The sequence below is a fragment of the Xiphophorus maculatus genome, chromosome 14 (genome assembly GCF_002775205.1).
Source record: "Xiphophorus maculatus strain JP 163 A chromosome 14, X_maculatus-5.0-male, whole genome shotgun sequence".
Lineage (NCBI taxonomy): Eukaryota > Metazoa > Chordata > Actinopteri > Cyprinodontiformes > Poeciliidae > Xiphophorus > Xiphophorus maculatus.
Window position 1 is genome coordinate 11,476,622 of NC_036456.1, and position 288,358 is coordinate 11,764,979.

Consider the following 288,358-nt stretch of genomic DNA (forward strand, 5'->3'; position numbering starts at 1 on the left):
AATGGCATGAGTTTAAAGCTGGAGCTAACATGCTCGGCAAACCTTCCCGAGATGTGTGAAGGTTACATCAACCATTGCTGCTGTCCATTCAACTCCCCCGCAGCAGTCTCTTTTCAGCATCGCCCAGTCGACTCGCCCCGTTTTCATGTGTCTGACTTGTGTTGTTGTTGTTTTCTCCTGTGGGCTGAGTTTTACACAGTCTGTCAATCTCCTGAGCGTCACACATTAGAAGGACCAGTGGAGTGAGACACCAAGAGTGATCCCTCTGGGGAACAACTCTTCTTTACCAACCTCCTACCCCAACCCCTCTTTTGTTTGTCTCTCTTTATCTTCCAGCCGTACTCTTCCTCACAGGCTCTTAGTCGCTTACGTTTTTTTTTGTTGTTGTTTTTTTTCTATCCTTGTATTTCCCTCCAACTCCATCAACAGCTCCCCAGACTCCTGGCCAAGTTTGAGCATGTCAGATCCCCTCTGTTTGGAGAGGCTACACTACATCTGTTGACGCGCTCAGTGCTTGAGTGGTTGGTCAAACCGTGCCAACATCCCCCCAGCATGCATCGCAGCGAGTGTGCGCCTAATGAACACGACTAAAGGAATGCGCCCACATTCATCCCCTGCCTTTTTGTTTGATAAGTTTCCCCCTCTCACAATAGGGGAACTGTTTACAATGATCCCGACCGGAACACAAAGGGGGAAGTATGGAGTCAGATGACCGTGAAACGTCTGTGGAAACCTTTCAAATGAAACATGGATCACAACACCAACTCTCTTATGACTTCTCTGGGAGAAAGTCGGCAAGTCACATGGAGAACTCAAGTCGAAGGCTTTCTCAAAGATGTGGGCCCTGGTTAAACTTTAAAACGGTGAGAAACTAGTGACCTACTAAATCGCCTGACCAGCAGAAATTCAGAAAGGTCAAAAACAGCAGAAGTCATATGTTAAAAATCATCTCTTTTTTTTTTCTTTTGCTTTGCAAATTGCTTTATTCAAGGTATTGTGTCCTGGCATGAGTATGGAGATGGAGAAACGCAGGGAGTCGGCTCTGAGAGTTAAGGAAATATATTTTTAAAAAGGTGCTTTTAACTTAAGCTTCTGTGAGAATAGCCTCAGCATTCTTTAGGATTTAATGAAAGCTCCAAAGTGAGTGAAAGCTTGAAATAGCATTAACCGGCACACAATAGTAGCCTTAACTGTAGGTATTAAACCTTGACAGCCAAGACCTAATTGCTTGGCGATTCAATAGGCCAATGTGTGGCCTTGCTCTTTGGCCGCAATGTCAGAATGCCTGAGCGCCCAATGGTGTGCCCTTGTCTCCTCCATTCTTCCACAAATGGAAAAAAAGTTGGACGTTGCTCTTGATTGAACATCCACTTCACCTTCAGGTCGTGTTTATGTGTTTAGAGGATTTTCTTTACTGAAATTCATCATTGAACTTGAAAGGCTTGACTTGAATTTGTTCTTGTTTAATGGGAACCGCTGTGATGTTTTTCACAGGTATGTGTGCTTGTTATTAAAGATTAGTTGGCGTAGTGCTCTTTCCTACTGAGCTATCTACACCACAAACAAAGAAAAATTATTATTTATATGTCTCAATTATTTTAGTTTTTTTGTAGAAACAACAGAAATTATTCACTTCATTAAACCTACTAATTACTAACTAATCAATAAAGTTTAAATGTAAAATGTAATGCTTACTTATCCAAGGTTGTGGCAAGAAGGGTGTGACCAACTAACTATGTTACATTCGATTGTTATCATAACGCTGTATATATGAATCATAACTTAAAAGAAATATAACTTTACAATGATGCCTTGAAATTGGCTAGGTGGTGTTTTGTGAGAGCAAACGCTTAGTCTCCCCCAAACGGCTGCCAGGGGAGATTTAAGGATTCCTCAGACACAAAAGAATTAAAGTAACACTCCAGGTGTGTTTTTGATGAGGGAATAACATTGTAACATGAAAGAAAGCTAAAAAAAACCCCCCAGATTTTACATAATACCCTGTTTAGGACACCATTCAGTTAAAAGCTTTTACATTAGCAAAAAATATATATATATTAGTGGGAATTTACGAATTTTTAAAATGTATCTAATTTTAGGAGGAACTTTTCATGTTTGTTTGTTATTTCAATATAAACAGGATGTGAAATAACACCAAGCAAATCGATGTGTCGTCTTCATTATGAATATTCTGGGATGTCACGTGTGCTGGACAGAAGTTGTTTCGATTAGCTACAAAGTTTCTAGCAAAAAGGCAGTTTGAAGTGACCTAGAGAAAAGCAATTGTGGTGGAGGAAAGTTCAGATCTGCGGATGCGGCTGTGCTCCACAACTGACTCCTCGGTACCCAATTCTTGGTTGCACATTCATCTTATTTTCATCTGACACGACCTAGAAAAAAGGAACTAAGAAAACTCCATCGTCTTGGTGGGTGGGTGGTTCATGATACATCCAATCAAACTCCCAATAAAGTGAAGTACTCCCAGGCCAATCGAGGAACAAGTCTCTGCAATGGTGGGGTACAATCATGTAGTTGAGGCTCCCGTTATCCAGCCAAGTGTGCTAATCAAAACCTTCTGTGCCTGATCAATACCACTGGACAACAGATTGCACTCCTGGGGAACTGCTAGATGTTAGAGGGGTGTATCAAAGGCCAGGGAGCAGGGGACAGATAAGAGAGAGTGTGGAGGCTTGTGGATGATGCAGTAACCTCAGAGAAGTTGAGTGATTTGAGTGGGTAAAAAGTGAGAAACTGCTATGCTGTGAGAAAGAGAGAGAGCTTGACACAGAGAGAGAGAGGGATAGAAATCCATACAGGGTTGCCTTTTCTAGTAGGGTTCTGTCGAGAGGTTTTGCGCTGTCAGTCTTTAACCTGCAGTAGATTATGCTGTTAGTGTCTTGACTTTGATGAAACAAAGATCACCTTTCCAATGCCTCATTAGGAAAGGGCAGAGGCGAAACCAAATTCCCATCACCTTCTATTATTAACTCCAGTCTCAGAAATAGCATTGTGGTTTGCAGATACTTGCCAGAGGTCTGCAATAATAATAATAATTATTTAATATTCCTTTATTTAATCAGGTAAACCCCATTGAGATCTAGATCTTATTTTCAAGAGGGACCTGAAACAAACTTCACTCCCCGTCGGGGAATCGAACCCCAGTCTCCCGCGTGACAGGCGGGGATACTCACCACTGTACTAACGAGGAGATAAGTAATGCATTCTTTTAAAATCTGAATCATCGACAAACTCCTTTCACTTCAAACCAAAACCTTCTTTAGTCTTTTCATAATATTTACCTTTGACAAATGATACTAAACAGAGATATAATTAGTACTTAGTGCCCTGGTTTTGAATCTTAGCCTGGGTGTTTCTGTATGGAGTTAGCAGGCACTTTGCATGCATGCATGGATTTCCTTACACAGTCTTAACATGACTGCTAAGCTAATTGTTATTTCTAAATTGCTCTTTAGTATACAGTGCAATAGCAACAGGAAAGTATTCACAGTGCTTCACCTTTTCCACATTTTTATGCAAAAGCCTCATTCCATAGTGTATTTTTTGAGCGTGTTGCAAGTTAAAAAAAGAAAAACGTTCCACTTTTGTTTCATAAGACGAAAAGCTTACTATTGATGCTCTTGTTTGAACACTCCGTTTGACTGAGGCCTGCAAGTATTTAGATGTTGGTCTGAGTCTTTTTTTGATGAATTGTCGATGTGCTATTGGAGTAGTAGCACCAGGAAGGTTGCAACTGTTCCATGAATTTTCTATTTATGAATAACAACTTTCACTGGGTTTCGCTGTTTTCTTACGGCTTTGATGACCCTGTTCTGATTACCAGTGAATGAGTTTCTCGTCTATTTATAATTTCTTAAAATTGTAACATGTAATGCTTACTCATCAGAGGTTGTGAAAAGAAGAGTGTAGTGTCATTTTATAGCGTGACCAAGTAATGTTACATTTGATTGTTATAACGCTGTATATATGAATCATAACTTAAAAGAAATATAACTTCTGATTTGTTACTTTTAAATATCTTTCAGTCACACAGGTCCTGCATAAGGGATTTCTTCACTCTCAAGATCGAGCAGTAATCAGGTGTGGTTAGTGAAATTTAACAAATGTGGTTAACCAGTTTGCTCATAATTTGACAAGGGAGCAATTTCTTCGTTGCCTGCCAGGTTGACTTGGATATGTTTCTTCATAAAAAAAAAAAAGCATAATTTGAAAATCTGAAATTTGCATTCACTTCTTTTCTGCTACCATAAAAGCAAAAATGTAATATTTAATGGTGCACATGTTGTTCACATCACTGTATCGCTGGCTCATTAGATGCAAACTGCTGTACAGCTGAACAAAGGACTGGAAGAAGACATTTTACTCAGTAGTTACTGTACAGCAGTATGTCGGTGCAGACAGCGGTCTACCAATAACTCTGAGTTATACATGAAACTGGTAATTGGCCACGACAGGAAATAAATCAGCATTTAAAGTAAGCTAGAGAAGTTTCATTCTAATATTTCTCACTTTTAAGCCTCGAGGAAACACAAAAAGGAATGCTATTTATTAATGACATAAAAAGGATCTTGACATTTCACACCACCAGAAAAGGTTAATATTATTGATGTGACAAATATGTGCCACTGCTCCTATAGAGAGAGTAGGAGAAACGTGCTGCAGATGGACTGAGATGGACTTTATATGTTTATACCCCTATCACAGTCCCGTTGTTCCGCCATTTTCTTGACACAGCAGTTTACCAAGTAAAGCATCTTGATAGATTCAATACAAAAGTATAATTTCTGCTTCAGGAAGATATGACTCTTCTGTGTGGCCCCGTAAACAGTCTCCCCGTGGTGCCCACACCCCCCAGGGGTTTGTTCGATTATGCCTCAATCTCAAGTTTAGCCAGAGCTGAGCTTCCCGCTCTGAGCTCTGTCTGAGAGCGCTCAGAGCGGGAGCGTTGTTTCTGTGCTCTCAAAAGCAGCGCACAGTATGCTGAGAGTAGACATCTCAGGTTTGACAGGTGTCTGGCGAAGCAAGAGTTGTCAGAGTTGAGCGCATGCCAGAACACTATTGAGAGAGCGCGTGTGTGAGATTTAAATGCACGCGCCAGAAATAATTGTTCATTCACTAAGATATATGTGCACAGATCAGTCTTGAAGTGTGCGCAGATTGATTAGTGCACGCTTCGGTTTGTGGGACAAATGTCACCATAGAGAGGGAAAGAAATCTGAATTATTTTACTGTTAGTAGACAAACAATGCTGTGAAACATAATCCTTCATTCACTAGTAAAGCAATAAAAAACTTTTTTGACAGAATGAAAAATTATAAGTATAAAACCTGTATATACGTACAATTGACAGATATTGACAAGTAGTTCAACATTTACATTTGTAACGATTCAAATACTGAAATGAGTAATTAGTTTTAGGGGGACAACAATTTATCAACAATTAGTGCAGTCCATTATGAGTGACATGATACAAGCAAATTATAATGTCACAAAACAGCAGGGGATCATATGATAGCAATTGATGCAAGTCCTAAACAACATGCAATTTGTTGGAAGAAATAAGAAACTAATACTATGATGATCAGAAAGGACTGAATGTTGTGGAGGTTTAACTGACTGACTATGATCACTTTGATTTGATCAGAGAAACACACCAAAGCAATTCAGAAAAAAACAGTAATAAGCTCCTTGTAATTAAAAAACAAAAATTTGATTATATGAATCAGTTTGCATCAAACAAATACAGCATATTAACACAGCACAAACATAAATGTTATTTTTACAGCACTATAAGCTTTATAAGATGAGTCCCCTATGTTACATTTCATTCATTTAGTTTTGTCTGGTCATTTTAGTTCCACCTAAATTTTGTTTTCTTTGCAATCCTCATTTTCAACCACCAGTTAAGTGGAAATACACTCTCAAATTCACAATTATTTTAAATTTCAAAGATGGGGATGCCACAAAGTAACGGCTCACAGTAACGGGTTGTGTGAACGCTACTCGTTTCGTGTTTGATGAGACAGCAGCTGTTTAACCGTGCCTTGTGAGGTTGGTGAAGAGTGTGTTTATTAAAGGACAAGCACTGTGGGATTCCCACTACCAGAGCAGGTTGTGCATTTTTGACTCTCCTGCTCAATGCCTCTGCCGCCTCCTGCTCTCAACCACCAAACACAACTCGTGTTACAATGCCTGCCTCCATACAAATCGGATGTGAAGGATGCCACAAACATCATCTGTCAATGTTAGCCTCTCGAACGAATAAATCAAGAACTCACCTCCTTGTTAGCTGTGATGCCTGTAGTTGCACGAGCTACCAACCCACATCGGTTTGTTTTGCCACTCCTGGAGCAGAAGGCACGCTGTGATTTTGACTTGGGGACAGGTCACGCTATTTTTCTTTTTTTACTTCAGGTGCAATATTAGGGGCAGGCCTCTATGACGGTTTTGGGGAGTTAGTCAAAGAAATCAATATTTTCCATTTCTGAGGATACAGAGTGAATTATTACTGAGATGAGCGTTGTGGAGAGCTTGAAGGCTTAGTGTGAGGGTTCACTCGGCTGAAGACTCTCACAAGGACATTTACTTCTGTTATATCTTTGGAGTTAACGCGGCTAATACGAATCTACCTTTTTCTCACCAGTGTCAGTCCACACATCACCAGGTGTCCTTTAGGTTGTGTCTAACAGCTGCGAGATGAGAAGCACATTTCCTGAATTTTTTATTTTTTTTTTGCAAATGCACATATCTCTCCATCTTTATTTGTCAGTTTGCTTTCTGTGGCGAGTCGTCACAGTTAAGCTCGCGAGATGATGCTAGCTCTGTAAGGCAGAACTGACATTTTTTTAATGAACACGTCTTAAAAAGAATGCCAACTGTGTAATTTTCCAGTGACCCGAAATCCTTCCTAGGAATGATGAGCTCAGCAGAGGCTTGCTCTAATTAAAGAGCCACTCACAATAGAGACGAACAAATTATGGAGCCAGTTTGAAATGTCAAGATAACCAATTATCTAACAAAAATCGCCATTAGGCCAGTTCCTTTTGGCCACAGGTGATGGAGCCACTAGAAATAATGGGCTGAGCACGGGCAGGATGGCTTTGCAGATGGTGTCATGGGAGAATTATGATACAAGCCTTAAATGTGAGATGCCACGGGGAGCAAATTTAGTCAGATAGATTTAATGTCCATCTTATCAAATGAATGATCATTATTTCCAACTGGAGGATCTGCTGCAATTGAAGTTAAATAAGGTGCAGTTCATAGTGGTAATGAAATTAGACTAACACAGTCACCGCCGACTCCGCTTTAATGTCTGACATGTTGATATGACAGCTAAGAGAAAAAAATATATTAAAACACATTCCACAAAAAAAAACTGTGATCTTTGATAGTTTTTATAAATCGAAGTGATCTGTTTCTTCTTTTGGAAATGTCAAGAATGTTAGTAATTGTAACACATTTAGATGGTCAAGCAAAAAGACAAAAAATAATCCTATTGACTAGCTTACAGTTGATCAGTTTATGGGATCTACTGTTACCTACTAATCAGTGGACCTGTAGTGCTGACTGATGGCCAGTGACCTCAACTGCTATTGATCATCATCTTATTGTCCCACAATCTTGGCTTGACTTCAGCCAGTAATAATGTTTTAAGTTTGGAGCATTTTTTAAGATAGTTGAAGTCTAAAAAAATGAGGTAAATCATATTTTGTTAATTAACTTGAATCCTCCATCAGTACCTCTTCCTGATTCTCCAAAGGTTGTTGTCAATCTCTTCTTGGAGCTGCTGCATACAATCCCTGTAAAAAAAAAAAAAAGAAAATCAGAATTATTCCTTTGATGAATTTTACTGTAACACCTCTGAGTCCTCAAATCCAGGCTTCGATGACCGGTGTCCTGCCATTTTTACATGTATCTCTGACTCAACACTCCTGAATCAAATTGCTGAATTACCTCCTCAGTAGACACTCAAGTTCTCCAGAGTCTTGCTAATCACCTCATTATTTGACTCAGGTGTGTTGAGCAATGGGAACACCTAAAAGTTGCAGTTAAGGGCCACTGATTTATGGTATTCTTCTCCACAATTCTTATGTTCCCAACCAGGCCTTTATATCTGACTATGTGCATTGCACACATAAAATAGAATAGAAATATCCTTTACTGTCCCACAGTGGGGAAGAATAATATACTGTACAATAGACAATAGACAAGATAACATAAAATACTGACACCTATTTCTGACGTTTTGCATCTTATAAAATACACAAGTATAAAAAGTTGCTAACGCAGCTGGTTGAGTAGCTACCCTGCAGAGTTGCTTACCAACTCTGACTTCAGAACTGTTTTCTATAAAAAGTGATGGGTGATATCCTCCACAACTGTCCAGTTTTTTGGTTAACAATAATTTTTTTCTTTTGGTCTTTCTTGAAAGTAGTGAAAAACTATAGATATGTCAAGTTTATTTATATACCTGCCCTTCATACTCAAGGCAATCTGAAATGCTTAATAAAAGATCAAAGATAAAAGAAGAAAAAAAAAGACCTTCAAGCTTTGAAAGTGATGCATAAAAAATGACTAGTTGCATATTTCATCTTCAATCTCAGTTCAACCATTCACCAGTGATGAGTGAGGCGAACAGTTTATTACTGAAACTCTTTGATCCAAAACTCCAGTAAACAATAACGTTTGTTGAAGCCAATAGCTTTTGCACGTCTCAGGTTTTTCCATTTTCAGTCTGTCCTACAGCTAATGAACATAAAAACTAAATACTACCTCCCCTGCTTTAGTTCTGGTCCGTGGCATACTGGTTAAGTCCATGATCTGGAAAGTTCAAATTTGACAAGCAACTCAGAAATACATTTTGGCCAAAGTCCACTCAGTGTTTTGCAGAGCAATGGCAATATTTTAAAATCAATCAATTTGCAAACACTAATTGAGCCAATGCATTCAATTAAGTTTAGAAGCTTTCATTCAGCCACTTCTCATTCAGCTGCAACAAGTTAGGAAGGGGCAACGCTTTACTCCTCTATGGAAACTTAACGCTAGCTTGATAACTTCCACAATTATTTGCTGAAATATTTAGATTTCCCAGAACTTTTGACCATTGATTGCGGCTGTAAAACACTATAATGCCCCCTTCTTTAACAACCTCCATTGATTAGCGTAACTCCCTTTGTGTTCCTCTGCACGGATCAAAATCGATCCTGACAATGGTACCAACACTGGAATTGTTCGACAGACAGGGCCCAAGAGGTAGACATCATGTTTTAGTGAAGAATGGACTTCTGAGTGACTGGCAGATACCTCACTGAGACAAAGAGCTCTGGCAGAGCTCCAGTCAGAGAGCGAGAGGAAGAGAGAGTTTTTCTCACAGTAAAGGCAGCATTCATTGAGAGCCTCGCAAGTGAGGGTGAGATGCCCTTTCTGGGAGCGTTGAGGGATGGATGGAGAGGAAGAGGAAAGGAGGGGAAGCGGAGTAAGAGCAAAGGAGGCAGAGGGAAAAAAACAATGGGGAAGAGAGTAGGGAGGAAACTTTTCAGTCTGTGTTTTCCATTCAAAGACATTTTGACAGGGCAGAGCCCACTCTGTGGCAGGGAGAGGAGCCATTTTGAAGTCTCCTACCAGCAGCTTGAGGGAAACAGGGAGCTAGAATAGATATATCTCAGGGCTGCCGTGGTGTTTTTTTTTTCCTCCTCCCCTTCTTCTCCCTCCCACCACCAGCTTCATTGCTGTTTTTGACAGCCAACTCCGAATCAGCAAGCAGGTGTCTTATCATTTTTTTTTTTTTTTCTGCCGAAACAGTGGGACAGTGCACACAGGCACTCAGACGCTGTTCATAAACAGATAAACACACAGGCGGACCAGACAGGCAGGCAAACAGCCGCACTCTCACTCGCACATACATATAAACAAGAGCCAGCGGCGCTCAAGAAGTAACCATGCATTGGAAATGACTGGCCCCTCGCGTCACTTTTTCCACAAGGCTACTAAGGCTGAGGGAAGGCGTGAGAGTGGTGGTTGTTGGGGGACGCACTCTTTGACTATCCGGTCTGACACAGAAAGAGTGTCACTAAACAGAGCCTCTATTTTTACTTTAATGCATGCAAATAGCAAGCTGCCACTGGCACAGGAGCAAGATTTACCATACCAGAATGGCGAGTGAAGTTTTATTCTAAGATGTTTTCTTCTAGGACTGCCCCTGTTTTTGGCTCCATTCGTCCCCTCATTGACTGACCAACTCACACTCTCTCTGCTGAAGAATAGCATCAACACAGTAGGCTGCTGACACCACCTTGTTTTATTAAGGGGATGAAGCATTCAGGATGTCAAGAAGGGATGAGAGGGACACTAATGAGACAAAAGAAACAAGTGCCACTGAAGAGATGCCCAAATTTAACTGTGTTGTTGGGCTGCCATTACTTTTTAAAATTTGACTATTTTTTTAAATCAACTTTTCAGTTACTCAGTGAAATGCATGGGAGAGAAAACAGAAAAAAGTAGCAGACAGACAACTTGTCTATCTTCAGATTGCAAAAGCAAAAATAAATTTCACAGAAATCCCTGCTTTGGTCTCCTCAGCTTCTCTTCATTGACACTTGGACAGTTATGTAGCTTTCTAACCTCTTTTTATCATTGCCTAACTTGTTTTACTCCCCATATTTTAGATGAATTAGGCCTTTGGAAACTCTTGAAAAACCATAAGCTGGCTAAGGGAGCAATCAGATACTATATCTGCTATGTTTGTTCGGTAACGGTTGTACAGATGCCTTTAGTTGAAAGCTAAAAGAGTAAAAAAATTTTTTAAAAATAATAAAAATGTACTGATGGTAATAGATTTTTATTTTGTTGATCACTTATTACCATGACAAATGTTGGCATCCCTACTTCAACATGTGCAAAAAGCAGACAACTGCTGACATCGAAAGATTTACTATGTCAAGATGATGGAACAAATCTTCTGCAGCATCTAGCATTTCTTCTTTCATGATCGCCCTAGTTTTAGGGCGACCATGAAAATGATGGTACAATTGATGTACCATCATTGGTATATCAGTGGTACCAATCATCGGTACAATTAGATCATCGTATTAATGGGAACATCGTTCCCAATGGTACGATGTTCCATTGAGAACACGGGTACGAGAATGATGAGTGTCAGCAAGAAGTCCGTCTGCTGAATAAAGAGTGCGTGTTTTTTTTTTCCAGCTAACTTTGAGTCTACCCTCTAAAAAAATCCAGACCCAGATCATGATCCTTCCAGCACCATATGTCAGTGTGAGAATGATGTGCACGGATTTATGTGAAGATTTGCTGAGGGTCGGCGGGGACACAATCTGTGGCTAACCAGTCTCACACAGAATGAGTGCCACTAAACAGAGCCTCTATTTTCACTTTAATTCATGCAAATAGCAGACTGCCACTGACACAAGGGGAAGATTTAGTATGCTGTGCAATTTTAGGTCGCAGAAAAGGGAGGAGTAATTCATCCCTATTATTTCCTCACCACATTTTAATAGAGTGGCTACTGTTGCGTGCTCTAGATATTTTTTTCCTTCCCTTTAGTTATAAAGAGTGTTTCAGTGGCTTGGAATTAGAAGGACTATTGTGCTCAACTTTCCATCTTAGCACCAGATTTGCAAGGCTTCTTCTCCTTTGACAAGTGCAGAGTCCATTGAAATGACTATAAAGGGTAGACACTGGAATTATGAAAATATGAGTTGCCTCAAAACAAATTTTCTTCTAATCAATCCGTCCACAGCAGCCACATCGACCTTCGTGTCACTGAAAGAAGGCCTGTGAATGGCTGCTTTGAGAAAATTCCCTTTTGAAGTTTGAGGGGCCTTGGTAAAGCAATGTGTCCCTTGTGTCAGTGGTGTCAGTGATTAAGTTGTGACTGGGTGACTGACTGTCTGTGTGGGGGTGAGTAATGCCTACACAATGTATCTTACCCCCTTCTACTGACTGGACTGAAGTGGTGCCAGGACTCGTCAGAGCTCAGACCGTTGAAGAGTTAGGAAACAATAGGACACATTTCAGCGAAAACTAAAGTAATAAGGAAGAACTAACCAAATCACAAATGTCAGAAACTTAAAAGGATGTTGTACCCTACGTGAATGTAATATTTTTTGGTTCTCTGTTGGTCACCTGATCTTTTTCTTTTTTTAAAGATTGTTTTAGACATTACATCACAGCAAAACAGAGATACGGTGAAATTTAAAGTTTCAAGGGTCCATGCCTCCAGCAAGCGATGTTTTCTCAGTTGCCAAAGATCTAGACGCTCTGTGTGAAGCAAAGCACAGAACAAGGGACAGGCAACCCAATATCCATAACAATTTATTTAAATTTTTTATACAAATTTTGGCCCAGATAGCTAATAATAATGGTCTCTTAGCATGCTGATATTAGCAAACAATACATTTGGAAAGAAGCTGCTACAAGCTATTGGTTGTGTGAAAAGAATCAAAATGAAAGTCTGTTGGCTCATTAAATGACCTCTGACTTTTTTTCTACACAAAAAACAAAGTTTCAAAGAAGTGATTCCGGTATCTAAGGTTTGGATTTCCTTCACTTGTGTCTGTAAGTACATTACTATGCAAGTTGAACATTCATCAAGCCTATCTCAAGTTATCATCTTAAACATGAAACTATTGTCTTCACCGCTGTTTCAGGTCGCTGAAATAGCATTGCGGCAGTTCAAGTGAAGTTTGATTCTGAAGGTATGGCGTATGCCCCTGGGGTGTTTACAATTTACAAACTCAAAAAAGTCCTCTTGATATTTTAATTTGTACATTTTATATTTTGCTGGTGGAAACGTTACTTGTTGGTTTATGTTTTACCTTAAATTAATACATTCTTCTATAGTGATGTAGTAATTTTGAAAAGGTTGGTATGTTCAGTGGTTTCCTTATTAGTTCGCAATGGACATGGTCACAATAATGATGAGTGTCAACAAGAAGTCCATCTGCTGAATAAAGAAAACATGGTAAAAAAGACATGAGGAGGTGTTGCCTTAAAACAAGAGGAACCTATAGGTGCAACTATCACAATGATTTTCCGGTTCTAAAACCGTTGCAGCAAAAGGAACTTAGAGAATTTCAGAATCTCTCGTCTTAAGCTCACGAAACTAAAAGACGTTCTGAATAAAGTCAGCTGATTTTAAAAATTCTGGATGAATGTGTTTCAGTCTTTGAAGGAGCTGACTCGATGCTCAGCAAAAACACATCTCTACCACTCCATTGTCTACTTTACTTCTCCCTAAGTTTCCATTCATTGTACATAAAAAATAAAAACTTGAAATCTTTGGCAGAATGCAACTATTAACTTTTTAATTTCTCAGTAGGTGTGAGATCACTGACTGTAAATGAGAGAGAAATTGGTATCCGGTTTGGTCTCAATCAAAACAGACGGTGTGAAACTGTTACTTTCCTTTCTTGCAGCAATTTTGCAGGAGCAGATTCTGCAGGGATAAACACAATCTGCTAACAGCCACAGAAAATGTTTGCGTATTAACCACAAAAATAAAAAAAAAACACAAATTTAGCCTGAAGCTACCAGTTTCTGTCCGCAATCAGTCTGAGAGAACATGTCAAAATCACTTTATCACTCAAGTGTTAAATTTCATTTATTTACCTTCATTTCCAATTTGTTTTTTGTACACTATCCTCAGTCTGTTCTTTGCAGTGTGATTTTTGACACTTTTTTTTTTTTGGCAGACACCTTCAAATTCAGAGTTTACTCAAAGATATGCTGATGCAAACCAACAAGCTGTAGCTTTCATGGTGTGAAAATTTGTAGCTGTATAACTTGCGAATTTCAAATGTTCTCCCTGGACTTTATTTTGACTTTTTTTTTCTAAAAAAGAACAGCGACAAGACAAGCTGTCACTTTCTTGATATCAAAAACACCGTCCTGTTTACCCTCGGTGTCAATCTGAATGATCTGTATTGAAATGTTCTGAACCAAGCCTATTGTGTTGTGATCGCTTCAGCATTTCTCACAAAGCCCAGAGGGAGACGGCAGAACAAGGCATTCGGAGTCTCAAAATAGCAACTTGCCAGAGGGAGTTGGGAGTGAAAAAGGCTTGCTGAGCTTCACCGCCATGGAGCTGGACTTTGCTTTGCTGTGCTGTTGAGTCACACCTTGTTGATGTTTCACTCCAGTGTTCAGAGGAGAAGATGCTGTAACGTGTTACCACTTGAGCGGCACGACAAAGAGTCACCTAAGAGTGTCCTGGCCTGCAGCCTGACTACTTTTTTTTTTTTTGTAAATACTTGACAAATGCGTCTATTTCCCTCCTTTAAGCTGTGCAGTCGATATACACGTGCACGTGACAATCCTACATCCTCGTCAACAAGGGGAAAACCTACATGTATGCAAACAGCGTGAAAATAAAAATATGCTTGCACCCACACAGGAAGGGACAAATGTGGAAAGGAAAATAAAGGCATAATAGAGATTAAGGATGAAGGCAAACTCTTCACGTTGTGTTTATTTCTCCTTATGCATGTGAAAATACATTGCATTACCGGCATTTATGGTGAAGCTTCTACTGCAGCAGCATCGGCTCACACAAAACATTTGGTGCAGTTCTCAAACAGGAAATTTATCGGTAGATTATATGAACTTATGCTTCTAAAATAAATATGGGCATGTGTAGGTTCATCCATCTCTTTATGGACCCATAGTTTTTGCTCTGGTGTGCATTCATTTTGGAACTGAAGGTTACATCTCCAAACCGTTCCACAGTGAGGAGCATGAAACTGGTCTAAATTGTACACCAGTTGTAATATAGTCACACAAATGCTGCTTTTTTGTTAACTAGAAAACCCTAATGTATATCCTCAGTTGGGTTCAAAACAAAGAGGCAAGATTCATCACCTTAGAGAACTCAAAAGTCTAGTGGTGGCAAGCTGTACACCACACCAAACTATATTAACATTCCCAACCACATAAAACCCACCAGGAGTTAATTGTGGAATATTTAGTAGTGCTGAAATTTCACAACTGCCCTTAAAGGAGCAGTGGGACCCAATCACAGTGGCATCAGCTAGCTCCTGAGTGACCCGTTATTTTACAAACGTTTGTTGGAACAGTGTGAATGCCAAGGTGTGGGAGTTCATACCTGTAACCAATAAAGTGTTTTTTTTTTCATTTTCAAATGTGTTGCGAGTTGCATCAACTAAATAAGTTCTCAAATACAAGGACGAAATACTGAAAACCCATCAATCAATTGAATAACTCCTGAACACACTGTCAAAAACTGTATTGCAAAAAAAGGAGAAAATGTTCTTTAGTTTCCATAAACTCTTTTTAAAACAATAAATTTCACAAAAAATTCACAAAAAAGACTATATATATATAAACTATTATCTCGTGATACAAATTCAGTGAGATTAGTGTAAGGTTAACCGATCAATTTTGGAAATATCGGCTTTTGTGAAACTAAAGCTCACCCTTCTCCATCTCTCTTTCCCCCTCAAAAAAAAATGGCCACCTAATTTAGAAATACTCTAGCATTTGGTATTTCAAAGCTCCACCTGTAATAGAACTGTCAGTTTTACTAGTGCCATCTAAAATTTCTCCAGTGAGCAGAGAGAAATGCTTTGCTATAAAATTGCTAACCTTGTGGTGAGTACATCACTGCTGAATGTCCAATTTCAGCGTTTTTGGAGGCCACAAAAGAGAACTAACAATCAAACGGTGTCAGAGTGTAGTTACAGTAGTGGCAAGACCATCTGCATTTCTAAAGCTGCTTCAAACAGACAAGATGCACATTTCTGCTAACATTTTTTCTTTTTAGAATTGTTTAGCAAGGGTAACTGTATAAACAATACAAAGCACTTTCTTCTCAGGAGAATGAACAAGTTTTAAAAATTCAAACAAGAATAACACAAACTAGCTGTTGTCAGTGTATGCTTGTTGTTTTTAGTGAAATACTTGTACGTTTCTCATGGAAGGCTAAAAGAAAATCTGCGATATGTGAATCAGGATTTCTTTTTGTCCTCAATACCTGGTTTAATCGTTTGAGAATTGGGATCTGCAGATACCGAGTCATCATTTGATAATTCATTAAATGCCATAAACTGTAAATTCTTCAAAAATTGTTAAATCTAATGAGCTGCTTCTTTTTTTTTTTGCTTTAAATCTTGTTACATCTAATCACTTGGGTTTCAGCTGCTCTCTACACAGCCATTGGCTAAAGCATCATTTATCTGTGGATTTCTGTGGACAGCAGGTCAAGTGAGTCAAAAAATATACATATACATATATATTTGTCTTTATTCGCACTTGAGCGATCAACAAGCTTCCAGTCATAAAGTAGCAGAAGTGCTCAAATTTCATTAAATGGATGAAGCTGACTATGTTTGCAGTTTAAAGAGGTAGTGTTATGAATTTTCCAGGCACATATCGCCGTTTAATAGCACAATCAAGTAACTGCTACCTTTAGTTGTTGTAAAAATGCTGCATTTATCAACAATAACATAAAAGAAATTTGACTTCACAGTTTGACACCTTGAAACGTGGACTGTGTCACTTCAGGAAGATACAATTTTCTAACAGATAAATATAGCTGGTCCTGATACGTTGCAAGTCTTACTTGGCTGCTTCATAGTCCAAACATGGCTCTGGTTCAACATCTATCAGATGATAATTAGCATAGCATTTTGCCTTTGAATAAGCTACTTTTCAGCTCAATTTAAGATACTCCAACTTGAACTTTGGGTAAAGACAAACCGTAGGAACACATTTGCTGCATGCAAGCAGCAAAGCAACATGGTTTGCATTCAAATGGCTCTAAAACGGTGTCAAATCAACGGGTTAAATTTGTAATGACAATAAGGTGTATGGGGTTTTTTTGTGGTTCAGCAATGCAGCCAATCATTTGAATCCCAACCATCCTCACATCACTGGACAACAAAGGTGTAATTTCATGTTGACAGCCAACATAATTGCAAATCTATTGCGCGCAGTGTCACAGCAGTACAATAAGCATTAACCAGTGTAAAATGTAAATAAGGACAGGCAGACATCCCCCTGCTTGTGTTGTGTTTATGAAATGGAAAGCATTAATTCAGCAGACCGTGCAATCATCTCAGTTTTTCATTTTCTCTTCCCACATTTCATTAATGCTTCCAGACTGTCCACAGGGGGAACAAGCAAAATAAGCAAAAAAAAAAAAAAAAAAGACGCAAACCTTTTAAGATGAGCTTGGAGTCATACTGGATGTCAGCCATGACCTGAGATTTGATTTGGATGTTAGACATTTATTCAGAAAAATATATATGTTTTAGGGAGTAAAGTAGAAAACAAAACAAAATGTAAAATAGAACAACTATACTCTGATCATAACTCATTTTAATCAGTATACCTCCACAAGGCGTAGGAGTATGACTCAGTTTTTCTTTTCTTTTTTTTCTGACAATTATTTTGGACCTCTTGTTTCAAAACACCTCATTGTCATTGATGAGGTCTGTGTAAAACAGCAGTGAGTGCTTTCCCTCCCATCATTTCCGACCACTCACCCACTTGAGAGCAAGTTACCCACGACTACGATAATGACTTTCAGCAAGGATTTTAAGCCTTGATCTTCATGGTCCTGACTGTAAATGTTGCCTCAGAATTACCTACATGCTCATTTCCACTTTGTTTCAGCATATTCCAACAGCCTCAGGGTACGCAGTTATTATTTCTTGTGTGTAGCTGTTTGATGCTGTTGGCTTCCACTGGTTGCATAAATGAGAATTCCAAGAGTAGCTGGGTAGCAATTTGGTAAGGTTGCATTTTTTATTTTTATTTTTTTGTCACCAAAACACTTACTATCTCTAAGTCTCACAGTCCATTTCAATTGAACCTTTCAAGTCCTTCTTCTATGTTGAATAATGGACTTGAGCTCACAGAAACGGAGATGTGATTTAAAAGTATTCCATTTAAAACGGTTAAGAACAGAATATTTTTAACGTGTTAATAATCTTACTTTTCAAAGTTCATATACACTTCATGAAATCACCATAAACGCATCTTTCTCTGTGAAACTTTTTTGCAGACAATGACCGCCTAAAAGCTGATGTCCATGAACATGAGTGGCGAATGCATTCATCCTTCGCGAGGCTTTTGCTCTCGTTTGTGGACCTTTGTGTAGTTGTGTCTTTCTTTAGTGAGTGGAAGGCAGCTTGACTGAATTGACTTGATTCTGCTGAGATATTGCAGTCTCCCACTAATCTACTGTCACATCCTTCCTCTGTGGGTTTGCCCTGTGACTATACTTACATCTTTCATTTTTCAGATTACCAAAGAACTTTTTATACCTGTAGTCCTGGTGACCAAATAATTTACTGAAAACTAACCTGCAAGACACAACATGAAGTAGACTAAAATATCAAAATTACATCAACAGCACACGTAAGCAAGCCATTCTAAGAACTGGCAAGACAAAATTGAACTTTTTGTATACGTATGTATGTCTTTTTGTTGTTGTTGTTGTTGTTTTACAAAAATTACATTTTCATCGTTGAGACAGGGTACAGGTGCAAGTCTCAGCCAGTGCAAGCAGATGGATTCCACCCAGACTACTCCCAAAACCATGCTTGTTTTTTTTTTTTTATCTATAGTTGGTCAATAGAGGGCGCCCGTCAGCAAGGATAAAGACACTGTTGGAATTCTGCCGTCAGTTGAAAGGTGCAGCTGCTGAGACAGACTCCCGCTCTCTCCCCTTTCCTCCTTCTCTCACTACCTTACTCTCCCCCATTCCTTCACTCACTCATTACGCTCGCTCCGTGTATAATTTCACACACACAAACACACAGCACTTGCACGGTCCCTTACAGGAGAAAGGGAGACTATTTTTGCCCGATTGAAAAGTTGAGGATCTCCTCGCGCACAGTAAAACGCAGAGACGTCTCGGGTTTTGTTTATTTATTTATATATATTTTTTTCGCCATCGCTCCACTTACAGCTGCACAGAGAAATCTGCACAGTTGCTGTTAAAAATGATGACTCCACCTGAATAGTTTTATCTTAAAAGAAAGTGGGGGGAAATTTGTATGATGCGCAAAATTGCAACCTGAATTGTACAGGACACGCATATCTGTAGCGCAGGGAAGTGGGTTTGCGCCGCAGCCACGGATAAAGAGTTTAACGTCATTTTCCACTGTATGTAAATGAATTCATAAGATGTGCGGCCACGGTGTCAGATTCCTGATTGCTGAGTGGACTGAGCATCACGCATGCAGGAGGGGGGAGAGAGAGAGCTGACATGCAGCCGCCGGCGACCACACGCATTTCTGGGCTTATATTTCTAGTAGCCACCGGGGGAAGCGCAGCGCAGCGCTGTCTGTCCTGCTGCTGCGAGTGGCTTTTCTGTTGCCAATTTATATATATATATATATATATATATATATATATATATATATATATATATATATATATATATATATATATATATATATATGGAATGTGCAAAAGTCGACTTTAAACCTTGCATTGCTTTCTATATGGAATTTTAACAATTATATGTACAAGTGGGTTATTAGTGTAGTATGAGTAAAAATATTGCGATTAAGTCACTTTGCGTCATATCGCTCAATGGAGAACGAAGTAAGCATATCTCCAGTGTTTCCAAGTGGGGTGGGGGCGGGGGGCGAGGGGGAAGAAAACTGAATATAATTAATACACATTTTCTTTTTGTGTCAAATATAGTCTGACCCCGACGTTTAAGACCAACTTCGACCCGGTTTACGTGCGTTGCCATCAAAGAAAGAGAGAGAGAGAGAGAGAGGTAAAGAGGGAGAGGCAGAAGAGGGGGGGAAGAGAGAGAGAGAGAGAAAGGGACTGCAATATCATTTGTGAATCCCTCTCACAGTGCTGCAGATAGGGGCTGCCAACACATGCGGCGCGTCTGCAGGTGAGGGAGAGAGAAAGGGTGAGTGGGAGAGTCCACGCTGAACACGCAGAACGTCTAAGAGGAGTTCAACCTAAAAGCTGCGTCGGATATACACTTTTTCACTTTGCCAGCTTCATTGTTTTTTTTTTTCTTTTGTACTCAGCCCTGATTTTTTTTTTTTTTTTTTTTTTAATATCTACTATTTTTAATTTTATTTTTGCGGACTGGAGTTGGTTCGTTAAAGAAGACGAGAAGGAGGAGGAAAAGGAGGAGTGAGAGAGTGATAGTATTCTGCTTGTTGCGAGTGACTTGGAGGGGAGAAAGGAAGGAAGGAGGCAGAATAACGAAGCCAGACAGGTAATCTGCTGCATATTACCTTCAAGATATAAAGGAGAGGTGACGAGCTCCGCGCTCAACCCCGCATAGTGGGATGAGTTTGCAACCTGCGCGGGCATCTCCTTTATACGCGCCTCTGATATATGTGGACTTAACATCAGGACAGACGGACGAAGAGTTCAGCTCTCCCCTCTCCCAGCCCTCCTCGTCATCAAAAAGAAAAGAGAGAGAAGATTCTACAAACTGTGAGTAAAAAAAAAAAAGAAAAAAAAAGCGTGAGCGAACCGGACTGCATTCACTTTCCGCTGATGCTCGGGACTATTGCACTTCTGCACAGTCCGGAGCGCACGGAGTCTCCCCAGCAAAGACAGTCTCTGTATTTTTTTATTTTTTTCCCCCCAGAATAAATAAATTAAGGTTGAAGGAAAGCCCCCCTCCTTGCGTACACTTGCTGCTTTCCACTGCAGCAGAAACGAGAGGATGAAGTCTCACGCATCCTAAAGAAAAAGACTGCGCTCCTAATGAGAACGAGATTGCCTTTTTATACGCAGACTGTCAATTAACATCAATTTTGGGACTTTTTTCTTTTGAAACATTTTCCGAGGACATCTTTGCAGGACTGAACAATGGGGACGACTGCAGCAGTGGACTGTTTGTACTATTGCATGCTCATATTGCAGCTTGTGCATCAGCCCGCTGCGAGTAAGCAAGTGCTCCGGTACCGCTTGGCGGAGGAGGGACCTGCCGATGTCAGAGTTGGCAACGTAGCAGGCGACCTGGGCATTGTGGCCGGGTCCGGCGAGGTGACATTCACCCTGGAGTCCGGCTCGGATTTTTTCAAAATAGACAACATAACAGGTGAGCTCACCACCAACGAGAGGCGGATAGACCGTGAGAAATTACAGCAGTGCCAAATGATATTTGACGAGAACGAGTGTTTCATAGATTTCGAGGTGTCCGTGATTGGACCAGCTCAGAGCTGGGTCGACCTCTTTGAGGGGAAAGTCATCATATTAGATATAAATGACAACACTCCGTCTTTCCCCTCGCCTGTCCTGACACTATCTGTGGAGGAAAACAGACCCATTGGAACCCTTTATCTGCTGCCCACAGCCACAGACAGAGATTTTGGCAGGAATGGAATAGAGAGATATGAGCTAATTCAGGACAATGGGGAAAACTCAAGGCGCTTGGGATCTTCTGGGGATTCCTACTCTGGAAAAAGAAGATTTGAGGAGGGCGCGAGCAGGAGCAGTGTGTTTGAACTGCAAGTTGCTGACACTAGTGATGGAGAGAAGCAGCCCCAACTCATCATTAAAGGGGCCCTTGACAGAGAACAGAGAGACTCCTATGAGCTCACCTTGCGGGTTAGGGATGGAGGAGATCCCCCACGTTCCTCTCAGGCCATTCTGAGAGTAATGATCACTGATGTAAATGACAACAACCCGCGGTTCGAGAAGAACGTGTATGAAGCTGACCTGCCGGAAAACAGCTCCCCTGGTGCACCGATACTCCAGCTTAAAGCAGCTGATGCAGACGTGGGGGTTAATGGTCAAATTGAATATGTGTTTGGGGCAGCCACAGAGTCCGTGAGAAGGCTGCTGAGGTTGGATGAGAGCACTGGCTGGCTAAGTGTGTTGCACCGCATTGACCGTGAAGAAGTTAGCCAACTGAGGTTCACAGTAATGGCTCGTGACCGAGGCCAGCCACCCAAAACGGATAAGGCAACAGTGGTGCTGAATATCAAGGACGAAAACGACAATGTCCCAGCAATTGAAATCCGAAAAATTGGGCGCATTTTTCTAAAAGACGGAGTGGCAAACGTAGCTGAGGACGTGATGGTTGACGCACCTATTGCTTTAGTTCAGGTGTCAGACAGAGACCAAGGAGAGAATGGCATAGTAACCTGCACAGTCGTAGGAGATGTACCCTTCCAACTCAAACCAGCCAGTGAGATGGAAGGTGAACAGAATAAAAAAAAGTATTTTCTCCACACATCTGCACCACTGGACTATGAAGCCACACAGGAATACAATGTGGTAATAGTGGCTGTGGACTCTGGAAGCCCTAGTCTGGCAAGTAATAACTCTCTTATAGTCAAAGTGGGTGACACTAACGACAATCCTCCCATCTTCAGCCAGAATGTAGTTGAGGTATCCTTTCCTGAAAGCAATGCCCCTGGCGAGAGGGTGACAACAGTGAAAGCTGTTGATGCTGACAGTGGGAAAAATGCTGAAATAGCATATTCCCTCGATTCATCTGTAAATGGGATTTTCTCTATTGATGCAGACAGTGGAGACATCCGAGTAAACACCATCTTGGATAGAGAGCAAACAGAGCGCTATGAATTTAAAGTGATAGCTAAAGATAAGGGCATAAACACTCTTCAGGGTTCTGCTACTGTGGTCGTTCTCGTGGGGGATAAAAATGACAATGATCCAAAGTTCATGCAGGATGTGTTCACCTTCTATGTCAAAGAGAATCTTGACCCTAACAGCCCTGTTGGTATGGTCACAGTAATTGATGCTGATAAAGGCCAAAATGCAGAGATGGGTCTTTTCATTGAGGAGGAGGAGGAAATCTTTTCTATTGAGAATGAAACTGGGACTATTTTTTCCACCCTCTCCTTTGACCGGGAGCAAAAAACTACATACACATTCCGTGTGAAAGCTGTGGATGGTGGTGATCCACCCAGATCCGCCACCGCCACAGTCTCACTCTTCGTCATGGATGAAAACGACAATGCACCAACAGTCACCTTCCCAATAAACAGCTCCTACACCCTTCTTCCTCCCTCCAGTAACATCAGGACAGTTGTCAGAACTGTCATAGCCACCGATACGGACACTGGCATCAATGCAGACCTGAACTACAGCATCATTGGGGGCAACCCCTTCAAGCTGTTTGAGATTGATGGGGGCACAGGGGTGATCTCATTGATGGCAAAGCTGGAACCAAAACACTATGGTCTCCACAGACTTGTGATCCAAGTGAATGACAGTGGTCAGCCTTCACAGAGCACCACCACCCTGGTTCACGTGTATGTTAATGAGACACTTTCCAATTCCACAATTGTGGAGGCACAGGTGGCTAAGAGCCTGAGTACCTCCCTGAACACCAATATCGCTGGTGACCCCAACTATGATCTCAGCAAACAACGATTAAGCATTGTAATTGGAGTAGTTTCGGGCATCATGACCGTCATTCTCATCATTCTTGTTGTTGTCATGGCCCGTTATTGCCACCCTAAGAACAAGAATGGCTATGAGGCAGGAAAGAAAGATCATGAGGACTTCTTTACACCTCAGCAGCATGACAAATCCAAGAAGCCCAAGAAAGACAAGAAGAAACAAAAGTCCAAACAGCCTCTCTATAGTAGTATTGTCACAGTAGAGGCCTCCAAACCTAATGGGCAGCGCTACGATGGCGTCAATGAGAAGCTTTCAGACAGCCCCGGCATGGGACGCTACCGTTCAGTCAACGGCGGGCCGGGAAGTCCAGACCTGGCTCGGCACTACAAGTCCAGTTCACCGCTCCCAACTGTCCAGCTTCACCCTCAGTCACCAACAGCTGGAAAAAAGCACCAGGCAGTTCAGGACCTGCCCCCTGCCAACACCTTTGTTGGCACCGGAGATAACATTTCCCTTGGATCTGACCACTGCTCTGACTACAGCACTCAAACCATCAACAAGTACAACAAACAGGTAAGAAGACACATCTCAATGTTTCTTTGTTTCCCTCCACCACTCCTAAATGTCTTCTGCTTCTTCCTCTTAGTGTTCTCTCTGCCATAATGCTTCCTGACAGTGCTAGTCTCAGTAGTCTTGTTGCCTTTATGTAGCTAATGTGTGTCAAGTTAGTGGTATTGATCTGTTTTGGTTTGGAGTGCCATTCACATGTAATATTGAAAGGAAAGAGATCTAAGGAGGATTAGATAAGATCGGGTTAGGGATACTGTTTCACTTTGGCCCAACATGTCCAACTTTTTTTGCTTTCATCACAGCATGTGTCCAAGCCGCCTTTCCTGACAGGGGCGTCACAACTATTAACCTTGAGAATTATGTGTCTGAGTGTTGTGGACAGCTCACATAAGGACTTGATTTGCAGTTATTCTATCCCAAAGAGAAGTGTGGTAGGGGGACAGCAACACCCCCTCCCTTAACTTAACCATGTCGAGCCCTGACCTGCCCTCAGTATGTGACAAGGCTTCTTTTTCCTTCTTGTGAATACAGAAGAAAATAGAAAGTTGGTAGATATAGTCTGCATCTATCTGTAAAGCACTTTTGCATCGGGTTGAGTCAGGTTTACAGTGTAGGAACAGCTAGCCAAGAGATCACATTAAAATTCCTCTTTGCTGTGAGGTCTGAATCAATTCACTGACCAAGCAGAGGGAACAGATTTTATATCACCGTTGTGCACCTCAGTGTCTTGCAGTCCTTTATCTTCTTTTTGCATGTATACCTCCTGTTTCTTTTCCTGTCTTAGGTTTATCTTACCACCTTTCTTCAGGGTATTATTTTCCTCCCTATTTCCCCACTCTATAAATTTTCTAGTTTTTTGGTCTTACCAAAAAAAAAAAAAGTGAGCCGATTTTGAACACAGTCTTTCCACATTCCTTGGGCAATTTTTCACCGTCAGGTGCAAAAACGGAGGAGAAATAAAGTTAAAACCAGATGAAACAAGTTGATTTTCATTTCTTGGGAAAAAGAACAATATCCTTGTACATTATGCTCTAATGAATTATTGATTTTTTTTTCTTTTTCTTGGTTTCAGTGCTAGTCTTAGAATTCAGGAGTGTTATGTGCCCTTTTTGTCATTCTCTCTTTTCCTTTTCTCTGCTTTGTTCAATTTTTTATATATAATGTAGACTTTCCTCCTCTAACTCTATTCTAGATGTGCATAGAGCATCTTTGTGTCCCTGCCTATTTTTTTTTTTTCACTTTTGTGTTGTTTTCTCCACATCACACCCCTTACAATGGTAGTCTCTTGTCTTGCTTTTTTTTGTCTGGCTGTAGTTTCTTTTTTAATCTTCACTATCATCTCTCTATAACTCTTCTCCCCTCCCTTCTTCCTTACACTATTCCTCCTCTTGAATCATTTCAGTCCCTTTTTATGGCTCTCCCTTCTTTCTCCCCCCTCCTGCTTCTGTCTGTTACAGCCTCTAATATGGTGTATTCACTGAACTGCTTCCCAGGGTGTGAGGAGTGCTGTTGCTTTCGGATGTCTCCTGCATAATTAAAAGGGCACTCTATTTGCTGCTTCGGCAGCAGCATGTATTGTGTGTCACTATGCCAGTGCATATATTTATATATTTATTCTCGACATTAAAGCTGCGAGGAGCCTTTATGGACTCTGGATTTGTTGGAATACAATGTCTGAAGTCAGTTTGCAGCACCCAAATACACAAAGCTCGTAGTGATCTTCAAGGAAACATCATCCGTCTCTACAATGTGAAACTGCTGGTCTGACATTTAATGTGAGACAGGAAGCAATATATTTAAACTGAATACTGACTCTTGGTATGTTTTTCTGCGGTGAACGGGGCACAGTTTAGGGGCGCAAATGGGAGCTAATTGAAGAGAAGGTGTTTGTTCATGTGCTCCAATTACAGCATTTAACAGCCACCTCTTTTATTAGATCAAGACATGAAGTGGTCATCCTGCTCCAAACTTTTTTCTGTTGTCTTGCATGAGTCACTTATACTAAAGACATAATAAAGAGTGCAAGGATAGGTATGTCTTAATGTAAGCCCTTGATTATAACAGTTCTGAAAGGATCTACAACACTTTGTTAAATAGATTTTAACTCACCTCACAGTAAATTGTACTTCTTTTTGAGTCTGAGCTGTTTATAGACTTAAAGTAGCACCAGACGATATTAAATTGATAGTTATGTTCTCTGGTACAGGTTCACAGACATGCCATGTGTCTTAAAAATAGCAACAATGAGAAGTCCTTAGCCAGCTGGTTATCAGTGAGAAGCAACAAGTGGGGGAAGGTCAGAGATAAAAACAGAGAGATGCCGATTAGACTGGATTTTGAATTCTAAAGACTTTAAAGTTCAAACTGTGTAAAACGTATGAGCTTTCTTTAAATATATATTTTTTTGGAATTAGCCTAAGCCTCATTCTGAATTGATATAAAAAACTTTGATGCTTAAACGTTTGAATGTGATCCATGTTTGAAGCTTTTAGATATATTGAAGAAGCGGTGATGGGGAATATTCTTCAACGTGTGCGTAGGACGAGATAGAGACAGGCGCAAGAAAGACAGTCCTGTTAGCGGTGTAGAGAATGGCCCCCACTGTTTCACCAGGGACTCAACGTTTTGGTGGAAAAGATAGAAAGGACAGGGAGGGAGGGAAGACAGAGAATAGGCCTGAAACACTAACTGTAATCTCGGAGGTATCGGGTTCCGTCTCTTTTTTCCCTCCCTCGCCCACCTAATCTCACAATAACTACAGAGGCAACCTGCACGGGCAGGTAACCAAGCAACTGAGGAAGTTTATCAGTGAACCGAACCTTTTCTTTTAAGCCCGTCAGACATTTAAACAGTCATTAAGCCAAGCTAAATGTGAGGAGGATTCTGGAGCGTCACCCAGCTGCTGGTGAGGGTTCCACTAGGCCCAATGTCACTTTTAACCTTTTTTTCTGAAACTGTACTGATTGCAGTTCCTACTAATATTCATATTAATTTTTTTTTGTGTGTGGCTTGCCTACCCAACATCTCTCTCAATCCATATCCTTACATGCCTGCGTTTCAACTTGCTGTGTCCAAAGGCTGGTGAGTGGTGTTTTCTCTTAACAGAGCACTTAACTTTATTACTTTTGGCAGTAGTTTCTGTTCTGACTAGTGCCAGGAAATAATGCAGTCCAACCGTAATGCATAGAGAAATGAAATCACTTAGCCATTGAATTAGCAAAGCCCATCAGTTTTTGTTTTATCATTGCACCTCAAAGCACCATTTGTGCCCAGGTGGATCACTTTTAATCAGCAGTGAGCGACAGAAGCTTGTACTCTGTGCTTCCTGCAGTGTAGCCCCTTAGGGCGGACGGAGGCCCCATCCACAGACTTAAACCTGCTTTTCTTGCCTCCGGGTTGAGGCAGAAAACAACCAGATTTTGCTCACACTTCACCGCAACACCCACCCGCCCCTGCCTTTATGTCCTATGGCCAGCTGTTACTCCATTGCCACTTTCTCTGGCTAAAACTCAACTCATTTGCAAAATAGGGCGTACCTTCAACCCCCCCACCCCCACCCACATCCCCTGACCACACTTATACAGGACAAATAATATCACCATGCAAATGGAGGTCATTGAGGTGGCGTTTGTAGCCAAAACATAGGATGTGATTGCCCTGGAGGTTGCAGGCGGAGCAGGAAACCAATATGGAAATGTTGCGCTTTGCCTACGACCTAATTTGTTTCAACCTGAGAAATGTAGCTGCCTAAACACCTTAGAAAAAAAAAGCCACTAATAGAATCAGATCAGCACTCGCCATTGAGCTAAACCGCAAAATAAAAACCTATAGTGAAAATACCACTGTCTCATTCTAATTTAGAACAGATAAGCAAAAATAATATTACATAATGTATATTACCACCTTTTGCGTTCCCGCACTGATAGCAAACAATAGCTGCCAGATGGAAGAAGTTTGGTTGGTCATCATAATGATGTAAAAAGGAAGAGAAGACTAGAAAATTTGGGTATGCCAAATTTAATATTTAATATTATTGACTTATGTTTTCCTAACGTTATGCAACCCTAAACTGAAGTGGAAAATCTGATATAAGTTGAGCTGTCCATTTTGGTAGTGTATCTACTGCTTGGCAGTCAATAAAAGTAATAGTGGTATCTATTAGGTCTATCTTTATAAAGTAATGCATTTCTAGATGAAATTACCAGTTAGTCAGGCTAGCCTGCAGGCAGCTGCTTTGCAGAAAGTTTTGTGTGACTGTAAATCTCTTCAATCATTTGAATTCGTTTTTTTTTTTTTTAAGTGAAAGTAAAAATGAGTCAGACCTAATCTTTGTCCATGCAACTGGTGAAAACTCCTAGACTTTTAAATCTTCAATCTTCAGTGTACCTCGATACCAGTTAACTCGCTAGCAAGCGTGACCATACAGCTTAATGAAGACATTACCTCTGGTGTCAAAAGCTTTCCAGGATTTGGTCACTGAAACAGTTACCCTCCTTTAACAACACAATGATCATAACAAGAAACACTCTTTTCTTTTTCTGTCAGCATTATTGAAATTCAGGACAGTGCTCTAAATGTGAAAAAAGACCACTCTGGAAATCTTGCGTTTAGTAAAAGAGAGAGAGAAAAAAAAAAGAAAAAAGCAGTTTGCGGTAAGCTGGTTTGTTTATTGCCACATTATTATTAGCGCTTGTCCTTGCTGCTGCTGACTGTGGCTAACGTTATCAAAATTGTTTTGGATCTATTAGGGCCCTAATTCAATCTGTGGCCGCTCGGGCTTTTTTGTTGTTTATGTTCCGAATGGGAAAATGGAAGGAGTAAGAGAGCACAGTAATACTCATGAAATTGCAGCGGGCAGCGTTTTCCTCGTATAATTTTGTTTGGTGATTTGAATGCATTTGCTCCGAGGCAATTACTAATCTGCGGATTAGACATACCTGATACACAGACAGAAATGGTGGAGACTGAGAAGTGGGGAGAAAAACGCTGGAAGATTGCTATAGCGGGTTGCTATAATGTCTAGAATATTACTCTGCATAATATTTTAATACAGAGCTTTATTTGTTTTACCTATAAGGGAAAGCGTGTAAATTGTTGCTTCGTTCTACTTCTCCTTCCCTTCCTTAACTCTCTCCTCACCGCATACGCAGGCCAGTGAGATATGCTGTCTTCACATGCAAATAAATACTCATGATTGAAGAACCTGAAGAAGCCTCAGCACTTGTCATGAAAAGGTGGCAAACGGCAGAATGAAAAAAAGGAGTGAGGAAAAGGGGGTGCAATAAAAGCATAAAAGACAAGAAATTTAAGCCGCGTGCCACCTTAAATCGCTCTCCATGCTGCTGATTGTAAGTGGCAGTGTCGAGGATGCCACCTTCTTCTCGCCGCTTCTTTCAATTTGATGTCATCCAAAGTGGAATTTCATTTCATACTCGGCAGAGATCACATTAGATAGGGCTCGCCAAGGATAAAGCCGATTCATATTTGCAGATTTGCCTTTCCTGAGGCCCCATCAATCACCGACATTGCGGGACTTGTTTGTCGCGGCGGTTGTTCAGAGGAGTTTGTACAGCAAATTGACTTTTACAAGGCTCCCAAGGTTTATGATGCGCCATGCTAGCCTTGTTGTTTTCTCCGTCGCTGTCCTCTCGTATCGACTCTGGGAGCCAAAATCAACTAAATGAGAACATGACTTAGCTCGGTTGCTGCGCGACCCCGGGGACTAGTTCTGCGTCGAGGAGCGGGATCACAACACGGATCAAACGGAAGGCTTGTTGTTTTGGGGGACTAATGGGCAAAATAATGGCGCTGCGTTTGCTGTGACACTGCAGCTCATCAAAACTGCACGAGTCTCCAGGAAAATTGGGCCAAATATCGTTTCATTTACTCATTTACTTTTATTGTTTGGTCCTGTGTTTCAGTAAAGTTTACATGTCGCTTTTACATTTTATCAAGAAGAAAAGGTTGTCTTGTTTTGGCAATGGAGCTCCTTTAAGCCTTGTTTTCAGAACATTTATTAATGCACAAACGGCACCTTTCACATGTACCGACAGTTCATCTGGTAAAAGTAAATGAAAACTTTGGGTGCAATCTTTGATTGCAGCACCATATTCACTAGAGAAAAATAGGGGAAATTTTAACTTTAATGTGCGTGGAAAGACATTCTCATATCATGAACAAGAAATTAACAAAGAAAGGTTATGGTTGATTCTTATGAGTTTACAAAAAAATAGCGACTTAAAGTAGCTACTTGTCTAAACTTACATTTACCCTGTTATATGGTCAAGACTAATGAAAACATTTGAAACAGATGAAGTTGCAATAAACAGGTCTAATGCATATCTAAATATGCTTTAGATACCTACTTAAATACCTGGAGGAAATGTTTTTAGTGCATCAGTGTGATATTATTCTGCTGCAATACAAGATGAATTACTATTTTAAGGCTTTCTACATCTTTACCAGGGGTGATGATAAATGTAGAGGGGAGCGTTGTATGTCTGGGACCAGATTCGGCATGAGTGACAGTCGTTCTCACTCACTCGCAAGTGAAGGAGCCCATAGTGATAAATAGGATATATCACTTTCTGTCAGCATGGCTTACGCAGGTGTCACGGTGTCAAGGGACCTGTCAGCAGGGCCTCTGGCCCCCTGCTAAGCAGTGGCGATTTAAACCGTCCCCTCCCCTTTCACCATAACCTATATTGCCACATTGGCCTTTGTGAATGAGAAGAACAGAACAGAACTTTTGTTAGGTGGTTACGAGTGTGAAGATATACCAAGGTTTTAAGAGGCTCCGGTTTTTAGAACCACAAATATGTTATGTCTTAATATTCCTATGGTCTAAGGTTCTTCTAATGAGAAATGTGGCACAATGATTGAATATGTCTGAAGCTGTAAAAAGTGTGGATTAATGGAGTGTTGCCCCCATCTGTTGCTGAGGATGGTCAGTTAGCTGGCTGAATGAAGACCGATCAGATATTTGGAAATATTCCTCATTGGAAAAAAGCACAGGCAGCCATTGTGCAGGAACTAATGTAGCTTCAGTGTCACTCTTAGTAATGTAGTATTTTGCTGAAGCTACAGTTTGCAAGCTTAGTCTGTTGTGTTTGCTAAGCGGTAAGTTTGGTAAAGTTTTTACAAAACTTTACCAAAGTTTTGTAAAGTTAGGGTTTCAAAAATTGCAAACATTTTCTGTTTTGCCCTTGTGTCCAGCTAAACAAAGTAAAACAACCTTGTCCCTGCCCCACCTGTTGCTGCTCACTGGTAAGCTGAAAAGGCTTCTACGCTTATACATTGCTCACAAATTTAACTGGAAATATTTCTGGTTCAAACCTGTAACGCAGACAACTAACCGTTGCTTAAGCAGCCATCTGCAAGCTCTAACAAAAATATTAAATACGTAGATAAATGCAACACGCAGGCATTCAAAAACAAATTCAAAATTCCAATTGGGAACAATAAATATGTGCTAGAGATGAGGTGATTAGAATTGTCATAACTGAATTTAGATTATTTACATAACTAAAGTGACAGTTTTTCAGTTTTAATTATAAGGTCAGATCATGCTATGCATATTTTTTTTTTATTTTATTTGTACTAATACTCTGAGATTGTTGTAATTTTAATAACATGAGAACTTTATGCTGGTCAATGTCTAGAATGAAAACAAATGTTTGAGATTAAGATGTGTTGGCGTACATTCAGGAAAGGATAATAAGTTCAGTAGAGGTATTTATTGTGTATATAACAGGTGCAGCCCTCACTCTACCGTCAGGTTTTCTAAGCCTCAGACAAATAAGCCCCTGTTCTCTCTTTCCCTTCACATTCTGCCCCTTTTCTGACTTTTTGCTCCTTTATACCGAGAAGCCGCTAAAATATTAAGACCGACCAAACTCCCCTGACTAAATTAGATAAAGTATGAATAGCCCCTGATAAATAATGCATCCGAAGGTTTTCCTTTTTCACCCAAAGCATATGGCTTTTTATTAACTGGCTCCAATCATACATATTTGCTAAGCAGCAGAAGATAATGGGAACTACTTGACTTGGAAAAGTGGAGGGGGAAAGGACAGCTTGGCTGCTTCTATTAGCCCCCTCCTCCCCCCACACACACACCCAAAACGAGATTTAATGCGTAGGAAACAGGAGGCAGAGCGCTCGCTGACTATCCATCAAAGCCTGGGGGGACGTGTGTGAAAGTTTGCGCATGTTGTTCTCGCCGGGTGTGCTCTCTGTGTTGATAGGTGGAGGTGATGAAATGTGTGCGCGTGGGTGTGGGTGTGTGCACGTTTACAGTTGGAGGTTTGTGTGGTGTTGCCTAAAACAGTAAGGGTCTCAGAATAGAGCAATCGTGGACGGGGGCTTTTGGTGGGGGGGCGGCTTACAGTTCAGCCTCTCCATCATGCGGCACGCCATGCACACGAGAGCAGCGACATGCCTGAGAGGGTTTCAATATCCTGTGCGTGTGTGTTTACCCAGGGATTACCGTTCATTATTTTTGTCTGTTTGTCTGGTTATTACATATTCTCTCTCCAGCACACACGTGTACCGAGGCCTCGAGGCGCCGCTTTGCTGTCACCTGCTCAAGGAACTCTAAACAAACTCTGGAAGGTGTTACGCTTGATCTCAAAGTTTGAAAGACTTTTAACGCCGGACGCTGATGTTTGCCATCTGCATTTAAAGTGCGGCTGCGAGCAAGAAAAAGAGCAGAGGTGTTCATTAGCAAGGCAGCAGGCAAAAGGGGCAGCAGAAGCCCCTGTATCGATGAGGCCTTACCTGGCAGAGAGCAGGCTATTAGCAGGGCCCGATAAATCTTGTCAGAGCCTGGAAGGATCTGCCTGCCCACTGAAGAATGAAGGTCACAGGGCAGCTGGAGTTACGACAGACCTCGGAAGGTAGCTGCTATCAAATCATGTGAAATATGAAGTCCAGCTGGCTTTTTTTGGAAAACGCTAATTTTTCACTTTGCCTCTTATTTTTTATCTCCCTCTACTATTGGCAGGATTGTGCAGAAAGTGTTCATTTATTCATGTCAGTTCACTGATTCTTCTTTCATTTTGTTTTATTAATGTGTATTTAAATTTTACCTTACCCTTGCTTTCTGCACAGATTCATACAATAAGATGAGTGAATTGTGTTCCCTCCCAAGTGTGATACATTCAACCACTAGAACATTGACAACATTCATTTTTATACCTTGTCCTACAGGACTTACATTTTATCCTGGTTATTGGATAATTTTCCCCATTTGATCAAGAAATATGGGTTCTGAAAGCTCAGTCTCAGTTCTTTGTAAGTCTGGGTTGAAGCCAAAATTAAGGCACCAAAACTGATTAGAATCCCGGTGCCCACATCCTTATAGACCTGTTATGTTATTTTTAAAAATTTAAACAAAGAACTCAAATTAATTTGTAAACATGAAAGAAAATTGTAATCAGCAGCTCAAACATCCACGAAAAGTTGAAGTCGGTAGCAGCAAGTAGCAACTAGAGCAGTTCATCTACAGCCAAATATTTGGGGATTTAAAGCAAGAGCATATTTTGTCAGAAGTGCAATGAATAAACTATTGGGCATGTATTGAGCAAATGCAATGATGATTTAGGGATTGGTGTGAAGAAAGAACTGGGAGTAATTAAGCATTTCTTATATTTAATAAATGCGATGTTTCACTTTGATGTGGGCTTTTTGGCTGTAGACGCGTTACGTAACTTCTTTCTTAAGAAGCCGAGCTCCATCATCTCGTTGTCTCAGTTTATTCTTAGACACTTTTGATTAAATCTATAGTTTTGCCTCATGTACTGATGCCCAGACAAACAGAGTTGTTTATAGTCTGCTACCAGTATGAGCTGCATTCTCCCATCGGCCAGCACACTCGAAACTCCAATATACAATGGCCGTGACTATAATGCTGACTTTAGTCAGACGGATTCTACTGCGAATTGAAGAGCTCCAAACATTTAATATGGTTTCGTGTATTGATCTGCGGCACCTTGCCCTATAGCCTGTTTATTATCTAACTTAGGTTTCAGCTTTTACCCTTTTTTTTTTCTCCCAACACAAGCCCTGGAGATGGAGTCATTCTGGTTATTTCTCCTTCTCGCCCGAGAGCCGCCGTGTTCTTTGTAACAGCTACAAACAGTCAATCAAACCGGCCACTGGTGAAGAACCGGTTCCCCCGATTTGATTTGGGAATAGGCAGGCGAGCTCGGGTTGCTTGAATAATAACAGGTTCATAAATGTGGTATTTTTGCCTGGTTTTGCTCCACACTCGAGCAAGCCAGGCAACTTGACAAAGAGGGGAATGAACTTGAGTTTGTAATCAAGGCTAAAAAAAAAAAAGCAGGTATTTGACATGGTTCATTTACTTAGACTTGCTCCAATGCAGCACTTGGGACACAATAGCCACTTGTAAATTACAGAGTGGATTCAGTGGTGAGAAGTGCCTTTCGGGGGAAGGTGGGGCGGAAGCTGGGCCGCTGAGACGGAGGGAGAAATGGGGGAATGTTGTTACGTTCGCTGCCGCTTGGTTCCAGCTTGATGAGGTCTGGGATTGGGGGAGAGGCAGGGGTATCAATCAAATTGACACGTCTGGAGGCGGTAAAAATGATTAGAATAATGGTAAACAAAGCTGCTTAAACATGACTGGGGTTCTTCTTTCTTTCTTTTCTTTCTTTTTTTTTCCCCACCTCAACTTTATTTCCAACGCAGGCTTTGCTTAACATGCCTCAATTAGTGTCAGATTCATCACCTTTAATCTGCCTCAAATGATACATTAATAACAGTCTTCAGCGGAAGGGCTGGCAACATAAGTGCACGAAGGAAGTGAAGAGTTTTTATGAACTGGTGACGTGACCATGACAGGCGGTAAAGTGCCTGACTGCGCGACATGGGGGAGTTGGGGGGGTGGCGGAGGAGAAGGGGATCCCAACCAGCTGGACGGTGAGCGCAGACAGTTGCTTTTCTGTTTAATCACCATCAGAATTCTGCGGGCTGCCGCGACGAATGTTTGAGCAGCGCAGATTACTTTCCCCCCGTGAAGCCAATTGCAGGCGATCGTTTGATGTCTAAGCAAATGTGTTTAACATGCATAACCGCTCTTGCCTCCTTTGCCTTCCCCTGCACGTTTGAAAGATTTACGTCTGAGGATGAGTGCGCGCACACGGATGTGTGTGTGTGTGTGTGTGTGTGTGTGTGCGCCTTACTCTTTTGAATCGCTTTGAATGAGCTATTCTTCGCTGCGGCAGCCTCTTCTCCCAGTGAATCAGAGACATGACAGGACAATCGAGGGAACTTGTAATTTATGTTTAAGATGCCATGGTTTTGCCATGCTAAGAGGAGTTCTGTTTAAAGGTCTTTTCTTTTCTCTCAGGAATCTGTAAGCTACATATTGTTATTATGACAATATACCGCACACTCCAAATTCACTGGAACCTCTAGTGAAGAATTTTAAGGTAAATTCATTATCAGTTGCACTTGCATAATCTCACAGACATGTCTAACGGTGATATTAGTTGATTATTATTATTATTATTTACTGTACATGCTATGCTCTTCAGTGTTGGTGGAACTGACGCTGAAGATTCTAGTCATAATGATGTTTGTTAAAGTGGGAAAGTTTGCAAATCTCAGGACATCATCCCAAAAGTAAAGCAGAGAGGTGGCTGCATAATGTGTATGTTTTTCTACACGAGGGACTGGTGCACTTTACAAAACTGTATCAAGGGGAAAGAAAAAAGTGTGGAAATGTTGAAGCAACATTTTATTAAATCATCCAGGAAGTTAAAATGAATGTTGTAAATGTACAATGATCCTAAGTATATTACTGCCGAGATTAGGAAGCAAGTGGCTTAAGGACAACACAGTGTAAGTGTTGGAGCGGCCATCTTAAAGGCTTGATCTCAGCACTGTGGCAAATATGTGGACAGAAATATATCTATACTGTAATATCTTGTTTCTTTTTATGATACATTAAAATCAACAGAGCCTTACCTGCCTGGAATGGCATGTTTTATTGTCTTTACTCTTTTGAACGGTAACTAATAGAAATAAACCTCTTTTAGATCCGAGGGAAATCGGAAGTGATTTCTGATTAATGTTTTTTGACGATCTGATCAATGTCAAAAAGTGAATGTATTCATATTATAGTCGTCTGGCCACATTTATTGCATAACAGTTGTTTTTCACTCATTTATTAAATGTGCTGAAGTTAAATGCTGGATCAATACCTTGTGCTATAAAATAGGAATTCATTTAGGTTCTGTTTATATATATTTTCCAGGAGTGCCAATAACCGTGGAGGACGCTGTACCTCCACCACACTCTCTCCTTCCTATCACAACTTATTCCATGGCCATAAGCCCAGATTTCTATTTTGTTTTTGTTTTTTAAAAAGGGTTTTTCTCTGCTCTCTTATCTTGCTTGTACCCAGTAATTTGAATACTTTAGTGCCAAACTCTGAGCTCAAGGGTGAGATCCTCCCCAGAAAAAAAAAAATTAAAAAAAGTCACCACCATTCCCTAGCATCACATTGGCCCAGAGTCGGATGAGGCGCAATGAACGCCGTGTTCAGCTAAACTGTTTTGATAAAGCCATCTGGGCAAAGCAGGGAACATTTCAAAGATGAAGGTCCCTGAACACTAAATTGGCAGCAGTTTCCTTTAACGCTGCGGGCTCATCTCTTCGCTGTGTCACAGCTCCTCGGGGAGCCTTGGGGAGTCGCTGCCCCTCCTCACTTTGAGTTCCTGATTCATGAGATCAAATTAGAAAGTCAGAGCTAGATCAGTGGATGCACAATCCTGTGCTCTTTTTTTTATTTTCTCTCGAGGCCATGATTTCTGGAAATACCTCAAATGCAGTCAGTTCGCTGGGTAACCTTTTTCTTCACCTATTCCAGTTTGGGAAATGTGCATAACGTTCTGAATCTCATCAGAGCGAGAAACACCACAACTTGTGAGCCGGGAGGTGAGAATGAGCATCTGCCTGGTAGTACTTAAAAGCTTCCTGTCACTCCTTAAATCCTTTTGAGAAAAGACTTGCATTCTTTAAAAAAATAAAATTAAATTAAATATATTTTTGCAAGGTCAAGACTGTCATTGATGCGCCGCTTTAAAATCTGTGGTTTTCAATCATCCCAGAGTATCAAACAGCCATGAATCTTAAAGACAGATGAGACGAGGCTTCTGTATTTTACTTCATATCTGAAGGGAAAATGATGGCTGAATGGCAATGAATTCATTCAAACGGATTAAAGGAAGCGGTGTCGGGGGGGGGGGGATGAACACGGAAGGATTGCTAAATACACGTAGTAAATGTGTGAGGACCGAGCAGAATGCCAAAGTGCTAGTCGACTGGAAAATATAACGCGCATTCCTCACGTTTGCAGGTGCGGAGGAAACCCTGTGCAGAAAGAGTTGTCTCGTTGCAGGTTGATGCAAAGTTGCATGAATTTTTCACGGCTAATTAACAGATCAGGTCATCTGTGTATTAACTAATAACATCTTCATTTTGTGAGGCGGAGGAGTCCTGCACGTTCACTCTTATACATAAGGGCTATTCAGATTGTAATGTAGCACACGGTATCTGGAAGTTTGATACAAGATAGTCCTTTTTTAATGCAATTGAATCTGAAGACCCGCATTAAATGTAAAGAAATAACTTTATTAGCAGGTTGCTGTTATATTTAATTTAAGTAGGTCCATATTTTTCCCTTTTAATGAGGATTTATTTGTTTTTCCACACAGCACTAGAGGGATTCAGAAGCCACCCAGCTGTGTAATTGCTCTTTTTCAAATGTTTTTTGAATGTCTTTATCTGTTAGTCAACAAATATATTGGACAAATACTCAAGTTGTGATATTATAAACCAAAACTAAATGTCATCATTTAACCTTTAAACCAATCTAATTATGGGTTTAATAATTTAGAAATTAAAATTACTGTCTTTTAGATGATTACTGTCTTTTAGATGATGGATAAGATATAATGTCTGTAAATTCAAACTTGTACTTTTCCAACATTTATACAGACTTTAAATATTAGACTGCAGACTTTTCTTGTTACTGACAAAAAGTTTTAGAAACCCTGTAAATATAAATTGTATACTTTTGTTCTGTTTACACCCTTATGTAATTTCAGAGTCTTAAAACACTCAAAGCAGCCAAACATTTGTTTTAACTACTTTTTTATTAATTGGATAAAGCAATTAAGCCATATTTCTTCAGTTATGAAAATGCTGTGTATTCCAAGAACAACATCAACAAAAATCATAGGCACATCTGATGCCTTGAAATTGGCTTCTATCTCACCAAAAGCCCCTGGCCGTCACTCCGAGCAACCTAGCGAACTCTAGTGCTATCATGCAGTTCTTCATCTTAAAGTAAGAAAAGAAAATACATAGGACCACCTATGTTGCATTGCCAGGAATAGAAGTAGAGTCTTCTTTAAGTACAACATTCACCCCACCTTACTTTAAATACGGCTGGCTTTAGAGGCACCGGGGCTTCAGTCTGATTACTGGCCTCTGTGTCTTTGTAGACTTTGTGTCAGACCTCGTAATGAGCACTGTGGGCAGTGAGTGACGACGCATGAAGGTGGGGGCAAAAAAAAGGGGGCCTGTGCGTGCATGTCAGCGTCTGTGTCTTCGCACTTCCTTTATTTATTTATTTTTTTATCTGCCTTGTCTGCAGCACTCTCGTATGCTCTTCCGTGTATGTCACCGAGGGTGAGAACCTGTCAGAAGCTGAGTTGTTTTTATCAGGGTGTAGAAGCTCTAAAAAAAATAAAAAATACAAAAAAAAAATGTTGAGACTGAGAGAGAGACAGTTGGTGGAGGGGAAGAAAAGTGCTTACCATGCAACCCATCTCAACTTTAAACTGTCACGGCAGAACTGGAAAAAGGAAGCGACTATATTCTCTGCACCTACATAACACTGAATCCTCCTCTGCTTCTTTTTTTCTTTTTCTTGGACAAGTCATATTCCCAGGTTTTTATTGGATTCTCACTGAGAGAGTCTGCAGATCTCGTCAAAACACAAACACTACAATTATGTTGATGTTTATGGAGACTCGGTGTGTTTTCAATGTATCATAGAGTTTACATCAAAATGTACAACAAAATGTATAACCTCATTCAACTGGTTACCATTCCACTGAAAAAAAAACATATCGACTTTAATCCATTAAGCTCACCTTTTGTCAATATGATTTTGATGCATAAACATTTAATTTGTTGACTAAGAATGCATTGCTCATTTGATACATTGACTTATGTGAAAGCATAAACCTCCACTAGATTTTTCAATTGTTGTCAAGTAGTTATTGCACTCTGAGATTTTTCCACTGTGCTTTTTTGTAAATAAGGCAGTATTGCAGTTTTCTTCTTTCAGCCAGCTAACCGGCAGTGTGCAGCAAAAGCTTGGGAGAGGGGGCTGCCAAGCTTTTGCCCTAAATAGTGCAATAAATCAGTGGTTCCTCCACTGCTTCCTCTGTGATCCCAGTAAGAGAACTTTAAACTGTAGACGTAACACAACACAGGCTTTGATTATTTTTTAAAACTAAAAATAGCAGCCGTAATGCTACAGCTTCTTACTTTACTTGTTATTTATGTATCGCATTCACTTATTCATTCATACACAGGCTTAAGCCTGAACAGAGAAGTAAACAGCCTGATTTTTGTTAGCAAGGGAAAAATATAGACTTCTTTCTGCTGGTAAGACTGCAGTACTCTGTGTCCTGAACAGCAAGAAAGAACTCTGGTAAGTCCAGTGTCTCTGGCCTCCCCTCAGGCGAACCTTATAGTGCTGAAAGGGTATAGCAAAACTTTTTTTTTTTTTTGCCGCATCCACTTAGGAACTTTTTAAAACCTTGTTATTGTACTGTTAACCAACTGGTTCCTTGGTTTAATGAGTTATTTAAGAGATGATGCGTGACGGGAGGGAAACGGACGACCCCGCCTCACCTGTTTACCTTCCATAGGCACAAAGACAACAACAGTTGCCACAGCAGCAGGAGGAGGCTCTTTGTGCGGCACAAGCTGATAGATCGAAAGGGAGTGACAGGCTTGAAAAATTGGCAAACAGTGTTTGCTGGAAGGTTTCCTCAGGGCTTTGGTACCTTTGAAATCATGTGCGAATGCAGAGGACTGTGAATGAAAAATAGCTGTGTGATCGTGCCATGTTGCTTCTGTCAAGAATGCGTGATTTTTTTTCTCCTCTCTTCCTCCCTCCCACAGTTTGCTGTCATCCTCATCTGCCCCTCAAAGCTTGCTTTTTTTTCTCTCCCTGCTTCTCATCATCTCCGTTTTAACACTCCATTCTCTCAGCAACATACCCTCCTCCACCTCTCTTCTGCGTTCCGCTCTCTCTCTCTCCGTATCTTTCTGTCTCTCTCATTCTCACACTCCCCCTCCTCTGTTTCTCCAGCTTAGCGGACGTGGTTATTTAAGGCTTAAGATCCATAAAACCCGCCTTAGGTGTGTTTGCTTTTGTTACATTCCCAAAATGATGCATTGACTGCCACATTGTTAGCTGTTGAGCCCCGCTCAGCCACTGCCCGTCAGAGGGGAGTTTCATGTGGGTTAGTGGCAACTTGAAACTGAGAAGGAGCCATGCGATCCAATCAGCAGGTTTTTAGCGGGAGACCTGTCACTGACCTAACTTTGAAAAACGTAGTCGAGAGACGTGCTGATGGGTGTCGCACTACGTGGGCGCAAGCATCAACTTTTGTTCTTACTACCAAGACATCCACTTCCAGCAATTTAAGTAATATATTGCATGACGTCATTAGGATTAAAACACGTTTTATGTGTTTGGTCCCTAGTAAGACTGGATTAATTTTGCCTTAGATAAACTTCAAGGAAAATAATTTTTTTCATATTTATCATCAGAGCTGCACCTTTCAAACTTTCACAGACCTTGAACGATTTCCTTATTCATTTGGGGGCTGATCCGCCGAGTTAGATTTTGGACGAAACCTTTTACGTGTATGACATGTATGGAAACTTTGTCTTGTTTCAATAAATTTAACTACCTTTGATCTTGTAATCAAAATTGCACCTCTAGCTCTTACATGGATTACTTCAATATAAAATGAAACGATTACAAGCAAACATGTTTTCAGGGATATTTTATAATAGCAGTTGACCGATTGCCGTCATAAATATCATATATCAAATATATAATATATATGATATTTGCCATACTTAAAAAAAAAAAGTATGAAAAAGCCATGCTTGTGTATTGGTAGGGGGGGCATTTCATTGCAAAAGTCTTTTATTTTCTCAATAAGCGTTGCTCCAAAGGTTTATTGCCATTAAACACTAACTTATGTGTTAGACAGTATGTTAAGTATTATAGCCTTCTATTTTTTTAACTGTTGTGTGTTTGGCACCACCTTTCAAATTAGAATCCTAATGTTTTTGGTGCATAAAATTAGTGTGGTCACAAAAGTCTTGGTTGGACATTGACCTCTGTGGTGAATGCTAGCAGACACTCACCAGGTACATTAAATTAAAATGTGAAATCACTTTATTTATCTCTTCATATCTTCAAAATGTAGCCAATTAAATTGTTCATTTTAAACCGCTTTATTAAATCACCTATCAGATGACCTGATTTTTAAATGTTAGCATTGACCATTAAAAACTCCCAAATTGTTTGACTTCTATTCATCGCGATAGTCTTAATACAATTTCACACAATTCCCTGATGCTGTTCTGTTTTGTTTTGCGGCATCATAAAAATAGATTGTTTATTTTAAAGATGTTGACAGTAAAAATGCTACACACCAGGAAATCTAAATAACATCTAAAGAAAGAAACAACCTCCAACGAGCACGGTGCTCGTTGCCCACGACGCTGCGTGTGTGTGTGTGTTCGCTCTGGTAGCTGTTTGAACCAATTAGTTATCTCTTTCTCTCTGGAGTAGCTGTTTCGTTTCTTTTTTTGGGCCAGACTGCGACACAAACTAAAGACAGTCACAGCATGGTTCCTGCTTCTCAACATCTGTCCCAGATTGCTCTAGCCTTCCTAATTAAACCCTGTTTACCTCAACAGTCTTAAAGCAGACGACTGAGATGTTATTAGGCACAAGCTCCTCAAAGCCCTGTTTAAATCTTGCATGCTTGATGAGCGCGCTCGTGTCGTGGCTGGTGAGCAGAAATTAAGGATTCCAACGGAAGCACACCAAGAGTCTCTCCCCCTCCAGCGTCCCCCATTTTTTGTGTCCACGACTTTCCCCCCTTGATGCCGAGGCTTTGCTAGGGAAGTATCATTCTTTTACGTCTTTAATTACAGTGCTGAACTGTGCTTAAGCACTTTTTTTTGTTCAGTACGTTTAATGCGAAGAAGTACAGTACAAAAGGAAATTTAGAACCTACGGCAATTTCCAATCATACATTTTTAATGTTTATTGCGCTGCTTCTTAATTAAATCCATGCATCAGGATATAGTGAAAAGTCTTGGATCAGAAGTGGGTTTTGGAGAAATAAAGGCTGACCAATTTAACATTCATATTTTCTCCTCGCAATTGCCCATGAGGAAGATGAATGGCGACTTTTTAAACTAAGCAACTTGTTCTCCGGATTCCACATTAATTTAGCAAAAGGTGCACAAAATCCCCAATCTGTTTCGCTCGCGGCCACATATTTGGGTTTGTGGAGCAATGGTCAGCTCTGAGAGACACATTTTTAATGATGTGAAATCTCCACCATTTCTCTCTGTTGCACACATGCACACGCTCGACGTGTGCCGTATTATCCCGGGCAGCAGCCTGATTCAATTAGGATGAGGTGAGGAGCAACGAGATGAGGGTCACACTTGCCATCGCAGACCAAATGGAGATGCATCCTGGGAGACGCAGCTCGTCTCTAAATTTGGCTGCTCCCGGGTCATTGTCTCATCACGGCCCAGAATGGCTTCTGGGCTCGCTGCGACACTGGCTATCTATATATCTAAAATAAACACTTTGGGTTTGAAAACTCCTGCTCCCTTGCTGATGTTGTTTTTGCCCTGTTGTCTGCATCGCTGTGCTCTGAACTCCAGGATCCCCTGATGATACAGTCTTTGCATCAGTGGAGCCATTGCATTATTTTTGTTTGTTTGTTTTTTGTTTTTTTTGCACTGAAATCTTGACTGCATGCCCGTGATTTATAATTTTCTTTTCTTTTCTGGAGGGTCTGTTTTTCAAAAGAAGTAGGAAGAAAGAAATATGAACAAGAGCAAATAAGCAGTTCTATACAATCGCCTCTCATTTCCAGCTCCCAAGGATTTAAATGAGCAGCCAACAAGAAAGATATTGAGAATAGATTTCCTGTAATGGTGGCTACTGACAACTGTTGGTCGTGGCGTTGATGGTGTAATGGATGGGGAGGGAATCAATGGCGGATAAACATCTAGCTTTTCAAGCTAGACCCCTATTCAAACAAGCTCCGTTCTCTAATGGCTGCTTGTATTAAGAGCACCTAGCCCTGCTCCATCACCTTGTCTAGACAGGGTGTTCTCAAACGTCTCAGTTTTTGAATGTACAAAGTCAAGAAATAAGCATGTTTAATGTTTCATACCAAACTATATGTCAAGATAACAAGATATACTAGTGCGTGTCTTAGAGATCCACCTGTACATACCTACATTGGGTTTCTGTCCGATACCATACACAATATGTGCTATATATATGATTAATAATTGAGGGATGCAAAAAATATGTGAGATGATATTACTTGCCTTCATAACTTTTCAAAATATGTAACAGCCCACATGAATGTCGATATGCAAGGACTTTGAGAGTGAGTGTGAAGTGGTTTACTTACAGGGATGAAATCCAAGTAGGTCTGAAGAACATGGAGGTACAAAGTGGTGAGGGAACACACTGACCTGGAGCCGGCCTTCATATAAATTTTTAATAGAATCTACAAAAGGCATCTGTTCGTTTAGGTTTCTGTAGTTTAGTTCAAAACAGATGCTGGAAATGTAATCTTTTTGCCTTGGGTCCTTGTGGAGAAGTAGTTTTCTATTATTAAGTTTGTGCAGAGAAATGCGCATTTATCCCTTTATGTCTTAAATTTAAAATCTCCGCCTGGATAGCTTTTACTTATTTTAATTGTACGCAGTTCTTTAAATGTCCTGTGAGTAAATATATTTAACCATTTATCCATTTCAACTGGATCTTTCAATATGTAGCAAGTTATTTTTGTCTATTAACAGGGTGCCCCCCAGATTAATTTCCCTCGCTGCTACGCCGGGGGTGAAATTACCATAATAATCCAAGACTGGCTGGAAAGCGCAACGTCTCCCCTTTCAGAAAGGGTTGGAATTTCTCAGACAGCGCAACGTGTGGCGGAATTACAGTACTGCAAATTTGGCTGGATCGTCGCTGCTACGTTTAGGACTTATGGGGTTAATGCGCAATCACTTGGGCTGGAAACATCTCCACCAGGATTGGTTGAGTTACACAGCAAAGCTCAGAGAAACAAATCATTTAGAGACAGAAGAAATAAACAGCACCACAATCGATTGTAAAGCTGTTTCCACAGTAGCCTAAAATATTTGTGTTGGAAAAAAATAAAGGAGAAAAAAAAAAAACAGGGTGTACCCCAAAGCACATTTTTCCTGCATCTTTCAGATCACTGCCCCCTCTTTTGGGTTCACCTCCGCTAAGGGTAAAACGTCTCAGACGTTTTGAACGCAGAAAAAGAGAGGCAGGCCTTTGAACGCACTGGGAATGCCTCCTGAGTCTTCGCTCCGTTTGAGAATCGACCAGACAAAACAGGAAGGCATCCGCAGCAGCCTGCAGGAATTTACCGTCTCATCCGCTCGTCGGCCACCTCTATGTTCATTAACAGCGAGCCTCACAGGCAGTGGTAGATGTGGGCACAAGTCTCTGAGAACTAGCACGCCGACTCAAGTCAAGTTTGTTGAAGAAACGTGCGTGAGAGGCATCCCCCGCCCCTCAGGGGAGGAAAGGAAAGGGAAGACAAGACGGCAAGGAGCACAACAAAAACAAGTCTTTCTTGTTTTTTGATTCCACTCAATGATCACTAATTACAGACTGACAAGGCGCTTGTTAAAAAAAAAAAAAAGAGAGACTACAAAAAGAAAGAAAAACATTTTAAAAAAAACATTAAATACCCAGTGTAATTGCATTTATTGTGATGAGTTGGAACAAACAGACTCCTCTCATCCTCCGGAGACTTTCAGTGGGTGTGTGTGGATGGAAATGAATCCCTTTTAGTTTGCTAAACAAACTGTGATATCTGAGTAACGAGCTATAGGTCTTTGAAGTAATGAATTATCTCGAAGGAAGTTGCGAGTTTTGTAGTATTAGCATACAGTTTGGGAATGACACACCATTTTTAAAAAGTTTTTTTTTTTTTTTTAAAAAAAGGAACAAAATAGACAGAGAAAGATCAAAGTAAACAAGTGCTTTCATGTCCGCAGCAAGTGCACTGATACCAAACTAGGCTGAGCAGGTTGCAGGGTTGGGAGAAACTCTCATTATTTTAACCACAAGACAGCACGGCTCCTGGGACGCAAACCCCAACATGCCCGGCTTAACTGTGGGGAGTGGAGAAAATTTTTTTTTCAAAAATAGGAAGAGCGTCATTCATGTCTTTCTGTGGCGTTTCCGCCTGAACCTTCAGGCAGATTTAATTGCAACTGTTGCGGTGAAAATTTGGATTAGTGACACAACAATCGACTAGATTCTCATGAATGCTTAGTGAAGCAACGCTGCATGCTCAGGATGTTTTTAGACTTCAGAAAGTGGTGAGACCTGTTTGAGGTTTTTCCTTTTTCTTTTTTTTTTTTTTTTATGTTTCGACTGGGAGTGCCCATCCTGTTCTGTCAAACGGGAACGAGACAACCGCTCCCGTTTGTGTCATCGAGTCGTAAAAGCGCGCACGCGATCAGTGCCTGTTGCCTTGGACTTTGTGGAGTCGCGTGTCGTGCATTTGCGGTTGTTGTTTGTTGTGAGTGCACCGAGGTCACAGCACTTCAGAGCCGAGCTATTTTCTAGTAATGAGAGTCTAAGGCTGAAGAGACCGGCTCATTTTTATCAGTTATTTTAAGTTCAGGTATGTCCCTTTGTCATTTCCACTGGGTTCTTCTCGCTTAAAATCCTTGAAAATGCTTCTTTACAAACAGTGTTTTCAAGGTCTCAAAGTGTTTGAATTAAAGCCCTCAAAAGTGCTTTGAATAGTAATTAATTTTTGTTTTGAAACACATATGCTGACCTGTGCACATTTTGTGTATCAGCTGCAAGTCTGACAGCTGTTGACGTCACGTGTGTGTCTTTTTTTAAAACATGGTTTGGATTTGCTAATGAAACATGGTGTCTTAACAGGATAATACAAAAATTTGAAACAGGCTTTGCAGTAGATATATACAGTCAACATACGGAGTAAAATTATTCATATCCCTGGGAGATTTTAATTTTAAGCAATTTTCATTCAACCGTCTTTGCTTCTGATATTAAATAAGACAATGTAAATGGAGTATCAACTTTGAAAAGAAGAGAATTGCTGAAAATGATCTATACCCTTCTCAAAAATCCTAACAATATTTGCGAGGATAGACAGTTGTGATAAGAATTTAGATTTTTGGTAATGAGGTTAAACTTGGTATGGTTGAGTTTCGGCCCAGTATTCTTTGCTCTGTTTTTCCCATAAGATTCAGTTTTGTTTAAAACTATAATTCAGAACAATTACTTTGCGCTATTTAGCTTTACAATTACACAACTAGACGTAATCGGTACATTGAAGTAGCTTATTTGACAATGGTTAAGTTTTATTTTTGATTCTAGTTTTTCTCCTTTCATGTCTTTCACTGTAAAAAGTAAGATATACAAAAGAACCGCAATTTATTGCCATAAAAGACATCTATAATTTTTAAATACTTTTTATTAGCATAATTATTGTTCGGAAAATAAATTCACACTATCCACAGCTACTGTATCCCTTAAAATAAAGCCTTCTTGGCGTTGCTGATCGGTTCTCTGTAGAGTTTTGGTAAGTAGTCCAAGCTTGACCAAAAATGGACAACATAAAGTAGTATAAATAGAAGAGCAGGTAGTTTATCTTCTTGAGGAAAGAAAGAAAGTACAGTGCAGAAGTTGGACGCTAACAGCCCAGCGCACGGCAATGCGTCAAATATGCCTTGAAATTGGCATATTTGTTTCTTATAAGTTATTTTGACATATACAACATTTCCATAATAACTAAAGTTACTTGACTGTACTATAAAATGGCAGTCTGTCTGGGTGATACATATTTTTCCCCTCTAAAGCAAAGGCCTAAAACAGGAGAAGGTGCAATGCTAAGGCAGCAGTGATTCTCAGGACATAATGCTCAACATTTGAAGCCGGATTTTGCACAACATCTGCATATTGAGTTAATTAGCAGGTCGGTATGGGAACCTGGGATGATTTCACTGGAAAAACACTGATTTCAGTGGGAAAACACTCAAAGGACAGTGAGTAATCCAGTTATACCCTCTGACGAACAGAAATCGACAACTTGACTAAGAATGTACCATTTAAGATTTCGTTTATACGCCGTCTCCCCTTTGCGGCTGGATGGAAAAACTTAGAAATTCACTGTGAGAATAAACGAAGAGTGCCTAACGTTGAGAGGCAAACTCATGAGTCAAATAGAAATCTCTCTGCTCCGCGTTTAAAGGGGAAGGGGGAATGTTGATGTCTGAAATGCAGAGATCACTTTGGATTCTCGGAACTTTGGAGTATGCCGTAAATAAAATTCTTATGAGAAACAACTTCTGTCTTCCACTCCATCTTTGGGCTGCTCTTCTTTCCCCCCACCCACATTTTCCTTTCTTTTTTTTTTACTAGATTTATGCAGTGTTACAACAAGAAGATGTTGGATTCTGTATACAGTAATAATTCAACTCATATCTGGAGCTCGCGGGAGCGATGTCTGTTGCTAACCCCCCGTCATTAAATGCCTCTGGCAATGTACTCCTCCTGAAAGCTGTTTCTTGTCTTCCACTTACACTCCAACATCTCATTTTGGCAGAGCACGGCTGGATCGCCTCAGAAAAGTCCAAATTAGATGTTTTCTACACAAACACCTTTTTTCCTCTTCGCTCCCTTCCTCTCCTTTGCTCTCCTGATCTTTGTGGCCTTCATTTTTCTAAGCTAGCATGCTCCATTAAAACAAAGGGCCAAAAAAGGAGCTGTAAACAATGGGAATTCATTAGTCAGTGTGCTGTTTTTGCAAATTAAACTTTAACTTTTACCCTTTCTTTTTGTTATTTTTTTTTATTCCTCATTTCAGTGCCTTGAATGAGAAATGGCTGCCTTGGTGTTGTTTGGAGCGGTTTCATTTGCCTGGGGTAATGAGAAAGCTCTCCATATCGATATTGGACAAAGAAGTCTCATATTCATTCTGGGATTAGGTCGGTTAATTTGAATTCAGAACATACGTTACGGACGTTTTGTTTTCCGCAAAAGCAGCCAGAAAGACTGAAAGATGAGAAAATCAAGGTACGTTTATAGAAGGTCATCAATCATGTCTGCACAGTTAATGAACCTTTTGATAGATTAAGAATGGAGAAAGAAAAACCAGTGAATTCAGAAACCAGATTGTAAAAGGGAAAAAAATCAGCCACCTCTGGGGTAATCAAGCTCAAATACAGCTTGTTTTCTTTTTTTTTTTCTTTGGATTAAATACTGATCAGGCACCATGATGAAAACCGAGCATAAGCCTACATATTGAGCTAGCTCAGGCCACAATCTTTTTCTTTCTTTGCAAAAAAAAAAAAAGTTAATAATAAATGAGTGAGTGAACAAATAAACAAAAATAATCTGGAAGAAATATGCAAAGGTTTCTCATTAGGATGCTTCAGGAGGCTTTCTGCACCAATTAGAATAGTGAAAAAAAAAATTTACACTTAAATGCTACTGACAGTCCTTACAAACTTGCCTCATGAATTATTGCTATGCTACCATCGAGGCAAACTCTGCTTTTGCTGTACGTTGCATTTTGAGTAGTCTCTATTATGCACAGGATTGTTGACAATAGCAGCATAAATGAAAGAAAAAGCTGTAAAAAGTATAAGTTTAAATTGTGCCAGACCTTGGTGATACTTTAAATTTCATTCTGTGAAGTTGCATAGAGTAAAAGAAATGATGAATAATTGATCTGTTTAATATGTCTTATATCATATCCTGGGGTCTAAGTGACACATTGTGCAATAATTAGTTATAAACCTTCACTTCTAAGGTTCTGACTTCAAACTATTTTATTAGTATTTAAATAGTGCTTAAGCTGCTAAGTGGTGGGAAAATAACACATCAGGAATGGCAAGGAACACACCAGACAGGCCACAAAATTGTAGGTAGGTGCAGCAATTCAAGCAGGAGGATCTATCAGCAGATGGACATGATGAAAGAAATCCATAAGTAATCCAGATTGCAGATTTCCACAGACCATGTAGGGGAGCTGGTTAAAGGTGAACTAAATGCAAAATGTGTGTTATGCAACACTGAACAACATCTTCGGTGGTATGCATGGTGGTGGCAGCATCATGCATTTACGGTGCGTTTCTTCAGGATGGACAGGGATGATGGGCAGAGTGCAAAATGTTGAGCTGGAGTTGCTAAGTATGCTTTTCTGCATTTATTAGCAAATAAACTACCACTTTCTTTCCACCTTCCACATTTACAATTGGATATGAAGAAAAACACATTGAGTTCTGCCGAGGGAACATTAAATAAAGGCCTCGTAAGCCGTTAAGTGGGAATGTGCCACAGGCGCTGGTCTTCACTCAAAACCTGATAAAATCCAAGCCCATTGGTCAGATCTCATTTTCACCTCATTACTGGAGGTAACCGAATACATTAAGTTACCTCTGCGTGCCGGAAATGTGCGCGCCTCAGCGTTTTAATCCAGAGAGGGCTCTTTTAATGAGGCGGCATTTCTTTTTTTTTCTATCTACGCTGCATTATTCAATTAGAAGGATGGGTGAAAGGAGAGTCTGCCATAAAAGTTCCGAGTCTCGGACGCTGGTCGGCGGGCATCTTCACCGAGGCTTTTATGAGAAAGAGAGGGCGATGGAGGAAGGAGGAGGAGGAGGAAGTGTGAAAGATAGAGGGAAGGAAAAGCAGAGGGAGAGAAAGTAGCTAAGCCAAAGCAACGCAAAAATGTGGGTTGCGAGAATACATTCGGTCCCAGCCAGCTTAATAACGTGAGAGAAACTGCACACCCGCAGCTACAGCCTTGCCAGTGGCAGAAGCGCCAACCGGAATATGAAAGCGGAATAATAATATAGTATTTTGGCTAGATCGGGGTGGCATGCATAACTCTAATGACAGTTGTTGAATTGCAAATATCCTCGAAGACACATTCTCACTTTGGTTGCTTATTAGCCAGGCTGCTTAGCATTTTTCAGTTCTTTTTTTTTTTTTTTTTTTTTTTGCGTTTTGGTCTGAAAACAAGTGAAACACTGAACATGTCTCTGGGTTTTTGTTGGGTTTCTCACACAGAGCTTAAAACCGTTTTGGCTTGCTGTGTTTGAGCTTGAATTATGAGGTAAATTGAAATATGAAACAGAGTGGCTTTTCATGTGTTGATTTTCTTTTTTCCATGTTTGCCAAACCATATTTGTGTTGAATGCTGGCAGAGGCACGTCACACAACAGGCAGGTACACAAGCATACCGTTATTGCCGCCGCTTCCCACTCTTGTCGCTATTTAAGGCGACAGGCTGGATTTCTCTTGGTCCCTGACCAAATGAGCACTGATTGACTGTGATGTTTGCAAAATGCCTTGCCACTTTATCTTCTCCTCATGCTTGCACATGAATCATTGATATGTTGAGCACAAGCAAGACTTCAAACAGTTGGAAACAGAGCGGGTAAAGAAATGGGTGAAGAAGCGGCCACTTGGTTACTGTTTGGGGAGATTTGGTGCGAGTCCCCCCTTGCAAACAATAACCGGGAAGAGGCAAAAAGCTGGGACACGGTCTCGCTCGGCGGGCCAAAGCGGGATAAGAATACAAATGCCCGTTTTGTTATGTGGGAGAGAGAGAAAAAAGCGAGGCAGGCTGTGGGATTGCTCACAAAAAGTCCTTCAAATCCTCCGAGGCGCTACAGGCCGTCATGTGCCGGGCGGTAAATTGATCGTGACATAGCAGCGCGGAGAAAAAGAAAAAGAACTCCAAATGTACAAGCGTGTCAGAGGCACCAAAAGAAGAAAAAAAATAAAATAAAGACGAGGCAGTGGTTTGCAAAGGGCCGGAGAGAATAGGGAACACACACAGACCGGATCGCTGGGAAGGCAAGAGTATGTATCGCCGTCTTTGCATTGACAAACATCGGCGTACACGAGGACGCTCCTCAAGTGTTGTGGACATTTTTTTTTATGACTGCTTAGCCACACACACAATTCACTGAATTGCCACATTTTCTAGGTTAAACACAACTTTACTTTGAAGTGAATTCCTCTCTCCCAGAGCATGCAAGTATTATGCTTAGCACCTTAAAATATTAAAAGCAGACTGCTGCAAAGACATTTAAGGGCATCCTCTAAATTCAGAGTTTTTCTAATGCACATGTACAGAAGAGTGGCCATCTGTGACAGGACCTCATAGAACGTAGCACTGCTTCCAAGCGGCCGGAGAGCCGAAATCTGTCAGACGGGCCTAAACAATCTGTCCTTTCCAAAAGCGAAGACACACCGCAAGACGCTGTCTGCATGTGACGCTGAAATATTAATTGCTTGATGTTCCAAACGACAGGCTGCTTTGTTTTTCCATTGAACAAGTGAGCAAACGAGTGCCGAGACCTTGGCAGGATGGCAGCAGGGTTCATATCAGCACCGCCTCGCAAGTTAGTGTTAATAGTTAATGAGGGACCTTGTTCTGGTTAGGGCGGATTGCTTTGTTTGGACGGGGAATGTCGAAGCGATCCTGTTGAGGTTTCGTGATGAAGATGAGAGCTTTAAATGGAGACAAGCTCTTGCTTTTTGTTCCTGTCCCTGTGCGCGTTTGACTAAAATATGTTTATTTTTCTGTCACTTCACGTCAAGATTGATTGTGATCGCAGAGCAAAAATGTTGTACCTTTTAAAACAAATGGGCTGCGACAGAGCTTTTAGTTTAAACTTTCTGTTTCATGAGTCTAGTTAAGAAAGCCAAGGCCTTGTCCCATCAGCTTCTATGCAACCTTTGAAGTGGCTCTTAACCGTAAGTCTGGCCTTTGATCTGCTTGCCTCTGCCTCCGTCAAACTCTCTAGTAAGTGAATTCCTGTGCAAATCGTAGCACATTAAAGTACATCTTAAATAAATCTGAATAAATAGAGGCAATCGCCATCTTTGTTACTTCAAGAAAGCTGTGGAGCATTCTTTAGGATTTATGAGAAGTCCTGGAGTGGGCTACGTCTTTTGAAGTCGTTTTTTTTTTGTGCCGCACAAGAGCTTCCCGTTGCGTTTTAGAAGGATTTACTGAAACAGGTGTACTTGGAAACAAATAAAAGCACAAGTGGGAGTATTTCAATAGAGCTGCTTTTCAATTTCAGCTCCGAAATGGTAGAAAAATCTAAATCAAATTCTTCAAATACCGCAGTGTAAATGATGAAAAGACAAGTTGGAGGGAAAAAAAGACCCAAATAGGTTGAGGTAATAAATTCTAGAGTATGGAATTTGCGACTGAATTTACTGAAACTGTTAGAAGATAACATTAGTAAAATATTGGTTTGGCAACTTGGGTTTAAGTGCCTTGCCCCCGGGCACATCAACATGTGGCATGAGTAAGCTGGAACCAACATACAACCTTCAGATTGCAAGACTCTACCCACTTACCTACAATAACCTCCAAAAATATCAAAAATGCCTCAGTCCAAGGAAAAATTATAGGTAAACATTGAACAGAGACTTTCTATGGGACAGAAAGCCATAGAGTTAATGGCATTAATGTCACAATACAGTAATGACCGGCTGCTTTAGCAATACTAGTTGTATTGTCTATAAAAAGGAAGTGAGAAGGAAGAAAGCAAGTGAATTGTAATATGTGAAGACAAATGTGTTTTGCTTGGCATGTCAATTCAGTCAAACCGTCATAATGCTGTGCAGATTAGGTTTCCTTTATATTGGTAGCACACAATAATGTCAGAATATTTCTGGCTCTGTCTATGATACATTAAATAGTGCTGGTTGGAGTAACCACAAAGCAGCTGGTGATGATTCTTTATGACTCATGGTACCATTGCTTTTGTTTCCTCGTTGCAGTAAGGGCGGACTCACTACTCGTCTTTTATCCGCCGGATATGAAGTGCAGTTGAGCTTTATTTCGCCTTTGACAACCACGCTATTTTAGAATAATGGAGCTGAGGTGACGCTACTTTGCGAATGAGATGGCCTCTCTGACTGAGGCTACAGATGACATGTCCAGCCAATAAACACTGTTGGTAAGCTGGAGAACCTTAGCTTGGGTCTCTTCTTTCTCCACATCCTTTTCCTTACCCACACGGGCAATTACCAATTCCCTTTCGGGATACAATGACATTGAGTTTTGACAGCTGAGGATTTTTTTTGTTGTTATTGAACTTTTCTTTTTTGCCGCTCCCCTCCCCCCTTTCTTTTTCCCCTTTGTCTGTTTTTGAAGGTCTTTAATCTTGGCTCAAAGACAGGTGGGTACGGTTTAGCCGAGCACTAAATGAAAGCCTGCAGAAACGCAGTCGCCTCTGCGACCTCGGGTTCTCCTTTCCTCAAGAGCAGGCCTCGTTACTGGCAGGGGGATGTCACCTCAGCATGAGCCAGATCAAAAGGCCTGTGAAGTGTGTGCTTGTGTGCGCGCATCAGCCAGGATCCCATTAGAACCCCCAGATAATGTCAAAAACTGATGGGAAGAGATGTAAAAAGAGAAAAATACTTTCAACAAGGGCACATTTTAACTAACTTTTAAGGATTTAAACTTCTCTGACACACAAAGTTTCAGTCAGGTGGCTCGGAATCCATGTTCCTTTCTCAGTTTCGGTTTGTCTCCTGACACCTCTCTGTGGTTTACAACTGAAGCGTAAAGTCGGTATAAGGAAAACAGAAGCTTTTTCATCTACTGATAACACTCTAATATCATATTTTGACAATATTTTATGTCCAGAGATTGAATATTTCCAACTCGCTACATTTTCTTCAAATCAGATTTTCAGAGTTAGAACCTGTTTACCTTCGGAACTGTATTAATCAATTTTAGCATAGAATTAACAAGATGTCCAACATTCCTGCAAGATTTTGATCAATAAGGCTAAAATCTTGGTGCAAACAGAACGTGATAACATCCCGCTGTTGTAAGTGATTTTTTTAGCTACACATCCATAATGCAAATCTCCCCTTCCACAACTGCTAATGTTGCCTTTATATTATCATGAACCAGTCTGACCTCAGTAAGACATTTCCTTCCCTACGGCTAATGCTGGGTAAACGTTTTCTCTTTTTTGAACAATTCTTTCCAAACTGAGAAATGGTTGAGAAATCAGACGTTTTTGAAATACTCCATGCAGCTCTTGCTGTACTAGCAATGCCACATTCAAGGTCACTGAAATCCCATTGTCTCATCATTCTGATGCTCAGTGTGAACATTCAGCAAGTCATCTCTGCAACATCTATATGTTTAAGTGCGTCATTGCAATGTATTGGCTGCTTTGCTATTTGTGTGAACAAACAGCCAATAAATGTAATTATTATGCTAGAAACACAATGCTTCTTACTTCATAGTACCCTTTTTTGTCATGTTGTTTAGTTTTCTCTCCAGTCCCCTCTTTCAATCTTCTCACAGTCTGGTGTTTTTTCTCGCTGGAGCGGGTGCAGGTCAAGGGCAGGAAAATGATAACAGTCACTCATTCTCCGCTCAAATTAGGAGTGCAGCAACCTGCGCACACAAACACACGGGGATGATGGATGAAAGGTCCTACACCAAGGGTGCAAACATGATTCATGCCACTTTTGTGGTTATTAGTCCTCCACACATATGTGTGAGTGCTCACGAATCCCCAACCATGCTTGTATTTCAGAAATGCACCTCTTTTGTCAACGTGTGTCTATATAATGCAAGATGGATCCCACCTCTGGCATTTCGCTGGCAACAAAACCTACTCCACTGTTTGAATGTCAACAACAAGAAAGACACAAAGAGCGTTCAACACACTGCCTCCAGTCAGTCGCGGCAGGTGGAGGAAGGTTCAAGGAGGTGTGTTTATACCCAGACACACGCTCGTGCAAACACCTCGACGCAGACAGAAAGTGTCTCTGATAGTATTAGCTTTATTTATGCGTGCGGTGTGACATCAAGTGAAATGACGAGCGAACTCTTTGTTCACCAGTGTGTGTTTAAACTGCCGTACATCAGTCTTTAGAGAGCTACAAAAGCAGAGTGGGAAGAAAACAGCAGCAGCCAGCGATGGTAAAGGAAGTGGAGGGACGAGATGAGAAAGATAAAAGGAGTACTAGCTGGTTTTAAATACTGTGAAGGGGAAAAATTAAAACAAAAGCAACAAACCTGAGGCCTATTGTAAGGTTTAACGTTAAGGTAAGCACATTTTGAAAACTGTTCAAGTTGGAAAATGAAACCCCCATCCAACTCCCATTTCCTCTCCAGAAAATTGTCAGTGAACGTGACAAGAAATGCACAAAATTTTGTTTATACTAGGTTCTTGGTATCATTTATGAGTATTGAGCAACTTTCACCATTGTTATGTATAATTGCTCCACTTCTTATTTCCTGGTGAAAGAAAATTATAAATAATTAGGTCAACCTTGAGGTAACTTGTTGCTACTAAAATAAAAACATGATCCACAGAGTCTTTAATTGAACATACAAAACTTAAAGTACTGCAGAGCACAAAATCCAAAATGTCACACCAAAAAAAGTGTTCAGGTTAATAAAAACAAATAGGAGTGCAAAGAGAAAGCAACTGGAAAATGCCCAGAGTAAACGGATGAGGGATGATGAATAAATGAGTGGCAATTAGCCAACATAAGTGATATGTAAAAGGCCAGAAATATCAGACAAACTGGTTTTGCGAGATTGCCACAGTTCTTGGCATAGAAGCAATGAAAACAAAATGCAGAGCTGGAGTAAACAAAAACATTGAACATTGTACTGTTTTTCTTTTTTCTTTTTTTTGCATGAATGCTACTGTCTAACAACAATTCATCAGTTTAAACTCACAAAGAAGATGTTTTTAATTTTGATACCCAACAATTCAGTCCTCTTTTAGATTCCACTCATAGTCCACTGTGAGGAAATGTTCTTATATGAATCCAATAAACATTATTTACTAGCTGGAGTTACTTCAGTTTTATTGCGGGTTTAATCTATTTTATAGGGATCAGTTGGCCTAAATGGTTCTCATAAATTTTTCCAATAACATACAATTCATTAGTTTACATTGGAGATTTAAGCTTTTGTTATTTGACTGTTTAGGCTCTTAATTCATACAAATCCTCAGCTGCAATGAAAGATGAAGGTACAGAATGCTTTTTGGTGAACAGGTGAATTGATCCATTAACCATAATGTAAGTTGTAGATAGACTATCTATCTACAACTTATATGCAGAGCATGTTTAAAATATGACGGCATCTGTACAATATGTGTTGTACAGGATTATTAAAGATACATGATGTTATCTTATGCTTAATTAATAAAAAACACTGATTGTCTCTTGTGCAAGGCTATTTTTGCTATTAATGTTGGCTGACTAGATGAGGTAAAGCCCCAAATGTGCTTGTTGCTGGGGAAATATCTTAGCTCAACCAAGTAACTCTGTTTTGGAAGCTTGTTCTTTAAACAAGGAGCAATGACCAAGCTTCAGTTTGTGACTAGTTGGATTCACACAAGTCACAAACTAAAATTAATTAAAAAGTTTGGTGACTGACAACTCCCCCTCGACTCATAAATCACAGATATGTCTCCAAACAATAATGCTTCTTTGTTCTCATCTTTTAGACCCCCCCTACTTCTTTCTATTCATCTCCTGTCATCCTGTTCTATCTTATTAATTTCACCTACATTTCTGTGCTGCACTGTATCACTATTTTAACACTGGGCTGCACTCCTCCACTCATACACACACAGCAATTTATTTTTCTTCCCTGTTCATGGTTGTCTGTTTTCTGGGTAGCTTTTTATTCTCACAACAAAGAAGATGTCTGTTTTGTTTTTTTCATTGGATGCTAAAATCTGACCTATTTTTCCCGAAAGACTTTCAGTTGGATTTTTTTTCTCTCTCTCTCGTCTTCTTCTTTTTGTCTATGGCTAGTGTAGCAAAGCTAATTGTATAAAATTCTCACTGCATCATCTTTTGCAAATCCCTCTGAGGGAATTATTCAAGATCCCCCGACCAGGTTGATGTGGATAAATGTCCCTATCACCGCTAAGCGTAAGCCACTACTCATCTCTTATTTTAGACTCCGCCAGTGACAAAAATGGCCATTCCTCAAATGGTATTAAATTTGCTTCTCATGTACTTGTAGTTTTTCATCATTTCTCGTCACAGAAGGTGAACTCTCCACACTCCTCTTCCCTCTGAAGCGTATTTCCTCCCAGTCGCTGGCCTGTGTGACCATGGGGAAGGCTCATAGCTCACCCATTGGGTGCCGTCCAACGGATTTGATCTCCTGGTCTGGCCTCAGCCATCTGTGTCTCTTGGCGTTGCAATGAGAGAAAACCGCCCGCTGGCCTTTCCCTCCAATCCTCTGCCCCAGTCCTTGTGCTGGTGCATGAGCACTGGACAGCAGTAATTTGACAAGAGCTGTTCAGTACAGAGCTCTGTCTCAGTTCATGCTTGTGTAACCTTGTTGAAAACCGAACAAAATAATAAATATCTATGTAGTGATGGAGAATGAGCTGGGCACAAACAACCAGCGTTTTGCTGTCTCTCTGCTCAGTTGGGATAAAGAAACATACTACTTATCCGCTCTGCTAATCTCTTTAGACAAACGTCCAATCCCCCAAAAGGATAATACTCGTTGCAAGTCCAACCAGTGCACTGCATTATCAAACGTGATTGTTTACAGACCCGTTTTACTTAGGTTTGATAAATCCATTGTTGTTCAATTTTTGGTTTCTAATAGCTGGATCTTTATTTTGAACTTTTTTTTTCAGAAAATGGAAATATTAGATGTTAGATTTGAGTAATATAAAAAGTCATGGCTCGTTGAGAGGACAAACGTTTTATGATACATCATATCCGCAAGCAGATGGTTAGCTAATGGTAGCATGACCTAAAGACTTGAAATAGTCTATATGTCACAACATAAGAATTACAGGCAGCCTACATATATCTACAAAATCTAATGCTATGAGAAGAAATGTTATAAAGTGGAGCTATTTTTGAACACATCGGGTGTGTTCAACCCATCAAACAGCTTTTGATGGGTTGTTAAAATTTGGGTGGCTTTTCGCAACATTTAGTTGGTTTACAGAAAGTGTTCATAGGGCAATTTTATCAAAATCGTTGTCATTGTGTGGCAGAAAAGTAAAGAAAATACTTACATTTTAATAAAATGCTGTGTCCTTGCACTCACTTTATTGCTTCATTCATTTTGAAATGCTTACATCTGTCGACTTCATCAATGAATAACGGAGGTTAAGAAGGTGTCACTATATAGTATGTACTGTAAAACTGTAATTCAAGTGAAACTCCATGATGTAATTTTGCATCACAAAATAACACAAGCCTTGATGTATTCCAAGAATTAAAAGTCATTTGCAGTCTCAATGGGATCTGGTTCTGGTCAGTATATAAGTATATATGTAAGTATATATATTGGCAACCCTTTGTGAGATGCCTTTATGCTTACCTATTTTTTGCTGATTGCCTAGAGTCTGGTCTATTGCCCCAATTGTTTTGTTAATTGTAATAAAGAAAGTAGAAATAAATTGTCTTTATTTATATACTGATATATTTAGGTACATGCATGCAAAAAAATTGTAAATGCATAAATATTTTGCTATAATAACCCACATAATGCAAGATTACACAAAGCAGATGGTTAGCAAATCTTAGCTTGACCTAAAGACTTGGGGAAAAAAACTAGCTTAGCTGTCCTCCACATTAACAGTCCCATCATCTATTTGACCTGCACAAAGTATATTTATGGATTATGTTTCCATTTTCATGCTAGCACAGTAGAGGTGGGGACTAGTGAGGTGGTCCTTCATTCCAATATAGCAATTTAAAAAAATCTACTTTCAAGGTAAACAAGAATATTACATAGTACATCAAGTGTTACTGAAAAAAAAATGGCTATTACTACAATAATATTCTAAACAATAATAATTTATTCATAAAGGAATACCAACTAATAGGGCTGTAACATTAGATTTCAAAGCATTTAAAATATATTTTTAGCTCTATGTGGTTAAAGGACCTTAGTAAATTATATGTAAAGACGGGTGATTATTTAGAGAAAAAAAAAGCTATTATAAAGTATGACAAGTTATGTCCTAATACATGTATGGGTGAGAAATGAATGTAGAGGTTGAATGAAATGACAGCAGGTAATCTGGGGTCTAACTGGTGAATGGCCAAACTGACCATGAGCTAAATAAATGTGTTTCAATTCATTACAAACTTTTCCTCTTTTAAATTAATGGTCTCAAATATGATCCCCACAAGCCTATAAATTTACAGTGTTGCTACCACTTGTAGAGGTGAAAAAATTATCACCACGATTGGGAAGTCTTTAAACTTACTGGTTTACCTTAGGGAAAGTGTGTGTGCGTGTGTTTGTGTAGTTTTTTTGCTCTAAATCCCACAGCGAGTACCTTCCCATAATAATGATGCTATTAAACCCTGCGCTTAAGCTGACTTTGCTTTTCTTTTTGCTTGCTCTTTACATCCCCTCCATTCCATCTCTGTCTTACTGTTTATTCGCACAATTTCTGAACACTCAGTTAAGACCCCCACACCAGCAAACATGCCTCCCACCCCACCACCCTGCATTTTTCCACCCCCCACCCCCTTGCATTATTAGTGCATATGGCTCTCTCTTGGCTCTGCAGAAGCCATTAGCTGAGATTAGCAGCAGAAGAGCCAGACTTCTCCCTCTGTCCTTCCTCTCTCATTCTCTCACTATTTTTTTTTCTTTCAGACTAGCTATAGCCGCCACGCTTGCTGAATGATTACCATCCATTATAAAGCTTCATTGTGCTGACAGAGGCAACTTCAGACGATAGCTCTGGTTATAAAGAAAAAGGTGGGGAGAGAGTGAGACACTTATAATCTTTAAACACACTTCCTGTAAGTGTAATGTGTGTGTGCCCAGGGAAAGAGGGGGAAAATAGGGTGTAGGGTAGGAATGATTGGCCTTTAGCTCAAAGAGGTAGTCAGAAAAGGAAAGGGAGCGTTAGAGGAGAGCAGCCTTGAATGCTAAAGAAATGCTGGATTTTGACACTGATTGGTTATTGCTAACTGCAGCTTCCCCTGAGGTTTGATCGAAGCCTCAGTGATGCAAGCGTCCTCGCACACCACAGGGAGGGTTGTTAACCTTTTCCGTGTGGCACAGTGCCCCATTCACCCTCGCTCGCTTCCCCCGCTGTGATGTCTCAGCTGAAACGCATCCCCACTCCCACAAGTTGCACTTTTAGTTGCAGGGGCCGCACACGACGTTGCACATGCAGTGAAAAGTGCAACATTCATAGAGTTAATGTAGAACACACACACACACACAAATACATTTTAAATTCAGCAAAAAGGTAATTGTAACAGAAGCAATGTCCCACTGGGGCTGACTTGGGTTGTTAGAGAGATTGAAAACGACAGTGAGAAGAATTTTGTGGCTTGGCCAGAACCCGACATGGATGGAATATTAATAATTCCCCCCTTATTTTACAACCCCTCTATCCTCTTTGTCACAACTTCCCCCTTGTATAAAAGCTGGGGATGCTGCCTGTTGACAGCACTTTTTTGCCCCCACTAGTCGTACTGTGAATAATATGCATATTGATTTCCTGTGATATTCAGAACTGTTGTCAAGGGCTAGAAACATTTTATTTTATCGTTTTTGCTAAGTTTTGTTTTAAATCATATAAACGAGTTGGCCCTTTATGAAAAGCATAATAGAATACACTCAGAATCTCACCCCCCTATCCCCAAAAATATTTTTGGTCCAACTTCACTAGCTACATCCAGGTCTGATTACTGATTATGTCCTATTACATAGAATTTATAAAAATACTCAAATAAGTAGAGCCTCTCTGACAACATGAAGTAGGCTTAAAGATCTCAAAGATCAGCACAAGCTTCCCAATCTCAGTAGATAATGATGTTTTGCTTGATAAAAGAGTTGGGTATCAAAATACTGAAAATATGAAAAGTTAAATGTGTAGTGTTTGCTGTAGAGAATAAAATTAATTATAAAATGTATATATTTGTATTTTCCCAGTCAAGCTGTCATTACACAGTCAAAACTCTATAGACACAAACATTGCATTCTGCTTGAAAAGTATCCATTTTAATTAGGCTATCGCTAAGCAACCCAGATCACGTTAAAATTCAGTGATAGTCCCATTTAACTAGCGTTGTAAATTTCCGATTAGCAATAAAATCTGCAGTTTATCCCGGTTTGTATTGAAAACCTCATTGCCTCTTTTGGATTTTGGGTCCAAGTTTGCATTTTGCACCCGAGAAAGACAAAAAGCCGGAGATTGAAATCGAACCTATTCTGGTTCTGTGTGTGCGACTGGTGTTGTGTGTTTAAGTATCTCCACCCGTGTGCTCATATAAAAGGCGACAGGTTATTTCTACCTTTTACACCACCCTCCCCATTGGAAAGCATGAACTTCCTACATTCTCACCCAAGCATTAGCACTTCTGTGATTGCATCCGCCTCAGCTGCACTCTCGATCTCTTCCACAACCCCCCCTCCCCCTACAGGGGCATCACTCTCAATCACATTTATCTCTTGGATCTCTCTCCCTCCCCACATCTACCCCCACCCCCCTTTTTTTGAGTCTGTGCTTTACTTGTAATCTATTTTCTCTCCTTTTCACTCTCTTTCTGTTGCCAATGCCCCTTCTATCTCTTCTACTTCTCCCTTAATCTCTCTCCACACCACCATGCTATTCTCTTTTTGTTTTCCATCTCCCTCCCCAGCACCCCCCTACTCTCTATCTCTCTGTCTTCTTGCCTGTGTTTCTCACCAGTCAATAATGAAAATTGCTTGCTACCTTGAATGGATTATGGGTGTGCGTAGGGGCCTTAGGTAGTTTGTTTGAAGGCGCAGAGGTGTCAAATGAAAAGGCCCGGGTCATTTTCTACCTGCCACAGGCCTTCTGCTCCCCATCACACACTCACACACTCTGGCGAAAAGACACACGCTGGAAATAAACACTCTCATTCACAAACACACAGCTGATCAATGACAATGAATCAAGCATTACCACTCCTGTCTCTGCACTCAGATGTACCTTTCCTCCCTTTCACCGTCTCTCTCTGTCTCTCTCCCCCCACCGTCTCCCGTCATGTATTATGAATACTGCCTAATTGCACGGCCCAGAATTCCTCACACGGGCTGGCACATTTACTTGTTTGCTTTGTATCTCTTTGCCTTCCTCTTGTTTGCTAAATCCTTCTGTGATAAGCTTGTTTACTCCCCAGTTCTGGCTTGTCGAGATCAAACAACGAGCAGATTGAACTAGAAGAGCAAGCGCCTGATGGTCAGTTCTCTGGTTTATGCATGCAAAAGGGGTAGGATGAAGAAGACATGTAGGTGCTGTGCATTCGATTCAAAGCATTTCTGATCATTTTTACTTTCCTCCTGTGTTTGTTTTCTCTTGGTTTTTTTTTATCCCTTCTTCCTTCTCGTAGCATATAGTCCTGCAAGCCGTGACTGATGAAGAGTCGCGTTCCGAATCTTCATCAGTCTCTGATTGACAGCGGTTGTATGTCTGTTATTGGAAACCAAGTTGCGTGGAGCTTTCCATGTTGTCTCTTTCATCGGCAATGTGTGAAGTGGCTGCATTGGTTTGACAAATATGCTATGAAGCGGACACGGGGAGAGAGCGAGACACTTCTGATGTTCTGTCAGCCGCTGAGGGCCCCCGATGTGACTGTGTTTAATTTTTTTAATTTTGTTTTCTCTTGTGGGGAAGCGTGCTTGTGTGCCGGTATGTGTGGTCTCCTCCAAGAACTAAGTACCTGAATTGTTTGGTTTGTCACTGCATCCTTGTTGAATTGAGAAACCTCTCTTCCATAAAGTCTGGATTTTTGGATTCCAAAAATTAATAGTTGTAGATTGGGCAGATTGCCCCACCAGAGTTATGGATTTCTACATCTTCTCCAAAGACTCTCAAGCTAATCAATCCCTAATTATTTTATTAATTAATTTGAGGTTTTATGAAGGTGAGTTGATTTTGCTGGATTTGTTTTATGTGTACGAGAGTAGACACTCATACATGACACTTAAACTTTTGTCACTTTGCATTGCTCTATCTAAATCTCATCTAAAATTCCAGTAACAGGTTTTGATACTTGTGGTAAAAGGTGAAAAGGTACAGAAATACTTTTGTAAAGCTCCATACGTATCACCGCTTTCCTCTTCCTCATACATCATTGAATCTGCTCCGGCATCTTCAAAGCAAAAATGTAAAAAAAAATAAAAGAATCCTCTTAAAGAAAAGTAGTCGCGCTTTCTGACGAGACGAGCTTTGGGGCTGAGATTTCACAGCTACTAATAAGCATTCAGCCTCCTCCCCTCTTCTGCCTCTTGGTGACTTGGCTGCTAATGTGTGACTGACAAGCCTCAGCTTTCGTTGATTGGGCCACTTTTGCAGGTTGGCTAAGCACGTAGATGATGGACACATTTGGGCTGCATGTGCGCACATGATGTAGCCCGAGTCGAGACATGCTCAGATCAAAGCTTTCGCCTCACGTCGGCGGCGCTTCGCATTTTGATACCACCTTGGCCGGTCTGCATTACATCTCCACTAACAGAGTGGATTTTTCCCCTTCCCCTGTTATGGCCTTGGTTTGGATAGTGGTAGCGGGGGAACTCTGTTTTTTTTTGTTTTTTTTTTTGCCAGATTGCTAGACTCGTTCTCTTAAATTAGCCCAGCAGGGACTTTTGGTTGCCAGAATGATTTTCATCTTTGGTCAAATTTTTACCTTAATTCAAAACCATACCTCGTTATCATCCCCTTTTCATATTTCTTGTCCAGCGATCGATCAGAAAACATTTACTCAAAGCTGGCTGTAAGTAAATAAGTAAGCAAAACTTTATATTTATAAAGCACCCCATGAAATATAAATTCATGTGGTGCTTCACAAGCGTCAACACTTCATAAAAATAGGGATCATCTCAAAATCGGGCAGACTGACGAGTGACAAAGCTCAGATTCTCATTTAGTTATTTTGACCTACATCGAAGACTATTGAAAATGGGAAGAGAGTTTAGCATAGAGTGGGTGGGTGGGGGGGAGAGAAGGATAGAAAAGCACAATAATGTTTTTTTCTCTATTTATATAAACTCATTTTGGTTACCTTTAAGCAGATAAAGGCCTTGCGATGTTTGCAAATCCATTTCAAAGCCTCTGTGGTTGCTCTCACAACAAACACTTCATCGATCTCAAATCTTTTCAGGCCCTTCGCCTGAATAACCCAACAATCAGAGGAGGTAGGAGTCTCTTCCACACTAGCTGACATTTTAGGCCACATTCATATTGTCTTTAAGTCAATGTCCTTTCTTTAAGCCTCCCTTGTCTTGTGAGGTATAGACAGCGGGTCAATCAGAGCGCTTGCCTTGGTTAATCCAGTTTTATACCGTATCTAGGATTAACCCACAGAAGCTGGAATGACCCTAAGACCCGCGCGGCACACACTTAATGAGACTGCCCAGATGTCTTACAATCAGTGATAGGAGAACCAACAAAAACAAAAGCCTGCTCATGCAAAATTATTTATAGAACAATTGCACCATGACGAACTAGTCAGCTGGACCAGTTTAATTTCAGTCTCTGTATACTTCAGAGACATTTTGTCTCTGAAATACATAATGTACAGTGATAGTGGAAATAAAACTGTGGAGAAAAAGGAAAATTATACATTTAATATACATTATCTATAAGCAAAAGTGTTGCAAGCACTTGTTTGTCTTTTTGCATGTGTCTTGACCATCTTTGCATATCTACAGTCTGGAATGTTGCAACATTTTTCTTAAAAACAAATAGAAACCTCAAGGCTCAGTCAGACTGGATGGAGAGTGTCTATAAACAACTTCCATGTCCTACAAGCTCTCAGTTAGACAAAGATCTGAACTTGGACTAGGATATTCTCATGTCTGATGTGATTTGATCTAAACCATTCCATTGTAGCACAGGCAGTATGTGTAAGTATCCATAGAGCATAAAGTTCTGTTGCAGATTCAAGATTTGTGTGACTTCTAAAAGGCTTTCTTTCAGTTCTGGTGTATATTTATCTCCATCTGTCTTCTTATAAACTCTAATCAGCTTCCATGTTTGTGCTGAAGAAACACATTCTACATTCATCTCATGAACCAAGGTTGGACACCATTGTGAAAAAGATTCTGTCTCCAGCAATTGATTTTTTTTCACTTAACTGTAAAAGGTTTTTTATTTTAATTTGGCTGATTTTTACTGCTTTCTTCTGAAATTTGGACTTTTTTCACGCACATTTTTGTCACCTTGCCACACATCTTTCCCCTGCTCTCTTTGCGAGTTTATGAATTCTGTTAAACAGACTCTTGATATATTCTCAAATTATCCACAACTTGTGTGATTCGATTTGAAAATCCGCACCAAGAACAAGACAAATGTGAGGAGGAGGAATTAAGGCAATTAGTTGTTTGACATTCTAACTGACATTGCTCTAAACGTGAGTGACACATGTGAAATTCCTCACTAGATTAAATAATAACCTGATCCTAGAAGTCAATAGAGATTGTATTCACTGGAAGGAACTGTTGCAGAATGATGGAGATACTGAAAGGCTTTGCAACTCAAAGCGCCTTCAGGTTGACGGGGTCATGGAAAGGAATGTGGGAATGAAATAGAACTCATTAGCGAAGAGCGGGAGCCATGACAGGGACCTTTATTCTTGAGCGTGTGCTTTCGCATGTCAGAGCAAAGTAACGGAAACGTTCCTCCAAGGTCTCCCAAGAGAGAAAAAAACCCCAAAAAACTGTAACACGGAACGCACCACCCACCCTATCTTTGGATTTACGAGCCGACAAGCCATTTGTCTTTCTCTACCTTGTTAGTATTACACCTCGGCTCGAAAGCATTGAGATAAGCAGAGCGAGCGACGTGAGAATTAGAGAGTGGATTGAGTGTGATGGATGACTTGGTGGGTAATATTCCTGACAGATGGATGAGAAATGAAAAGTTGTTGGTGCTGAAAAAACAAACGCACGATTGGTGATGATCACATCTGGATGGGCTGATACCTGGCTGTAGCAATAGGGGGAACAAAAAAAAGAAAAAGAAAGTGACAACTTCTTGACAACAGCTTGACAAGTTTTGCAAAAGGATATCGCCTGCATTGTTATGGAGGACCAAGAACGTTCGGTTTATACGTGTTTATCTTACAGTGTATGACAAGCATCATTAGCTGCTATACCATGAGTGTGACACTGCCAAAGTGCCAAGGAGAGTCAGCGAGAGAATCACTGGGAGAGACGCAGTCCCCACACACCCTGATGTCATCGAACGCACCCTTCTGCAGAGCATGTCAGTGGGGAGAATAACTGCAGGGTCTGTGCACGTGCGGGGCCGATCAAAGTTTTTGCCTGATCGCAATTATGTCTGCAGACTGTGATTAGAACTGTCGGAATCGTTACCAATCACTTAAATGTGAAACAGCTGGGTGGAAGACAAATGTCACATTTCCATTAGGATTTTTTCTGCAATTTTCATTTCTCGTCTTTTGAGATTTAACTGCATGTTTTTTACCTCATCATGTGCTATGAGCCTGCGGTGGAGGAACGCTTAGACTGAGATGCCACACTTCCAGCATCCAGCCAGCATTTATCTGAAAGCTCTTTCTAACAAATATAACTGCCTTCATTTGATCTATGGATATGACTGCATAGTACTTACACAGTCCAGAGCACTCTGGAATTTGATTGCATTTTTTTCAAGACTGGATAAGGAAAAGGAAAAAATACATTGATTTGATTGAAAAAGTCATATTTAAGGACACAATTGTTATCTTGAACATTCTATTTCTGTTGTCTAAAAGGCCACATAAAAAAGCTATGGTAGGCCAGATTTGGCCCACAGGCCTTGAAATTGACAAGAACTGAAACATTCAAGTGTGAAGAAATCAAAAATGAACTCATCCTCTTTCACAGAACTCTATTTACTTTATAGAAGTACTTCTGAATACCTCCAATGTCAGAATAAATACACTAGCGGTTGTTGTTAGAGAACCATGGCGTAGGATAATCTTTTAAAAACCTAACCTTCAAAATTTATATTTATTCATTGGGGCGAAAAAAATCTACTGGAAGAAATAATCAATTTCTAACTTAATCACCTGTGTTTTAATTAGTTGTCCCATTAATAATTTAAGCAAACAAATCAATTCACTTAAGCATTATGATGCATACTTGACACTTTAAAATTGGTGTTTGTAGGAACTTTCACTTAGTAATTCTTGAGCTCAAGATTTTCTAATTTAACAAGGAGGTGCAGGGGTATTTGCTTCTCCTCTAAATGGGAAATATGAGAGAACTTACCATTCAGAATGGCAGATGTTTGCTGATCTGCATAGACCTGAAAAGTGCCAGAAGAAAAATCCAAATGATTAAGTCTTAAATATATTTATCTGAACTGGACAGAAGCACAATAAAACAAATCTCCAAAGTTTTTGTTTTTTTTCTTTAGAGTTGCTGAAATGATGCGACTTCCGTGAAAATATATGTGTTTCATTGCTTTTTAAACACTTTAGTAGGGGTCCCAATAATTGTGGAATTCACTGGAATACTATTGAGGTGCAACTTACACCTGCCATTTAGGTTTTGGCCGAAAGAGAGGGCTCGATCACAAGAAGTAAAGCAAAGAAGGGATGCAAATGGCAAAGTAAACACACAGGGAATGACATACTCCATTGCCTTCTAAATAACTACCCTTCCAATGCATCAAATTCATAATAACACAGTCTGCAGAAAAAAAAATACACCAAATTTCCCTCTTAGCATAATAATGCAGGCCAGGGAGCTGTCTATAGAGAAGAAGTGATTATTGTTTTAAGTTTGAGCTGAATACCAACATCCCCCTTTTCCTCCACACCCTCATGACCTCTACCTCTTAATTTACACCAGGGGTTAAATTACCCAGCCTGTTGAGGGGCATCATTATTTCAGCATGGTGCTGAGCTTGCTAGGCAGCTACCAGTTGGCTTCTGCTTTGTATGGCAGTGAATGAGGGGGGGTGGAAGGGTAGAAAACCTGTTCTGCAGGAACAGGGTATACAGAGAGAGCGGATGGGTTTGGAAAGAACCCAGTTTGAGGCAAATCCTGGGCATTGTTCTTAGATCAAAGAGAAAGAGAGAGAGAGAAAAAACGGCAATGCAACAGAAGCTCAAATTAAATGGATGTTTTGTCTCTTTGTGTGACAGCCTCAGCTCTGGCCTTGAGTTCTGATGTCAGGTTTTTTCAAACGGTTGTGGCTGAATGAGAATGGAGGGCAGTAAAAAAGAGAGGGAGTGGGGAAAAAAAGACAGAGAAGGAGGAATGCATCTCTCCTCTGTTGTCTAGAAAATCAACAAGTATGCAAAGCAAGCGCAATCTCAAATGGACATTTTGGACATATCGCTAACCCGACCGCACGCTGGCCGAGCGATCCGACATTGCGGATCCGCTGACGGATGGAACACGTGATGCGCAGCGACCATTCTTAGCGCCTGTCACTATTATATGTCATGGCCGTGTCACTTTGAATCAATAGCCATCTCCGAGTATCACCCCCGCACGCATACACACCCACCCATCACACAAACTCACTGCTCCCACCCACACCACCCCCTTTATGGTCTTCATGAGCAAAAAGCTTCAGCAGACAGTGTGTAGGGGTGTATGAGTTCAGTCTTGCATATCCACACAGCAGATATCTTTCCCGTCGTTAGCTTAGGTTACCTCAATAGCAGCCATTCATTCTCTGTTCCACCTCAAAGCTCACCGTCCGCTCGTTTCTGCCTGCCTCTTGATTAGAAGTAGAAGAAGGATGAGGAGGGAGCTTGGGGAGTAGGGAGGGGGGTCATGCATACAGTTAGGTGCTTTCACCTGCAGCATGAAAAGGTGGGGTGGGAGGAGAGGAGGCTGAGTAATTTCAACTGAACTCAGGATCTCTTCCATCTGCTACCCCCACCCCTATGCACCGCCTCGACTCTCCCACCTACCACACTCCTTCATCTTCAGCCTTCGCTGGCTATCTCGCTGACGATTCTTTTTATTCCTTGGATACCAGCTGCCGGTAAGGTGATAGGTGAAACACACACATGCACACACACACTTAGGTTGATGGGTATTGAATGCAAGGGGGGTTGCGGGATGGGGGAGTCGGTACATTGGTACCAAGCTTGCCGGAGAGCAGGCACAGGTGTTCAGTAATCATACCTGTTTGACCTTTCTGCAGCCTTTGAATGGTAAAAAACCAGATATTTTCTGCTTTCTCCCTGTTTACCTGATGCCTTAACAAAGAGCTTCATTGTTGGCAGTCTCCTGTAACTTGACCAGATTTTTTTTTCTTTCCTCTCTCTGTTTTCGTTGACAGAGTTGAACAGCTTGCAGCTTGGCGAGGGCAAAGCTGAGCTAAGTTTTCTTAGCTTCTTCTTTAGAGTGTGTTTTTTTTCTATATTGTTGAAGCCATACTTGATTACACTGGAACTCCACAATGTTTCTGTCCAAAATGAAGTCTGTCTCTATCTAGTTGCAGTGTCAGTTTGCGACTTTATCAGGTAAAGCAAGAGTAGCTATGTTAATGACTCCAGGACATGACGTTGTGTCTTAAAGTGATGTATTGATGATGGACAGAGTCAAATGCAGCATTGGTTGCACTTTTGCCTTGTAGCAAGAGAGTCCTGGGTTTGAATTTGTCTATGGTCTTTCTGTATATTCTCTCCATCTGTGCGTGGGTTCCCTCCAGGTACTCTGGCTTCCTCCTCCAGCCCTTTTTAAATCACCCTTAGGAGTGAGTGTTTGCATGCATGGTTGTCAGTCCTGTGTGTTTCTGTGTTGGCCTGTTATGGACTGGAAATCTGTCAAGAACCTGACTCACCCAATGACTGTTGGCTATAACAGCTTACTGTTAGCCACTAATAATACTGAAGTTGGTGTCTGCTTGGGAGTCCATCATCTCAGGCAACTGTTTGCTGCTAATAACAATAATAAAGTTATGCTCTTCGTTAGTTTCCTATCTGCGGTTAAGCATTAGCCACTAATGACTCTGAAGTGTCTGTTCTGGAGCTTGTTCATCGTTTTTGTGTCTTCAGTTAAAGGCTTCTTCGGATCTGCTTCAACATAGACCAGTAAATAAGATGGCTGAAGCCATCACTTTAGTTCCAGTTACTACATTTAATTTTACTTAGGGATCAATTATACCGGTTTAAACTGTAATTGTGTCATCTTATTTACCTTTAATTCAAGTTTTAAAATATGAAAGGTGAACTGGATTATTTTACAAACAGAAATCTGTAAGCACCACATAAAAAAAAAGAAAAAAAAACATGCGTAATGAGCACTACCTGCATCCCGCTAGACCATGCTTAGTGTAGGATAGGACAGCATTTCATCACAATTCAGAAATTAGATTATTCCCTCTGTTTTGATCAGTTGCAGGTAGGGTTGGGGTTCAACTAGGGCCCCATCCATGGTGCCGCTATCTCTGCACAGTACTCCTCCTTAATAATCTTGACTGTGTTTTGGCTTTTATGTTGCCAACAGAACATATTTCATGCTGGCATTCCACAACTCCCCGAAACTAATGTCAAAATTCCCTCTACTAAAACAAAAATCCATTAAAAAAATCTGCTCAGTCTACAACCGGGTAATGAACTCTGATAAAGCTGCAGACGAAACCACTTGTTTTTTTTTTCTTTCTTTCTTTTTTTCTTTTCTCCAGTCACTGGGAATAGTGTCATGGAAGGCAAAAATGTGAAAAGAGCAGCCAGACTCTTAACTAAGTGCACTTAAAGAAGTGCCTCGGAGGAGAGGACTATTTTACATGTGGATTAGTGTGCATATCGCAGTCATCAGACGGTTGATACGAGGCCTTGAAAGACTGATATTCTGTCTTTTATGCCTACTGAGACACGGGGAGCCTTATCCTTTTCTCCTATCTTCCATAACACACTCCTCAAACACACATACGCTGATCTGGTCTCCGTCGAAACTGCTGAGATGAGGAAGATCGGATTCTAAGATGCTAGTGCAAGCCTGTGTCTCTTCCTGTAAAGTAGATCATATGCCTTTCAAAACACATGCAAATATCGGAGAAGGCACATGTCGATATGTAAAGCACACTACACCTAAGTGAGCCCATGCACCCTGCACGAAGCCCCTCTAGTGTCACAGTTAAAAATTGGACTGGAAAATAACACTGCAAACTGAAAAAAGAAGAGGGCCGCCACCTTTTTCTACTTTCCCCATTAATATTTTTTGTTGTGTTTTCCACTTTGCTCCCCCCCTGGCGGGAAGAATAACACCCGGGGATTGTCTGGGCACGAGCCGAACACACATAAATTTCAATATTAATTTGGCTGGCACCTCGGCAGCCTCCCCGAGTCTCCTAATCTCCCACCGCATATCTTCATTATCTGAAAGTGTGCTTTCATCTTAATTCCATTTTCATCCATCAAACGTCGGGGAGGTTTGACCTTGCGTGATCCCGACAGAGATAGCGAGTTAGCAGGAGAGTGGGCGAGAGCGGCAGAGACCAAGATAGGGAGGCAAAGTGGAGGAGGAGGGTTGTTGGGGGGGAGGGGGGGAAGAGAGAAGATAAGGGGGCAGGGTTGAGAAGATGAATGAGGATGGAGGAAAAGGGGGACATGACAGGAAGGGCATGTGTGTGAGTCTGAAGCCATTTCGGTTTTTGATAATCCTTATGTTGCAGCAGCAGAGTTTACTGTAGCGACTCCACATATCTGCTTCAATTCCCTTTTCCTATCCGCTTGCTTGTTATTCATTCCTCCCCTTCACTCTCCTTGGGCTCTTCCCTCCCTTCTTCATCCTCTCCCTTTGCCACGTCAGTTTATTTATCCCGACATTAGGGTTTAATTACTCATTTGTAGTAATTGTTTCCATAATTGTTGGAATCATAATTGTTCTATGCTGCTGTTGTCGTGAACAGGTGGTGGATGGGACCTGTATGGGAATGTGTGCGTGTGTGTGATATGATCAGCATCAGCTCGGTCCTAATTTGATCCAGACAAAGCCGCGCCACCTGGCGGGACTGTCCTCAAGAAATGAGGCGAGTGTTTCTGAGAGAACGCTCGAGGACGCGCCGAAACAGACGTGGGAGCTCGAGATGCACGCCACTTATCCCACATGAAGGATACATGCCTGCATGATCATACTCAAACAGAACGCCTCATTAGTGGATAAGCTGGATATGCTCTCTAACCTCTGCCAGTCTTTCCCTTTGTGCTCTCTTTTTTGCCTGTTTGGATGGCAGCCCTGATCCCCTAAATGCAGGTTATCTGTCATCAGCGACTCAGGATGGTAAATAAAGAATCATTTATCAGCCCTATTAAAGCCTCTACAATGTTTCAGCTTCCCTTCTTTATCTTCGGATTTTTCTTTCCTTATCCCTCTCTCCGCAGTCTGTCTCATGCCTTTTGATCATATCAACACAGATTTCCCCCCCCCCCTTTCCTTCTGCGGTAACATTCATTTCATAAGATATAGCAATCAGAGGCTTTAAAAACATCTTCCGCCTGTGCCTCCGTGGGACAGGTAGAAGAAAGTCAAGTGAGCCGCAGTCGATGCTGCTGCTGCTGATGTCTTACGTCCTTAACAATGAACGCTCGGCTCTGGCATTCGGCCGCTTTGTTGATGCTGTGTCATGTTCTGTGCTGACACCCTGACCTGTGTCACAACAAGCTAACGTTAGCGGCAGCCCCTAGGCTGGGCAGAAAGCTGACAGTAGTAGACTGACAGTTTTGAACAACACTTCCATGCAGTTCTAGATCTAATTGTGCAACTTGTTAACTAGCTCGCCTGCCAGGACTAGGAAATCAAAGCTAATGACACTGTTAGTTAAAAAACAAAAAAGACTTCTTTTCTAGGTGCAGCGATTTTACAGCGTATAACTGATATTATTTAAAAATCAATAACTTTTTGCACATGTTTAAGCTTATTGTGGATATCTTTTATTTATGTAAAGTCATTATTATATACTGGATTAAATATATGTATAAGCTCCATTTTGATATTGATTATTTTACCAGCTTTTTCTAGCCATCAACAAGCATCTGTTGTTATTTTTATGGCTTATTTGATCTGCACTACATTTCTAAAGTATCCTCTTGTCTGCCTTCAGATGCAATTGCGTAGTGACATTAAGTCCATCTTACGACAGCTTCAACTCTTCTGAGAAGGATTTCCACATGGTTTTGGAGTATGTATATTGGACTTTTTGACCATTTTTTCCCCAGCGGTCCTCTTGTGAGGTCAGACACTGATGTTGGATGAAAAGCCTTGCTCTTAGTCTTTGCTTTAATTCTTTTCAATGGTTTTTTGTTTTTGAAGTCAGAACTTTGTGCAGGCCAGTCAAGATGATCCCAAAACTCGACTGCTTGAACTGTCCAACATGTTTTGTTTTGCTTAGTTTCACTGGAACCAGGAAGCTAAGCACTGCTCCTGATAAAACTGCCAAACCCAGACTTGTCCATTGGCTTGTCAGAGGGGCATGATTCCATACTCCAGAGAACACTTCTATTGTGTCTGCTTTTACATGTATGCATTTGATGGCCTGGTTTTGGGGATTCAAGGACTTGGAAACCCAAAACAAGTTCACCCTTAATGACGGTCATCTTCGTGTTGCGTGTTTCTAACTGTCTGACCAAAACTGCACACACTTTTAATGTGTCTTTCTCACAAGTCAATGAGAAACACTTACACACTCAGGTCAGGAATTGAAGAAGAGAAAAAAAAACACTGCAAAAAAAAGGAAAGAAAAAGGAAATGCGATCACAGGATTTGCAGGCTGGCACTATGTAAGCAACACCAGGGTTCGGAGTTTGGTTGACACTCATTCCCTGGTGCATGCCAGCGCTTGTGTCAGCAGGAGAGGCTCTAAAGTGGAGACACTGGAGACGCTCCTATCCATTCCCAATCAGAGAACGTAACATAAGTCATGAATAAGTGTGTGTGGGGGGTAACGGGGGAGGGGTGTTGTTGCTGTGAATTTACCACAGCATAAAATGACCATGCTACATATTTAGCTGATGTTGACAAGACTGCCTCCATGAAACATGAAGCTTTCATTCTGCGTACTTCATCACGGCCCGCTATCAGTTCCAACACGCCCATTTTACAATGACTGTGTTCTTGAAGAACTACAGAGGGGGTTACTTGTCAGTTTGAAGCTAAACCACTGCCACTCTTAGCTAATGCCCCCTCTACATATCTTGGTCCCCACTTCATAAATATAAGATAAGAAAAAAAAAAAAAACAACAAAAGCTCTTCTGCTTTCAGAATAGGTCAGGGACTGGGTTAAGCTTCTGTCAATGTTCAAACACATCCCAGCAGAATAGTATCTCTGTTACACCAGTGGCCTAATCCACCACTTGAAGAGCAATTAAAAGTTTTGCCTTGACTTTAAAAAAGTAAGCATGTGTGATCTTTTTTCTTCTTCTTCTTCTTTTCCTGCGGGCCTGTTTTTTAGCTCCATTCATGGGTTGAATGCTAATAGGAAAGTGCTATGGGTGGCTCTCTTCCAAAGACATCACTAAAAACATGGAGAAGCAAAAGACAACAGGAAAGTTGACAAAGTAAGAAAATGTAACTCTGAAAGGAAGTTTTCTAGCAGCATCTATGAGGAGAATTTTTGTTTTGTCTAGTAACAGCTTCCTTTTAAGGCAAAACGGTGAAATCATCATATGGTTTGTGTTTAGGATTTGCCTCTCGTTAGCCTAGCCCCTCTGAAACATATGCATGTATCCAACTGTTTCTCCTGCCAAACATGCCAATAAAGGGTCGATACGACTGAAGAAAAGCAGTGGAGAAGCACTGAAGGACATTCAATTGATCTGTGTTCTGTCAGTCCATAAAACCACCACATGGTAAAATGGAAGGGTAAGATCGACAAGGGAGTGCTAATAGTATCATCAACTCTGACAGATGGCGTGTTACCCATCACGATTGTCATTAAAGTATTTTTAAAGGTGCTTAAAAATTATACTATCTGGCTCAGTGCCAGTCTTTATCGCATGACCTCGCACCTCACTGACATAATTTCAATTGAGAGTATGGCAATCAGGTTTACCAATCCTTCTGTCTCTGTTCCAGTTATTGTGTAAACTGTTACTTTGATGAGCAGTCACTCTGCAAGGCTGAAAGCACTTTTGAAACTGAGCAGACAAGGACGAGACCAAAGACAGTCATTTCAGATTTTTTTTCCCCAGTTTTTGTTCTTTTTCTTTCGTTTCTCCTGGAGTCTCTCGGTATGTTGTTCCTGTTTCCCCTCATTATGGTGTCAGGTTCCAGCTTAGGGAGGAACGACCTACGAGGAATGTTGCACAGAGGAGTTGAAGGTTGAAGAAAAACGGGGAACATTAAGACGTGCACCGGAGCTTGACAGGGCCAAAGCTACTGGCCGGGCTAAAACACGATACCTGAGACTTAGCTGGCAGTTCCCCCTAACAAAGCTAAAGTAAGCTCCTCCACTGACAATCTCTCAACTTACCAAACCAAACATAAAAAAAAATCTCAGTGGTCATGCTAAGAGTTTCCAGGGCACCTGAGAGGCCATCTACAAAGCCTCCCAAGAGTATATAGTTCTTGAACATTACTACATTTGATCAAGTTTTAACCATAAATATATAATTTCAAAAGGACGTTATGTGTTAGACCAAGATAACTCACCATTGTAATATGAAAATGGATGCCAGCATTGTGCTGTGGGATTGTTTACTATTGATATTGGTAGGTAAGCTGCTCAGAGGTTATGGAACTAAAAGAAAATCTTTAAATGGGTAAAAAAGACTTGAAAAAAGACTTGGGATGCAATACAACCACGGGGCCTAAATTTATATTTTGTGGGAATCTGTGGCAAGTATTGAAAGCTTGTGCTCATAGAACCTCTCCATAAGTGAATGTAATTGATAAGTTTTTATTTTACTTCACAATTATTCAATATTTTTGTCTGTCAAATCAAATTCCAGTGAAGTGCGTATAATGTTGTCTTGGTAAGAAGGCATAGAAAATCCAGCCGTTACACTCGTTTTGTGGCTGCTGAGGGTCCACAAGAATCAACATTCTGTTCTGTAACACCCTAATTTACTACAGCTGGGCAGAACCCAAATCGAACTTGAATCCACCTTGATCAGATTCCAATTGATTAACCATCAGTTCAGCCTGAGGGCATTTGTCTCATTTATCACTTCAGTAACAATATATCTCAATATCTTTTGCAACTCCCAGCCCTGGAATTGCACCAAGTTTCTCTTGCACTTAAACAGGCAAAAGCAATTAGATTGAGCCAATTTAAGATCCCTGCAAGTATGTTGTTTTTGTATGTCATGGTTATTTGGCTCTCTCTCACTGTGTCTCAGGTGGTGTATCAGGTCACCGCCTGGTTGCCCATTAAAAATGAAACACGGGTTCTTAATTACCGACTGGCACTTTTGGCAATCATGCCGGCACTCGTGTGTCGCTGCCCTCCGTCACTCTCTCCATCTCTCTTTGGCTCCCCTCGTTTTCAATTGGCCTCTTTATCTCCTGGTCTATCTTGCTTGCTCAAGCTCCCCTCCTCCGCATCCCTTCATTTCTCTGGGTTGACTGCAATAACACACTGGACCTGCAGTTTATGTTTGCTCCTCTTGCCCCAAGTCCAACCCAGCCACAATTACTTCCTGTGGTTCACGGTAGTGGGTCACCGCCATCTGCCAAAGGTATTTACAGCTGAAATTACACACACAGTGTTTTCATACCAGTTCCATTATCCTTCATTTCATCCGGAGGGTTTGTTGAAGGTAGGCCTAATTATAAACCCATGCATCAAGTGAGAATGGATGACAGGCCGCCTAGTGCACAAACACAGTTACTTTAGCCCACAAACTCTTTTGTTGTATTGGGATTCTGCACAACATACACAATGTACCACATAACTGTAACGTGAACGGGTGAGATAAATAATTTTCAGCATTTTCTAGAGTTACAAATCTGAAAAGTACAGAAACACTTTGGAAAAGCAGCTTTCACTACAATTAGAGCTGAAAGTTGTTTAGCGTATGTATCTGCCAGCTTTTCACAAATAGATGTTGCCATTTTTCTCAATTTACTTTGCAAAATAACTCTGCCTCGGTTTGACTGGGTTAAGAGCATATGTGAACATCAATTTCCATTTTTTGCCACCGATTGTAAATTGTGAAAAGTTGTTCTTTTCAACAACCTCTCAACAGCTTTGCTTCTTATCATTTCAAAAATCCTTTTATTTACACGCCGTAAGCCTTACGGCGTAAGGGGATGTGTGTGAAGTTTCAATAAAAAGTCCTGTAGCTTCAGATTGTGCAAAACGGTATAAATGGTGTGGAAACTTTTGTAAAAGCACTGTACGGTAATGATGAGCAATGGCTGACGTGCTACAAGACATACTTGACCTCAAACATGTTGTGTAGACCAAATAATCATCATAACTAGCGTCATAAGGAGACAGAGTACTTTATGCGTGAGCGGTGCGTCAGCCTTTCAAGGTTCACCAGCAGATAAAAAAGAAGCTGTGGTTAAAAACAGATAGCTGCTGAAAGAGGACAAACATTTTGTTAGGACGGGAGGGAAATGAAAATTAAATCCAAGAGGTCATTCACTGTTGACACGACTGGCGCGGTGCTGTTTTTATTGGCTCCGGGTACCTGTGAGACAGGCAGCACATGTGTTTTGCCTCAAGCGTCCAGGAAATAGGCTGGTTCGAGATTCGGCCACAGCTCCCTGTAAACCTGTGGCTAGTTTACATTGTTCAGTTGTGATGAATTTGCCCAATCTCTCCTAGTCGTCACAGCTGGATGTCAGTCTGAGGGAAATTTCGTGACCCCAAAGAAGTGCTTTGGCATCTGGTAAACATAAAACGGCATGGTGCTTATAAGTAATGAAAGCCGTACATAAAAATAATGCTGGCTTGTCTATGAAAGGAAATGGCATCTGGTCCAGGTGAAAAAGTAAAAGTTCCCAAATTTGTGGCTATTTATTTTCAACAGAAATGTAATCAGATAGAGTCATGATGTTTCAGTTTGTCCAGATGTGCTTGTGTTTCGGTCTGTGTCTTTGCTTAAATGGCCGGCGTGTGAGCAGTGCAAAAACTTCTGGTGGGAAAAAGGACAGGAAACTTAAAATAGAAACCCACAAACTGCAAGAAGGACCATTATATGTTGAGTTGTCAGCAACTATGTGGAAAATAACACAATAATTGCTCATCAGTTAACCCAGTCTGTTAATCTTTGAACATCCTTAGGGCAGCTAAACTCCTGTTGCCAGGTCTCATTCTGCATGGCAGAATAAGATTTTTTTATGACTTCAGTGTGATACTTTCTAAATTGTCTTTTACCGTTAATATTCAAGAGAAAGACTGAAAGAATAAAATTGGTCATGACAACCTGACAGTTGCATGTGAATTCATAGGGCTTGCCAAGCAACATAATTTAGCCTTTTCCTTTATTTCTAATCTTAATTCCACATCCTCAGACATTCACATAAAATCGCAAATCGAAATAAAGTGTCTTTTTATGTTATTCCTTTATCTAAAAGAGCAAGAAGAGAAGGATCAAAGGTTGCTTTGCAGTTGATCGAGGCTGCAGATTCTAATCCAAAGCCTTTGGCAATCTCTGCGTGAACCCTATTTCTGGTCTGCAAACAAATTAGCTTTTTTTCCTCGCTTTTATTCTGCTCTCTCTTGCTCTCCCTCCGGAGAAAGCAAGTGAGGAAATTCAGGTGAATAAAATCTGTTTGTTCATTTCTTCTTTCTTCCCCCCATCTTGTCAGGTTCTTTTTCCTTTTTCCCAAACTCAATTTTCCCTCATTGTGCTCCACTTCAAGTACTTTTCTTTCATTGCAAGTTACTGGGAATTAAGGTGACATTTTTGAAATTTGTTTCATTAAAAAATGTTTTTTCCTATAAAACAAAGTCACTCAGATTGAATCTGGTCATAGAAAAATAAAATAAAATTCTGCTTGGACAAGCTGGAAGATTTGTTAGAACACACCTCACACTTAACAAATGTTTTGGAGAAATACAGTACAACCAAACAAAAACAAACAAAATGTTTCCGTGTCATCACAACTCTTTTTTTTTCAGTGTTATTACACCTATAGTGATCAGTTTTTCATACTGGCCTTCGCTTCTATTATACAACAAATGTTTGACTAGCCAAGTGAAATCTGCATGAATATTTATACCAATTCATTTGTCAAGTGTTGATTGTAATTACATGGAAACATGATTTATTGCCAAGATTGCCGTGTTAGCCAGCCAGCCAGCCAGAGAAACAGAACTGGGGAGAAATAGATAAATTAAAATTTTACACATACACATAGAGCGAAAAAAAGAAAGAAAAAAAAGACATTTCCCACTGGACTGAGGCAAAAAATCATTAACAAGCTCACAGAGTATTAGCTTAGCTGAGTACTTTTACAGTAAGTATCCCAAGGTGGTAAAAAAACCCCAAAACATCCAACCTTAGTCACATGTCAACAATTGATGTTCCTACATCTATTTATATTAACTACATGTAGAAGAAGACCGTGGTTTGATCTTTTCATACCAGCCTCCATGTCAGCATGCAAGTGGGAGCTCGCCATAGCAACAGCCGACTTATGACAGCTGAAGAGCATAGCATTTTAGCCTACCAGGCACATTAAATCTAACACAAGTAATAAAGAAAACACAGAAATGATGTTGGCTGAAATGGTTACAGAGGAAAGACAAAGTAGACATCAGTTCGGGAATGTCTTCTCGTCGTTCCTGTTTATATACGGCAAGCGTTTGCACCACAGAACAGCTATCTGCTACATGAAGTTGGAAAAATATCGAAGAACTTCCATGTGTCATGGCCTTCAAATGCTGGATGTCCGTGTACTTCTGTTTTTGGTTGATTCAGATCAGCTGCAACCACATGATCACATGTTGTTTATGTTGACAGCCAAGCTAGAGTTGGCACTGCAGGACAGCTAGGTCCCACAGGAAGCTAGAAAAGCTAGAAAAAACCTTGAGCTGCACCTGTGGGTCTACTTTTTCGTGGATAGTTCTTATGGGTCATTCTTTATATTTAGTTTGACAAGAAGAATACCTGGACAGGTAGGGTTTCTTGTGATTTGATCAGTTCTTAACAACTTTTTACCAACATTTACAGATCAATAGATGCCTTTATTGACATGCCTTTTCACCTTTTACCAATGTTTTCAGATCAGTTACACAGAAGACAATTGCGTCCTTTTCTGCCTTTTACCAATTAGAGTTCTCTCAAGGTGACTGAGCAACGTACTGTATGCCACCAGTGTTTTACTTGTGTGGCCACAACAGGGATATACTGCTTTCTGCCAGTTATATCATGAGATCTTTGGGTCAAACTTTATGTTTAAGGCCCCCTTTAACAGAGTCCCTTCAAACATACCTCTACCTGTAAAATCTAGTGAACGGCAAAGAAAACCTATCTACCGTGTTCCAATTTAAATTGCAATCACTTGAGGCTAACCGTTTCATCTTCTTCAGGTGAGCGAATTAAGGGAACAAATGTGCAATGGTGCTGGGGAGAGCATTTTTGAGTAATGAGCCTCTGCCCCATGTAATACTCTCATGATTGAACAAGGAAACACGGATGACAGTGGGAAGAGAAGGATTGTGAGCGGAAGGATCTGCGGTCCAGCAAGGTGCATGCACATTTGCGGCAGCAGAGACGAGCTCTGACAGTGTTTGTGTCTAATTAATGAATGGCAGTAACAATTTGTTATGCCATTTACTGTTATAATGACCAAACCGGTTCTTTCATTCCTCACTTCATGCTTATTCTCCAGCTATCATTCCTCCGTGCCATTGCCTTTGTGTTGCTTCTGACAGGGAATGAGCGACATAGGAAGAAAACTAAGCAGGTTGAGACAGTGAGAAACAGGCCTCGGTCTTGATGATATGCCGTTGGTGCCTAACAGCGGATGTTGTTCAGTAATGTGCTCAAGCAGACGGCATGTAATGACAGCTTGAACCTACCACTTACCTAGTTGAACTTTTTGTGTGGTAACGTGACAACAAGTGGCTCTGCCTGTTTGTATGAGTCCGGGGTTAGCCTTGTAGTTTCGCTTTCTGGTTTCCAATCAGGTCTTTCTTCTTACTTTCAGTGGGCAAATTAGTTTGATAAAAACACACAGATCATTAGCCTTCATGTCTTCTCGGTTGCCTAGGTTTGATGGCTTAGTTTTGGGGAAAAAAAAGTTTATTGCTAAGGTTTTTGGCTAAAAGTCAGCTGTTTTAGTCTATTCTTGTGGAAATCAGGACATTTGTTATTATTTTTAGGTCAGCTTATCTGTACTTTTAATCATTAATAGCCCCCCATTAAAATCTAGCCTATAAATTTTTGCGCCTCTTTTGACCCCTTTTTTTCCTAGATTCCTGGCATCCCCTCCTGAAAGCCCATGTCTGATTTTCAGCGGCCCCAACTCCCAAAAATCACATCTCACTAAAAAGACAAACACAGCTAAAACAGTCCCTTTTATAGTGACCCCCGGACGTTTGGTTTCTCTTGTAGCCGTTTCGTCGAGTGACCTTCTCGGTGGTGAGCCAGCCCCAGGACCCTCACCAGCAGGGATCGCTGCAGAGCTGCTACGACAGCGGCCTGGATGAATCCGAGACGCCCAGCAGCAAGAGTTCTTCGGGCCCCCGGCTGGGCGCCCTCCCCCTGCCCGAGGACAGCTACGAGAGGACAACGCCGGATGGCAGTGTCGGTGAGGCAGAGCACATGGAAAATGGTAGGGGCAAACACTGAAAGGAAGTTAAGAACCCGCTAAGTCATAGGAAGCACACACGCACATACTGGCTACTGGTTTCCCATAGGGCGTTGGATGGTAGTCAGCACTATAAAAAGACAGAAATGTCTCTAATTCACATTTATCGTTGCATCAGGTGAGGTGGGCTTTTTGGCGTTGGGATCTAGCAGCAGAGGACGTAGCAGATTTTTTTTTTCATTTTTCTTATTGAGAAACATCAGACTTGTCTGATCAAAGGAGCAACATAAGTCGTCCTGTATTAAACTAAACCCCTTTCTCGTCATTTTTGATCCTTTTATCCTATTGTAAATTATCCAGCACTGCATCATGAAGAATTTACAATTCCCATTTAAGTCCCTTTCTCATGTAGATGAGCTTTTCTATAAGATATCTCCATCTTGCCCTGCGTTCTTTAAGGGAAGCGGAAAAGGGGCACAGCAGGGAGCCAGAACTCATCTGGAATTGTTTAGAAGCTATACAGACAACTGGCACAATGATTCGCAATGCGCGTTTGGCTCGCAGCTCTTCTAAAAGCATTCAGTTTGCCCCAGTTGAGAGAAAGATATCCATAGATGCATATGTGTGTTCATATGTGTGTGTATGTGTGAGTGGTTGTGCAGTAAGCGATGAGGGTAATGGTCCCATTCATAGTGGAGGAGTCTGAGGCGACTCTTAACAAGGAGTAGCTGTCTTGAGAGTGCTAAGCCTAAGTGCAGAGGCTTTTCCACCAGAGCTTAGCGAGTGATATTCAAATGGCTTAAAGATTCATATCCTCCCTTGCAAAAGATTGAGATGTCACACTTGTAATGGCAGATCTGCGTGGTTGTCACAAGTCAAACATATTCTCAAGACCAAAAAAGATTGCTTTACCCTTAGGGAATAACTGAGTGACTTATTGGCCAGGAACTTGGAAGACACTGACCCTATGCTCAAGATTTGGCTTTGATGTGTACTTGTGGATGCTATTTATTTATTTGGGGGTTTATTTTTTAAGTGGTATGTAAAATTTCAAGTCTGCAGTAGGCTTGGAAATATGAAAAGCACTTTTCATTATAGCTGTCCTTTTAAGTGACTCAACTGAGACAGCCACTAACAGTGGTAAGACTGTCAGATTGCAACCATGATCAGCCTGTCAGTCAAATCCGCTCTCAGAATTAAAATAGCATAAACTGGAAAACAAACAGATCCAAAAATAGTATACTGTATACAGAGTAGGCTTGTACATTGTATATACAAAGCAAAATATAATGGCAGAAATATATCCTAAAGTTGAAGTTACAGCACCTTCCTAAAGTATTCACCCTTCTTGAATATTTATACATTTTGTCACACAACAACCATAAACCTCAGTGTGTTTTTTTTTTAGAATTTTAGGTGATAGGCCAACAAAAAAGCACCAGGTAATTGTAAAACCTTGCCTTAAACCATGTCAGATTTGGACTTCCACCTAAAGTTTTAGGTCTGGCAAAGCAACAATCAGTCCAGAGTCCTATGACAACCTTGAAGGAGATGCAAATAACCACAGCTCAGGTAGGATCTCTGTTGGCAAGACATTTGTTTGTCTTGCTCTACATAATACCATCAAGAATACCATCCCCATTGTGACACATGGTGGTGGTGGTGGTGGTGGTGGCAGCATCATGCCACAATTATTCTCTTCAGCTGGGTGGATTTCATGGGAAGTTGGATGGAGTCAAATACAAAGGAAAACAGGAAGAAAATCTGCAAGAGGAAGCAAAAGACTTGAGAATGGGCAAGAGGATAGTCTTGCAGTAACAACATCACACCCTAAATATACAGCTGGTAAAATAGTCCAGTCAAAGCTCAAACCTAAGTCTGAGATCTGGAGAATCTTCAAAGTTATGGATTAATTTGTGTTGGTTTGTTACACAAAATACACTGAAGTTCATAGTTGCATTGTGACACGTTGCGAGAAAGGTCAAAGGACAGGAATACTTTTGCAAGTGTCTGTATGTAATGGAAAAAAAAATCCCCACCATGTTTTGCTTTTGCTCACCAGACATGTACCACAATGTCATTTTCAAAATCTTTTGAGGGAAACAATGAAGAAGCAGATGAGATTTGCTGGAGAAAATAATTTAGGTCAGTTTGAGAATCTCCTCTCTATCCAAGAGAAACAGCATTCTGTACCGGAGCTCAGTATCTGCAGAGAGATCAGCTCAAACTGCTCCCTCCATGTAGGTCCTTGCGGTTGCAGATGTTAGTTTGTTTGGAAGTCATGGACGGTATGTATTTTTTTCAGAAAGCAATGTTATCTGGAATCTGGTAGCCAGCAGGGTGGCTTTTTATCCCGGCTATAAATATTTGCGAGAATCATGGTAATAAAGTCTCTGTGTTCACCAAGAAAGTGTACGCTTAGTCTCAGAAAAAGGCAATCATTGAAGATTAGGGCAAATATTGTCAAATTGCTACAGCCTCTCACACAAAGCTAACTGTAGTCATTAGCGCTCCCCTACATGTGCTGTAGTCAGAGTTCACACAGCGCTGCTTTGCTCTGTGTGAGGCCTCCTTTATGAAATTAGGAAACTATGGGGAAACGAAGTAGAACAAAAGTTAGCAGATAGCTTGCTGTGGTGCTTATTGCTAAAACAGGGATCATTAGTGACACGGAAATGTAAGAGCCAGTTCCAGCTGTAACTGTTTTTAGAGGATGGTGAAATGCGTCTGTGTTGGCTTGATCTGTAGGGTGTTTTCTTTTTTCTTCTTTGTGTCCATCTCAAACCTTTAAAACTTTTTAGCCGTCACAGAAGTTGAATCAAATAGGTGTTTTTTATTGTTGTTGTTTTTCTGCTTCAATACGTTTGACGGCCGTTGCTTTGCATGCAGACAAAAGCGAAGGTCCCTTTCCTTTTTTTCCCCTTTTTTGCCTTTTTCTGCCTCCGACTCGCTTCCCGTTGACTGATGTTCAGAGAGTGTCCTCGAACAGTCGCCCTCCAGTGCAGCTGCACATAAATGCTCGCTCGCGAGTATCCACCTTTGCCTTTTCGCTTCCTGGGGGACGAACACACACAAAGACAACATAGGCATACTGTTTGCCTTCCCCCCCTCCTGATCCTTCTATTCTTTCAACCTTTTCACAAACGCACCCAGGGAGTGTTCTTTTTTTTTCTCTCCTTACCGCATTTACCAAGGTCAGGCTGGAAAAGTATAATTGCGTCTGTTAATAAAATCCAAACCTTTGCTTTTAGGACTTATTTTGTTTGCTTTAGAAATGTTCCAGAGATAAAAGAAAATAGATTTTATTTCAGTAGGTGTAAAAGGCAGTCAAAATCTGTAAATCATACTGTTAGTATGTCTGCTGAACAAATATTTTTAGTGTAGTAACGCAAAATGTACACATGCTCATCTCAATAAAGTAGCTTAGAGTTGTACATCTCATATCACTACACGGATAGTATTACATTTCAGATATTTTTTTTCCCGGGTAATTTTGATGACAATGCAGATAACGTGTGCTCAATACAATACAATGCGTTTCCTGATGTGACATTTGTTGTCAATTGTCTGAATTAAATGGGCTTTGCTACACACTTAAGGATTTCCATGTCCATGTGCATGTTTTTGTGACTGTGGCAGTTTTTCCTTTCGCTCAACTTTCCATTGACATGCTTTGAAGCGTCACCTTCGAATAGCCAGCCTCTGTATTGAAAGTTTGTGGCTCAACCTTTTGGACTGTGTCAATGTCTACTAGACAACTGTCGTGCTGTCAGTCTTCTCCATTTCCAGCATAAATAAGTGGTCAGAATATGTATGTCTATGTGTTTCGTTTAACTTTTTAAAATTGGATTACTGAAATAAATGTCTCTAATTCTGATTGATTGAGATGCACCAGCCTGTGTTGTGTTGCTCCTTTCCTCCATTTGTTGCTCAGTGATGGTATCTTTATTGAAGTCTTGACATTTTTTTAAAATATATATATTTATTTTTTTGTTGCACAGCTGGTCCCCCTCACTTATTCATCAGCTCACCCAGGAGCTCATCAGATATTCATAAACGCTGAGCGTTTGGAGTCAAACACCCCGATTAGACCGTTCTGGAAGTCAAAGAGCCCTTCCAGATGTACACCGTTATCGGCGGGTCAAAGGCTCCTGCTCTGTTATTGATCTTTGCATCGCCGCAGGGGCGGGGTGCAGGGCTGGGCGGTGGATTTTTCAATTTCTACCGTGTTAGTTCAAGCACACCTCAAAAATAACACACCGCCACGTCGCTCTTTCATGATGAGTGAGGCGTGTGAAGCGCTTCCATGCGCGAAGTGTGCGTGAAAACCGAGCTGCTCCTGGCACTGAAGATGTAATATAATTTCTCAGCACATCAGTGCAGATATGCGGTGTGCGCTATGACAGTTGCCGTAGGTCACACTGTCAAGGATTCTTTGCATTTGATCCATAGCATGCATCATTACATTGTGGGCTGCTTCTCTTGCTGCTTAAAAAAAAAAATGGAAATACATATCGGTGTAACCTTCCACTTTGGCTTCAAATGCTTGTGCTCAGACCTGAGTTAATATGGCAGTGTTTGCTGGGCTGCCACTGGCTATGTCAAGATGAGCAAAGCTAATCCATCCCGTGTGGACATGTGCAAATCAGTTTCTTGTTGAACTTCAGCCTAAGAAGGAAAACTTTCTTGAAAAATGTACTGCCTAGGTTATTTGTGGCTCCTTCTGATGACAGTGTTCGGTGCACAGGTTGGTGTGAGCTTCTCTCAGTATTATAACGTGGAGTGCCACAGTTTCATAATGTTTAAGCAAAGACTTACAACATAAAACCCTAAGTATTTACAACAGAAAAGCAATGCGTAAGCCTTCTCTTACTAAGATGTTATCACATATGAATGATTGGATATATTTATATTACTTGCAACGGAATAAAGCGTAGTTGTCATATTTCATTCTTTGGCATCTCATTAAGAATTTCAAATTGTAGGAACACTGGGATTTAAATGTTTGCAGGTCTTAAAACCACAACTTGTAAAACATTATTCTCTCTTAAAGTGTTAGTTATGGTTCTCTAATCAGGGAACTAATAGGTAAAATAATAGTTCCCTTACCTGTAGGGTCGAGATCATATCAATCATCATATCAGTCAGATGGTACGTCATTCTAGCTTGGTAGCTTTCATTACGCCATCGGTTTATTTTCATTCAGAAAGCTCATGGTGAAATTATATATTTTTTGCATTTCAGGTAAGGGAAGTTGAATTCACTTAATTTGCACGTTGCCTAATCACGCTTAGTTCTAGATCTTGCTTTATCAAACTTCTAAGGTATGGTATAAATATTGTAGCTTCTAAAAGACTGATGGCGTGCCCTGCTGGTTGCTAATCTTAACATGCCTCTCACATCTCTCCACTGTTACCCCTCTGCACACACGCACACACACACAAGACACACTCTATCTCCTTCCCACCTCTCCTGCTGAGAAAACTTGGGGTACCACAGGTGGATTACCAACAACATCATTTAGTGCTGCTGGCTAGCCAGTTCAGCAGAGTAGGACAGAGAAGTGGCACATCACAGCAGTTATCATCCCGGTAGTCGAGCACTAAGCATTTTTTTCCCGATATATTTGCTGGAAACTGAGAGTGGAATGAACTCGTTTAAACCCCCCCCACCCAAAAAAAAACCATACATGTGAGGCAAGAACACACATGCTCCGTCACATGGAAACAAATGAGCTCTTGCTGTCGTTCGCACCCTTCATTCGGCACAACAAGGCACTCAATCATGTCGCAACTCCTTCAAGCACCTTGCTAGATTACTACATTGTTGTTGTTCCTCTGTTTCCAAGCCGCGGCCGCTGGAAGGCTGCTTAGTCTGGTTAATAATGCACGTGCGTGTGCCGCGTGTTTGTGTGCAAGTCTGTTCATTAGGCAGGCCCAATTGTAGGGCCAGATGGCAAAGCGAGTCTGTTTAATTAAAACCATTCATATTTCAAGAGCGGAGCGGCAGCGAGCGCTGGTCTTAGGTCTGATTTCCCTCAAGTTTGGTGCAGGGATGAGGGGCCTGTTGGTATGCCCATCGCCGCTCAAACGGAGAGAAGCGGTGTAGCGAGAAATCACCCACCGGAAGGCGCGAATGCGCGCGCCATCAATCAGTATGTTGCACACAACTCTGCTCACCCATCGCCTTCCCCAAGGTTACAGCCCGTGGCCGCGGCTAGGAGTAAAAACACTACATTGTTAATCGAGAAATTAAAAGCGGAGCAGGAATGAAAGAGCCGACAATCAGCCCGGTGCACTGTGAAAGGTTCGGAGGCTCGTGCATTTTGCAGCAGGGCTTGCATTCTGCGCGTGTGCCTGTAGTCATGGTTTGTGTCTCTCATTCATTTCCATCTGTCCCCTTAGCCCTCACCCTTTATTTCTCTTTGTGATATCCTTAGGCAAGGCAACAGCAAGGGAGATAGAAATAACAAGAAAACCTGGAGAGATGATGTGAGAGAAAGCACTAGGGGGAACGTAAAAAGGGAAGCTAAGGGAAGAAAAAAAAAGGGTGAAAGGGAACACACTGCACAGGAGCCCAGGAAATGGATTGAAAGATAGGAGGCTGGGAAGAGACCAGGAGATAGAGAGGACATTAATAGAAAAAGGAGTGAAATAGAGAATGGGATGCAAGGAAAAAAAAAAACCTGAGGGATGGAGGTTACATGAGCGGAGAAGTTGCCAGCAGGGAGTGGTGGTTGACACAGGAGTGATTGATCACTGCTCAGCCGGAGCAGGCAGGTATTCAAATTATCCCCCAGTGTCACATCCACGGTCTCATCTTCCTCTCAGTCTCCCCACACGGGCACTGTGAAGTCCCATCATTGCAATCTTAACCCCGTAGCATGGCACATTTGCAGAATGAAGCCGGAGAAGAGCACTGCGGCATTATTTATGCTTCCATTAAAGTGTAACACAAGCTACCTGCTCATTTACCTCACCCTGGTACGTTGTGGCGTTCGGGGGTCTAGAAAGGGGCTCTCTGATGACTTCAACACAACATGCGGGAGGAAAGAAAATGAATCTTGGTTTGATTTGCCAGAGGAAAACACATGAACAGAATGCTCTGTCTGCTTTTGAAATCGCACAGTTGTTTAACCTTCCACCAACCTTGAAACTTGGGAACACTATAGAGCCGTGACTCTGCTTGGATGTTTAGATTATTTGAACGTCTATTTTTGAGTTTTTCTGTTCATATCATAAATATACTTTTTTTTTGTTTACCTTTTTATATCCGATCAGCTAAACTGACTTTCCAAACAAATTAAAAAAAATGCTGTGGGTTTAGATGATAGAAACACATTTGTGTTTCATCCCTTTGAATCTATATCTTGTTGATCCATGTTTATCTGCAGTCGTAGTCTTTGACTGTGCCAGTCTAGATGAATATGATTAACCATTCCCTTGCAGCTTTGGCGGCATGTTTAGTGGTTTTTTTTTTGTTTGTTTGTTTGTTTTCCTTGCTGAAAGGGCAACCGCCATTACAGTTTGAAACCTTTGGTGTTTTTTAACAGTATTAATTCAGGATTTGAACACAGGGAAATGTTGTGTTCAAAATGATATGTTATCTTGGTTTTACACCTAAATTTGTGCTTTGCATGGACATGAAAGTGAAATTCTTTATATCAAGTTTAATATCTTCAGAGTTTTCCTCCTGAAATACTTGCTTTGCTCAATGGTCTTTATAATGCTGTGTGTTCAATAATGTTGTCTTTCTAACCTCTGAGGCCCTCACTGAACAGCTGTATTCATACTGAGATTAAATTGCACAGGCAAACTCTTTATTTAGAAAATTTCTAAAGGGAATTATTTGCACTACATTGCACTTAGAGGTATCACACGTAATAGTAAAGGGGGCTATTATTTGTAAGAAATATTGATAATCATGTTCTGCTTGAAAAAAACAGATTGCTTTGCGTTGGTCTATTATGGGAAATCACAATAAAACACATGCACTTTAGTAATTGCTAAGTTTCACATTGGGAGAAAATAGTCAAACCCACAGAGATAAAAGTTGGTCATTCCATTTATTTCCTCAATAAAACCCTATTTTACGCTCATTTACATGTTTGTAGTAATCTTTTGGAAGTCTCTCCAAGAGGTCTATATGCTTTAATGTTCAAAAGGGGTTTATTTTTATCGTGCTGCATAGCGACTCCACCTCTTGCCACCTGCTGTCTGAAATGCTCCATTTAAGCTTCTGTCTCTTTAAGGACACCTGACAGAGATTATAAAAGCCATCAAGCCGCTTTGCAAACGCAGACTGTGACAAAAGCATTACATCAACGCAATCACGTTTATGCACTCTGTGCAAAAAGTAAATGTTGGTTCTGCTACTACGAAGCAGCCATATTGTTTTAGAAAAGAGTTTTTTTGTTGTTGTTGTTTTTTCGGGGGGGTTTCAACAAAGGTTGACAGTGGCTTTCTGTGTGGATGCTCAAACGAGCATTTCGTACCGGAGTGGATTTCCAGGGCACTGTAGAGACATGACTGTGTTTTCGATGAGCGTCTGCTGTCGTTCACACAGGCATGTGCGTTTTTTTAGCCTTTTATTTTTGGTGCAACGAAGCGGCAACTTGCAATTTGGCTCGTTTCCAAATGATGCGGGCATCGGTTCGATAAACCAAATGAAATCTTTTAGTTTTTCTTTTTGCTGTGGCTAAAATTTAGTGCACCCAAGCTTTTTTCTTCTCGCCACTCGCTCTTCAGCAACTGTATGCTTGTCAGGTGTAGTGCTAGGGTCTGAACCAGTGGGGTGGTCTTCGTCGAAGTCAATTAAACACCTCCGAGGTTACTCAGCCAAAGCCTCCCCTCTGTCCCAACCCACCTTCCGTCCCTGTCCCCCTCTCAGCTTTTTTCTCCAGACCTCTCTCCCTCTTTCGCAGACTTCCTCTCTGCAATCTTCCTGGTTGTCATTAAGTTTCTTCTCTTTTGCTACAAAATCCAGTTAGGATTCCGTGCATGACCAGGACACGGAGTGGTGGGGAGGAGGGAGTCACGTTTGCTTGAGCATGTTGGAACATCAGGTGTGCAGCACTGGGACTCAGCGGGTGCCCGTGTCTCTCCCTGTGTGTGGTCTATTGCATGGGAAAGGAATGCCAATAATCCTTTATTTTTTTTCTCACAAGCCACAAGGACGTATTTGTTTATCGGAACGTGGGCCAAGCTTCTTTAATTTTTTATGTTTTTTCTTTTTAAAGGAAGGGGTGTGTATGTATGTGCATTTATGCCCTGTGTGGTGACTTCGCACCACATACGTGTCTGTACAATGAAGGTTTTCGCCCTTGTTTTCTTTTACTGTTGTTTTTCTCACTACAGGGAATTTAAAATCACAAACAGAATTCAGGAAACAAAATAAAATAAAACACATTCAGGTGTAGACATGCTCTACAGGCCAATGCCAAGCCACGTCCGCTCATACATTCATTCATGCATTTGCCAAACATACCACACTTTATGTGCAAACATTGTCTCTCGGTGCCCTTTCTTTGTATCTCTCTCTCTCTCTCTTGCACACCCCCCTCCCCACACCCACCCACACATTTGGCCAGAGTATCCCTGCTGGAACAAATTCTCCTCTCACTTTTGAAAACTTGTACACGAGTCTGCACTGATCATAAAACACGGAACATTTACATGACCTACAGAACTTTCCGCGTTCTATAAAGCAAACAGAGCTGAGCTAGCTGGCGCTAGATCTGACCGATGCACATTAATGTGGCTTTATTTTAGTCTACATTTACCAGGTTTTGTAAAAGAAAAAAAAATCCTTGTAACTGTGGATGTGAGAATGAGTTTGAGTGCCTTTACGACCTTTAAAGTTGAAGTTGTAAATCGTATCCGTGTGTGTGTGAATATGTATGAGCCAACTTGTTCATGTTATATCTTCTGCTGTTCTTCTCTGATACATAATGTTTACCTGGCTTTAAGCAAGTCTAACTTTGACTTTTTCCACCATCTACAACTTTCATGGTTAAGAATCTTCCTGTAACATAGGTGAACCCCCCTTCAACCCCTCACACACATACTTACACAAATGCAAATGTCTTACATATTTACATCTTTTTTTTTCTTTTTTATTGTGGATTATCCCACATGTCCCTGTTTACAGAACAGCTTGCACACCCTATCTCCATCAGACTGTAGACTGGCATTCCTTCTGGGGAACTGGATATTTATTTATTTTTTCAGAAAACCCTTTACTTTGCCAACAGCGTCGGCTGCTACTGCTAATTGACAGCAATTACGTGGCATTATTTGGGAATTTGACATCATGTTTTTCTTTAATCGGACCGGTTTGATGACTCAAAGACACAGCTAAGCGCTGTAAAACTGTCAAAACACAGGCAACCAAATGCTGCCGGCTTTATGTGAAAAGCTAATGACTTGTGTGTGTGCGGGCGTGCGTGTGTGTGTGTGTGTGTTTGCATTTTTATGTGAAAACATATCCTTGGTGTGTCTTTTGGAGTATATGACAGAAGTAACTCTCAACATTCTGCTGCTACAGGCAGAGTACGCCTCATTTTCACCTGATAATGGACAAAATAGATGAAATTAAGAGGAAAGAAGATGCGTAAATCATAAACAACAATTAAAATAGGTTAAACGGCCATAAAACTGGCAACCTAAACTTTTGAATACATTTAATTTAAAACAGTCATCCAAACTAACATGGCCCCATTTGAAAAATGAATCGTCTCCAAACTGGTTATGCCTGTCTTGGTGATTACAACTGCTATAAATTATTGCAGTGACTGGCAATGTTAAGGATCTTTTCCCCTACTTCTGAGCAGAAGTGTTTAAATTCAATCAAACTGAAGGGCTTTAAAGCATCCTGTCATTACATTTCAGTCAGATTTCTTGGATTTGAGTAGGCCACTCCAAGCGTCTTTTTTAAGCTAGACATTGGTGGACTTGCCGGTGTGCCTCAGATCATTGTCCTGTTACATACCCAAAGTGTCCTTAACTCTAAGGTTACTCAACTAGTGGCCAGACATCCTACCTTCAGGCCTGAACATTCAATAAATTCCAGATCTTGAAGCAGCAAAACATATGGCTCCACGTGTGACTCTGTTTCTGACATGCTTTGTTTTACTCCGGAAGCAACTGGAGGTAACACCTTTCAAAAACACAATTTTGTTTAGTCAGCCTACAAACAGATTAACCATCTTGAAAATCACCAGGATGTTTTTTTTGTTGTTTTCTTTACAAATTGGTAAATGAGCCCTTGTGTTCTTTTTTGTTCGCAGTGGTTTTTGCATAGGAAATCTCCCATGAATGCAATTTCCGCCCAGACTTTGTGTTAGTAGAGAAGAACCAACACCCATACTCTACAAATGAGAAGTGCGACCAGTTGTGCGTTAGTCACAGCTCTGTGTTCTTTTATGACCTGTTGCGCTGGTTGTCAATGGGGTTTTTGGAGTAATTTTAATGTGCAGGCCACTTCTACGGAGGTTTACAAACTTGTTTCACGTTTTCTTCATTTCCTGATAATGACTCTGTGGCTCACTAGAGTCCCAGTGGCTTAGAAATGATTGAGTAATTAATTATTTAACAACTTGGGTGATAAATGATTTACAAGGGCCCAGATTGATTTAGACATATTTTTTTTCATTAATAAATGCAATCATTTAAAAAAAAAAAAAAAACATCTGATTAGCTAAGTTTATCTTTGACAATAGAATCGCTATGACAATCTTAAAACATTTAGCAAAACAAAAGAGATATAAAGGGAGATTGTCAGGACTCTGGGTTTTTGGGTTTGTTTTGTTTTTCATTTTATTTAGCTTTATGTTTTAGTTCACTTTGGTTTGGCCCTTCATGGTCCTTTTGATATTATTATTTGAGGTATTTAGTGTAATTAGATTTGTCTTATTGCTTTCCTTCTTTTCAGTCCTATATAGTGTTTCTAGTTAGGTTGATTCTTTAGTTACCTTAGGTTCTGTCCTTGTTTGTCTGAGTCCATGTTGAGCCTTATTTAATGACTATGTTTCTATTTTATCCTTCTAGTTATTTCTTATTTCAGCCTCCCTGCAGTGTTTCTAGTAATGTTTATTTTTTAATTTCATCACCCTAGGTTCAGTTATTTTTCCATGTCCGAGTCTAAGTACATCTTCCTTTAGTAATTCTAGTTATTTCTTTGATTAGATCTTCTAGCTTCTCTAGCTCTATACTCCTTGGTTCTTATTGTTAGATCAGCCTTGTTTCAATTTAGGTTTGGTTGTGGTTTCCCTCATATCTTTCTCTCCTAGTTTATCAGGTTTTCTTTACTCTTAGTGTCTTTTGTATTAGAAGTATTTTTCAGCTCCCCGTTTCCTCCTTTGTTTTCCTCAGCAGATCTCCTTAGTTTCCCTGTGCCACCTTCTCCCTGCCCCTCAGCCAGCTCCTGCACCAACTACTCACACCTACGATGGAGCTAGGCCATTGTCCAATTACTACCTCCCAGTTCTTAAGCTCCTCTTTTTCAGTCACAACTCGCCAGTCTGTCTTGTTACCCTGCTTGTCTCCATGCTCGTCATTCCCCATGTGTTCCTTAGAATCTCTTCGTGTCTCAGTTTTGGATTTGCTTTGGTTTGTTCTAGTGTTTCCCTTGGATGTTCATTATTTTGTAAGTTGGATTCTGATTTTGTTAATTAAATTTTCTAAACTGCACCACGTCTTTACCTGCTGCTTTTGGGTCCACCACACCACCTCATGACAGAGACTGCTTTTTTACAGCTGTGCACGCAACATATTTTTTTTATCCTTTGGTATTGCAAACATAAACGACAGCTGACCCTGCTTTGTTATGGCTCCAAACACTGTTTGCGTCTCGCACATACGGAGAAACTTACCAACGATGTTCTCTTTAATCCCTCAGCATGCGCACACTTAAAACTTTGAAATTATTGGCACAAAGCACACAGGATTAGAGAGCCAGAAGGGAGCAATTGGTCCAGAACTACTTCTTCTGATTCCATCATATGAGTATTAAAAAAATGCAGATTTACAGTGGGATAGGATTGATACAATTTTAAATGAGAATACGGATTAGACAAAAGCCATAATGCAGAATGCAATGGTTATACTCTTTCCAGATTTGAAAAAAAAAAAAAAGTTTTACTAGACACTGCATTTCAGCATCAAGTACTTTGCTGTAAAACAGTCAATATTTAAACTTTTTTTTCTTGAATTTAAGATACTTTATGCAGTGTCATCAGCTTTAAGTGTTTTAACTCTTGTTTTAAAAGCTGTAAGAAACAATGTGATGTGGCTTTTTAAAATTTGTATTATCTTGTCCTAATAAGGATTTTGTATTTAAGTCAGTGTATTATTATTTTATTGTTTTTTATGTTGTTTTTTTATATATATTTTAAAGTATCGAGCACCTGGTCACTTTTAATGACGTTATATTTATACTTACTGTGTGCAACCAAATCTACCCAAGGGTATAAATAAGGTTGATTTAAAGTCTTTTGCTGTGATTCATCAGCATATTAACAATCCTGTCCCTTCACCAGTTTATCCTGGCTACACATTGGTATTTTGTTTCAACTTTCTTCCATTACATACTCTGTAGCAACCCATTTATTACCCCGTTTACTAATTGTGTATGGTTTCCCTTTTTTTAGATGAATTTCGGTGCATATCCCAGACAAAACAGCATCCAATAACCACCCAGATTTGAACCTTAAATATGGGAAACATAAACCATGTGTTAGTCTCTGAAGGAATTAGAGAGAGCAGTTTGATTTCCCCTCGTAAAGTTCCTAGATCATAACGAGCATTCGGAAAAGCTGGTGAGTGAAAGTTGGAAGAGGTGTCTTAGTCAGCAGATATGCTATTAATCCTTAATTAAGTGCTCATAGACCAAATATTGGATGGTTAAGAGGTTTGCAGAAAGGGAGATATGCGTGTTTGCTCAAGCGTGAAGGCATAGTGAAATTGCACGTGCAATCCCCCCCTCCACTCCCCGCCCCCCTCCACACACACACACACACGAATGTGACTCCGGGCAGGGATGCACCTATTCTAGTGGTCCAAAAAAGTACAACCACAGCCCCACCAGAACCTGTTCCCTCTCCCTTACTCGTCTTGCCTCTCAGCTCCTCCCTGCTCTTCGCCTTATAAAAATAGATGAAAGCATGTAACAATGGAGGGAAAGGAGATTATCCTCCTATGTTCTCCCCTCTCTCTGTCTCCCTCTCTCGCCTTCCATCTTTGAGGACACCGTTTAATGTGCCTCATATGTTTTGGAGCAGTGGGGAGGGAAGACGCGGGAGTAGGAGGTGGGTTAAAGGGAAGTACGTGGTGAAGGATTAAAGTAAAGAGCAAACACAAAGAGGTGAGACTCTCCGGCATGGCCCACGGCAGTTGCTTTCACGGTCTCCCTGCGACGCACGCTGTAACCTTTGACACCACTAGTGCTTGAGGGCTTCATAACAGCATGTGCAGGCATCTCTACGCGCAGGAAGCTTAGCACACACACAAAAAGAGCTCACTAATACTTTGGCATTAAGATTTTGCAAGTGCACCCACCTGGAGGGGCAATATCTCCCTGAAAAATCTACTTGTGAAGGAATGTTATATTGACTTCCCTTAAGCTGGAATTTTTCAGGCGATTATGCTCAAGGATACAGTGAGTCACCAAGAGTCACACTGTGCATGTATCAAAGAATAAATCTTTCCCCCTTTCCAAATCCAATACCACACTTTTTTTTCAAATTTAAAAGGAAAAAGCCTGCTCTGTATTTTTTTCATAACCCTGAACAATCCTTCTCAGTCACAGAGTGACTTAATATGCTTTTTGAGAGACCTCTGACTAAGACCTTTCCATTTATTCTGTCCATTGTAACAGTTTCCCTGGCGACTGCAAGGCATGAAATCCTCGTAGCTGTAGGCATTAGCAGCATGCATGTTTTATGGGACTCCGGTCGATATTGCTTAAGTTTGCTTTTTGCGTTGAGAGGCCGAAAAAGAGATGAGATGCGTCGTCATGCATTGTTGACCTATTTAAAGCATGGTCTACGGCTGAACCACCCGCAAAATTCACAAAAATAAAAACAAAAAAAAAAGCAATGGAGCATTTTTATTGTCTGACAGATGCAGGATGTTATTTGTAGTAACTTCTTTGCTGATAAAAAAATACATTTTGCTGCTTGATAAAAATCCTTAAAAAGTTTTGGAGCGCCTAGTAGAAAAAAAATCACAAGTCAAAGCTTAAAGTCAAACTAGAGCAAAGTCAAAAATAATAAAGCATTATGGTTTAAAGAAAGAAAGAAAGAGGAGATCAGGTTTGGTTTGATGCAGTATTGGGGGTTTTTCCAACCACAATTGACAGACAAAATACAAGGTGTTCTCCTAAAAGGCTGTTTTTGTAACGCTATGAACTCTCTTTGATCCTTAGAAAATCTCCACCGAGCAGTTTTATAAAGAAAAATAAAAAAAGAGAACACATTCTGACATATTTAAAAAGCTACTTTGGATCCACCCCTGAAATACAGATGAGCTGAGCACAAACCACCCCAACTTTACATTAATGAGTCATTAATTTTGTTTTAGTAACCTGGTTACAACATTATAAAAGTAATTATATACAGTAAACTTTATATTTATCTTTGAAGTCGATTATGGAACCGACTCTAATTGTTAGTGATTTCTTGGATTTTCCACAATTCTCAGCATAAAGCTAACAGCACTTCATGCAAAGTTGCAATCCTGCTAGCTATGTTGTGATGGATATCATTCTGCGACTTTTAGTTGTTCCTATATGGATCATTATTCTAAAACAAGTTAGACATTTTTGCTTTATTTTTGTCTTTATAGTTTCATTTGTTCTTACAAGAAAAATATTGAGTTAACAGCCAGAGGCAGACATCTTTTACCTTGTGCAGAAATGCGGTTTATCTGTCAACTAAATTTGATGCATTTTCTTAAGCAGCTATCTTTCTTACAGATATTTCTTACCTTCATGTTAATAGTTCCTTTTCCTCCCTCCTTGAGGGATTTTTTCCCAATCTTTTTTTTTAAGTCTAAAATGAAATGTCACCAATAGAAACCCTATAGTAGAGAGGGAAAAAAATGGGCTTGCTGACAGCTCAGGAATTATTTTGGGGGGAACCACGCACCATTTCACTCTCCTGCTGGGATGAAAATGCGTTTACATCCAGTTATAGAAGTCCTGAGTCAGCTTTGAGCGCCAGAACTTGACAGTTTTTTTTTTCCCTCCTTCGAATGAAAGTTAACTCCACCACATGCCTCCTTGTAATCTCACCTCCCCCACTATGCCTCCAGGTGCAGCTTTTACCCTCCCTCCTTTCTTTTCACCAGGTCAAAGAATGAGAAACAAACAGAACAAAAAAAAAAAGATTCCTTCCGCCTCAGAGTGCCACTTGCTGTGACAGCTGGCCTTTATATCTGCAGTCACCTTACAAAGCAAACACTCTTTAATGACCGCATTGCTGTCGGTGATGATGAGGAAGGCCCAAAGTGGCACCCAAAAGCCTACATTTGAACCACAATAGAAAATGCGCCCGAGAGCCAAACCACATCATCAGTGGACACAATCAAACAGAAGTAACGCGACACCGAGTGCAAACAATGGCGGTAAATGCAGTGTGGATTTGATGAGGGAAGGCCAGGTGAGTTGTTTTTCCCACCCCCAAACCCCCATGCCTCAACTCAGGGGCTTACAAAAGATTAACCCTTTAAACAAAAGCAGTCAGGGCACACCTGTTTTCGTACACTTGCGGCAGAGGGTGTGATTCTTTGTCTCTTTCCTGGCCTTTTTTGTTTGTAGTCCTGCCAGGAGACTAATGGCTACCTCGAAGGCTAAAACCACAGCATTTATCTTGTCTGTAGCCCAAGATAACCCTGAGGCAATCACCTTAGCATGGATTGTTGGACTACTCACAAAAAAAACGCCTCCACCAGGCACAGGAGTGGATATGTGGTAAAAAAAAAGTAATGTTGAGATAGGAAGAGTTGATAAAAGGAAGTGCTTCACAAGCGACGCACCTTCCTTATCAATTTGTGCTGCCATATCGCTTTGATTCATTTTGGCAATTTATTTTTACTTCTTCAATTTAAAAAAAAAAAAAAGAACTTCAACTTTTGTCAAGCGAGAGAGGAGACTGACACGGCGACAAAAGATCGGATGCGCCCCCGCTACCGATGAACTGCCGAAACAGAGCGCCCTAATCCGCCGGTGATGTGCCAGCAAATCCTTTCACAATGCCCGCAAACATGGCACGCACAAAACACAATTCACAAGCGCAAACATCAATACATATGTGCCGGACCAGATTTAAACACAGGCAGGGGAAAAACAAAACAAAAAAAAAACATCTCTCTTCATCTCCCTTCAAGTGAATGCCCCGAGATCAGCTCTTGGCAGCCTTTGCAACACGCACCGTATTTGGAAGTCTCTGTGAGAGGTGTGCACTATTCTGTTTGCAGGGATGCTGCTGGGAAGAAGCTTACCTCGGGCATACCAGCGAAGCAGGAGGCATCCAGCATGTGTAGGTATACATGTTGGATGAAAAAAATAAAATAAAAAATGGTGACGATAGAGGAAAAAAAAAAACAGAGGATTTGTGTTCAATTTAAACATGTTTAGGTTTTTTTTTCCGGTTGCGACGGGCTCCTGAATCCCCCTTCGTTCATGTAAACATGGGCTGCAGCAAGCGGAGGAGAGTTGTTTAGCCTGCCGCCCACGTGCTATGTAATGCTTGAATTTGAAATTCTTCTGGAAGTGACAGATTGGGTTCACACACTGTGCTGGGAAACAAGTTACAGTCATTATCTAGTTATACAGAAGCCGTGGTGATAAACTCAAACTGCTCTTTGGGTAGTTCCTCTCGTTTCGAGACTGTAGCACACACACACACACACACACACACACACACACACACACACACAAGCCAGCACACACTGGAGTCTGTTTGCCCTTTCGTGGCATTTTCGTTAACACATTTCTGAAATGCATCTATAAATATTTAAAGTCAAAAACCCACAATAAAGTCATTTGGCTTATTTTGAGGACGGCATGTGTGAAAAGGGGGGGAAAAATATTTAGAGTGGTTTCCGACTCAAAAGGTTGCTGAATGTAATCTGATATATTGCCTTAAGTGATGAGGTCTCAGAGGTTAAACACTAAGGTTTTAAAATAAGAAAACAGTCAGCGAGTCTCTGTGTCCAGACCTCAGCTTAAGGTTTTCACCAGCTATTTTGACCTGTTCCACCGCAGGGAATGTAGATGCACAGTTTCAAGATGAAAAAAAGTAGGCTGTAGGTGATTTTTGAAGTATTGATAACAGTATTTGATAGTAGCAGTATGGGGATGTGAGATACATTTTCAGAAGTTTTACTGTATGTTTTATGAAGTAAGGGACGTGTTTCATCCTTTTTTTTTACCGTGCAGTGAAAAAGTATTTTCCCCCATATAGATTTCACCTCCATCCGTCGATCCGTATATTGACACTACTAGTGAAGGACGGACTCCGTACAGGACTGAGCAAAGTGCGGGGTTCAATGGACCCCATCTCTTACAACTGCGGGAAGGTTAACATGCAAATATATCACAAAGCAATACATAATTCATTAAACAAGACAAAGCAAACAAAAAATATACAAAAAAAAGGTCTATCAGCTGAAAAGGGCTAAAAAAACAAACTATTCATAAGGTTTTGAGACTCCATAGACTCACAGTGAGTGCCATTATCCACAAGTGGAGAAAATATGGAACTGTGATATACCTTTCCAAGAATGGCAAGCCAACTAAAATGACTCAAGAGCTTCTTGATGATTCATCAAAGTCACAAAAGACCACTTTTGTTATAATCTAAAGCATATTTATGACAAAGAACCAGGTTTTGATAACTTTTTAGCCTTAATAAAGAAAATCATCATTTGAAAAGCACCTTTTATGACTACTCTGATCATCATTGTCTGTGTTTATTTGAGGATCTGAAACATTTTAGTGTCACAAAACAAAGTAGGGAAAATCGATAAAAGAACAAATACTTCGTAGAATTGCCATCGGTGGAAATTCTTCTTTCTTACAAAAAAGCTGTGGAGTTGATACGATACGTTTAGTAATTTGCTTTCACTGGCGACGAGCGGAAAAGCGGGGAAGAGATGGAGAGATGAACGATGGCTCCATCACGTCACAAGTTGTGAATCTGAAGTCGAGCCGTGGCAGCATAAATCATCTTAATCCCTGAGTGACTGTAGATGGAGCAAGGACATGCATGCACGCCTACATCTCACCTTGTTCTGCACTCCCCAAACTGCCGCTGAAATCACTCATTTTTATATGAAAAAAAAGTTAAATAAAATAATGATAATAAAGCTGCTGCCCCGCTTTAACCACCCATGGGGCTTTGAGTTTAATCTTAATCAAAAGCAGCTGCAGATTATACGCATTAACAACAGATGGATTTTTTTTTTTTGCACCGAAAATTGTGTTTTACAGACATTTCTTGATTGTTTGCACTCTTTCTCCCTTCCACTTCCAGTGATTTTCTGATTATTACTACCCCGGCTTCTGGTGATTTCATTTTGGTCTTACACGCATTATCTGAGCTTAAGACTCGCTGACCAGTTTGGAAAAGAAAAAAGAAAAAAAAAGCCCCTGTCAAAACCTTTCATTAGCATCAAAGTCCTAATCCACCTTAATACAACCATGCAGTAATCCCCCCAACCCCCCACCTCTCCTCTTGAAAAGACTATAGCTGTCGACGCTCATGTGCTCTGTCTGAACTCTGCGTGTGGACAAAGCAATTTGTTTCTAGAGCATCAAGGGAGAGTTGGCATGTGGAGGGAGGGGTGTTGTTAGAGGATGCAGAAGGGTGAAGACTATAGAGCGGATAAACAGATTTTTTTTTTTTTGCAGAGGATTGCAAAAATGAAGACAGTGTGCTATTTTTTTTTTGGCAGTTTGGAGCTTTGATAGAAATTCCCCGAGTCAGAGTGTTTATTCTTTGGCAAAGGTGATAATAGGAAAGCGGGAGACAGAGAGGGCGCGTGTGGGAGTGCACAGACGCCATTGTATCCTCCGCTGGATGTTACGCAACCCGAGGAACAGAGTCTTACTTTTTTTCTTTTTTATGTCTTGCGATGCACGCGTGTGCGTACGCATCGGTCCGCGCATGCAGGAGATCATTTAAATTTAATCTAATGTACCAATTGTGTGAATAGGGCAAAAAAAAAGAGAGAATAATGAGAGAGGGAGAGAAGAAAAAGCATAGTTACCATCCAGATGGCAGTTTTCCTAATGAAATGCAATGCTTACACATTTTCTTCTGCACATGCAGACACACAACACGCATGGGAGCTGAAGGAAAAAAGACACACTGCTAAAGAAATCTGTTGCTGCTGATGAATTGCATTTCTTTTAAATCGCACCGGCAAAATTAATACCAAGAGCAAAGGCAGAATCATTGGAGCAATATGAACATTTCCCACCATTTCAGAGATGAAATCACTTGTTTATATTAGAGTGAAGACGAGGGTCGCAGACTAATGTCTTCCCCAGGAGAAACTGGAAAAGAAATAAAAAATCTGTGATGCAGGAACTACTGACAAACAAGTTGTTTTAAATCAGGCAAAAAAGGCAAATGTTCACAACCCACTCAGTGACACCAGAGCGAGATGCGTGTGTGGACTGCAAAGGTCTGCCGGACAGGGGTCTCTTTACTCACCCTGACAGGCACGGAGCTGTAAAAAATTGCACCATATTTCCTCTCAAGTCTCGTCTGATACTGGGAAGCTATGTTTTTACAGCTGCCTCACTGTCTCCTCTCTCTCTCATTTCCCTTCCCCCCTCCAACTATATACATGTACACATCTATATTTATGTATTTATGTAGTGTGAGTCCTTGTGCTGGGTGTTGGCATACTGTTTTTCTTCCACTCGTCAGCAAAAACAGCTAAATCATTTTTTTTTCTTTCAAGGAGACGGAGAAGACAGGTGCCCCAACACCACCCCCATTTTCTGTTCCAGATCGGTCCACACCCCATTCAGTGCTCTCGCCGCTGTTGCTTCTCCTCAGTCATCTTGTTGTAATCAGTTTATGCAAAAAAAAAAAACAAAACAAAAAAAAAACACCTCCCCTCAGATGTGATTCACGGAGTAATCAGCTTGGCTTCTCACTGAGAAACGTTAGTTCTGGCATTTTGGGGCTCGCTTAATTGAAAATTTCATTCCACGGCACTCGATGGCCGTTCCCAGCACGCGGAGCTCGGATGCGGCCTCCACTGTATCCAATTAGAAGCCAGTCATCTATGATGACAGTCCTGTGTCGCCGGGGTGGGAGTGGGGCGAGCGCGGCGAGGGGAAGCTGCAGCCGCCTCAGCAGCTAATAATAGATTAATAACTCCGACGGTGTCTGTGAGCGGTGTTGTGTTGCCATGAGATCTGGTGGGAAAGTTTCAGCCTCTTATTGAAAGGATAAGTTTGTGTCTAAGTTACAGCAAGGCTATTTTCCATGGCTAGCGGATTTTTCCACCACAGCACTCTTAGTGCTAGAGCCATTTTTTTTATTTATTTTTTTGCTGGTTGTATACAACAAACACAAAAAGGGACAGGTTTGCATTTAATAGCAAGTAACCAACTTAGAGCTACATCGTTTTTACTTTTTTCTACCAATTACTTAAAACTCACTCTGTTGTATTTTAAACTCTTTAGGAAAGGCATCTGCATTATATTCGCAAACAGTTTTAATATTACCATTGTAATTGCTATAAAATATTAACATTTTAATTAATGTTCTTGAATACTGTCCTGTTCCTACCTTGGAGGTGTTATTTACCAAACTGGCTGCAAACGGAAGTTGCACAAGCACAGATTTCCCGCAGCGCCGAGAAATACAAGCTTATAACTATAAAAGAGTTTTTGGACACGGTGGCGAAAGATGCTTATGAATTCAACTGAAAGCCGGTGATGTTCGGGAACCGAGCTGAAGAGAATTTCGTGCTCCAGAGTGTTGGCTACATACAACGCTGCCAACTCCACAAGCTGTTTCCTGCAGGATCTACAAACAATAACGACTGCTATTTTAGCAGCAACAGTGTTTATTAATATTGTTGCAAATGTATTTTATGAGTTCAGTTGAAATCTCAATTTCTGTCAACTAGCAGGACAGATTATTATTTGGGGAATTTTCAACTTTGGATCATATCCAGATCTCATGAGCTCCTTTATGGAAAATAATAAAAAAAAATACTAGTTGTTTGTAGAAGAACTCATGACCAAACTATAGGCTGACCACTATCTATGATATAAAAACTGACACTGAACGGTTTTCAGCACAAAACCAAACTTATTGAATCGATAAATTTCCTTAGCTATGGGTTTGTAAATGCTTTATCTATGGCCGAACAGTTCATCACCTCAAATTGTCATTTAATGATGCAAACAGAAGTTACAGTTGTTTCATTCAAGATTTAGAAATGCAAGCCGGTTATACTTTAAATTAACTCTTTTCATAATGCCGCAAAGTTTGTGGCGTCTGTATTCCCACTCATGCTAGTTCATGCGTTTCCCAGACACACCTGTACACAAAATCCAACATAATCTCAATGTCTCCCTCATTCTTGGTCAATTTTGTTTTTTTTTTTGCCTCAGACGGTAAACTACAAAGCGTGTTTTACACCCAGCACTATAGGAGCAAAATCAGTCTGGACTGAGCAGACAACCTTGGATGTCTAAGGACAGATATTTGCACTGAGCATAGCTTAATCTAAAGTTGTCTCCCCCATCTGGCAAGAAGTGACAAAAAAAAGCTCTTAATGATGTACTTTTCTACCGCTGGAGCAAACAGACCTCAACAGGTCTAGATGTCTGAGAGCGGGCTAATTGCATGTCCCTGCTAGAGCGAATTCTGCTGGCGAGGCCGTCACACCTGCTCACAGGAGCCGCCACCAGTGACAATCAAAAGGAGCCGGTGGTAGAGAGCCCCTGTCTAATAATGAAAGTTAAGGTCTGAGGGAAGGCTCATAGCACGAAAGGAGATGTTTGCATAATAACTGTGTGTCAAAGTGTTAATGTGTGGAGTTTTTTTTTTCTTTTGTCTTGATATATTCTCAACCAAATACTGCACCCTCACATCGTCTTAAATGGCACCCAGATGCCATGGCAAGAGTAGCAGGGTGGCTGAGTGACTGCTGTGAGGCCAAATAGCTTAGTGTACTCTGGGTAAATGTCAGCCCTTCTTAAAAAAGTCTCAATCCTCTGGCTGCAGTTCAGGCCAACTGTGCCTTTATCCACGTAGCATAAGGCCAGTGGAATAAAGCTGAACTGTGAGATGAGTGGGCATGCTTGAAAAGCACCGAGTCTCTTGAGGCTGTGTGTGTCCGTCATATTTATTATTTAGGTTTCCGCCGAGGTAAATCAGCTTCCTGAAAGTCTTGGTGAAATTTGAATTGGAAACTTTCACGCTCTACGCCCTTTTTTTGTATTTATTTATTATTGTTTTATATATCATTGACAAAGTGCTGCAGAACAGCAAGCTGTTAAAGTAGAGGTCTCGGGTCAAGAAAATGGCAGCGCTGCCCATTAGATACAGTGATTACCTACACTGAGGCAAATCATTCTTTTATTGCTTTTCTGTGAAATTAGGTTTAGCTATTCAAATGAGATGCTATTTATGTAAAACAAAACAAAACAAAAAAAACATTGATTTGCATGCATTTCAAGCACAAAAATCTAAGCACTTTATGATGATGCAACCATTTAAATTCTTGTCAGATTTTGTTTGCAAATTAAACAGGTTTTTGTTGTCAAGGTTTAGAACCATTCTTAGTCTCACTACATAAATTGAAAAAGAAAATACACTTAAGAGCCTGCTAGCTACTGGTTTCAATAGTAAAATATTGTATGAATCAAGATATGAATGGGATACTACGTAGCAAACTTTGGTAATATAAAAAAAAATAGATGCAATTAAGCTTCAACTTTTATATGAATGGTTAAGTCTGACGTACTCAGATCCGACATGATATTTTCATAGTGGAAAAGGAATTAAGAATATATTAAACAGAAAGTTAACAGTTTCTACTCAAAGTTGATGTGTAGAAGCAGGAAAAATCAACAAATGCAAGGATATCATCAAGTTTGGCAAAGGGGCCAAATCATAATAGGTCAGAGCATCTCCATAACTGCAGCTCTTGTTATTCTGCAGTGGTCCGTATCAGAGAGCCTCACCTGTCATAATGGAAAAATATAATGATAAAATAATTTATATTGCTACTTTCATCCTGTGGTTTGTACTTTAAAGTATTTATTTTTTATTTAGCTTAACCAATTTTGATTTTGTTTTCTTCAAAATCACTGAATTTTCGCATTTTCCCATTCAAATGCTCGAAAGCGAAGCTGGTGAGGCAGCAGCGAGCTGAGCCTCACCTGGGATTGCGCAACCTCTCGCTAACTCCACTGGCTGCCATTCTGTGAGAGCATGTTCCTCCTGTCTGTACGTCGCTAATAAAATGGTTAAAAAACATTTAGTATATGAACTGATTTTCCATAATTTAGCTTATGTATATATAACTGTGTGTGTAACGTGTTTTGTGGGTGGAGCAGCGATCAGAAACAGATTCGAGGTGAGGCAGGCAGTTCTCTTGCCTCATGGCAGGGGGCGCTCATGATCCCAGGCATTGTGATTCCACAACTGCACAGTAAGATACAGTAACAGCGAGCTAGCCATGGAGCTAGCCATCCAGTCAAGTGCAGCAATATATTTATAGTTTTCTCCTCGTATCACAGCAATCACTTATTAATAATCTCAAAATAAACATTAAGCCTAAAACCATACTACTGCAACAGACTGAATGTTCTGCTCTTTGTGTGGGAAATATTTTTGTGTTTTTTTAGGGGCGTTGTCAGTTATTACGGCAATGAGCTTGCTCATAGCTGTGCTGATGCAGAGAGCGAGAAAGACGAGGTTTTGAGTTGTACTTTTAACGGTTTTTCCCTTTGCTGCAGAGCATAGCACGAAATTAATAATACCTACATTTCCAAGTTTCATTGAGTTAATGGAATTATTCTAAGGCGGCAGCGCGGCTATGCACGACATGTAGAAGAATAGTCTTTTTACCCTCCAGCGTTGTCCGCATGTGCAAAATTTCCTTATGTAAACAATAACATGCAGGTGGTCTACACTTGTATATCTGATTATGATTAAGTCAGTGCCTCACCAGCTTTGCACCTCACCGCACGTCACTGGTCCGTATTTATTCAAAGTGTTCCACTGAAGGAGCAGTGGTGAGCCGATATCGGAGGCTGGAGTGGCCAAGGCTCATTGATGCTGTTGATGTTGACCTGGCATCCGATTCCCCCAGACTTCAACCCAGTCGAACATCCTAGCGACTGCTGGACAAACAGATCAGAATCTGTTGAGGCGCCAACTCACAACTCGCAGGTATTGATGAATCTACTGCTAACACCTTGTTACAAGATACTGCAGTGAATCTTTACAAATCTTTTATGGTCCACGAGTCTGCAGGCTGTTTAGGCAGTAATGAGGAGTAAAATAGTATTAGGGAGATAATCATGTTATACCTGATTGTTGCACTGTGTATGAGAAAACAAAAACACTTTAAATGACATCAGCCTCTAAAGACATGGATTTTTTTTTTTCACAGATATTGGCCATTTAGATTAACAATTGCAATTGTTGTATTTGTAATTCTCTTTATTATGCAATTTAATATTCACTGTTTTGCATGAACATCCAGAAAAAAAATAAAATGCATTTACGGGTCGACCTTATTTTGATATAATCAGATTTAATCTTCCAAAAATTGTGGGTTTGATAAAAAAAAAAAAAAGAAACCGTGCTCATCAGTAACTACAGTCTTTTAATAAAGTTAGATGAAAAATCCAAGTTTTAAAAGTGATGTTCCTAACTCAGCCCTGTAGCTGGAACCGTTTCAGGCAGGGAATGTGTGCGCTGCTGACAGGGGAGATGATATAGCATCTGTGGCAAGTGCTGCCTGACAGTAAATGTCTTCCCCCTCCTCCAGGTTTACAGTCGTAAATGGATTATGGACCACGGGCCGCTCCTCAGCAGCCTACATACACACGTCTGCTCCCAGGTTCACATGTGTCGCTGTGGAGTGAAGAAGAGCCCATAACCGGCATCCTCAGGAGAGCTGCTGAAGCGTCTGGTTGAATGCTAGCGCGTCACTAATCGTGTTAGCATCGATCATATGACTGCCCCGGCTCTGACCTTGCTGCTCTCCTTTTTCTCTTAGATCAGAGGTGCAGCCGCCGTTCACGTGAAAGACTCAAAGCTAATGGTGTCAGCGCATTAAAGTGGCGCTAATATGTGGAAGCCACGTTGAAGCTATCGCTCAGCAGACTCCTCAGTGCGTCTGTAACCATGGGGTCGTTGAAGCTTACATGTTTTATCCCACGAGTCAGCTCGATACATGCCGGGCGCCGTCGTTGTTACCATCCCCAACCCCCACTCCTACTCCCCGCTTCCCTCCTTGTAATACGCTAATATGCATCAGAATTAAGCCCGAGTCTCTGTAATGAAAACACCGGAATTAGCCGTCAAAATGAGGGCCTCAGTGAAGGGAGCTGCAGAGAATGGCAGGAAGAGGTGGTGGGGGTGGTTGCTGATATTATGAATGTAATGTTTCTTTTCATAAAGGCAGGGATGAGGTCGCCACAAATGATTCCCCTCGACATAAGTCCGGGAAATGAAGCTTGCTCTTTTCAGAGTGGATAATTAGCTAGGCTGACAGTCGATCCCCATTTGTGACACTGATTTATTTTTTCTTCTTTCCCCTTTCGCTCTCTCTCAGTCTCTCTCTAGTGTTGAACTATAATCCCTCCTTTGAGGACATGGAAGTGACTGAAGTATTTTTGTCCTCCTAGAATATTCCAGCGACTATACACATCGGCCCCCTTGTAATTAGCAAGCATCTGATGATGAAACCGAGAGCCCCTTTGACCTCGGCCCGGGATACTTTTCCGTGCCTTGCCTCCTCGCGTTTGCCTCCGTGTACACAAGGGAGTCAAGTTAGGATGAGTAAGCAGTGTGCGTTCATCAGAGCACAGAGCGTACCCTCCTCACCCTTCACCGAAACAAGATGATTCAGCGTTAATGCCTGCGTTAGAATAGTGCCGCCGCATTTGACGCGCAAATTCGACCGCCTTTGAAAAGTTATCCTCACCACTGTTGCTTTTTATTTAGATTTTTTTTATTTTTTGTAAACTGCCAACTTGTTGACTGTCTGCGTCCACCGATGGTTATCACAGCTGATGATGCCCTTACCTGTCAGGCCGTGACCCCTTCGACTCCCACTGAATTATCATCTGTCAGGGGCAGCGTGAGTATAGAGGGTAGATGGAAGAGGGAGGGGAGAATACACAGAAGCAAGGGACAGAGAGAAGACTTGGCTGAGTGCCTCCGAGGTGTTTAATTGTCTTCATTGATGACTGCCCCACCTGCTCGCTTGACACAAATTTCCCAGCCGAGGCATGTCATGCATACACAATAATTCATGCACTCGAGCATGTGGGGGGAGATTTATAAAGACCTGATGAGCCTGAGTTTTTAGCAGAAATTACACTCATAAACACAGGACAGGGTCCTATTGTCACTCTGACAAGAACAATGAGAAACCACTTAAGAGCTTTTTGCTTCGTAGCATAAAAACTAGATCAAAATAAAATAAAATTACAGCACATACAACAAACTGTAAACAATAATTAATTCAGGAAATTGGGGTGGGTAACTGTAGTGTCTTCCTGAAGGGATGAGGAAGAAAGGTGAGTGTCCATTGAACAGGGGGTCTTGAATGATACTACTGGCCTTCTGCTAGAGTGCGCAACTGTAAATGTCCCTAAGGGGAGGTAGTGTGATCTCATTTGATTTTTCTGCTGCCCTGACCGATCATATGATGCTGACATTTTATGGAAACTTGACAATGGTGTTGCTGTTGTGAATGCTTAAACTTTCATTTGCAAAGACGGAGTAGAGGAGAGGGCCGATGATACACCCCTGTGGTATGCTTGTGATTTGCATGTGAATGGAGGAGAGCCACTTATTCACCCCGACGTTTAGGAGTTGTGTTGCGGGGGAAGTCCAGTTTCCAGGTGCAGCCTGAGCAGCTGAGAGGCGTGTTCTTAAATAAAGGCAAAGTGTGCAAACACTTGTAAGCACATGGAGATGCTACTCTATGGATTTTGCTCAGATGAGCACTGAGGGACAGTAAAAGGTTAACACCAGGAAAAAACTGGAGAAACTGTCTATCAGCTCTCATCTGCAGTCCCCCTTTTCCTCGTTTTCCATGTCTCGGGTTAATTGCGGATTCTTTAGAGTGATTGAATTAACTAGTTCTATTGGGGGTCAAACAAATGATGTAGCGAGAGATATGGCATCTCATGCCTTTGACCTTGGCCTTTCACCAGTCCCCTTCACCATAGAAAACGACTTCAAATGATTCCGACAGGCGCTCAGGTCATTAAATTTAATTGTAGATTGCAAACGGAAACGCCCCCGATCTCCAAACACTACCATTCTAACAGCCCTTCTCTTGTTGTAACCTAGATTTGAACATAAAGAGATTGCCAAAAAAGGGAATTTTGCTGCTGTGTGTGTGTGTGTGGGGGGGGGGGGGGGGGGGGGGGGAATAGCACGTCAACACATCAAGATCCTTCCTACATATTTTCTTTCTCTCCTAGAGATTTGGCTCTGCTGCAAAACCAGAAAAAAAACAGAAAAGTTTCAATCAGGACTTTAAACTATTCAGGTTTGGCACTTTGCTGCAGACAGTACAGTTTGAAAAGGTCAGCACTGTCTGTCGACTTTATTTGAGGGTGTCTGAAGACCCATTTAGGAATGATTTTAACTTCAAATGTGCTGACCTAGACGCCTCTGGTCTGCCTGAGTCCAGGGTAGCAAGCTGTGATTCCCCCTGCTCACTCAAGCCATCTCGCTGCATTAGGCTCTCACCCTGCTTGATTCATTTGGATCACTTTCACAGAGAACTCTGAAAGCCCTAGTAAAATGCTTAAGCAGGCTAAACACCACATATAAAATTTAAATAGGCCTTTAGCTTTCATGTGGCAACTCTTTTGTGTGTTTTATTGGTGCAAACTCAGTATCATAAGATTCTTTTGGTATTAAAGCCCAATTGGAAAAAAAAACATAGCACGTGTTTGCAAAGGTGTTTGTACAAATAGACCTTTGATGAAATAAGTTTTGGCTACAGAAGATGGAAACGTTTGTATTTTTCTTTAAAGCTTGCATTGTATTTTCAAATTTTAGATATATTTCAATTTAAAAATATGTTAAAATGCATTATTTTTACCTTTTTGGCTAAGAAGCTAAAATTAGTCCCTCTACATAGTCAGTTATAATTCACAACCTTCCAATTTCCCCTTGAAGAAGATATTGTATGTTAAGCATTTTTATTCAATTTCCTTATTCCTTAAGAATATTTAATCTTTAAGAGTTCACATGATATCCAACACTTTGGAGAACCAGAAAGCTAGATATGTCCTGATGGGAGTTGTGTCACCAATTGCCAGACTCCATTTTTGTTAAAGCTCAGATCCTTAAAAAAAATTGAATTTGATAAGAGCCTTCTTGTTCAACGATGATGTGCTTAAGGGGAGGGCGTGTCTGAAAGAGTAAGAGTTTCTTAAAGAGAGAAGTCAATGTCAAGGCATCAAATTGCAAAGTCATTTCTTTAAAGTTCTTTTTAGCATTTTTATAACAATGGAAGGGAGCCTAATTACTTGATTCTGTAAAATGGAACTGTGTAAAATACATAATACTGGCTCTTTAAGTTTTCCAACATATGTCCAGTAATTTTGAGGAGATTGGAATAGTGAATAATTGAGAACACAGAGCTCATGTAAATATGTATTCCATTGACGTTTCAAACCTGGCATGTGAAATGATGATTTCGGAAATAAACTTCATGCTTTCAGCAGCATGTGAATCATTTATCGTATTTGGGCTTCTTCATATTTTATTCACAAAAAGCCATCTCGCCTGGGATCTTTTATATAGAATTCATTGTAGTGCACCACAAATCTCACCTCCTTGATGTCTCAACCTGATAGCCGGGTACGACACTAATCGCTCCAGACTGGCATTGAGGCACAGACAGAGAGCAAAGACGTGACAGAGGGGTCTGCGACGGAGGGTGAGGGGGGGTTGTAATGGAAGGAAACGAGTTAAAGGGACAAAGTCATAAAATAGCTAGAGGTGATCCCGTTGGCCAAAGTGGGCCATTTGTGTGTGCCTGTGCGTGTTTGTGTGGCGGCGGTAAATAGATGTCAAGCCCTATCATCTTTGCCAGCTTAACGAACCATGGCACCCTTGCTAGGCAAGGCCGTGAGGGCACACAGGTTAGAGCTTGTTACAGGAGCCCCACAAACACTCGCGGATTCCCACACAGATGCCCCTCCCTCATGCCGACATGCTCTCAATATCAGGAAAAATAAATAAATATGTCTGTTATCCACAGTAGATGCTACTATTGCCTGATGCAACGTTCTTGCTTGAAGCCCTTTCCAGTTTCAGTGACAGGAAGTGCAAAACTCCCACACTTGTGTTTTGGCTCATGACCTCAAGCCCACGGGTATGATTAAGCGGAGGTAAGAACACGACCAGTGCCTTCTCTTTAAATGTAAAGTGTCCTTAGAAAAAGGAAAAAAAAAAAAAAAGAGAGAGTTTCCGATGAAGCTTGAGCACATTTGGCTGAAGCATACTGTAAGTGAGCGTGTGCGTGTCTGCTTTTGCGTGGAGGACGCAGGAAGTGTCCTGCCCCACTTCTCTCCTCTCGTATCTGAGTGGGAGCAGAGAGGGAGTCTGCTGTCTGTCCCTGGCTTTAAATAGCCGCTCCCACCCCATGGGGAGCCCCACCACTGTACGCAAGCAAAGTCAAACTCTGTGAAACAGTGCACATTTTTCGGCTCGTTTACCCTTCAAAACACTGAAAGGGAGAGAGCTTTGAGGGTGAGGGGGGATCCCCATTTCAGATATTTGTGTGAAACATCCAGAGTTCCAGTTTCTGAAAAGGTCAAATCAATACCAAATCAGCACCTCCTTCATGTCCCTCCCTTGCGAATCCTCTCACTCATCCTCGAAACCTACAACTTCTCGATCAAATCCTTCCACTATTTGCTCAATCACTGTCTAACTTTTTCTTTCTATTTTTGCGCTCTCACTCTACTCTCTCTGTAGAGCACAGCCAATTTGCAGGGAGTAAGTTAGAGAGGACGATATGAATCTTATCTTCCTGCAGCTTTAATTATTTCTTCTTCAAGGTGCGTTCCGTGTGGGTTTTTTTTTTTTTTTTCAGATTGGGGCTGGGGTTATTAAATAGTGTCCATTTTAATCAAGGCATGCAATAGCCCCAAATTGGACAAGTAATTAAAGCTGGAATAATGAAATTGAATCAGAAGCATGGACTTTTTTTCTTTTTCTGAGCAGGGTTTGGTTAAATTTGCTGTTGTTGATTGCTGCTCACTGACACGTCCAGTACAGCTAAGATTGGATCTGTGTCTGAGGGGCTTTATTTTCTGTGCTTAAAGGGACAGTACCCTAAATGAAAGGCCTTTGTTGCTCTTTTCCTCTTCAGTTCTCTTCCTCTAAGTGTCTTCAGTCGTCCCTGCACTTTGTAACGTAGCATTAATGTCTTTGCCTCCCCAGCAGAGTCTGATAATTACCAGCAACCACTGAGCAGTGGTTTCATATACAACAAAGACACCTTTTTATGGGATTAGTGTCCCTTTTTTTTTACCGAGTGGAACAAGTGTGTGTTTGTGGATGGGTTTCCTGAGCAACAGAGTACATCAGTTTAATGTTATTTGTCATCACTCTTCAAGTATTTGTGTGCTACTTAGCAAAAAAAAAAAACCTTTTAGATGGACCCTGCAGGTTACCATCCATCAGTAGATTGTTTTTGATATGTAGCCTCACAGGCTAAGACAGAAACAATATTTTGAAGCTAATAGAAATTGGTAATTTTATAGCAATTTATAGCAAGAGGCATTTGGTAAAAGGTTAGGACATTTTGAAAAGAAACTGCTTCTGAACTAGTGTTTTTTTAAAATTCCTTTGTATTTGGAAAATCAATTCTTACTTGTGAAATTATTCAGTAAATTTATGGTCCTCGATCTCTTTATAACAAGTATGACTTCAGTAAACATTAAGTAACACCACACTTAAAAACATTTCAAACCAGTATTTCTACGGGACATGTGCTTTTTCCTATGTGATAAAAGGAAAAATGATAAAATAATAACAAACTTCTTGCATATTCTAATACAAAGTGTGAAACATGGAGGTTTCTTACCAAGTCCAAAATGGCAAATGGACAAAAAAATAGAGATAGTGGCAGTAAAAAGAAAAAAAAAGTTCATTTGAAATTTTTAAGATTTTTTAGGTATTAAAGAGGTTTTCAAACACCGGTTTTTGAAATATCTTAACTTCCATGTGTGTGTCGGTATGTGTGTATGAGCGGTCTCTGTAAAACAATGTTTCAATATTAGCTGAAAACAAACAAAACAAAGAAAATAATCACAGTGTTGCATCTTACTGACTTTCATTTTGGCTGTTTATGCTTCTCCGTCTTAATTCACTTTTAATTACCTCACAGATATTCAATTTTAAAATGTGTTCTGAATACCACTGGCAGCCCAGGTGCCACTAGTGGCGCTTGGAGTGCAGTTTGAGAACTATTTCTGTTGGTCACTCTTTTAGACTGTGTCATGGATCACATTGGGATCGAGGGCTATATTGCCCAAAGTTTACAGAAGGTGAGTATGACTTTCTCTCTCCAAAGTTCTCCGCATATCATCTCAATCATCATCCTCGTCTCCTTGCTTCCCTTTACCTCACATATCTCTTCGCTTCTGCCTCGAGGTACTCGTGCTCCCTTTCAGCTTCACTCCAAACAAACAGCCGGTGGATCACTGAGGTTCTCCGGGATATGCCTTAGGGATACAGCGGAAAAACCAAAAGTAGGGAGGAGGAGGAGAAGAGAGACTCACACTAGGAGGAATTGCAAAAATGATGAAAGGTGTGTTAGAGATAGGTGGAGGGCTGAACATTACCTTGGTGTGCTGTGTACTTCTCTCCACAAAGAAAAATATGGTTGACGGTGTAATATTCATACTGGCCAAAGTGTTCTTGCACAAGTCTATCTCTTGCTGTTTAATACTCAGGTTAACTCCTGAATGCATATGATGCCATGTTAGCAGTAGCTGTTGTGTGCTTGTCTAGAGCCAACATTGTGGAGGGGGTTTGTTTATTTGATTGTATTTGTGTGTTTATATGTGTCATGCTCTGTAAGACATTCGTCACCAAAGCCAAAACAACAGAAACTCTCTCTAGCATTGCTCTATTTCTGCTGTGTCCTGGCAGGCCTATTGCACAGCTTCTGCAAGCAGGTAATTAATGGCAATACACTTCGCTCCTAAGGATGGAGAGCAGAGGAAAGAGGGCTTAGTTTAGAAGAAAGCCTAGGGGAAGGCAGAAAAAAAGGAATCTGAGCGTTGGAGAGATTTTCTCTCTGTTGAGGGGAAAATAATGCCAGACTCGACTTGTGCTTGTGAAATCAAAATGGCTGCCGTGGAGAAAAGCTTTTATCCTCGGTGAATGTGCTGTTCGCTGAGTCACAGCTTATCTCTTTAGCGACGCTTTATTACTCATTTGAGTTTTCCATATGTCAAAGGCAGCACAGAGAAGAATCGGGTCCGTAGGGGAGAAAGATAACCAGGCGAAGTTGATCGGCATTTAGAAGTGATGAGCAATCCCTCGCTTAAAAATCACGGACACTTCTGCTCTTTTAAAGCCAGCAGCTGCACAATCAACCCCAAGGAGGAATAGGACGCCAAGGCGAGGTGAGACTTCTTTGTCATCAATTGGCCGTTTAAACCTAATGAAGGAGCAGGGAGCTAGGCAGGCCAGATTGAATCCAACTTCGAAAGCCGGACCAGACTCTGGTCCCCACATACTGGCATTGCTTCTGTCCACTTCCTGTGTCAAAGGTCGCAATGACGATTCGCCAGTATCGTATTTAGGAACATTACCACCATCACTCATGGCAGTAATGAGGGGGCAGCAGATGGATGCCATTCTAGAAACCGCTTTTAATGACTGAACAGGGGACTGGGCTCCTCTCCCCTCCCCAACTGGACACTGCAGATTCTCCTTCTTAAAGGGCAACTGACAGTTTTCAAAGCCAAATGGAGGCAGGAGGACTCATTTCTAACACTTTTTTTTCCTCTCCTGTTTTAGCTCTGCTGAATAATCCCCCCTTGCCATTGTGGCTAGTTGAAACAGTAGATGAGAGGAAGAGCATTATCCTTTGGTTATTCTATTTTCATTCTCTGCAAGCTGAGCAAAACAGGCTTTGATTTTATCCAGTGTTTTTTTTTTTTTTTTTTGCCATTAGGGATCGCCTTGTCTCGCTTTGTCCATCCTCTACACCCCTACACCAAATCCAGATTTGCCCCCTTGCAATCCTCAGTTTTTGTGAACAGATACTTTTGATGGACAATCAGTTCTGGCAGATTTAAAATGGGATTTAGCATTACAAAGGTGATCCCACAACATTGTAATTCCCCACCCCTATTTTTTCCTATTTGCTCCTTTTTGTTAGGGAATAGGGAAATACTGTACATAAACCACCTTATGTAAAAGCTTAAGTCTCTTTTCTATCTCAATTTTTTGTGTGTGTGTGTGTTTGTGTGTGCCATTCCAGTCATTAAAGTTAACTAATCTCAAATTAATATATTTCAACTTTTAAGTACGCCATTAAAAAGCTGAGGGTTGTTTTCTTCCTCTTTTTGTGCACCTCTGTGTGTTCTCGACTAGAGAAAAAACAACAAAAGAAAAGAATCACTGTTTAGACACTTGCTAGAAATCGCCTGGGAGGAAGAGTCTGAGGTTACACCAGGGAGGTTGCATATCACGACCCCATGAGGCTGTTCTGCTATTACCTCATTTCCCCTGTTTGTAATTATTGGTGTGTATTAGCCCGTTAGCCAGCTCAGATGAAGGCCTTTCAGGACACAGAGTAGGCCACGGGAGGCACGATGCAACAGGATACCGGGCCCATCTTCCCTCCGGTCCCAGAGGGTAAACCAGGAAAAACAGCTTAAGCAAACAGCCTCCCAGGTAGTGTCCTCATTAGCGCTATCCTCGCTATTAACAGCATTAGTGCCAATGTTTTGATTGCTGTCATTATCATTAGCAGCTTGAGCTACCAGAGAGGGTTTGGCAGTTGGGGTATGACAGGTGTTTTGTACTTGTTGACAGCCCAAAGCAGGCGGGTTGTTGTCTGGTATCAAGTCAGGGAAGTCTTTTTGTTCCAGATTGATATTCTTAGAGAACAGAGATCATTTTTCAGATATACTACAGTTTTACCTGTGGGCCTTTCTCAAAATTTCCACCCCAAGATCAGTTGTTTAAATCTGGTGACAATACAGTGGCACATTATTACGTGTTAGTCAGTTACATGTACCGACCATTAGATACTTGTTTTGGATTCAGAACTCCTGTAATTTTTTGTGACATGGATTCAACTATGTGTCAAAAACATTCCTGAAAGAGATCGGACCATTTTGACATCATAGCATTACTGTAGATTTGTCGGCTGCAGATCAGTGCTGCAAATTTCACAAATGTCCACCATATCACAAAAGCACGCTCTGCTAGTTTGAAATCTGTCATGTTCAATAAATTAAAAACTTAGTTTCCTGTTATGTGTTGATAAGAGTGTTACCAGGTACATTCTTCTGCTGCTGTAGCCCATTGACGTCGAGGTTTGGCTTTGCATGTAGTCAGAAATGGTATTCTGCATCTCTTGGTTGCAACGTCTGATTATTTGAGCTGCTGTTCCCATTTTATCATCTCAAACTAGCTGTTAGAGAACTAACAGCTAGGTTGTGTTGTGATTTTACGGGGTTCCTCACGGTAGTGAAAGGTACTAAAATAAATGAGCTCAAATTAAGGCCAGTAAACGGTAGTAAGAATGGAGGCCAGTAATTAAAGGTAGGAAAAGTTAGTAAAGTTTTCATCATCCCTTCAAAATATTTTTAATTTTCCACTAATGCTCACTTATTGTTGTAAGTTCGTTTTATTAAAATCTTTATAAAAATTATAACTACAGTACTGGCAAGTTTATCATTCATTATTAGCAGATACCATTTAGACACTTTTCATATTATTTACATCCGGAAATTTTGCGAAGGCAAAAAGACGATTATTTTCCCTCCCATCTGTAGCTGCGCTGCCGCGGTAGAGCGGTTCCGTTAAATGAAACCTTTTCAATTTAGAGCAAATAACTCAGAAAAACCGTCAAAAAACAACTCAAAACCACTCGTTCGCTGCACATGGACATTTGTTTACTTAAACTTTTCAATGACCTGTGAAATATGACACCCTGGAACCTTGTTATCGAGTTGTCCTAGTGTTGACAATTAGTAGCAAAACTAAGATTCTGAGAATAAAACATCAGCTTTTGGTCAAGATAAAGTCACAGACCTTCAAGTAAGTGGGATAAAGTTTTGTCTTACATGAGCTGTCATCTTACATGGGTCGGTGAACCGATTGCAGCTTTCTCACAGATCATAGATTATCAATCTATAATAAGTTTGACCTGCCGATTTCGATTTTAGTCAGTGCCATTTCTTTGATTGAAATGTCACTAAATATAAGAAGAAAGTCTCTGAGTTGGTAACAGAGGGGACACTATTGATAACTACAAGCTTGCAGACATGACCTGGTAGGCCGGTCTATCAGTCAAACCTCTCACTGCAGAGCAGAAGAGGAAAGTGGCTGATTTTTAGACCTTTGCTGAAGTAGAAAAGATCACAGGATGAGATTGACCCATCACCGATCTCCCAAAATTGAGGAAATCGGCGCGAAATTAGTTCAATTTTGTGTTGGTAGTAAAAATATTGTAGAGGTAGTAAAAAAAAAAAGGTAGTAAAAAGTAGTAAGTTCAACTCTGGGATTCCTGCATAGACCCTGTTTTAGGTCTGACAGCCTTTGCTCTGCAGAGATTCTAAGTTCCTAGTTTTCTAAATACTCGGACCAGTGTGTCTTGCACTTAAAACTACTATTCTTTCTTCCCCATTTTAGCTTTCAGTTTGAACTTTATTAAGTTGTATGAATATGTTTACATGCCTAACGGCACTGAGTTACTTCTGTTTGATTGGCTGATTTAATTCTTGAGTTTGCAAGCAATTGAACAGGTACACCTAATAAAGTAGAGGGTGACTGTATGTAGTTAGTTATTAACTGAAAGTCCATTAAGTGAATCTCCAGGCAGCTTGCGCTGGTCTCCCCACTGCTCTCGGCTTGTTTATATGGGCGTGATTCATGAGGTCATTGAGATTTACCGCAGCAAATTGCTTTTTCTCCCATAATGCCCTGCACGTAACAGCATGACACTACGGTCAGTAAAAACTCGTGCAGCCCTGATCTTAAAATTCATCTTATAAGGCTGGGATTGCACACAACTCTGGTTTGCCTCTCAACCTCCTTCACACAAGTTTTAAATCAGCAAAGTTACTTCGAGATAATTATGCACTGGCAGACTGAAATGTTGCCTCAACGAAGCAAACAATTATGTGATGTTCCAAAAAAGCAGAAAAGTCTGAGTGGAATCAAAGGAGGGATTAGGAGGGGTTTACAGTAGCACAGATTTTTGTCATCTTGTTGCACCGGCGATGCACACATTTCTCAGACCAGGTCCATGATTGACAGCCCAGGTATCGGCGAGGGAATGTGTTCACGGGGGAGTGGTTGTGTGGTCACACAAGTGTGCATTCCGTATTAATGTCATCCATGTTGTTGGTGACCCCAATGTGCCGTGTGCACGCTTCGACGGAGACAGACAGCTGGGAGGTAGAGGGGAATAAGGAGAGGAAAGAGGGAAGAAATATCAAGTTGGGAAGGGACTGAGGGCCGACTTGAATTGGACAATGCAATGACGCCTTATGGGTATCATCTTTTGTGGTGGTGTTTCTTGCCTCTCTCCCATCACTGCTTGATGTCATAGAAGTATAAATTATACAGAAAAAATAATCATAGCTAGGGGTTTTGGCATTTACAGTCCCTAACTATTGATGCACAGGTGAACTTGACTCTTTTTTTGTCGTATACCTCAATGTCCTTTTTTGGCTATCATAACTCAACCTGACTTATTAAGTTGAAAGTCAATCGTTAAACCTACCAAGACAAGGCCATCTACTTAAACTGACTGGCTGGACAAAAAGATCATTAACCAAAGAAGAAGCTAAGGTACCCATGGTAACTGGATAACCTGAAGAAGTCCAGAGGTTAGGTTGGAGAATTTGTGGCAAGTCGAAAGCCACTTTCAAGTTCAGAAGCACCGTGTCCGCACTGAAACATATTGGTGGCAAGAAACAAGAAAGCTTATCAGAAGGTCCAAGCTTTAAAAAAATGTCAGTGTCAATTTAAGTCCCATTAATTCCATAATTATGCACTACTTTATGTTGATCTATCACATAAAATCCCAATAAAAGTGTACTGTAAGATAAAGTTTGTCAAGCTTATCTTTAAATCTCATTTTAAGGCATCTCCCATTCCTGGCCTCCTACATTACTGCTGGCAATCATTTGACAGGTAGGACATTAAATGCTCAACTGCCAGTTGCCTTTAAATTGCAGCTCCTTACATGTGACATTAAGAAACCTGGTCATGCAAGACACAAAAGGAGTGTGAAAGCGAGGGGAGGAAGATCAGCACTGGATGTGATGTCAGAGGAAATTAGAGCCTTTCAACTACTTATTGACTATTATTCACGACATAAAGAAGGAAATCGGAGAAAAAAAACATGGATAAAAGAGTTGCTGCCTTCGACCTTTTTACTGAAATTACCCCCCCTGAGCAAGTCTTGAGTCAGTGTGGTAATTTAATGTTAAGTCGGTTTAAGAAGCTCATCATTGCCAGTCTTTTTATATTGTTTTTCCATCAACGTTGATACAATGAGGAAAAGCTTGCCATATTGGTGCGTGGTGGAGACACTCATCAGATGCTGCTGCCTAACAGCTTAACATCATCTAATTGGAGGAGCCTAGGCCTTTGTAGGGTTTAATACCAACCGCTGCCTGATTGTTTCCATCTTTTCAAGGGAGCAGGTGTTGACATTTGGACATTGTGCGTTCTGTGAGCGGTTATGAACATAACTATTGGCATAAACCCGGGTTGCCAACATCTTTACAGTCTAATCCTTCATTAAGCCCGTTGTCAAAGCCATAGGAGGGAGGACATTGATTGGAATCTGAAAGGAGAAATCTATGGTTTTCACACATTGAACAACTGCCTCGCTGTCGCTGCACACTGGAGATGAATCGCGCTTCTTTTAAGGCCCATTATTCACCCATTATTGGCAAGTTCTTGTGCTCACTTAATTGGACAAGTTGTCCACAGGTGCCAGCCCCCTGGGCTGGCCAAGATGGAGCCTCAGCCAATCAGTCTAATTGATCCCAGCAAATGGTGTTAGTTTTCACTTGTGGTTTGCTATGTTGGAGGAAATTTTGGGAGGTAATAATAGTTTGAACTTCTTACAGAAAAAAAAAATTGGGGAATAGGGAAATACTATAGCTTTCCACTAAAACAGTCAAAAATTTGATCAATTATTTACTTAGCAGCCATTTTTAAGTCTACAATGGCAATGCTTGCCTTTGGGTTTTGTGCCAACCTCTGCTCACTTTCTATCCAGAAATGCTAAAACATGAGAACATTACAGCTAAGTAAAAGGTCAGCATTTTCTTCTTTTTTTGTCTTAGAAGGCGCATGTAGGACCACCCAAGAAGAGGTGTCCTCTTCCTGTCAAGACGGAAGACAAAAGAAGAGCTCCTTCTAAGTGATTTAGTGCGGTTTCTGTCAGCAAGCATCATTCCACGTCAGTAGCCTTCAAAGGAAGCATGTCTCAGGCGTTCTGATTCGCTGCCAGAAACGTTTCCAATCCGTTTTTTATCTGTTGTGTGAAAAAGGAACAAAGAAAGAAGAAATAGAATAGAATTAGTACTATAAGGGTGAAGGGCGGGGCACACACAAAGAGACCTGCCCTAGAGTAAAGACATCCAAAATGCTCACGGTCAAGATTGATGGACTGTTGTTGGTGTCCTCAAGGAGCAAAAGGGCTTTGGCTCAAATGAAAAAACTAAACAAGGATATGATGTATTAGGATAGGTGAATTCAGATCAAATAGGATCAACTTCTTTGCTAAGATGACAGAGAGGTGCAAGAGGCCTGTTTTCAATAACTCATTATTCAATAGGTTTCGGATTAGCACTACATCAGACGGTCTCAATCAGTCAGAAATGCTGCCGTAAACGCTGGGTCTTCTGCATACGCATCAACAGCAGAGGAAAACGAGGAGACGATTCCAGAGGAGGGAGGGGTGGACACACAGGGGCACTCAGCGGGCATTTTAAACACGCGGCTGTTAAGCAGACACATACTGATTCTCTCCAGCGAGAACCAAAAGGAGATATTTACATTCAGCGGCTTTTCAGAAACATAAAGAGAGCAGCGCTTGGAAAACCTGGTGCACCTCTTCTGTGTAATAAAAGGTGTATCTTTGAACTAAATGTCAGTGTGCTCTCACTGGAAAACTCCCAAGTACATGGGAAATAAATAAAACCATGAATAAATAAGTAGGGGAGCTTGGGGTGGGGTTGGGGGGGTGGACTCCTGTTGTCAGGTCCTTCTGTTGGTGTGAATTATTGCTGATCCCGCCACACTTCCAGTGGGGAGGTGCTTGTAGTGATTCAGTCTTTGCAGGAGTTCAGAATGTCATCCGTCTCGCCCTCCTCTGAGTGTCCTTTGCATGGTCTTCTGCAAAGTAAGGACATTTTGGCAATACTGATCAGTTGCTGCAATGCTGCATTCTGATCATAAAGACTGATCTCCCGGTACCAACAGTGACAGCGATCATCTGCGTAATTATGCAGTGCACTCCACTTGATTGATTCTGCAGCATGCGGCCATTGTTACAGCAACTGGAAGTAGTGGGAATTGTTGGTTATTACATTATCACACCTTTCCACTTCTTTTGTAAGCTAAGTTGTTTATGTATTTCTGTATTTTTATTTATAAAAAAAAAAATCTGCCTGCAACCATTTTATATTGATGTATTGATATGACCTCCCTCGGATGGTTGGATAGATTGGTAGCTTATTCAGGAGACTTAACAGATAACAAGAAGGCTTACTAAATTGCAACAAAGTTGGCTTGCTCCTTTTGAGCCGTTGTTCTTGTAAAACTGTTGAACCGCAAAACTCAGCAGTTTAATGACTATTGTTGCAGTCGTAGGTTTTGCGGTGCATCTCTCTGTGAAATGCACGTCAGGACTAGATGTCACTGCAACAGTTCTTTTCCATCCCTAGGGAGAAACCGACTGCATTTTACACATTTATTATCGATGTCAGGGAGCATGGCTGCACTCTTGCCTTTCTGTTCAGCTGCATGCCAGCTATTTTTTGGCTTACATGCTTGACCCCTTTCGCTCCCTCCTGCTGCCCCTCCCCAGCTGATCGATAAACCTGCCCTGATGAGTGGAGACTCCTTGTCACCGTCTCCTAAGCCAAAGGTAATCAATAAAAAAACAATACCCCTACTACCTCCATAAACTCCGAGCCCCATTTGTTTTTGCCGTTTATTACTGACAAACCCGTTTTCTATCAAAATGCCTTCTGACAGCAATGCGGATGCATGTGACCAACAGAAAAAGGTATTCTTAATTGGTCAGCATATGTTAAGTGCAGTGAGCCAAAGCACCAATGCAATATATGTATATATATATATATATATATATATATATATATATATATATATATATATATATATATATATATATATATATATTCATAAAAACATCTGTAGTAGTCATATTGATGACAACTCTAAAAATCCAAATCTCTCTAAGTAAAATTTCACATTCTTCCATTCTGTAACAAACACAGGCATCCTGTATACCAGTTTAGCCTCATTTACACGCTGGCATGCACCAATGCAAATCTTGGTAATATTCTCCCTCGCTTGTTTGTGTAAGTAAATATGTGCTCACTTTCAGGAAGATGGTCTAATCTGTGCTGAGCTGTTAGCAGCTGATATGTTTGTTGTGTATTTAATATTTGCCGGGTTTCCCTGCCTCGTTGTGATATCCACAGCTCAGATCGATTGCTCGGAGATTTAGAGAATGTATTCAAATTCCAAAATCTGCTCACAGTGTTGCAGATGAATTCCCTCGTTTTTGCTGCGGCACAAATCCAACCCCGCATGCAGGGACAAAAAAAAGATGCTTTCTCTTAGGGATTGTGAAGGAACTGCACAATAAGCTGTCTATAAAGATAATAAAGACGTGCATAATGAGCTACCGTAGCAATGACATGTGTACGAGTAGATGGTAGGTGGTGTTTTGTTGCCTATATATTTACATTTGCTTAACTTTTTCCTGCAGCTTTTCTCATGTTCACCCTTTCTAATTTTAGCTCATAAGTGCTCTTACTGTACTGCGCCACAGTGGCTTGGCTATCTCTGAGCGATGTATGAGAGATGAAAATCAACTTGCATGAGATATTTAGTGACAAGGGAGGAAAAATTGTTTTGACACATCAATAGCTGCTCCTCCTGAGAAATGGCCAGGCCGACCCGCAAGAAATAAGCCTTGCAGTTATTATCTCTGGAGACTACAGTCTGCTCTTTTCCCTCCCTGGACTGTGTCGGCTACGCATCAATTTAATACACCACCGCAGGCACTCGCGTGGTATTCTGGTTTCCTCTGGACACATCTGAAGACTAATCTCATACTTTAAGGCCTAATACAATTAGGCTGTATTGAGCTAATGTGTTGTTCCATACATAGGTTCCTATCCAGTAAGTGATGGAGGCTGCTGCTTGCCGCAGGCCTGAGAGAGAGACATATGAGATTGGGTGAAAAGGTTATAGTTGTGGGTGAGCGTATAGCCAAATAAAACCTTCAGTGTTGCAATTTAAGAAACCCAGGACTCTGAGAGATAATTCATTAATTCATCATGGACTGGTAGCACTTTTCATTTCTTAATTTGCTTTAGAAATATGGGGATGATGTCATAGATTTAGGAGACTGTGTAAAATGTCTTAAGAAGCACACAGATTGCATGTTTCAGCAGCCATATGTGATATAGTGCTTTCTTTGAAATTATCTAAACTGCAAGCTTGTAAGTTTTGGGTTCAATTTTTTTCAAAATCCCCTGCAAGTTTTATGAAAGTTCCATAATGTAGCATGTCAATTTCAGTTGTGAGTTCATGGGAAGTTAATAGTAAGATTAAGACAGTAATCTGTAAATTCATGGATGTAGATATTGTTCCAGGAAATAACATAATGTATAAATATATGTAAATATTAATTTTCAATAAGTACCAGAAAAAGGAAACTGAAAGACTAAGGTTAGTTCTAGGATGGTTCCACAATCTAACCTGAAAGTTGTACGTTTGTTCTGGAAACTGATAAGCAAAGCAAAGTAAATCTGTGGATCTCGTGGGATATTTTTAAGCTAAAGTGTAAACTCTGGGTTAGTTTACACACTGGAAAATAAGATTTAAGTTTTTGAAAATTAAAAGAAAGGTGTCTCAATTTTGACTACCAATTTATGAGCAATTTCGTCTGATTTGAAATTTAAAAGTAAACCCCATATGTGTTTTACGTTTTCTTTTGCGCAGGTGATTTTTGTCGATTGACAGCGCTAAGCACGACTCTTCCATCATTTTGTGCTTGCAGTCAGTGAGAGGCAGCACACTGTTCCCTGACGAGATGGAGAACATTCATAAAAGTCCTGCAACGTCTTGCCAACCTTGACAGAAAACAGTGTGTGTGTGTGTTTTTCCCCACCTCAAAAAAGAAAAAAAATCCCTCACTGCAGGGAGGAGAGAGAGGAGTCAGGGGGAGCTGTGAAGTTCAAATGTAGCTTAAGAGCACCTGCCACATTCACGGCGCAAAGACGTCAATAAATCTGGCTGCTAATGTACTGCAGAATATTTTTTTCCTTCTGTCTCTTCCTGTGCTTCTAATATTAATGAATGCTGCCATGGTCAAAGATAGAAACATGCTCTTTCCACAGAGTTAACACGAACAGTGTCTGGGAAAAGTACTTAAAGCCATTAAACTTTTCCACATTTTACCACATTAACAGCCACTGCATTGTGCTTTGTCGAGATATGATGTCCGATACAAGCACTGCTTTGTATTGGTAAAAGCATAATGATGAATTGTTTTCTACAGTTAAAAACAATAAAAATCTTTATTCAGCCCTTTTTACTATTACACCTCTAACAATAATCCAGTGTGAAGTGCAGCTGCTCTTTGAGGACCTCATGGGTCTGTTAGAGAACATTCATGAACAAGCAGCATCATGAACCCCAAGGAACAGAGCAGATAGGTCAGGTTAAAACACATAATACTAGAGGTTCCCCTTCCAGTTGGACAACAACCTTGAAATGAAATGGATCATTTAGACCCAATCGCATTCATGTGCTACAGTAGCTGAAATACTAAAGTCCAACTGAGAAGCTGTGGCAAGACATGAAAATTGATTTTCCACAGACGGCTCTCCATGCAGTCTGACTTAGTTTGAGCTATTTTGCAAAGAATATTAGGCCCCAAAAAATGAAGCTCTTATAGATATACACCAGAAAAGAGCAGATGTAGTTGCAGCAAAAAAAGATAATAATACAAAACATAAAATAACAAGGTATTGACTCAGATGGACTTACTGTAAGTTGACACCATACTTTTCAGACTTTCAGTTTTTAAAAATGTTTAAAACCACAAATCCTTTTCTTTCCATTGTTCACGTCCAATACAATAAAGTGGAGATTGTGGCTATAATGCAAGGAAATGTGTAAATCTTCAAGGATTAGAAATGCTTTTGCATCTTATTGTAACTGGATGTTAAATGGAAGCTGAGTGCAATTGGCCAGAAAGCTATTATTGCACACCCAACTTCTGTATGAGCAGTATGACTGGCAGGTAGGAATTAGCAACTTAATTCATTCAGAATGGTTATTATTGCAAAGGCTGGACAGTGAATAACCAGACGGCAGGAAAAAAAAGTAATTCACAGTTTGGTGATTAAGAGAAATAGAACATATATTGAATAAACAATGTGAAAAACCAAGGATGAAAATATGCGTTCCCACTCTACCTACCTGGAATTAATGAGTGGAAAGGGGGCTTGCAGTGCATGAAGCACCGAGGCTATTTTTAGAGGCCTGCCTTTGCCTGAAAGTCAGCAGTTGTGGGAATGAAAAGAAACTCTCTATTCTGTATTCTTCTCCTAAAGGAAATTGTGATAATGAGGCTTCACCAGCGACCACGTGCACATTAAGATTTGATGCATCTGCACACACTTATGTCACACCCTAGTTTTCCTAAAATACTCCACAGAAGAAAAGTACTATCAGGAAGAAAATTCTTAAAAAAACAGATGTAAGATGATACTGCTGAGTCTTCTCTGCTTCCTTGCTTTTCTTGTGTTCCCACCAGTCCATCTCTTCATTAGGAGTAAAGTCAAATCATTCCAGGACGTGCGTGTGGGCGTGTGCGTGTTGATACACTTGGCCTATATCCTGCTGTGATAGTCACATGGCTTCCGTCAGACAGCAGCCATTTGTTACTGTCTTTTTAATCATGCTAATGCAGCCCCTCGCTCTCTTTCCTATCACCAAAGCAGACCAATGCACACATATAGGCATATGTGTTCATACATGCTTCTCAGGCACATGGATGCTGAAGAAAAATGAGCGAGAACAGAGTGCCCAAAAATACCCCAGAGGCATATGAATCTGTCAGTGGGGAGTTCTGTAACTGGGTATCTTTGTACGCCTATGGCCCCGCTGTGCACACATACATGTATATGTGCCCATATGTTCCTATAAACCGACCCATGCAGTCACACATGCAAACGGAAGAAGGCCAAGGAATCTAAGACGAATCAAATTAAGTGTTAAATTTTGTCACTGCTTCTTGTCTTTTCTCCCCCACTTTTTTTCTTTTCCTGCAAGTGCTTAACGTTATTAGTATTCTGCTCAGAGGTCTGCTTTCTTCTTCTGCTCTCCCATAGCCTCCCTCTACCCCTCCTGGGAGTTGAGCCCAGTGCATGTTAAGTGATATGGCTGTGGAGTTTTACCAGCAGGGTTGTGGGTCCCACGTAATGCGGCGTGCAAGAGGGATGCTCTTAGTAAATCCACCCAGCCGTGAAAAATGATCAATCTCATGAATTTGCCAATTGGGAGTCGTATAGCATAGACATAAGGGAGATAATAAGAGGGAGGGCCAGTGGGATGGTGGAAGGCGTCTGCAGAGACGACAACCTTATTGGAAGTAAAATAACAAAGAGCCATTGTAAGGTCTGAATAGAAAAAAAAAGACAAAAAGTGTAGGTGAGCTCAGGCAGACCAAGCTGGGTAAGGAGAGAATATGAACCTCAGCTGCTCAGAAGACCGGTTGGTTGGGGGTGAGAAATGGTCCACATTTTTCCATTCCCTCGCTCTCTCTCCCGTTCTCTTTTTTTTCCCCTTTTACCCTTTTACGCTTTGCATCCTCGATCTGAAAGCCAGCAGGCCAACTTGGTTGCAGTCAAGCAAAGATACACGTTTGGTGTTTCTTTTAGTCAAGCGTGAGCAGGTCTCACCTAGGTAGTGACAAGGAAGTGGATTGGGTAGGAGACTGGAAAAAAGTGCCTGTCCTAAATTCAAGGACTGATCTAGCCCATGGGTGATTCCAGCACTACCAGGCAGTGTGGTATGTAAATGTCATGGGACTCGACAGAGCGAGAGGCTGTCTCTCTCTGTTCATTTGACAGGACATGACAGGTCGGGGAGGTGCATTTCTCGGTTGTGTTGGTGTCAACAGGAGCACATCGAGTTTGACATACCTGAGGAGGGGGTTGCTCTGAGATGTTACTCTGGGATAGTCACGAGAAACAGAGTAGAAATATTACTCACAAATAAATCTTGAAGAAATTTGTACCACTTTCTGTGCGGATTTTGCGATGAACATCAAGTCTAAAGAAAATTCTATCTTCTATGAAGTCATATAATATGAGTAAGCAGAGCTTTAGTCATTTGAACAGATACATTTGGCTTATAATTCATTCTTACCCTTAGGTTTATTGCCAACATGGCCGTTTTACAGCCCGTGGATCTCTTCCAGCCCTTTACATGTCCCCCACTGCCCCACATTATAATGTGAAAATAATTTCTATGGGCAAACTTGAATATTCAGGGAGATGTGAGTTACAGTAAGTAACATCAGTTCATAAAATAAGACAACTTGATACGAAATGAGGCAAACAGAAGATAATGGTTAGCCACTGGCTAGCTGCTAACAATGCTAAAGTTGGCATTTGTTTTAGAGCTTCCTGTGGGCTCTAAAGAGCTGTTTCCAAGTTTTCAATGAGTCTAGGCTATCCATTGTCATCTCTTGCCCAAAGTCTATCAAACTGTTACTCATGACTTTCTTTCTACACTGAATAGATTCTTTATACACTATATGATATTTATAAAAAGGGGGAATTTCAATGCTGTTTTGAGATTAGATATTAATACCAATCCAATCCCTCAAATTTGCATAAATATCCACTGGGCTGAAACATTCCACACTAATTAGATTCATTGAAACATGTTTTGGGATTTGTAAACCTTTTTATTCATTTTGAAAACATTTTTAAATTTATTATTATTATTATTATTAATAGAATTGATTTTAAGATTTAGTAAAACGCTTGTTTGGTTCATTATTTTGTTTAAGTTTGTGAGCTAATAATTCACTGTACAGTGTATTATTAGGGATATAACAGTGCACTGTACAGTGAGACAGACATTTTGTAACGGTGTTTGAAATGACTGATTTTCCATTCACTTTAAAATGCACTATAATCTTTTAGCGTGATACAGTACATGTAGTGCAATGTACGTTTATTCACTACAGTTGACAAAACAGGCCAAATTGTTTGATACCTAATGCAATAGTTAGGAAAAGATTATGAGTTTGACAATTGATATAAATGCTCTTACTCATTAATTCTTCAGAAATGCTAAGCAGCTCATATCATCTGCCTTACCCTGAATATTTCACTTTTGATGAAATTGAGAAAAATAACCTTAAATCAATAAAATCCTGTACAAATGTTAGCCGAGTCTTGGGTTTTTCATGTCATATCCTATCTTATGTTTTTTTTTCTGTTTTTTTATTAACCATCCTTTCTTGTCTTTAAGACTTAATTCCCAAGAGATTACCCTATTTATTGTGAACTAAAGTAAAAGCAAATGCAACACAATAAACTAGAGAAATAATGCTGGTGCCTACTTGGAAATGCTGCCTAATAATCTGTAACCCTTGACTGACCCTGTTATGTATGATTAATAAGCAACAAGCTGCTGGTGAGGAAGTTTCTGTATATCAAACAAGACAAACAAACTAACAGGCCCTCTCATGCCTCCACGTTGTTTGAGTTATTCAGCAATGTGTGTGACCTTAAACAGAGGGACTTTTGGAGAATATTGCAGCATAAGTAGAAGAGTGAATAAAAGCTTTAAAATGTAGCCAGCAGCACAACAATGCACACTAGCTATGACAGTAATATGTCGATGTTATTTTCTCTATATATTTTTTTGTTTCTAGAGTGGTCTTTTGAGGAAGGCATCATCCTTTATAGTCATATTTCATGTTTCCCAGAAGACTCAGTGAGGGGGCGGTGGGGGGGGGGGGGGGGTTGATGTTATTGAGGAGTTCTGAGCCTTATTAAATTCGCTAACGTATTACCAGTCCTCGTCCTCTCTCGTACACACTTCACGCTGATTACGTTGCTCCCTGCTCTTAATTTGGCTGCACACTTTGCTGTAGCTCAACAACCTCCCTCCAATCCTGGCCTCAAGAGGAAACAAAAGAAGTACATACATATTACTTTTAGTTAAAGACACTTAGCAGGTAGACGCACAGCATGCTTTTTGATGGCTTCTGACACTCATGACTCACTCAGTCTCAGCTATTGTATGTTCTCTGGCATATTCTCTTCTGTTCTGTCCTATTCTTGGTTCTTTCTTTCATCAGAGGTCAGAGACAATGCTAATCTTCCAGCGGGCGAGACGGGAAAAAATCTGTCAGCGTCTTTAGCTGGCAGTAATCAAAAAGGATTTTTTGCTTTCTATTCTATCTCTGTGGATAGAAAGTAATAATTCTAAAGCACTAGTAGTTTGATATCACTTTACAAGGCCCTTTACCGTCTTTCCGTAAAGCTTTTCTCAGTGATAACAATTTTAATGGGGCTCAAAATGCAGACCTTCTTCTGGTCTCTGCACATGACAGGAGAGCACAGGAGGGATGTACTACGAGAGCGATAATGAGGCCAAAGTGAGAATGGATCTTCAGTGGCCAGGCACGCAGATGAAACTTTCAGAGCTCTCTGTTTGCCACATAATGCATGTGTCTGTACCGCAGGAATATTTATATCCAGTATTTTTTCTTTCCTCCATCACAGCCTAAACAGCTGCAAAGGAAGTGTATTTACATATGACCTTGCACGCAGTAATCGGTGGAAAGAGGGAAGTTTTATTTAGCCGGAATGATGTGCTCTGGCTGGGATGTGACAGCGGAATGTGAATGTTGGAAAAGGTAAAAAAGAAAAAGCATTTGAGTCAGCAAAGGTTGAGAAAGGAATGGGGATTATCAATAATGTGTTTTGGCTGCTGACTGTACAGTATATTATGTCAGAGGGTGGTTCAGCATGTAGGGGTTGTTGATTTTATTTTATTTTTTTTGAATGCACATACATGTTGCTCAACGTACATGAGACATAATCAGAATAATTCAACCTCGCTGCAGACCAATTCATGGTCTTGGCGTGCAGTGCATTGCAAACGAGCTTATACCCCTTGAAATTCTCAATATGAATTTCAAGGGAAGTGGAAGGAAAATGATTTTCAAAGAAATTTAGTAAAAACTGGTGGTGAGGTTTTGTCCTCCTCAGGCAATATTTTGTGGAAATGGTCTCTACATGCACAAAGTCTCCCAGCTTTGTGCATGTAGAAGGTAGACATTTTGCCTGTTCATTAGGGATGCATCATATTAGGAAAGCATACCCTATTTTTTTGTTTAAATATTTTAATATTATCAATCCATTCATTATTACTTCATTTGTTTTCTGTTTTTGTCTTGACTTCACCACTCTCTGTGCGCTTTAACATCTCTGATACAAAAATCTATACACACTGTTGGTAATTAGTACAGTAAGAAGAGCATAAAGGATGCTGGACAACAGGATAATCCTTACCCTAATTTGTAAATGACGCGGTGACCTCTTTTTTTTTCAAACCCTATTTCGGACAAATAATGATCAATAAACAAGAACTAGTTCAAGTTCGAGCTTTGAAGTTAGTTCAAAATGTTTAGGTGGTGACTTATGAACATGGATCGGTACATTTTAAACTGGCTGAACTAAGTTAAGAACTGGTTCTTGCTAGGAATGAACTGGTACAGCTCTATCAAATGTCCTATATCTGTTAAGCGCTTGCCTTAGGAACTTCATCGTTCTTACGTGAGAGTCTCTCTATCTCTCTCTCTCTGTGTGTGTTAGACATAGCTGTCGAGACTGCTTGATGCTATGAAAATTTGATGCAGAAAATATCCTGTCGGTGCTGAATTTTTAATGGCAACCACGCAGATTCAGGAATTATCATCAGAATGCTCCCTCCGGGTTCTCGGCTGCACATCGTGCGTGGAATCCAATCGATTCTGCAGCTCCGGGTCAGACACGTCTCCATCTGCTTTGGGTGCTTAAATAATTTGTGGAGAATTTTATCTCTTTAACCATTGTTTTGACCACCGACAGCACGCGAGAGTCAAATCGGAATCTGCAAACTCTCCTCAGATTGTGTCTGGTGTATATTATTTTTCTACCTCCTTTTTATGGAGCCTTGTTGTCAGAAGATGAGTCTGGCCTTTGGGGCTTGATTGCCCTGATCTGCAGTCCAACGAGCACTTTTCCCACTGGTGATTGATATTTGGAGACATTGGTGGGACAAAAACAGTTTCAGATCTGACGCTCGTGAAAGACCCATCAGCTCAGTTGTCGATCAATGTGAATAAGTATTTCCCACAACCCAGAAGCATTAGAATCAAGGGCAAAGGGGAAAAAAAATTAAAGAGGAAAAAAGAGGAAAAAAAAATCAATTGGTTGAGAGTTTTAGTGAAACGGGGATGGGGTTGTAATGTTGGTGGTGGAGCTGAGGGGAAGAAGGAGCAGAGGTGGGGAAAAATAGGCCTGTCAAGCTGGGTGAGTAATGAAGCGTGTTTTCTGCTCTTCAAAGGATGGGGTGGAAGATGCACTGATGCTGTGTTACATGCAATGTGCCATCCGACGTCATGTGAACTTGAGCTGCACATAAAAAAAAGAAAAATGTGCCTGGGAATATATACCGAGGTGAACGTGCAGCTTTTGAGCTCCCCGCGTATCGATTTGACAGTCTCATGTGTCTCTTTAGGGTTGAATCAGTGTTGGGACAAAATATCCGCAGAAGTTCTCAGACTCACATGTCAATGTCAGGTTAGCTCTTCTTAAAAAGAAAAACAAACCAATCCATGGCTAGATAAAACAGATTCAATCTGGTCAGGAGTTGCTTCCGTCTCCTCATCTGTGTAATAGTTAGAAGTGATGCTTTAAACTCTGTAAACTTTTACTTGATACCCTTTTAAAAACAGTCTGTAAAGAGCCAATTTCAAATTCATAAGTTATGCTATGTGGTTAAGTGTAGCTAAAAGCTCATGTTGATTATCGATAGATTATATAAAACAGATCATGAGGATTAAATATAGTATTTACCATTATTAGCCATGGTTCTTCCTGCTTATGCGTATGAGGATACACTGTATCTTGGACGTGTCGACGACATACAGATCGGATGGATGCGACCTGGCCGTACAGACACAGGTCACATTTGAAAAGATCAGATACATCCTGGTTTTAGGGCCACATTTCCAAGTGGCCTGAGTGACATATGTAAAAATTTGATCTGTGTTGTTCAGACTGTCAAGCGCATAAGGGCAAAAAACTAAAACAAAAAAATATCTGATTTGGGTCACTAAAGGCATCAGTGTGAACATATTTTATTGTCCCACATTGGGGAAATTTCTGTAGATTACGATATTCAAACGAAGAAAGTAGACTTGCACAAAGGATATAAAATATATAAAAACGGAATAAGGAATAAAAATACTCTACAGTAAGGACAAAATTTGAACATAAATACCATGTAGTTATAGTATAGTGTACTCCAGTCCAAATGAATGTGGAACTGAATTGGTTAATTTAAAGTTTTAAGTTTTATTGTCACTAATTGTTTATACACAATTAGTGACAATAAAACTTGTGCAACACCAGGTTTTGTGCAGATAACAGCAGAAATGTTATTCAGAATGAGTAAAGTTGCATAGATATCAGCACAGATGTAAAACCTTACTGAGTTCATTGGGACCAGTGGCGGTTATAGAGTCTTACAGATGCTGGGAGGAAGGATCTACAATAACACTCATCAGTGCACCTAGGATGAAGCAATCTGTCACAGAAAATCACAAAAATGTGCAACAAAGTTTGGGGTGGTTATGTGTCAAAATGTGAAAAATTTGAATGGGTTTGAATACTCTTCCATAGAGCTGAACAACTCTTTTTGAAATGAAAAAGCTTTCACCCTATCCAAGGGGTATATGCTTTGCCTGATTTTACCCATATAAAGTGACAATCTGTTGGAAGTACCAGAAAGGCTTAACTCCAATAGTGACCTTTTCCATTGTATCTCCTGTAGCTTCTTTTCTCTACATGTTGTAAAAGAAGCTCAGTGTCCATGTACCCTCATTACTGCCCACCTCCCCAAACTTCAACCACTCACAATATAAATCTATTTCCCCCTGCCTCCCTCTCTCTGTCTCGCTCCCCCTCACCGCTCTCCTTTTTTTGATAGGGGATCCATTTGGTTTAAATTGACTCATTTTGTCAGTGGGAATCGGAGCAGAGAGACTGAGGAGGGAGAAACGGGCAAGGCTTGAGCTAATACTTTGATCCCTCCGACAGGCAGCGTGAAAAGTGCATTTCATAAAGGATGTTCATCTGTGATGAGCCCGCCAGAGTGACAAATTGGGCCCCTGGTGCTTTAAATAATACACTGTGTATGGCTACAGCTGTGGTGCTGTATTTTCTTTTTTTCCCTACTGCTAAACTTGCCTGTTAAATAAAGGCGTGCGTTTCAGCTTGAAAGACTTCATCGTGACTTCAATCCAGAGCAGGTTTCACTTCAAATCATCTCCCTTTTCTTATTCATCCTGTGTGAGACATGTAAATGTTAATAGAGGGCTTTGCTTTCAACTGTCCACTTGTATTCGGATTTGGACGTGGCACTAAGAATAGTGGAGAGGCTTTGGAGTTATGACCGAGGCAAGCCTTGCTGTCTCCCTGTGGAATTTGTTGCTCTCAGGAATCGTGCTACGATGAAAGTTTAAGACTTGGTCTACACTGTTGCTGTGGAGAAAAACTTTGCTACAGAAGCAAAGCATAAGTTGATATTTTACCTTCTTTGTTCTGAATAATTTGACGTCATATCAAAAAAGTCAGGGAATGTATTTGCAGCATGTACGTGCACCATGCACCATCTTGATTGGACCCAAGTAGCACAAAAAATTTAAAGCTACAAGGTTATACAGTGAGTATAGGGCTGCAGACGTTTAGTGATTTGAATGGACTGTCTACCTGTCATACACAATAACGGTAAAAATAAACATTCATGACTTTCTGTACAGTTACGGGAAAAAATAGTCAAAGTTCATGATTTGGTCTTACAGAATCACCTTTAGTGACAATAATTCAAAGTATGTATCCTGTATACATATTGTTATAGAGGCAGTTCCAAAAGGGGTTCAATTGATTGTGATTATTGGGCTTTGGTTTATGAACATTTCCACAGAACCTTGATCTAGTTGAAGTCAGTATCTACATTGGTCTCAATATTGTGTCAAATGTGTTTAACTTCGACATATGCCTTGCTGTAGATCAGTGCTTCTCAATTCTGGTCCTCAGGCCCCCCTGCTCTGCATGTTTTAGATGTGCCTTTATTCCAGAACAGCTGATTCAAATGATTGCATGACCATCAAGTGCTGCAGAAACCTGTTGATCACCCATAGATTTAATCCAGGTGTGTAGCAGAAGGGAAACACCTAAAACATGCAGGGCAGGGGGGTCTGAGGACCGGAATTGAGAAACGCTGCTGTAGATTGACTTCAAATTGTTTGATCTCAAAATTGCTTGAAAAAATCCCTTCACAGATTCACGACCCTTCTTGTTCCTATGGTATCAAATGTCTGCCTGCTACATTCCCCTCATAAAAGTAACTGCAAAGAAAGAAGATGGAAAGTAAAGAAAAGTAAAGAAGTTAATCAAACTTCCAGCCCCGTTATATGCCACTGAACCATCAAAGAAGGTAGCTATAAATTTGATCAGCAGTTTGGAGCCTGCTCCTAAATCCCACAACACCTGACTTGAACAGATGAATTTTCAAAACGTAAGAGCTGGCAAGAACTTTTCTGTTTACAGACTAGAAACACATGGAAAGAGTAATGATTAGGATCACGCAAGAAAAGCACTAAAAATCACATTACATGTACCAACTTGTCTTATTCCTCCCTCTATGCCTGTATCTTTCAAATGCTCATGTGCAGATGGTCCACCCTTATCCCAAACTCATACACACCTGCTCCTTAATTTTAAGGTGTTACATAATAGTGGAATTGTATGCAACAGTCCGGTGGCGGGGTCAACCACAGCTGAGCTTGAATTAGTCACAGATTGAGTAAAAAGGATGACAGCTAAATGCCTCTCCGCAGCAGCAAATCCTGTATGTCACTCCAAAAGGCACCAAACAGTGAGCTATGTGTGAGAGAGTTTATAATCCGGGACACCTTGGTGCTATCAGGCTATATCTCACTAAGCTTCAGTCCACGCAAGAGTGGCTGGAGAGTGTTTAAGCCACTTGACTTTTTGTCATGTTCTGTGTAAACATGATATAACTGTTTTTTACCATTAAAGATATGAAAAAACTATGCCTGGACATTGCTTACGGCTTGGACTAAAATGCAAATTGGTCCATTTGAGACTTTCCCCACCAGGGGACGACGATAGTCTGACTTTCATTGAAGCACCCTTGCTTTCATTCTTGAACACTCAGACGCTGCGGGAGGTTTCACACAGCTGAGGCTCCCCGGCCAGACTTAAGGATACATTAAAGAAGGCCTGGAGAACCTGCTTGATGACTGGCACGTCCTTTTAGCACTTTCATCGTGGCTGTAGTCAGCACAGCCATTTAAAGCAGTTTGCTTTAACCTTCCCAGTCGGTGTTTAAACTATCCTGGAGGAATTCACAAAAATCCCTCACATAACATGTTTGCTTTCCCAAAATAATACACTACAACACTTCAACTAGTTGACTTCTTCATAAATTCAGGATATTAGAAGTGTCGTGTCACACAGAATTGAATGTGTTTCAACACTAAGGATGAAAACAATGTTGATTTCATGCTGAACTCCTACCTAACTAGATAAAATATATAGTGCTTATTGCAATACAAACAACATTTATTATTACATTTATTCTGGTTTATATTTGCTGCAGCGTTTGGGATTTTCGTTGACCAGGTTTTGGAGAACTTTAGCTGAATTGACATTTGACTCCAGAGCACTTAGAAATGTATGGTTGTCTCATTGACTCCAATATACCCGGGTCATGTGGCTGTAACACAAGCCCAGAATGCAAGCCCAATTACACTGCAGCCCTTCTTGGATTGGCAGTCAGCAATATTGCTTATCTTCGATCATTGCTTCTGTCTTTCTGCCTTGACATTGGGTGGGCATACCACTCACCGTCAGTTATAGGTGTACTATGGCTGGCTCGCTCTGGCCCTAAATGCATTTCCAAAATGCGGCTAAAAAAAAAGCATATTTACTATTACCTTGATAAATATGTAGCATTTATTACGTAACAAATTGAGCAATTTATGTCATCCAAGGGTTTTTTTTGCTCTAGGTCGACAATACACAAAATCTAATGTGTCCTTCCTTCTCCAGTTTCGGCCAAGTGGGGTAATGCTGTACTTATGCTGGTTTGAATGTACGAGTATAATGTTCTGTGCAGCTTCTATGTGTTTTAGCCGCATAACACGAAATAACAACCAGACACGTTATGGGTGTTTTTACATTTTATGTAATAACCCCATTTTCAGATATACACCTATCACCTCTCCCGCTCTCCACGCAGATACCTATAGTATACTGGGAATTTAGATATTTTCTCCTACTTATATGTTAATGAAAAGCACAAACCACCGACTTTTCTTTTTTTTTTTTTCTGGGAGGATTTAATTGAAATTTTATTTTGACAAATAACCATTTAATGGTGTAAAACAGGCCATTGTGTGCGTGTGCCTGGGAGTGTGCGATAAGAGTAACAGTGGAGGAGAAGCAATGACACTTCTTTTCTAAAGAATGGCTGGCGAAATAAGAGAGAGATGCTGTGTATGTGTCACAGAGAGAGGGGAGAAAGACTTTAGAGAAATAGTAAATAACAACAATAATAATAATAATAATAATATTAAAAATAATAAACATTTTTGAAAAACTGAGTTAACCCCCTCAGAGTAGCACAGTAAGCCCTACCATTTTCCACACACACTGCTCCATCGTATATTCCATGTCTGCCTTATCTGTTAACACTCTGGGTTTGCCTTCTTGTCTGCGGTTGAAAATAGCAAGCTCAGACACAACAAACGGAAGCTTCTTCACACAGTCTGCGTCCTTAATGTAAGGTTTGCTGCAGTGCAAAAACATGCAGTTGGTGTGGCGGCGTGCATGTGTGTGCGTGTGGAGGTAAAACTGAGTTGAGACCTCCATATTGTTTTATCGGTTACTAGCAGCAGCATTGCATGCGTGCACCACGGCAGAGCTGTTAATTCTAATCCTCATGGCGCTTCCAGAGTAAAAGGCTCAGCTCTACTGTAGGAAACACACATCAGCATGTGAGTGAGAGGGTGACACAGTGCCATGTTTAGGAGGTGTTCATTTTTCTTTTTTTTTTTCTCTCGATTTAAATGCATTACATATGCAATGATGTAAGCAGCACTTGATTAAGAAAAGAATGCCAAAATACTCTTAGAGCTTAAAAAGAATATGCATTTGTTGTATGGTTTTGTTGTTTGCACCACAGAACGCAGGACGTGAATAAGGTTTTTTTTTATTTTTGTTTTGTTTAGTTTCAGTTGGCTTGTGAATGTGTGGCAGGAAGCCAGCTCCATCCCTTCACTCTGTTCAGGAGGGTTGGATGAGTCACTCTGCTCTCAAAATCATCCCGCTATTCCTTCCTTTTGTATATGACAGTGGGTCACAAGAGCTCTACGGATGCATTCTCTTGTGTCTGTCCTCATATATCTATATATAACCACAAATGCATGACGAAGATAATGAAAATATTCCTGGCAAAGAAGACAACGTCCTACTAAGTATTCCAACCACTTGATTTACTTCACTAATAAATGTAGCACAAATGTAACAACTAAAGATAATAAATGGGGGTTTTTTGCAATAGAAACTGCCTTAAAAATACCTAATGGGTAGATGGAGTCCATCTGAGAGTAATTCAATCTCAGTAAATCTAGCTGTTCTGTAAAGGCCTTAGAGTTTTGCTTGAAAACATTAGTGAACAAACAGCATGAAGACCAGGGAAATCATCAAACATGAAGGTATAAAATTGTAGAGAAGTTCAAAGCTGGATTATATCATAATACAATATCCTAAACTTTCTAGTAGGTTCTCTGGTCAGATATATTTGGCCTACATACAACACAAATTGTGTGGCAGAAAGCTGACAACCTCAAGAAACTGGGTCCGCTACGAAAACTGATGGCGGCAGCGTCCTTTTGTGAGGAGGTTGTCCTTTGGCATCGAGACAGAATGTGGCTAGAGTTGACTAACAGATGGATAGGTTTACCATCCAGCAGGGCAACCCTAAACACAGACGTAGAGCTTTGTAGAAATAGTTAAGAACAAAGCATATTTGTGTTTAAATGTCCCAGACCTAAATTTAGCTAAGAATATTTGGCAAGACCTAAAATAGATGTTCACAGACGCTTCAGTTTTAGATGTGCAAAGCTGGTAATAACTTACTAGCTGGTTACATCGTGTAACTGGAGCAGTTTTACAAACCAAAGAAAGCTTTTTGATTTGTAAGAAGAAAAATAAAATAAAATCACGGATTTTCTTATGATGTACCGCTTTGTGTTGGTATATCCTGTAAAATGCTCTGGATGCTGTAACATGACAATGAGAGAAAGTTCAAAGAGTAAGAATGCTTTTGCAATGCACTGTATATGAGAGCCATTGTCCGCACATGTATGTGGTCTTCTCCTGCTTCGGCGGCTCGTTGCTCAAAATGGAGCAAGAAGCCGTAGAGACCCCCCAGAGTCTGAGGACATGTGTGGAGGGTACGGAGAGTGCAAGCTCAATTTGATAATTGGCTGAGAGATTGTCACCAGAATGAAATTATGCTAGTTAATTCCTCCTCAATTAATTACCTCAGGACCAGGCCGCAGTACATTCATTATGCCAGGAAGAGTATTGACCCCGCTGAAGGGGAAAAGCAGCCATATCATACCCATAATGCCTGTTTGAAGTGTCATTGCAATGCTTGTTAGGGTATGGCCTGCAGGCAAAGAAAAAAAAAAAAATAGAGGCTAAAATGGAAGTGACGTCATAACCCCAGTCTGTCTGAATATAGCCCTGAAAACCGTGCAGCCTTGCGTGTATATTGTTTTGTTCCACGCACGACATTGTGGAAAGTGAGACAAAAGGAGGTGACAGGTCATTACAAAACTCGATCAGGGCTCTGTATCTTTCTCCTCTCTTCCTCTCGTCTCCGTTTTTCCACCGCACCCGTCTTGCGGCTCTCAAGGCGTGGTGGTGGGGGTTCCAGATTATTCCCTTAGTTGCCCTTGCCAGGTAGTAAATACTTCAAGAAGCTCAGGAGGCAGGGAATAGATCAACTGCTGCCACACTCAACAGCATCCTGCCAGCTGGCCCATAAGACGCATTGCTGAAGTAAAAAAAGAAAAAAAAAAGGGTGTGGGGGGTGATTGCGGCATGGGAAGATGTTTGTTGAAGAATAGCAAATGTGGGTCAAGTAGGTTCATCAGCAGAGTATGATTTGCATGAAAGATAAATGGAGTTTGGAGATACAGAAAATTTGCTGTTTCATGTCTATAACATCTAAATGCCCTTCTACTCACAACATTTGAACTGGGAGTAACAAAAGTTAAAATGTTGCTTTTGTTCAAAACTGCTGCTGAAAGGTTTCCAACTGCTGATGTTAATGCTATCAATAAATGCTTTTCCAAGCCGGGCGATCTGTTTTCAAAGGCCATTGCTCCTCAGCGCTCTCCTTTTTGTTCCATATCCCCACCCACCAAGCCACACTATCACCGCTGCATCTCTTCCATCCTTTCCTAATTGTCTGGCAAGCATCTCAGCTAGAGAAAGACAAATATCGCTTTTTCCTGTGGATATTGTTCTGTCTGAACCCGCCGTGACCGCGTTAATAATTTAGCACCTATTCTGTTTCTTGCTGCTCTTTTCTCCCAGGAACACTTCCTCCCTCGCCTTTATTTTCTCTTCTTAGCATGTTTTTTTCTTCCCTATCCTCTTCTTCCCTTTAAATTTCACCAAAACCACCTGCAGTAATATTTAGAAATGCAGAGCATTAGCCTGTTTGTTGGTTCTCTGATGCGCTGGACCTTTTAGCTCTGAGGCATTGCCACAGGGGTCCTTCGAAAGTGAGGAGGAACACATTCTTTCACACTCAAATTAATTGGCTAGTTTTAACTAATTGTTATTTCTGCAAAGCTGTTATGATTAGGAGTTGGCTTACCTGCACAAAAAATATCTCGGCACCATAAGTTTGGGTAAAAGTGAATAAAAATGTACTGTGACAAAAGAAAAGGGCCACAGGCAAGCATTGACAGTGTTAAGTGCTTCCTCCTGGCTCTGATTGGTTGTTTTTGACCAGGGGTGGTGCTTTTTATTTTTTTTTATAGTAGCTCATGGTTGTGACACCATACTGTCACAACATGGTGACAGCTTTAATAAGTATTAGGTTCTGTGAAGTTACTGTCAGAAATAATTCTCTAAAATCCAATAAAAAAGATGTCATTTTTTGTTAGTTTATCAAATAGTGATAAACTAAATTTAGCTAGCAGTTAGCCTTTACAGGTGTTAAAGGCCAACTGTTAGCAAAATTAAACCTCTCAGCTCAGTTAAAACAACTCAAACTGAAATGGATGAATCCATTAGATACAATTATGTATTACTGAACATGAAATGTCCATAAAGAGACTGCTTTATGGTTTGTTGCCACTTTGTCAGTCAAACATTGATTTGTAGCATTTATCGTGTACGGCAGAAATTCTTCATTGAATTTGTGGTATTTTATTTGGAATTTTATTTTCCTCACAAAACTCGAGTTATTTAAAAAAGTTGGAACACAAACTTTCAATCCAAATTTTTCCTGCCTCATTTAGAGTTACTGCCTGGACGGAAGCGTATCTGTTCTCAGTGTCTGGCAAATTGACTACTCTCACAAAGAATACTCTCATGTGTCTTCTTCCAGGTCGAAAAAACTATTTCTATTTTCACCTCGATGGAGAATGTGCTCCATTATGGTTTCAAATTGAAATCATGCGGATGGGTGTAAATGGAATTTGAAGGTTAAAGTGTTTTCTTTAGCCTTCTTAATATAGCTAATATGATAGAAGCTTATTAGATTGAGTTGGAGGAGAGGTGAGCGGCGCCTCGTATCTGGCTGCACACAGGAACTCTCTGTTTGAGAGATAATTTGAAGCTTTAAACAAGCTAAATCAAGGTCTCCAGACCTATGATGTGAGTGTGCACGTCTCCAAGCACATGCTGTCAAGCCTTTTCTTAAAAACACAGAGCATTCTCTTTTATTAGTTATCATAATTGCCACCCTCACAACATTTTCTTCTCCTGTGTTTCTTGTGTTTGTTCGTGTCCCCATTTCTTCTCTCGTCTCCTCTACTTTTCGCTGTTCTCTTTGGCAATGTGTTTGGCCTATGACGGCCCAGAGGCAGCCATGCTGTCTTCTTCACTCAGTCTGCTGTTTCTGCCCTGACCCTGCTCTACTCAGAACACACACACTCCGTCCTCTATCTCTTGTCTCTTTTATCCTCTCCCTTGTTTTTCACATCATTCCTGTCTTCAACCCTTCTTTTTTTTTGCTCTGACCCCTATCTGCTGTCCAGTCAAGAGCAATGTCTATCAAAGAAACTTGATGCAGACAAATACATAAAGACGCAAGCTGGCAAGTCATCTCTCTGTTCTCTCTTTGCTCTCGTTTTTCGCTCTCTTTTTTTCTTTTAAATTCCCAATCGCTCCATCTTTCTGTAATGAACATTCCCTTGGTTTTTGTGTGGAACTGCTGGCAGGAAAATGAGAGCAGCCATGGATCAAAAATCAGTGTTTTAGAAACTAGACTGCCAGTGACGGAGCTCAAACGCAGACTGATGAACTTTGCTGACATGTGGCAGTGAAAAACATACGCAGCTTACTTCTGTGACACAAAAGGACACAATCAACTGTTACTGCTTGTTCGAACAATTACAAGAACTTTCTTGATGTGCCATATAATTTTTAAGTGAGGGGATAGTACAACAGAATCTTTCCATACAGTAAAGTCTTAGTGCCCAGTGTTTGTTTTGTGTTTTTATTTAGCAGTCATCATTTCTCTTTCTCTATGCTAATGTAAGTGACTTTAAAGTAGTTGTTCTTTCAGCAATGACAATAATATTCCTGTGGCTCCAACACGATCACTTTTTTTTTTTTTTTGAAACCCCAGTCTTTCTAAAAGCAAGACTGGGGCACTGGGAATTTAACATGGGACAGAGTGGCTTCCTGATTGTTTTGTTTGTCATTATTGCTAGGCTTTTTAAGCATGGCAGAGTGACCCGCTTATATTGTACTGAGTCGCGGTTGGTATTGTGGGCTTGTAAAGACCTTTATGAACACCCAACAAAAGCCAGATACTGGGCTGTGAGTGCTCTGGTGGCTTTTCTTTCAAGATATTTTCCACTGTCCTGATTTCGGAATTATGTGCTCCAAGGGCCCGAGGATACGTATGGAAACTAACTTACTCATATCCTCCTTTAAAGAAATCTGGTAGCTTCATTTTGTTGATCGCAACAGTGATAAGAATCTAGAGAGTAATAATTCTGGAATTGTGAATTGAGGTCCTTCTAAAAGACTATTAGGAATGTAATAATGATCTGCAGTAGATAAATCTCTTGGCTTCTTGAGATTATCTGGTCCTAATGGATAGCGAACGGAAAATTAAACAGGTTTCATTTTCATATTTAGAATAAATAAATTCATTAATGTACTTTGCAGCCATTGAGGTCTTTTTCTCTTGCACACATCAAACAAGTTTTTCCCTGACAGTTTTTCACCTGAAAACAAATATGGAGAAAGAAAATATATAACATTTACTCATATCAAATATTTTGATCAGGATAAATGGCGATAAGTATTTAAAAATGATTTTTAGTTGTTTCCATCATATTGTGAGACCGGTATTTGAAACGCGGTTTTAATTTTAAATATAAAAAATAGAATGAAACAAATCTGCTCATCCTTGAGTATTTTTTCTGCATATTCAGTATTTTAGAATAAAAATCTAATAATCACATTTTCATAACTGTCACCATTCAAGGAACCTCCTGAACCAACTAAACTGTATTTACAATATATAAGGAGAGTTATCTGATGCATGCATGATATCACTTATAACCTTCAAAGCTAGTGGCTGGGAAGTTTGATTACATCAACATTACTTCAGCCCTTAAATCAAAGACTGTGTTCACTCTAAGCACAGTCTTTGATTGTGCTTAGAATGAGCACATTCTAAGCACAGTCAGAGCAGAGTCTGAGTGTTCATAATAGTAAACCAATCTCAGATGGACTAAACAATATTATACATAAAGAGACAAAGTAAAGAAAAAAGAAAAAAATTGATTTGGAATAGCTGCCCAATTCATTTACCCGGTGGGGAATGTCCTTGATTTTAGCAGTACTGCTGAGTCAGTGGAGCATGGCTTGGAAATCACTTTTCTATCAGAGTGCACAACACGCAGAGCGCTAGTTACCTTACCTCTCCATATAACTGTGGAAGCAAGCGGAGATGGGGTGCTAAAGGTTGCTTGCCTAAGCGTGCTCCCTTCTTTGTCTGAATACGATTAGAGGTGTGCAGCAAAATCATAGGAGTGTTTCAGGAGCAGGGCACAGATGCCCCCCAAGAGAGATGCTGTGCATTGTGGGTAGCCTGATGGCTCAATCTTTGGAGTAAAAACGAAAAAAAAAAAAAAAAAACAAGAGAGGCAGTCCGTACCTGCTATCCGCTTGTCTTGTCGAAGGCCTGGCTTGTCAAGCTGAAGCAGAGAGAAAAAGGAGGGAGAGACATGCTGTGATCCAAAGCCACACTTGTCATTCTCATCACATCAGCTGCCATGTTAATTGTGATTGCAGTCACATCTTTTTTTTTGTTTGTTTCATTTTCCTCCCTTTTCATGTATTTGTATATTTGAGGTTTTGGGTTAGCTAATCAGCCAAAAATTAAGAGTCACAGTAATTAGTGGTCGTTGTATTCCAGTAGAAGGCAAAGATTCCTATTAGCACAGAGAAGGAATGGCACTCTTAACGCAACATTCACAGTCTGTTTATAAAATATGAATTCAGTTCTAAATCTGTAGGACCCTAGCTGAATTTCTTTTTGTTTTTCCTTTTTCCTATCTCCTCCTACTGTCCTTGTCTCGGCTGCATTGTGTCCTCAAGTCATGTGTCTGTTCTGCAAAACCTTTTTTTCTTTTTTGTGGTGTGATCAACATATTTTTCCTGCACACTTAATACTGCAGAAATAAAGAATTTAAAAGTGATTTCTGTTCTACTTTTTGTTTCTTTTGCAGGAGATAAAGAGCATTAAAAGTAAGCTATGGTCCAAACTCTGTTGTTTTTTTTGTTTTTGTTTTGTTTCGTTTTCTGAGCAAAGGCATGCCTGGCTTGATTTGCAATCACCCTCGCTTTTGCTTGATTTTGATTTCCCATAGTTTGCTTCATGAAACGGCATCTAACACAGCACTACCTGTAACAATGACTCCTCCGGCTCTGTCTCATTTGAAACCATTAAGGCTTTGGCAAGGACCCCCTTGTTTATTCCTTCCTTTTTTAAACGTACAATCTTATGTTCGGTCAACTTATCAGTTTGAAATATCTACTAGATGTTCTACTGTCTGACAGTGAGGCTAGCGTGTTGTCCCAGCAGTGGCATTGTAAGCGCATAATTTGCTTCCCGCAATAATGCAGAAGATGTTGCTAATCTGAGACTAGCGCTCAGATAGGTAATTGGTTAAGGCCACTTAATAGTGGATTTAAGAGGATATTTGAGCGCTTGAGCCCCGCAAAGCTATTAAGCTACTTAGATGAGCGTGTGATTGTCGTCTGTCAATCAGCTAAGATACCAGCAAAAAAAAAAAAAAAGGAGGGTGTCGGTGGTGTTTCCATTTTGCACAGACAGAGCAACCCCGGCACATCTTAAATCTTACATGAGAAACACAAACTGACCTCTTCCCCCTCTTTTCACCACTGCGGCTCCAACCTCTTCCCTTCTCAGCACAAAATGTGTTTTGAAGCATGACATTATTTCAACTCTGATTCACGCCACTTTTTTCTGTTGTTTATTTTTAGTTTGAGGCTGTCGTCGTAGCCAGTAGTGTCTTCTTTTCGTTGTGGGTCTTTTTGTTGTTCTTGCTGTCATGAGGTATGCGTTCTGCATGAAAATAAATGCAGCTTTGTTAGTACACAAAGAGCTCCGAACATGGGTCCCTAACCATTGTGGCCTGTTTTTTTTTTATTGCTTTTTTATCTTCTTCATTAACATCTAGATGTGGTAATGACCTCATTAGGGGACGAAAACATACAGACTAATGTATTTTTAATAGCTATGTCTTGAAACATGCCACAACAGTAGCGCTAGCTGTAAGCTTATGAGAAATTTTCTCACTTTGTTGAAATAAATTACGGCTATTGACACTTTTTTTTTCCCCGCTCTCTTTTGCTTCCTCCAGACTCCCGGCCCTTGCCTGACGTAGCCATGACTGGCAAGTGCACCCGGGAGTGCAACGAGTACGGCCACTCGGACTCCTGCTGGATGCCTGTGCGCACGTCGCCCGAGCGACGGCCGTCCAAGTCAACCACCAACCCCCAACAACAACCAAAGCTTTCCACTTTTATGACCGGTAATGGCAGCAGCGGGAGCAGTAGCAGCAGCGGCAGCGCAGAGCAGCCAGGTAGCCAAGAGACCCTCGCCATGGCTGCCATGGCCAATGGAGACCCCACCACCACGCACATGATGGGAGACCGCAACCGCAACGTGCTCAACAAGAAGATGGCCTCCTCCTCTTCTTCTTACGAGGCCTTTGGCTCGCCTTCCTACGGCTCGCCAGGAGGTGGCGAGGAGACGCTGGGCCACCCTACCGAGGAGATTCCCCTCGCGCCAACCGGAGAGTACAAGCCCACGTCGTGTGGTACACTGACGCGACGGGAGGTGTACCTGTAAGCTTGGAGTTTTACCATAAAACCGGTGGCATTCAAAACCCATTGCGAACAATACTCACTTACCCATAATTGTTGCAGTTACAGAAGTTTTTCTTCCAGCCACCCAAACGCCAACTAAAACTTCCCCAGAGACGTTACAGCTACTCTTTAACGAAACATCTAAGCGGACATGTAAACACAACAGTTTTACAAAGTGCCATTTCTGGCCATGACCTGGCAGAGAAGAGGAGGAGGAACTAATGGCAAGTTTTGCTGTTTGGAGACAGTCTGCTGCCTGATAGTCAATCTGTAAAGTTAAACAACTCATTTTAGATATACAGCACACGCATGACTACTCCAGTGTTCCCTACAGAAGTAACTGTTGTTTTTAAAGATAACACTGTAAAAATACGCCCATTTCTTTCATTGCCCTTGTCTGTTCTTTTCTGGAATCAGAACTGTTCTCGCAGACTGTTTTGACTTTGGAATCTGCCTTGATTTGGCCTTTTTTTACAGTCCAGAATAGTCTGGCCAAGATGCCATTTTGTCTAAACAAAGCGACTGGACTCTTTCACCATCAGCCATCTTTTGAGTTTGTACTGAACTTCCAAGCCAAGACATGGCTGAATTTGAATATTAGAAGGGACTGAAAAGACTAAGCTTTAAAAACTGACCTCTTCAGGATATGGAAACCTGGTTTAGAAGCCAATAGACTTTCCTGGCTTGGACTGCAATTCCACTTAAGAGACAAATGATGAACTTTTGATGACCAACTGCGTGAGAACCTTGCGCAAGTGTCACTCCTTGTAAATAAGCATCGAAAGCTAGCAACAGAGCTTGTGGCTCTGGTGCCTGACCTTTGCCCTGCTACCTTTAGTAAGTCTCTGTTATTTTGTCTTTTGATTGGCAAGACTGAGACAAAAGCCCACCTTGAGAAATGCAAGATACTTTACGTCTACAATCACATTCCCTGGAGAAGCATGGCTTATTATCTGATCACCTTAGTAAGAAGAGCATACAAATTGGTGTTTAACTGTGTTTCCTGGTGGCAACTTGGGTTAAGCACAGTGTTCTGGCAAGACATTAAAATTCTTCAGGTGGAGTTAAAATCTGTCGATATTGGGAGACTGAAAAGCATACCCATGGCTGAGTTGTTATCGGAAAAGTTGCAATGAAAGACATGTCTTACTTTCATTTGTGTGCGTGAATGTAGGCGTGTGTGTGTGTGTGTGTTAGGACTGAGCAATAAATACCATGACATAAGTGTGACCAATACCTTATTTTTCACTCTTCTCTCAAAAAGCCTTCAAGATGACATTGATGCCCATATACTGGAATCCTTTAAGCACTTATAGCTGTTGCTTTTTTTTTTTTAACCATGAATGTAAGAATCAGCTCAGTTAGGGAACAATCAAACAAAAAAAGCAACAGTTTAGGATACATGTGGACAAATGTTTCTGTCGAAGTCAAACCAAAGCTTCGCGAATAGGATGAAGCATTACCCATAGATGAAAAGCTTTCTCCGAGAACTTTGCTTTAAGTATGCATTACTTGTTTTGTGAAGGAATGAGCGATATGAATGTCATGTCTCAACTAAACCACCCATATAATCATTACACTCCTTCTACACACAGATGTTATTGTTTAGATTTTGTGCCTCCTTGTGTACATTGTTTTTTTTATTTTCTTTTTTGTTTTTGCAGCTGCAGAGGCACAAATCTTACTGTAATTAAAAAGAGATGCAATTAAAATTTTTTGTTTGTTTTGTATTTTAGCAAAAAACCCCTTTTCGCTCAACCGGAGGTGCTTTTTCAGTTTTTCTAAACACCCACTCCGGCAACCTATAGTCTGTAAGTACTACTCGTTGTTTGAAAGAAAGTGCTCCTAATACTTATCAACTGTATACATGAATATTTACTTTTTACTGCACGTTTAATGGCAACTTACTTCACTTACAGAGAAGGACAGATGATGAAAAAAAAAATAAAAACTGTAAAAGAAAATGTACAAAAACAAACAAAAAGTTTCTCTTGTAAACGGAAGCCCATCTTGTTGCTTGCATTTTACCCATGTAATGCGACTTTGTAGACTAATCAAGACTGAACTGTTGATTTTGTTTTTTTCCACCCATTACCAAATTTGATCATTGCCTCATGTCACATATACTTTAAATGATTTGTTTTCTTTTGTATTGGCTGTATACCATTAGGATAGACAATTCCTCATGTATTTTTATTGTTTTAGTCACTTCCAATGTCACACAGTTGCAGATAAAATTGTGGAAATGATGATGACGATGTACTGTGTTTCACTTTTTTCTTTTCCTCCTTTATTTGGTGCCACTTTGTATATTTAGAGTGCTTCTGAAAAAAGGGGACAAAAAACACAACAAAACAAAAAAAAAACTGAGTGAATGCAAATATGCAATTGTGCCTTTTTATACCAATTGGTATGATTAAATGTTGGTCTGAAATGGTGCAGAAATGATCACACTGACTAGTAGATGGGGTTGGCATTTAAGCACTGAAAGTCATCTGCATATTAGATGAAATCCCATGATGTCAAAGATTTTTTTTTTCTTTTTTTTTTGTTGCTTCTGAAAGGATGACTAGTCAAATGTCAGTGAGCCTGTAAGGTCTAATAATTGAAATGATTTCTCCTCACTGGGGGTCAGTTATCTTGTTGAAATACCAATTTCCTAGTGCATCCTTTGTGCATTACTGAATGAATACAGGTACAGGTGAAAAGTTGCTTGTTGGTGGAAATGATCTATTGGAAATCTTTTTTTTTTTTTTGGTTGTGTTCCGCTCATGTACATGTGTGACAACAGAGGTCAAGTAACCTTTTTTGTGCATGAAACAAAAGCTCTGAAAGATAGAGATAGCGGGGAAGTAAAAAAATAGGAAAGAAAAAAAAATGCTTGAAGACATTTGACTGCTCGAAAGTCAAGGGAAGATAAAAATGCAAATGTGACAGTTTACTAGGAGGGATAAAAAGAGGGGGTGGGGGATTGCCCTGCCAGAATGCACACCTCAGGATGTGTTGTGAGGAAAAAGTACAGGCACAGAGTTACAGAGTTTGCATATCTAGAGATTATGGTACGGAAACCCTGTTCTACAAATGAGTATGCTGCAGGGTTCCCTATGATGTTGCAAAGTGATGCCTTTCTTTTTTTTATTTCAACATCAGATAAAGTGGGAACAGAGACTCTTACAGGGTGTAAACGAAAAGACATGAAAGAAAGATTGCCTTACAAGGACAACGACATAGAACACAATCTACTCTACATCTTTTCTGAGAAATGATAGGCTCAAAGGGTTGTTTCTGTTTTTCTTTCTGATACACCAAGGTGATGGACACCAAACCCCAGATGAGAGAAAGTGTGAAACTTGCCTTCCTGAGGTGTGCGCTCGGTGGGTGCTCTTGTCTTTACTGAGAAAAAAAAACAAAAAAAACCATTCACATGCGTGTAATGAGATTTGTAATATTACCCATTACTATTTGTCCTGCAACATGGATGTTGATATAGAGAAATTTGAGGAACAAATTTATCATCGTTTAATATGAGTCACTATGCACGCAGCTTAGCTGAACATGGCAAAGTGTATTGAACGCAAGTCCACTTCTATTTATGAGATATTTTACATAATTTAATTTGCTTTTGTACAGGTTTGTGTAAATAAATTGCTTGTCATTTTTGTCTCTGCAGAAATTAAAATATAATATGTTAAAACTGTTGTGTGCAATTATTTCGCTACTTTGGTGTATTGTGTTTTTTTAATGCAACTTCTCAGCATTTTTGTAATCATTTAATTCCATTGTTAATTAATATCTGACCACCCAAGTTACATTACTAAGTATTTCTGATTAATTTTGAATGAGTTTCACTAGCCACACCCAGGCATGATTACTGTTGTACCTGTGTAATCAAAAACATACATTAAACAGAATGTCTAACATAAAACAGGCTAAAAAATATGAAAAAGAAGCTTATCAAGGCCCTATAAAAATTAAGACAACATTCACCGACATCTACCAGCCTTTGAAAGGGTCTACTAAGACACTTCTAAGAAAGCACAGTGATATTCATAATCCACAAATACATAAAACATGGAGCAGTGTTGTACCTTTTCAGGAATGGTCAGCCTTTCAAAATTACTCCAACAGTACTTCAACAACTTATGTATGTCACAAGAAGCTCAGAAAAACATCTAGAGCACTCGGGTCCACTTGCCTCAGGTCAGTCTTTTTCGATTCAATAATGAGAAAGAGACATGGAAAAAATGGCATCCAAGACAAAACCACTGCTGATTAAAAGTATACATTTGGGAAAATATTATATGGAGTGGCCCAGTCAAAATCTGGACTTAAATTTGACTGAGATTCTGTGGCATGACCTTCAAAAGGTCATTCATTGTGAAAACTCTCCAGTGTGGATGACTTAAAACTGCGCTACAAAAAGGAGTGTGCTGGCTTACTTTGCAAAAATCCCACCTCTTGAAAATGGGTCTGGCATGAAACAAATGATCTTTTAAAGGGACATTGGAAGTCAACGCCTTTTTAGAGCACGAACAGGTAATTATGTTACCTTTAGTTGTTATAAAAATGTTGTATATAACAAACATGACTTTATAATTTGACACTTCTCGAATAGCTCCTGGTCTTTCTGACACTCCACCTTTACCACATTGTCACAACAATGCTTCTCAGTATGCCATCAACAACCGTTCTCAGGAACGTTGGAACCAGGTGTATGCTAATTGCTGCTGCCGCTAGACTGGAAGAGGTGAGTGGGGAAGATGCGGAATGGGGTGTTCTGTGAAGCAGAAGACACCCTGGCTTACCTAAGTATCATTGCTGACCAGATCCAGCCTTTTATGTCCACAGCGTATAACTGTCTTTTGATGGCTACTTCCAGCAGTAAAGACATTTGACGCTCTTAGGATCCAGTGATCCAAAAAGTGTTCTCCAGACAGGTGTGTGAGTTTAGTGGATTCCTCTAGAATTGTATTTATTGCTGTCAGTTTTGTCTGGAAATAATAAGGATCTGAATTCAGTTAGAATTATGTCACACATGAATAGAAAAAAAAAAAAATACAACTGGTAATGTGATTGCGGGTGACAGTGTAAATATTGGTTACGTGGAAAATGTGCAATACTGCTGTGTTTCGATATTACATATTTTGTAATGACTTTTGAAAATAGTTCTCATAAATCAGGACCAATTTAAATGCTGCAATAGAAATAAGACAGTTTTTCTCTCTGCTATTCAGGGAACCCCGTTGAAAGGTAATTCCCAAACTCATCTTCCTCTGTGTCATATATATGTTTATGTTCTCATACTGTGTTTGTTGTGTGCTTTCGCTGGGGTGAATGCAAAAGAAAAAAAAAACTACCCTCATCTATATTTTAGTATCGATTTCCAATTTTCCATGTGGGTCTGAGTTGATGTATGAGGTGATTACCAGCTAGGTAATTACAGATTCATTCTAATCAATTCCACATACTCTGGTTCACAGCATACTGCAGTGTCTCCAACAGCTTAAGACAAATAATGGTATCATATATATGCTACACATTTTTAACTAGAAGTTTTTTGGTTGTTTTTTTTTTTTAAGCACAAATCAGAAACTGTTGTTTACAACTAGATTTTGAACAAAAAAAGGAAAAAGTGTGACAATTATTTGTTCTCTCATATTTGATCCAGAATAGATGTCACTTCTCAGCAAGATTGCATCCTGTTGATATGCAAATGGTTTCGCTCATCTTCAGGTTCATTTTGGAGAATTCTGAATTTGCTTGCTGCGAAATAATCAGTGGGTAGCATTCTTTTTTCTTTTTTTTGGTGGAAAGCGGGGAAATTAAGACAAATTAGAATGAATGTGAATGTAATTAATGTTTAGGCAATGCATACCAATCAACTGTTGTGAGCTTTTTTTATATATAAATAAAACAGCAGCTAAATATAATGAATGCTGGATAATGAGAATACGAAGCGGGATGCAAATATGACTTGATGCACTCATTAACTCGGGAAGTGTGTGTGTGTGTGTGCTTTTCTGGGGTGGGATGGTTCAGTCCTAGTGGTGACAGAAGAATATAACAGGATGGAGAAAGATTCTCAGTCTACTCTGTTGGAGTAGGACATGTCACGTTTTTATTTATTACTTTTGAAGGCTCCTAATTTCTCAGGAAGTCACTCCCGTATTTATGAGAATTTATTAAAAAATATAATAACCACCTAAATTAAAGTTTCTGGGGCATCAAGTGATCTCAATTTGTGTAATTTAACATGCAAATATCCTCATATTGAAGGGCCATAAAAATGATAAACATTGAAGGAACATAAATATATCGTAATTAGGTGTTCAATCATTTTTCAGAGCAGATGAGTAATTTTGAGAGCACCATTTGATAAAAACTTTATAGCCATGCAGCTCTAACATAAAGTGACGACCTTATTTGTAAAACACATGTTTCTGGAGTAATAGAAATATGTGGTAAATTATAGGCAAATTGAGCTCACCACAAAGAGCCCTTAGTTTTTTGGCCAGGTTGTTGCTTTGTTAGGTTTCCAAGCTACTGCTTTTAGAATGCCAAGAAAATCGTCACTCAGTGATTCTTAATTTGAGTTGCCATCAGTTTGCAGAAAGGAATTGGGGCTAATAATTTGACCCTTTTTAAACAGGTTAACATCTTATCCACAACCATGAGATGTGGTTGTCAAGATGATTGTTAAACAAATGAGAAGTTAGTGCATAAGTATCTGAAAAAAGGATTCGGTTTCTCTGCAAGTTGTAAGGAACATGTACCCAAATATTAGTGGAAGTGTCTTTATGTATCTGTATGTACTATTGAGCCTATATGAATAGTTACATCCCTCTGTGGACTGGAGAAAAAGCTACATTACCTTTTAAAGTTGGTTGTCGAATTACAAGTCACCCCAAAAAGAACAGTCCAAAAGAAGTTCACACACTCAAATTATTATGATAGTCGTACTAAGGATGAGTGTAGGGAAACTTTTGATCTGACCTGTATCTGATAGAGTGGGACTGACAGGCTTATAAAACTTCAAGGGTAGGACGATAAGATGGAAACAGCTTTGATAGAGCACAGAGCACATGGTGAGTAGAAAGGATATAAAAAAAATACGGCTCCCAAAGCTCAAATATGTGGAGCTAATTAATGAAATCATTGATCACCTCTATAGTATCAAACACAAAGCATGCCACTGTAATATAAATTCTAATTCCTTTTCATGCTCACTGGTGTGAAATAACGATTTAAAATCACATCAGCGAGGGGAATTCGACCATAAACCTTGGAGGAAACTGTTTGATATCCACAATTTATGACGTTTTTATTGTCTTTAAATTTTATTTTCCCGCACAACCGTGGGAAATGGCATCCGAGGAATAGCAGTTAGGGCTTTGTTAAATTGATTTCTATTTCATGTTTATTTTATGAATGCACAAAGGGAGTGAGAGCCAAGGTTTTTTTTTTTTTATGTGTTAGGGTAGAAACAAATAAACAAGTTCATGAGGAAACTCCTGCAATAACGCTGATTTAATTGTGATCACATAAATTCTCTCTGCGGTTTATTTTTCCAGCAATTGCACCCCCGAGGCCGCTGTCGTTACAGGTAATTTTATTGCCTTTGTGGTGGAAATGGACACACATACCGTAAAGATTCTTCTACCTATGATCACACGTTATAACATTTCAGAATACATTTTTATTGGATTACAGTTGTTGCAGTTATATGGAATTTAATGAGCTTACCTAATTAAGTAATTATTAGATTGCAGGTCTAGCTGCATATACAATAGGACATATTGGGTAAGTGTACAGTATATGGAAGTAATTCAAACCATTAAATAAATGCTTTTTCGGGGGCTCTATTTCTTACTGCGCTTAGTATTTATATCAAAAGAGAACTTCTTTCCATCTCATTTAAACAACTCAAGTGATGATCAAAAGAAAAACAAGGCTTGCTGCTGGACAACCTCATCTTGATCATCATCCATGGAAACAGACTTGAGAGACTCCTTAAAGGTCCTCCTTAATGTCAGTGTACCAGGTGCGCTGAGTCTTCATTATTTTTCTTCAGTACTAGCATTCCCTTAAAATGATGATTGATTTTCGGCCTTCCTGTATGTGATTTCATTGTGTGTAGCTCATTGTACTTCTGCAAACCCATTCCATAAATTTAAATAGTACTGCCAAGCCTGTTTTTGTCAATAACTCCATCACCAAATGAAAAACATTATACAGGTTAAGTAGACAAAGACTGATGTTTTAACATCTTTGCTTCTTTTAATAGGGAGGTTCTAACAGATAATTAACATGCAACATTTAAAATTATGTCAAACCAATAACAAAAAATAAAAAAAACAAATTTTAAAAACAATAATTTGGGCGTTCTTAAATGTTATTTTCAAAAGGTACTTTTGTATGGATTTATGATATTTGCTTTGCAGTGGGAAGCTCACACTGTACAATAAAAAAGTACTTTTGACTAGCATTTGTGTTGTTTGTTCTGAATTTAGGAATCAGTTTTGTGCAATAAGTTACATTTTTTGTCATGACACTGTGAGATTATGTGAACACAGGAAACTTGTTTTTCTCACAATCATTTCTCAAAAATATAGTACTGAAACAATATTGCACTTGTCAAATTTCTTCTAGAAACTTCTTTCACCTTAAGGATGAAAGATTAGCTATGGCTATTTTTAGTTAATTTTTAAATGTTAGGCAACATGTTAAATCATTTTACTGGATAATTTTTTCAGGAATCTGGTGTGTTGGTTTTTCCTATAGACTGGAGCTACAATTATGCATTGGAGGGTGCAGCTTAGCCTGGAGATTCAGGTTCTTCCCAGAGGGTGGACCAGAGCAGTTGAGCTCAATAGGGGGATAAGAAAACCTGGGTGCCGTTCGACACCTGGATGTCACGTGCAGTACCTCCAGCCCCTCTTGAGTTTCTTCCTGAGTTTTCCATATGTGCTGTAAACCAACACTGATGTGTGCTCACTTTTAAGGTAACCTCCTTCATTCATACCTGTCCACCTTCCAACGCGCTAACCGGTCACCCTGCTTCAAGCCTTCAACACTCTCCGCAGATTTACTTGATCCAGACCTCCACACAGACCGATACCTTGGGTTCAATTCTCCTCCCTTGTGTTCATCCACTTACATCTATCACTAAGCTTCTGCTCTCAGTACATCTGCTATATTTATACATTCATTTTTCTCGCTCAGCTCTCGCCCTCGTCCTCAAAGTGCTCCTGCCTCCAGAGCCAGTCAGATCAAGATCATCACATTACTCATCATTATTGTTGTCAATGAACTTTTCCTCTTGTATCCTTACACTAATATTATATGTGGGTCAGAAACATGGCAAAAAAATAAAAATAAATAAATAAATCCAAAACAATTTTGAAAGTAACATTTCAATGTTCATAAAAAATGTCTATAAGCACTTATCCTCAGCTAAATAACTTGCAAGTTACTTTCACTTTTACATACTTATTTAATTACAGACTTATTTACCTTTTTACCAACTAACATCTTTATATGCATATTTACATACTGTCACTTATATATATATATATATATATAGACTTATCGACTACTAGTTAGTCGGCCTACTTACCGACTAACTTACTCACTTGCACATTTACCAGCTTCCTTCTTTACTTAATGAAGTAACTCACTCACACTTCCTGTCATGAGTGTTCTCTTCTTCTCTTATGAACTAAGCTTACCTACTTATACCTATTTAATGACAAAATAACTCACTTCTTTAAGTAAATGTAAATGCATAATTCTGCATACTAATGAAATGACCTTTTTTTTGTTCCAAATATATTTTCTTCTCTTACTTCTGTTTACACCTATTTGTTTAATTGTCTGTTCACCTATGTATGTAAATATTTGCTTTCATTGTTTCTGACTCTCTACTAGTATAGACTGGACTAAAGCTGGAAATGTTTGACTGGTCCATCCAAAGCCCAAGCTCCTTGATAAACCCAGTAATTTACAGCTCTCCAGCCATTGTCAACGTGCTGTTTGTGAACATAGCACAATGTAAATAGATATTATATATGAGCAGTCCTATGAATTTATAAAATTTTCTTATCCAGACTTGGCAATGAAGAGAAAATCAATGAGTGGATTCACAGAGTGGAGGTTTGACTGATCTCTTTTCAGTTTACCCAGGTCGGCTGTTATTAACCACCAGACTCCCCATGACCCCTGCTGCTGTATGATAAATTTCCCACAATGACTTGCAGCAACAAATAAGCCAATGACGTGATCCTTCGCCAAGCATGAGGTATGAACGCTCGCTAGTTGTGAGGCCAAACAAACTGCAGTGGAACGGGCAAATGTACTCTCAACCATTAATCACACATCAGTTGAGAGTTGAATGCACACAAATTTATATGTACTAGATTTATGTGGCAGAAGCAATTTGACAAAAATCCATACAGGTCTTAGTAGTTGGAGCCAGGCTGTGATTAATGAGAAGTACTTACATAAGAGAAAGTGAGCGTGTGAGAAGAAAATGGAGGGACAGAGCTGGGGGAGGCAGAGAAATGACAAATGTATGGCGGCAAACTGTAAGGGAAAGAGATTGAGAAAAAGGTGACTTGTTGATTGACTATCAAACACCCAACGCCCCTCTAACACCCTACACCCAGACTTTTTGCTCTAAAAGAAAAACAACTACTGACATATGATGTGGTTACTTGCTGTGGCTTAAGTCTCCGTCACAAAGGTTTTGAAAAAAATAAACCTAAAAAGCAAAATTCGTGGAAGAGATATTGGCAAATGTCTGTTTCTCAAAAATGACACACGAAAAAACTATTCGTGATGTAGAATCTTTCGATATTAGGAGGTTGTACAATTGAATATTCTCCCAACGTGTGCTCAATATTCTCAAAAGGAAAATGGTATGACAAATTCAGGCCTTATGAGACTGCTGGTTCTTCTGAAAAGCTTTGATTTTTCTAAAAAGAATAATTTCAGCTCTCCAAATTAAGTGGCGAGTGCAATTTGCAGGAGTCTCTTTTGATCCCCCGGAGTTGGGTCTTTTGTTCACACGGATAGAAACGGTTTGGTGCCGTTACTGTCCCCAGCAACGCTTACAAAGTTCATTCACAGCATCTATTACTGCAGGCAATAGATCAATAACCGCTTACATGAAAGAATAAAGCAGTTAATAACAAAATAAAAGCCTAACTGGTTAAGCAATTACTTTCATACTCACCTTAAACCACCACAGACTTAATGTATGGTTTGGTCTGGCCTCAGTCAGCAAAAATAAAAATGTATTTGTATATGCAATGAAGAGCCAACAATTTCCATAGACTATTTACAAACCTAGTGAAGCCTTAAATGTCTCCAAATTTTTGGGAGTACGTTGATTAAATGCTCTCTAGATTGTGTCTGTCAATTCACAGATTAACACAAAATTCATATTTGACATTTATAGTAATTACAATATCAAAAACTATCTTTCACCTTTCTTTAAAACATTTATTCTGTGTTAGGCTGCTAAACATTTTAATATCCTATATATGTATGTACATACAGTATATAGGTAATGTATTCATTAATGAAACACAGTAAACAATGGCACTGTCAATCAATAAAGCCTTGAACCTGAGCAGGATACTTTTAAAGTACCAAAATCTTGTATACGGTATTAATGCGCACACTGTAACATTTTTTTTTATTGTTTTCTCCTTTTAAAGCTAAAAGAACTTTTATTTTGTAATTCATAACACCTCAGAAAAGACTGGCATAAAATAAAGTACATGAGGATAAAGGACACCCTGCACACTGTTAGGTGCAGTCAAGGGTCTGTGATGCTGTCGGCCTATTGCTCATCCAAAGCTTTGGAACTTTCCCAGTGTGTACAAGATTGTCATAATGTGTTTTTTTTTAAAACACCAGGCTATTTTAAATAAAAACTGGTTACCACTGAAAGTGGGTTTTATAGGTTTTTTCTCTCCATGGGATATTTATACAAAACCACACAGAAATGGTTCACCAGACACACAATCAGCCTCCTCTTGAGGCATTCTCAGTTTCCAGACGTAGGTCCTACAGAAAACCTGTGGCGTGAGAAGGCATACATTTTGTTTAAAATCAAGAACTGCAAGTATCAGTAACTGTACTTCTAAACCGTTGATTTCCAGATGGAAATGAGAGGCATGGCTCTGTAAAACATGTTTCATTTTCACTCGTCTGCATTTTTTCTTGTTGTGCTACGAGGCAAAGAATCCCTTTTTTTTCCCTTTTCATGACATGGACACTCAGATGTGTATCAGTTTTTGCGTTTGCTTTGCACTGAAAGTTTCCTTATGGTAAACATTCTGATAGGGATCATAGATGGCATATGAGTCATAAAGTGATTAAACACAAAATCAGGCTGGGCGGCAATGTTTCACTACAAACACATTGGCAGTGGGAGTCGTATCTCATCTCTGCCCTTTTTCACATGCATTTATGCTTTTGAAATTGCTTTTATTCACTCGTGTGCTCTTTCTCCTATGAAACATTTACCAGTAGAATAAAAAAAATTAAAAAAAAGGAGCATCACCTCAGCAAGTGCCCCAGACTACATGACTGAACACAAACACTGCTGTCCTACAGGTCACACCAGCCTCACATTTGGTCTTGCTCTTCTTGGTTTTTCCTTTTTATTTTCCGTCTTAAGGTTTTCTTTTTCAGCAAAATTTTTTGTACTGACAAAAGGAAGACAGAAAAAGAGCAAAAGCTAACACGCAGAAGGAGAGTTGGTTTTGCTCCACCCCTCACACTGTACGCATGAGAAAGGTAACAGCCATAAAAGAGGAATATTTCTTTATAACTGATTATCATTTTCAAAGAAACATTTTCCATATAAGCACATAATGTGTAAAGCAGGTGTATGCGATTTCTGAAAACACAATTATAATTGCTCCCTCCTTTGTATGTTAAAAAAAATCTTGCAAAAATAATATTAACAACAGTGAATTAACCCAACTTGTTGTTATTTCACTTAGTCTTACTTCAATGGCAGATCACGAATGCAGGCTTTGACTCAACTGTTGTTTTATATTGACCTTACACTACAGTGTAGGTGCGAGTGCGTGCGTGGGCGTGTGTATGTGTGTGTGTGCCTAATCGCCTGACTCACCCTGTGGCTCAAGGCCAGAATGCATCACAGCTTTATTCCATTCTGACATAGTGATGGACAGCAAGCCATTTCCATCCCGCTGTGCCCAGCAAGTTCTGCTATTAAAACAAAGAAAATCACCAAGCAGCCAAAATGAATTGTGGTAATTTGGAACTTTTTAGTAAGTTTTGCTCAGAGGCTGCACAGAGTACTCTAAGGCCTTTTTCTGAGCACATTGAAGAACATAGGGAGACTGAAAATAAATAAAGTAATTTGATGTTAGGGGAAGGCCATCTTTGATCCAGAAATTCATTGAAAACTTAGCTAGAGACTGGAATTGCCTAACTTCCATCTATTCCCTCAAACTCAGAACTCTAGAATAGAATAGAATAGAAATATTGTGCCACAGTATGGAAATTCAAGTGCAATAGCAGCAAAGTCACAGGACATGGGTTGTAGTGTCACATAAAAATAAAAGTATTAAGTACTATGGTTTAATTTAAACACAGACTAAATTGGCCACAGATTGTATTTTTCTTTTTTTACTTACAAATCTGTTAAAAAGCAATGATCTCAAAAGAAACTTAGTAGAAAATTATATTAGATTTTTTTTGTTTTGTGTTCTAACAAAATCTGTAAAGATAAAGCATGCTGCCTCTCCTCACAAGATAATTCATGTGCACATTTAAAGTGACCAAACAGGTTGAGCCAAATTAGCAAATGAATTGAGCCTTATACATTCATGTATTGATCCTTACAAGGATCTTTTAAGTGTGCAGCTGGTCCAACCAGCAGCTTTTGGTTTACATGTCACCTTAGCACAGCTCACGATTCTTCCCAATTAATAATTTATTATACTTATGTTTAATAAAGGGCGCTGACCCATGCCTCAATTGGACGTCTCAGTCAGCAAAGGAGTGATTTTAAGAACACTCTTCGTTTTGTCTTTGTCAGGTCACCCATCCCCACTGCTATCCAAGCTAAATAATTAGCTAATTTCAGCCTGTGCTAAGATCAATAGAATTGGCGTTCCATGCAGTCGAATGCAATTAACAGAATGAAGAAACAAAAATCTAAAAGCAACCTATCCTTCAGAAAGAAGGTTCCTTCATGCTGTTTATTTCTTTTAGTTGTACATATTTTATGTATCACTTTTCACACCAGAAAAAAAAAAAATTGAAATTTAGAAGGAAACAGTTATTTTTGCATTCATTATGACAAAGTTCGCACTTCAAAGTTCCATGGTACATTAGGTTCTCTGTCTACTCATTCAGCATGCATGTATTTACATAAAATCCACATTTGATCCCTGTGGTTGCAAAAATAGTATGCAACATGTAAAGGTTGTTGAATGTGATTTGATTACTTTTTTTTTTGTAAACTTGTGGCACATTCAGGTAAAGCAACAGAAATTAGGTTTTGTCTTTGCAGAAATCTGTTTTTAAACAGTGTTTTGTGTAAAAAAGTTTGTTTTTACACAAAAGAGATTTGAGTGAATGCCTGTGCCCATGATTATCAGTTGTATTTTTTCAAGAACAGAGCTTGACTATCCTGTAATCATGACTTTAAAAGCTTGCTCTGTCTCACTGTTGCAAGAAATTGATGCGTTTTATCAATTTAACTACAAGGAATCTAGAAACAGTTTTCTTGGAATAATGACACGATGGTGGTTCAGGAGGAGGAAAACATGGGTTAGTATCAGGATATATTTCTTTCACATCATCATCCTCACTGTTGTTTTAATTAGATGCCACAGAAAGGGCTGAGGTGTCTGGTGTATTCTCTTTTATCGGCATAGTGCAGGGCAACACTTCCCCTTCCCCACCTGATACTGTGTACTACTGATCAGCTGCCTGAAAGAGTGCATACAAGAGAAAACTTATAAGAAAAAAAAAAAACGTGGCTAAAAGCTGGTCCAATAACATGGACTTTAATTTGTTACATTTCAAAACGGTGAGTTTGGGGGAGAAAAAAAGACAAGATAGGGCGCCATCGAAAGGAAACCATAGCCACAGAGATTTATGGTGGTGGCACTTTCTCTCGAGTTAGCTTTCTTCAACATTTGATTAAAATTAATTGAATTTTGTTAGGAATTTTAAACAATGTTTTCTGAAGTAAAATAACTGAGTGTCTTTACCTGTAATCCTGAGAAAATAAATTTGATCTTGAGATAATGCCATAAAAATACATTCTTAGCCTCTCTGATTCACCAAGGAGATCAACAGTTCCCTATCAGCTCACATAAGAACATGTGGGTGTGTTTTTTTTTTTTTTTATTCTTTATAAATGTGTATATTTTTATTTTAATAGGCCTCATGCAGGCTAACTGTAAGCTACAAAATCATAAGGCCACCTTGATTACTGCCCCTTGTGTCTGTGTTACGGGAAGAGAGAGGAGCTGGGTTTGTGTGGTACAGGATGTAATCTCATGGGGGATGTGAACCCTTTCTTATAAAACCTCTATTAACTGCCTCTCTGAAGAAGAAAGAATGTGTAGCTAAATGTTTAGCCCATCTTACACGAACACACAACTACCACACAAGAACCCTAATTTTCCAGACACATTCATTCTTGCATGTATGGTAATGCAACAAACATAATAAGCAAACGCACACAGAGCAAATCCCACAAGGATTTGACGATGTTGAGCAGCAGAAACCCCTGGGAGAGATCTGTCTCCGTGAAACAAAACAGATGTTGATGTGCACAATGTCACCTAAATGTCAGTAGTCACACTTCTATCCTCTTTATTAATCAAATCATTCTACTGCACAGGCTGTAGTTTCTGTTTTCATTTAATACCCACATGTCTCTCTCTTTCCCTCTCTTGTGTAATGTGTGAGAAAACGTGTGACAAAACCACCTGTGTCACTTAAAGGGATATTCAGGATTCATGCTGTCAGCTTTCATCATCTACTTTAAATGCTTGTTCATATAGCAGGGCAATCCACTGCTCAATACACAGCTGCTGATAGACTGCCTTTGAGTCAGACCTTTAGCCTCTTTTGCTGCCTGATTGCTGTGAGAAGAAAATATGGAATTTGAGTCAGTTTGTTCCATTGCCTCAATATCTGAGCTGTGGGTACTGATTATAAACCATATACTATGCTGAATAACAAATGTCCTGTCACGCTTTCAACTTATTTGACACAAAGTAATATAAATGGTTAGAGTGAAAAATATCCCTGTTAGTAGTGATTTGAAGCAAAATAGTAGCAAGTTAAACATGAAAAGCAGTTCTATGCTTTCCTATTTTTTCATTGGTTTTTGGTTTATTTTGCCATTTTTTGCTTCGATAGTGTTACTTGGCAGAAAGCTGTACCACATGAGAATTAAAGCAAGAAAATATGCCAGTGGCCCAGCCTTAATCTGTACACCTACTGTTACCATATCTTAACTCTTTACCTTGGCCCACCCCTCTTAACATTTGCACTTAACTGATAATAAATAGAGACTAAAATATTACTTTATGACCTTAATCCCCTGCTTGCATGCCTTGTTTTCCAGGAATGACAATATTTGTCCTTGATTTCTTTTAACACCAGCCTAGCCTTTTTGATAAAAACGGTGGGGTCAGACAGCCTGAGGTCAACTAGTTTGTTGATTTGTAAGCTGGGTTTCTGAAACTCAGGCTGTCTTGTAACTTTGCCATTATTCAGGACCTTTCCATGGTCCCAATAATTTTATAACCATGACATACTTTTCGATTCTAATTGTGGGGTTTTTTCTGAATGTGCTTTAATTAGGCTTGCAAGATGTGCTCACTGAATACAATGGGTTAGCAGTGCCACCCAGATCAGGGACACTTCTCCAACTAGATGTCCAAAGACGTGTTTTTATATTTTATGTTATCAACGCTGATTTTAAAGGCTAGGCTTTGTTTGTGCATTTGATCAACCGTAATACATTTTCTACCACATTTAGAGATCAATGGACATTTTTCTGGAAACCCGTTTCACATTTCACTGTTCACAAACGGTGCCATATGTTTTGAAGGGAAATTTTAAAGAGGGATCGGAAAGAGTTAACATGACTACACTGTCCAATAACCACAGTCAAGCTACATGGATAAATAGTTAATAGCCAAATGATGGTTATTACAAGCTTGCACAGGACCTTGCAGGTGTTAGCACTCACTAGAGGAGCTGTGAATCCTTACAGGTGGTACAAGGGCTGGCATTTCACAAACACATGCTGCAGCAGTTGTGAAGAGTGAGGTGTCACAGTTTCACCTTTGCAACACGTCTCTCTCTTGACGTACACCACTTCAGGTGTTACAGGGTGCTCTGAGCCTCTCTGTCGACATGAAAAGATCCAAAGACTGACATTAATTTTGTCAGAGATGCTGCTGTAGAGCCATGGTTTAGTTCAAACTAATTTTGTGCTTTCTCTCCAAATGCTGCCATAGAATCTTTCCCCCACAAAAAAACAAAGAAAAGAAACAAAGACACCAAGATTGGTCACTGCACAGTTTCCATAAATGTTCTGTGTAAAAATTCCACACATTTCTGGTCTTGATTACTTAATTTACGTCATTGTCTGGATGACCATCTCATGCTTATAGATCTGCAATAGTTTTTGATGTTTTAGGTGATTTTAGTTCAATATTCCTTGTTTATTTAAATTGTTGGTATTTATTTTTGTATATTTTGCTATTTTAGGCTACTGGTACCTAGAAAACAGTTGAATCTTTTCAATATTTGGAGAAAAAAATGTGTTTTGACTGTTTGATTGTTTTGTTACTGGATGATGCAAGGTGCAAATGGGTGTTGGACATGTGAAAATGTTTCTTATTTCTCAGGAGAGACCTTTTTTTATAGGCTTTTGGATGAAATGGTACTATTAATTTCTATTCAAAAGGGACAGATTTACTTTTAGAATACTTTCAGATTAAGAAAGTTTCTTGCCTTTAATTTCTTTTGCAGCTTCATTTCTATATCTATTCAGTATTATTGTTTTTGTCTCCCATTTTATGACACATTACTTAAAATACAGATTAATTTCTGTTGATTTCCATTTATAAATAGCTGACAAGATCAGATGCAAATTTTATGTCAACAGGACTATTAGAAATATACATAGGAGAGAAAAACTAGGTTCAATAGTTGTTTACCTTGCCATAGAAAAGTTTGAGTTATTAAGACAGCATGTTAATCATATCTAATACAATTAAAACTTTACTTTTATTCAAAATTTGGAAACTCATTTTTATTTGAATTGAACTGAATTGGTTTTATTGTTATGCTTTCCAGAATTTCATTGCTCATATTTGCCACATCTATGTTTTTAATTTTTTTTTCAAAGGTTATTCTCTCCAAGACTAATAGTTTCTTTTTTGTTGTTGTAGTTTTTTTTTTCTTTTTACAATTGCTCAGCTTAGCATTTTCTGCTGAGGTTGCTGTTTGAAAACTGTTCTTTAAATGTTGTCTGACTGTTCTCTTAAAAAAGTACTTATACATTTGGATGAAGAGTACAAGAAAAGTACATTAAAACTAATCGCATTAGGTACAGCTGATTTGAATTGGAACACATAACCTGTCTTAAATTTATCCAAACTTGCTTGTTTGACCCTCTTTAATCGAACACCTGCATAATGAGGTTTAAAACTTTCAGTCCTTCCACACCTTGGTCATTTTGCCACCGCACTGACTTAACGTGGCAGCATTGCTTCTCTAATAGTAACTTGTTTATTTGTGGAAGTGATGGCAAACCCATGCAGTCCCTTCAACCTGGCACATTAGATTAGTGTCTGCCCTCCCTGCTGCCATGCCAGTCAGTTCAACAGAAGCGGAGGGATCGGCGCCCACCCACAAACACACATGTAAACACCACGAGCGACAGACAGAGCCACAGCCGCTCCTCTCTAAAGAGACCCAGATGATGACACAAGACGAGAGCGCTGGTGACAGTTTTTTCCAGTGACTCAACATGAGCAATACAATGGAGTGTGTTCAGCCAGAGGGCTGAGAGGACAGATGCGAGAGAAAATGAGATGTATTGTACACAAAGTGTCCAATGCAGATTTCTGCTCTATCTGCTGCTGTAAAAGAGATAGAACCCTTTTCTGCACTGCTGGTCAGGATGTGTGAGAGGAAGTATTTGGATGACTGATTCGCAACATTGTTAGGGTAGAAGGTGGCCACAGTCCATACACAGCTATTTTCAAGCTTCATGCCAAGAAGCTCATCTGCTTTATGTATGAAGTAGAGGCTTGATGTAAATCTTAACAAGCCTGTACATCAGTTAGGACAAGCTACAATCTCACGAAAATATTGAGATACTTCACCAAACTTCAAGAGCCAGATGTAGCATGTTTGAGTCTTTATCTTCTGAAAAGTTAAAATGGAATTCAAACTAAAACTGTTCTGTTCAATTATTACTAAAAAAATGATTATCTTTCAGGGTGAGAAATAAAAAATAAAAAAATAAAAATAAACTATGTATATAGACTACTCCATAGTAGTGAATGTTCAATAGCACGTGTGAAGCCAGCATAGACACCCTAACCCCTCACCCATAACACTCGGTGTCGATATCCAACTTAGTATTTGGAAGTGGACACAGACCCCAGAGGTGAAGCTGATTGGACAGATCACCGTCTGGAAGCCATAGGGTGTGGCCATCTCCAAGATTTTATAAGTTGTTGACAATAAAGATTTATCTTATCTTAAAATTTACACCACCCCTCACTGCATGAGTGATGGTATAATGGAGAGGACAGAGGGAAGTATTCAAAGATGTGGAGAGAAGGACTGACTTTAAAGATTCCAAATGCTATGATTGATTGATATGACAAAGTCTTAATTTTTGAATTGAAAACCTGGCAAGGATCTTGGACTTGGTACTCCAAAACCCTGTATGGCTAATAGATATCATGTGTATAAATGACATGAATTTTGTGTGCAGTTACAGAATAGAATTAACTTCTTAGGATTTCAATGACAGAGGTAGGCAGTGCTGCATAGTATTTCCTTGCACAACTCACCATATTTGGTTCCATAGCAAGAATTATTCTTTTCCATCCTTTCACTTTTGTCCAACAGGTAAACAATGCATCATAGAGAAAAGAGAGTTGATCTCTGCATTGTCTAGTCACCATAATTTCCTTAAAAATTGTTTAAGCTTCTAAATGATCTTAAAATATTAAATCAGACATTGATAATAAACCCAGAACCTCTTTTTTTTTTTTACCTATCTGTATAAACATGTTGCTGTTTTGGACTTTGACCCAAATGATGCACATAAAAGACATATGGGTCAATTTGGGTTTATACATATATACACAGCGAACTCTTGTTTTTTTGCGGGGGTTATGTTCCAAAAAGAACCCATGATAAGCAAAATCCGCGAAGTAGTAACCTTTTTTTTTTTTTTTACAATTATTATACAATGAAATACTCCATAATACATTGAAACCAAAGAACAAAACCTTTTTAGAGGCCCAAGCATTTGTTTAACAAATAAAAGTACTGCATAAACATTTTTTTTTTTTTTTTTTTACAAATAATTACTGTACTGTAAAATACTCATTTTAATCATCAATATGACCTGAAGGCTTCAAATTGTGGAGATCAGCACCGTCCCACCGTGACCCGAGTCATTGGATTAGAACGGGAGAAAATGAAAAATGACTAAAAAAAAAAATACAAAGTACAGTAGGACAAATAGTGACTCACGTGTATTTCACTGCTCTTCTGACTGAACCGCTGCATCCTGACTCCGTTTTTTTCTTCTAAAGCCCGCGGTGCAGGTGTGTTTTTTCGAGAGAAGAACATAGTTATCGGTAGTTGTTGTCACTCTTTTTTCTTCTGGGCTAGAAGATTCTTGAAATTGGCAAGCTGTTTTACGTACGTGTACATATTAAACCGCAACGTTATTGACACACAAGTAGAGAAGAAGCGCAGAGACTGTTCAGCCAATCAGAATGCAGAACACAATGCACGATGCAAATCCGTGAAGCAGCGAGACCGTGAAAGGTGAATCGTGATATAGCGACGGTTCACTGTATATATATATATATATATAGTTCTGCTCTGCTCCTTGGTTCTTGTTAAAAAAGGAACGCCAAATGTTTTACCATTAGGAGGCATGCTTTCTTTATAATGTAAAGCATTTTGAACTGCCTTGATGCTGAAAAGCTCTACACAAACTTGGTTAACATATCAGTAAAAGTTTAGACAATTATACTATTTGCAAAAAGTTAAAGGTGCTACCTTCCTGTCCTAACGTTATTGCACACCAGTGCATAAAGTGACGTCCATAAGGAGATGAATGTACAAAGTACAGACCTCAAAATGACAGAACCTTTGGGATGAAATCTTTTGGCAATATAATATATTATATGTTACAAAATACTTCTTGTGTTCAGAAAATATTGTTTGAATCAAGTACAATTATCAGAGTGCATATTGTTCCAATGTTTATTGTCCAAGATATGCTAATAGTCTCAAAGTGATAAATGTAGTGTCCCATACAGAACAATAATAATAAAGTTATTTTATATCTTTGCTGAGTGAGACATGTTATTGCTGGAGCCTGCAAACATGATTTAACTTCATAATTAGCTGTTTGCTGACATACCTAAGCTCAAGAGTCAAGAGCATCGAGGATGAAGAGCTGCAATCAGAGTGCTTGAGGTAGAGGCAAGACTGATTTACATTTCCTGCCCTTCGTCTCCCCTTTGTTTCTCAGAATGTACACCCATGACAGCTGTTGTTTGGACTGAACCTTTTCCAGCATGAGCTTTTAAAAGCGATAGAAGAACGATTGGAAAGTCCAGAGCTTCTGTATTGCTCACCATCAGCATTCTTACCAGAACTTAATGGTTTATTTGTCATCCCACTGACATCTCAGACCTCGGAGAAAGGTCGGCAGTCTATCATATCATATTATATCTCTGCCTTCTCAGTATTGACACCGGTGTTTTGGAGGAGGGGGATGCTGGTTTCTTGCTTGCAAGGCAGCTGAAAGTGGAACGCATTTTTCACTCAGCTCTAACAGTTAGTCACTAGGGAGATGAAATAATGATAAAACAACAGCAAGATGTGATGATTTTTACGAACCATGAATACAGAGGGAAATTGGTTCATCTTTTCTCTTTTTTTTTTCCTTTTCCTTCTGAGGTCCTGCGTGCTTCATCTCCTCGAATAATACAGTGTATTTCAACAGAAGTGTAAATGTTTGGTTTTGGTCTCAGCCACGTTCAATCCCTTTTCACTGTCAGTTTGAGGCTATGAGATATTTCCACAGGAGTTCTGTAATCTACTCTGAGTCCCGCCGCGCGTGTGACGGACTCCTCTCATTCTGACTCGCTTCTCCATAAGCCTGCGTGTGTTTGAGTGTGCCCTTCCCTCTTCTCCTCAGCAGCAAACTGTGCATGCTAAAGTGTTGACAAGAGAAGAAAAAAGTGAGGAAGGACCGGGGAGAGAAACTCTCCTAAGGCCAGGACCTTCCTGTGTTTTGAGATACTGATGAGAAGAGCATGGGAGGTTGAGCCTGCAATTAAGATTCAACTCAACCGACTGACTCTGACGGCTCAATGGAGTAAGAATAAGACTGCTGGTGATAAATAGCCCGCATCGCCGTCCACATCCTTCCAGTGTAACCTGGACATTAATTACACTACTTGGTATTGTGCTGTCATCAATAACCATCTGAGCTGCAGCACAAATGAATGGGGGTGTACATGTGCATGTGAATTTGCTGAATGCATCAATCACAGCAAGTAAACAGGAAAGTGCTTGCACTGCAAAAAGTAGAAGGATTTCATCATTTAAAGAAACCACAAGCACAGTGGTGTCCAAAGTTTTTCCTACAGAGTCAAAATCAGCATGTTTACGGTACCATAGGCCACAGTTTATTTGTTTCCTTTTTTCATTAAAAATACAAATACAAAATTCATTTTGATTTAATTTGATTCTTAGCTGCTCATTAATGAACTATACATTGCTTGCTCAGAATAAAATTCCTTTTTTGGGGATCAGTGAGTTTCCGCGGTATTTTTCTAGAAAACTTTATCAGTCAAAACTCAGCAACAAGAATAGATGGTATCAGTATATTCAATCATATATCAATCAGCAAAGCACCATAATAACAAGAATGTATCGATGGGAAGATAAACAAATGCATAGCTATTAGGAACAAGTCTTATTAAGTCTCAAACAAGCTTTCTTCAGTGTATAAATGTACTTAACTCCATCTATCCTCTGACGAACTAGTTAGCTTTGCTGAAGAAAAAAAATACCCATGCAACTGCAGCGTCCTCAACCTCAATGATTAGTAATTTGAGGCAGATTAGTACTTAGTGTATCACAGTACTAGCATAGACCATGTAATACTGACAAGATTTAAGGTCTTATTTTGCAGCATTTCAAAGTGGCTTTCTTAACTTGAACATTGTGTCATAACTGAAACAAACTTATTAGAAACAAAAGTTCAAAACTACTTAGAAACAAAAGTTCAAAAGCTGCCTTAAAATTACAGTCTACAGTCTGTAGTCTGTACAGTAGTACTGTAGTGTACAGTACTACAGCCATTTTTCAGGCATGAGTTAAATCAGTGCAGATTAGCTTAAAGCAGTCAGGACAATTTACATCTACAAGTCAAGCATTTTTAAAACCTACATTCTAGGGATGAGTAATTTCATCAATAGTATTTTTTTTTCTCAGAAAGTATAAAGTTTTCGTCCGCCAATATCAATACATTAAATCCTACTTTGAGTTATATGTCAAATCTGCATGAATTAAATGACAGCTATCACACAAGACATTTTTTACGCAGTTGCACATGTACATTAAAAATGGCATCTAATGAAACAACCAGTTACAATTAATTAAATAATGAAATGAAATAGATAAATCACATTATCTTATATAAATGACATTTAAACAAAGCAAATGTATAACAAAACCATTTATTACACCAGTATTGCACCATCAGTTCAATTAATTCAGTCCAAGTATATGGAACAGTCACATTTTGTCACCAAAATCATTCTGTCCCTCTAAAATCTTTCAGAAAATCTAAAAAAATGGATTGAATCGCATCGAATCGTGTTGTTTGCTGAATATCTGATATATATCGTATCATGAGCAGGATACCACGTATCGTTTTGTATTGTGAGATTAGTGTATCGTTACAGCCCTACTACATCCTGTGTTTAAAAAAAACGAATAAAATGTGGAATTCAATAAATGAATCTATTTAATTTAATGGATCTGCCAGTTTTTACAGTGCACTAGTTTCTCATACGACACAGAAAGTGTATTACTTTTAAAAGTTATGAAAAAAAAATTCCCACAAGCTATACCATAACTCAGCACCTCCCCAAAGTTGACAGTGAGAAGGAAGCGAGCACCTAAAGTGACTTTGGTTGGAAAACTCACACCAGCTGGCCTGTCAGTTAACCTGCACCTTTATCTTTGCTCCTTGTCCCTGAAACCTTTACTGTACCAACTCTGATGTATGTTTTTCTCTTAATTAATTTCCAGATCAGTTTAGTGCTAGCACTGGTGTGCCTCAATAAATAATATGGCTGTCAGAACTGCACACACTGATGTTATTTATGCTCTGAAGATCATGATAAATGAATTCCAAACTTTTTATCACTGTCATTTAGTCATATATCCTTCAAAAATTCAAATTACAAAAAGATTAAGCAAGGTGCAATTACATTTTGTATGTGTCCATAATTGTAGTCTGATATTTTTTATAACACATTTTGATTTAATTTCAACATTCATTCACCCTTGCCAGGAGTTTAACAGATTTAACAGATTGGACTGTTAAATGAGATTAAGTTTTAGTGAGTGTTTCCTAGTCATCCAATCAAAGTGCTTTACATTAGAGTCATACTGACCCAGTTGCATACACAAATCATATTATCACCTTTTCAAAATAATGGCCCAAGTCATTTTTTGGCAAAAAGGGATTTTATTTTTAAAAATCATCTTTCAACATCAACATATGATGTTGAATCAAACTCTTGCTCTTGCTAATGTTTGCACACTGCGCCTCACAAAAGCTCTCTTGATCTTTCCCCTTGCGAGAAATTCTCTTGTCCAGAGCCCACTTCAGGTCATTTCTGGTCATTGCATGGATCTTCTCCTAGAACTCAATAAGACCATTCCAAAACTTTTGTCTAGTGAAAAGATTCTTTTGTGTATTTGAACTTCTGCTCGCTGCCAAGTTCAGTCTGACAAAAAGAATCCACAGATCACAACTTTTCCATCCCTGTGTTTCAATGTGGGTATGGTGTTATTTTTGTGATGATTTTTTTTTTTGTTAGACAAACTTTTAGAATTTCATTCCAGCTCCAACGGTATGCTTTCAAATTATTGCACATTTTTCATGAAGATTTCAAGAGATTTAAGTCTTTCAGTGTTACAGTAGAACTCTTTGTATCCTCCATAACCCAATGTCATTTTACACTTCATGCTGACATTATGCACTGCATTCCGTTTTTTGTATTCTGTTAAATATGGACAACATTTCACCAATGATTTGGATTACTGCATGTGTTGTAAGTTGAAAAATGTTTGGAAAATCTACTAGAACTATTAAACTTTATTTGGGTTTAATTTTGGGCACTTTAAAGGGGCAATATTATGTATTTTCCATGCACATATTACTGTTATAGCACAATTAAGTAACTATGTTAACTTCAGTTGTTAAAACAATGCACTATACATCAAATAAAACTTTAAAGAAATTTTACTTTGCAATTTAACACCTTGAAATTGGGCCTCAGTTTCTTAAGAAACACCTGCTCTTTTTGAAACTCCACCTTCAGGACGCCATCATAAAATTCCTCACTACTAACACCTTACCCAATGTTTTTACCAGTATGAGGTGAAAACTCGGGAGCTTGGAAAATGTAGTGAGGAGGAGCTGCACCTCGAACTTGGTGGACCAAGCACCAAGCAAAGCTGAATGCCTGCCACGAGAGAGTAAAGTATTTCTCCAACATGCATGAACAAATGAAGACAACGCTCCAGGTATGTTTTTGATGAAAAAATGACATTATAACATCATGTAAAGCTCAAAAACGTCAATTTTACATAATACTGCTCCTTTTAAAGGATGGTAGCCTTATACTTTTATTTAATGTAAGTTTGAATTTGGAGGTTAAGTCCTCCCCAATTAAAATACTTGCCTTGTGGACACTTTAAATGTGTTTTTTAGTTTAGTTTGGAGTTCTAATTTAAAAAGCTAACCAGTAAATCATTATCAAGCCTACCTCAATTTTATGTTTATGACTTGAGTATAATTGATGTTGACCTTCTACAAAGGAAAATACCCCAGCTAAAAAATAAATAATTTAATTTTACTTTCTTTTAACTGCTAGAAAGCAATGGTTTCCTGATGTTATTCAATTATATTCTCAATTTGTGGCTATTTTAATATTTTCATTTGGCTTGTCATTCAACTCTGAAGTTTTTCTACAAGTAATGCCACTGCAAGCTATTTATTGAGCTCGGAGTCCCCAGAGGCAAAAAAATAAAAATAAAAAATGCATGTGTTTGTGAATGACTGTGTGTTTGCCTGTGCGTGTACTAGCGTGTGTTTGTCAGGGTGAGCCAAGATGCTATTTGTCAAGATTTAAACATGACAGAAATGCACACAAAAGCACAAGCTTAGCAAAGTGCTAATCAACCTTAATAAGGCTTTAGAGTTATGAGGCATCAAGATCAAGCAAAACACAATCCTCTGGCATCATCAACTTTCACTGGCTGGCCTGACAAACAGCAAGAAGTCATTAAATTGCTAGAAGTCATCAGGAAGGGCAAATGTTTTTGAGAACAAATTAATATTACTTAGGGTGTTACTTAAGGGGATTATTTGATTAAAAAAAGGTAAAATTCTTACATTAAATTAAACTTAAAGTAATGGGTTATTTTTTGAGTTTGTCAGGTGGTTTTTTAGACGTGGACATAATCAGTTCAATAGAAAAGTTAAGGTCATCTAATGATCCTTCAATGTATATATAAAACTTTCAAATAATTTTTTTCAGCCTTTGTTTTGATGTCTTGCGCTCTAGGTCTCGTGCATCACAACCTTTTAATATTACTGGCATTAAAGAATGCATCTGGAACACACTTACAAGACATAATCCATCACTGGTAATTTCCTTGATTGGAATCCAAGAAGAAGATAGCTTACATTTTATCTCTTCACCTTAGGGATACTGCTTTAGACAGAAGTAACCAGACCATCAGTTTGACCATCAAATAGTTAAACAAGACAACACAAACTCTGCTTTTGCCTCTAACTAAAACATATCCTTATGCTTTTGCTTCTTTAACAACCGATGCAGGTCACTAAAATAAAGGTCCAGGGACAGGAATATGCCCTTTTGTCAGAGAAGCAGCGAATGCTTTGTCTTCCTGGCCATATTTATGAGATCTCATTATTTTCTTTTCCTATCCTGTCACTTAGTATTAGGTTTCTTCCGCTCAGTACACACAGGAACAGCTCCAGTCTTGAAACCAAGCCAGGCTCCTCTGAAAGAAATGCATTTCAATAACAAAAGGGATATATCGTTATAGATTGGTGGTTTAGTACCGTAAAAATATAATTGATTTTGCTCAGACTCCTAAATCTTTTTACTGTTGCTGAACTGGAATGGGAATCCAGATAAAATGGGCCACTTATAACAACCCGAATGGCTCTGTTTTTTTTTTTTTTTTTTTTGAGTCCCTCCCCTCATAATTTTGCAAAATTAAATTACAAAGCGTTGTGCTCCCCTGCATCATGTAGAGCTGGATACGTGCTGCATTAATTCATGCATGAAAGCATTGCTGTTGAAAAATTCCACTGATTCCAGACGCCAGAATCCACCGTGGTATTATTCATTAAGACAAGTGAAACGTTGGGAGTCTGCAAGTGTATCTCAAAACAGGGCCGACCATATGTTTAGTGTCAATATGACTTCACGGTTGCCCATGTGGAAAATAGCTTGGGGCCACAGAATGCTTACTTGCACAGTGCCGTATTTAGATAAATAATCTTGAACTGTGAAAAATGAAATAGGAAATGAGGCCCATGTCTAAAAAGAAAAAAAAAAAAAAATCCCATCTTGCGTTTGACTAATTGCAACAGAGAATAAGGATAGTAAATGGCTGATTATTAGGAACTTTTCTTTTTTTCTTCTTCTTCTTTTATTTTGGAAAGGGAATAGTTGTCTGATTGTTTTCAATGCCCTTGGTGATTCTCCAATGACTGGCCTGGCATGAAATTGGCAGACACACAGAGCTGAGCGGGGACTGAAGAAGAAGGCAAGAAAATAATGTGTGAACGAGAACAGATATAACTGTGGGTAAAATGTCCAAAAGTAAAGGAATGGTGTGCAAGAGAGCTGAAATGATGAAAAGAGGAGGTAGATAATTTGAGGTCCGCTGGGTTTCCTTCCAGCCAAACACACTCTAGAAAGTCTTGTAAAAAAAATAAAGAAAAATAACAAAAAAATCCTTTAGTATAATGTGAGTTACCTAGAGGCTTTTAGTTAAAGTTGGGTACGGTGAAGTTTCTCATTAATGATTTTGCACCAAGCATATGTTATAAGATAATAAATGTATTACATTTTTACTCCTGGCTCTTTGATGGTGCTGCCATTAATTAAAAAGCGAATTGTAGTTTTGCAATTGGGATCTTATTTTCATCTCTTTCAGATAACTTAAATTAGAATAAGCTTACCAAATAAGTATTTTATAAGTTCTGTTTGATTTCCACTTTAGGGCCTATTAAGACTGAATCATGATATCACTCACTACTCCTCACTAAGTCTACGAGAAAAATTGTGAAAGCTTTTCACCTCAAGATGGAGAAAAACGTCAAGAAACCATGAAGGTCACCATGTCCATTTTTCAGTTTGCACTCATCGCACAATTTGCTGGTATCAGGTTAGACTCCAAGTTGCCGTCAGAACTGCCGTAATTTTTGGTGACATAGATTCTGCAAGATGTCAGAAACATTTGTCAGCATGTGGTCCGTATTGAAATGATAACATCGTGCAGCTTCCACGATGCTAATCTCCCGCTCCGCCACATCCCAAAGGTGTTCCACTAGATTGATTGTTAAAGAAACCCATTTAAGATGATCTCGCTTTGTGATAAGATGCATTATCTTTCTGGAAGTATCCATCAGAAGGTAGGTACACTGTGGTCAGAAAGGGATAGACATGAACAGCAACAACACTCGGATAGGTAGTGGCTGGATTCTCAAGAAAATATTATCCATACCACATGACTGCTATGCTCAACTTTTAATACAGATAAATAATGATAAATAATGCTTTCGCCAAATTACACTATCTCAATATAGCAATTGAAGTTTAAAGTAACTCAATTGTCTTTTCCTCCTCACTTTGAGGCCCAGTTTGGACTCAGCAAATTGTCTTCAGCATATCTACTTGTTGAAATGCTTTACATTGCTGACATATGATTGTCTTTTTTCACTATGTATTTTAACAAGCAACTAAACAGGTATAACTATCAGAGTAACCGTTGAGTGTTTGTGCCAGAAGTGTGCCTCTTGTAGTCGCTGACATGTACAGCAACTGAGCTAAAAATAAACTTTTCACTTCAAAAGCAATGTTTGCCTTAATGTTATTGTAGAAGACGGCAAAAACAAAACTTCATAACTGACATTTGAGCTGGTGTTACTTTTTATGTACTACCTCGCTTTAGCTCTGTAACTCTATTATAGGAATTTAGAAGCATAACAATGTAAAAATCTGATAATCATTGCTTTAAAAAGACACTGTTTGTTCCACATTTATAGTTTTGCGTTATTGTAGTCATTATCTACTGTAGTACAGTAGGGACGGCATTTGTTTGGTTTTGCTGAGAAATTTATTTTCAGATTGGCAAACAAAAGCCACTATAATAAACGTATCCTCCAGTTTATTCAAAAAGCTATTACAACTGTGACTGAGCATGTACTGTATACTTGCAAAATGCAAAAGTGAGCTCCACTGGAGAGTTTATTTGCAGCCCCTACTGCAGAATTTGTGTTTCTGACCCCGTTAGATGGCTTTAATCATTTGTGCTCCCCATAATCCTGATTTTTATGGAAATTGTTGAGAAAGCAACTTAGGGGTAAAATTAGATTTGGCCTTAGTAGCAATTACACAGATCCTGTCCTATAAACTAACTGGTATAAAGCTTGAAACTCAAGGATGCCTCCATTTAGAGGGATCAATGTGGGCAAAGTAGCAATTGATTTTCTACGGTGAAAGAATATTTTAACCATTAATACTTAGATGAACAGTTTTTATGTAAAAATATAACTATAAAATGCCTTTAGAGCATTTCTTATTAGTTTTAGTAGCACACTAAATCGTTCGTCTGGAGTGAGACTCAGGGTGAAAGTCCTCCCAACCTTGAATCTATGTTGTTCTATATTTATTCGGTGATTGTTTGGGAGCATCAATATATCTGCACCTAAAGGTGAAGAGGAGGACCATCAGTTAGACGGAGCAAATCAATGAAAGTAAAGTCTGATCATGCAGCACATAAATCCTGTAATCCGACTGTTTTAAGAAAGGGATTGTAAGCAGAAAATTGAAGGTGCTTACAAATGTGCAAGCATCACAACTTCAGTGTAAAAGTATTGCAATTTGCATCTATGCATTGTTTCCGTCAGCTTATAGTGATGGGAACTACAGCTCTTTTCTGAGAGCCAAATGTTTTTGCATGGCTCCCAGATATTATTATATGTAATATAACCCTCTTTGTGCAGCGTCCACTCGACCCCTTCTGGGACTTTGAGAGGGTTACATCTCAAGATATTTAATTTGATGTACTTCTGTCTACTACAGTGATGCTAGACATTATGGTGAGATCTAAACAGCTCTCTGAGACCTTTGGGAAGAAGACTGAAGCAGCTTGTGATTCTCTTCAGAGTCTCAAAGAGTTTTCAGAAGAATTTGAAATCAGCCATTCCACTGTACGAAAAAATGTCTACAAGTGGTGGACATCCAAAAACAACTGCCAACATGCAAAGGTTTGGCTGTCACAGCAAATTTACCACAAGATGATAAAAGAAATCTGCAAAATTGATTAGGCAGCAGGATGTCCCTATCTATTCCTAAGCTAGAAAAGACATATAGGTTTATGTATTTTGTGTAAAAAGTAAGCCCATGTTTTTTCATTTAAGTGCAAAGAAGTTGCTCTTTTTGGAGAGATAAATTTAATCATGTTTGGCTTTCTTTGATATTGTTATTTTGCTGCAAAGTGTACTAATAATCATTTTTGTGCTTCAAAACTTTTTGCCTGTAACGAATGCTCCATTAGTTAATGCAGCTTGATTAGAAGCCTCAAATTTGCCACATTTTACTTTTTTCATCATTTCCTTTTTTTTTTTGGCAGACATTATTGAATTTATTGAATAATATATTAGACTGTAGAACTATACATTATTTCAGTTGAACTACCACATAGATCACAGTAAAATTGTGGATTTGTTTTTCTCCATTTCATCACCAGCTATAATACTCATCAATAATCAATATAGTTAAGTCTTTGGAGCAACAAAATTTCCATTGACAAGGATCATCTCATTTTTTGACTTCCCAGGAGACCCCTTACCACAGTGTACTCGTGTTCCGCGCGGAGTTTCACAGGGTACCCGGCGGATTTTATAGATCCATTTCATTAGCCACCCAGTTCAAATAATCCCACAGGAAAGCCAGAGGGCCTCACAGTTTACTAAATGTGCCTTTTTTTTACTGCACATCATCCTTGTAAAAGATGCAAAAGCCTCTTTTAGGAAAAACGAGCTGAACGGGGACGTGCTAATTGGATTGGCATTTCACAAAAGGCAGATTTCACTTTATGCTAATGTGATTGTGCCCCCCACCCCTCTCCCCTTGTTTCCTCTCTCAGCTCAGAGACCGGAATGATGTGGGTGAGATTCAAAAGACAACCAGTATGTGGAATCTGCAGGGAAGAGCGTCAAAGATGTATTTTTATGGACAGATCTGTTAAAGTATATTTATTTTTTTTTTAATTTTGGCCCAGACTTTTACAAATATTTTTATGGAAATCTTTTAAAATGAGTGAATAATTTGATAACTTTCTCCTGAGTTTTTGAAATAATTTGCCCAATTTGCATTTCTGATATCTCAATAAATTAAGATATCAAAAAGGGTTTTATTTTTGTTCATTTGGTAATTCTATTAAAAAAAATTATACTCACTGCACACATCATTTTAAGCATTTATTCTTATACATGATAACTATAGCTTACAGCTAATGAAAATATAAAATTCAGACTCTTCAAAAATGATAATATATTTGAGAACAATTAAGACATATTTTTAAAATATTAAGGTTTGTGCACTGAAAGAAATGCACTATTAATACTATGCAGGACAACCACCATATATGTCCCACCTTGCTATGTATCAGGGCAGGAAATAACTATGGGATGAACACACTGTGTTTAATCTGTGTGTTCTACGGTATATAAGTAAGATCTGAATATTACACATCGCTGCCCTTTACCCCCCTCTTATTGGTCATTGCTTGAACCATTACCACCTGCCCTAATGTCACTAATAAAATATCCGGAGATGAATCAGCTAACTCACGTCTCACTAATCAGAGAAGAACACAAAGTTTTTGCAACTCTTACAGTATGCAAATCGATCTCTCCAGAGTCCTCCTGATGACCTTTTCATTTGACTCAGGTGTGTTAAAGCCGGGACCATATCTAAAAATCAGAGAACTGACCCTAAAGGCCTGCATTTGTGGAACCCTGCTGAAGGGAATAGGTCTTAAACTGTTGGACTATTTGCTCAAGCAGTGTGCTCACAAAGCGGTAAATGAGTGAATATTTGCAAAAACACAAAGTTTATTCATTTGTAAAATAGGTATCTTGTCATTGTAGTGAATCAAACTGAATATAGGCTAAAAAGGATTTGCAAATCATTGTATTCTGTTTTCATTTATGTTTTGCACAAAGTCTCTACTTTATTTGAATTGTCTAGGTTGGTTTGAATAGGCATTCGCCGTTATAACAAAAAAAAAAAAAAATCAAATACTCTTTTTAAAACTGCTTTTGAGTTTCCTCAGCTTATTTTTTATTATTAAACTTTCTTGTTGATCTGCAACATTTAACTATGAAAAAAAAAACTGGCAAAAATAAATTAAAAAATGTTTTCTTTACAGCACTACATGTTTCAATATTTCTTTTTCACATCTGTTGAGATGCAATTGTATTACAGACCGACAAAGAAAATTTAACAAATTCTCCATATTTGCAGAAATTTATCTTTTACTTCTCATCCGTTTTTTACTTTGGGATTAAGTTTTATATACATAATAGCATGTATTTTTGATTGCGTGACTATTTTGCAAACACTCCCAATGAACTGGGCACAAACTTTTTCAGTCTAATGAACTTCTATTCAATGAACTTCTATTCCCCTCCAGAAGTCCATCTCATTTCTGCCGTCTCCTTATAAAGCTGTGCAGTGTCCTCCATTGCTGTTACACTAATCAACCTTATCAGTTGTTGGAGCCTCGAGCACTACCCAATTACAACCTCACTGGATCTGAAGACACTGATGAGTGTGAGGGTATTACTGTCCAATCTCATACCCGGCAGTGACACTCAGCATCAGGCTCATTGACTTGCCATCCTAATCCTGCTCGGCGAATCACTGCGAGATGCAGATGGATTTGATTCCGATTGTCTTCATTTGTTTTTTCATGTTGCTGCTGATGTATGGAGCCGGCTGCTCTCGGCTGGCCTCTTGCTGCTGATTAAGACTGATCCTCCGGCAGGCTACACCAAAACTAAATTAATCATATCAGAAATAGGTTATGTGTCAATTTTGCGCTGATAAGTGTTGATCTGGATTATGGTCGTCGCACTGTGTTGGACGAGGAGGGAACAATAGTGAAGGTAAGACTTTTCTGCTGACACAACTGATACTGTGCAATATTCCATTTATATTGCATATTCCATTTTGAGAATTAGCATTCTTATGGGTTTACAAACAAACTGTAATTTAATAAGACATATTTATTGAAGAGCAAACCTTCAAAAGTTATGTACAAATTGGAATGTCTTTCTGAACTGGTTCTTGGCAACCGATTCGCAACCGGAGCAGTCAGGAAAATGTGTTTTTCTCTTTTTTTGCACATAAACAACCCCCAAAAGGAGAGCGAGGGCAAGAAAGTTGTTTTCATCTTGTAGTAAACAAAACATTCCCCTGCGGGGTGAAATCTCCTCGAACATCTGGCTCCATTATAGACCCCTGTCCAGTCTGCATTCACTGTAGAGTCTAATTAGAAGAGAGAGCAGATGAGCGGGAAAGAGCGAGGGCAGCGAGAAGACGACCAAAGATAGAGCTGCAGATTTTTTTGGGCCAGCCATACACGACCTAATTTTTCTCCCTTTTAATTCACTTATGTCTTAGGGGCTTCTTGTAAGCTACAGGGCAAGACGTGAGAAAGGAAAGCACAGGTTTCCTACCATCTTGGTCTTTGATCTTTTCGATATTTATTATGTAGTTCTGGCATTAACTCTCAAATATATTTTTTTCTTATTTTGCTACTGTTGACATTGCTTAACAAAAATTAGGGCCTTTCCTTCACTGGCAGCTGCTGGATTGTGGGAAGTCATAATTATGACTATTTTTGGACAGATCTGAAATCATGATCATCAGCGTTGTTGCAAGTTTCAGAAACTAAAATGAATTCTGTTTTAAGCTATTATGATTATGATGCATATTTGGAACACACAAAGGATAACATCAAAGCACTTTGCTGCAAACTAGTGTTTGGAACCCCAGCATGCCTAATTCTGATATTTTCAGTCTAAATACTTACATCCATATCTAGTTTATGCATCATGCTCAAATGATAAATTCTTGTAAAATCTGAAATCTTTTTAGTTGCAAATTAGAGAGCAGAATTTATATTTCCATCAGCCAGAGCTGATATTTAGCGAGTCAGATGCTAAATATTTTCTTAAAAGTGTTAGGGAAAATAAAATTGTTTTGTACCAAATATAACACCGATATTTATGGGGTTTTTTTGGGGTGGGGGTACCTTTGATCTCTCCCATACATGCCATTTTTAATGTGATTGAATCATAAACACAGATTTTAACTGAGGTACCTGAGACCTAAAGAGCTTTAGATGATAATCTGGCTTTTTCTTTTACCTCCTGGATGAGTTGTAAAAGTTATTTTAGAGTAGTTTTGTTCAGATAATGACTCTCACTGTGGTTCACTGGGGTCCTAAAGTCTTACAAATGACTAATAATTGGCAGTGACTTGTGGAATTGTGGTTAATTACAGTTTAATGTCCTAGATACTGCAGCTTCAGACTGAGCCCGGTTTGTTAGAATAGCTTGTCTCTATTAATGAATAAAATCATTGTTCGAAAAATGCTGTTTGTATTTATTCAATTTATTTCTGTCTTATAAATACAATTACTTAATGTTCCAAAACATTTAGGATTGACAAATAGGCAAAAACTATTTTTTTTTTTTTTTTTTTTTAGGAGGCACATACTTAACTGCACCCTGTAATTAAATTCACCCCCATATTGGCGGTATGGGTGTCTTTAAGTTTTTTTGTTCACAAATGCAAACAATGACATTTTTAAAGGTTTTATTGTTAACACTTTCCCTGATATCTAGTACCATTATGAATAAAGTAATCATATTCATTTTCTACTGCAGTAAATTTGTATGAGGCAGTGTTTTGAGAGTTTGCAAGACTGATTCAGTCATTAACTATTTCAAGAGTGATAATGTCTAGTTTACCGTTTCCACTTTGTGAATGTAAACATAAATTTATAATGGAACTTTTATCGTCTGATAAAAAGAAAATTAACTCAGGGTTCTCATGGAGTCTGAAAAATTCTGCTCTACATTTCCAGGTTTAATATATATATATATATATATATATATATATATACTGCTCAAAAAAATAAAGGGAACACTTAAACAGGTGTTTAACACTTAAAGTGTTCCCTTTATTTTTTTGAGCAGTATATAAAGGAAAGGAAAATAGAATATGGTTGTAATATTTGTACTTATTTGTATCATCAAACTTTAATACCAATAACGTAATCAAAAGGCTATGTTCATCCACACATTTATACATCCATCCTTCCATCCGGTTGGCAACAGTCTGTAATTTTTATACTTTTAAAAAAGGGCTAATAAAAGACTCTGGACATTCAAATTTGGCAAATAGGAGAATTTTGTGAAAAATATGCATTAATTAATCCATATACTCAAAAAAAAAAAAAAACATTATGTCAGCAAATATTTCAATAAGCGTTGCTGACATATCATCCTTAATATGTCAAGTTCAGATAAAAAGACAGTGTGGTGAGACTGTGCAGGTGAAATGTTGTCACTGAAGAAGTCTGTTTTGATTCCATTTACGATCGAGAAGAGTCTCTCCACTGAGCATGAAGTAATTGGCAGGCTAATGACACCCCTTAGCAATGCACTGGCATTAGGAAATTTCCTAATAAGAACCTCTGACAGAGATAGCTGCGTCCCATTTCTATTTTGGACATGCCTGTTCAGCACATCATTGCACATACTATTTGAGCTAATCGAAGGTGCAAGGAAACTATGCTTTCTGAAACAATGCGAGTGTGCTCTGTTATATGTTTAAGTAGAGTTGCAATTAACATTTGCTCTAAATTTCCATTTCTGTCAGTTTTAAGTGATTTTCTCTTAGTTGGAAAGAGGTAAAAAGCCATGCATTTCTCCTTGTATCACCTCAGCTTTTAAAAGCATTAACTTTGTTTTAGAATGGGTACTTTTACTTGTATCAGACCATGGCAGTTTAATGTGCAAAAATTAAGGCTCTGTACACAAGTTATTGCAAAGTCACACGTGCCAACCATAGTTTGCACAAGTAAAAGAATATAATCTTCTGTGTGCCACACTTGGATTTGCTGCAAGTGTTTCAAACTTTGTCTTAAAACTCAGACAACCAGAAGAACTGCATCAGCCAGCTGCTTCCCCCCCCATACAGATCTTGACTCAAGACTCTATTCCTAAATTAGCTTATAGTCGGAGTACTTCTCTCAATGCAGCTGCAATAACTGATCTTCTCCGCAATCTTCCAACAAGAATCTATAAAGCCAAGTGTCAAAAAAGTTGTTGTTTTTTAACATCTCGGCAGCAAAGCATAACACCAGGTTCAATCAATGTGGGTTGCTGGGTATGCAGACACTTTGTGGGAGGGTTGCCCCCAAACCCGCTTTCCAATCTTGACTTATATCACAGGTGCAGTTTCTCTATTACTAGTGCAGTCACCACATTCTCCATGCTAAGACATACTACAGCTGAGAAGGCATGCTTTGAGTCTCACTTACAAACTGTTGTCTTTCTGAAAGTCAAACTCAATCCAGAAGATAATGACACAGATTCATTTCATTATGAAAATGCCAACAGATGAAAAGTTTACAGGAAACAAGTGCTACAAAGACAGTCTGCAGTATAAGGAGACAAAGCTTTTTCTGTCTGAATTAAAGTTTTAAAGTGCCTTTTCTGTAAATACTATTTACAATATTCAAACAAATGAATGTCTACAGAAAATGATTGCAGCCTGGTATTTTAAATATAATAAATCATCATAATACTTTTAAATCACCGTAGGTTTTGTATTTTATTTCAAACTACTCCCATGCTTGTTTATCTTTATATAAAAGTAAATGTAATTTTACGTATAAGCTCACAATTTTATTTCAGACTATCTGGCCTTTGGCAACAATATATTCTCAAAAATGTTTTTTTAACAAAGACTATTTTGATTAAAATAACCTTTTACTTTAATTTGAATAGCATTTTTCAGAGAAATATTTTGACTTTAGCCTTGGTGCTGAGCAACTACAAAGATGATTTTCTTTTTTAACTCTTTTGGAGCCTAAAAGTGTTCAATGTGGACTTGAAGTTGATAAACTGTTACATTTTAAATTGACAGATTTTTTTTTCCAGATTGAAACTCCCTACAAAGAACAACAACCTTGAACTCAAAGAAACTCATGTCACATGCCTGGTTGTCGTGAGGGGAGAGGGAGAAAACTCTGTGGAAGATCAGCATTTCAACCATCTTTGATTACACGGAGCTCTATACCTGCTCAAACCGAGCATGAGCAATGTAATCCTATGGCTACAGGGGTTTACTTTCTCAGTGTAACAGACTGCATGATTCTGTGTGTGTGATGCAGCTGCAACTTACCAATGATATGGCAATGTATATCAGCACACTGATATACAACATTGCTCTTCCTTCCTTTAAAAATCTAAGATGCGATGCCTGCTGGCTCACTGCTGTGGCTTTCTAAAGCACTTGGAGGAATTGAGACGTCATCAACAAAATGTGTTACTCTACTCTTATGCTTTTCCTGAAATGACACAGGGAAATGCACACCATAAAAAAAAGAACAACCTCAAGTAGAAAAATATGATTATTATAGGTCCGGCTTTCAAATTCCTCCTCATAAGAATGTCGCTCAGGTTGACCAAATGAATGTGTGAAAAATCATATAGCAATCATAATAACGTCATATTGAAAATAAAAGTATGTAAAGCTGGGTAGGATTTAATACAAACATTTTCACTCGAGGAAAGAATGACTGCATGGTCAAGTCGGTGGCTCAAATAACGCCATGAAGAAGGAAAGAAGCAGGGAGAAGCTACACAAATATTTTACTGCTGGAGTCAAAAGATGCAGCGAAACATCATTATACATGAACTACTGAAGCGACACTAAACTGCTTTGAACGAATGAAAACCATGTACAATTCTGAATAGAAAAGCAGTAAAAACATGAGAATGATCATATGTTCACCTTGTTACAATAAAAACTTAAAGTCTGCTAAACTAAAACAATATGATGCTTAATGTGAAGAAATTCTGCAGGGTTTTTGATTTTATAGTTTCCGTGGCAAGATCCATTCCTTTTTCTAATTTTGGGGGTTTACATCAAATACAAGGTCAAAACAGCACAAAAATAAGTGTTATTCTACCAGCACTCTATAGCACGAGGACTCAGCCATGCTGACTTAATTGACAAAATGGTGAGACAGATCTGTCCAGTGGGCAGGAAACGCTCTTTCAAATGTGGCCTTTGACTGAATCACTAGGTGTCAATATGCCACAGCCAAAAAACACAGCTTGGCTACACTGTTTGGAAACATTTCTGGCAAGGGTGAGAGAAATCCATTTCTTCCTAAAGCTCAGATTGCTGACACATGCACTGTGATACCTGAATGTTACACACGGAGTACGCAGGTGAGCGAACACACAAACCCACGTCTTCACACAGGTCCAAATTCACACACCGTGGAATTATGACAGTTATTAGAAGCAGAGTTTTCTCTGGGACTCAGATTCCATTCATTTATTTAAAAAAAAAAGCCTTGATTGGGACCATTAACCTGAAATAGGATCGGGACATCTTAGGTAAGAACTGCTCAGGTTTCTGAACAAACAGCAAAAACACTACATTTGAAATGAAGGAAAGTAATCTAGCTGAATTTATTTTATTTAAATTTATGCAAATACTTTTCTATTTTTCCAGGCTTTAATCCCAAAGAGAAAGAGAGCAAAGAGAGAAAACTTTTTTCCCTAAAACTTTATTTGCTGATGCCACCATTAAGTTGAAATTTTCTGCTCAAACTGAAGCAAGGAATTAATATGTAACACAATTTCCAACTGTGATTTTTGGAAGCAGTCATTAACCAACCCACTCAGGTGAAAACACTCTTAAAGCTTTTATTACATGCAATATTTATAAAGGAGTCAGCCGATTAGTAACACATTTCTAAAAGAAGACCCAGAGAAACCGTGAAGTGAGAATTCAAAGGTGTCAATGTGCATGTCTGGATAAAATGACAAAAAGCTTACTGGGTGAAAACAAATTTGTTTTTGTGAAGTGAAGCAAAGATTTAGCTGCACATCTGACAAATAAAACAACAAAAAAGATCATTTCCAGAAATTTGATGAAAGATGAAATTCTACTTTTATCTGTATCTGTTTTGGAACAAAAGTAATTAAAATGGGTCATTCAAAATTTGTACAACCCTAACACCTGCTTTTTTTTCTAAGAGATACATGTGAGACTTGATGTATTATCGAGACCAAAATGTAACAATCAGCAGGCCATTGCCTTCTTGAAAGATGAGAACATTACTAGTAACTATGCAATCCAAATAATTTAGACCACACAACTATAAAAGCTGTAAGATAATTAAACATCTTCTGCTTGCTCAGTTCTTTTTAATTTATGTGAGGTGCCAGAAATGGTGGGAGGTCAAATAAAGGTCCACAAGACTTTTCATACAGAGATGAGATGTAATTTACTGCCATCGACCTCCAGAAAAAAAAAAAAAAAAGCAAGACTCTGGAGTGGTCATATATTGTTCTCCTGTGAAGCAACACCTGCACCTTATTTGTGCAGGTGTTAAATCACTCCCTACATGGGAGTGATTTAAAGCTTTTCCTGCATTCTCTTAAAATATATTTTTCAGAAGGTTGCAGAAACAGACTTGATGGGTGTACATGTGGACTCTTCTGTGGAGGATTTTGGCATACAGATTAAACAGCCAGTTCCTGGAATATTCACTAAGCTATTTATGAAGAAAAATAGATGGCATTTTTATGACAAAGCAAATATCTCAAATTTGCCACATGGTTCCTACACCACGTTTACGAGCAAATATTATACTTTTATAGAGTTTTAGTCCATTTTTGTTTACATTTGTGGAGCAAATAAGAGTCACAACAAGTTTACTGTCAACAGCAGTCTTTGTCTTACAAAAGTTGTAAACCAAAGAATGCATTGACGGACAGATAGATGGTCAGGTATTGGACCATGGACGGATGGATGAATGGATGGATAGATAAATAAATCTCCAAAAGCGATAACAATACATTTCAGTAAAGACAGTCTGTAAAAAGTCACCAAGAATAAAATGAAAAACTTTTAGAAGATATTTAATCTCTATGCGCTGCTCAGAAAACTTTAATATTTCATATAAGGAGCTGGTGAAATCCTACATTAGGAAAGGAAAACATGATGCAACAAGTTGGAGTCTGAAGTTTGTTGACCTGAAATCAGAAGTGAGTTTGGAAAAAAAAAAAAAGACAGTATGTTTGCATCAAAGAAAAATATAGATTTTAATTTTATAATATATAGAATTTTTAATTCTTTGATATTAAAGGTAGAACATGATTAGAGTGCTAATACAGAGTAATTTTCTAAACAAAAATAGGGCAGAATATGCCATTCTCTTGGAGATACTTTGATCTGTTATTATGGAATGCTACATGGTTCAACAAGCATTCACTATGCTATGTCATAACATTACAATAATATTTCAAAATCTTCCTGTCCAGTGTTTCGGGACAGCGTTGAAGCTGTATGCTCTCTAGAAAAACTCAGTGGGTTACAGTGAATAGCCTTTACTGTTCAATCCAAAAGTGGAAAAAACATGTCATAACCGGCTTAATTTGAGCCAGATGAATTCTCCCTCTGTGAGAGGTATGTAAAAGGTTGTGAAATATGGCTGTTTATACTGGTTTCTTTCTCCACAATCAATAACTGGTTGGGTTTCCTTAAGACTTTCTACCAGTTGGCATTAAATGAGATAAGATTATGACTGTATTGCTTAATAATTTGGATTGATTGAAAATTTGTTCATGTGGATCTAAATAGACAAGGGCTGGAATAATTTGGATTTGAGATTAATTTGTGCTAAATGAGTTAAATAATGACATAAAGTGCTTGTAGAAAACATTTATTTTCACTTGACACATTCTTTTGGAATCTTTTGGCTAGAATCCTGGTTTTGATTATAATCGGGTGTTGCAAAAGCACATAATCATTATTAAGTTACATTAATAAGGGTGAAAAGTGGTGCAAAAATGTTACTAGTAGCCCTTGTATATTGGACTCTTCTGTCAGTTCTTTATCCATTCATATCTTTGCAAAGTACAGCTAATGGGCCTCATGTATGCTCATAGCCAAATACTGTACTTCAGTCTGCTTCTTGCATTGCAGCCTGGATTAATCCCACATCCTAACCTTTTCCTCTCGCTGAGGAGAGAGCAATTTGCCGGATTCTGTCGCCACCGTGGGTGGCTCTCTACCCGATGACATCTCCTGCTGTGTGACCTGCATTGGAGGCCAGATCACTCCCTGCGGGGTGATCAAGATGCCAGAAAAAAGCTCACTAACACCTGCCATGGAGAGCATTGTGCTGATTAAGGAAGAACTTTGACTCTTGGCCGGCGAGAGCAGAAGGAGAGGGGGAGTGTGCAGGGAAGACGACTGAGGGACGGAGGAAGCTCGCTGGCACTTTACAGTGGGGTCAGGGGCAACTGTCTTGTTATGCTGAAATGATGGGAAAAGTCACGACTTTCCATTGTTTCATTCAAGCGTTTCTTTCTGCTTCAAATAAAAAAGAATTCTGTCAGTCGACGTAGATGAGGACTGGACGCAGTATGCATGAGCCTGCTCTTGTTCACACTCTGTAAATTGGCCCATAATCCCAGCGAGAACACGCTTCTGCTGCTTGTACATTCAGACAGTGTCTTTTATGTGCTTTCAAGGGGGTCTCCTCTGGATGATATAGTTAATGAGCCCTTTAGGAAGCCCCTGTCATCATTATAAGGCCCCATGGGAATAAGCCGCTGCTCAGCCCCGCCTTTTCTGTTGAGTCGGACAGTGGGGATAAAACCACTGACGGTGCAGACTGAATACCTGTTGCTTTTTGGGGGGGATGATCCTGTCAGCAGAGACCAAAGAGTGCCACTGGATACTGGCATCTATTACAATTTAAATTACAATATTAGTTCAAGGCTTTCCCATTTACTTGACTTCGGTTTTCCCCTCAACATTCATTCGTTTTACTCAAGTTGCATGCAGATTAATATAAGTCTTTCTTAAGCAGTTATCAGTGGTTCTGTTAATACAAAATAATTGAATTTGTTTGATTCTTTGAACACATTTGAACGTGAAAACTAGTTAACGCAATTTAAAAAGACCATGGATTGAAAGTGAAAAACTTGCTGTACTTCAAAGACCATTTTGTAACCTTCTGCACTCTCCTGCTGGTAATTAACCCCTTCCTCGACTGATTTTTAACAATAGCAATTCCTCCGTTCTTTCACAGGATTACAATTACATCCTAATCACTGTTTGCTGCCATTTTCTGTGTTTGTGTAAGCTTCTAATCACTGTGTTCTGCTTTTCTTTTGCAGGACTGCATGCTGGGTTTCATTAAGGCAAAGCACTCCCCTCCACCTCGAACCACTGAACAAAACGCACTCCAGGACGCCACCGGGAAATTGCAAGCAAGAACCGTTGATTGTAACTCATTAAGCTGAGGCAATTAAGTTCTGTGAGATAAGTTTAGCAAGATTTGGTGACATCCTTTTTCTTTTTTCTCACATTACTGTCGTAAAATACACCATTTAAAATCACAATTAGCTGTAATTACACTTTTGGTGCAAAGCACTACGGCCTTCCTTATAAAAACTTTGTACAGTCAGCTTACAGACTTGGAGTCAAGTCCTGTTTTTCATTGTTCAGATATTGAAAGTGCAAAATGGTTTTGGTGCATAGCCAAACACTTAATTACGTTTGAAGTCAGGGGCAAGCATATTGACCCCAAAGACCCACACTGATTTGGAAGAAAGTCAAAATGCACGTAAAATCAGCAATGGGTTGCAAAGGATTTCTGGTGGATGGCATGATGACTTTAAATGTTCTTACATACCTATCAATTGCTTCCGACATTGAACATACATGTTGTACATGTATATTCTCAAACAACTGTGTTAATACAATTTCCTGGATTCATTCAATCCACAATGTATTTCAGATCAACGACAGTCAAGTGCTGATAATTCTGCTTAAAGCATCTATGGGTGATATTTGGACCATCCAAATATCTGTCAATATATTTGACAGTCTTCCTCAAATGATAAAAGTTAAGGTTAATAGAAAGTTTTGTCTCACCTTGAACCTGTTTGGTACACGAGGACCAGCAATAGAAAGAGGATTAGATGTACTAAGAGCTGGCACTTCACAAACACTGATGTACATACTGTTACCGGAAGCTTCATGACTATAAAAGGTTTCAAAAATCCCAAACAGTGTTTCTCCCATCAGGATTGACAAATATGTATATATTTATAATATATACAGTATGTATAATATATAAATTGGTTTTGACACTTTGATGCTAAAAATGGTAGAGATTGCTCTTTTTGCGTTTTAAAAAGTAGAATAAAGGTATTATAAATCCCACTTTGCTCTAGGGTACATTAATCCAGACTTCCTGATCAAAAATGTGAAGTTATCAAATGCAGTTCAGATTTCATTAGAAAAAATCTGAACAGAATTTTGCATAGAAATTATTCATATTTAGTCTGTCAGACCATTTCTGTTTATACTGGTCACCCAAATTGCTGCAATACAAAAGTTTTAATGGAGCATTCTCATGTTTGTAGTAATTAGGAATTTTCTTCTTTATATATGGACCTCACAAACCTAACTTACACTAGTCAAAACCACATTAAGAAAGTGAACAAATCTTAAATAAGCCTTCATGTTACAGAAGAAGAGAGAATGACCAGACTCTCCTCATCTAATCATTCCTATGGTCCCAAAGTGGTTCTTAACTGTTGTTGCCACTGAATGTATTATGACCAAATTATGTGTGATCAGTTGTTGGTGTTACTGTCGACCAAAAGTAAATAACATATTTTTTCTCTACAAAAAAATAAAGCAAACAAACAAACTTGAAAACATTATAAGATATGCATTGTTTCGGGAGGTAGGACACGTTTGGCATCAGGTTATAATGACTTAAAAATTACTTTGTAATTCCTTTTTACGTGACTGACCATCTGACTTTCCACTCTTAAAGCAATTGAGGCAGTTAAAAAAGTTTCTAAACCATTTAGTTATATACATAAATGACCAATGCGTGAAATGAAACAAAGTCTTTTTAAATTAGACTCGGCTGTGATTGCGGAGCAAAGTGGAATGCATTTTATACCTCAGTAGTTTGAATTCTGCAGTTCTGGGCCACGGTCAGGGGGAGGTTGCGGGGCGAACATAATTACAAAAGCTAGTCAAGCCTAACAAAACAGCGCTTAGAGCCTGTACGACTAATGCTACTGAGTGACCCTTTTTTTGTCACTCCCATAATTCATGCCCTACCACAAATGGGCAGGAATTAGTTTATTGTAAACAGCAGGGATAGCTATAGGAGGGCAAAAACAGTGACGGGGACAAAGGCATTGTGCCTTAAATGAGAATGAGAACAGTTTTAATCTGCTGCATTCTCTGTTCAAGTAAGCCTTGAGCATAAAACAGTCATCCATTGAAAAGGAAAAAGAACTACGTTGGGAGAGAACAGGCATAGTGCAGCCATACTCCTACTGGAGACAATATACCATTTTAATAAATGCTGCTCCTTGTGGGAATGACTCCTGCTAAGGTGACATTCAACTTGAATAACTGCCACAACTTAAGTGATCTGTTTAATCCATGGCGTGCAGTTCTGATTGGCAAAGGTGATATTGGATGGATGTAATTTAGATCCTCTAATACATTTACTGACCTGATTTCCAAGATTAGAAAAGTGTTAAGGACTCCAGTAGGAACACCTTTACCAGCTGGATAGGTAAGGCTTATGACCATATCGACATGCAGGCACTGACATGTGCTTGTTCAACCACACACTCGTACTCAACACAAACTCTTTAGCAAGAGCCAATGGATTTCAAATTGCAATATGATATAACACTGCAGAAAACCTCACTACATTATTGAATTGAAGTATTAATGACCATCTTGGGCACATACCATCTGTCACTTGGAATCAATCTGTCACATCCACCCTATTACAGAGTATAAATGAACAGGAGCCAGAAAGGAGGAAGTGGGGGAATGCATAGTCCCTGTCTGACAGGCTTATCACTGCTTAAGATTAGATTTAGTATATAATGCCTGCCACCCTGTTCTAGCATCCACTCAAAGTTATTGTGAGATTTAAACAGATGAACTCAAAACAGGAATGAAGATGCCTTCATTTGTCCCTGAATGTAACAACAGATGCACTGACAAAGGTCAGTTAACCCAAACCAAAAAAAGAAAAAAAGCGGACATGCTGGATGCCTACTCAAAGTACACATCTGGTCAGATTTGAATTGTATTAGCCGTAAGTATTATTGGAAAAAATATATATATGCTATCCGATTCAAGATAATTCAACTCGATCTAAAAAAAAAAGACTTAATATCTTAATCTCTGCACAGTTTAAGTTTGTAGTAAAAAAAAAATGCTGTAGAAATTTTAGTTACAAGCTGTTGTGTCTAAATATTTTCATGTCTAACATAAAGCTTATGAATAAGCATTCCTCTGGTTACCTGCTAACAGTGCAAATGTAACTGTTTTTCTTTGTGTAATTTTGACTGAAGGATGTACACCATAACCAACCCTTATAAATGGAATATGATGGATAGATGGGTGGGTGGATGGTTTTGGGCTTCTTGCAGAACAAAGAAAATAATCAGAAACCTAAAAAGGTAGACAGTGAAACAACACTCATTTTGATCAATAAGACACTCCCCAAACATCAGTTCGCTCACAGAGCTAACTGTTGAAAGTAAAAATGCCTTTCAGCTTATGAATCGTACCAATATTTGTCTCGCCATTTCATTTCTGTCTTCTGTATTTTTTTTTCCCCGTTTCAGTATAATTGTACTTTTCTCACTATTCATTTAGATTTACAACAGCTAAACCTGTTTTCTTTACTTCCTTCAGGCCTAAAAATCTCCATGGGGGAGGCCGTTGACGTCTGACCGCATTTGTTATCTAAATGTTACAAATAACTGTAATTTACTATGCCACAGCACTGACCCTATTAGGCTGGATACAATGGCACCGCCACATTTTTGGACTTCCTTTGGGCCAACGTCAAGCCTTTGATGATATATAATGCCACTTGGCAGGCAAGTTAATTATAAGCTGGCCCCCAACCCTCATCATCGGAGGAGCCCAACATGTGAGAGCAATGCACAGTGGTTCTGAGTGTGTGCGTGTGTGTCAGCAGTGTAGGCAAAGCACTGTTATCCAAACTGTCAGAGTCACTTTCAAAAGACTTGGTGAGACACAATCAGTGTTCACATCTTTTATGCACACACATTTAAAAGGAGAGTACGCGCTGTACACACTGCTGCAGATGCTACCACGCAATTGCTGTGAAAAGGCAAATAGTGACAGGATGCCACATATAGTACACCACCTCACTGGCAGAATGTGCCTCTGCAAGACATTACATGAAATGTTCACATATACACTGTACTCTATTATAATAACTTGATTACTCTGCCACACTGAACCAATCTGTAAAAGTGTCGTACGCGTCTCCTTCACCTATATTTGAGGCCACAGATTTACAGACAATGTTAAAAAAAGAAGATAATCTTTTGTTCCACTGTCTGGCATTAAATCATTCAAAACTTTCTTATTTTCAGGTGACAGAATTACCTAAATTATTTCCAATAATATATATTTTTTTATTTACCGTTTCAAATGCAAAAGCTTACTTGCATCAAAATGACTTAATCTTTCAGCAATTTGGAAACAATCTGGTAATTATTTTATGGCTTTGCAAAGTTTTTACAGATTAAATCACAACTTTTTGCTCACCTGGAAATTTACAGAGATTCTGAATTCAAGAGTGGATACACAGTTGGTCTGTCTTCACCCAAAACTAGACTGAAGCATTTGTGGAGGGTAGAGAAGAGCCAGGCATATTGGAGATTGCAAAAATCAGAGACAGAAGTCTTGTTGCAAAATCCTGCTGTAAGCTCCCGCTTTTGTATGGCAGTAAGCAGACGTTTGGATGCCGAATGTCAGAAGGTACATATAGAGAGGATATTTCTTATTCAGGACAAAGGGTCATGGTAGGAGTTTATTAATGTGTTAAGTTACTACCATGACGTGTCAGTTTTGACTTTTCCCATATTAAATTATTTTTGAAAATGAATTCTGGTTTTATTTAGTGTTTTTAGTTATCCTTCTTAACATAAGATAACTAACCCTGTGCTCCATATTTGGCTACAGTAAAAACGTTAAACGTTTTGGTCAAAAATTTTAGGTCAGAAATATCACTAAATTAATTAATATGTGGTCACAATGTATCCTTATATGATGACGAGGGATCAAGGGTTTGAAATATGTTTGACTTGTTTGCTAGTGGGGTTTTTTTTAGCAGTCTTTACTAGCCACGTCTGTAACAGGACATTTCGATTGTGTTTTGTGATATGCACAGTGGTTCTGTGTAATATTTCCCTTTCCCTTTATTTATTTGCAGGTTGAAAAAAATCACTTTCACAGAGGAAGCAAGTTTTGAGCGTGATTAAAATAAAGGAAGAACGTACATAATTAGATTGCAAGTCTGGGGAGTGTGATACAAAAGTAGGATTCATCCTATGAAGTGCTTTTAGTATAACACTTATTCTTAAGCTGTTTTCACATGTTGTGTTTGATGCAAACCCCTCAAAACAAGAGAAAGTTTAGAAACTGACCTGTATTATCATGACAAGTTTGAAGGATGAGTCATTTGGGAGAACATATTACCATTTTTTTCTACATTGCTTTGGTGCATTTTTCTGATCAAATAAAAATGATCATAACTGTCAGTTCCAGCTTCACATTTATTCCTTTGTGCTCATCATAGCAGCAGTTTCTCATCCATTCCAACAACTTGCAAATCATTTAGGGTCTGCATCAATTGTTTCCATATAATTATCTGCTAGTTATAACATTAGCATTTGCTTATATCATGTCAGTCAAAATGAACTACACATATGAATACTGAATAGTCATTCCTCCTAAATCTAATAGTCCTCATTTAATTGCTTGTCATTATGAACAAAAATGTAGAACTAGTTCTCAAAGCCTGTCAACTGTACCCATTTCCTTACCATTATATTTCTGAAAATGTCTCCCAGATAAAAGATTTTCTTTCAGATGGCCCTCAGCTTTCACTGACTTTGCTTACAATCATGCATAGCTTTATCTAAAGGGTGTTCATTGGGTTTGTTCTAAACAAGTCTTCACTTTGCTTTTGCTTAAAGCTGTGAATGGATCAGAATTGCATTGCTTTTACTGCAAAGAGAATCTGCAGTAAAAGTGTTAAGAACGGTATTGTGTGTGTCTGATGCCCATTGACCTCATTTACTGTAACAGTAGATTTCAAATGGTTTTGTATAGTGATGTCTTTGAGCATGTCCAGGTGGTGTCACCAAGATCTCACTTCCTTTGATTTGAAAACATTTCCATGGTAAACAGTCATAATGTAAATATAACAAAGTATTTTGACTTTCTACATAAATGTGGCATCAGGACTTTTTCACTTCAATCTTATTGATACGAACACTTCATAAGTTCATAAGTCATGAGCACTGACCTTAGCTGAGCTGATTGAACTCTGTAGTGTTAGATATTGTTCTGACTTCTTTTGTCATCTCCTGTATGAATTGTTAAGGTGTACTTGGAGTAATTTTGGTAGACCAGATAGCACCAACATCTTGAGGTTCGCTGGAAAAACAAAATGTTAAAATTGGCTTACTATCCGTTTCTGGACTGAACATGCCAGTGACTTTGTGACATTTTATTTTATCCTTTATGTTGTCAGACAGGTTAAGTGATGTCGTTGGGTTGTCTTTGTTTAATATTTAAAACTGATGTAAGAATATTTAAGAGAGACAGAAAATGAAACAGAAGAAACTCTGTGGCTGGATAAGTATTTTATCATTGCACTATGCATCATGTTTTAACAGAATGCATCAAATCAACCAGTGTCAGTCCACTTTGACTTTGAAGAATATTTGGTTCATAGCCACTGTTCATTTTCTGCCAAAATAGCTAGAAATAATTATATAATTGCATTGATTAGATGAAGTTATGTATTTTGGAAAAAGTGTTCTGGAAAAAGCTAGTGGAAACAACTGTTTAAAAAAAAAACCCACAAAGCAGATTTTTTATGTAAAAACAACAATTTGATCCAGTAAACTAACTGGAGTGTCTAGTTGGTTTAAGTCACTCCCTATGTTTATGTTGCCCTAGCCAACTTCAATTTAAAGCTAACACTGTGTTTATGTCCCCAGAATTACAACTAATCTCCCTATCAAACAGACAAGATTTACAGCAGCTTACAGCAAGAGAATCCAGTTTGGCTGTGCCTGTAACAACCCGAGCCATCTCCCTCTTGTCTTCCATCAATCTGACAGTCGACATCGCTTCAATAAACCTGGCCCCGTCTAGACTCACTCTTGCAGATTTAATTCAAACAGCTGTTCAATCCTTACTCTAGACGCCCAGAGCTCTTCCGCTGAGGAATAGGAAGCAGAGTTAGGGAGGGCGGTTTAGGCTGTGGAGCGGGGGGGGGTTGTTGTGCATATATATGGAGAATGCTTTTGGAAGCATTGGGAGAAAGTGACCTCAAGGGATATAAGGCTCTCAACCTCTAGTTAGTGACACATTTAGTACTGTTTTGTTTCTCGCTGTTGTACAAAGGTCTGTGGCCTGAACAGCTGTTGCATATGTTTTATGGACAACCAAAAGACGAAGGGAAGTCGGAGAAACTGTTGGGGGAGAATGAAAATTTGAGTTTGCAACATAGGATAAAAATATGTTAAAAAAAAAAAAAATATATATATATATATATATATATATATATATATTTTTTTTTTTAGGCTCAAGTGCTCGTTATTGTACAGTAAATATAAATGAAAATTGGTGGATGGGAAAGAGGAAAACATGCAGCAAGACTGGGAATCTAACCTGGGACAATTGAGTCGAGGACTACAGCCTCTGAACATGTTGCACGCATTATTCCAATTAGGCAACCCAGCACCCATGTATATGTGTTTTATGAATTGAAATGGGTCTACATTGAATAAGCAGAAAACATGGAAATTTGAAATCTTTTAAGTGTAGCAAACATTGTGACAACATTGGTAGAAACGAAAAAGTATCACAGCGCTTCAATCAGTCATAACCAAATGTGTTATTCTTTAAAACTGAACTTTAAACAGAAATAGACAGTTGATTGATCATCAGAAACTTCTCTCTTAAAAACATTAGTGTTGACTTGACATTGCTCAAGATGAGCCTGTTCTATAATAATTTTTTGGGAGGTTTTCAAGACTTCAATTTTACTGCTTATTTCAACCAAGTCTGATTTTATACCATTTTATTGGTAGAAAATGGCCCCAGAAAAGGACAATGTTCTCACTCTGGAGTGAGCTGAGATAAATGTAGCCAACCACCAGACTGACAAATTTTGTAAAACATACCAATATTCTAAGCCATTAATGTATGGTACAGTTAAATATTTAATCACAATTATTTAAATTGCTGTGAATATTTTGTTGCCCAATATAAAAATTAAGAAAGGGAGATATTTTTAAAAGTTCTTTTAAACACATCAGACTACTTTTGTCCCCATCATCTATGACAACTCTGGAAGTCCCCCCTGTGGTCTCGGCATCCCCCGATTGGGAATTTCTGCTGTGTCAGTTCATCACTGAATAGAGGCTCCATGTGGGCATGTGTGTGTTGTGCCTCATCTACCATCTTGCCTCAGCGATGACCATGCTCCACAGTGGGTGGCAGGAGTGTTTTGTGTGCGAGCGTGTGAGTGTGTCCTCCTCATTCCAACAGGCAGGGCCCGGGGCTCACGAAGCAGATTGCCTGGCTGCTAAAGAGGTGCGAGGCCTGTGGTGCTCCCCCACCCACCTAGCGGCGCTCCACAGATGCCCAGGTACAGTAGGCGCTCTTGTGTGCATAAGCCTATTGCCAGTAGATGCGATGGGTGGAAGGAGAAGTGACAAGCATGGCCTCATGCTGCTCTCCAAGCTGTCCTGGAGTTCTGCTCCCTTTGCCTCTTTCTTTCGTTTCCTCCTTTCACACTGTCACTTTAATACACAGTTGGTCTGTCTTCACCCAAAACTAGACTGAAGCATTTGTGGAGGATAGAGAAGGGCCAGGCATATTGGAGATTGCAAAAATCAGAGAGAGAAGTCTTGTTGCAAAATCCTGCTGTAAGCTCCCACTTTTGTATGGCAGTAAGCAGACGTTTGGATGCCGAATGTCAGAAGGTAAATATAGAGAGGATATTTTTTATTCAGGACAAAGGGTCATGGTAGGAGTTTATTAATGTGTTAAGTTACCACCAAGACGTGTCAGTTTTGACTTTTCCCATATTAAATTATTTTTGAAAATGAATTCTGGTTTTATTTAGTGTTTTTAGTTATCCTTCTTAACATAAGATAACTAACCCTGTGCTCCATATTTGGCTACAGTTAAACGTTTTGGTCAAGAATTTTCTATCAGAAATATCACTAAATTAATTAATATGTGGTCACAATGTATCCTTATATGATGACGAGGGATCAAGGGTTTATAATATGTTTGACTTGTTTGCTGGGGGGGGTTAGCAGTATTTACTAACCACGTATGTAACAGGACAGTTCGATTTTGTTTTGTGATAGGGAAAAGCTGTTCTGAACTAAGCCAAAACCCTGAAAAAGCTAAATAAAAAAGTAAGCCGTTGTGTTCTCATTCCTTGGTAACCCTGGAAAATATATTTTTTGAAGCCTTGCAATAAATCCTTCTTTCATTCCAGTTACACAATCTCCCAATAGAAACATTGCAACTTTTTTTTACCAGTGAGTGAGCATTGCAGATTTATAAGTGTCTCTTCCCATCCTCCTCACTGCTGGCATAGAGAGGTCAATGGGTCCTTGTCCAGTCTTATGTGTTACAGGTTCAGCTATTTTAAACTTTCTGATTGTGAAAGATTGCCACATAAACCTTCTGCCACCCTGAAAATATTGTTTTTAAACTTTTCTGTAGAGGAATATTGGCCAACTCCTTTATTATTTTTTGCATAATTATTTCATAATCATTGCAAGGTTTGTAGCATGAACATTGCCTGATTTTAATCTCACAGCTCTCTTTTATGTCGCTATTTAGGCTAGCTCAGTGGACACTCAGAGCCTGCAAGGATTTGGCTTTTGCAATATAATTTAAGAAAAATAAAAAGTAACAAAGGGAAATGCATCACCAGAAGGTCTTATGCTAACTGCAAGTTTAACCCTCTCTATGTCCTGCTTGATGGAGAGTCAATACATAAAGTGGAGAGTGAGAACACTAATTGAACACTTCATTTGCTCAATGAGATAATTGAATCTCCAACTAAACAAAAAAGTGTGATCCATATCAACCATGTCACTGTGGAAAAGAGGGAACGGTACAAAATGATGGTGTCCTCTTCAAATGGACATGTGAGGATGGGTAGTTGCCCAATTCAGGAAACATGTTCAGTATGGGTATAATGATGGAACAAAATAAGACAGCTGAGCTAAAATTGTCTCTGACAAGTATACAAAAGGATGCGCTCACACACGCTGGGATCAGGTATGGAAATGCCCAGCACACTTTGCATCCTCTTGACCTCTCTGGAGGCACTTAAAAGGCTTGAAGACAATCTCCCCCGCCTACTTTCTGTACCTCCTACCCTCCCCTCTCTCCTGCTTCCCATTCTCTCCTCCTCCCACCTTCTGTCCTATCTTTGGCCTCTGTCCAGACAACCAATCATATTGATGGCTTTGTTTTCAACTCTCTCAACCTCTTTTCCTCTACAAACGCATAATTTCCTCCTTCAGAGTGGGTAACATCCAGGAATCAGAGGCTGACGAGCCTAAAGAGATGTTCTGGGAGATCGCCAGAACTGCTACGTCAAACTGAAACCAACTTTACACAGACACTTATGCAGGAAGGATAAACTACGATTAGATGGTGCTGTTTTTTACATTGCAAATACATATACTACAAATACTGTGTGTGAATTATATATTTTTAGCTTTTGACAAATGATAGGTATTAGCCAGGCAGCAGAAAGGTCTGGCTGTGGTATATTTTTGCATTGCAGGTGAAAAGTTACATCAGAAGCAATAAAACACTGTATATATGAGATAGCTTTAATACGAAATGGAAATGTCTTGTGTAAAAATAAAAAAAAGGTAAAATTTTTTGACCCTTTAGTCAGAATGTAATTATTTTTAAAGTGCTTTATAGCCTTAAAAACCAAAATGTTTCTCATAGAATTCAAGTGGTAAATGAATTGAATATGCTACTTTACTTGCTTGTTTTGACAAGGACTTATATGAATGTGTTTAATACACTTAGATAACACTTTATTGTGCAAATGCAAAAGTATATTTACTTTAACCTGATGCTCTTCACCCATCTTGTCTCTGTGTGGTATGTTGTTACTCATTGGAAATCTAAGTTGGTTGTGAAATGTATAAACCAATGATTTGGGCCACATGTCATCAATATCGTGTACTGCTTGTTTACTTAATTTGCAATGTCTTCCTCATTAGAACAGCATTTGAAACATTTTGGTCAATCAGAAAGCATTTTAAATTAAACTCTGGTGCCTTATTCCAGTGTGAAAATCATGAAAATTTCCTTTTGTAAGCTAAAATTCTCAGTCAACAATGTAGAAGAATTTAACATATCACAAGCCTTTTTCACTTGTTTCTGATGCTTTATATAAAGCTTTTCCTCATACCAATTAAGTCTGCTAATGTAGCCAGTTGATAGTTGTCATCGTTAAAAAAATTATACTTCTTATTGTGTGGTTATCCGCCCACATGTGCAACATGTCGTCTTCCTTTTGTGGATGTATTTTTACACAGTAGACAGACAGTAATCCCTTCTTCTAGTGTAGTTGTCTCAGTTTTAGATACTACAACAGCAAATGTTCCTGAAAAAATATCTTACAATTCAGAAGAACGCCTAAATACTCTCAAATGTGCTCCATTAGGCCTGTTACTGTGTGCATATTAGTGCTAAACACATGCACTGCATAAAACATAAACCATGAAAGACAGTCTATTGACTATTAATGGAAAGATATATTTTTGCTGTGATTGCAAGCATACTCTTCAGTTGGGGCAATAAAAGGAGAAATTATAAAATAAACCCATTTCTCTGATAGAGGTTCATTTGGGATTAACACTTCCTTTATGAGGGCGAATATGCAAATGGAACACTAATGAACTTAAAGTATTCTCTTTGTGAGAACTGATTAACCAAGGGGCTCCTCTGCTGCACATTTACATTTTTCTCAAGTCAAGTCAGGGTTCTCCAGTTACAAATTACAGCGCTTTTCCAGCCCAATTACATTAAACAAGTGCACCATTATCCAGTCCTGAACATATCACATGTATATTTGCCCCCTTCATTTTCTCAAGAGTGCTTCAAGCCAAGAGCTTCTCCTGAGAATGGGGGACAAGAGGAAACAGGGTAAGTCAGGGGAGAGAGGCTGGCAGGAAACCGATTCAGAAGAGGAAGTGGAGCAGATAGAAAGCCCAACTGAGGTGAAATACAGATGTACTCAAAATAAAAATCATTTTGGTGAAAGTATTTTTACACATAAATAAGTTTTATCAAGTTAGGGTAAAGCAGAGTTTCTGTACATGTCAGTTTTTTAGAACGTTGGCTTCAAAGTTGGAAACTAAAGCCCCTTCTCTATTGTCAAATCTTACTCTAGATAAAGTCTGGTTTGGTTCTAGCCAAGTTATGTGCGTCTTCATTAGTAGTGTGTTCCTCACTATTGTGGTGATAAACAGTCAGGAACTTGGCAACTTAAACACACAGGAACTATAGTCGATGCTCTCATGATGTCATTATCAGCAACTGAGCAGCTCTGTCATTGCAGATGCAATAAATGTGTTCTTAAGGTGATACTAAAAGTAAAATTGTATATCAGTATACATATGGCCAACATATATTGTAATACCTAACATATACTAAAAAGATTTAGCTAGATTGGACAAAGACATTGTATAGAAAAGTTGCCTTTATGAGTCCAATAATATTATATGCATTGGTATTTGGTTGTGTAATTTAAAATGTTTGCTTACAGTCACGATGCAGTGATCAACAAATTTGACCGAAAATCACAGAGATTTATTTTTATCTAAAAAACAATAAATTAATAAAGCATAGATTTGTTAATTGTCTTGCCAATGTTTGTTGCCAAAGAATTTAGGTCAGATGTGGGCTTGCACTTGCTTATTGTTCTTCTATCCAGATTAGGCTTCTTAAAAAGAGCTTCATTGAGGTCCTTGCAGATTTCATGCCTTGTGATTTTTTCCAGGGCTTTTGGAAAATGACCTAAGCAAAGACAATAATTTACTTTCTGCAATATTTCACCTGTTTCTCAGAGGACATTTTTTTCAAAATCTGTAAGCAACCAGAAATGACCAGAATTGACCAGAACTGCAAATATGCCCTTTGGAAGGACTCTTCTTAGCCTGATATTTTTCAATATGACTGTTAGATGTTATGGTCAGACTATTTGAATGAGCAAGGCCAGTCACATTGGATTGAAGTGCTACAACTTGATGTGCCAACAGACACCAATTCTGCCTATTTCTGTTCCCTAAGGAACAATAAGGTAGCATGACAGCACCGTGGCCTCCCCACAGAATAGCCTGTAGGATTAGATTGCTTTTTGTTCTCTGCTCATGCATGAGGCAAGCAAAGGGCATGAATTGCATATTATTTCCAGAATCCCATAGGATACAGTCTGAGGTGAGAAGCCTCTTTCTATATTTCCATCTAAAACAATGTACCTAAACTGACATGAGGAATTGCTGGAATTTAAGAACAGAACAACGCCTTCTTTTTGCAAAACAATAATAAACCAAAAATCCAATATCACAACAAAGAGAACTCCTATTGGAGTGACAAATGTTCAGAGGCCATCTCCAGCTAGCTTTCCAACTGTTCTATTCATTACCTTTCCCTCTCTCACTTATTCTACTCAGCTGCAGCCACCGTTTCCTCTCCTCTTGGCATGAAATAGACACTCCGGGAAGTACATTTTGTGCCGGCTCTCTTCCTGCTGCTACAGCTGATTTCACAAATGATGGTGAAATGGCCAGGAGAGTGAAGGGGTAAATGGAAAAAGATGGCTGTTGCATGCTACAACTGTATTCCCCGCGTTCTCCTTTGTCATAGATAACAGGGGATGATTAGAAACAGCAGATGGGAGGGCAAACATTAACCTCCACTAGGGCCATGGTAAATTTAGTTTGAAGACTCCCACTGGATGAACTCAATTCGAAGGTCACAAAATACTCGAACATATTTCCCTGAATTTCATCTTATTTGATGTAAAGCTGTTTGGTGCAACATTACTGTCAGGAAATAATAGGACTGCTATTTCAGATGGGTATTTTATCTTTTTTGGGAGAAAGTTTTTTTGTAAGAGTGTTGCCTTTTCCATGTAATCTATTTGTGGCATAATATTTTCCCCAGAAGTTCAGGCTTACATGTTATTGAAGGAAGATGAGCTAATTTTTCAATAACATTTCCACACATGTGCTTGTCAACTCTTAGTGTCTGTTCATTTTCCACACCTGCTTATTGGTGAAGATTTATCATATTAAAATAACCTGGCCAGTTCATCTACTTTAAGTCTGAGATGTTCAAAGATTTGTATAAAATTTAGGCTTTTTAAGATGCAACCTGTCAGTCAGTAACATTATTTCATCAATAACTGTGAATGTTCTTGTGTAATGACCAACAACTAGATCCTACTTCAGAAATCAGACTGGTCCAGCGTGGGTAGGAGAGTGGACAAGGTTAAGGTTTGTGCCGTCACAAAAATGTAACTTTCATTCGTATTAAATGATTTGAAAAATCATCCTCTGTGCAAAACTTTGGTGAATTTTTTTTAAAATAAAATTTACCACTGCTTTCGGCATTATTATGGATGTTTTGCTGAAAAGCAATCTTTTAATATCTATTTACATTTATTTATGATTAATCAAATGGGTTATAGAAGCCTGTGTTTCAACATCTTTCGGAAAAATGTGGATTGGACTTAAAATTGAAGCTCAATATTTCTATATGTGGTTTGGACTAAATCCTGAAAGGAAATTCAGTGCTTGAATTGTACATGACATCCAAAAATCTGTCACAAATTGCCTTTAAATGTAACATATTTCCACTAGCACAGTAGACATTACCTCTCCCCCAGGACCTACACACACACACACACATGCATCCATGCTCATCTGTATCGTTGACCCTGATGATTTTCTTCTTGACAATGCTCCTTTGACTCCGTTAGGAGTTAAGGGCATTGTAGTGTGCAATTGTGGCATTTTAACTTTCGTGTCTCCAACTTTTTAACAGAAACATCCATTTCATATTAGCTGCTTGGTCCACATCTGTGTTAACCTCTACTGCTCCCTGTATCTCCCTCTTAGTTCTATTCTATGCTCCTGGACTGTAGTTTTATATTGGTTGTGCATCTGCATTTCACTTTATATTGATGTACGCACACAAAAAAAACAATCCTCGTTTGATCTAACACCTGCGTCTGATTTGCTTGTGTTGACAGGAAAGAAATTGATCAATCATATTAGAGTGTGTTATGCCCGAGTAACATTCTTTTGATGAAACAACAAACAAAAAGCTGAAGCTACAAAGACTAATTAGTAGGATTTATCCATGTATCTGGAAGAACAATTTAATAAGAATAATCCATCTCTAACAGTGCCACAAAATTAAACCTATGTTCTTGATTTCCAGTCGTTGTACTGTTTCTGTTAAAAAAAGACCAAAGAAAACAATGCTTTTTTTAATGCAGCATTTGCAGGAATTTTCTCAGTCTAGTCCACAGGTAAATAAATGTGACTTGACATGAGGCTTTTGATTTTGACAACCACAGAAATATTAAATAATTGCTCCTACGTTGAACCCACAGATTCAGAAACAAACTACATTTCCAGTCCTTTTTAATGAATTTCTATCTTCGGCAAGATATTCTAGAAATCTGCTGAATTAATGTGAGTGGCATATACTCAATATAGATATAATTTTAAAAAGTCCAAACAGAAAATGCTTTTGTTACATTCACTTGTTTTTGTTTTCAGTAATTGTGCCACCAAAAATTTTTCAATGAACACATATTCCTTATTAAGGGATCTTTTACTTAAATGAAAACGTGGATAAAAAAATGTGGGTTTTATACAGACCTTGACGCTGCCATCCCAAGTTCAACTCCCGTCTTCGATTCCTCTGCCGCAAGTCTTTCCCTTTTTCTTTCCCCCGTTCTAAAAATATATATATATTTAATTAGAAAATTATTTAGAATATTTACTTTTCTTAAAAGTGTGGGTAGCAGGGGTAAAGTGTGCAAAGGTGTCGTTCTTCAACGTGGCCCTCACAAGTTCAAGTACCAGTCCGATGACCTTTGCTGAATATTTTTCCCCGTGTCTCATAACCCCCTTTCCTGTCTGACAACTGTTAAATAAAGGCTGCTACAGCTGAAACAAACTGTAAAAAAGTGTGATATTATGCTTCTTCAATAAAATATATGGTTGTTTTTAGGTTATTTACACATTTTATTGAGGGGTGTCGTTGTGTGGAGGGTTTTTGTAATCGTTTTGACCATACACACATAATGTTTATAGATAAAATAATTTAATATATCTTATCAAAAACAGCATGATTATATAAACTTATACAATAATAAACTGATACAATATAACTAATACAATTGTTCTAAAACTACTTTTTACATTTCTGTTTAAAAACCTTAGAGACCTGACACACAAAAGAAAAATTTAAACCAATGTCTTCAGCTGAAATTATAAATACTGTTTATGATTCAGTTTATAAACATTTCAGATCTTTGCTTCAAATCCTATTTGAAATGCCGTGTATGACTCTCATTCATCCAAAAATTTCAGTCAGCGCTGCTCAGACCGGTCAAAAACACAAATTGTTTAGAAAAGTGATAAAAAACTAAAATGATGATTTTACATAATCTGTTTGCAGGGTTAGCGGCATATCATTGAAGGAAAATTGTTAAACTGTGCTACTGCACAAAGATTCAATTTGCAGTTCAATAAGGGAACAATAAAACAACTAGAGTAGGAGATGTTGTGGCTGACATAATGAAGTGGTGTCAAACTGGCATTAAGTCTGTGGAAAACCTTTTTGTGGAACCTGTAATGAACTGGTTCTAGGACAAGTCTTAGTTTCACAAGAAAAAAAAAATTAAATATGGTTTATTTTAAATTGGTTTACATTAAAGAAAGTACATAAAAAAAATCTAGTCTGTTTGATATAGATCATTTTTCCACTGCAAATATTGCTACAGGAAAGAGCACTTTATTAACTGTGTACAGGAATGAAAGAAGTGCATACCTTTCCAGTAAGGCAGCGAGTGTGGTCAAAGTCCCCAGAGTGAAAGAAGACAAAGCAGCACTGCACTGTACATTATTTGCTGAATCAATACATACCAGGTTAGGTGAAATATCAACCCTCAAGAGATGTGTGGCAGAGAATACAAAATTACAAATATACAACTTTTATTTAGTTGCTGTTGCTTTGTGAATAAATTGAAACGATGCTAAAATTTGGGTGCTCATAGTAAATATTTTTAATGATCTTCTAATTTCAAACTAATAGGCTGAGAAAACGCTTCATGTCGTAAATACTGGGTAGTTAATGTTTCCTTAAGATTTCTACTGCCAAATAACTTAACAGCTTAATGTCAAGGCTATTAATAGCTTAATAGTAAGAGAAGACAGTCAAATCTCTCCCAGAATAACAATAAACCAAAAGAGAGTTGGATCCGAAATGTCAAAATCTGTTAAAGTCAGAAGGATCTTAATAACGTGCAATTCTCCTCAAAATTATGGCATATGGAGCTATTAAATAACTCCACATGAACAGGAGATGTGCCTCACAAGCACATCTCCTGTTCAAGCACATTTATTGTTCAGCAAATTGTTTGCTAAGGCTGATTAATTTATGGTGTACTTAGCCTGTTGGGTCCCTTATAGTGTGGTGGGAAACTCAGTAAATCTAAAGGCTTTACTCTTGTCCAGAGGAAAATAATTATCAACTTAAAAACAGCCTTTGCTGTGCACAGTTTAATTAAGAACCTCTGAGAGTTATAATCAACTCCAAAAGAGACACCACAGTGACTAAGCATAAATCTATATCTGCGGAGCAGACGGTAAAACCAATCTATTGCATTGGCATTGTTGTAAATAAGTATGCTTAAACGCAAACGAGTGTCTTTGTGAAAGTGCTTTTAAGAGTATTCAAAAAGAGAAAATCTTTGAGTGGTTTAAAAAAAAAAGAAAACTTCTTTTTTCTGATAGTCCTATGTCTTTTTTTTCTTATACATACAATGTTAATGGATAACTAAAGGATATCCTTATCAAGGCCACTGTCAGCATTACAAACTCTGACTAAGCTCAACTACAGATGTTGCTGGTGTGTAGTGTGTGTGATTTTATGTCACCAGGCTGTTGCTTGAAAAATCCTCCAGTGTGGCTAAACCAATTGTGCAAAGATAAATGTGCCAAAGCTCCTATAGAGTGATGTAACAGACTCATTGCCAGATACCAAAAACCTGGTGGTAGTTGTTGCCATCAGGGTGGCACAATAAGTAGAACTGGGGAACAATTAGTTTTTCAGGGAATGTTTCTCAGTTTATTTTATTTTAAAATGCTTTTGAGCTGAAACAATTAAGTGTAATAAGTAAGCAAGAGTGAGGGAACAAACCCCTTTTAATGGAACTGCACATGGTAAATTAATGAAGCTGTGATCCAAAAAAGCTTTGGTGATCCATTATCAAATATTATAGCCATTTTTTAAACCAGGGTAATGTATTTTGGTACTGGAAAATCTCTTGTTGCAAAAAATATCCATCACTTTCAAGAACAGAAAAGAGAGACAGGTTGGGATTTTGTTAAATGCTTCCTGGTAAATAACTCAAATATGTATTAGAAATGGAAAATCTTTATCCAGTCACTACGTTACATTTCTAATCAAATCATCTCTATCATCATCATCATCATCATTTCTATTGTGTAATTGTAAAATTAATCTTAAATTTCTACAATTATTAAATATAATCGCTAATATTTATGTTCAGGCTTTGGATGGCATTAGATTATTATTTTTACCTGCATACCAAAGTTTAGTCAATCACTATTACTTTGCCAATATTTGACATATATGTTTTATTTATTATGGTATCTAAACAGTTACATACCTTACGCTGAACAGCAATGTCCTCATTTGACAGCTAAACTTATGTAGGTTTTTGGGAGGAAATGCAAAATAGAAAGTGGCAACTACCCGAATTAGGTTTCATTTGCCTCGATTACTCTGTAGAGTCCAACGTTTGTTGAGCCAGCTTAGCTTGCAAAATATTTTGAAAGACCAGTAGTGAAGCAATCACAGAAGTGAAGGTGGACACAAGTGAAAGCTCCTTAAAGCTGCTGATCCTGCAGTATTTTCTAGATAGAATGCAAGGGCCGGCAAGGGATGAACATATTCAGCTGCCACTGAAAATAAAAATCATCAACCTAGGGGCTCACATATTGCACTGAACTTCTAAAAGATTATCACAGATCTTAAGAAGTTTGCAGTTTTCCCACAAAAGACAAAAAAGAACTTTGACCACTCCAAAAGTTTCTTTAAATCTTTGATTACAAATCAGCTGCTTTGGATTTATATTGAAAGAAAACTGTATATTGGTAAAACAATGAGCAAAATATTTATGTTGAGCTGAATTCTCAAAAGGCTGCAGTCAAAGGAAGACATGGTGCAGTAAGTAAAGTGTCGGCCAGAGCACCTTTTAAAGCCTTTCAGAGTTTGAGCGGAGAGAAATACTGGGAGGGTGATGCTGGATTTCTACTGTACTTTACTGTACACACACTTATCCTTAAAGGGCATGGGTGTCATTTACAGTATGAAATAAGATGAAATCCTACTAAGTGTAACTAACTGTCAAAGTAATTTGTTTTGCTGATAAACCGTCTGAATTGGGTAATTGGGGTTCTTTAAGTTTCTTTGCAAATTTTGAGATTTTTGAGTCAATTTGTTTTGTTCTACAATATTTTTTGCTTAAAACTGTCTCAACAGTTTTGAGCTAAACTGATGAGCACCTTTTCTCAGACGATGCCTAAGCAATTAAATTCTTCTATTATTTAAAATAGCTTTACGTCACACAGCCCTGTGTTCAGGTATAAAAGCATCTCACTAAGATGCATCTCATCAGCCACTGGGGAGTCAAGAGTTGGAATAGCAGGTGTGGACGCGGCGACCATTGATCGATAGCAATAGCATTACTCAGTGATATTTGACGAATTAATGTCAAATATCAAACTATAAGTGCAAAAGAAACATAATATTTTGTATTCCGCACCCCAACCAAGCAATAATTATGCAAAAATATAACAGGAATATAAAACATTTGGCCTAATAGCAGGTGAAGGCTAGCCAGGTGGATAATAAACAAGTCTTCCACAAAAGAGATATGTTATACACAGACATGTTAACACATAACTATAACACAGGTTATGCAATAAATATACCTGTCATTTATACGCACAGATGAATTACGTGAACACTGATGGAGAAAAAGTGGGTTACAAATTGACAGCCATTCTTCTGTTTTTCCTCTTTTATTTTTTGAAAGCCTGATTTTGTTATTTTTTTTAAGTAGCATTGTTATTACCACTGTCATTCTTGTCCTCTACTGACTGAGACTGAACAACACCGTCAACATCAAGTGTGCTAAAGCAGGAAAAAAACATTTTGTGCAATATACGACTGTTATTCATACGTAGGAGATTCTGCCTTTGGGAACATTATTAGTGTATTTTCTTTCTCAGATGTCTCCAATCATCTCCTTTCCTGTGAATTGAAATGCAGCCAGTGGATCCACCAATATGAAGAAAGCAATCATTTGTGCCACAAAGTGGATTTACTAATGAAATGCTGAACAAATATACACACCTTCCCAAGGCAATTACTGTGAAGATTAAAACATTATTGCATCTGGAAATCGGCACACTCATTCTTACATTTGTAGTGCATGCTGTCAGCTCTTATGGATTTTTTTAAGCTTTTTTAATTATGGAGGGAATACAAATGGTAAATATGCAATAAATGTTAAACAGACCTTTGAAATACAATCTTTAATGAAAAAAAATAGATTAAGCCAATATTTTTTAAAATCCTATTAATCAAGAGATTTCGTTGAAGTTAAAATGTAAATTTTTAAGAAGTGGGTTTCATTCTTCATTAAAAACTTTCAAGATTCTTCAAAATCAAATCCTAATATTTTATAGGACACAATTCTACTTTCATATCAACTAAGAGCATTCAATAAGACACTAAAGTCGACAAGAATTGCTTGCTATACACATTCATTACAAAAGCTCTCTCTGACTACTCTCGCAAATTAGACCAGTATTAAATCAGAATATGACTTTATTAATAGACAAATCCACATCAGTAGTTTATTTATGACTACCTTTTCTACACAATAAACATGCAGGTTTTACCACTTGTTGCTGCCATAAAGCATATGTTCTGGAGCTGCTTTGAAATTTTTACCCATTGAGCTATAAACTCATAAAAAAAAATTATTTAACTTCACAATTTAAATAGGTTACCTATTTGATCATAATTTGTGAATTTCATTAAGTTTTACACTTTCAATTATAAACGTTTGTAGAAGCAAGAATAATTTCTGTATCGTATAAGTTGCCATTTGTCAACATACGAAATGTTTAGTAATGCAAGAATTGTTCTTATAGGAGCACATCTCAATACAGTGGCAGCCAAATGTAAATATATTTCAGTAATTCAATTAAAACAGACTCCAATAAATAGTAATATATTAACTGCTGATTTTAATGATTTAGCTTGATAGCTAGCAAAAACCAAAAGTTAGTTTTATGGAAATAAAAAAACAATATTACAACTGTTGGCCTAAAAAAAATTAGGCACTTCTGACATTATCTCTGGTTCAACTTTGCTCAACACAAAGAATGCAGCTATTGTAGCTTATGTGCTGTGTATGGTGGCTTCTGAAGCGTTGATTTCAGTAGCCACAGTCAACTCAGAAATCGGATAAAGGATCTCCTGTTCTATATAACTGTGTCTGTTTTCAGATGTAGCTGCATAACAGTTTTGTGAGGATGAGTAGAGGTTTCCCATCATCTTCTTCATTTTATCAAGCATCCTTATTAGTCTAATCATTTTCATAGCGATCCCCCCAACCCCAACAGATAGAGACAGAAGAGATGGCATTCTCCACCAGACTTATAGAAAACATGCAGCACGTTGCTATTACCACTGCAAGACCTAAGCTCCTGCAAAAAGCAGTCTGCACAGTCCCTCCTTGTTAACATCTTTACTGTTGCATTTCCAGCCGTTCTGCTGGGTAGATGAATACGGAGTTATTTATAGTCTTCCGTCAGCTACAATTCTTCCCCTGTAAAGGAAGTAGTCATCGACTTTATGCCTTTTATCCTGAAATATTCAATTATTTCATTTGTTCTGTTCATTTATCTCGATATGATTCTCTCAGCACTACGTCACAAATCAGTTCATGGACTCTGCACTCAGCATCTTGTCCATCTCTGATACACCTGACAAATGCAGAGCAGTCTGAGTGGTTATGGAAATGACATGTCCACAACACATTTATGTAACAAAAATCTGTTTCTTACTGACCAAAATTAAGTTTTATTTTATTACTAAACACGGGTTGTTATTAACTTTAACGCATAGTAATCAAAGTAAACAAAAGATAAACACTTAAATTATTGCTCTACGTAATAATTCTACATAATACATGTTTCATTTTTTGAACTAGCATATTGAAATAAAGAATTTGTACCTACACTACAGGTATCCGGATATATCAGCATGTGTGTACATATTAACTGAATTATCTATGCCTTTCGTTTGAACACAACAGAATTTTACTATTGTGGTAATTAATCAACAACATTAAGTCCACTAAGTAAACACTACCTACATGGTTTCTGACAATAAAATGATCATACACAATCTCATGAATTTTGACATAAAGCTAATGGAAAGCTTGACCTGATGCTTTTCATACTTCCTGGAGCAGGTATGTGTGCTGCACTCCTAATACTAGCTTGCACTTACCAATGAATACTATGGAAAAACGTCTGCTGTTTTCTATTACAGTACAACAGCTGACAACATTTTTGTTTTTATTTTAAAAATATATATCATGCTCTTCGGTGTATGTGTTCTTGTTGAGCCCCCAAGATGACAAATGCCAGGTCATAACATGCTAGTTGTGTTTGGCATGCTAATTAAACAGAAACAGAAAAGGCTGAGAACTGCAAAAAGGTTCGTCCTTCCAGTATTTAATAATTTCTCCCATTTCTATATGCATACAGCAGGAGGAAATTAATTGTCAAAGTGAATGTCATCTCATTTAGTTGAATGTAATCCTGCAATGCTGATACAATCTTCCCAGCTGGCCTGAACCTCTGCCCAGATATATTGTTCACCAGCTTCCCTTTTTAAGATCGCAATCTACAGAAAGCGCCTTGCCCCTCCCACTGTCTTTCCTTCCACTGCATTTTATTACACTCAGGGCATCTAACTAATGCAATGCACTGCTGGCCTGCTGCCACATGCCAATTTATGACACGATAGCTTTGGCCACTCCATGCATACAAAATAATGTTGATTTGTTGTGCAGGCTGTAGTGCATCTCACTCTGACACTGTTTTTTTCTCTCTCCTTTTTTTCCCTCCTGCATCCATCCATTACCTCTTTCCAGAATAGTAATAACTGTGGTAAAACACAGCACTTAGAAATGGCCAAGCGGTGATGAAGTGGATGATGATTATAAAATGCCCAAAATAACATAAACACATTAGAGACACAGTACTTAAGCAAAACATGGAATATTTGACGCTAGCTTGTATAGTTTTTTTTTTTTTTTTATATGGGAACATTTTGAGAAGATACTTTATATGCAAGTGTAAAACAGTTTGTTTCACACTGTTTCAATAAACATAATTGGTCCTCAGATAAACTTGTTTCTGTAAACATTAAAATGTAAATCTACACCAAGGGTAGATCATCTATTTCCATTATCTTTTTCAGAATGATTTAAAACTGCAGTTTTAGAAAAGAAAACAAAAGGTAATAAGTGTACTATCCAATAACTTTAAAATAAATAATCAAGACTGCTCAAGGGAGTGCTCAAACATCTATCTAAAAAAATATTAGTTTTTTAATGTCTAAACAATGGTGAGAAGCCAATAGATATTTGCTATTCTCTCCATTTGTTTGATTAATAACATTGGTCTAATACAACTTACAATGTAAGTTACAATGGCAACAATACATGACAACATACAACACAGTTACTTAACATACTAAGAGTTCTGTCTGAATTTAACTGTAGCAACAAAATGTAAAAGTCTTTTTTTTTTTTTACAAAAAATACAGTAGAAGTGTTTTCAGTTGACTTCATCACTAGTTTTGATGAAGACATTACTTTAATATTTACAAATAATCATTATTACCTGGTGCTGATCATCTCGGTGGCCTGGTCCTTAGACTCTGCGCTGATCAGTTGGGGAGTATTTCCCAATATCCGTTCCAGATTTCCATTAGCCCTCAATAGTCGCCATTAGCTTCTCCTGCTTCCTCAGCACTACAGTCAGTCTTGCACAGCCATCTGTTCAACACCATACCTTCACCAACAGTCAGAGCAGAAGAGACACATTCTACTTCTTGTCCACATTGCAAATAAATCACACATTCGTAAAGCTGAGTAAAATCGCCTTGCTACAGCTGAATGTCAGTAAACTGAAAGAGATGTGAACTCCTTTTCGAGCAGTTGAAGGGAACTGGCGGTGGCTGTCACCAAGGTTATTCACAGTTTTCTGGTTGAGGTAGTTGAGTAATTCAATATTTAGTCACCTCGTCCGACTACAAGCTGAGGTTCTCCTCCAATACTAAGGGAATCCCGAAGCAGTCTCATCAGAGGATGTATCTTTTTAGGAAACTGAACTCTTTCTCTGGCAGCAGGAAGACAGAGAAAGACAGGAATAAGAACATAGGAGAAATATAGGGTTCCACTGTGAATATGACTCCAGTATGAACCCTTATCTTCCAGTTGAAGAATGACCACTCTACCTTGTGAACTGCTGTAACCTGATGTAATTCTGACAAATGTTAACACTGGAAAAAGCTGCAGATTATTTAACATCTTTGTACAATGTGCTAATCTTTCCTCAGCACACTGTGACAGACTCATAGAAAGGGATTATATCTGAGCTTTTCTCTTTTTGTGAGAAGAATTCAAATAACAGATATGAGCCAAAATTGGAATTTTCTCTCCAAGCTAAGCGAAGGTTACAAATTGTGACCAAGTGTTTGAAAAGAGAATCTCTGCATGAAACAAACTGAGTCAAACAAACACTAAAACGCATTCAAGTTGCCGAGCCTGTATGTTTTTTTTTTGAAGGAAAAGCCGATTATCTTCCATCTGTAACAGAAAAAGTAAAACTGCTGTTGGAATTAAATTTCACAATGATATTGTCAAAAAATCTAACATTTTAAAACAGATAAATAACATATGTTTTTAGATGCACATACTTTTTGAAATGTACACGTTACCCGACAACTTTGAGTGGGCTGACGATAATGTGGTAGTTTTGTTCACACAAAGTGTGAGACGCACATGTTGAGCTTCCATTAGCATCTACAGAAAGATATATTCTTCTTTATAATGAACAAACTCCATATAAAGTACTTCATAGGCAATACTTCAGGTATCTCTGAGTAACTTCAATAGCTGGCCCTTAGTTTGAGAACATCAGCAATGGCTATAATATCCCTTTAAACCAAACAAGAATTCTTTTGACATCCTCCATTTAATATTATGAATTTTATCAAATGACAAATCTATTCATATTTGGCTTTTAATTCTCCAAAGCATATTAGATTTTTTTAGTAGTCCAAATATCTTGTGCCTTTCTCTCAGACTTTTTGTATTTTTATCTTATCAAAATAAAAATATATGTATTTGACTTTAACTTTTTAATAGCTTTTACAAATGTTCTACAGAGAAAATAAAAGAGACTAATATTTAAGCATTTAACTTAACTGTATCCATTTTTTAACATAAGAATATTTTATCTCTTACACAAAAACTCTAAGTTCAAAATTGAAAATTGGTGTGTCTCTTTGCTAAGCTTCACTCAAAGGCAGCCATTACTTACTCACTCAATGACATAACAATATGGTTTCTCTGGTTTACAAAATAATGTATTTTGTGTGAGAACTGTTTCAAAATGTGCAAAATACAATAAGTTCAAAGTGAATTCAGTAGTCCGTCAGCTGTTTCTCAGCTAGCTTAACATACATGTACAAAGTCCGCTAGCATTAGCATTAATCGGCTTTCAGAAATATGCCCCATTTTCTACACAATACTAATCAAAAACTGCATAACACAACTCAGCAGTTGACTCTCGATTCAATAAATTATTCACCTCTTAATGTTAACCAATATATATGCATTAAGATACATTTTACTGACCTGTGATATGGAAAAGATGAGACACAAGATGAGCTTCCATTAGCATCTAACAGGAAGGTTTATTCTTATTCTGTGTTCTCAACCTTCTCTATCACACCAATGCGGCAGCCCCCCTAGCGGTTGTATGCGAAGTAGCACCGATTAACTGACATAACACTAAAGAACTTATCACAACGAGAAATTAAGAAGAAAAGAAGAAATGAATGTTGGGGAGTCTTTTTTGTGTTTAGGGTTGTCATTACTTATAACTTGTTTTCATATATAGGTGTAGCCCAGTCCCAAATAAGGGCATTTTGTATTGAGTTAAGTTCATGGAAGGAATAATAAGTTAGAATGTGTTAAAAGCATGTTTGCTTAAATATGTTAAAATTGTTATAAAATAAGTGTTAACAAAAGGAAATCTATTTAAAACCGTTTTATAGTAAAGTAATCTTCACCATATTTTATTGTGAAGGGCTTATGTTTTTAAGAGGAAGTGGGGTAGAACAAAGCAACTTCACTGGTCCGTGGTTGGCTGAGGGTTAAGGAGAGACAGGAAGTAAAAAAAAAAAAGAAGAAGAAATGAGAAAGAAAGAGGTGAACCACGCTGAAAAAACGTGGCGGAGTTATTAATAAACGAGTGTTTTAGCAGATATTTAGGCTTTCAACTCGACAGTCTGTTAATAGATATCGACTCTACACTCCTGTTTGCAGCTACTGTGATAATTTCAGACCGGAATTCACTGTACAGTAGGTGGAAAGTCATATGTAATGCTCGCTAACGCATTAGCATTCATTAGCACAGTGAATGGACATTGAGTACTGTGAGCTAACTCAGCTAACAGAAGACTTAACTAAGGTTTCCGCCGTGGGAGCGTTCCAGAGTTGAGCTTAGTGCAGAGAGATGAGCTTACACTGAGAGTTTTGTGTCTGCGTAGGATTTTCCTGCTGTTTCCTGAATCCTGTGGACCGAGGGACTGGTGAAGGAGCTGAAGACATCTTGCCAACTGGGACTAAGGACAGGTGAAATTCCAAGAAGGTTCAAGATTTTCCTTTGGAGTAAGGTACCAAATTCCACGCTTCGTCATCACATCAGGCCTGCAACAGGTTTTTGGGTGGTTGAATTATATTTTAGTTAATTATTGCCGGCTTAGGTGAACATTGAAGTGTGGGCCCACATTAATTAACAGGTTTTGTGAAACCAAAAGACTGAAACATTTACCATTTCTGTGAATTTATTATTGTGTTCAATATATGTTCAAAATCTCATACAGGTGTGTGTTTGATTTCTTGTAGAATAGTTTTAGGAGAATATTATTCTTGCTCAAAGCTATATTATTGGGTGAAAAGAATAGAAAAGTACTGGTGTATTATTACTCTAAAGTGAAACTTGACAAAGGGTTAAATACGAGAGTGTTATTATTTGTAATTTAATGGGTTTAATGAACTCAGGGACCCTTACCTACTTCAGACCGGTATAAATGGGCTACATACAGTATATATATAAAGTATATATATATTCTTTTTTTTTCATATGTGGAAGAGAGTATTTACGATGTCAAATAGCACTACATAACCTCATGAATCCAGTGTCACCAACCACATGCCGTACCCTCCACATTTTTGGCACTTTCAGTTAGAAGTTAGGGAGCCACAAGAGAGATTGTGTCATCATTATTTGCAAAATGGGGTTTAAATAAATGTGTGTACTAAAATGTGGAATATTTTTAAACCTTTCTGAGTATGACTGAGGTATTTTTCTAAAATTTGTATTTATTTTTTTTTACATATGTTTACCAGGGGTACCATTAGATCTGTAGGGTGCTGTATTTCTCCCAATGAATATGGACTTAGAAGAATACGATCCTTCAAACAAAGACAGATAATATAAGGAACATAAAACAACTTTTCCATCTATAAGCCACAGCTTCCCTGCTTTGGTGACATGCGCTAATTAGTTTTGCAGATGACAAAAAAAGATCAGTGCGAAAGATGGGATTTCAAATGTCACCAATTCTTAGTTTGCATCTGCCTCAGCAAAGAGTTTCAGCAAGCAGACAGGCTTCTATTTTTACCATGTTTTTTTCCCCTTCCTGTAAAAATGTCAGCAGCTTACAATGTGCCTATTTGGAACACAACTGCCTCCTTCCAACAGATGCATTTAAATACTGGTCTATTAGTTAAATGGATCATCCACCGAGTGCAGCTGTCATGAGGCAAGAGGCATCTGGACATGGATCGAGCCAGAAACATTTAATTTGCTGCTTCTCCAGTACTTCTACCCACCTGACTGTTTTGATCAGTGAATCAGAAATAGTTAATATTGTATCAGTGAGATAATGCTACTTTTCTTTTACTTTTAGTTTTGTTTCGGGGTTTTTTTTTTCAACCATGGAATGACATACTTGTTACCTGACTTCAGGTGCTGTTACAAAGCTCCTTCAGAGTTAGCTTGAAATACAGCATTGTGAAAAGGAACATTTTTATCTTTTCCTTTCATATTCACATTCTGCCTGTAATCAGAACGCAGGCCCCAGAAGGGTCAATGGTGGAGAGTTCGGAATTGAAGACTCGGCATAATTATCCCTTCCAGTTCCAGATGAGAAGGGGATGTGGCAATCTGGAGGCCATTTAGTGGCAGAGCCAGAGAGGGAGAGTGCTTGGACACAGGCCCAGCGACAAAAGGTTAGCGCACTATAAATAGTCCTGACAGAGTTAATGTTAATGACAGAAAAAGCCAGAAAGAGCACAATCCACACGCAGCACTACACAGAGGGGTCAGTCTTGCTTCTACCTGTTTCCTTCCTCATCTCACCAGCTGCATTTCCATCAATCATAGAATTGGGCAAAAATGAAATTCTGAAAATGAATTTGCTAAATGGAAAGATTGCAGATTTGAAAAGGCTTCATTATCGCCAAAAATGTTTTTGTGCTAGGATCAAAATAGATGTAGTTCGCAAAACTGCAATGGAAACAATTTTTTTCGCACTGCGCGTGTCACTTGATCACAGCCTGACATCACTGTTGGTGGAAATGACGAAGAAGACGACAGGAAGTAGGACAATGATTTGTTTTTGTTTTTCAGCCCGCTCCGCCAGACCTTCACAACATAGCGCAGCTCATAAGAAGTTGTGTGTCATTTGAATGTGTTGAATCCATAGCATTTCTGTGAAATCACAAACTACACTTTCCCCATAACACAGCATACATAGCTGCTCCAAAGTATATGGCAATTGTCGCATCAACGCTTTGTCTGACCACAACACTTATGCCAAATTTGTCATCTCCTACTTTTTTTTATTGTAAACTGTACATGGGATGTGTTTTTCTTCTCTTTCTACTATGGATTTCTTTTGCTACTCATTAAAGCCAGATTACGATATCTGGTGCACAAAGATATCTTCAATGTGGATATCTTTGTTATATTGAAGGCATCCCTCATGTCTTCAATATGGACCAACTAGTTGTGTCAACAAGTTCTTCAACCTGAGCAGTGGATCTGTGCAGCTCCTTCAGAGTTACAGTAGGTCTCAATGAATGCTTTAATTCCCTAGTCTGTCAGTTTAGGTGGATGTCCACAACTGGTAAATTTTGCAGTTGTGCTATATTCTTTTCATTTTCAAATGAGGGATTGAACAGAGTTCTATAACATGTTTAAAGCTCTGGACATTAATTCATGACTCAACCCTTGTCTACCGTGTTTGTTGCTCTGATCATGTTAGCACACAAACCTGTGAGGGTTTCACAGAACAGATGGGTTAATGTCAGATTAAAATACACACAGATTGACTCTGCCAATTAGGTTACTTCTGAATATGAAAAAAGAGATTATTTCTGTTGGCAGTTGGCTGTGCTGGATTTGACTTATGGGCGTCAGAAAAAAACGAAGCTGAATACAAAGACCCGTCACACTTTTCAGATTTATGTTTGTTAAAAAAAAAGAAGCATATTTTCTTTTCACCTCACAATTTAGCAGTACTCTTTGTTGTTCTATTGTATCATAAAATCTTCATGTGGGAAAAATAGTGTTTAAAAACTACCGGGTACGATAAATTGGATAAGCAGCCAATACATCTTTTCAGAACTGTGACACTAAACAACAGCTCAGATGTCTGAGTAGGGGCTGATATGCTGTCATATTTCGCATCTATGTGTTCCAAAGTGCAATAATTCAGTTGGATTTAGCAATACTCATTGGGTGCCTACCCTGATACACCCATGACTGCCCATGAAGGCTGTTCACATCTGTCCGACAATGTGAACAGCAGCTTGCACTCACACTCACACATGAACAAACACGTAATAAAAGAGATAGCAAGGGAGCTCGGAATCAGGAAATCTCCAATATCCTTCCTGAATTGAGCCACTGATAAGGACTCATAGGTAATTTTATTCCCATTCAGAAATGGCTTTCTTTGTGAATTGTGCATTTTCTTCAAATTGCACTGAGATCCGTCTCCTTGTATGCAAATGAAATTGCTCTGAAAGTGGAAGTAGCATTAGGTGTTGCTCGGGCACCCAGGCCTAAGTGTGTAGATAACCTTTCAGCCGTGCAAAAACAAGAGGGGGGGAGAGGGTGGCATCCTGGTGTTAACTGCAAAGGGATGCAGAAGCGATCTCTAAAGCATGCCTCCTCAGTTTGGTAATCGTTACCATTATGGCTCGACACCGCCACTCACTGCATTTCAAGTGATTTTGAGGCCCTGCTCAGTGGCACGGATATTCCACCTCGCTGTTCTCACCAAGCTGTCTCCGGAGAGCTGGCGCTCATCAACCCTAAATGGGGTGTCTGCGTATGTGTGCGTGCCCTAAACCAGCGTAGCTGAGGGCCATCACACTGAAATGTGCTGCAGTGCTAGACTTTAAACTGGGTGGGCTTTCACTTTAGGAATAAACCAGCTATTGTAGCATGAAGGAAGCACACAGAGTGGGGAGAAGCCCACTGCTGAAGGTTCACTTAAACTGTTATGATGCCATTTCATGCAGTGAGGTTGTCTGAGTCGATGACATCCTTACAAGTGATTCCCGAACCATTAAAGGGTCTCTGGAGAGGTCAGTGGGGTTCCTTATCTAAACTTGGCTCTGCATCAGCCTCTGACAAAATAAGATGTGAAAACATGTTGCTCTAAATTGTTACTCATACAGAGGTGTCATTTTATTCCTAATTCATATTCTCTCCTTTTTTGTCTTTTTAAATCATAATTGAACTACAAGCAGCAGGTTTATTGAAGAGAAAAGGAGGATTGTATGTATCTCCCACAGAAAATATTCCAGTGAATTAAACATCCTTCTCATTGTAATAAATGTTGGTCTTTCTCTTGTCATATTTCCAATTACTTTGACTGTATGTATTGGTAAATTTAGACATTTTCTGACTTATAAAGATCAACATACGCATGTCTTACTTCTGACTTGTCCTTGTCATTTTGAAGAGCACCAAACAGAAATGGCTCCCTATGTTTCACAAGATCGAACAAGTTGTGCCATAAACCTTGTGAAAATGTATGTTGGGTGTATGTGGTTATTAGAATGTTGAATAATCTGAAATGTATAACTCTTACTCCAAAGTCTTGTGACAGTGTCCATGGGATTTTCATACAATGTTTTTTTGTTTTTTTTTTTAAACAGAGGGTCGTTATCTCTTTTAGAAGCAGTGAAGTTTTAAAAATTTAGACCAACTCTGGATGTCAAGGGGTGTGAAGCGCTCTTGCAGTGTTCTTAAAGACAAGCATTAACCCTTTCTCTAGTGTCCACTAATAGCCCATCCATTTGTATCCAGACACAGGAGCACAAAGAGCACCATTTCCCCTGTTCTCTCCTCTTGTTTCCAGGGCCCCTTTTCCCTCTTTACATTGTGAGTGATAGCACCCCAGTGGCATTGTGGGTGATAAATAAATTCTGCAGGAAATAGGGACTGAATCCTGAGAAGGAGCGCCCCATGCGATCGGGGGGTGGAGAGAAGAGATCAATGTGTCTTTTAATTATCCGTGCGGCTAAGGCAGACTATTGGGTTCGGCGTAGGCTGCTAAAGGCACTAGATCTATTTCACTGCCTTTAGGTAGATCGTTTGATGAGAGGAAATGTGTTTTAGATCTAAATTGTTGTCAGATATGCCAAAATGTATCAGTAGTTATCTTTTTAGAGTTAATAAACTGGGGGGAAAAAAAGTTGTTCTTCATTTTCATTCTTATAAATCTAACAGGGCAAAAAATAAATAAAAAAAATTAAAGCATCCTTTTGGGGAACAATGTTTAAAACATAAACACAGTACCATGGATGGATGATGACATGCCATCTGGAAGCACAACTTCTAGATGTGGAAAGAACAATGAAAGTGTAGCATTAGTAGGGGTGTTTGCTAAATCCGTCCTGATTTCCTTAACTTTTGGACATGGGTGATCAGCCTATACTTAAATGTGAATCTGGGACTGAAAACTTAGACACACTTATAAAGTTTTAATGGAGTGACAGAAAGTGTCATCAGAAAAAATGTTTTGAGAGTTTCATGACTAGTGTAAATAATCCATCAGCAGATTCATAAAACACAGACTGATTATGTTTGGGAAAAAAGATGCTTCCAATTGCCCCCTTTGGTTTGTTAATTGATAATTTTTTTGTGGAAAGAGTGGTGATGGCCCATACACATTACAATGATGGACAGAACAGGAGCAGAAATTGTGTACAAATGTTGTTGAAATTTGGGATTTTGGAATTGAAATCATTCACCAAAGTAGCACAAGTAGGAAACTGGACTATTGAATATCAAAGTAGCATATCAGTGTGTTTGGTCTTCAAGCTACTGCTGACAGAAAGTTCTTCTGACTCGTACCTCTTTACTCAACATGCTTGACTTTGTTAATTCATATTCAATCTGGAGACTTTGCCTTACTTACTTTCTTCTTGGACAGCCATTATGTTATAATCATCATTCTTTTACAACTTTCATAATGTGCTCTGCTGCCTTTGCTTCCAGAAATGGAAAGCAGTACGAAACTAATCCCAAAATGAAAGTTTGTCAATAAAAAAAAGACAAATATATGCTTCTTAACGTTATGAAAACTTATCTGTGAGAAACACTATTGTGTACTGGTAACATGAACAAAGATGCTGTTAGATTTATTTTTACATACTACTTTTTTTTTTTTTTATAAAAAACATACAAAAAACACAAACATGTCAAAGAACACATGCATCAGATGGAGTGGAGTCAAGGTAGTGAGTGAGGATTAAGAGGTTGCCATAGATTAGCAGTGACGACTAGAGGGAGGTTGTAGATTTAGCTGCATTTCACCCTTGACCATTAATCCCTACTGTAACTGAATGAAGCAGATGGCAGCCAACAAATTCTGGTGACACTGATGGAATCTCAGCTAATGATGCCCCCAATCCGCAAAGCGTGACAAACAGGAGAAATAGACGTAGGGGAGAGAAAAGAAAAAGGGTCTACAACCAAAATAACTGTAATGCAATGTCTAACTTCTAATATGGACACAAGCTCTTTTAATGTTTCCTTCATTAGTTTGATCATATTCCAAATAACTTAAAGACACTAGTTGGAGTAAATTAATGGCTTGAAAATTAACTGGTTCTAAAGCTCAACGAGGCACATTCAACTAATCCATCTGATTTCCGAGCATTGTTTATGGTTAAATGGACTGCATACCAGCTCTATTATCATTTTCTCAGATTGCTTCCCCCTCTCTCTGTCATCCCTCACTCTCTCTTAGCTATATGCAGTTCGTCGGCTGGAGAGGAATCAGCTCGTGTTAAGACCTCACAGCTATGATGAAAAGGGCAATCATCCTGTCACTGCATGCAGCTAGAGGAGAGCTTTCAGATTTTTTGGGAGTAACAGCCGACACCACTGACAGGCCAGGTCACGGCGCCGCTGCAGTCAAGAGAAGAAGTAGAAGGAGAAGAAGTCAGGAGAGCAGTAATATAAAATGGAGGGATATAAGAGGAGAAAAGAAAAGCCAGGAAAAAGAAAAAAAGAGAGTCAAGAGGCAGCAGGTATTTATTTCCCCATATCTAGCTAGTTTTGCTGCCATAGAAGAATTTGATTCTGTTTTTTTTTTTTTCTTTGGTAATTGTTGGAATAACTTAAACAGCTATGTAACAAAAAAAGTACATTATCGTGAAAAAATATTTTGAGTTTTTTTAACAGTAAAAAAAAGAAAAGATGCAGTAACAACATTTCAATATCATCAGTACCTAATGTGCATAACAGGGGCCATTATTAGTTCTGTGAGGGTTGTCATGTGATCCTCTAACTGCGATTTAAGAATAACACAATATCAAGTTTTGATTAATGTAAAGTTTTGGCCAAAGAGTCTGTGATTGCTTCTGAAAAATGACAAACAAACCCCCCCTCCCCCAAGAACAGGAAAATATAAAACAATTATTCCATGTAATTTGGAAATTTTTATGTCAACTTCTATGTCAACAGCGACGTTCCCGTTCTTAAATTCTGGGCAGCCATTACCTTAAAGGTCCCTGTGGCAAAAGGTTTGGGTAGTGCTGCTGTAAATATATTAGTAAACCATGATGGAAGTGATAAAAGAACAGCCCCCTGAAATGAATAGTATCTCTGTTATGTGAAAGATTCTGGAATTTTATTTGTTACCCAAAAAATTTAACAAATAACACAACAAAAGCAAATAAATAATTGTTGTAATAAAACCATCATTTAATCAATTAATTGAAACTTTGCCACCAATGCAACCACAGTTGCTGATTTAGTATGCTTTTAAAAAAAACAACATTAGACGAAGTTAGCAAGAGCAGCAATTCCCTATCTCAGAGTTATCATCAAGTAAAGGTTGTTTTTTTTTTTCAGCACCATGGACAGCTTCATACCCATTGGATGAAACTGAAAGCAAGATTTGAGGACATCCTAAGTAACAGTTACTGGGTGTTCTATAGGTGACAAGAATCATCATCTAATGTGGGTACATGCCCATCAGCATGTAACTGTAACATAAAACACAGGGGAAGTACAAGAGACCAAAGTTTAAAACTATGTCAATTATTGTTTTTTAGGACACATTTCCAGGAGTGATTGTTTCAATACCTTTTGATTTTTGGTAATAGAGACAGCATTACATAGTTCTCTCTGAATTCAGGGACAATGCCAAAAAAACCCAAAAACAACAACAACAACAAAAAACATGGGTCTATTGAGTGGCAACATGCGGTAGAATGCAGGGACTCACTGAGAACATGACAAAACGCGATCAGCTTTTCTACCGTTAACTGATGGCATTAGGGGTGTGTGTTGTTAAATGTCCTACTGCTTTAAGGCCCAACCAGGGCTTTGCTTTCCACCTGGATGTCTGTGTGCTTTTTATGTGTGTGCACCCCTACATACGGGCTCACACAGCTGGAGAAAAGAGGCATGCCTGCTAGTGACCTACTTTTTTTTCCCCTACGCATCACTTCATTTCAGCACATTGATTTTTTTTCTTCTTCCCCCAAACAATCTTGCAATTAATGTCCAGCAAACAGATTGGAAGCAACGTACCTTCTATATGTTAATAGGCTAAAACTGAGCTGCTGGTTTATCTACTATAAATAGTCAGGTGAGTGAGCTACGGTTTGGTGGACCAGAAGAAGTAAAGATATTTATTTAAAAATATTTTTAGATTTTCAATTTGTCCAGCTGTTAACGTGTGCATTTCTGTGCAAAACTGTGCATGTTAACATTGGCATAAATGTCATGTTAGATTGTGACTGTTAGCTATGCATATGAACCATTCTTTGTTGAAGATGGAACAATCACACAAAACAACCTTTTTGGAAACACATGATCAAAATTAAACATTCAGGGAAAAGAGGAAAGAACATACCAGCCTCCCCACCGCTCTTTGGTAAAATGTCTGTTATCAGGCTGCACCTGGAGCACATTTTTTTATAGCAATTGTCAGGTTTTGGCAAAAATATTGCCGTTACAGTTTATCTAAGCAGAGTGGTTATCTGCTCCAACCATAGTTACCTAGAATTGTTTAAAGTTTTTTTTTTAATAGGAAGGAGGTGGATACAATGGAAGTGGGGTCATTTGTACATACGAAAACCTATTTGCCAATGGTGGTAAAGGTGCTTTGCACAAAAGTGAAATAATGAAGGAGGACGCCAACCTCTAGAATGCTTAAATTTAATGAAAGTCAACATCTGGATTGTTGAAGATTGAACACAACTAGGTTTTAAAACAGCAAACACAATTTGCTTCAATCACTGCAAAACAGCAATTGTCATTATATAACTTACTTAGGGACATTTGATCAAATATTGAGTCTTTCTGTGTCATTTTGACAGTATATGGATAAGAAAAAAGTCACTTCTTCTGCCCAAGGTAAATACCGATTAGAAATGAATCAGTAAAAGGCCTTATTTTGATATCCACATGCATAATGAATTCAAGTTAAATTCTATTTGATTATACTTGGGCTACTTTCTTTTAAAATATTCTGTTTAGTATTTACAGAACTACTTATATATGTATATATATATATATATATATATATATATATATCCTGTTTTGTATTAAACTGGAGGCTATTTGAATAGTTTCATATTGGAATGTATTGGTTGGAAAAGTGGAACTGGCAGCCATGGCAGGTTAAACTGCAAAAATACTTGCATAAGCAAGGAGCCTGAGAATATACACAATGCTTCCTGCCAATAGTAACAAGATATAACCCTACAGTAGTTAAAAAAACAGCAGTTACTATTGACTAATCTATAAAGATTGTGTTTGCACATCTCACGTTCCCCTCTCTATTCCAACAGTACTATTTATTCTTTTATTGAAGTGGAAAAATACCATAATGCAAATGAATATTGAATATGAGCATAACTCTGAAGAAACAGAAAGAAAATAAATGTACCAAGATGAGTTTTATTTCAAAGCTCGAGGTCAGCACTTGATAAAGTGAGGGGGAGAGTCCCAGTGGGCTGAATTATTGTTATTCAGTTGGGAGGATAAATCATAAACTTAAAAAGTGCAATCTAGTCCAAGAAAATTTAGGAGAGGATTAATGAGCAAACATATTTCTGCTTAAATGCCACACATTATAAGAAACTGTTCACACACAATAATAAAAAAAATAAATAATCATCCCCCCCTGTTGGACAGCTCTTCATCTCAAGCTCTGGTCTTCTACCAGTGGCCTGGGAGCTTAAGATTCTTCACAGCATCTTTGCTGTTTCTACGACAGAGCTCTGCTGGATTGAGGTATCTGATATTTGTTGGCTTTCTCCAGGTTGGGGTTCACTGACCCAGGTGCTCTGATGACCATCAGTACTACAGTTGCCTTCCTTGGAAGGTGGTGGAGACCAAGGGGTTTCCGGTTTGTGTTTTACACAGATGTTTCTGTACACTATTCCAGTCATTTTCTTATGGCATCCCATGTATCTCACAGCAAGTATCTTCTATCTTGCTGTGAGATGCTGGATTGCTTCTGAGCTGTCTTCGCACAGCCTGGGATTTCACCTGATGTGGTAGATCTGGGCCTCTGATGAGCTGAACACTCTCCTGTATATTCCACATCCAATGGCCATTTTTGCAATTAGCTTGAGATTGGCCTCAATGGTGGTCAATTACAACCACACTTTAAGTCTGTGGGGAAAAAAAAACGACACCCATATACACAGAATTGTAGAATAAATTTTGCTAATTGAAAAACTTACATTGCATTGACTTGAATTGTTTTTATAAATGCTTTATTATATCTGCTCTTATTTTGATTAAACTTTTATGTCATTTGATTTTCTGTCTGAATATTTGTTTCTGTTGGGACAGTTGAATACACTGGTGTATATATACATATATATGGAAAATTTTAACTAAACTGGAAAATTTAAGGAAATTTTTAACTAAACTGACCACAAATACAGAACATATGGTGAGATCACACTCATTATTGCAATTTCAGTGTTTGCACAATCTCAATTCAGAAAACTACTTGAGTGCATTATTTAGTATTTCATTTCATTGCACATTTATACATAACACATTTATGTCAACAATATATTTAGCCGCTTTTATAACTTCTCACTGCCTTTGATAACATCTTTCTTCATTTAATGGCAGAGATAAATCAGCTCTTCACAAAGTAAATATAAGGAAAATGTTCTTCAACAACAGCATATCGCACAACCCTAGCTTAAATTTAGTTATTAGTTTAACAGTGAGGCCAAAGTGTGTAGCTCAGTTTGAGTCTCAGAATATATATCTTTTACAAACTTTTAAAAGTAATGTCTCTGAATTTTTCTTTCTTTCCCCCAAATCCAAGTCTCAGCACTATACAATCCTCTCTAAATTACACCTGCCGGCGCCAAGAAATTTCCGCCTCTTGAAAAGTCGTCTTATTGCGACGAGTATCCTCTCCTACTACATTTGTGTTTCTCTCTTGTATATTTATCTATAAACTTTTTCCTGGACCACAGATGTGCTTCCTTTTGGCAGCTGCTCCCTTTGCTGCATCTGCACTGTTCCTTGGCGCTCGAGGATTAACGGGGACAAGTGAGAATAATTAGGGATGTAACAACCCAGCCCAACTCGCCATTCCACCTGCCTAAAAGGAGGGGTAAGTAAAGTGATGGCCCTGACTAACGCTAACGTCGGAGCTTGTTCAGCTCCAATTTTAAAAGGGGTTGATGGGAGAGCTTTACCATACCAAACATATAAGTGGAAATCTTCAATGGGAGGACATGCACACTCAGAAACGGGACCCGCTCTCATCGTTTCCAAACACGAGCTTAGAGATGAAACGGGGAAAGGCCTAATTTGCAGAGCAGCACCCGTTCATCCGCACACTTGCTGCTACCATCGATCAGCACCGAATGAACCCTATAGCGAGAGCCAAACTGCCGCATACAAATGAGTGCACACTTGCCACAGATGTGTAGTTCATCTGGGAACCGTGCTCGGATATCCCAAAGTTTTAGAGCGTTTGAAGAATTGATACAAGGGTTCACACAGTAAATGCGTTTAGTTTTTTAAAGAAAAAAACATCCATTGATTTGCCTTTCTTTGAACATGTGAGATAACACGTAACATTTCTGCCACACGGGGAGGATGCCATTAAGAGGATTACATTTAAAGATCTCACCACGTCCCCCCTGTGCAAATGGGATCACTGAGACGACGGTTCACACACATTTGGAGAGAGACGACTTCATATGGCGGAGTAATAGGATCATGTGCAAAGGTATTATGTGTCATTTTAGTACGCCGCTTCACTAGTTTATGTATACGCAAGAAAAAAAAAAGTTGTCAGTTTGGCGAGAGAACATTTTTTCTCAAGAAATTCAGGTGACCGACTACACTGTAAAAGAAAAAGTCACGGTAAAATTTACAGTAACTTACTGGCAGCAGGGTTGCCAGCCAATTACTGTAATTTTTACAGTAAAGAAATTACAGTAACCTTACTGTAATTTCTTTTACAGTAGTCTTACTGTAATTCTATTATGGTTTTACTTTGATTTTATTGAAGGGTAAATGTAATTTTATTACAATTTTACTGTAATTTTATTACAGTTTTATTGTAATATTTATTACTATCTTACTGTAATTTGATTAGTTTAACTGTAATTTCTTTAAAATAGCACACATTTTTATCATAATAAAATTACAGTAATCCTTTAGTAGAATAACAAAAAATGGTCATTTTACAGTAGTTTATGAAACTGCTAACTTTGCTAGCTTTTAAAAGTTTAAATGTGAACTTGCAACTTAATTTACGAACCTCTCAAAAAAAAATTCTAATTAAAAAAATACATATATATTTTAAAATTGCTTTATTTTATTGTCAATTTAAATCTGACAAACTGAAGCAAAACAAAATATATTATTTTGCAACAGCAATATTTGCTTGTTACATAGAAGTCAAAGTATTGCAACCGAAGTGAAAAATACTCTGATCTAAAAACAAAACTGATACATTTACCCTCATGATGATATTACATTGAATACAATTAATTAAATAATCTTTACTAAAACAAAAGTGCCCAAACGTCAAAGTTTCCAAACAAACTACATGTCAAAGTCATAAAAACAAAGTTTTACCAGCTTTTCATGTAAAACTTGCAGTCAAAATTCTAAATGTCTGTCATTTTCTTCCTTTGAAGGATGGAAGGGATCCAGCAATGTCAAATATTGAAGTTACATATTTTTCAAAACTTTATTGGAGCCCCAACAGTACATCTCAAACATTTGGGCAAGTTTAAGACTTGGTAAATCATCAAAGGGTTGCTAGAAGATAAAGAAAGAAAAACATGTTTTAATACATGGGATGAACAGCACATTAAACTGCATTTATGTCAGTTAAAGACAGACAGGATGAAAAGGAAAGATTTAGTGGACAGACACTCTCTGACCTTCCTTCATTGTAGCTGTCCTCCTGTCTGTCTATTAGAAATGGACAGGACAGATACAGAGAGACATGTAGAGAAAAAGAAAAACAGGGAGAGAGATAGAGTAAGAGAACTGATTATGTGTAAATGTGTAATTTTACCATTTTAAAACTTCCACTGATCCATGAAGGAGGAGAATGGAGACACACAGGTTCACTGTTGTCCTAGTGTTTTGCATAAGTTGGTTGATGTCACTTTTCCATTAGCAGCTTTTGTTCCCCTTTATGGGTTGAGGCCTATGAATCGCCTAAAAACAGATGGAAGACAGTTTAAAATTACCCTTTTGTTTTTTTAAGTACATATAAAATTTTTAGATTAGATGCCTGTGAACTACCAAATATGTTTTGTAAAAGCATTACTGAAATAGTTCTCATAGTTCTCACCTATGAAAAAATACTCTAGGTGGCAAAAGGAGCTGCTGGACCCGCTATACTCAGGTACACAGAGACATTTCCGTAGAAAGATACATTCTGATGTCTCTATCCATATACTATGTTTGCAGACAGAGACACCTTCTGTACCTCTATCTGTAGACCTGGTTGACAAATACAGTGAGATGGCAATATCTCACTATGTCTTCCATCCATTAGTCTATGGACAGAATGATGGAAGTTACAGTGAGACACAGACAATTGGAGTATCTGGTGCGATGAGAGGGGTCAGTCTTGCCACCCCACGCAAGGTGCCACCCTGTGCGGTCGCCCATAGCAGAATCTGGCACTGGCTGATTAATCACAATTAATCACTATGCCTAACTTTGTAAGCTTGAAATATAAATATGCACACAGCTGTGCAAACCCCTCTTGCTGCACACCAACAATTTAAAATCCAAGCAATTATCTTCCATTTGTTGTCTCCCATACTCAACAGCAACTAAGAGAAATTTATTCTACTATACATGCATACAAGTGGTACCAAACTTGTTCAGGAGCCAACTGATAGATAAGATCTAATTTATTAGATCTATTTTATTTTCTAGTTCTTGGATGCTCCACCATTTTATGATACCGCCAAGGGCAACATGAAGCCCATATGAAACATGCACATTCTCAAAAAAAAAACTTTGTCTCAAACCAACCATGTCTGAAGACTCTTAGTTTTCCAGGTTTTTATATTCAGGAAGGTTTATAGAAAGTCGGTTTGTTTTAAACGTTGGTTTAGAAATGTACCTCTACATTCATTTCCTGTGATGAAGCGACACTATATTGTCCTCATCCAGCCAACGAAGATCTGTGTAATTCGTGCACCTGAAATTGCGGGCTAGTAGACTAGATGTGCACAACGTTGTCTAAAGACCCAACACATGAAAGTTTAAACTGTTCAACTCTTGTTGCTGTCTGCTGTAAAAGTATTTCGCTGTTCATATCTCCCCGTGTGTAACGCGCTGCTGTGAACTAGATAACCCTCCGCGGGGGAGAGGCTCTGATGTCAAAATAGATGGTTCGACTTATCTGCGTTATATATCAACGCATTAAAATGTTCTGGTTAATTGCGTGCACTAACGAGTTACCATTGACAGTCCTATGTGTGAGAGAAATAATGATAATAATTTTAATAAAAAACAGCTGAGGCATCCTACCCTCAAATAACTTCTGCAAAAAGACCAGAATATAGTCATCTGCATATTCTAGATTAACTAAAAAGCACAGTGTTGCACATAATGCTAGCTGAGACATAACTGAAGTTAGCTTTAGCGAACAAGCGAAAGTAGCTCATTATAACCACATAAAATATATTTTCTTACACAAACAAACACAAAACTGTAACATAATGCTTTTTTTAAAAAGTACTCACCCGGTGAAAGTCATTGTTGGCCCGCCCTCTAGCCTGCGAACGTTCGCCTCCAGCAGTTAAATATCCCACAATGCAACTGTTCATTAAAAATTTACAGTACAGCTGTAAATTTCCGCACGTGATCCAGCGGTCCAATCACGTCTCATATACTTTCCATACGCATCTCAAATCACAGTAAAAAGGTGTATTTTCAAAACCCAGCCACCTTACTGTATTTTCATGCTGTAGTTTTTACAGCCATTTGTTACAGTGTAGTACAAAGTGATTGGCCATTCATGACAATGATGTCCTGAATAACATGGCTCACTGCCAAGGAGAAGCCCAACATGACTTAGCCGCATGTATGAGAAGGAACAGAAATGGTTCAGCATAACCTACTGACACATAGATGGAAGAGTGAAGCAATGCATCCATCTTACGAAATGAGCAGATACATCATATTAGGCTCACAACAATGACATAAGATTAGCTTAGCAAGTATTTCTGGGAATGGTTTAAAACTAAATTTCCACAAATATGTTTATAATCAGCGTAGGGCAGCAGACAGTGCCATACACCGAGGGTTTTATGCTTACTGAGTTGTTCCAAAGGACGATAAAAGCGGTGAAAATGCTCCCTCTTTGCGTTTTGTACAGTGAATAAACTTTAGTCTCCTTAAAACGTTCTCTCTTCTTAACCAAGTGTCATCCAGCCAGACAAGCAGTCTGTGTGAGCAGACTCTGTCAACACGCTGGGGCCAACTCAAAAGCTACCTCCTTTCTTACTTCAAAAACAGGACTCCCAAAGATAGCAGCAGCAGGGTGTCAGAAAAACAAACCACATCGTCATATTCAGGTGATTGTAACAATCATTTTACAGTTACTTCTCCAGACAGAGTGCTGAAAACGAAAACAAATCTGTGTAATTTTACATCGTTTTCTTTGCTGTTTTATTAGTCATTTCACTGTTTTTTGCTTCATGTTGTCAGTTTCCTGACTTCATCCCAATCTTTGACACTGGTAGGCAACCAGATGAGATGCTTCTTGCCTGACCAGTCAGATCAGGATTAAAAAAAAGTGATTTACTTTATCATTATACAATTAATAAATTACCATTTTTTTTAATGTTTTGCCTCAAAATAGTCATTCTATCAGAGTAAAGCGTGTACATAAAATGCCACCTGAGCCTCAGGGAAGGCAGAGTGTTGCGCTCTGGAGGGGACGGCATTGCCTTATAATGCTATTTCCAAATGACAGAATAATATGTTATGGATCATTTAACTCCTTTCTTGTCATTACTCTCTCTCTTTCTCTTGCTCTTTCCCTCTCTCTGTCTCTCCTTCTCTCTCTCTTTTTTTCTCAGATGAAGGCGCTTGTTGCTCTCAGGGTGAACAACATTGCCTGCTCTAATGTGGCATCTGGCAATAGTGAAATATCAGAGCATGGAAGGCAGCCAGAAGGAAGGTGCAGGAAGGAGTGAGGGTGAGTGGGTCCTGAGATAAGTGAAGATAGGGAGCTGCAGCCAATAAAATTGTCTGAACATGCGGGATGTGTAAGCCAGACCTTTCCTCTGAAACTAGAGGGCTTTTTGTTTCTGTTTTGCTCTTTTCTTGCGACTGTATCCAGGGTTCCTACAATTTTTTCAATCAAAACTAAGCACTTTTCCCACACCTAAACTTTCAGAGGTATAAATACAAAACTTTATTTTGACATTGTTGTTGAAAATGAGTTGTCAGGATTTAAGTGTCACACCTGCCAAATCTGCACACCGGGTGGAAGAAAGCAGTGGAAGGGAAGGAAAGCTACATAAACAAAAAAGTACTTTTATGTAACTGATTTGGGGAAGAAGTCTAGAAATCTAGTTCCAGTCATTTTGATAAATGCTCCAGTGAAACTGCAACTTTTCAATACAGATGCGGGGCCTTACAATTTTCTTGACTTTTGACATTTTTCTGAATTTGTCATGTTGAAATCGCAAATTTCACTGTGTTTTTTGGAATGGTATGTGATTGACTAAAATAAAGTAGAGCATAGCTGAGAAGTGGAAGAGAAATGATGAATAGCTGTAATTATTTTCTAATAAATAAAATTCTGCAAATTGTTGAGTGTTCCTGCATTCAGACAGTATCCTTTAGAATCAATTTTTTGTCTAAATGACAGCTGATGGCACAAAACTGACATTTTTGACCACTTGTCTTTGCAAAATACTCTAAACTCAGAGTTTATATAGGGTGTTGGCACACAATCTTAATTAGATTTTTGGTACAGATTTAAACTGTACGACTGTAACATATTTAGGACTGTTTAGCTTTAGTGTCATGTCTTACAGGCTCCAGCATGTTTTCTTCTAGTTTTGCCCTGTATTTGGACAGTTTTTCTGTCCATACTGAACATAAACATTCTCACAGCATTATGTTGTCATTACATCATAATGTCATCACCATGGGGATGATGTGTTTGAAGTGATGTGCAATGTTATTTAGCCATAATCAATAGCCATTGGCACAGAAGGTAAAAAAAGTTCAACTTTTATCTCATTTTGACCAGATCACATTCTTCCACGTGTATAATGAGACTTGTTTCTTTCACCAATGACTTTCTTATTGTAACTCATGCATTTTTATTTATTTTTTGCTGCGTATGACTGGTGTCTGTGTTACTTAGGCTATATAAAAGCCCCGATAAGATGTATATTCAAGTTGGCTGTTGCGATGTAGCAAAAAGTGAAAATATCAGCGGCACAACTACTTGTGCAGGGCAACGCACTGCAGGAGGAGGTGCTCAGTGTGTGTAGTAGCAAACTACCACAAGTGAATACTGCCTGCGTTGTGTACATGTCACAAACGGTGGGTGGGAAATCAATAATGGAAGTGGGAACAGGTTAACAGGTAAAAGCAGAGGGGGGAGTCTGTGTTGTGAGCAAGCAGTGACGAAAAGATGAGAACATAAGACTGCGGCAAAATGCTCGCCCTGATATTTGCCTGAGGGGTTGCTTGCATTGACCTTTATATCCAATTTTTAATTTCTATCCTAATATGACGCTTAAAAATAGCAGCAGATTTAGGGCTGAGCAAAAATACAGAGAAGAAAAAAAGCAGCACATGTTTAATGTTCTTCCACTTGATTCAACCCCTCTGTTGTAACCTTTGGTTTCAGCAGCCTTGCCACTGTCTGTCTGCACATTTGAGGTGTCAATGAAAGAGAGCTGAGCACAAAACAATCAGACAGAGGAGGGGAAAAAAAAGAAAAGAAAAGTGAGAGGCAGAGCTGATAAAGGCAAGATGGAAAATGGAAGAAAATTAGCATTAGTGAAGTAGGCAATGATTAATATCTAATGTGTGAAGAAAATGTACTGTGGCATGAATGGCACGCTGGCACTAGTCCGGGATTCACAGTACTGGGAGCTGCCCAGGGCAGTGATTACTCATCTTCTCACTGCATTAGGAGCGCTTCTGTTTGCCGCAATAAATTATATACATGCTTGGTGTATTTTTAAGATGCCGAGCTAGCACATAATTGACACATAAACATGGTTTTTTTCCTCTTTCCTCTTCACTCCTTCCCATTTATCCCCCTCCACTTTGCCGCTTGTTGGCGGTTCATCAAAACTAACAGGAAATACATAAAACACTCAAACTAATTAATGATTATGGAAGACTGTGGGGTAATGAAAAGTATATGGATGGTTTAGGAGTGCTAAAATCCATTTAATTTCATTTAGGGATGAGAATTAATTAGCTGGTGGAAATGCCGCCAATAAGGAAGGGATTTGAACAAGTGAGGAGTTCAGCACTCATCGTGGTAAGCCATGCTGACAAAAGAATGCAGGGAGTCATCAAAACATGTGACTGTCTTCCAGGCTGTTTAGCATTAACTATTGGTATTAAGTTATATATCTAGTTTTTACATTTTGGCTTGTTTTTGGTTTTTCACAGTGGCAGCAGTTGCCGTTGTTTCATCCTTACATACTTGCATTGTAAAATTGGAATGATTTGAAGTGAGGTTTTTGAGCTTTTCCAGGGTCCGTACCTTAACTGCAGGTGAGATACTTTAACTTGGAAGTTTTTCCTCATTGGAGTTAACAGAAATGCACTTTGCAGATGAGCTCACTCAGGCTAGTGGCAGAGTGGGCTCTACTTGGTTTGTCCAAGTAGAGGATGTACAGGCAGAGAAAAATAAAATAATAATAATACAAAAAATCTATCCATTTTTCACATCTTGTCCATGAACTCATCTCATTAGGGTGAGTCTTTCATCCTACAGTTGCAACAATTCTTGACACTATTAGAAATTGATGTGCTAGCATCACCTTACAACACAATCTGGCTTCTAGCGCGCACAGTCAGATCACTAGATCAGCCACCCTGACACAATTTTTTGTTAAAAATATCCACCAGTGCTGCAGGTGCTCCAATTACATAACATGTACTTGGAGCCACAGAGTCGGCACAACTGCCACTCTGACACTGCAATTATAACTCGGTAACATTAAGTAATCCCAGCTGGAGATATTTTATCTGCGCTTATGAAGATTCAGTCATTTCAGTATAATATATGCAAAAAGTGAAAGCAATGGTTTGGACTTTTTCTAATTAATTCCACTTATAATTATTTGACCACTTGGGTATGTTTTTTATTTCTTTGCTGGTAAAAAAAAAAAAATCAAACAAAACAAACAACGACAAAAAAAACAGGAATACAATGCTGTCTTGCAGTAGAATCCCAGGAACAGGAGCGTATAAAAAGCAACACGCATGCTTCAAAAACCAGGAAGGAATTAATGTTCCATAAACACATTTTTCTACACACCAAGATACATGGACAGAGCACACAAAAAATGTGTTCAAGTAAGAGTAGCAGTGCCTCAACACATTTTAAGCAAGAATTATGGATACACTGCTCAATATTAAAAAACTATTTTACAAAAAGGCTTTGAAGGACTGAGTAGTTGATCACAATATCTGATTTAGTGTGTAAAATTAATGGCAAACAGACAGTCATAAATAAATATGGAAATGGTTCTTAAAGTATAAGTAAAACAATAATATATTAAAGAAAACAAATGTACACCAAGCAAAAGATAAGGGGATGCTTTATGCTAGCACAGATTATAAAAATGTAATTTTTGCCATGCTAGGTCTTACACTGCCATGCCTTTATATTTACCGAACCAAAGACGAGTCTGTCCACAAGCTGCCGTTGCTGCATTAACGTTTGTTTGGCAGTTTTGAGCTATTAGACAATGGACGCCATCAAATCTACAGAAATCCTAGTCGGGGTAGTTTTTCAACTTTCCAAGCATGCTGTGTACTGGATATGTACCACTTAGACTTGACAAGTGTAAGGTTACTTGGAGAGACTTTCTGAAATTTATCAGCACTTTGAGACAAGCGCTGACAACACTTTTTTTTTTTCCTCGAGAGTAGCGAAAGTGACACCGTTCTTGAGATGGGAAGGCAATGTGTGAGGAGAGAAAGGAGAGAAGGAGACAGCGAGAGGGAGGGAGAGGTGAGGGATAACAGATTTAGGGGGGGAAACTTTGCTTTTGCGTTTCATCTCTTGAGAGCGCTGACTTCAGCATGGATTAGGCAATGTGTTTGTTCTCTCTGCTCTGTTTTCCTGTTGGAAAGACGAGATGAGTGAAGCTGTATTTTGTACACAGTCAAGGTCAGCAAATGCCTTCAGATAATGATATTTCTCTGTAATATTACCTGTGTTGTGAAGCAAGCTATCGGCATGAATAGATGAGGACGCAAAGCACACTGCAAGACGCTGTCGGATTGTTTTGTTTTGTACGCATTTGTTGTTATTTGTGATAAAATTCACGGTTGTTTAAGTTTCTGTGTATAGCCCGGCCTACGCGCTCTGCTCGAGGGCAAATACCAATTTAAAGCATGATCTCAATTTTACTTATTTGCTGTGGCATCTTTTCCTTTGAGGGGAATGACAAAGTGCCTTAAGATTCTCTGCTGGAATTTGGCAAATGAGCCTCAGGAAGCAAAAGCAAGAAAATCCCCTTTGAGTGAAGGATACAGGGAGTTGAATCATGGCCATGATAACTTTTCTTCTGGTTCAGAATGTGCTGGCTACTGGAGCTCGTGTTTCTATAATGAACCTCATGGGCTTTTTGCAGGAGACACAGTGAGCCGCCTGAGCTGTGTGCGGTAGCCCTTTCCCATAGCCTCTGGCAACCTAGCACGCTAATGATGCTGTGCTGGTTCAAAGTGTTCCACTGTGCACATCCCCGTGTGAACAGGATACCCAATGTACCATCACGTGTGTGCGTGTGTGCACTTGTGTGCGTGGGTGTGGGGGTGTGTGAGAAATGGTGTACAAATCCAGGCGCCCGTTCATTTTCCCTTTCAAGTGTCTGTGATAGAACATGGTACCACAAGTAGCTTCATATGAGTATTATTTTTTTGTGTGTGTGTTTTTTTAAGCACACAGTGGATTATGTTCTAATTAAAGACAATTTGCTTTGAAGGTTACTGAAATAGCTGACCCATATTTGAAAGGGAAGCTGACCAAGTCACATCGCGGAGACCGAGAAGCTACTCAGTGCAATTGTGTAAAGTTACTGTATGAAAGCAGCAGACGCTGTTGTTGGTGTTGCAACTTTCTGCTTTAATTAACTGCACCCACAATCTATCAGTCAATCAACATAGATAAAGATTGACACAGAGACAGCTAGACAGACAGACAGATTATACAGAGCTGTTAGAAATCCAAATTAAACACAAACCGTGACTACTGCTCAACTATAACTAACCACAATATTTGTACATGCACATATGAATGTTTATTTAAACTGAAAAAGAACACATACGGATTTCTTTAAATGCTTTTTAAATCTTTAATCTATTAAAAAATGACTTTATATGTAGTTAAGTAAAACTGTAAACAAGTACACAAAAGGCCAGATTTTGTTTTGAATGAATTTCTAATTTAGAACACACAAGAATTATTTGTGTCCTCCTATTTAGAAAAACAGAATGAGCAATTACAGTATTAGCTTATGTTTGAATGAATATTCAGTTGTAACCAAGGCTACGTGCATAATATCAAAGCGTTGTGATGTAAAATGAAACATATTATTAGTGCCCTTAAGGGACAAAACTGAACAATATAGTCTTCCACAAATTAATGTTATAAATAAGGAGAACACGTTTTGTTTACATGCATGTTGTACGTTAGCAGAACTTGTTCCTATAAAAAGCTTTTTCTTACTGTTCACCAAGATTACTGTATATGTACTGTATACTCTCTAACTGTAAGGCCGTTGTGTGTAGTTCACAGTCCACTGCTTTCTCTCAGTGGGTATCTAACCTTTTTATCTGGAGTGAAACAGACAGTGCAGGAGCTCTGGAATTATCCTGACCTCCAAGGCCTGTGCTATACACTTAAGAACTTCTGCTGACGTGCTCCTTAGCTAAAAGTCTTTATACCACATCACCTTCACCGTTTCAGTCCCAGCAGCTTCGCTTCCCTTAATGTCAAGGCACTTTTGTGAATTCAGCAGCCGCCTGTTCCACAGAGGAAAAAGGTTAAGATGCTATGCTTGAGGGTTTTAGGGCAGAAAGCTTCCAGTGGTTCCGCCCAAAATAGTCCCAAAGGGAGCAGAGACTGCAGCTAAAACTGGCTGACCGGGCCACTTTCCAGTAGGTCATTGTCTAAATGTGAGCCAATTAATTTGAGATGCAAGCAGCCGGTCCCACTGATCCCGATGTCTCGCACAAACTGCCACACCGCGAGTTGTGTGTCAGGGCAAAAATATGCTGAGTTAGATGCTGCTGAGCCTCTTGCCTTCAGGGCTGTAGATTCACAAAGCTGATCCCCGAGGTGACAGTTGGTGGTAAACTAGTGGGGCTGCTGCTTCATGATGTTTGATTAGTGCAACTAAAAGACCATGGACTGATAACCAATGATTAGCTATGATAATGAGTCAAGCTTAGGGATTATTTGTCTCAAATAATGGCTAATTTGGTGTTGATCTACTGTATAATCCATCATTTTATTATGCATTTGCAGAGAAATTCCCCACAAGGCCTATTAGCTGCTGTATACTGTTTCAGTTTACAGAGTGGAAAAGAGCTGTAGTTCAAATAAAGTGGCCACTACGCAGAGGCTCTAGGTTCTGGCTTAAGGTGGCGGCTTTCTGTCAATCAGAACTGGCTTGTTCTGATTTTCGATAAGACCTTGGGTCTGAACGCATAATCTATTGGCAGAGCTAGAGTTTTAAAGTAACTTTTTTGTGTGTCTTGCCTGTTGACACAGGCACTGCAACACTGAACACCCGCAACACTGAACAGGTATGAGAGGAGCAAATATCTGAGAATCGGTAAAAAGAGAGAAAAAATGAAAACGGGCATGAAGATAATTTTGAGCCTAAAGGAATTTATTGCACTGATAGTTGTTTGTTTTTTCTTTTCTATTATTTGGGGAACTGTCAATATTTTTTCTTTTGATATCTTTCTGACATGTGTAAAAATATTTAATGCAATTAATTCTCTGCTAATGGCAGAGAAACAACTAACTGCTACAGAAAAAACTGGATCTGCAGTCATTGGTGACCATGCTTACTAGCCTCCACATTTATAGGAGACATCATTGTAAGGAGCTATTATGAGGAAGAAGCTGTAGTCCAGAAAGCAAGGGAAAAGGTCTGAGCAGCGCATACACAGGGGCAATAGTCAGCGCTAAGACCTTCCTGTTGGCTCTAATTTCCGTTTCTGACCAAGCGGTGTATTTCGGAAGACGGTGGATTATCTGTTTCATATAATAATGTCAAGACATAGGGGGATTTTTAACAAATATATATTTAAAAAAAAAAAAAAACAAGCCAAAAAAAAACATTTAACAACTCAGTTAATCTTAGAAACAAATAATGAAATACACAGAAAACTTGTCTTGGTCACAAGATGTATGTTTTACACTTTAGTCATTTAGAGGGTTAGGAGATAAATCTTGTTTTCTTCTTTGGTTGCACTATGATTTATATTTGAGCTTTCAATGTACAAACTGTCCACTGCTGAACAACATATGTTGCAGTTACTGCATATACAACCTATGTTTATCATTTTTAACCAATATCTAATGCCACTTTTACAGGAGGCCTGGTCTCAGAGTATTGATTCTTTTTATGGTATTTTTTTTTCTTTTTTGTCAAAGTCACAGCAGGAATCTGGTACGTCCAATTCATTAAATGCTGCCACACAGCAGGAACAATTTTTCATCATTTATTGTTGATTTCTAATTGCTGCAAAAACCAACATGTACCAACGAAGTTCAAACACCTGATCATTATGCAAGGTGTCCTTGCTCAGGGAGCGGCTGCTGCGGGTGAACTCTTAGCGGGATGCCTCATTGGGAAGGTAGAAATAGGAAATAAAATCAGCCATCAGACTGACATGAATCTGAGGTAGGGTTACATCACAGCTAATTTGAAAAGACATGCACGCTAAAGATCAATGGCATAACAAAGGCAGGGATGTACGCTCTCTGGTGTTTTAATTCAAACGTGCCGCGAACTGAGTTCATCATTTTTCCTGACAGATGCTTTCATCCTGCATTAAAACATGTGGCTCAGTGACCAATGCATTAATAATTTCTTTGAATTTCAAATAGGCTGTGCAGTTGTTTTTGTGAGCCAGAGCTAATGATGAGAGAAGGAGGTAAACTTAGCTTTAGTAAAAGTTTTAAAGTTGTCATTAAATAAAAGGAGGGAAACCTCAAGGGTCAAGTCACCACAACCAGCCAACTCAAAATTAAAAGAATGCTTGTCATATTTAGAAAAAAAACAACAAAAACTGTAATTCCAATTATACAAACATGTATAATTTTAGGTAATGTCTTGAAATACTTGATGACATCAGAGAAAAAGGATTTACAAAGTCGTGTCTTTGTTTTTCCGGGGATGGAAATAGAGTACAGCATGTTAAACAATGGTACAAGACGAAGAAAATATATTTTTATCTGATGCTTTGTCTGTTTTCGTTTCCACTTGTAAATTTCTGGAACTATTTAAGAATGCTGTGAAGACATTCTTAAATAGGTTTAAAATTACCATTACCTTTAACGTTCCAATACTGGAACGTATTGGAACGAAAAACGTTCCAAAAACGTTCCAATACTGGAACGTTAGCCGCTATTGGACGACTTTCATTTTATAGAATCCGATCAGCGACTGGTTGGTCAGACATTTTAAACAACTATATTAATTTGATCAGTGAATATGTCATGCCTAGACATCACTAGGTGACACCGACAACAACAATTAAGAGTAGTGAGATTCTGCCTAACCCGCATTCGATGCTGCTGCAGAACTGAAAGTCAAACACTTAAGGTGGATCTTAATTGTCAGTTCAAATGTTTACTTAATGTTTGTCAGAGCTAGAATCGACTGACAAGTAACAGCTGATCTGGCAGACTGTACAACTGGCAGCCTCAACCAAGGCCACTTTTACATGAAATGGATATTGTTCAGCTGAGAAATAGCAAATAAACCAGTAACCAAATGGTTTGTTGAGTAACTGTAGTAGTTTTCTCGCCCACTGATATGAACATTTTGAGTTAAATTTATTTTGTAGTTAGTCCAAAGTTAGCTGAAGTAGATTGTGTACGTCTGATTGTCTTTATAACTTCCACCATTCTGATTACCTAGTTTCCAATAAGCTCACTGTGACATTGCTTCTTTCTACAAGTAAGGGAACTATTACTAATAGATATAAATTTCATGGATAATAACTTTTAAAACAAACCTCCATTAAAAAAAACATGGCAAAATTCAGATGAGCTGTCATTTGGTGGTAATTTGGTGTATCCAAAAGTCGGATGTTTAAACAATCTGATCAAATATCATGTCTCATAAAGAAGCTGTCTGTTGTGTGAAATGTTTTCCATTTGTGCCCCCAGCAATTTGAATGCAATATTCAGTCATGGCACTGAAACTACTGAGTCACCAATAGTGAGTAATTTATTCACACATCCTATCTTAACAATGAGAGGATTTGCTCATCATAATAGATTTGTATAATAATAAAAAAAAATCTTAAAGTTTACACACACCTGCACAGAAAAAAATACATGTCCAGGTTGATAGCACAAGATGGTCAAAAAGTCAAAGCATTTTCTCCAAAACAACTTGAAGAGTTCATGCATGACGAAAGTCAGAATTGATCCTTTGCAAGCCCATCCAAGATTTTATTTTTAATTCATTGGGCTGATCAACGTATATTTAGATTCATGCTAGGATTTATTACAAAAAACAAAACAAATGCCTACATTCCCCAGGAAGGAATGGATCATGAATATTCACAGCAGGACCAGAGCGTGTTTGTGCGGTGTTCTAGGGGGAAGTGCCACTTGCTTTTCAAAACTGTGACAAGATCAACTTTTATGAAGTGAGCGTAGGTTGGCTGGGTGGGAGGTCCATCTGGCACGATGGGATGCCCTTGTCATTGAGGGGGGACACAGCATGGACGTGAGCAAGGAGCAAGGCGACAGATGCTAAATCCGAAAAAAAGAAAGAACAACAAACAAAAGTAAAGTACATGCAACAACAGGAGCTACAGCTGGCACCTGAGGGTGGCATATCCTTGACATGTACCCTGTTTGCTTGATAAGAAAGTGAAAGACAAGTGTAAGAAGCAAATATGTGGGTACGGGCGACTGTGTGTTTTTGGCATTTGTGTGGTAGACTTTTTTTTTTCTTTTTTCTTTTTCCTGCTGCCTCAGCTCCTTGGCTGTGTCTGCCTGTCGCCGAGGGGCCCCTGCCCTGGCCCCAAATCAGCTGCCGAGCTGTGTCCACTCAGCACTTCCCCAAGCTGCTGGTAAATTAGTCGCAGCAATATGCCACAAAGTTCCTCTCAACCTTCTCTCTTGTGGGCAATTGTTCATGTCCTTGAGGAAAGCAAGTGTGTGTACACTGTGTTTTGTCTGTGTGTGTGTTCACTGTTGTGAACGTATTCCTTGTAGGAAGCAAAAAAGAAAACTAGGTATTAATTTAAACTCCAACTTAGTGCAAATACAAAAACAAAAATACAGCTCAGAGATTTATTTCCCAACTTATATTTTTGTTGATAGATATTTTTGTACAATGTATTATGTTTACACCTTTTATTGAAAGTACTTTTTGTCACTTCTAATCTGGTGTTCCTCTTATGTTTTGTTATGCTCTGCTTAGTTATTTGTGTGTGTGTTTTTTAATCATTTCATCAGCAATTCCCCTCAGTTTCCTTCACCTATATGGCTTCCCTCACAGTTGCAGTCTGCCAAACATGTCGCCCAATATATAAAACTTTCAGTTACCTGTTTGTTGTCCTTCCAGGTTTCAACGTAGATGCAGCCGTAGCTGTCAGTAGCTGTAGCTGCTGAGAGATACATGTTTTGTATTTCCGTTATGTTAATGGTTCACAGACTCTTTACAATATTCATTCAGCTCTGCTCTTTTCCAGTTTTTCAGTGGTGTGTCCTGCTGCCTTTGTAAGAGAAAGACGCTATTTTAAATTTTTTTCAGCCTGTTTGAGCTTCTTTTTTTTCATCCTCCTTCAACTGTACAACTGTAAAATACTGAGGTAAAAGGACTGATTTGGTGTGTTGTAAGATATTTAACAGTCGACAGAAGTTCTGACATGAAATAAACAGACTCCTAAAATTTTCACTCGTACATAATAAAAGTTATTATATTCAATGTGAGTCAATGTGAGCTACACTCCCTGCTGTTCTCCTGTTAATCAGCAGGTGTTGCTACATAATTAAAATGGCTGCAGAAAACAAGACGTTCCAGCTTGTGCACTACGAAATTACACAATTTCGACTTGTACAAGAAGCTTAATAACTACAGAAACAGAATAGCCTATGATGACAGTTAAAACAAATACCAATCTTGCTCTTTTACATCCTAAATATGGTCTAAGCATGTGCACCAAATCTTTTAAGTAGGGCAGATTAGAATGCTCAGTTTCTAGTTATTCATAGTCAGTTCTTTTGAGAGTACAGTTATTGCTATAGGTCACAACTTTTTTTTTTTAGTAGAGAAACGCCTTAGTACTGTCACAAAGTTGTTTTTGGTAACCGCTGAAGGTTCCCAGGCTTGGTACATGAGACACTGTCTGGATAAAGCACAAGGTAGTAGGTCTCCACTGCTTCACTACATCTCAGGAGTTCTAAAGTCAAAACTAATAATTGTACAAGTAGTTTCAAGATATTGCAGCCCAGACATGAAAATGTTTACTTATCCGTGTCATAATTACGTTTCCGTCTTTTAAAGTATGAGCATGAAGTATGGAGATCATGTTAATGTGCATAAATAAAAATATGAACCTTAAATGGACCCAGTTTCCTGACTGTGGTGGTACAGCCTCTCGCAGCGGGTGGTGGAATTAACAAGGCTCCTGGCTCCAAAAGCACACTGGGGGGGCAACCCCTTGTGGCTGCAGTGCCTCTTTCAGGGCTTGGCTGCCTTTGCTGTCTTAACCACCAGCAGATCAGGGAGAGAAAAAAAAAGACAGAAAGAGAGAGAAGCATGGATTCTATGATCCATAACTCCCAGTGGTGCATCAGATCACTAAAGTAGACCTCCGGCCTGAGGCTTGTGGTAGGTGTGCAGGTTCCATGTTTTTTATATCCATGTTTCAAGGCTTTATCATGCTAATTATTGCCTATAAAATCCACGCACTTTAAAAAATGCAGTAGCATTTATTTAAGTTTCCCTGCATGACCAACATAAAAAATATAGTAAAAGTAGTCGTTACTGTTTTGCGATAGCAGCATTTAACGTCTCAAGGACGTTCGTAAATTTGAACATCATAATAAGCTTTCATTATTTGACTAAATTGGTTCCAAAAGTTAAAATCATGCATTATATAGATGTATTTTGCACAGAGTATGGAGACTTTTCAGCAAACTAAAACCCAACATTTTTCCGAAAACTGGAAAAAAACGATTCTGCTTCTGTAATTATGAAGCTTCTTGTACAAGTCGAAGTTGTGTAATTTTGTAGTGCACAAGCTGGAACGTCTTGTTTTCTGCAGCCATTTTAATTATGTAGCGACACCTGCTGATTAACAGGAGAACAGCAGGGAGTCAATACAATCATTTTCAATCTACATTCACGCACACTTCAAAGACAAGATATTTAATGTTCAGCCAAACAGAACAAGGCTCTTTGCAAAACCAACATATGTTGGTTTTGCAAATATTCACTCGTTGATGCCAGCAACACATTCCAAAAATAAGAATGCCCATGACCTTTGGTCCCTCAGGTGGCACTGCATTAAAAACCAACAGCATTAAAAACCAACAGCATTCTGTCGATTTTAACAACATGCATGTCAGGCAACCAAAGGCATTTCAGGAAACCAATGTCAGTGAACACAATCCGTCGCTACATCTAAAAGTGCACTGTACATCAAGATGAAAAAAAAAAGGGAAAAGGGAAACCATTTCACCTACAAAACTCCAGCAATTAGAGTCCTCAGTTACCCAAACACCTAGTGAGTGTTGCTAAAAGGAATAGTTATGTAACACAGTGGCATACATGCCTCTGCACCAACTTTTTTGGAATGTGTTGCAGACATCAAAATCCAAATGCGTGAATAATGGCAAGACAACTATGAAGCGTATCCATTTTATCATTAAATATCTTTTATTTGTAGTAAATTCAATTAAATATAGGTTGAAAAGGGACTCACAAATCACTGTATTCTGTTTTTTATTTATGTTTTGCACAACCTCCCAACTTCACCGGAAATGGGTTGTATGTTCTGTCTCTCTTATTCAGCTTCTATTCTAATGTAATGCCATCCATCTTTTTTCCTCATTGTTGAAGTCTTGTTCACATACTGTATATTGATGGTCAGAAAAGAAAATATTGCCAATTTATTGGTCGTAGGACCCCTGAGAACATTTTGGTCAATGGGGTCGGAATCCTCTTGTGGACAAAAGAAGCTAAGACAGAAAAGTGTAAAGCATACTTTTTTGTAATTATGAAAAGTAGACTTGCCTCTTCAGGCACTTAAAACAGATACTTTTGTCATGAGAGACTGAACGGGGGGAAGCAAAGAAATCTGAACGGCACACTGCTGGAATCCAACTCACCCCTTCTCAGCTTTCAACACATTAAAACGGAAATGTAGTCGAAATCTGAAAGTGCTGAGCATTTTGAGGTTGCGCTATTGATGCAGGCCTTGGATCAATTGCCCTTCCTGTCCAGCCTCTGCCAAACTGAGAGCAACTGTTTGGCGGTAAGTTTGCATTTAAAGTTTATGTGTAAAGACATCGATCCACACACAATTTTATATCACAAGGGATTGTGTGCATTGAGCAACAAACAACAAATGTAGGCTGAAGTAGTGGAATGTGCAGGCCTACACTCAACTGATTTTAATTCAAGGCAAACCATATTTATTCCCCCGTACTGCAGGTAATCCTTTGTATATACAATATTCAATGTTTAATTCCCTCAACACATTGTTAGGGCGTAAATTTTAGAATCCAACCAGCATTCCTGGGGAGTTGTAAGTGAAGTAAGAACACATTGGCTCTGCTTGAAATAGCCTGGGGAGATGTAATGCTACATTTTTATGCAGATAAAGCACTCCTGACTCTCGCATATAGAAGCCTGAGAGATGAAGTGCTGATACCATGAGTTCTGTGGATTTTGCTTTGTTTAATTTGGCTGCATGCAATTCTCTCAGCTCACCTGGGCTCTTTTCACCTTTCCTCTTGGCTACTGAATATTGTTTCCCTCGGATCTCTTCTATTTGTATGCTGGGAAGCACCTGGTCAAGTTAATACCATTCATCAGGAACCTTTAGCATATCAAATGCCTTCTGTCAAGGATTGTTTGCATATCCTCTTGTCTTTCCGAAAAGAAGAGCCCGAAAAAAAAAAAAAACCTTCGATGGTGGATGCAAGAAAATTAACAACGTGTTCTGCATGCAGAAGCAAATACGAAAGACTACAGGTGTTATGGACTTGGACGATCTCTTGTGTCCTTGCATTGTTGGCGCTCTGTACCAGAGCCAGTGACCTGAAGCATAAAAAGTCGATTCACTGTTGTGCTCAAAGTTGTTTTCCCCACTGGCTTAGATGCTGTTGGAATCTCATTAGTGCGTCCTTATAAATTCACTTCACTTTTCCTGCTGTCAGTAACTGTCATGGAATTTTAAATGCACTGCTACTTAAGAAAAATGCCTCACACAGTGCCATCATTTTATCCAAGCCAATTAACTAATATGGTGTTAAAAATGTTGCTAGGTTTTACAGATTTATATTTGAATGTGTTGGAGCTGCGATGACATCTGATTGAAGACAGTAAGGCAATCCATGAAAGCTGTTATGCTTGCTACAGTTTTCATTTTCATGCAGTAAGGCACTTGTGCCAACAGAACGGCAGAAATTGATTCTTTTTAATGTCACAGCTGGTGCAGTCTTCTTGAGTCACTGTGTTACATACATTCTTTATCAGAATGAGCGGTGCAAAAAGATTAATGCAGCTGAAGATTATACTTTTTTCAAAGGTTCGAGCTAAACTTTTTCAAACATATAAGGGTGCGCTACCTCCATTAATTTGTACAGTATTCCTGGACAGCTGAGCATACAGGAATGTTTCATGAGACTTAACTTCTGGTATGTGGTTAGAAGATGGCATTGAACTGGAAAGGCCTTAAAGCATTTAGCGTTTTCTCTAAGGTTAATAAGGAATTTATGATTGATGCTGTTTTGTTCTGTGCTGAACACATTTGCCCACTTCCCTTCTTGCTACTGGTAGATGGAGGAAGATGTTGAAATTATTGGTGGAGGTAGAGGAATCTGACATATAGAGACAAATTGCATAGTCTGATTGGATTGATATGTCCTACCAGTGTGGCAGTGTTGAGATTTTCTTCACTTAAATAGTCACTTAAACTGTTGTAAAAGGGAGCCTCATCTAAGGTGTCGTGTGAAAAGTTACAAAGTCAGAAATTAACAGCAATAATTTGTCCTATTAAAAAAAAATTATTTTTCAGCATCATATTATTAGTTATACATACAATAACAAAATGAGTGAAATCAGCTAAAAACGTAGGTTTATCTAACTACTCAAACGTTCTAATACAATTCACATTGACTAAAAAATAAAGTTTGTTCACAAAAAGTGTAAGTTGCTGGTCAATGAAAAACTGTATCCCAACAGTGAGCTAAAATGGAAACAGAGGAAAGTACAGAAAGAGAAAATTATAGCGCCATAAATAAACTGTTGTCTAGACGAGTGAGTCACATTATGTGTTTACCGGTTTTTAGCCCTTTTCTGGGCTCACTTTTGTTTCCATTATCACCGTGAAGGAAAATAGAGAGAGGCATCTTCTTTTTGTCCACTAGATTATCATTATTTGTTAAATGACTCATAATTGGTTTGGGTGAACATGAAACATTTTGATGTTGCTGCAAGTAGGGTCATTCTTACAAAGTGTCCTTTTCTTTGAACTGACAGGAAGGGCATTCAAAAAAGGGTTCATTAAAACCTCTGAGAGACTACTTGGGAACGCATGAGTAATGGTGATGATGTAAGTCATGAGGGCTGCAAAAGTCAAGGTGTGAATTGGTGTTAAGCTGCCATTACAAGATAGTGTATACTAGGAAAAAATGACTGCAGCACTTTATTCAGTGCATGTCTAAACATCCAACTTTCTCTCTGGCTTTCTCCAGTCCAACAAATAATGTTGACTTACAAAATATAAAATATTCATGCGTGGCTTCGCCAACAGGATGATAAAACTGCTATTTGATCGGGATCTTGCTGCGAAGGCATAATGTTTGGAATATACATTTGCAGGGTCTGATGAGCGCAATAACAATGCAAAGCAAAACTGCTGGTTCGGCAGCCACAACAGACGCTGCAGATTGCATTGCACCATCTAGTATATTTTACTTTTAATCAGGCAAGGCCCAGAGTCTAACGACGAAAACAAAGTGCAACATCAACGGTAATGATAATAGCTCTCATGATTAAGAAAGCAACGTGCTAGTAAAGAGTGAAAGAGTTTTGCAGTGACAAGAAACACATTTACTATCCATATGGTAGCCTGTTGAACCCCATAACTCACGCAGCAAAGCGTAGCAGGGAGAAACCTGGGAGGGGCACTAAACAAGCAAGCAGAACAATAAAAATGCTCAAGTAAGACTTACAATTACCCCTTTATAAATCAAAGGCACAGTATCCAACTCAAATCTTATGCAAATCATGGAAGTACCTCTTGGCACTAAAAGTCTCAGCACAATCAGTGAGTAATTAGTCCACTCGCAATTTCAACAGTGACACTATATGGAGACACTGAAATAGCGTGTCACAAATTAGAGGTGATGGTAATCTCAACAGAAATGTGCTGAGAAGTGGAAAAGCGGGGCAGATGGCAGAGACTTCATCGCTGCCCTGTTCAGTTGCACACCAAGTAGTTATGCCAGAACAAAATCATCCCCCCTTCCCCATGTGACCAATTATCAGGGTTTCACCTAGGGCTGATAGTAATGCTACTGATGGTGGGCGGATGGATGAACGAGGCAGAGGGAAGGAGGGAGGGTGAAGATGGTAGCACCTGTTACTGAAGTGAAATGCATTCTTTTGTATTGTTGTCTTGAGAATGTGTCTGTTCTCTCGTTTTACTCGATTGTTACTTCTTAGGTGTCAAGCAGCGCCTACAACAAAGGGTGACTCGGCAAACAGATAAATGCGCTATTAGCAGGCGAGGGATGGTTGGAGGTTGTTTGTAAGAAGTGTGATCAGCAAATGCTTGGCCTTTGATGCCAACAGCTTCAACCTCCTCTTTGTGAAATGATTGTTAGACCCTTTAGATGCCTCACAAAGCCAACTGCTGTCTGAGCTCAACAGGGACTCGCACCTTCAAAAGCCAATGGGGAAACTGTGTTTATTGGATTTGGAAGGAACCTGGCCAAAGATAAGGTGAATTATCCAATTGTGTCATGTGTCAGAAGGGAAACTGAGTGTGAAATACAACCACTTTGATAAGAGAAAACTAAAGCAAATCACCAGCACAGATTAGTGTTGAATTATTGGAATGAGTTAATGCCTAAAGGCTTCCCATGAAATATTTATCTTCTACATTGCTAAACATATTCAGTGATTACCTTTGACAGTGAAAGATACATTTGATTAAGATCAAATTTCCAATTTGAATAAGACTATTTAGCTAATAAAGCCATGCGGAAAATCACTGCTTGTCTAACTTGAATGCTTCCTCTGCCGTTCTGTCACAAGAACAACCCTAATATCTGCCACAACTATCTTTACTAAGCATCAGCTAGCTTTGGCTGATAAATACTTAGTAAAACTCTGGCTGTCAGAATATTCTGCTCCATTTAGAATAGAAAAAAATAGCTTAAAAGAGGATTTGGGATGTGGATCAAAATTCAAGATTAGTGCCTGGTGAGCTCTTTCAACAATTTGTTTTCAAATTCTGACATTTTGCTACATCATCCTTTTAATTAGCACTGAAAATATAACCTGTACCAAAGCTTCTCTCTTTTAAAGAGACCCACAAAAATCCACCTAAAATTTGAAAACTTTTTTCTGTAACAAAAATAAATATTGAGAATTTTGAAATTCTGTTCATGGAATTTCAAAATTCCAAGAATTTTGAATTTTGAAATTGAGTGAGTGGAAGAAAACTAAGAAAAATATTGTTTTAATGCAAAGAAGTCAATAGTTTTCAATAAAAAACTAATGTATTGTCATTATTACATTGTATGTATGTTATTTTATGTTTCATACTCTTATATTTATTTATTTATTTTTTACATTTTAAGGGTCTAAAATATATTTGCCCTTTAAATAGCAATTAACCAGAACAGGTCAGGCCATTTTTTTCTCTGCTACCGAGAGCTGACAAATGTAATATTTAAAATGCGTATCAGCTGTAGAGTGAATGACAAATATAACTCCTCAGACTTGTATTCAAAGCGGGAAGTCTGACACCAGTGTCACTGCTCCACCTGGCCTGTGCGTCTGCTGTCACCTTTGGGAGCAAGCTGAAGTGTCGATCAGCCAAACTGTCATTAGGCCACAGAACAGTTCCGCTCTGCCAACCTTAAATCACTGCCAAGACCATTTTTTTTTATATATGCATGCATCTCTTTCTCTTCAGTTGCTCCTTCTCCTCTCTCTCTCTCTTTGTCTCTCCTCCTTCCTTCCTTTCTTTCTTTCTCATCTCACATTCCTCTGTCCTCCATGCCACCTGTCTCACATCCGCAGAGATCAAGTGCGAAGTTTCTAACTTTTGTCACTAGGACAAGAGTACATCAATGGCGTACGTGTAGAGGCAAGCGATGCCAGAGACTCGTGGGGTCTTCAGGCCTGCTGGACCTCCCGTTTTTTCCCCCCACACCAGTCCACCCGTTGCTGGGCTGAAGAGGGGCCATCTGTTGAGTGTCTGTGCGTCTGCCTTCCCAACCCACACAAGGACCTCTCTCTATGGCACAAGTTCATCTAGAGTGCAAACCAAATGCAACCCATTTTGTATTTGACAGATGGACATTCTTAATAATAAAAAAAAACAAAAAAAAAACGGGGGGGGGGGGGATGTTACGGTTTAGTTGTGCTGCTATGTGATTTGGCTGTAGAGAAGCCGATAATGAATGCATTGTTTCTTCCCTTCTTCTCTTTTGGAGCGGGGGGAGGTGGAGATGCACTTCCCCGAAAATCTATTATTAAAGATTTAATACAATGTACCACAGCAAATAATATGTGATGTAACAGACAGCAGTCACCTTTCGCTGCGGACCGAAGACAGAATAAGGCATTGTCATCTGTTCCGCTACAACAACTACTGTTTGGCCATATTGACTCTGAACTTGATCTCTGTGTGGGCGTGCTCGCGTGTGTGTGTGTGTTAGATTAGAGCCGGAGGACAGGAATGAGGGACCAGCATCTAAACAGCATTAACTCCTCATGCGTTATCATGCAGCACATTGTTTAGTCTGCCGTTGGAGCCTAGGGGGAGTTATCCAGAAGTGACTGGTTTTTTTTTATGAGTCCAAACAATGTATAATATGCTGGATTATTGAGTAATTCTTTTTAAAAATGGTTGATAAAGAGGGTTTGCAATATTGCATGCAGTTCCATGAAGACATTTAGAGTTGTAAAATATTCAAAAGTGCCCCTGAAAGCTTTGATGATGAAGAAAGGAACGAGGGGTGATGAAACTGCTTGTTTGCTGCTAAACACATATCTGAATTCATTTGGAGGTATCGATTGGTTTGCTGCGACTTTCATGCACATTTGGCATTGCTCATGTAAAGAAAATCCTCCCCTTCCTCCAAGATGTCTGCTCTCACGTGGGCCACGTCGAGGCGTGTCATTGCAATCCTTTTTCCAGTTTGAGTGTTTGTGCCAATTTATCATTTTACACTTTGTGAGCTGCTGAGAATAGATGTTCTGCTACAAACTTTTAAACTCCCCATAATCATTTCATTTTGCAGCGTTAAATTGCACTCTGAAAGCTTAAGACGCAGAGAAATGACACCCAACGAGGCTGTGAAGTCGGTGTCATAAACGTCTAGTGTCTTCAGGTTATCCTATTTTACAAAAAAAATTACAAAAAAAAAAAATAATAATCAATAGCAATGAGCCCATTCCACTCACAAAGTTTTACCTGGCTGCAATGGGAAATAGATGTTTCTTTTTTGTTGTTTGACTAAAATGTTTTACTTTGTTGCCTTGCTTACCACACCTGAATCAAATGCTGTTTCATTAACATCTTTCTACAGAATTTTGTCAGGCTGACAAAATAGTTGGACTATTTGAATCAGTTATGTTGGAGCATTGACACATCTAAAAACTGCTGGTTTTGGATGCTGGTATTTAGTGCTCCAAGATAGCTGAGTTTCTGCTAGCTTCAGGAAATGGATGTCAATTAGTTAATTTTATTCTGGAGATTTATATCTATATCATAGTAAATGGTTTGTAGATGGACCCGAATGCAGATAGATGGAGGCAGCCAGTGAATTTGAAGGTTTAGTGAAAAAACAAACTTACAAAAAGAATAAATAATAAAACATTTTAAAAAAATCACGGGACGCCATGGCAGAAACAACAATGAGAACACAGGATGGAATAAGGAAGTAACGAGAGGAACCAGCAAAGAGTGACTGAGAAAGAGGTGCTTAAGTACTGGGAGGTTGAATGCTGAAACAACAGACTTGGGTTGTTGGGTTAATGGGTTGCAGGTGTGGGGAGGAAGCAGGAGGCAGGCTAAGGTGAGAGAGAAAGGTGGCACAGTGGGAGTACACTGGGAACTAGGAAATGAACATAACAAAAATAACTAAAGAAACATCAATGAACTAGAGTAACTAAAAAAAGGACTAGATACAAGAAATAAACACGACTAGAATCACTAAGAAGTGAAAATAGAAACCAGGCAGATTTAACTGAGATAAGAAACAAGGGAGTAATAGAAAAACCACTAACTATCCATTTTTAGCCTCAAGCACCTCAGGATCATTCACTGCTCATGCATCATAAACCTTCAAAACCAGTAACTTATATACCACCATACTTCATTGGCCTGACAATCCTGTTCTCTCTATCTCCAGTCAATCTCCTGCTCTTCTTTTAAGAGTCGCCAGCTTTTTCTGGACATTCAAATATCCCACAATTTTTACAATGTACCTTCTGCATTTGGACCACGTTGCAAAGCTCACACAACTTGAAGTTGGTGATGAATATTTCTGCAAATTTGTTTGGGCGAACTTCTAACTGGCTGTGGAAATGATCTGTGCAATTATGCAAAGCAACTGTGATTGTTTAGCAAATATAGAAAAAAAAAATAAGCTGAGTTGTTTTTCTTGACTGGAAAATCAAACTGTCTCATAACTGAAAGCAATCTGATGACAGCTGTCATTTGCAACTCATCACAGAAAGGACGTGTGTGTGTGGGGGGGGGCGTGTGTGTGGGTGTGTGTGTGCGTGTGTGTGCATGGGTGGGAGCGTGTGTGTGTGTGTGTCTTTTTCAAAACTCGGAGACTAAAAAGCAGAGCTAACTGTTATATTCAGAGGAATCCCATTCATTCCACTGTGTCATTAAACTTAATGCTAGGGTCCTCCAAAGCACTTTGTGAACTCTAATTAGAAAGCACACAACATGGCTACAAATAAAAGGAGGCAACATACATCTTCTTAGCACACATTAGTTCAGTATCTTTACATATCTAAGTCTTTTAGTGCACCAACATGGCTCATTTTAATCCTCTTATAATCATCCAGCAAGGTCACCCCTCCATATTCTCTCGCTGTTGTAGAAAATAGGTTTTCGAGGTCTACTAATTGCATTTTTTTTCTTCAGAAATCCATCTTATGCTGATTATTTTCAAAAGAAGTATGTGGCTGGTAAGGACATGACATTACTCCACTTAAAGCCTGCACAAAAAGAGAACTATTGCCAGTCCAGAGGATTAACTGTGATTAGATACCATAATTAAACAAGGTTATTGTTTCCTATAGTCAATTGGCTTATGTATTTGTTTTAATTGGCTCCAAAATTCCAGCAAGATGTTGTATGTTACTCATACTAGAATTTGTTAGCTGAGGAAAATAGTGTATTTAGCATGTGGAGCCTGACATGCCCCAGTTCAGAGACGCAGCCAGAGAGTACATGCACAGACAGAAAAATGCAGGATATTGGTCTGAATTGGAGAAGAGGCAAAACACAATTCATGCACCTTAATCAAGGAAAAGAAAAAAAATGTGAGAGGATCTTTGTAGTATAAAATTTATTTTAAACCAATTAGTGAAATTATATAAAAAATATATACCGTATATTTACCACATTGTGTCACTCAGCAGCGATCTCACAAACACTCATTTTCAGCCATATATATCAAAAAAACGTAAAATGAAACACTCATTAAGCCGGATTACCAAACTGTTCTAAATTGTGCTTCTTCCTCTATGAGGAGCTTTCTAACATCTTCAGCATATCACCAATAATTTTAGTGTTCAATAAAAACACAAAAATCTGCATTGTAGTGATTCATAAGGGAAGTGACAATTTAAAGGCACGGGCGCAAAAAATATCTTCACCTACCAAATGGTCTTTGAATCACCGCAAATGATAAAATAATTTTGCGGCAGTGACACACAGGCCTTCATGGCAAAGGCGTGTTTGTTTGTTTGTTTTTGGCCTCACAGGAAGTATGTTTATTTTTTATCTGAGCATCTTTTGAGGATATCTCTCTACCAGCTTTGCCCATATAGACTGAAATGTTTACCATTTGTTTGTTTACTTTATTTAAAATCATAACCAAAATGTTGTGCTTTATGTATGGGGCACTATATATCTATAGCATGATTGAGCTACTTTGATAGAAATATTAATTGTAGGTGTGAATTTGTGATGATCATGTGCTGTGTCTAAGTTTAATATTACCTTGCTTTTCAACAAAAAGAGCATAAGCTTTTAGTCTCCTTTTCAAATTGAAAATTTCCAGTTTCATCTCTAAGCATGACACAAAGGACAACAATTCATTTGAAGGCCTTTCCTTACCGGTTGTTACAGTCACTGACCTCTAGGGGCTCTCTTCATGAGAGAGCTCTCTCTTTGTGTTTCAGTTCTACCTGGCTGCCACAGGTGCAATGTGTTGGAGCTCGTCAGCCACCCCATAAAGAGCTTCATATCAGAGTTGTGGGATCTCTTTTTTCCCTGGGCCTTGATCTGAAGTGATCTTGTCTGTCTGGTGACTGTTTGTGGGGACTTAAATGATACCATTTAAGATACCATTTGCTGTGAGCTTATTGTGAAGAATCAAGTGTCTAACTAAAATAATGTTTCTATTCACAGTGGAAACTGGTAGGGGTTTTCTGCCATTTTGTTTAACTGTTTTCCCCTGTTTTGTGTTTAGCCAGGGTGTTCAGGTTTTGTACTTTTTTTTTCCAGTTCTCTAGAAAGTGTTTATATTATTTTATAATTAAAAGGGGGGTGTTTTGTTTGTTGTTTTGGCCTTGGAGACCCTGAAGCTTAAAGCTTCCCTGTGTTTGCTGCCTCCTGTGATTGAGGTTTTACCTGAACTGTAAAATAAACTATCTTTTGCTAAGGACATCAACTGTTTAGATTACTGATTTTTGTGTTACACCCAGTGCCAGAATTTACCCTTAGTGGTCTTGGGGAGGGGTTGTAACACCAGTGTTCAATGTCAAATTAGTTTCCGGGGTCAAAAATCTTACAATCTCATTGCGTCGTCTGATTGCGTTTCCTTGCTATATCTGCTCAGTGCACAAGTTTATGTTTGTTTGCTTAAACCGATATGGTCCACAATGGCTGTAATGAAGATGAGAATGCACGCTTGAGAGGAGGGATCTGCGAAGAAGACCCTGTCAGTTTTGATTAGCACCGACGCACTGCATGCAGGCTGTCTAAGACAGGGAAAAACAAGGATTAGACAAACCTCCCTGAAGGGAAATTCTCACCAATATTCTATGTACATGTCTTTATTCACCTTCAATGTATATCTTCCTTGGGAATAAGGGAAGTTTTTGACTTTGTTTAAAGCCATCAAGTTTAATCTTTGTGGCAGAAATGCTACCAGACATGTAGGGTGATTCTTAGTTTTACATTTTAGTTTAATGACTAGTTTAGGTTAATACATTTTTCTTGATGTAATTTTATGTAAAAAAAAATAAAATAAAATTCACAATCAGCAAATGTAATAGTCCTCTTTATAGATGATAACGTTTTAACCTAATCAAATTCCTATAGAACATTACTTATGTTTTTGATATACATCAGTGCAATTTATTTGTATGTCAACTGCACTTTCACTATAATTTAACCAGGTGATAAAGGATGTGTAGAAAATTTTTATTATGAAAGTATTTTGTTATTTCAACAAGACATCCACATACTCAAATTAAAAAAAACTTTATTTGAAGCACATCTACTTAGTGGTTATAAAAATACCACTAAAAAAAAAACTAATTTTGAGTGTTATTTCTTTGCACCTACTTGTAAGCCTCTGTTCTCAATTGAAAAGCCTACAGACTGCCGCAATTAAAGTTGAAACACACAGCAAGAGGGGTCAGTCTGTGTAGATCATCTTCAGCCTATCTCATGTTTTCTTTCTAACTTATGCCACTCATTTGGTTATTTAGGTCTGTGGATTAAGATGGCCATATACGACGGGTATTTTCTGTCCGATTAACCATTTTTGTACCTATTTGGTCATAAATTGGATCATTATCCAGCAGATGAGCCTTTTATTTAAAATGTCTTGGTAGCTCAAAGAGATCATAATGCTGGGCCCCATAACAAGATTCATAGAGCTTTGGAGAAGAAATAGGCAAACATCAGTAAATGCTCTCCACAATTATTAGCAATAGACATACATTGTTTCACTCCAGAACCCAATGTGTGTTGCTGACAATCTTCAGACCACGTGTTTCCAGGTGAGGTCATAGACCTGCCTCCCAAAGAGCGAGTAGGGATGTAAATAACTTTCAATGGGTATTGTGGATATTTGGTGATTCCATGCGCTATCCTGCAGCTTTCAACCAGTTAGCGTTGACATTTCATTTACTTGCATTGCCATTCCTCTCATTCTGCATGGTTGGGTTAAGATGTGTTTCTATTGCAGGAACCGTTTCAGGAATCCAGATAGTTTTCTGGGGTAGTTTTTCTCCCCTTACCACATTCTGGATGCCTCTGTCCCCATGTAGCAGCAGCACTTTGGATGGTGGAGTTTCAGGGAGAGATGATCTACATAAAGGGGTCTGCTTTCAGACCCTACAATGGAAAGTGGTCACAAAACATAAAATAGTTTAAGTTCATTTAAGGATCCAAGAAGGTAAGTTCTGGAGAAAAAAGACGAATCCATAGTTAAAATGTGCCTCTAGGTCTCTCTGCAGCTTTAATGTTACAATTTTAGATGTTTTTTCTGATAGCCAAGGGAAGGTAATTATCTATTTCATTTTAGCCATTTTTTGACTAAAGTAGAGCAGCAGCAATTTAATGTATTTGGATTTTCTTATTTTTCTTATCTTTCCAATTTTGAAAATAGATGAAGCAAATTGGGTCTCTGTGTCACATCCTGTTTATAACTTCTGGGAAACATGAAGTCATGGATTACTAAATGAACCCTGATCAACCTAAAACAAACTACAGCATGAATTTAAAAAATTCTCAATTACTATATACTATAAGAAACGTTATTTATTTTATCTACTAGGGTGTCAGGATATTCTACTGTAATTAAGGATGAAATTACCTAAAGGGTTTTTACATATCTTTAATCAGGTGAGCCAATAATTATGAGGATCTTATCTTTGCTCTACATGTGCAATACCTTTTTCATTACACTCAAACCATAATGCTGCCCCAAATCACTGTGGATTTAAACACTTAAATACTTGAGCCAAGGTTGTGAGTGTACACTAGAGATTACAGCATAAGGACCCCTCCATCCCTTCAAAATATACAATCTCAACACGATCAAAAAAAAAAAAAAAATGTATCAACATTTTTAGCATGGTTTCTCATAACCTCCCAATTTTATTGCCTGTGCATACAGCAATGTGCAGTTAGGCAGAAAATATAGTGCACACACTTTTACTGCTTTTACCCTGGGTTGCTTCAAAGAAGAAATGGCAAGAGCAAATGCAGCATGAGCACGAGTCCCTTCAACTATACCTATTAAGCTTGATGAATTGAAACTGAAATGACTGGAATCCCCGCAGTGAAGATATAAATACGTTTCTCCAGAGGGACAACTGCAGCAGAATGGGTTGGAGATTTATTGAAAAGCTTCGGAAAGGTTGCAAAGGGAGGAGGTCCTCAAGATGGAAGTTTTTTTTTTTTTTACCTATTTGTTTTACAGCGTTTTGTCTGTTATGCTCCAAAAATATTATATACCAAGTGAGCTGAGCAACCGCAAGTAACTATTAAGATTTAGATGCTTCATGTGTAAATAGCCTACTCTCAGCCCAATATGTGAACTGTTAAATTTATGTAAAGTTGTTCAGGTGAAGATAAATGCAAGTTACTTTCAACGAGTGAATAATTTGGGGAATTTATTTGGACTTCTGACACCAAGTGTTTTATAAATGGGACCCCTGGAAAGGTTCAGTTCTCTCTGCAACTCGTTCGTAGATGCATTACACACTCAACTTAAAAGACCTAATTCCCGGTAGGATTTTAAGCAAAAAAAGTGAAAGTCCTCCAGAGGGAACTGTTAAGTGGTCTCGATTCGAGCCTTTATCATCTTCTAAGACTAATTAAATCTACCATAAAGCACATAAAACCTCACGATATATATGTGACTAAATATTAAAAGGTGGAACCAAAGTATAACCATGTACTTATGTTTTACATCTAGGTCAAGTACATGCCTAAAACCATAGATTCATACAAAATACTTGAAATCAGTTATTTTAAAGGTGTCCAGTTTCTAATAAATTTGTCACAAAAGGCAAAACTAGACATACTACTTACTAGTGATGGGAATTTGAGTTCTCTTTAGAGAGACAGTTCTTTTAAATTGATTTCTTAGTGCAGCTTTCATAAAAAAAAAGTAGTAAAATAAATAAAACATATATATATATATATGTCGATGAGGAGCTGGCTACTGTCGTTCACTTCAAAAAGTCGGCTCTGAGTCCCATCACTGCTGCTTGCTTACCTTGCAACAGTATTGTAGCCTTTTCTTTTGCATTGCTGTTCTTGTTATCATTACAAACTTTTTATTCCATTTTATTTGTATTCTGTGTCAAAAATCAACACAATATATTGCATAATTCTGAAATGTTAGAAAAATCCTATATGGTTTTAATATATTTTTCACTCTAAAAATCGAAAGAAATTTAGACAATAAGTTGCGGAGAGATTAACTTAGTGGGATGTTTGTGCTGCCTTGGTCTTTATTCCAGCATTTTAATTTATATTCCTTTAATTCACGTTTACTTCAAGAGGTCCTGCCTTTTGCCAGGAAGCAGCTGTAAATATTTTGTTCTTAAACTGACCCGCTTTGTAATAAAGCTTCAATAAATAAATAAAAAATACTCACTGCTAATGCACAACACACTTTTCTTATTTTTGGATTTGTAAACAATAATAATAAAAAAAAGCATATCACTTTATTTACATTTCAGATCTATACACCACTTTGTGTTGACCTATATAATAATTTCCAATAAACAATGTTTAAGTGATTTCAATTTCCTAAAATATGGAAAAATGTATGCATTTGCAAAGCTCTATAGTGTTATTTAATCTCTCCAATATTGTATAAAAATACACAATTGTGTACATGGTTCCAAAGGAATCTTTTTAGTAAAACTTTATTATATATATATATATATATATATATATATATATATATATATATATATATATATATATATATATATATATATATATATATAATGTTTTCTCTTTCTTTTTTTTGCTTCAACTAGTAGTACATTTATTTCACAGTAATCCGACAGGAAGGGGGCAGAGAGATGTGAAAGACATGCGACAAAGGAACCGAGAAGGCGCCCACTCTAACCACTGTGCTATGTGACAGCACTTTTTTTTTTTCTTTAAATCTTCAATGTAAAAAGCGTGTTCTTCATGAAATAATTTTATTCCTGTTCTGTCTCAAATAAAAGGTTATGTGAAGGTGATGCTGGCAACTTGTTGGAATTTCTTTCTTAAAAAACAAAAAAATGAGGGTTTTAAAACGGTGATAAGCGTCGGGACAAAATTGAGTATTTGTTTTCCAAAATTAGACCCCATTGAAAGCTTCTTCTCTCCATGGAGATTCTTTGATAGCTATCTCATTTACAGTTACAAAAGAAAGCCATTCTGTCAATTTCACGTGCTGTTTTAATTGACGATTTAGTTGTCGGGAACTTGCCCAAGTTGGCTTGGAAACTTTCACGTCATTTAGAAAACACCCCTATTAATTCCAAGCAACTCAATAACTCATTCTTAACATGAGCAAGACTTGTTTAACTGATAAGCCAGAGAAGATTCCACTCCATTACAGCTGTAATTAATTAATTAACTTTATATGAGGACAATTAATGGAGGATATTAAACTCTTTTGTGGAGGCAATTCTACCTTTGGCTCAGGTAATGAGTTTGTGGACCTCTTGCCACCAGCTGTTAGTCTCTTGTCTACAAAAGACTTTTATAAGACTTCCCAAGGTAATCCGACTTAGTTAAAATGCAGAAGACTTTGATTATGAAGAACAAAAAGGGGAAGGGACAGGTGTGGGGGTGGGGGTGTGGAGTGGTGGTATTGTTGTACGGTTCCCCTTCAATTAGATTTAGCTGTAATTGAACCCCTAGGGAAGCACTGATCGTCACAATAAAGTGCGGCATTACTTCAAACCGGATTTAGTGGCAACATGATCCTCCGCTGCTCTAGGTGAGACATTTAATTAAGTCCCATTGCTTTTGCATAGCAGCCATATAACTGAATTAACAGTGGAGAGACCCACCAGGCAAGTAGATGCTCACCTCATTCGGCATTCTCATATGCAGCGCTATCTTTCTCTGCTGAGCATTTACAACAATAGGATTTGAAAGCATTCTTTGTGTGAGGCAAGGGCAAAAGCGTAATTACACTAAAAACTTTTCAATGCGCTACAAACATGTCAGTGTCTTGCGACAGCGTTTGAACATGTCTGTCGTGGTTTGTCCCTAATAACCTGACAAACGCGGCCACACCTTTCCTGCAGAGTCAAAACTCATTGAAGTTTTACAGAGACGTTCTCTTGCAGTAATGAAGGGCATCTTCGGTTGAAGTGGCGGCAGAGCTGTTTGTGCGTATTTATGTGTCTGCTGGAGGTGTGTGAGACAGGGCACGCCTGATAACACTCTTGGCCTCCCTTTCCTCATTACTGCCAGACAAACAAATGCTGCACATCTCCCTGGAAGATTGGCCGAGGCGGAGGACCCTGGTGACTTCAGTCTGAAGGAGTTCACTCCAAGCTTGGTATTTACAGCCAGACACTGGCTCACCACACACACACACACACACACACACACACACACACACACACACACGCAAGCCCTCACCATCACAAAGGAGAGGATGAGAGAATTTGTGAATATGGGAACAAGGGTTGAGTGGCATAAAATACATTTCATCATGTAAGATGTGGAGTGACATTACGCTCCTATTCCTGTTAGGTGCACACTGATCTTGAGTTATTTGAAGGTTATGATCAAGATTATCCAAACAGGAATTTCATGTCACATTCACACTATTGCAGTGTCTTACAAATGTAATTTAAGCACTTTAACTTTTACTTTGCAAAATAGCTCAAGCTATGTCGGGCAGGATGGATGGAGAGCACTTCATGAAAATAAAGTTGTAAATCTTACCAGAAATGATCAGTTCTATGTAAGTTTGGGCCTTGACTGCATCACGAGTGATTTGATCTAAACTCAATTGTTGCTCAGACTGGATGTTTAGGGTTGTTCTCCTACTGGAAAGTGAACCACTGAACCAGTTTCAAAACCTCATACAGGCTTTCTATGTGTATTCCTCTGTATTTCATGTTCCCTCCACCATACTGTTCTAACAGTATGGTGTAATAGAGTATGTCTATTACAGTGTTTGTGAAAACACAGACACTACCAATGTATTTCAACATCGTTTGACGAAAACGACATACTTCTCCACCAACTCTGAGATGTTCAAAGCTTGGAAATTGATTTATAACCTCATCCCATTTTAACTTCTCCTTAACATTATCCCTAGCTTCTCTGGTGTTTTCCTCAGACATGGGTAAAACATGTCTGAGGAAATGTTACATTTCTTTCTGGAGTACCAGTGTTTATACTGAGACTATATCCCACAGAGGTGGCTTTTCATGGCAGTAGTTTGCGTTTCATTTAGTTCCAAAATACGAAAGCAATAAATGCTTAAATAAATGATCACTGTTTTGTCTTTGCTCAATAAGTTGTGTGTTAAAAATACTGATTTGTGGGGCGTGCTGTGGTGGCGTAGAGGTTAGCGCGACCCATATTTGGAGGCCTTGAGTCCTCGACGCGGCCGTCGCGGGTTCAACTCCCGGACCCGACGATATTTGCCGCATGTCTTCCCTCCTCTCCTTCCCCATTCCTGTCAGCCTACTTTCATAAAAAAGGGACACTAGAGCCCACAAAAAGACCCCCTGGAGGGGTAAAAAAATTAAATAAATACTGATTTGCTTTTCATGAATGCTAGTTGTTATACCCATATTTTTCAAAATTCAAAGATATGTACAGCTCTGATTAGATGTTTAAATACATGCAAAATATAAGAATGTCTTTAACTTTTGCTTTAAAAAAATCATTTTACAATGTGGTATGTTTGTACAACAAAAATGGCTTCAAAAGAATGTTGAATTTGGATTTTCTCTCTTTCCAAGTGTCATAATAAAAGAAAGCCACAAATATATAGATCCATTTACTCTGGAAAATGTGTGGTGTTATTACTGGCCTCTACATCCAAAAATGAATGAGATTAATGCACATGATGTAAGTGTATGTAAGTGTTGGGACACCTGAGGAATATAACTCGGCAACAGTTGTGACTGTGCATCGTCCCAGGGTAATCCGTTGCTTTGTGTTAGCCCTCTGACATATTGACTTCATGCCCAGTTTATATCCTTACTCTTAGTTAAATTCTGAATAGGCTCCAGATTCTTAAAATGCTAAGAATCTAAGTTACTGAGGTGGGTGTATCTTTTGATGATAACTCTTTAGGATTCACATTTTAACATCTCCACCAGATGGAAAGAAATTGACCCTGGTTCTGTTTTTTTCCACGTGTGCCACGAGATGTCATCTGTCATGGTAGCCCTCGGGCTTACTCTGACTGAGTGTGTGGGGTCAATATATCTAAACTGACCAGAATCTCACAGGCCAGCTTTATGGTTCACTGTAGCAATGGGATGATGGAGAATAGTCTGAAAGGAGATTGTTTTCTTCTTTTTCAGGCAAGGCCGCAGTCTCCTGCTCACGCGCCTGTCACACAGACAGATGAGACATGTGAAGCTCATGTCAGGCAGGCAGACACTCTTGGGCATGACATTCATTTGTGCATGTAACTTCATACCCCAAAACAGCAGACTGAACTGTCAACTAGAAACTCTTTCAAATTTATTCCCAGCCAACTTTTTTTCCCCCCTTCTGTGTCATTTAGCTTCACAAAATAAACCTTCTAAGGCTATTTTCCTTTAAGACACTTCCACTGGCCCAGTAATCTCCAGAGAGAGCCAGTGCAAGGCCATCTGGGGTGAGGCTTTGTAGCCATTGAGCCCCCTCCATTCAATCCCCTCTTTGGAAAGCCAAAGCTTCAGAGCTCCCCTAACCAGTGGGGAAATCTGTCCAAAAACGACATTGGTGTCCTAAACAGATTAACTGCTGAGTCCTTCAAATACCAATTGTTTTCTGTCTTTAAGAAGGCTCAGAGGGGAAAACATCTAATTGGCTGCCCGTGTGTGTGGACATTTACCCCAGTGTGATTGCCAAATAAGATGTACACAGCTAGCAAAGAAAAGTATGCAAGCCAGCCTGACAACAAATGAAACAACCTGCTGGAACCATAGATGCCATTTTTAAATGTCAATATACAACATGTTTTCAGGGAAATGCTGACATGGAAATATTCGATAGTTGCAGGTCGCAAGCTGTAAGATACTGAAATTTTAAAAGTCATATAACTTAAAAAAACAAAACAAAAAGCAAACATTTTTCATCACACAGTTCCAATTTTTATTTAAGTCAGTTTAATTAGATGCCAGAAAAAGCGTTAAAGTGAAATGAAGAAACTTCTAGATGCATGTTTTCCCCTTGAGGGCTGTAGTCAAAACAAAGATATGTCTGATTGGAATGTGGTAGTTCAGCTGGACTGAAAATGGTACAAAAAGAGGTATGTGGGACAGTTAGCTTACATGGACACATTCGTCATGGCCCTAACTCATGTTTTTGTTCTTTCAGTTGTGATACATGGTTTATAATTACCTTTGACTTATGCAAAATAAACCCAAAAAACAAACTAACAGTCCATGCCTTAATAAAACGAGGTAACTCACATCTCTCTCCATTCTATAGCAGTCTGATCACACTGGAGCACCACTGCAGCCTTCGAGGGTTAAGCCAGTTTTTTTTTTAAGTGAAAGTGACCCGTTTTGATTAGCATACAGAATTAACCCCCATGGGGATATTTGTCATGGACTTGCATCAAAACACAAGACAGCCAATTAAGCACGTGTGAACCACTAATTACTTTGGATGTACTGTATATACTTTCTACAGAACAAGGATCATATTGGAAGCCCTTTGCTGGAGTAATTTAGCTAATTGCTAACTAAAAGCTTATGTCAGTATGGATGAAAATGTCTGAGAAATGTTTCCAACACCTTGTTAAAACTGTGCCATGGAGAACTAAGGCAGTTCTTAAGGCACTAGAGGGTTCAAATCTACATTTGCAAGTTGTATGAAAAAAAAAAACCCAAATTGTCAATTCCCCCCAATATTCCTTTTACTAAGTTTAGTGGGTGGGTAAGTTCTATTTTAGTTTATGTCTGTGTATTGACATAAACAAAAAACTTATTAGAAATCATATGTATATCATTTTATGTGTAACATATGTATAATTATTGTTTTTTTTTATTTAAGATATGTTTAAGCATAATTTAAACATTTAAAGTTAGATCATGTCAACATACATTTTACAGTACAATACCGTAACTAGCCTGACACTATAAAACCATGTTACTTTTACCATGAGTCTACCAGAAATTCAAAGGCTAATTCTCATAGAAAATAGACAGACGGCAGCAAATTTTATCCAAACAGCCATTCGTAGTAAAATTGTCCCTTTTCTATTATTTTAGAATAAGATCGAAAAACTAAACTCTTACATTATGAGAATAAGTGCATTTTCTTTAATTCTATATTCATTTATTATAAGCATGAAAAAGCACAGCTTGTGACCTAACTGAAAAATGCCAATTGTATCACTAGTCTAGATTTGTTGCATAAATACTAGGCAGAGATTGCCTAAAACATAAAAAGGCAAAGGCAAGTCATTTTCATAAGCTTTATATTAGAAAAATCTGCTCAGTTCGTTATTGTTTTGTCAAAAGTGGCTTGTTAAGAGGCTTTGTGAAGGCCCTTTAGAGCTGTATGCGGCTCCAGAGCCTCAGGTTGCAGACATTATCTAGGTGTAATAGAGGCATTATTTATAACCAGACGTGTTTCAGAGCTGGACAGTAGCCAAGCGAATAAACATAAAACACACCCTGATCTTTGCTTATGTGTAGTATGTAAAAGGCTGATTAATCGCTAACATATTACTCACATTAATAAGATGTTTCAAGCTGTTTTTGTCAACCTTTTTGACCTTAACAATAATGTTGTTTTGCACTGTGAAGCTTTTATGAAACATTAAATCTGGGCTACAGACTTCTGCCATCACACCTTTTTTTTTTTTTTTTTTAATGGTGTGATTCTGTTTGACACAGACATCTACAAACTCTAATCGCAGGGTACATTGCTTTGCTATGTTTAATATGCCATTTTCATTTTCTCAAATGCAAGAAGAAATTTGAATTACTCTTCAGTTGCCTGGTTAATAGTTTGCCTCAAGGTTGAAGTCTCGTAATGGAAAGGAGAAAGGCCTACAAAAAACACAATCAAGGCCTGTAATTAATCGATAGAATTAACATGAGTTTCTTTTCTTTCGAATGGCATCGGTGTATTTGAGGGCATGTGCTCACAACACTTGAACTGAGCAAATATAATTATTAAATTATGATCCAAGTTCCTCCTGCAACAATGACTTGACATTACGTGTTAGCTGCAGGCTTGCAGGGTTGGCTGAAGTGCTAATTAGATTACATTTATTTCCTCAGCCTCAGTTCATGTCAGTCTATTGTGGTTTACTTTGTAAGGATTTTTTACTTTAGCCATTAAGTTTTATGCAACAGCATTATGTCCTGAATATGTTAAAAGGGCAGTATTATGAAAAGTCCAGGCACGCAGTGCCATTTAACTTCAAGTAACTATGTTACCATTGGTTACCAACAGTTGTTATGAAAATGCTATACATAGCACGATTTAAAGGAAATTTGACTTCCTCTGCCACGGCCAACATCAACCATCTCTCATCCATCTCCGAAAGTCCTCGGCCGCCAGTCACTTTGGTTCTTTCGCCTTGGCCTCCAGACTGTCTGAGCCAGCCTCCCGAACCTCTGTGTCACCAGTGCTGACATACCAGGTTCCTGTGCCTCAGTACCGTGTTCTCAATAAGCCCAGACCCATTTTCACACCCGCACTCTGCTTTTTCAAACCCCTACCAAAAAATATACAGTACTCAGGCAACACGGTCATAGAGCTTCACTAAATGCACAAGACACATCATCAAGTTATCAGGTCTTCAAGGGTAAAGATTTGATTATTTAATTGAATTTTGATCTGATGTAGACAGAGTTCCATCATTCCTGTCACAAAGTTACCTCTGGCAACCTCCATGTGTTAGACTGTGAAAAAAACGATCAACCCACAGTAGTAGTATGGTAATCATATAGTCTTTCTCCCAAAATTTTACTATTCAAGTCACCATCGGCTCATAACGGATAATGATTAGATCCTCTATTCTCTGCAGATTTGTCAGGCCCAAAAGGTTTACCTAATGTCTTTTGGCATTCATTCAGCTTAGCCTTCACTCTTTGCTTCCCGATTGCTTTTTTCCTTCACTCATCGGGGAGTTGTCAAACAAGGATAAAACCTCCTTCTGCAGAGGGAGAGAGTGAGAGAGGCTGCTTAATAAAGACAGTCCATTTACCCGAAATATTTTTGGCCTGCTGAAAAAAGCATGATGTTAGTTCTTTCTAAAAGGACTACTTTTGTCTATGACAATGGTATGTTAAGATAAACAATGACAGAGTCTGAATAATAGAGCACGCATGCCTAATAAGAGCCTAGTCCTTTGTGAGTCTGAGCAGATATACAACATGGCTAAATTAATTTTCAAATAAAACAGACATGCATTGTTTCCTATTACAGCCAAACATAACTGAGTGAGCCAGTGACATAAAAAGGGTTAATCTAATCTTTATGAGTATTTGTAAGAAAGGGGCATACCGTCATTTTTACAACTTTGCCTTTGTTCAGGCTGGTAGCTCATTTTAATACCTGGAAACAAGAAATATGAATATATTTTAAAAACGAAAAGTGAGAAAAAGTGTCAGTTGAAGAGGCAGCTGATGGTTTTTTTGAATGAAGATGTTAGATTCAGAAGGCTAAACTTAAAACCTTATCATCACCTTCATATGCCAATGTGTGCACAGTATGTCCTGTGAAAATCATCACTGTGTAGGGATTCTTGTCTTTATGCAGGTGAATAGCTTACATTGCAACATTTATCAGGTCAGTCAGTAATATTTTGATGAACTTCACATGCACGTCACCTCACCTCAACTGTTCATTCATATGAACAGTTTCATTCATATTTCTTTCAGAGAACTGTGGCAGCCTCAAATTTTGATACTTTCTTGCTGCTCAGTTTTTTCTTTGTTTTTTTTAAATTTCCCATAGTGTTTTGCACACATGCTGCTGATTTGCCATAGCTGGAAGGTTTTGGACAGGCTGTAAACAGCCACTGCATGAAAACGACCACCACCCTAGTTCCTCAGAGCGGTGGACTCTTCAGGGTCAAATCTATTTCAGATATGGATGCATGCACGGCGAGAGGCACACAGCTCCGTGTATCCACCTCACAAATAGCCATGATTACAGGTGTGTCCACTCTATAATGAATTTTAGACTCTGCATGGACATATAGATAACAGAATTTCCCTCCTGTGGAAATTTGCTGCCTCACAGATGTGAAAATCACAGTTAAACCCCCGGTATAACTTGGGCTTTACTGAGATTTGTGCAAAGCGAGGCACCTCCTTCACATCATTAAGATAAGAAAGCCTGGGCCATCTGGTGGCCCAGTGCTTAAGATGCATGACATACAGTATATCTGCAACGTCCCAGCTGGATTTTGGTTGCAGACCTTAATTGCATGACATACCACTCTCTCAGGTTATTTCCAGCTGGTATATTTTCCATCAATTCTGTGGAAAGTGCAACATTCTGAACATTTCTGTTTTCATATAAGCCTTCATTCCTGCCGTATGAAAAGCCGTCTTCGCGGTGCGACGGTCAAACATTAAAACTGTGTTTGTACCCCAGCTGCCTCCAACAAAGAGTTCAAACTAATAGCTTGTGGCACTAGTCAGACAGACTAAAAGGGCTGGCAAAGGGCTTAGGGACATGCTTATGTGTAGATTTATTTTTTAATACTGTGTAAAATATAGTCATAATTCAAAGCGAGCATTTATTTGAAAGAAAAAAAAATTACATACATAAAGAGGACCACTTATGCAGCAAAGCATAGTGATAATAGCAGCAAAAATAATGGAATAATGGGATCAAATGAGATGGTACATTCACTCTTTGTAACAATTACCCTCTGGCTGGCCACTTATGCAACCCCAACGGACATTGTCAGTGTCTATGTCACCAGTTGTATGCCTCCCAAGCATGTATGTCTGATTTCACACAAACAAACGCACGAGTAGCAGGGAAAATGCGGACAGAGTCATCCTCCCTGCCATCGCTACAGGGGCTTCTGGAAGAGCTGATGGCAAATTACAGCCAACCAGACCAAGCCAAACGCTGCTTCAGTCCACCGGCCCGCCTCTCCATCCGGCTTCTGCCGACACCATTTCTTCTCTTGCCTAGCTGTGTCGCTTTCCCCTTTGGTCATCGCTGCACAGTGACCAGCCATGTGTCACAAATGGGATAAACTGCAGCGGTTGGGTGATGCGAATGTGTAGAGGTGGGCGTGGGTATAAGCTGGGTAGGCATCAGCAGCGAGCAGGCTGGGGAGCGCAGGGGAGGATGATTGTGCATGCATGCACTTATTGTCATGTTACATGCACAAAGCTCGACATCTTTTGCAGTAATTTTATTTGATTGTGCAATAGTGGTTCATAATTTTTAAAGTGGGAGGAAAATTCTTAATTTTTCTAGTTTTTATTTACCAACATTCTGAAAAACACGGGTCTGAATTTGTCTGATTCAATTCTTCAAAAGCAACCAGGCTATTTGGAACTGTTAGTCTTTTGGTTTATGTCTCTACCAGTCTGCACATGCATGTTTTACCTTTGTTTTTTTTACCTTTTGCAAAATCTAGCTCAAGCTCAGTCAGATTGCATGCAGAGCTTCTCATCACAGATTTTCAATTGAATTCCGATTAGTCCTATCTGAACTAAGCTGTTCTAAGAAATTAATGGACTTTGATCTTAAGCAATTCATCCAGATATATTTAGGGATTTTCCCAGTGGAAAATACATCTCAGCCCAAATCTAAAATATTTTTGCAACTTCCAGTAGTTGCAAAAACTACCTGATCTGACCTGTATTTAGCTCCATCTATCTTACCTTCAACTCTGATCAGCTTTCTTGTCCCAGCGGAACTAAAATCAATTTATAGCTACTATATAAAACTGCCACCACCATGCTTCACTCGATTCAGATTTATCTGCAATGTTAATCTTGCCTGCATAAAGTTACATTTTAATCTCATCTGGATGTTTTCTTACACATACTTCTTATGCTGCCTGCAGGGTGAGTGTCATAACTTATAAAAGTGATGTTGTTAAAGTTTTGACAACCTAACCTTGTTTGAAAGTAATGTTTTCCCTTAAAATATTTAGGTCTTTACAGAACAGCTGTATTTATAATGAAGTTAAAGTATACTATTTTCTAATTAGGTGACCTCTGAATGTTATTGGCCGCACTGGATTTTTGGATGTGGTGGAACCAGAATTTAGAGTGCCGAATAGAAATAGAAACGCACTTCTCAGATGTCTTCCGTCAAGATTTTGAAAACCATATAAACTGTTCATTCACATTCATGGGAATGTGGTATTTTCTTTGCCTGGTGCATAAAATCTCAATAAATGACATTGACGTTTGTTATAGCCTGACACGACGTGATAAAGTTCAAATGACATTAATGCCATCGTAACTTGGTAATACAACAAATAGGAAAATGTGAATTGGGGAAAATAAAAAGAAAAAAGGAAAATGGGAAACTTTATTGTCTAGCGCTCATCAGATTCCATGTGCTCATCAGCAATATTTGTTTATTCACGAGGTTTTCATTCATTCCCGTGGTCCCAGCCCACTTGGCAGGGACTCGGGGTGGAAACGAGTCATGCTGGTGAGCCAGTGCTGGCACAGCACTGGCAGTTCCTGGCTTGAAAGCACATGGCAGATCGGCAGGCGCACTGGGCCACCATATTGACCTGGCACTGACTGACACATGTCAGAAGAGGGAGGTGTGAGATAGAGCATAGGAGAGGTCACCAATCCCCTCTTCGGTGTCATTTAATGCTTTTCGCAGACCCCTACCAATCCCGCCCTGCAGCCCCCCCAATGGATGGACAGGAAACATCTGCTGCAGTACCCTTTCCACCTCCCCCCTTCCCTCTAAGTACTGACCTGAGCATCGCTGTAGCTGTCCACCCCACACACCAGGCCAAAACTTCCACTCACAAACAACCTTCTGTATCATTAATGGCTGAAATGACTGATGTGCAAACAATCACAGATATGTCTGCTGCAATAAATTCCATCTAATTATGAAAAAAAAAGGAAAAAAAAAGGATTTCGTACGAGGACTGGCTTCGAACGCCAAATGGAGTTGGTCAAGTGCAGGGGGGGTCTTGGTTTGAATCCATTATTTTGCCTTGATTAACAATCCCTCCACAAACACCATCCCACATCCACGCAGGGGCTCCATCAAACCATTGGAGTGGAATTGAGGACCTTATGCTGTAATGTGGTACACTGGGAGGATTGATTTGTTTTGCAGTGATGACTAGTTGCTTGTCTCTGGAAGAAAAAAAAACTGTGAATGCAGCAATCTAATTAAACCATTAATCAAGCTGCAGTCAATATCCTCCAGGAGTTGAGGGCTAAAAAAGCCAACTGAGGAAAATGTGATCATTTCCACACATGATGTTTATGTCAGATAGCAGTGCTGGGATGTTCAGAAAACAATGTGATTTCCAGTACAAAGCCATATAAATTTGTGCCTTAGCATACAGTGTGTACTTGATTATGCTGTATTAATATTTACACTTTTCATAGGTGTACAAGTGAGTGGTTAAGGGTAGAGGTGAAAAGTCTTCACCCAGAAACTAGTTTGAGGAACCTGTTTTTTTTTTTTTTGCGGTGGAAGCACATTTTAGAATATCAATGCTTTCTAGACCTTGACAACCTAAAGGCAACACATTGCAAATGCATAAAACGGAAAACCAGAAACAAGTACCACACCTCCTTGTTGTACACTCAACCATAAATTTTATGATTTGTGGTTATTTTCAGGTAAAATGGAAGGAAGAAAGAGCAGAGCATTTTGATGCTTCAAATCCAGATTTTACTGTCTAGTCTTAAGCCTGACTTTCTTTGCAATGCTATCGGATTGTTTTATGCCATTGAGGATGTGGGTCAAAAAGTAAATAAATCCTGGGAATTTTGTTAAATCCTATAACTTAACTTTTGATGCATTCCTCTTCTGACTAGCGCATGTGAATTAGTATCAAGCATAACTTCGCGTGATATTAAACAATGTTGTTATTTAAATGCAACTGTAGAATATTATTGAAAAGTTAATTTATGTGACTCAATTGACTCAATTCACTAAAAGTTTGTCAGTTTTATTTTAAAATGTAAGTAATGTGTTTGTAAGATAAAAACTCAACAAATACCTCTTTAAAATTCCCACTGGGTTTCAAGCATTGTATTTTCTCTGTTCTTGCAGAATTTGTCACTTTTAAGCAAAATTGAATTGCTTCACTACATTTAGCTTTCTGTTTTGATAACTCTTTGCTTTGAAAGTTAAAATGAGTAATTATGAGTTTCAGCAGCAGACACACATCCACAGTAATGAATAATTTTTCACTGCTAATTTACAGTCAATATTCTTGTGAAAGAAAAGAGTACTAAATGGTTTAATGAAATAATATGCATAGCCTACATTATAGTTTTGTCAGTCATGCAAATGAAGTAGGCAATGACTTTTTGTTTCACAGTTTTTTGTGAGAAATATTCAGAGAGCAAGTGGAAGGGTGTAAGCAGTGCATGCATGAGCTTGATTGACAGTGCCAAGATCTTTCTCCTTGCTCTAATTGGTTGTTTATGACCAAGCTGTGTATGTTTGCAGATGCAAATAGAAGCACAGAGGAGCTTAATTTTTTTCCCCCACAGATCATCTGTCTCATATTATCCTATCAGGAGATAGTGATGTTTTTAACAAATATGTAACCAACACATTTTTTTATAAAAGTTACCTACTTTTATATTCTGTGTCTTCTATAAACGTGTGGCACTGTGAAAGTTAAATTAATCAAAATAGTAGCCCCCCTATTTTATTTTGTATCCAAACTACGTTAAAATCTATTATTGCTGTGTAACAAAAGTGTATGAGTTTCGTCAGCAGAGGGCGCTCAGCGCCATATGCACCAGCGGTTGACGCTCTGGCCGACAGAAGAAGTTGGCCGTTGCTGAGGAAGCAGCTTAGAGCAGACATAACGAGCCGCTGCTATAACACACTGTGAAACTGTTTTACAGGTAAGCTGAGTGATAAATAATACATGGATGTTAACGGTAGCAATCTCTGATAAGTGCCTTGTGCCATAAATGAGGTGTTTGTGTCGGATCCAACTGCTGAGCCGAATGTGGAGCCGGAGTTAGCAGCAGGCTAAGCTAATGATTGGCCTGGTTCGCTGTGGTTGGGGCCTATGTTGTCCTCGCAGCTATTTTTGAGTTAAATTTGGACTCTATTTTCTATTCGAGCTCAGCTAATGAAAGTTGTATGCATATGAGTATACAGACATATATTATGGGTAATAATGAGAACTGTAAACTGCTGTGCTACTCTGGTAAATGTGTTTTACGGTAAACATGTATTGTGCTCTTGTTGTTAAAAAGAAGTCGGCCATTGCTGAGGAAGCAGCTTAGAGCAGACACAATGAGCAGCTGCTATAACCCGCTGTGTATCTGTTTTCCAGAGTTTATTCTAAATAAATGTTGCACTGGAAGTGACCCGGCCCATCATTCTCCGCTGTGTAACAAATGCTCCCAATTTTGCTGTATTTCTTTAAATGATCAGTATTTCATGAAAAGAGGTGAAACCTGTCACTGCTAAGGCTCCACTGTGTTTCTAGTTTTAAAGTCTGTCTTTCTTTTGCCTCAACATGCCCTCCACCCATGTTTTTTTTTTTAGTCTTTTACGAGAATTCTCAGTGTTTATCACAATGCATTTTTAAATGTAAGTCTCTGGAAATGTATGATTCTTGAAGAAAGCAGTCAAACACACCAAGTTTATTTTTAAGAAAAATCTGCATTATCTGCAGTTAAAGCTGGATTTTTTTTAGATGAGTTTGACCGATTAACCGTCAAACAAATTGAAACAGAAATGCTGTGTGGAAAGTAATGAATGAATGAGCTGGTTAAGAATGTGCATTCAGTGATAACCACTGTGATAAGATGCAGCTCTGATCTCTAGTCAGAAAATTTATTATTTAAAGAGGTCTCTTTTTTTCCACACAAAACACAACTTTTACCACAGGGTCTTTGCCTGACTGACCAGTCTGGTAGCTCCTGTTGTACCCCCAATCTCTTGATCAAACCCCAACACAGATGCTGGCCTTAGGCAAAGACAGCTGATGTGTAATGTTTTATTGAGACAGCTGCCACTTTGTGCACTTCTAAATTAAATTATTTCAGATTGGCGTTAGCAGAGCAGTATTGCGTCTGCAAGACAAAAAATAAAAAGCAAAAACTACAAGCTTTCAATAACAGCTGACAGTACCTCAATTTTCTCCCTCCATTTTATCTGAATTAAAGACCAAAAAAAAGCAGAGAAAATGAAAACCAGGCCACTGCAGTTTGCTTCTTAACTCGGTTCCCATTTAGCTGTGAAATAGTGAGCCAAATCTCCATTTTTTTTTTAATTGGTAAATGACAAATTAGACTTTGCCAATACTTAATTGAAATCCTTGGTAAATGCTCCCACGCTGCTACCATCATGCTGTTGTGAGAGTAATTACTAAACTAGTTCAGAGATGTACAGAGAGAGTTAAGAATGATCATTTTTCTTCATTGTTAAGACATGTGGGGATATTGCTCTGGGGGTCAATTTAATTTATCTGTCCATTCATATGGATAAGCAGAAAATACTTGCACCTTATTTATTAGCGGTGAAATACAATTTTTTGTCCACCAATGTTCCACTATTAATATCGTCTATTTCTGTTAACATAATTTTTTAATACCTTAGTCCAAACACTCAGTAAGGATGATCTTTTCTGCTGATCTCATGTTCTAGTAATATTATTTTTTTGTTTTCATTGGAGATAAATATGTATGGAAGATGGCTTGACCTGGAGGAACAGTAAGCCCAGCTGGCTCAGTGAGACAGAATGAAATGTGTGAGGCTTGAAGATAAAGACTGGGCACGTTGAAGCAGATTTCCTAGTCAAGTTCTCTTGCTGCCTTGACGTCAAGGAGTCCGGTGTTTTTTCCCTATCAAGCGTTATTTAGTTTAAAAATAAAACTACATGGAATTTTTTTCTCTTCAATTGATATACATTATCTGTTACTTGTTGGTCTATCTAGACAGAGTCAAAGTTCATCCTGTTGCTCCATAACAGGAAAGATTTTAAATTTATTCCACTTCTCAGGTTCTATTTTTCTTGTTGACGAAACCAATGCAGCCCAGTTGTAACATATCTACTTTATTTAAAACAAAAACAAACACCCAAAAAAAATCAATGTCTGGCTAGTAGCTGCCAAAAAAATATTGTATAGAGCCAAAATCGTAACATCAAAATTTGCTCTCAAACGCACGTAGCAATATGTACTCCCAGCCATACTTTTTATCTTTCTGCAGTGATTGCGTAGTTTCTCTTTCTTAACTTATCATCCACCCCATTTTTAAAGTCTACACAGACTCACACAGACACATGCACACACACATATATTTCTATTCTCCCAATGTCTTACTATACCTTCAAGGTCTGTGACATTGTTCTACAGTTCCAAATGAAATTGAAATAGTCTCCAGCACTCATAGATTATAGATGGTCTGAACTTTAAAAAAAGCATTTGTCTTTTATTTCCTTTTGTACATTCTGGAACATATAATAAATCTCAGTATGATAAAACTTGGCATACTAATCTTGGTCCATTTCCATCTTTAACTTGAGAACTAAAGGGACTTCGAGCTGCTGATAATGTTTCTATCTCCCTCGTTCATCCCTAACCTTTTGTGTTTCTCTCGGGTAGCTATTGTCTGGAATCTACACAGGCCATTTCAGGACAAAAAAAAAGTGCAGCCCTCTGCAGCACTTAAATAGAAAAATGCTGCAGAGCAGAAATTAGTTTTAGTCCTTTCAGTATCAAAAAGAATCTTAAGAGTTTTTTCCCCCCCCCTTCAACATGTAGCCAAAGTTTTTTTTTGTAAATGCGTTCTTTGTCCTGTTCTTGTTTTTGTGTGTGTTGCAGGTTGTAAAGTTTTTAATTGATAAATTCATAGTGTCAACATTAGCATATTCACAAACTGATGGGTATTCAGAAAAGTACAATATTTAGTTATTTTGTAAATTAAACAAGTTCCACTGATTCTCCACAGTAACTCACAGGAAGCATTAGACATATTCCAGATAACATCCTACTTGCCTTTAACGAACTCCACACATTTGCGTTTTCGTTGGAAGGACAGCCAAATACCCTGTTGGCAGGTGCTTTTAATAATTTTATCATTTATGGCAACTTGATGACCCACGAGAGCTGCCTCTTTTCTGTAGTTCTCTTAGACTGACCCTGAACAATCCTGTTTATTTTGTAGTAGGCAAAGATAAACTTGCAGTTCTTCTTGCAAGGTTTGTCACAATTTTGTTTTTTTTAAAACTTTTGCTCTGAATGTAGTTATAAATAGGATTAGACAAGCAGACACAAGTCGACTGTTTTCTCTCCAGACATTCAGTAGGAACATCAAAACAGGAGATAGCGCTTCAAGCAAGGGCCAACCTCAGGCTGGAAAAAACAATGGTCTTAGTTATTTACCGTAGAATGACATCAAACAAGAGAAACATAATGCGCTAAGTCCATAGTTTTTTGTTTTTACTACAATCAATTTGGAAAATAATCTATTGTTTCAGTAACATAAGGGATTTGACAAATTTCATGAATATCAATCAGATGTGCAAAAGTAAAGTAGAATTTAGGATTCTAAACTCACTTGGTATTATTCTCTAGTCACAATACAGCAACTGAACCATGTAATTCTTTCTAACTGGTAAAATTGGCAAATGAATGGATTTTTTCCACAAACTGTCCCCAAACAGTGCACAGAACTGCCAGGGACATCACAAACTGATTTGATTCACTTTGTGTCATTTCAGGACAAACAAGGGAGACGATTTAATGCTTCCTCAGCCCCGGAAGGATAATCTACACTCCAAAAGTTCTACTTCTTCATTTCCCTCTTCTTGTGTTTCTGTGGGTATGCCAACCACCTGGTACACTCTTGGGAAATTATCCTCCTCCATTTTATGGATCTATGTTGTTTCAATTTCCGCCTGAAAAGAGGTTATGCGGGAATAATTATTTGGGCAAATAGTTTTGCCGATCTACAAGAAAAATAATTGGCTTTTAGCTGCACAGGGAGATTTTCTTGGCTGTCTGTACACGGAGACAACTCTGGAGTCACTTGGCGTGCTTACAACATTAGCAGGGGATCGGCAGTATGCAGAGGCCCCAATGACAAGGAGAAATAATTATGAACGGAAGCAATGTTCAAGCCAAGAAGCCAATTTGTAATTGTCTCTTGGTTGCTGCTGCTGTTGCCGCTATAAAATGTGCATGCCCTCATGAGTGTGTGCAATATTTAGGCATCTCTTGTTTTGTACCACACCGGTGTCTGTTTGAGCGACAGTAGATACTGTGACTCTCCACTTATCACTTTCAGTGACTCAGTCCAGAAGTGTTTCATAGACGTACAAATAAAGACAATTCAAAAAACTGACATAATCTTTCAAGTCAATATAGCTATTTTGTGTGAAAAATGCAAGAGATGAATATTACCACTCAGCTTTTAAGGTAAAAAATCTATTATATTAGTAATAAAAAATCTTTTGTAAATGTAGGCTTCCAGTCTGTATAATGACTGAGAAACAAAGTAAGTTTTAGTTTTGATATCTATTTGGCTCATGCAAAAATAATTGTATTGAGCAAAACATAAAAAGTTGTTGAATAGTATTTGTGTGTGCCTACTGTGTTTGTAGAATATAGGCTGAAGGATTAGAATATATATTTTTAAGGAATTTCAAATAGTACTTTGCTTAAAATACTCAACTCTTGTTGAGTACCAAACTGAAATATTTAATCCAACTTGCATACAAGCTCTCCTACTTCCTGACCCAATGACCTTTTTTGAAAGCAAAGAAAGGTAGAAATACGTTATTTTTTCATTCGAAAGTTGGTGATTTTGCAGCGAGTTTCTGCTAAGATGCAATGGAAATGTGGCATATCTCATAGTGAAGAGGAATAGGAGAGGGGTGTCAAGACTTGGGAGAAAATGAATATGCATGTGCATATTTATCCGGAAAATGATTACTTGCTGAAGCATTCATTAATCGTTTTTTCATAATTCATTCCGCGCATATTCCCCTTTTTTTATTGAATTTAAACAAACCCATTAACGGGGATTAACTTCCCTGAATGAGACTATGCTTCTCTTCCCATTTGCCTCTAAAAAGGGCCCCTTGTTTCGTCAAGTGGAATTACTTGCGAGCGTCTGCAATCTCCTCTGAAAAGAATTATAGAACACAAGGGTGTGCTACACCGTCCTTCCATCCCGGTTTTGCCACTCTCTCTCCAGTCAATTTGTAATCACTTTTCAAAGGATATATTCCCCCATTGTTCGTTTCTTTTTTGTCTCCCTCCTTCTTCGTGCTTAGCGGAGGGTCGTGCGGGGAGTGTTTTCGCAGTAATGATGGCATTATTGCATGTTGTTTTTAATAACTGATGATTCGTGCTTGACCATCATCACCATCTCTCCCATGGTAGTTGTCAATGCCCCCCCTCCCCCGGCCTTTGTTGCTGCCTTTTACATGGCACTAATTACTGCCTGAAGAGAATTGCTTTTCTGGACCCTGACCTATTCTTTCTACTTATGGCCATGTGAAGGATATAAAGGGGACCGAGAAATGAATGGAAAAGCTAAAGGAGAGTACGAGGAGCTTTGTAGCTGATTAACCATAAGGCATACATGAATGATAATTGGATGAGAGGATGCGAGTAGAGCCGTGAGCAAGAAATGCACTCCTTTTCTTCCTTTTCATCTGTGGCATACTCAGGAATCTGTTCATCACAGTTCTTTTTTTTTTTCCTTCCTGTCTTCTGAAGAATGCAAGTGAGCCAACAAAGAGTACCATCAAGTCTGAGTGGAAGATGTGACTACCTTGAGGGGGCGACACTGAAAAGATTGCATTGTATTCCAGTGTGTAGTGCTGCCCTAGATCTGTAATTACTGTGCACATTGCTTACAAGAGTGTGTAGGTCGACTCATGTGCATTTCAAATTAGACTTAAAATGGCTACATCATTTTAGAATCTAAATTTCCATGTTGTGTTTTTCTGATGAAAGGTAATGTTGCCGTTGGGTACAGGAAAATATACATAAACTGAAAAGAAAACCTGAAGCTCTTAATCGTTATGTTCTTAACTTAGCAAATAATGTGTGAAAAAATTCTCTTTTGTACTGTGCATTATCTGAAGCTGAATAATGGCAGAGGGAAACACTGGGATTAGCTGTAGCTTTGTGATCATGGTAAAGCTTGAATTTTATTAATGTACATACTGTAGTTAAGTAAAAATCAATAAAAGGTTAATTTGAGCAGTTAAGTTTCCTAAGATAGCTCTGTCACAGTAAAAGAAAATAAGAATGAGGAGATCTTTGATTATTCTTAAGAATTCAGAATATATTTAAAATCAGCGCAGAAATCCTTATCTCAAATATCCTTAAAAATGTAAAAAATAATGGAAGCTGAATACCAGGCATCATCTTTTCATAAATGTTTATGTACAAAATGGGGAAAAGATTTATCTTCAAACTGCTGGTAGATTTATAGCATAAAACTACCAGCATAAAACAAATTAGTTGCTACTTTTTTATTCGACTCTACCACTTTATTATTACTCTAAAACAGTTTCAAAATATTGACCAGGCAACTGAATTTAGGATACCATAACATGTTCACTATGTAAATATTTTAAATTAAAAAACAAAACTAAGTACAGAAAAAGATTAAACCTTTATGCATTCTATTCTTTGAACCCACCTCACTGTATTAAAAAGTATTTGATTTTGTTAGTCCATACATTGCCAAATTAATAGGCAGTTGTCTTTTAACTAGATCAGCTCCACGGTTTTCAAAACAAGCAGCTTTAAGTCCTATTTTGAAGAAGTCTGATTTGTACCCCACTGAGCTAAGCAAATATCAAAATGACCTGTTCTTGCTTAAGTTGTGCAGAAGTCAGTGGATGGGCAGCTGCCTACTTTCTGGGCAAGGAGTAATGCCCTATATAAATTTCAGTCTACAATGCACTCTACGTTGTCCTTGAAAGAGTCTAATATTTATGGCTGCAGTCTCTTGTCAGTGCATAGTTTTGGTTTTAGTGGATCTGTTATCAGCTTTTGAAACAGTGGACCACAAAATTATGCTGCTTTGACTTCAGAATGCAGTAGGAATTTCTGGAATTGTATTTAAGTGATTTTCTTATTCTTTGAGCAACAGAACCTTTTGGATGTTTGCAAATAACAATGTTTAAAATCACTCCCTTGTTGAATGGTGTTCCTTGATGTTCAGTCTTTGGTCCCATTTTGTTCCTTTTACACATTAGCCTCCTTGGAAGGACTACCAGCAGTTTTAAGGCCTGGCAAGCGAACAATTGTCTCTAGGTAAATTCTTTGAAACTTAATAAATGGAACATTGACCAATATATTCAATGTGTATTGATGCACTCATCAAAATGTAATGTTCATCACTAGTTTCTTAATTGTCGACTTTATGTTGTTTTTATTACTTTTTATTTTTGTGTTTTTATGATGAAAAGCACTTTGAACTGCCTCGTTGCTTAAATGTTCTATACAAAGGAATTTGATTGACTGACTCTCCTATGTGCTAATGTTAAAAATAAAGTGCGCACACACACGTTCAGAATACTCAGATTTGACTTTAAATTTAAAATGTGAGGTGATTGTTTTGGAGCAGCTTGAGAACAACATATAAGTGATGCCAGCCAAACCCATTAGCTTTAATTGAGAAATGAGACCAGAGGCTGAAGATAAAGATCACTAGAGCTTCAAATGATCCCCAAACTAAAACTTTGAGTGGGTAAAACAATAATAATAATGAAAAAAGAATACAGGACAGGTTTAAAAAGGATCTTATAAAGGAGAGTCTGTCTGCACCCATTTCTTCTTCATTCAGTTTTTCATCTTTCTCCCGTTCCCCCTGGAGCCCTTTGGTGAAGAAATGCCCAATGATCACACTTCTCTGAGCACCATCTGGCAGCTTGTACTCTTGCAGCACCCATCACATCTCTCACTTTTCTGCCAACCTATTACACCACAATTTTACTCTCAAGCTCTTTGCTCAAAAAGATAATAAAACTACTATGGAATTAATAATCATCTTGTTATGCCATATAGCACAATAATACAATGTGTATATTTGTTACTGATACTTTACAGGTTTTTTTTTCTAGTTTTATTTATGCTGTTATTACTGTTGTTACAAGGGTTATACTGTCCAGGGAAAATGTATCATCTCCCCTCAAATTATCTGTAGTTATTGTTTTTAGCTCCACACCTAATGTTTGACGTAATCAAACACGTTAATGTCAAAAATAATGATTTTTTTTTAAATAATAATTTTGTTTATTTAGGAAAAAAGATATGCAAGTAATCTATTTCACTCTGAGCCCCTTTTGTTGATCATTACTTAATTGTGACTCACCACAATACACTACAATAATCAAAGTGGGCAAAAACCACTGCTGACTTAAAAACAACACATTTACCCATCTCTCACTTGCCAACCAACATCTTGACGATCCGCAACACTTTGGGGGGAGGATATATTCTGGACTGACAAAAGAAAAGGGAAGATGCATGCCCTGTTACAGCTGCCCTAAAACTAACCTATCTCATCATTTTAGAAAAAGAATGTCCTGGTTGCAGTCAAACATGGTGGTGGAGCTAATTTGCTGCTTTAAGATCTGGATAATTTCCAGTTATTGATGAAACTATTAGATCTGTTCTCTACCAGAAAATCCTAAAGGTGAATGTCTGGCCATCTGTTCATGACCTTAAACTCATTTGCAGCAGGGCAGTGATCCCAAGTGTATCAGCAATTCTACCTCTGAATGCCTTGTGAAAACGTGTTGCAGTTGCCTAGTCCAAGTCTGATTTTAACACCAACTGCAATCCTTTATTAATGAGCCCTTTAAAGAGTGAGGCAAGATTTCAACACAGCATTGTAAAATTCTCATTTCCAGTTTTTATAAACAATTTATGGCAGCTATTCCTGCCAAGGCTGGCACAACCAGTCATTAGGAGGTAATCAGATTTTACACAGGCTGGTTTGGTGAGATCTTTTCTTTTAATACATCAAATCATCATTTGAAAATGAATAATTGTATTTAGTTTCTAACAACGTTTTGACAAAAAACAAAGTCAAGACAAAACAACTGGTTTGTGTTGATGAGCAGAGCATCAAGCTGGGAGAGAACACTTGTTTTATTTTATTATTTTGCAGAATGATTTGCTATGACATATAGAAAAGTTTTCTTAACACCTATGATAAGAATAGCAACTGAAAGCAGTGTAAAATAAAGCCTTTTTTTTTCTTTTCCAAAATATAATATTCCCTGTCTTCAGTATTGTATCTATTACAAGCATGGGATGAAAAATTCTGTATCTATTCCTTCTTTGTGGGTAGAATGTCACGGCATATTTACATCACCCTATTAAGTGACCTACAACTTTCTAAAAATACAGCAACAACATAGAATTTCCAACTAGACACTGTAGACTTTATTTCCACAGCATACAGTAACACGAAAACAGCGTTGTGAAGCCAATAATTAGTTTTCTGTGACCCAGACCCAACCCCTCCTTGCCAAAAGCAAACGGGTATATATATATATATCAATACATGTAGTGTACGTGTAGGTATTTATAGACATAAATAGTGTACACTCATATGTTTGTCTCATTTCTCACATCTGTCATATTTTTAAATTCGTCAACATAGAAACTTACTGTAGTTCCGCTGTACAATGCAAAAAACGTGAAAAAATATAATTTATTAGTGCACTCTTTGTTTTTCTTTCCAATAGAAAGCATACCTACACCACTGCCTTTGAACTACTTTGTCTTCATGTCCTCTCAATCCCCAGCCATTGAGAGTAGATGGATGCATACTGAAACTGGTTCTGCGAGAGGACATTTGAATCTGTTCCCATTAATTGTGAAAATATTGAATTGGGATCCGGTTCTAGAACTAGATTGTGTTGAAATTAATTGGATTGTCCTCCAAGGTTCTTTAAAATGACATTTGTTGTGAATTTGCACTAATAAAATGAACTGGAAATTGAACTGATTTATTCCATACCGGCCACACACGGTATTTAATGGAACAGCAGTGGGATAAATATAAAAGAAATCACAGTGCTTTCTGGCCCAGTTTTGTCAGCTGCAGAGACATTTTCTGGACTGACAGGTGGAACGACGAGTAAGCAAAAAAACAATGAAAGTGGTGAGATGGAAATGGTGGGTATAGACGCTGAAGTGGGGGTATGTGAGGCAGGGCAGGAGTGAGTGAGAGGCAGAAACAAAGTGACAAGCGAGTGAGCAAGTGAGACAAATGAAGGGGATGCAGACACACACAAGAAGAACCAGAGGGAAAAAAATGAAACTTTTCCTCTGCATCGGTGGAACAGATGTCATTTACAGACTTTAGACCTTTGTCTTTCCACTGATAAAATGAAAAAAACCTAACAGCTAAGCCATAACAGATTATTTGTGCTCTTTGATCCCTACTGGTCAAGCATCAGGTTTCCATGATTTATTCTACAGATGTTCTAAATGACGACGTGGGTCAGAAAGGCTCCAGTGCAATGTCCCATTGAAGGGACATTGTAAGCCATTATGTTGTTTTTTCTTCAGGTTGTTTTGGTACAATCAGTTACATTTTCTCCTGCTGGGAAATGTCTGTCTGTGGGTTTGAGTGGCTTTGGACACTACACAAGAGGCTGAGATTTTTATATAGTTTATATAAGGCTTTTTACTGGGTCTGAATCTAACTGTCAGCCTTCACTTGCAATTTAATATTTTTTAAAAGATAGAACAAGAACCCATGGGGTTCAGTGTATGGATTCTGTCTGTGTCAAAAATATTTGTATCATTCTTCATGTAATGGGCTCCATGCACAGTAGGGCTATTCCATATCATCTCGTTTACAATAATAGTACTGGTGGCATTTTTTGATCTCAGTGAAATATTTTATATTGCGAAATCAAATGATGTCATTAACAGAGCCTGATCTGTGCAGACCAAGAAAGAAGCAACTTGAAAAAAGTTACCAAGTGTTCAGAGACAGAGATGTGACATTGATAGATGAAGCATTTGGTCATGATATAAAAATATCTCTGGGTCAAACTGTGGCAATAAGTAAAATGCAGTTTGACTCAAGCCTGAATAAGGAAGGACATTTGTAATCTTGACATCACATAGACAAGGATTACTAATAATTGTTTATTTGTTGTAGACATACAATAGCTATGGTAGTTTTATTCCGTTTTGTCTTTCCCACAATGGTATCTTTTTTCAGTTTTCCGTTATAATGACATGCTCATGAACAATTCTAAAAAAGGGTTTTTTTTACTTTTAGTGACTCTTATGATGCCCGATAGCTACTTTCTTCACTCCAAAGTTAGCAAGACTGAACATTATAAACAGTCTGTTTATGTTGAGTGATGACAAATGATCTGTGCCTACAAAAAGTGACACTCTTCTCTTAATTCTGAAAATTGTTAGCAAAAATAGTTAACCACCAAGACACAGCATACAATTTTAGATAGAAGAATAAGATTTAGACATATTACCTAGTAAATATTAACATCTGGTTAAAATCTGACCAGTACTAAAAACTGTTCTTTTTTTACATGCACTATTAGTTTTTATGAGATTCTATAAAATGTTCTCAAAAATATTCTTATCACAATGACCACAGCTGACACTACAGCCAGTCAACCTCTCCCACCAATGGCATTTTAGCTCAGTCGCTTTCTTTTTGCTAAAACATGAACATTGACACTAACTGAAACAAGTGAAGCCTCTGCAGCCTTAGACGTTGTTCTGGGAAGGTTCAGGACTTTTTCATGTTTTCTCTTGTAGAAGATTTCTCCCGTGGTAATTTGCTTGGATCCCACAGTCTTAGAAAAACCTAAAAAGCCCTGTCCAGGTTGATGTATGTGAATTTTTTTGTTTTATCTTTTCTTTAAATTATCTAGATCAGGACAAAATGTTTTCTTTTTTTGACCATGTT

The 288,358-nt window shown here is 38.9% G+C and overlaps 1 protein-coding gene and 1 non-coding gene across 7 annotated transcripts; one reads left to right on the top strand and one right to left on the bottom strand.

Annotated features, from left to right (window-relative positions):
• Nucleotides 1-3,136: 3,136 nt before the first annotated feature.
• On the bottom strand, nucleotides 3,137-3,208 carry trnad-guc. Its single transcript has one exon. It is a non-coding gene; the product is annotated as a tRNA-Asp (tRNA).
• A 16,679-nt stretch (nucleotides 3,209-19,887) lies between these two features.
• On the top strand, nucleotides 19,888-150,078 carry pcdh7 (protocadherin 7). Of its 6 annotated transcripts, none has more exons than XM_023346341.1 (4): nucleotides 19,888-23,940; nucleotides 81,846-82,065; nucleotides 146,163-146,181; nucleotides 147,321-147,410. In XM_023346341.1, the coding sequence occupies exons 1-3, from the start codon at nucleotides 20,863-20,865 to the stop codon at nucleotides 146,177-146,179; spliced, it is 3,315 nt and encodes a 1,104-aa protein (XP_023202109.1). In that variant the 5' UTR covers nucleotides 19,888-20,862; the 3' UTR covers nucleotides 146,180-146,181; nucleotides 147,321-147,410. The 6 variants fall into 6 exon arrangements, with proteins under 6 accessions (XP_023202109.1, XP_023202110.1, XP_023202106.1 ...); XM_023346342.1 differs by having other exon boundaries at nucleotides 81,846-82,041; XM_023346338.1 differs by lacking the exon at nucleotides 146,163-146,181 and having other exon boundaries at nucleotides 147,321-150,078.
• Nucleotides 150,079-288,358: the final 138,280 nt, after the last annotated feature.

Bases quoted from the DNA above. Each gene is read 5' to 3' on its own strand.
- pcdh7 (XM_023346338.1), top strand. From the start codon at position 20,863: ATGGGGACGACTGCAGCAGTGGACTGTTTGTACTATTGCATGCTCATA. The intron at 23,941-81,845 runs GTAAGAAGACAC...TTTCTCTTGTAG, and splicing joins TCAACAAGTACAACAAACAG to CCGTTTCGTCGAGTGACCTT. The intron at 82,066-147,320 runs GTAGGGGCAAAC...TGCTTCCTCCAG, and splicing joins GGCAGAGCACATGGAAAATG to ACTCCCGGCCCTTGCCTGAC.